This window comes from Macaca fascicularis, chromosome 3 (genome assembly GCF_037993035.2).
Source record: "Macaca fascicularis isolate 582-1 chromosome 3, T2T-MFA8v1.1".
Taxonomy (NCBI): Eukaryota; Metazoa; Chordata; class Mammalia; order Primates; family Cercopithecidae; genus Macaca; species Macaca fascicularis.
The window spans coordinates 85,751,822-86,040,179 of record NC_088377.1 but is presented as its reverse complement, the minus strand read 5'-3'; the positions used below and the strand labels follow the sequence as shown (position 1 = coordinate 86,040,179).

General features: G+C 45.8%; 5 protein-coding genes, 2 long non-coding RNA genes and 1 other non-coding gene across 53 annotated transcripts in view; 1 reads left to right on the top strand and 7 right to left on the bottom strand.

Annotated features, from left to right (window-relative positions):
- Window positions 1-30,761, bottom strand: part of CAMK2B (calcium/calmodulin dependent protein kinase II beta) — a 109,603-nt gene extending 78,842 nt beyond the window's left edge. For 31 of the 40 annotated variants that reach the window (XM_045387689.3, XM_045387688.3, XM_074035098.1 and 28 more), the window contains exon 1: window positions 30,046-30,166. In XM_045387689.3, the coding sequence (XP_045243624.1) occupies window positions 30,046-30,110 (65 nt within the window). In that variant the 5' untranslated portion in view covers window positions 30,111-30,166. Of the gene's footprint in view, window positions 1-30,045; window positions 30,167-30,635 lie in introns of those variants that run through there. The other 9 variants (XM_074035103.1, XM_074035121.1, XM_074035125.1 and 6 more) reach the window with 1 other exon arrangement.
- Window positions 30,762-88,771: 58,010 nt separating this feature from the next.
- NUDCD3 (NudC domain containing 3) lies at window positions 88,772-195,283 on the bottom strand. Its single transcript, XM_005549681.4, has 6 exons — window positions 195,034-195,283; window positions 189,591-189,922; window positions 132,125-132,257; window positions 109,466-109,609; window positions 97,346-97,534; window positions 88,772-91,297 (listed from the first exon to the last, which is right to left on the bottom strand). The coding sequence occupies exons 1-6, from the start codon at window positions 195,223-195,225 to the stop codon at window positions 91,187-91,189; spliced, it is 1,101 nt and encodes a 366-aa protein (XP_005549738.3). The 5' UTR covers window positions 195,226-195,283; the 3' UTR covers window positions 88,772-91,186.
- A 285-nt stretch (window positions 195,284-195,568) lies between these two features.
- LOC135970157 (uncharacterized) lies at window positions 195,569-233,662 on the top strand. 2 transcript variants are annotated; one of them, XR_012432490.1, is made up of 3 exons: window positions 195,569-195,661; window positions 202,597-202,689; window positions 233,532-233,662. It is a non-coding gene; the product is annotated as an uncharacterized lncRNA (long non-coding RNA). The 2 variants fall into 2 exon arrangements; XR_010585678.2 differs by lacking the exon at window positions 233,532-233,662 and adding an exon at window positions 204,177-204,315.
- Window positions 205,047-205,153, bottom strand: LOC123572577 (U6 spliceosomal RNA). Its single transcript, XR_006697145.1, has one exon. It is a non-coding gene; the product is annotated as a U6 spliceosomal RNA (small nuclear RNA).
- On the bottom strand, window positions 214,633-242,336 carry NPC1L1 (NPC1 like intracellular cholesterol transporter 1). 5 transcript variants are annotated; one of them, XM_065542012.2, is made up of 21 exons: window positions 242,241-242,336; window positions 239,848-241,373; window positions 237,914-238,014; window positions 237,329-237,501; window positions 236,943-237,071; window positions 235,533-235,715; window positions 234,829-234,943; window positions 234,519-234,646; window positions 233,156-233,293; window positions 232,845-232,934; window positions 223,229-223,419; window positions 222,897-223,021; window positions 222,179-222,305; window positions 221,955-222,010; window positions 220,654-220,656; window positions 220,143-220,217; window positions 219,318-219,468; window positions 218,814-219,045; window positions 218,163-218,276; window positions 217,902-218,064; window positions 214,633-215,729 (listed from the first exon to the last, which is right to left on the bottom strand). In XM_065542012.2, exons 1-21 carry the CDS (start codon window positions 242,292-242,294, stop codon window positions 215,527-215,529), a joined length of 4,077 nt encoding a protein of 1,358 aa, XP_065398084.1. In that variant the 5' UTR covers window positions 242,295-242,336; the 3' UTR covers window positions 214,633-215,526. The 5 variants fall into 5 exon arrangements, 4 of the variants coding, with proteins under 4 accessions (XP_065398084.1, XP_045244995.2, XP_045244997.2 ...); XR_012432488.1 differs by lacking the exons at window positions 220,143-220,217; window positions 220,654-220,656 and having other exon boundaries at window positions 217,902-218,054; XM_045389060.3 differs by lacking the exons at window positions 220,143-220,217; window positions 220,654-220,656.
- Window positions 242,337-253,486: 11,150 nt separating this feature from the next.
- LOC141409861 (uncharacterized) lies at window positions 253,487-255,682 on the bottom strand. Its single transcript, XR_012432491.1, has 2 exons — window positions 255,547-255,682; window positions 253,487-255,450 (listed from the first exon to the last, which is right to left on the bottom strand). It is a non-coding gene; the product is annotated as an uncharacterized lncRNA (long non-coding RNA).
- A 5,673-nt stretch (window positions 255,683-261,355) lies between these two features.
- DDX56 (DEAD-box helicase 56) lies at window positions 261,356-269,436 on the bottom strand. Its single transcript, XM_065542021.1, has 14 exons — window positions 269,364-269,436; window positions 269,109-269,270; window positions 268,406-268,566; window positions 268,092-268,262; window positions 267,865-267,955; window positions 267,011-267,255; window positions 266,266-266,385; window positions 265,528-265,641; window positions 265,313-265,407; window positions 264,644-264,717; window positions 264,418-264,507; window positions 263,653-263,758; window positions 261,991-262,064; window positions 261,356-261,631 (listed from the first exon to the last, which is right to left on the bottom strand). The coding sequence occupies exons 1-14, from the start codon at window positions 269,421-269,423 to the stop codon at window positions 261,554-261,556; spliced, it is 1,641 nt and encodes a 546-aa protein (XP_065398093.1). The 5' UTR covers window positions 269,424-269,436; the 3' UTR covers window positions 261,356-261,553.
- On the bottom strand, window positions 269,363-277,646 carry TMED4 (transmembrane p24 trafficking protein 4). 2 transcript variants are annotated; one of them, XM_015447476.3, is made up of 5 exons: window positions 277,450-277,646; window positions 277,123-277,223; window positions 276,849-276,974; window positions 276,493-276,639; window positions 269,363-269,454 (listed from the first exon to the last, which is right to left on the bottom strand). In XM_015447476.3, the coding sequence occupies exons 1-5, from the start codon at window positions 277,607-277,609 to the stop codon at window positions 269,395-269,397; spliced, it is 594 nt and encodes a 197-aa protein (XP_015302962.2). In that variant the 5' UTR covers window positions 277,610-277,646; the 3' UTR covers window positions 269,363-269,394. The 2 variants fall into 2 exon arrangements, with proteins under 2 accessions (XP_015302962.2, XP_005549728.2); XM_005549671.5 differs by lacking the exon at window positions 269,363-269,454 and adding an exon at window positions 273,380-275,080.
- Window positions 277,647-288,358: the final 10,712 nt, after the last annotated feature.

Below are 288,358 nucleotides of genomic sequence, written 5' to 3'. Positions count from 1 at the left end.
AGAATCACAACTTACCAGGGCAGAAACCTCCATGGAACCAGTACTGGGGCAGGAAAACCTAAACTGTAATTGCCGAATTGCTAAATGCTCAGCGTGGACAAGTCTGAGAATTCCAGGGTGCACAGCCTTAGCAGGGCGCACCCACACTTTTGTAAGTTCTACCTCCAGGAGCCCTACCAGGTTCTCACAGCAAAGACTGCAGGAAAACACCCCAGGGCTTCTAGCAGGGGGAGGAGAAAAGTATTCATTTTGAAATGTGCCAGAGCGTTCTGTTCTTCTTAACAAAGCCTGCCCTCAGGAGAAATTATCTTACTACAGCCCAACCTGCTGGGGCTTTATCAGAGCCAAACCTGCCTTGGGGAAGGGAAATACCCAACTCCAGCCCCCTCCAGCCACCCTGTAGTACATAAGCCAGTGGAAGGGAAAGACTGAGAAGCACTTGTGAAGGTCACAGCACAGGGGCAGACACACGCTGACTAAAATACTGAGGCCTAATTATAGGAGTACAGAATGCTTCCTTTCCCCCAACATCCTGCTGTCACATTACTGAAGGCCTGTTCACCACATCCCTTTTACCCAGTACATCATGTCCAGCTTTCAATAAAAAACTACAAGGCTTATAAAAAGGCAGAAAAAATAGTCTGAAGATACAGAGCATGCACCAGAACCAAAGCTTTTGGGAACTATCAAACCGGAAACTTAAAACAACTGTAATTCCCATGCTAAAGGCTCTAATGGGAGAAGTGGACAACATACAAGAACAGGTGGGTGATATAAGTAAAGAGATGGAAGTTAAAATGCTAGAAATCAAAAATGCTGTAACAGAAATAAATAATTCTTTGATGCAGACTAGACACAGCTAAAGAACCAATCAGTGAGTTTGAAAACGTATCAATAGGAACTTCTAAAACTAAAATGCAAAGACAAAAACAGAATGAAAAAGACAAAACAAAATAATCCAAGAACTATGGAAAAATTACAAAAGATATAAACGCATACAATGGAAATATCAGAAGGAGAAGAAAGGGGAAAAGCAGAATAAATATTTGAAGTAATGTTGACTGAGGCTTTCCAAAATTGAAGCCAGGCACTAAACCACAAATCCAGGATGCTCAGAGAATTCCTAGCAGAAGAAATACCCCAAAGTGTACATCTGGTCATATCACATCAAACTGCAGAAAATCGAAGAGAAAATCTTGAAATAACCCAGAAGCAAAAAATGCCTTACCTTGTCAAGTGGCAAAGAAGCATTACATCAGACTTCTCAAGCTCACAAGAAGAGAGTGGAGTAAAATATCTAAAGTGTTGAAAGAAATGAACCACCAACCTAGAATTCTGTATCCAGAGAAATTATCCATCAAAAATAAAGGAGAAACAAAGATGTTCTCAAACAAAAATTGAGGCAATTGGTCACCAGTATACCTGCCTTGTAAGAAATGTTAAAAGAAATTATTCAGAAAGAAGGAAAATGACATAGCTCAGAAACTTGGATCTACATAAAGAAAGGAAGAGACTGAGAGAAGAAATAAGTGAAGGTAATATGAAATCTTTTTTCTAATTATTCATTGATCTAATAGATAACAATTTGTTCAAAATAATGATACCAACAGTGTATTTGGTAATTATCATTTATGGATAAGTGAAAGAAAGCAACATTATCAGGGATAGGAGAGAGGAATTAGAAATACTCTGCTATAACCTATAAGGTATTTGCATTACTTCATTACCTGTGAAATGGTATAGTGTTATTTGAGAGTGGACTTGGGTTAGTTGTAGAGGTATATAGGTATATTGCAAACTCTAGGACAACCACAGAAGAGAAAGAGGAAGAGAGGAAAAAGAAGAAGAAGGAGAGTAGGAGGAGGAGGAGGAGAAGGAAAAGGAGGAAAAGAAGGAGAAGGAGGAGGAGGAGGAGCAGGAGGAGGAGGAAGAGGAGGAATGCTAAGAGAAGCAAGAGAGGAGAGAAAATGGAATAATATAAAATGCTCAATTAAACCACAGAAAGCAGAAAAAGAGTAGAAGACAAAAAAAGAAACAAAGAAAAGAAGGAAAAATAATAAACAGAAACAAATGTGGTAGCTATCAATCCAACTATATCAATAATCACTTTAAATGTCAATGGGTCTATATACGCAAATTAAAAGACAGAGATTGTCTTATTGGATCAAAAAACAAGACCAAACTATATGTCATCTACAAGAAACCTATTTAAATATGAAGACACAAATAAGTGAAGAGTAAAGGCATGGATACTACTCAAAGTTATATCTACAGATTCAAGTGAAATTCCTATCAAAATTCCAATGACTTTTTTGCAGGGGGAAAAAAAAAATCTTAAAATTGATATGGAGTCTCCAGGGACAAAAAAATGGTCAAAATAATCTTGAAAAAGAAAAACAAAGTTGGGGGACTCACATTTCCTGATTTCAAAACTTAATATAAAACTGGCCAGATGCAGTGCCTCATGCCTGTAATCCCAGCACTTTGGGAGGCCAAGGAGGGTGGGTCACTTGAGGTCAGGAGTTCAAGACCAGCCTGGCCAACATGGCCAAACCCTGTTCTCTAATAAAAATACAAAAATTAGCCGGGCATGGTGGTGCACACCTTTAATCCCAGCTACTCGGGAGGCTGAGGCAGGAGAATCACCTGAACCCGGAAGGTGGAGATTGAAGTGAGCTAAGATCATGCCACTGCACTCCAGCCTGGGTGACAGAGTAAGACTCCATCTCAAAAACAAAACAAAATGAAAAACCCAACCTGAATACAAAACTATAATAATCAAAATGGTCTGAAACTGGCATAAGGACAGACACAGAGACCAATGGAATAAAATAGAGTGCCCAGAAATAAATTCTCCAATATATTGATTTTCAACAAAGGAATAAAATAGAGTGCCCAGAAATAAATTCTCCAATATACTGATTTTCAACAAACCAATATATTGGTTATTCAATGGAGAAAGGACAGTCTTTTCAACAAGTGGTGATGAGGAAACTGGGATACTCACATGCAAAACAATGAAGTTGGATCCTTATCTTATACAATATACAAACAGTAACTGAAAATGAATCAAAGACCTAAATTTAAGGCTAAAATTATAAAACACTTAGAAGAAAACATAGGTGGAAATCTTCATAACATTGGATTTGGCAATGATTTCTCGGATATGACATCAGAAGTGCAGGCAACAAAAGAAAAATTAATTGGACTTCACCAAAATACAAAATTTTTGTGCATCAAAGGACACTATCAAGAGAGTGAAAAGACAACCCACAGAATTGGATAAAATATTTGCGACTCATCTATCTGATGTCGGATAAATATAGGAGAACTCCTAAACGTCAATAACAAAGAAACAAACAAGCCAATTCAAAAAATGAGCAAAGAACTTGAATAGACATTTCTCCAAAGTAGATATGCAAATGGCAAATAAGAGATGTTGAAAATATGTTCAACATCACTAGCCATGAGAGAAATCAAATCAAAACCGTAATGAGATACCACTTCACATCCATTAAGATGACTATTATAAATTTTTTTTTAATTAAAAAAAGCCTGAAAATAACAAGTGTTGGTGAGGGTGTAGAGGACTTGGAACCCTTGTGCATTGCTGGTGGGAATGTAAAATGTTGCAGCCACTGTGAAAAACAGTTTGGCAGCTCCTCAGAAAGTTAAACATAGAATTACCATATGATCCAGCAATTCCACTCCAAGGTGGATCCAAAAAAAATGTAAAGCAGGGACTCAAACAGATACTTGTATACAATATTCATAGCAGCATTATTCACAATAGTCAAAAGTAGAAGCAACTCAAATGTCCATTGACAGAAGAATGGATAAATAAAGTGTGGTCTATATATACAATGAATATTATTCAGCCTTGAAAAGGAAGGAAATCATGTCTACAACATAGACGTATCTTGAGGACATTACGCTAAGTGAAATAAACCAGTCACAAAAGACACAAATACCACATGATTCCCTTTATATGGGATACCTAGAATAGGCAAATTCATAGAGAGAAAGTAGAACAGTGGTTGCTGGAGTGAGGAGAGAAGGGGAAGTCAGTTTTTAGTGGGTACAGAATTTCAGTTGGGGAAGATGAAAAAATCCTGGACAATGATTGTGGTGATGGCAGCACAACAATGTGAATATACTTAATGTCACTGAATTGTATCCTTAGAAATGGTTAAGATAGTAAAATTTTTATGTATATATGACACAATTTAAAAATTAAAAACAAATAAAAAGAATAATTTTGATTAGCCAAATCAAAATACATATAACTGAACTGTCTACATGAATTAGAGAAAATAATCGTTTTAGGATCAATAATTTGCGATTGACCATTCTTTGTCCATTTCTGGACTCTACCATTTATTGTGTGATCCTGAGAAAACTCCTCATCTGTAAATGGAGATGATAATAGTATCTCTTAGAGCTTTTGGAAAAGTCAAAAACAATGTAGAGTCTGGTGCCTAGTAAAATGCTCAATAAATGTTAACCATGATTATTTCTTTCATGGATAAAGAATGGATTCTTTAATGGTAAATTATACATAATGTATAATTTTGTCTTACCATAATTTAAAAAAGCAAATGGATGGAGAAAGGTGTAGCATGCTAACAATAATTAAAATAAAGCTGGAGTAACTTTATGTATATGTGTGTGTGTGTGTGTATGTGTAGTTGTTCAGACAGGGTCTCACTCCGTCACAATCATGGCTCACTGTAGCCTCTACCTTCCAGGCTCAAGAAATCCTCCTCCCTCAGTCTCCCAAGTTGATGGGACTACAGGCATGTGCCACCATGGCTGGCTAATTTTTTTTATTTTTTGTAGAGATGGGGTCTTGCTATGCTCCCTAGACTGGTCTCAAACTCCTAGATTCAAGCATTCCTCTCACTTAGGTGCTGGGATTACAGGTGTAAGCCACCACGCCCAGCTATATATAGTAGAGACAGGGTGTTGCTATGGTGCCCAAGCTGGTCTTGAACTCCTAGGCTCAAGTGATTCTCCCACCTGGACCTCCTAAAGTGCTGTGATTACACGTGGGAGCCACTGCACCCACCCAGGAGTAACTATATTGATATCAGAAAAAAAAAAAAAAAAACAGATTTTACAACAAGGGAAATTATTGGGAATAAAGAAGAGCACTACATAATAATAAAGGGTTCAATTTTCTAAGATGATATGCAGTCCTAAACATGTGCGTACCTAACACAGAGCATCAAAATATGTGAGGCAAAAACTGATGGAACTGTAAGGATAAAAAGAGGATTCCACTATCATTGTTGGTGACTTCAACACAACTCTATCAGAAATGGACAGATCCAGCAGGCAAAAAATCAGTAAGGACGTGATTAAACTCAACAGCTTCATCAATCAACTAGCTCTAATGGACATCTATAGACTACTTCATCCAACAACAGCAGAATACATTTTCTTCTCAAGCTCACATGGAACAATCACCAAGATAGACCGCATTTGGGGCCATAAACACATCCTGATACATTTAAAATAATAGTAATCATACAAAGTATGCTCTCAGACTGCAATGGAATTACACTAGAAATCAGTAGCAGAAAGATAGCTGGAAAAGCCCAAAATACATGGAAACACCACACTTCTAAATGACACACAGACAAAAGAAAAAATGTCAAGGGAAATTTTAAAATATTTTGAACTAAATGAAAATACAACTTATCAAAATTTATAGAATGCAGCAAAGGTAGTCTTTATTATTTATTTATTTTTTAGGGACAAGGTCTCACTCTGTCATGTAGGCTGGAGTGCAGTGACACAATCATAGCCCACTGCAGTCTTGAACTCCTAGGCTCAAATAATCCTCCCGCCTCAGCCTCCTGAGTAGATAGGACTACAGGCACACACCACCATGCCCTGCGATTTGTTTGTTTGCTTGTTTGTTTGTTTGTTTAGAAACAGGATTTTGCAGGGCCGGGCGCGGTGGCTCAAGCCTGTAATCCCAGCACTTTGGGAGGCCGAGACGGGCGGATCACGAGGTCAGGAGATCGAGACCATCCTGGCTAACACGGTGAAACCCCGTCTCTACTAAAAAATACAAAAAAAAAACTAGCCGGGCGAGGTGGCGGGCGCCTGTAGTCCCGGCTACTTGGGAGGCTGAGGCAGGAGAATGGCGTAAAAACCCGGGAGGCAGAGCTTGCAGTGAGCTGAGATCCAGCCACTGCACTCCAGCCTGGGCGACACAGCGAGACTCCGTCTCAAAAAAAAAAAAAAAAAAAGAAACAGGATTTTTCTATGTTTCCCAGGCCAGTCTTGAACCAGGTGATACTCCCACCTTGTCCTCCCAAAGTACTGGGATTACGGGTGTAAGCCATTGCACCTGGTCAAAAGTAATCTTTAGAGGAAAATTTATAGCATCAAGTGCATACATTTTGAAAAGAAGAGGCCAGGCACAGTGGCTCACGCCTGTAATCCCAGCACTTTGGGAGGCCGAGTTGGGTGGATCACCTGAGGTCAGGAGTTCGAAACCAGCCTGGCCAACATGGTGAAACCCTGTCTCTACTAAAAATACAAAATCTAGCTGGGCATGGTGGCGCATGCCTGTAATCCCAGCTACTTAGGAGACTGAGGCACGAGAATCACTTGAACCAGGAAGTTGGAAGTTGCAATGAACCGAGATTGCGTCACTGCATTCCAGCCTGGTAACAGAGTGAGACTCGGTCTCAAAAAAAAAAAAAAAAAAAGAAAAGAAGAAAAGAAAAATCTAAAATCAGTAATTTAAGCTTCCACCGTAAGAAACTAGAAAAAGAAAAGCAAATTAAATCCAAAGTAAGCAGAAAAAAAGAATAAAAACTAGAGCACAAATCAATGAATTGTGCAAACAAGAAATTGATACAGAAAATCAACAAAGTCAAAAGCTAGTTATTTGAGAAGATCAATAAAATTGGAAACCTGCTAATCAGGTTAACTAAGAAAAAAAGAGAAAAGAGGCAAATTACTAATACCAGAAATAAAAGTGGGGCCAACACCACAGATCCCATGGATATTAAAAGACTAATAAAGAAATACTATGAAAAACTCTATGGCCATAAATTTGATAGCCTAGATAATATGAACCAACTCCTTGAAAGATACAATCCTCTAAAACTCACACAATGAGATATAGATAATATAATGTAAATAGAACTGAATCTCTAAAAGAAATTGAATGAGTGATTAATAATTTTCCAAAACAGAAAGCACCAGGCCCAGATTGGTTCATTGGTGAATTCTACCAAACATGTAAAGAAGAAATCATATCAATTTTCTAAAATCTCTTTTAGAAAATAGAAGCAGCAAGAATACTTGCTAATTCATTCCATGAGTATTAGCATTACCCTAATACTAAAACCAGACAAAAACATTATTTAAAGAAAAGAAATATACAGACCAAAATTTCACATGAACACAGATGCAAAAATTCTCAACAAAATATTACCAAATTGAGTCCAACAATGTATAAAAAGAATTATGTATCATGATCATGCGGGATTTATCCCAGGTATGCAAGTCTCGTTCAATATTCAAAAATTAATTACTATAATCCAATGCGTCAACAGGGTAAAGAGGAAAAATCACACGACTATATCAATACATGCAAAAAAAGCATCTGACAAAAATCCAACACAGTTTCACGATTAAAAACTCTCAGCAAACTAGGAATACAGTGGAGCTTTCTAAACTTGATTTTTAAAAAATCTACAAAAGACCTACAGTTTACACCATACTTCATGGTGAGAAACTGGATACTTTCCACTAAGATTAGGAACAAACCAAGTATGTTCCCTTTCACCACTGCTATTCAACATCTTACTGGAAGTCCTAGCTAACATAATAAGGCAAGAAAGGGAAATAAAAGATACACTTACTGGAAAGGAAGAAATAAAACTGCCTTTGTTCATAAATGATATGTCTATACAGAAAACCCCAAAGAATCAACAAAAAATTCCTGAAACTAATAAATGATTATAGCAAGGTTGCAGGATGCCAGGTTAATATATAAAAGCCATCTGCTTTCTCATATATCAGCAATGAAAGATTGGAACTGGAATTTTAAAACACAATACCATTTACATTTCATCCTCCAAAGTGAAATACTTAGGTATAAATCTAACAAAATATGTACAAGATCTATATGAGGACATTTACAAAACTCTGATGAAAAGTATCAAAGAAGAACTAAATAAATGCAGAAACAGCCCATGTTCATCAATAGGAAGATGAAATATTGTCAAATGTCAGTTTTTTCCCAAATTAATTTACCCATTCAATGCACTCACAATCAAATACCAGCAAGTTATTTTGCATATGTCAACAAACTGATTCTAAAGTTTATGTGGGGAGGCAAAAGATACATAATACAATAACCAACATGATATTGAAGGAGAAGAGCAAAGTCTGAGGTTTGTGAATACCAGATAGAGAAAGGACAGCCTTACCAACAATGGTGCCAGAACAACTGGATATTCAGATGAAAAAAAATGAATCTAGACACAGATCTTACACCTTTCATAATAATTAACTTAAAATGGGTCATAGACCTAAATGTAAAATGCAAAACTTTAACACTTCTAAAAAATAACATAGAAAATCTGGATGACTTTGGGTTTGGTGATGATTTCTTAGACACAATGCCAAAAGCACAATTCATGAAAGAAAAAATGATAAATTTGACTTAAAAGTAAAAAGTTCTGTTCTGTGGAAGACACTTACGAGAATTAAAAGGGAAACAACCACAGACTTGGAGAAAATATCTACAAAACACCTATCTGATAAGACTGGTTTTCAAAATATACAAGGAACCCTTAAAATTCAACAATACAGAAACAACCAGTTTAAAAATGGGCAAAAGATCTGAACAGATACCTCACCAAAGAAGATATATAGATGGAAAACAAGCATATGAAAATATGCTCGATATTATAAGTCATTAGGGAATTGCAAATAAAACAACAAAGAGCTATCACTATACACCTATTAGAATGGCCAAAATCTAGAACTCTGACACCACCAGATGATGGTAAGAATGTGGAGCAACAGGAATTCTCATTCATTGTTGGTAGGAATGCAAAATGATACACCCACTTTGGAAGGGAGTTTGGTAGTTTCTTACAAAACTAAACATATTCTTTACCTTACACTCCAGCAATCACAATTCTTCGTACTTATGTCCACACAAAAACCTGCAAACGGATGTTTATTGCATCTTTATTCATGATTGTGAAAACTTGGAAGGAACCAAGATGTCCTTCAGTAAGCAAAGGAACAAACTGTGGTACATCCAGACAATGGAATATTATTCAGCTAAAAAGAAATAAACTATCAAGCTACACAAAGACAGCTTCCTCCTCCCCCTTAAGGAGGAAACTTAAGTGGCCATTGCTGAATAAAAGCAGCCAGTCTGAGAAGGCGACATACTGTATGAGTCCAACTGTATGACATGCTGGAAAAGGCAGAACAATGAAGACAGTCAAAAGACCAGTGGTTGGCAGGGGGTGGGTGGAGGGAGAGACAAATAGGTGGAGTACAGAGAAATTCTGGGGGCAGGTGAAACTACTCTGTGTGATACTGTAATGACAGATACATGTCATTCTACATTTGTCCAAGCCCATATAACGTACAATAGCAAGAGCAAACCCTAATGTAAGCTATGGGCTTTAGTTAATAATATATTAATATTGGTCCATCATTGTAATAAGTGTGCCAAACTAATGCCAGATGTTAACAACCGGGGTGGGGAATGGTGAAGGGGAATATGGGAACTCTATACTTTCAATCCAGTTTTTCCATACAGATAAAACTGCTCTAAAAATGAAGCCCATTAATTTCTTTTTCATTGTAAAGAGAAAAAAATATATCTTTAAAACACCAGGATAGAGAAGGACTTTTTTAAACCACAGGCAGAAAAGCATATATCACAAGGAAAATGCCTATATATTTGCCATAGAGTGAAATTTCAAAACTTCACTGTGACCAGAGACCCTGAACAACATTAGGAAAAGGTGTTTCAGGGACTCTAATGTCTTCCCCTGGAGCTGTCACCACCCCGGGAGACATCCTGACTGTAACACCCACTTACGTATGGCCCTCTCAGTGTACAAGGGTTCCCTCCAGGGCTCTCAGGCCACAGTGAAAGACGGGGCTATGCTCCCCATGTCACAGGCAGGGACAGACACCAAATGCTTTGCCGAGACCATGACAGCATGGATGTGGAGGTGGGATCAAACCAGACCCCTCTCCCCTAGCCAGGCACAGCGGCTCATGCCTATAATCCCAGCACTTTGGGAGGCCAAGGTGGGAGGATCGCTTGAGCCCAGGAGTTGAAGGTTACAGTGAGTTATGATGCACCCCTGCACTCCAGACTGGGTGGCAGAGCAAGATCCAGTCTCAAAAACAAAACAAAATGAAACAAAAAATCCCCAACCCCCTCACCAACCTCTTGCCACCCTGCACAGGTCCCCTGAGGTGCCCTGCACTGGCTCAAAAAGAGTCTCCTGGGCAGATGGACGGGGCACTCCTGTAAGGTGGAGGAGGTGGGAGCAAGAGGAGAATGAATCATGGGACTTGAGCCAAGCAGAGCCCTGGGAATGGGAAGAAGCGGGGCTGGGATTTGGCAGCAGGACCAAGACAGGGGCGAGAGGCCTTGGGTGCAGTGTTGGCTCACTCCATCACTCGGTCATGCTGGCTGCGCCAAGGCAGAGGCAGTGGGCGTCGGAGGCAGCTCTTCCAGCTGGAGAACAGACTTTCACATTTTCTGGATTCTTGCAAGCCAGCTGATGTCATGTTGTTAGCTTGACACTGGCCACGATGGGCATCTTCACACCACAGAAATGGGCAAACACCACCCACCAGGGACCCCACCCCCCGTTAAACATTGACCAGGGCACCACTTGAGAGGGGAGATGATGTGGCCGCCCAAATACCCAGAGGGAGAGGGGCCGAGGGGCAGGGTGGGAGGAGAACCTGACAGGCCAGAGACCACCTAGGGGCTGAAATTATACACTCTCCATGGGAGCGAGAGAGGAGAGGGGGTGAGCACCCTTCCCGAGGAGTGGGCCCACAAGGGAGCCAGTCTGACTGGGGGTTCTGAAAGCCACGGTGGGCTGGGCTGGGATACCCGCAGATCCAGCCTGTCCTGTGTAGCCTCAGTGGGAAGTTCCCCCTTCCGGGGAGGGTCTGGGACTTCTGCTCATTCTGTATAAGCATCCATCTCTCTCTTTCGCTTCTCTGTTCTCTGAGGTGAACCATATTCTCCAGAAATCTTCAGCAACAGATGCCTTCCTTTAGCAACCCCACAGGAGCTGTGCCCCAGAGCAATGGCCAGGACCCCAGTGCGGGGGGGTCTTCATTAAGCAAAGAGCAAAATAAATACAGAGATGAAGACAGGAGGGTGGACCACCCAGGAACACCTGTAGCCCACTGTGCCCATGCTCTTCCAGCAGACTAGGGGAGGCCCGCAGGTCAGGCCTGGTCTCTAGGGTGGAGAGGTCCAGCCTGTCTCTTAGCCCTGGAGCTGGCCTTGAAGCATATGGTGGATTCTGCAGATAACGCACAAGGGTTGCTGGAGAACTATCACTCAATCTGGCCATGCTGGGTCCAGTGAGCAGGAAGAGGGTGTGGGCAGGAGGAAGAGGTGTGAGCAGAGGGAGGAGGGTGCGGGCAGGAGGAGGAGGGTGTGAGCAGGGGGAGGAGGGTACGGGCAGGGGAGGAGGGCGTGAGTAGGGGGAGGAGGGTATGGATGGGGGAGGAGGGTATGGGCAGAAGGAGGAGAGTGTGAGGAGGAGGAGAGGGTGTGAGCAGGGGGAGGAGTGTGTGGGCAGCAGGAGGAGGGTGTGAGTAGGATGAGGAGGGTGTGAGTAGGGGAGGAAGGTGTGAGCAGGGGAGGAGGGTGTGAGCAGGGGGAGGAGGGTGTGAGTAGGAGGAGGGTTTGAGAATGGGGAGGAAGGTGTGAGGAGGGTCTGAGCAGGGAGAGGAGGGTGTGAGCAGGAGGAGGTGAGCAGGGGGAGGAGGGTGTGAGCAGAGAGAGGAGGGTGTGAACAGGAGGGTGTGAGCAAGGGGAGGAAGGTGTGAACAGGGGGATGAAGGTGCGAGAAGGAGAAAGGTGTGAGTGGGGGAGGAGGGTGTGAGCAGAGAGAGGAGGGGGTGTGCAGGGGGAGGAGGTAGTGAGGAGGGGAGGAAGGTGCGAGCAGGGGGAGGAGGGTGTGAGCAGGGAGAGGAGAGGGTGAGCAGGGGGAGGAGGGTGTGAGCAGGAGGAGGAGGGTGTGAACAGGGGAGGGTGTGTGAAGAGGAGGGTTTGAGGAGGCTCAGCATGGGGCCTCCTGTGTCATCGGCACCATCTGGCCCCTGGCACTGGGAATGGTCTGCCTGGGCTCACTGCATCTTTGGAATTCCTCCTCCGCCCACATGGAGAGGCCATCATGCACATCAAGGGCCAACCCACTCCTTGGGATGAGGCCACAGTTCCTGTGTCCTAGGGCCTTGGTCCTGTCCTCATGAGAGGAGTGGAGCCACAGTCTGGAGGAGGTGGCCCATTAGCCTAGGGCCGCCTGGAAGGAGCCTGTGGGAACTTTAAGGGGAACTCTGAGAGCTGACCCTTGTTGAATTTGTTTTCCTGTTTTTACCCACTGAAGCTTTCATTTCTTTTTCTGTGAGCTGTTGATGCTTATATCTGTCATTCATACTTCAATTGGAGTTTTGGCCATTTTCTTTTTTAAAACTGGGGGGCCTCATTCTGTCACCCAGGCTGGAGTACAGTGGTGTGAATGCAGCTCACTGCAGCCTCAGTCTCCTAGCCTAAGTGATCCTCCCACCTGGGCCTCCCAAAGCACTGGGATTCCAGGCCTTATTGACCTATAGGAGCTCTTTCCATATCAGGAAAACCACCCATTCACCTGACGTAGCCCAAAAGCTGGAAGGGCCTGCTGTGGCCTCACCCACACAGGATGTGCCCAGGAGGCATGGGGCAGGCATGTTCTTGTTCTGTCCCCTAACACGAACGTGAACACCTTAAGCACAGGGCATGTCTCTTCTCTTTGCCTCTAGAATCCAGATGTGCGGAGGGCTAATTGCCAGGGCTGCCATCCCAACTCTCACCTGAGAAATTCCAGGGACAAGCTGAGCTGCAGGATGAAAGAAGTGCCCACGGTAGGTGGAGCCAGGATGCCAGATAGGAAGGCCCAGGTGGCTGGGGGAGGAGAGACAAGGCCTGCCCCATGCCTGTGTGTGGTGGCGCCCAGCATAGTGCCCTGCTCCTGGGTCCCCAATCCCAGCCCCCAGCTCGCATCGCATGTCCCCCTCCTCTCCTCACAGCTTGCCTTCCCTGCTCGGGGGCTGCTGGCCCTCCTCCTGTGCATCCCCCCACTTCCTTGGACATCCCCTTCAGAACCACACTGCTTGCTGCCCTCTCTGAGCTGGATTCACAGGGACACCCAGAGGGCTGGGCAAGGTTCCCCCAACGTGTCTACTTTGGGAGGATGAAGGCAGAAGTGACACTACAGAGAGGGGGAGGTGTGGGGCCTCCAGCTCCCACTCTGTCTGGAGGGCAAGGCCCCGTCCTGCTCAGGGAATGCAGGTGACCACTAGCCCCAAGAACAGCCATGAGGCACAGAGAAGGCGCTTTGCCCAGCAGCAGGTCTCACACATCAGGCGGTGTGTGAGCCCCTCGTCTCTCCTCACGAGACCAGAGGCTGAGCAGACCATCCCTCTCCGGGGCTTCTGTCCATGGCCAGCCTGCCCTTTACTGCCTGCCAGCCGGAAGGCCCAGAAGGGTCCAGCAAAGGCACTGAGGGAACAGAGTTGCGGTGACCAGCCTGGCTTGGCTTAGCCCTGTCTGGGGAGTTGTGTCCTCAGGTCTGGGTGGGTTGACACCTACCCCAGAGCCCTGCCCAGCACAGACCGCCTGGCCCAGTAGGCTCCCACCACCAACGCAGAGTCCACAAACCACAGCAGCTGTGCTGTGCACTGTCCGGGAGGAATGCGTAGGCACCAGGTCACGCCCCAGAGAGGAGAGAGGGGTCTCACCACAGCCAGGCTGGTGCTCCTCCCTGCAGGCGACTGGGACAAGGGGCAGTTCACAGCCGCCCAGCTGAAGCCGGGCTCTGGGGCCAGGGTCAGCCCACCCACCTGGGGTCCAGGCCATCTGCGCTCCTGGCCTGACGGGAGAAGGGACACAGACAGCCGCTTTAAGGCCATTGAGCTCTCAAGACTGCCCGAGCACCCGAGCTCCGAGCCAGCAGGAGGAGGGCTGGGCTGCGCCTCCAGCCCCTAGGCCCACCATTGCTGCGCCCCCATCTCCCTCCTGCACGTCCAGGGGCTGCCCTGGACCACATCGGGGTCTCCAGCTCCGTCGCGCCCCTAAGCACAGGGCATGGGGAGGGCCCTCGGGAAGGACGGGCAGAAGAGGTCCCCATCTGAGGAGTCCTCTGACCCCAGAGCGCGGGCGTGGGCTGGGGTGCGGTGGGGTCGGGACTCTGCGCCCGCGGTGTCCCAGCTATATAATGGACACAGCCACCTTGCCCAGGCAGGCGCGCCCGCGGGGGAGCAGTCAGTCCCTCACCCCAGTAGTGGGACCTGGGTGGATACAAAAGCCAGCGACACCAGCCCATTCGGAAGAAACTGGGGACGAGAGAGATTCCGACGCCAGCACCCTAGGGGCCTCACTCGGCGTCCGCGCAGCCTCTGACCCTTCAAAGGCGGCGCTTCAGAGCAGGTCACGCCCCTCCTGGAGCTGCGGCCCGCTGGAAGTCACCGCGCCAGAGCAAGAGTAGAAGCCCAGGCTCCGGAATGACTCCCGCCAGAGCCAGGCCGAGGCCGCGCGGCTCGCGAAGGACGCGCGGGAAGAGGCTTTCCGCCGGCTGAGCGGTGGGCGCCACTGTCAGGGACCCCGGGCTCGCCACGCCACGCATGGAACCGCACGGGGTCCACGCATGATAGCCGAGACCGGACGGGGGCGGGGGCGCTTTGGGACTTACTATAGCCTTGTGTCCGCTTGCTTCTTTTTTCCTGCAAGCTGCGCATCAATTAAAGTACTCAGGGTTTTGTTTGGTTTCAGATCAATCAGATTTCATCCTTCGAAAGTTTTATTCTCAAGGAATGCAAAAGGATTTTGGAAGCTTAGAAATGTCCACGTAATCAGACTGTGCGGCACCTGCACATGGGAGAGGTGAGCTGTGGGGCAAGTCTCAGAAGAAAGAAATGGGGCTTTCACAGAACCAGTTTCTGGGGCCAGAAGGGACCCGAGAGAGTCAAATGACCCAACCCTTCTGGTTCATAAGTGGGGACGCTGAAACCCAGAGAGTTATATGGCAGCCCAAGGCCACACAACCCAGTGGCTATGTCATGTGCAGTGGGAGGGGGACATGTATTATGTCCTTTAAAAATGTCCTTTGTACACCCGCATTCATAGCAGCATTATTTCACAACAGCCAAGAGGCAGGAGCAACCTGTGTCTGTCGACAGATGAGCAAAATGCACACAATGGAATATTATTCAGCCTTAAAAAGTAAGGAAATGCTGACACAGGCTACAACATGGGTAAAACTTGAGGACATTATGCTTATTGAAACAAGGACAAACACTGTCTGATTCCACTTATATGAGGTCCCTAAAGTTGTCAAATTCATAGAGGCAGACAGCAGAATGGTGGGTGCCAGGGTGAGGGAGGGGAATGGGGAGTCGGTGTTTAATGGGGACATTTTCACTTGGGGAAGAGGAAAACGTTCTGGAGATGGATGGTGGTAATAGTTGCACAACAATGTAAACACACTTACTGCCACTGAACTGTTCACTTAAAAATGGTGAAGACAGTAAATTTTTCTGTTATGTATATTTTACCTTAATAAAATAATGTCCTGGTATGGTATGTAGTCATTATCTCTGAGGAATCATTAAGAAATAATGACAGAAACTGGTACTTACAATGCTGTCTTTAAAATCTGGTTTTTATTTTTATTATTTTTTTACTTTTTTGAGACAGTCTCATTCTGTTGCCCAGGCTGGAGTGCAATGACGTGACCTCGGCTCACTGCAACCTCCACAACCCCCTGGTTCAAGCGATTCTCCTGCCTCAGCCTCCTGAGCAGCAGGGATTACAGGCACGTGCCACCACGCTTGGCTCATTTTTGTATTTTTAGTAGACATGGGGTTTCACCATGTTGGCCAGGCTAGTCTCGAACTCCTGACCTCAAATGATCCGCCCACCTCAGCCTCCTGAAGTGCTGGGATTATAGGAGTGAGAAACCGCACTCAGCCAAAATCTGGTTTTAAGAAGAACTCCTTTATTACCATGTGGCAAATCAAACTCTTAACCTCTAGTAACAAACAAGAAAAACTCAGAGAAAAGAATCCCTAAGAATTCCAGACAGTAAACCATAAACTAAAAGCAATGCGTGGCTGTGAGGGGTGGCAGGCAGGACTGTTGTGCCCCAGCATGTGCCCCTGAGGCTGGCCCCGGGCGCTTGCAACCCTCATTTATATCTCTCCCAGCCCCAGCCCCAGGTACCCAGAGGGGCTGTTCTGCCCCTACGAGCACCACACCCTGGCTCTGCAGTTCTGAGCTGTGTCATCCTTCACACAGGCCCCCCACCACCCCAGCTCCAGGCCTCAGGGACAACAGTGGGAAACCAGAGGCCTTTGGGCCTGTGTCTCTGCTCCTACCTGCAGATGGGACAAGGGGAAGGGGTGTGTGACTGGCTCTGCCCTATCCCTACTCTGGACAGGGAAGGGCAGCTGCATGGCTGGCTCCCTGCACCATGGACTGACCCTCACAACACTCCAAGAGGTGACCCTTCTCCTGCCCAGGGTCATACAATGAGGCCCAAATGAGGCACAGGCCCATCCTCACCACGAAGTCACACCTGCTGGAGACTTTCCCTTGCCACATCACTGTCCCCATAGCCCAGAGGGGGAAACTGAGCCCCAGTGTATGCTTCCTGCTGGTGATGCCCCCGTGGGTGACCAAGGCTGGGAAGAGCCCCACATTTACCCCAGGGCAGTGAGGCCACAGAAACAGCTCAGGAGTCACAGGGAGGCTGTGCTCTGGTCCATCCACACTTCAGAGCCTCCATCCTCGGTGCCAGAAAGTGGAGGTGAGTGGAATTTAAAATGACAACTCTATTCCAGCATCCTCAGCCCACGGTGTGGGAAATAGCTCAGCCAGGTGTCAGTGGTGGTGGGGGGAGGTGGTGGCAAAGACCCAGAAGCCCAGAAGTGCCTGTGACACTCTCAGGGGCTGCAGAGCCCCAGAACAGCCTTCAGAGCTAGGGACGAGCTACTGAGGACCTGGGAGGGCAGGAGAAGGAGAGCCCCCCAAAAGACAGGATCCTTTAAGTGAAAGAAAGGAGAGGGAGGAAGAGGGACAGAAGGAGGGGAGGACGATGAGGCTGGAGAAAGAAACAGCCCCAGGTCCTGCCCGGGAGGGGTGCCCCATAAAGTGAGGGGAGTGCCCAGTGACCATTGTCACCACACCAGGAAGAGCCTGGAAAAGACCAGGAAGCAAAAGAGGGAGGAAAAGCGGAAACATGAAGTGAGAAAAGAGGGAGAGAAACAGAGAGAAAGAAAGAGTAACACCTCCCGCAAGACAGGCCGTCCTGGGTTGGAGGTCATGTGGACAATTGGTCAAGATAAGAATTTGTGAATGTCAATCAGGGAATAAAAATGTAAGAATAAAATGAATCTGGCCTCAGGCATGCAGAGGAATTGTGAAAAGCACCAAAATCACAGCTTTTCTCAGGGTTTTTGACTGGGAGGGGTGTTCTCCGTCAGTCCCTGGGGCTGTTATGATGAAAGGATGGGGATGGTGATGGGGTGGCGGCGGGCAGTGGGACCAGGACAGCTGGGTCCCCAACTCTGTTGAAGGAGGAGCACAGGCTCGGCCACATTAATTTCCAGGGAGACAGCAGGACCCTTGGGGCTGGTGCGCTTCCTCAGCAGTGGCCTTGTGACCACACATGGTGCCTCAGAAGTCCCACACTGCAATGGAAGTCATCCTGCTGCTATGAGTCCCCCACAAGGACTTGAGGGGCCTAGGCTTTCTCTGAGGAAGGAAAGAGGGCACAGGCGGAGGGGACCCCTGAGGCCCACCTCACACTGCAGTAATGGGAGCTACAGCCCCAGCCTTGCTACAAAGGCCTGGTCTGGAGTTTCTGATGGGACATTCCCAAAGGCCACTCAGGAAACAAGCAAAATAGAGTCCCAGAATGTGAGGTGAGGCCCAGATGTGGGGTGAGGCTGTGGGGGCAAAGTTCGGAAGCCAGGGCACCTACTGGGTTCCTAGTCGCAGTGGAACCCTCAGTCACACAGCCCTGAAAGTAAGGTGGTGCAGATGGCATCTTCCCCTGTGCTGGTCTCTGGAAAGGGTCACCCAATGTGTCATGTGTCTCTGAACTCCAGGTCAGAACCCGCCCCAGGCCGGGCTCATGTGAGGGCTCACAGGTTCCTGGATCTTCCCGGGCCAGCAGGAGCCTGGCCCTCCCCCAGTGCCTGTGGCCTGAGCTCACATCAGGCACAGGCCCAGAGGGCTGGCTAAGTTTAGAGATGCTGTCATCCAGCACCAGTCAGATGCCCGAGTGACAAGGCTTCTTCTCACTGTTTTTTGTTTGCGAAGACACTTCGCAGCAGAGGCTGGTTCAACAGAGGTGGCCTGGCCAAAGCCGCATTTCTGCTGGGGTCCTGAAATTTAGGGGAGGCCGCCAACCATGAGCTGGGCATTGGCAGTCACTTTAATTTCGAAGCTTACTTCTCAGCAATGTGAAAGCTGAGATCCAGATGTGACAGCTTTTATTTTCTAAGTAGGTTTTATCTCTTTGACATCTTTATTGAGATTTAATTCATATACCAAACAATTCACCAATTTAGAGTATATAATTCAGTGGTTTTAAATATATTGAGAGTTGCACATCTATTACCACAATCTAAGTTTACAACATTTTCATCACATCAGAACTAAACTTCTGTCCATTAGCAGTCACTGCCCATCCTCTTTCCATCCATCCTCCTTCCAGTTTCTGTCCTACAGGTTTGCCTTTTCTGGACATTTCATAAAAAGGGAATTAAACAACATGTGGCCTTTTGTGACTGGCTTCTTGCACTGAGCATGATGTTTTTAAGGTTCATCCACATTTTAGCATGTGTCAGTGCTTATTAGTATTTCACTGCTTTTTATGCCTGAATAATATTCCACTGTATGGATATAACACATTTTCCTCATCCATTCATTAGCTGGTGGACATCTGAGCTGTTTCTACTTTTTAGCTATTATGGACAATGCTGCTATGAACCAGTTTTTGTGTGGACATATGTTTTCGTATCTCTTGGGTATATACCTAGGAATAGAACATTTTGAGGACCCACAATTTCCCTAGTAGCCGTGCCATTTTACATCCTCACCAGCAATGAATGGGCATTCCAACTTCACGTCCTCACCAACACTTGCTATTATCTGTCTTTTTGATAACAGTCATCCTAGTAAGAGTGAAATGGCATCTCATGATGGTTTTGAATTGCATTTCCATAATGATGCCAAAATCTTTTCACGTGCTGTGGGCTATTTGTTACCTATTTTAGAGAAAGGTCTAAGTCCTTTGCCCATTTTTTAATTAGGTTGTTTCTTCTACTGTCAGGTAGTAAAAGTTCTTAAAGTATTCTGAATACAAATTCCTTACCAGACACACGATTTGCAAATATTTTCTCCCATTCTATGGGCTACTCTATTCCACTTTCTCAATGGTGTCCTTTGAATACAAAAGTTTTCACTGTTAATGAAGCCCAACAGTAAAACTATTTTTCTTTTGTGTTTATGCTTTTGGTGTCATATCTAAAAAACCATTGCCTAATACAAAGTTGCAAAGATTTGCTCTTATGTTTTCTTCTAAGAGTTTTATGATTTTAGTTCCTACATTTAGATCTATTATTTATTTTGAAATAATTTTTGTATATGGTGTCAAGTACAGCTCCAACTTTGTTCTTCTGCATGTGGATACTCAATTGTTCATTTGTTGAATGGACCATTATTCTTCTCCATTGGAATTGTCTTGGCACCCTTGTAAAACATCAACTGACCACAGATGTATGGATTTATTCTACACTCTCAATCCTATTTCACTAATCTATATATTTATCCTTATGCCAATACCACACTGTCTTGATTGCTGTAACTGTGTAGTTAGTTTTGAAATCAGAACCTGTGAGTCCCTCCAACTTTGTTCTTCTTTTTCAAGATTGTTTTACTTATTTTGGTTCTCTTATATTCCTACGTGAATTTTAGGGCCAGGTTGTCAATTTTTGCAAAAAACGCAGCTGCAATTTTCATAGCAAAAATGTAGGTCGATTTGGAGTATACTACTATTTAACAATATTAAATCTTCCAATTCATGAACATGGGATGTCTTTCCATTAATTTAGGTCTTCTTTACTTTCTCTCAACAGTGGTTTGTGGTTTTCAATGTACAAGTCTTATACTTCTTTTATTAAATTTAGTATTATTTTATTTTTTAGATGCTATTGTAAATTGTTTTTCCTAATTTTATTTTGTTATTTTAAACTTCTAGTATAGTGAAATACAATGGATTTTTGTATATTGGTCTTATGTCTTGCAACTTTGCTAAATTCATTTTTTAGTTCTAATAGTTTTTAAAATGGATTTCTTAGGATTTTCTGTATACAAAAGCATGTAATCTGAAAAGAGAGGTAGCTACAACTATTTATTTCCAATCTGGAAGCTTTTATCTCTTTTTCTTGCCAAATTGCCCTGGCTAAAATCTCCTATACCATGTTACCTAGAAATAGAGCAGATACATTCAGTTTTCCAGTTTTCCACCATTAAATATGAGGTTAGCTGTGGATTTTTCATAAATGTCTTTTATCAAGTTAAGGAAGTTCCTTTCTACTTGTCGTTTGTTGAGTTTTTATCATGAAAGAGTATTGGTTTTTGTTAAATGCTTTTTCTGCATCTATTGAAATGGTTCATATAGTTTCTATGTTTGTTCTATCAACATGATGCATTATATAGATTGATTTTTGTATGCTGAATGAACCTTTCATTCTTGGGATACATCCTACTTGTTCCTAATGTATAAATAATCCTTTTTATATGTTGCTAGATTTATTTTGCTAGTGTTTTGTTGAGGATATTTCATCTGCATTCATAAGTGACAACAGTCTGTAGTTTTGTGATATCTTTGGTTTTGGTATTAGGGTATTGCCGGCTTCACATAATGAATTGGAAAGAATTTCCTCCTCTTCTACTTTTTGGAAGTGCTTGTAAAAGACTGGCATTAATTCTTCTTTAAATGTTTGGTAGGAGTTACTAGTGAAGTTATCTGAGCCTGAGCTTTCCTTTGTGGGAAAATTTTAAATTACTAAGTCAATCTCTACTTGTTATTGGTCTATTCAGATTTTCTATTTCTTCTTGAGTCAGTTTCAGTAGTTTGTGTCTTTCTTTGTCCATTTCATCCAGGTTATCTAACTGGAGGGCACATAATTATTCATAGTTATTTCCTCATAATTTTTTTCTGTAAGGTTGGCAGTAAGGTCCCCTATGTCATTCCTGATTTTAGCAATTGGAATCTTCTTTTTTCTTGGCTTTACCATCCTTTTTATAATGGTAACCTTCCTCCTAACTGGCACTCCTGAGTCTTCTCAATTATTCCCAGAGGTATTAGTCACCTTCTGCCCTATCATATAATTTGTTTATATTGCCTGCCTCTATCCAGCAGTATATAAGTTCCCCAAGGGCAGGCATCCTTTACTTCTTTGTTCACTACTGTTTTCCAAGCACCTATGGCACATGGTAAGTACAGTCAACCAGACTTGCTGAATAAATGAATAAGTCTTCAGGACAGCAAAAGAAATCAGGAACAGACAAAGACAACTATGACTGTAACTATTATCCTTAAAAGAAACCAGGAAAAATGAAAAACAAGCAAACAAAAAACAGTGATTTTGAAGCTCTGGCCCTGTGTTGTCCAATATTGTGGTCACTGTCACCATGTAGACATAAGAACCTGGTCCAAACTGAGATGTGCCATAACGGTAAAATACACACCAGGTTTCAAGACATAATACAAAAAGGAATGCAAAATAGCTTAATAATTTTTGTTTTGATTACATGTTGAAATAATTTTTTTTTTTTTTGTACAGATGGGGTTTTGCCATGTTGCCCATGGTCTCTAATTCCTGGGCTCAAGTGATCCACCCACCTTGGCCTCCCAAAGTGCTGGGATTACAGGTGCGAGCCACTGCACCAGGGCTCTGAAATGATATTTTGGATATAAGGTTAAATAAATATATTATTAAAGTTCCTTTCACCTGTTTCTTTTTTCTTTAAGTACTAGAAAGTTTTAAATCACACACATGGCTCACCTTTGTATCACATTTTATCTCTTCTACCCATGGTGCTCTCGACAACTTGGGTAGGGTGGGTGGTGGGGTAGTAATGTCATTGTGAATGTAGAAAAAATGAAGGTAAACTTCAAATCCGTGCTTAGGTGGGCTCTGAAAGAACCAAGGGTTGTACGAAGGAGTGTGGGCTTAGGCAAGTGTCTGGCCTCAGATGCAGACTCCTCTGCAGAGTCTAGGTATGTAATGCCCATTGGAACCACCTGGGAGTTTTAAAAAAATGCTGACACCCCATTTCCCTAGTGTCTGGTTAAACGCAATGGGGCCTGAACACTCCTCAGGGGCTTCCCATGTGTGGTCGGGGCCGAGAACCATCCCCTGGTCATCTTCTTCGGGAGGGCCTGCTCCTAACCAGACTCATACTCTTTGCCCAGAAAGCCCCTAATGAATGGCCTGGATCAAATCCACAGATGCTGAGAATCAGACAGCACCTCAACAAACAAGAAGTCATGTGAACAACTTCATTAAGAAATGAGCTAAAGGTTGCAAGCCTCTTGGAGTCAAGCTCATGGCAGACATATAAGTGCTGACAGCCCTGCTACTGCATTTCACCAGGTGACAAGACTGTCTACCCAGACTGGACATCAGAATACACCCCCAAGACCTACCTGCAGAGCCACCCAATACCTCTTGTAAGGCCCTCATCTTTGACAGGGTGGGTGCGCCACTGCTCTGGGAAGCAGTCCCAGGTGCAAGGCCTGAGTGACCCAGACCATTGCTGAGCCACTGTGGAGCACCTACTGTGTGCCAGGCACTGTTCTCAGCACTTGAATTCAGGGTGTGTTGGGTGACAGAAGCAGGGCTCCTCAGCTCCTTGCTGGAAACGGCACTTACTGGGATGTGCTTGACACCCAGAGGGCATTACAGCAAAAGGCATAACACCCGCTGTACTTCATTGTCAGGGCGACAGCAGCTCCTGCCCTCCAGGCTTCTCTTGCTGCTCACAAAGTGGGGAAACAAGGACTGTGGGTCCCAAATTCCGCCCCTGTACAAGTGTGCCATTATGCTTCCTCCCATAAAATCTTCTTAAATCTTTGCCTGGTTGTTGCCAATCTGTTCTAGAAATTCAACAAAAGCTTCTATCTGGCTTAACAAAGAATCATAACTTTAGTTATTTTTGGATAATTATGTCAATACAAAAAGAACTATGTCCACCAGGAACTGAGCCCTCAACAAGTGACCCTCTAACCCAGGAGACAAAAGCCACCCAAAAGTTTGGCAGCTAGCAACACCACCTCTCTCTAACATAAAAGGATGTTTTCATTTTAAATAATTCAAATTTTTCTATGAATAAAATATACATTTCTATGTAATATGCCAATATGATAATTTTTTAAAAACCAAGTTGATACATAATGCATTTTTATGTTTCTACACTAGCAAAGTGACTTGCAGCTGTAAAAGATGCTTTAAAAATAATCAAATCAGATTCCATTTTTGTGGGGGAAGAGAGAATTAAATTTTTTGAAAATATATTTAAAATCTCCAGAAAGGCCACATCGCTTGCCTGGACCAGGGAGGTGGCACCACAGACACAGGGAAATGGGAGTGGTCTTCCCAGGGACAGACATTGCACACTTCTCTCTACCTGGTCTCTTCTAGTAAATTACTGTTAAATTCTAGGGTGGCTCAATATAGACTCTTTAAAGGCCAATGGAGCAAAAATGAGGGAAACATCCCTGTTAGAATTTTTAAGTAGAAGACACAAAACCTAAACATTGCATATCTCTCCCCTTTGCTCTTGGGGATTCCTAGAAAGGGGGGATAGAAAGATGGGAATAGGTCCTTCAGTTCTTTCAAGTGAGAACTGAGACATACTCAGTCCTGTGGCCTTTGACCTTGGCAGGAGTCCACTTGCACCCACCTCCACAGGCCCAGCCCCTGCAGCTGGTCATGCTGAGAACACAGCTTTCCTTCACAACAGTTGGACCCTCCTAACAACCTTTCAGGCCCTGAGTTCAAATATAGCATCCTATTATACCCCATCACACTTGCTAGAGGATGGGTCCCAATTTTTGGTTTAAAAAATGTGGCCAACGCGTATGCAGACATTTCTCTGCTAAGAATTGGAAGGCACTTAGCTTTAAGAAAAGACTTACTGACACAGGGGGTCGTCATGAAAGTGTTGGGCAAACAGATTGCAGAATCACATATATGGTGATTCCATCTGTGTTTTGAAATCATATGTATCTGCTATATATGTAGATGTGTATATATGTACACACACACACACATATCCTCATACTGACATTAAAATTAAGAGGTCAGGTACCTCTGGAGAGTGAGGGAACTTGAGTGTAAACAAGTCACATTTTACTGCACGTACTTCTGTATTACTTGGGGTGTGTGTGTGTGTGTGTGTGTGTGTGTGTGTGTGTGTTTTACAAGATCATATTGCCCTGGTAATTTAATTAATAAAATAAAAATTTCCAGTCTTGTTGGTGTCATATGGAGTCAGAGTATTGGTTGTCTTTGACGATGAAAGGAAATAACGTTTTCACAAAGGGGAACCTAGAGGTAGTGCCCTTGGTTTGGAAAAGCACAAATACATCATAGTGAGCAACTGGCCAAGGACAGGTACCCAAAAGCCTCAGGTCAGAGTAGACCACAAGCTGGCCATGAGTCAGCCAGTGGAGTTACAGCATTTTTGAAGCACAGAGTAGAGTAGGGTAATGAGCTTCCGAGAGGAGCAGAATGTGGATTCAAATCCTGACCCTGTGTGACCTTTTCTGAAGAATGGGGCTTCTCTGTGCCTCAGCTACCTCTCCTGTAAACTTGGGATGATTACAGTACCTACTTCACAGATCTAGCACGTTAATATAATAAGCACCATTTAAGCACTAGCAACTGTTACCAGAAAAGAAAAGAGTCCTGGTAGCAAGCATGCAGATATATTCTTAGCTCTCAGCAAAGTAGGTTATGGTATAAAAATACCATTAAATAGTAACTAAACTAGCATCACCTTAATGCACATCTTGCCAGCAATCTCAGCATGTGCGACTTCTTTTTAAACTACCCTACATTAAGGAATCAAGACCAGGAGGACTCTTGCTGGCCTCCTGGGAGCCAGGCCGGAAGGCAGAGGCCCACCCAACTCACCCCTTCCCCTCCTCGGGCCAGGCACTGGGGACACAGCCATGGGCAGAGGACCGGACCTCCGCCTCTCTGTAGGTAAGCTGTCCAGCACATCAGATGGAGCAAAGTGCCAGGGAGAAGACAAGTTGGGGGGGAGGGGCAGGGATGCGTGAGGAGGCAAAAGGGGAGGGATGGGGGGCGTCTGGGACAGCCTGCTGAGCAGCCCAAGGGAGTAAGCTATGAGGGGTCAGGGGAAGAGAGGCAGCCTGGCCAAGGCCCCTGAGGCAGGGAGTGCCTGGTGTGCTCTGGGGAGGGAGAAAGCAAATACAATGATCCCTCCTCCTCCATTCCTCTCTTCCCTGGCAACCGGCTCAGAGCTTGGAGACTCAAAAATTGATTTGCTCTGAATTTCCTAAGTTTATCTATTAACTACCTAGCAGGCCATTCGCTGGTTCACAGTGTGCCTCTCGGCAGAAGGCATCCGCCAGCTGACAGTGATGCCCCCGCCAGCAGTCAGGCCACACACGCCCCAGGATACAGCCTGCTCTCTGGCGACTGGGGTACCACTGGATGGAGTCAAGGACATATCAAGGTCAGTTTTGGGCCTATCTGAGGTTTAGTGGGAGAGGTGGAAGGGGTAGGAGATGCCCTGGACTGGAGTTCAGGGGCCCTTCTCGCTTCCTGGGCTTGGGCAAGTTGCCAGCCTTTCCTGAACTTCAGTTCTTTGTCTGTAAAATGGGACTGGGGAGAAGGGCCTTTCTGGACAATTCGAATCAAATAAAATCAAACATTTAAAGTAATGTACACATTAGGTGTTGTTACAACATGGCCCACAAGCCCTAGCTGCCATCTCCCCCAGAAAAGGAGGGGCCCATGAACCCCTGAAATGATATCCAAAACCTCGTGGGAGATGCTTTTTTCTAGGGAGATCTCCATGTTTGAAAAGAGACAACTCCCCAAAAATGGAAGATTCATGAGGATGAATGCAAAATGTGAGACCTCTTCCTACCCGACAAACGGTCGACACTGACAACCTGTCAACACTGACAACCTACCAACCCTACGAATGGCAGCATCCAGGGGAAGGGGCGGCCCCCACACTGCTGTGCAAGTGGACACAGCAGGGAGAGTGGCGGCACCTACAGAGAGACAGGCAGACCCTCCTCGGCAGCCCCACTGCCAGGGACACACCTTAAAGAAACTCTCACACCTGCACCCCAGACGCACTCAGGGCCCTGGCCGTGACAGTGCTGGCCACAGTGTGCTGGGTGACAATGGAACACAGGAGACAACCTAGATTTCCGTTGGGAGAGGGGCAGGCAGGACAGAGTTCACACTACAGGTCGCCATGCAGGAGCCCGCAATTAAACACATCAACAAGCACAGGTGTCAACAAGACTGCTGAGTGAAAAGTACAAGTTCCAGGTTTTTTACGTAAAGTTAAGAAAAACACCCACACAAAAGAATCCTCTATATTAGTTATGGATACTTATATCCATGTGTAAATGTACCCAAAAGAGCCTGGGAGGAAAAAGACGAAAGCAGTAGTTGGAAGAAAATGGGTTACTTAATATTTCTTTGGAATACTTCTTATAATTTTTTGTAAAAAAGGACTTAAAGTCAAAATGACAAAAGATTAACCATTTTCAATTCTGGGTAGAAGAGATACTATGTTCATTTTATTATTCCTGGGATTTTTCTGGATCTTTAAAGTTTATCGAATATAAAAAAATTAAAACTGCACTGTTGGCTGGGCCATGCCAGGCTGAGGGCTTCCCTGCCTTGCTCTGTAACTGCTCCCACATGGGCCACCAGGCTAGTGTCTGTGAGAAGTGTCAGGCTGAGCAGGGAAGGGCACACACTCCCTATAGAACTGGGCAGGGCAGGGCCCCAGAAAGCGGCTCCTCTTGGCTGGCTGACCCTGCTGCCCAGGCCTCTGGGGAAGATTCGGGAGCAGAGACAGCAGAAAAGGATGGGGCAAGGGAGGGGAAAGGCCAGTGGCCTCGTCACACATGAGCAGCTGTGGGCCTGAGGCCAAGTCCTTCCTTTGGGCAGGGAGCTCAGTGAGACCTGACTGGGTGCCAGTGGCTGCAGCTTTAAATAAACTTGGACATGTCCACCTGAGGCCAGGAATCAACACCAACTGTGCCCCGGGCAGGCACTGTCAACAACCAGCCAACGTATCAACCAAGGGACCCCAGCGCTACAAAAGGGCTGAGTGCCCACAACTGAGCCCTGGCCTCAGACATCCCCCTTGGGTGCCCTGCTCTGCCCTCCCCGCTCCCTGACCCACCTCTATGGCACGGCTGCACCCCCTAGGAATCAGTCCCTTCCCTACCCCAGAGCCGCCACAGCATGGCAGTGGCAGGCCTTTGGCGTCCCCAGGGACCCGGCGCCTAGCAGGGCTCCAGAAAGGTGCACTGCGCTGAGCTGCCAGCTCCTGGCTTGGGCATCTCCTCTTGTCCCAGGTCACGGGGCTCCCCTCGATGCCAGGCTCCACTCCTCACCTCGCACTGCATGGCTCCCAGTGCTTTCGCTCAGGAGGCCACACTCCCTTCCAGCAGCGGCTCATTCTCCGGCTTCAGAGAGAAGCCCCGCAGTCTTAGCCCCACCTGGTCTCCACCTCTGGAGCCACCTCTCTCAACCTCCCCCAGGCAGCCCCAAAGACCTTCACTCCCCAGTGTGGGTGGCACTGGCCAGGACATCCAGCTGTGCTGGAACTGGAGGCTCAGTGGGGAGCTGGCCACCCTGACACTGCCACTGGATGCAGGGAGGCTCGCAGCAAAGGGGAGAAGGAACAGCCAGAGTGAGCTGCAGGCTGAGGACACTGGGGTACATGGGAACGTCTTGAAAGTGGCTTCTTTGGGGAAGACCAGGGACACCTGCTGTGAGGGCCTCTGTGCTTCTGGGCACAAGCAGAGAAGACGACAAGAAGGCCCCTGAGGAAAGACTGACTTCCCACTGCTGCTCTCTTCCTCTGAGAACCAGGCACATTAACTGCTACCCACCTGCCCTTCCAGCGGCCAGGACACCTCTGGAGGCCAAGAGGACAGGCAGGGGTAGATCTGTGCATCTGAGGGGTGAAGACGGGGGAGCCAGCCACCCACTTAGGGATCCCCATGAAGGGGGCTGGGCCTGACCCCTCCCTCGAGGTCTCAGCTCTGGGGTGCTCTCCAGACCCATCCAAGGAAGGGTCCCCCAGCCGGCCTGGCCCCTCACCCCACCGATCCAGCATGGGCTTCTTGCACAGGGCTGAGCGCCACATCTCCACCCCCTACCCAAATCCTCTCCACACGTGCAGGGAGAAGTGGGGAATGAACACACCCCCACACTCCTCCAGCTCCGCACTCCACAATTATCAATGATCAGCGTCCCTCACCCACCACAAGGTTTCACCAGACACTTATTTAGTAAAGGAAAAAAAGGATCAGTGCTGGATGTGTAAGAGGAAATCTCGCCAGCACCGCCAGCGCCCCCACCGCCTGCACTGAAGGGACGGAGGAGGATGGGGGAGGACGGAGGAGGATGGGGCTCTGGCCCAGTCAGGCTGGAGATTCGGGAGTTCTGAAGCTAGCCCTGGGGATGCCAGGTGCAGCTACCTTGATTCTCAGACGGGAGACCCCAGGCCAGACAGGAGGCCCCTGAGGCGTTCCCCATCTCTGACCCCAGGGGCAAAGCCGGGTCTGGGGGACCCAAACCAGACCTTCGCCCCACACTGCTCATACTGCTGAGCAGAGAACGGGAGCCACAGCACCTGTTCCCCGTGAGGTCCCACTTCAAACAAACCTTCAAAGCCCCTTCCCCTTTAGAGTGCCCCTGCCAACGGTCCAAAATCCAGCCCCCACCCACCTCGATGACCCTGAAATTTGCAACCCAATCAGGATCTTAATCTCTCCCCCCTATCCCCATGACCTGATCCAGGCTCCCTGACCTCGTCCTCCCCACACCTCCAAATTCCTGTTTCCAGAAGAATCTGGGGGAAAATCCTCCAGAACCCAGATTCCCCAGGAGACCTACAGCAGAGGCTCTCCCACGCCGGCACCCCCCGCGCGGATGGGGCCACGCGCAGGAGCAGGCGCAAGCAGGTCCCGCCACCCCCGCCGCCTGCCGCTCGGGTGGGGGTGGGGACAGCGTGCCCGCGTCGGGGGACGACCCTCTGGGGCCGCAGCCGACCCCTCCTGGCGCTCCAGGCCCGGCGGCCGCCCCCGCGCGCCCCTCCTCTCTGACCTCCCCGCCGCCAAATGCGTCACGTCTGCCGGGAGCTCTGGGGACACCTGCTGCCGCCCCCGCCGCGCCAAGTCGCGAGCCCAGAGCCCCGGCCCGGCAGCCGCGCTGGGCAGAGCTGGAGAGGGCCGCACGCGCTGAGGTCCGGCGACCGGGCCCGGGGCCTGGGGCTCGGGGGTCGGGGCCGCGCGGGGCCGTGCGCTTGGGCCCGGAGCCCAGAGAAGCCGGCAGCGCGCGGGGCCGCAGTGCGCCCGGAGCCGGCGGCGCTGAGGGTCCCGGAGGTCCTGGCCCTCTGGGGTCCCCGGCCCAGCCCGCGCGTGCCGCGGCTCTTACTTGCCAATATCCTCGTAGAGCTGGTACTCGTCGGTGAAGCGGGTGCAGGTCACCGTGGTGGCCATGGCGGCGGCGGACGGGCTCGGCGTGCGCTCGGCTGCGCTCGGGCGGCGGCGACTCCGGCTCCCGCTCGCGGGCACGGCGGCGACACGGGCGCGGGCGCGGGAGACACCTCGGCTCGCGGCGCCAGGCGGGGGCCGGGCTGGGCTGCGCCTGGCGGCGAGCGCACGCGAGATCTGCTCGCTCCGTCCTCGCCAGGAGCGCGCCGCACACCTACGCGCGGGGAGGCGCGGGCGCCGCTGTCACCGCCGCCGCCGCCGCGCCCGCCCCGCCCGCCCGCCGCCCCCTGCACGCGCCTTCCCCGCGCCCTGCACACGCTGCTCCTGCACCCGCACCCGCGCGGAACCCGCGCCCTGCATCTGCACACGCGCCCTGCACACACACCCGTGGCCCGCACCCGCAACGCACCTGCACCTGCACCTGCACACACACGCGCGCCCGCCCCCGCACCCCGCACCCCGCACACACACCCGCGCCCTGTACTGACGCCTTCATTCTGTACCCGCACCACGCCCGCACCACGCCCGCACCTCGCGCACGCAGGCCACTTGCTGCTGGCGACCCCTCGCTCTCACATAACACAGAAGAGTGCACATAATGAACGCAGCCTCCTCTCTCCCTCGAAGGCCCACCTAGCCTGACAGCAGGAGGGGACTGGGGCCCACATGGAGGCCGAGGGCTCATGTGCTGCCCTCCACAGGACTCATTCCTCACACCCTCAGGAAGAGATGCTGCCAGATCCCTCCTGCCCAGTCTCCATCAGCCACACATGTCACAAAGGCTGCCTGGCCAGGAGGAGCCGCCCAGAAGGCCGGACATACACACTGGGACACTAGCATGAAAAAGTGAAGGGGTGGGGCCTGCTCCCTCACCTTGGTCCCAGCCCCTCCCTTCCCCCTCACTTCTCCAGAGAACGGTTGCTGGGGTGTCTGGAATGGAGGTCCCAGGAGGCGACATTCGGAGTCCAGGCCAAGGGACCCTGAGCCAGGGAAACAGGGGCTGCTCCATCAGCAATTTGGGGGGCCTGAGAGCTCATAACCACCCTGCTCAGGTAAGGGTACACATTCTCCCCTTTTCCAGCATGGTCCACCTGTCTGCCCCCTGCTTTTGCCTAGAGGAAGAGAGCCCACACACCCCAACCCCCTCTTGAAAGCCGTCCTGGAGGCCAAGGAGGAGGAGAGTGCAGGGAAGCAGGCAGGAGGCAGGGCCGACCCGGTTTCCCACAAAACAGCCTTCCCTGAGGCCTGGCACCAGGGCCGCTGTCCAGAACCAGAACCAGGACTTTAGACCACTGGGCTCCAGCAACCCCACACTCTCCTCTGACAGGGTCTATCCTGGGCAGGCTCTGAGGAGGGGGTTTCCAGCAGCCAGCTCTGGATTTGGGTCACGCTGCTGCCCTGACATGACCTCCTTACTGCTCCCCAAGGACCAATTCTGGGCCTATCCTGCTTATCCCTCTCACCTCGTGGCCAGCCCAGAGCAAGCCCCAGAAGCCACAATAAATGTTGTGTGGATAAGGGAGGGGATAAAGGGATTCTGAGTGCCGGCAGCCAGGGCCCTTCTGGGCCAGGATGCATTTGGCATAGGACTGCTGGGCAATTAGTAGACCACACGGCAACAAGTCCCTGCCATCGACCCACCTGCACCCAGAAGACACTAGAGGACAAGAAACTCTCAGGCCAAAGGCAAATGCTGGGCCAGCTGGGGAAGTCCCCAGCTGAGGAGGCAGAGGGATCCTGACCTTGACTTCAGCAGGACCATAGCAGGAAGGGAGACCCCATCCATGTCAGACTTGGACTCAGAGAACCCTGGGCCATCCTAACAGACAGACTGGCATGGACTCGAGAAAGGACTGGAGGCCAAGTCTGAGGTTTGTTCTTGGCGTTGTGTTTAACCCCACAGGAGTTTCTTCCAGCACCTGCTGGAAGCATCCGCACTTTCCCTTTCTGAGCTCTGGAAAGACGAGGTAGGGTCACACAATAGAATACAAATAACAAGCCAAGCACAGTGGCTCACGCCTGTAATCCCAGCACTTTGGGAGGCCAAGGTGGGTGGATCACCTGAGGTCAGGAGTTTGAGAGCAGCCTGGCCAACATGGTGAAACCCCGGCTCTACTAAAAATACAAAAATTAGCCGGGTGTGGTGGCCCATTGCCTATAATCCCAAATGAGAATCGTTTCTACCTGGGAGGTAGAGGTTGCAGTTAGCTGAGATCAAGCCACTGCACTCCAGCCTGGGTGACAGAGCAAGACCCTGTCTCAAGAAAAAGAATACAAATAACAAGACAAACAAAAGAAAATTGCACCCCTCTGTAAGTTGGACTCTTTGCAGGCTACTATGAAACCACACACACTCCTACCAGCATGTTCAGGAGATGATAAAGTGGTGCTGGCATCCTAATGACAGCTGACACTGATTGTGCAGTTTACATGTACTATCTCATTTAATTCTGAAACAATCCTATTAAGCATGTACTATTATTATCCCCATTTTACTTGATGGGATAATGGAGAGACAGAGAGGTACAGTAATTTACCCACAGTCACACAGCCATGGAATGACTATGACTCAAACCCCAGTGTCCCATAAAACCTCCTTTGCCTTCCACACACACACACACACACACACAAACCACACATACCAACAAACACATCCATACAAACAGACCCACACTTACACGGCTTCCTGGAGCCCTGAGTGGTGGACATGGCAGCACACTCGGTAGTCTTTTATAAGGTCATCTTTCTTGGTTTTTGTTTTTTGTTTTGTTTTTTGACATGGAGTCTCACTCTGTTGCCCAGGCTGGAGTGCAGTGGCACAGTCTCAGCTCACTGCAACCTCCCTCTCCTGGGCTCAAGCAATTCTCCTGCCTCGGCCTCCTGAGTAGCTGGGATTACAGGCACCCGCCACCCTAATTTTTGTATTTTTAGTAGAGATGGGGTTTTGCTATATGGGCCAGGCTGGTCTCAAACTCCTGACCTCAGGTGATCCACCCACCTCGGCCTCCCAAAGTCCTGGGGTTACAGGCATGAGCCACTGCACCCGGCTGAGGTCATCTTTCAAAAGTTGAGAAGCTGCCCAGGACCAGGGTTACACAAGAATGTGGGGTCACTAAGAGATGCAATTTTAGATTCATTGTATCCTGTACTTCTCCCCGTCTTTTGTACCTGTTAGCACCTGGGACCCCCAGGCAGTCCCTCCTCCGAGCTGAAGTATTAGAGGTATGAAGTGGAGCTACCCTGGCGAGCACAGGAAAGTTGGCATGATTGGGCACCAGACAGTGGGGAAGGACTGGGCTATCAGAGGCAGCCAGAATGTCCCTACCCAGACAGCCTGACCCCACACAGACACTCAAAAACAACCCACTCCCCACCCTCAGACCCAGAGGGCTTCTCCCTAGCAGAGGGAAATGGCTAGAAGGGAGAAAGTCTTCCAGCCATGACCTCTGGTCCCAGATTCCAGAAGCCCTCTCATCTGGTTTTGGCTCTGGTCAGAGAGGCCCAGACTTCCCCCTCTTCTCACCCCTACCTTCAGGAAGGGCCCACTTTCACCCCCACCCCCGTGTCATCTCTGCCTCCCACCTTGTCCTTTCAAGCTTGCTTTCGTAAACGAGGAGGGCTCTCCCTCCCAGGTGGCAGCTGGGGAGGGTGTGGGGAATATCAGTTCTGGGAGGTTATTGTTAGGACAGTCACCATGGCAACAAGCATCACATCTGCAGAGCCAAAAGTGCTGCACATGGGGTTCATTATCCCAAAGAAAGCCACGCCTTCCCTGTCCCCCTCACCTCCAGGGACTGCTGTCATGTGGGAGGGTGTCACCACACTTCCTCTCTCAGGCCCAGCCATCCACCAGGGAGAGCAGTCTGTGGTTCCCAGAGCAGGAAGACCCTAGTCCATCCATCTCCCATCATTTGGCCCTTGACATGGCACTCCTTACAGGACACAGTGGCAAGCACATGGAGTGGCTATGGTGATGATGGTGATTATAATGATGGTAATGATGGTGATGGTGGTGGTAGTAGTGATGGTGGTGGTGGTGGTGATTATGATGGTGGTGGTGTCAACGGTGGTGTCAATGGTGGTTGTGGTGGTGATAGTGGTGATGATAATGATGGTGTTGGTGATGGTGTTGGTGATGGTGGTGGTGATGATGGTGGTGGTGATGGTAATGGTGGTGGGGATGGCGATGGTGGTGGTGGTTATGATAATGATGGTAATGGTGCTGGTGGTGGTGGTTGGTAGTGATGGCGGTGGTGATAGTTGTGGTGTCAGTGGTGGTGGTGTCAATGGTGGTGGTGATGGTAGTGATGATAATGATAATGATGGTGTTGGTGACCATGATGGTGGTGATAATGGTGATGGTGATGATGGTGGTGGTGGGGATGGCGATGGTGGTGGTGGTTATGATAATGATGGTAATGGTGCTGCTGGTGGTGGTTGGTAGTGATGGCGGTGGTGATAGTTGTGTCAGTGGTGGTGGTGTCAATGGTGGTGGTGATGGTGGTGATGATAATGGTAATGATGGTGTTGGTGACCATGATGGTGGTGGTAATGGTGGTGGTGATGGTGATGGTTATGATGGTAATGGTGGTGGGGATGGCGATGGTGGTGGTGGTTATGATAATGATGGTAATGGTGCTGCTGGTGGTGGTTGGTAGTGATGGCGGTGGTGATAGTTGTGGTGTCAGTGGTGGTGGTGTCAATGGTGGTGGTGATGGTAATGATAATGAAGGTGTTGGTGATGATGATGGCGGTGGTAATGGTGGTGGTGATCATGGTGGTGATAATGATGGTGTTGGTGACGATGATGGTGGTGGTGGTGGTGGTGATCGTGATGCTGCTGATGGTGGTGGTGGTGGGGATGGTGATGGTAGTGGTGATAATAATGATGGTATTGGTGACAATGATGATAGTGGTGATAGTGATGGTGATGATGAAGGCCATAGCTACAATTTACAATTCACTCACCACATGCCCAAAACCATTCTAAAAGTCCAACATCCACCATTTTGAATAAACTTCATAGCATTATCATTACCTCCCTTTTACAAATGAGGAAATCGAGACACAGACTCTAACTGGCCTCAGGTCAGACAGCTAGTTTAGTATTGGCATCTCGATCTGTCTGACTTTGTGGCTGGTTCCTTTAACCACTGTGTTCTGCTCAAGGGTGTCCACCAGCCTTCTTTGTGCGGTTACTGTGTGCCCGTCTCTGCCCAGGCACTCAGTCACATCAGGGAATGAGATGGACAAGGATTCTGCCTTTGCAGAGCTTGATAACAAGCAACAAGGATGCATCTAGTACCAATGTTGTATGTAGATTAAAACAAAGTGGTGTGCTGCAGAGTGATAGGGTGGCAACTTCAGAGTGGAAGTCCACGGAAGACCTTTCTGAGGAGGTGATGTCTAAGCTGAAGTCTGAATGACACAGAGAGGCTACCCTTGAGAGGAAAAGGGCAGGGTGTTGGTAGAAGAGGCTGCCATGCAAAGGCCCTGTGGCAGGCACTAGCTGGTGTGTTTAGGGAATGAAGAGGGTGGGAAAGAGGCTGAAGCAGTCAGACCCCGCAAGGGCATTTTGTCAGTGGCTTATTGGCAGATTCGCCTGAGTCCTCCAAGGGATTTGGAACCACCTTGATGACTAACAAGCAAAGTGATAAAGCCAACTAACCAGTGCGGCCCTGGCTGGAAGCAGTGTCCGCAGGCCTGGCTCAGAGGCACAGCCCGAGAACACAGGGTGAGAACCCCCTAGACTTCCTCCCTTTTCACCAGGCATCCAAGCATAAGGTGGACACCAGCACCTGTCCCAGAGATACTGTGCCCTTGGGCAAAGGGAGGGAAGCGAGAGCAACCCCTGCTAAGTCTGCTGCCAGGCTGAGGCTCTGGGCCACCCCCCTGCTGGCTGGGGTTCCCTGGAGCACCCCTGGCACTGTCTGGCTGCCAGGTGAGGTGAACCCTTCCTGACTGACCCCACCTTAGCTGTCCTCATTGGTGTCACCTCCATCCTCCTGGAGTTGCCTCAGGCCCTAGGCGCTAGAAGTCCAGGCACTGTCCCAGCCCAGCCAGGCCCCCAGGTATATCTAGCAGCCAGGAGTAGTTAGGCTGACAGAAGCAGGTCCCAGATGGCCTGTAAGTGGCTCCCAGATCCTCCTTCCCTGTAGTGGACACCAGGGATTTGTCATCATGGAAATGGCCTCCTAGCATGTGTCAGAAGACTCTGCACTCATGCCCCTTCCATCCCACCTGTGTAGTGTTCACCTGGAGGCACAAAGTCTGTGCTAAAGCAGGAAGCCTGGCTACCAGCCTGGAGTTCCCAGCATGGACACAGGCCTGTGTGCACCAGCCAGGGCTAATGCAAGGCAGCCTTTCCCCTAAGCATCAGGGGTGGCACCTGGGGTGATCGCAAAGCCCTTAGGAACCAAGCTGCCTCCAGTTTTCTGCTCCTGCATCTCGCGTTGGCCCTCTTCCTGGAGCTCTGACATGGAGATTTAGCTGTCACATCCATGTTCCCAGCAGCAGGATAGAGAAAGGGAGGGGGAATGGTGCTCACTGGTCAACTTTCTGCTACATGACCCCACTGACAGCTGAATCACATGATTTCATTTAGCTGCAAGGGAGGCTGGGCTGTGGGGTGTCTATGACTGAAGAAGTGGAGAAGGACGCTGGGGAAAATGTGGTTTTTGCCGCCTCGTCCATGCAGTGCCTCACTCATTCTCTGGCCCTCGCTGCTAAGGAACCAAAGTCCAGGGAGCATAAGACAGCTGTTTCTGGGTTCTGCCTTGCGATAGGAGCTTAATATCTAACTGCTGTTAGGGTTACTATTGTTGACAGATGCAAAACACTATAAAAGAGAATGTGCATAAATACGGGACAGCCACTTTGGAGAACTGTTTGACAGTTTATTATAAAGCTAAACAAATACCTTCCCTATGACCCGGCAATTCCTCTTAGGCTTTTACCCCAAAAAAGTAAAAACATATATCAGGAAAAGAAAAAGAGGCCGGGTGCAGTGGCTCACGCCTGTAATCTCAACACTTTGGGAGGCTGAGGCAGGCGGATCGCCTGAGGTCAGGTGTTCAAGACCAACCTGGCCAACATGGTGAAACCCCATCTCTACTAAAAGTTTAAAAGTTAGCCTGGCGTGGTGGTACACACCTGTAATCTCAGCTACCCAGGACGCTGAGGCACAAGAATCGCTTGAACCTGGGAGGCAGAGGTTGCAGTGAACCAAGATTGCACCACTGCACCCCAGCCTGGGTGACAGAGCAAGACTCTATCTCAAAAAAAAAAAAAAAAAAAAAAAAAAAAGGAAAAGAAAAACAAAGAAAGAAACTTGTACAAGAGCATTTATAGTAGCTTTACTCACAGTAGGTGAAACTGGAAACAATGTATTAATGTCCATAAACAGGAATGCAGGTAAACAAATTGGCATATATAAATTAAAAAGAATAACTACTAGTACACTCAACAACATGGATAAATTGCTCAGACATGAGGTTGAACCAAAGAAGCCAGACACAAAGAATACACATTGCATAATTCCATTTCTACACATTCTAGAACTAATCTATGGTTCTAGAAATCAGAAAAGTGGCTGTCTCTGCAGAGGGTTGGGGTGGTGCCGGGATTGACTTGGAGGAGCCCAAGGGAATTTTCTGGGATGTTAAAATGTTCTGTATATTTTCTGTGGCTACACAAGGGTGTACATTTGTCAAAAACCTGGCAAACTGTACCCTTAAAATCAGTGTGTTTTATGTAAATGTAATTTACATGTAAGTTTCATGTAATTATGTATGTAAAGTATACCTCAACTTTAAAATGACATGAAATGTATGTTCATATGCCATATGGAGAATATACTTTTTTCAGTCATATGGAAGAGCCTTAGCAATAGACCAAGTACTAGGAGACAAAGGAAATTGGAAAAAAAAAAAATTCTACAAAAGCAGGAATCACTGCAATAAAATTAAAAAGAAATAACTAAAGGAAAGCCAAATAAATCCGTTCAGCAGGAAATTTACATGACAGAACGTGGAGACTACAGAGATGAAACTTAGAAACAAACACGCCCAGGCTGGAATGCAGTGCCATGATCTCTGTGTTACAAGCCTGGCCAAAGCCACGCTCGGAGGAGATGTCACAGGCCATCGTGCCCTTATCACAAAGCAGACAAGACTGAAAATAAACTAAGGCTTACCACTCAAGAAGCTAGACATGAAGAGCAAAACAACCCCAAGAAAGGTGAAGGGATGAGTATGATAATGCCAAACAGAAATTAATGAAAGAAAAACAATCAGTGCCACAACTAATCAGTAATACAAACTGCTAGATCTTTAAAAAAAATTTTTTTAAAGAGTAAAATAGACAAACCTGACAAGTCTGGTCAGCAACAAAAAACAAGCCAAAAAATAGGTATAAAAGAGGCAACATAAAATAAAGAAAGAAAGATTGGCTGGGCGCAGTGGTTCACGCCTATAATCCCAGCACTTTGGGAGGCCGAGGCGGGTAGGTCATCTGAGGCCAGGTGTTTGAGGCCAGCCTGGCCAACATGGCGAAACCCTGTCTCTACTAAAAATACAAAAGTTAGTCAGGCATGGTGGTGGGTGCCTGTAATCCCAGCTACTCGGGAGGCGGACGCAGGAGAATCGTTTGAATCCGGGAGATGGAGGTTGCGGTGAGCTGAGATGGTGCCACTCCACTCCAGCCTGGGCGACAGAATGAGACTCCATCTCAACAACAACAACGACAACAACAACAAAAAAGGCAGGGGGGAAACCCTGACAAGAAGATGAAGCTGGGCCTCTCCACCGCCAGGGCCCGCTCTGCAGCCACCCAGGGACCCAGCCTCTCTGGCCCCAGATACCAAGGAGAGCTTTTCACATTTAAAGGCACAGCAAGTTCAGAAACACTGGTAGGGTGTTTTTCTCTTTTGTTTTTGCTTAGTTTTGTCCCATGTCTGTGAACTTAGATGATGTCAAGCATCCGTGCAGGTTCAAGAAGGGCCAGTGCTGAGGCTGCCCTGCAGCTCTGACCAATGGAGAACGAGGGCCACTCAGATTTCTCCCCTCCCTGAGGCACATCTGCAGGACCCAATGCAATGCCGGTGGAGCAGGCCAGGAAGCGCCATGGGTTTTGTAAGACAGCCTGCGCTGGGTACTGGATGCCCTGTGGGCTCAGTTATTCAGGGTTTCAGAGGAAAGAAGGAATTTGTAATAAAGATATGCACAGCAGTGCTATTTATAACCGAGAAAACTGGAAACAACCCAAATCGTCCCCCGCAGGGGACTGGCCTGGCAGAAACAACGGAGCGAGTGGATGGAGATGTGGGGCCACGTGACAAGTGGGAAGGGAGAAAGCTCCGTGGATACAGAGCCTTCTGCGTGGGGGACGCCAAATATAATGCAGTTTGTACACAGCCACCGTAATTATGGAAAGCTACACGCATGGACATACTTACAGGTGTCAGGCAACAGCAAGCAGAAAATAGCCAGGGCGATTACAGTCAGAGCCAGCATTTCTTGAGTGCTTCCTGTATGCCAGACATGTTATTACCAGCAGCATTTTGCAAATGAGGACACTGGGGCCCTGAATGGTTAAGTAACTTGCCTGAAGACAAACAGCAGTAGGGAAGGAGGTAGGAGGCTGGCTGGCATCCAAGGCCTGCTATCACCAGCTCTATGCCAGCATGCCTCCCCCTACCCCTGGTCCTGGCCAGGCCTGGGGGCGGCAAGAAACCACCTGCAAATGCAACTCTGTTCTAATTGCACAGGGGTCAAGATGATGCAAACAGCGCTTGCAGCTCATGGGGCCTTCCTCCCAGAGAGGTGACTCCTACGCTCTGAGTTCCACTGCCTCCCCCACCAGAAATGCTGGTGTGGGTAGAATGGAGTGGGAGGCAGCACATCTTAAAGCTGCATTTTCTCCCCCTGGAGAGTGTCGTACGCACTCCCTCTGTCCTTCAGGGATTCCCCTCGGTTGACTCTGAAGCAGGCGCCGCCCTTGGGGCCCTTTCTCGGAGATGACCCCAGCTGCCTGGAGTGCAGGGTCTCCCACTCTGACACTCATCCCTTGGTTGCTAGATGCTCCCTTGGTCCTAGAGTCCTGGTAACCCTGGAAAGCCAGTGGATGGAGGAGGGGATGGTGGTAGAACCTGAGGCCCCTAGCGTGGAGTGGCCCCAGACTGGGGGCACGTTTGCCCTACTGGGCTCCTGCCTGCACTTGGCCCTCCTCTGTAGCCTCCACAGAAGCTTGGCGCAATGAACACAGCCCTCCTACCCCTTTTCCCAGTCCCTGCCCCCATGTCCCACCTCCACATCCCTAGCCTGGCAGGCTACTGAGACTTAGGGACTCTGATAAAGAATGGTCACAAGAGGGGACTCCCAGGGAGGCAAGGACAAATGGCCCATGAAGTGTATGGGCACATGGTGCCCTTCAGGTGAACACAGCCAGATTGGGCTGTGGCCTTGGTCTTTTTTTCTGTGGCCCCTCTCTAAATGCCCCTCAGTCTCTGGCCTGGCCAGGACATCTGCCACATACCTGGAGGAAGGACTTTGGCTGTGGTCTCAGCAGGCTGGCCAGTGGGCCCAGACCCTCACAGGGACCAGCCGCAGGACAGCCAGCAGACTCAGGCAGAGCCTGAAGTAGCCCTGATTATGGGGTCAGCCTCCAGCCTGGGGTGCCCCTCATGCTACCACAGCCCCTAGAGCCTGGAGGGCAATGGACAGCTCCTGCCTCCCACCCAGTTAGGTTTCTACCCAGTGGCTCTTCGTCAGAGCCTCCTACCAGGACTGTAGGCCTCTGCAGGAATTGGGTAGGTGCTGGTCCCCCCCCGACAAGCTCCAAGGGATCTTCTAAACCCTCCTCACCTTCCCCCTCCCTAACACTTCCCCCAGACCCCAGAGAGAAATTGCTGGGAGTCCAGGCCTACCTACTGTTTTACCATACCCTGGAAACTCCATATGTAGCAACCTCACCTTTGTGGCCACTATCCATGCTAACAGGAGCTATCATGTATTAGCTGGGGGCTAGAGGGAATCTATTTGGAATAATATTTCAGAATCAGGACTTGGTGGCCCACTGCAAGTGAGAAGTGAGTGTGGAGGGGCTGGGGCTGCATGGGCCTCTCCTACTTTTCTAGCTTAGGTGGCAGGATAAAGGGAAAATGAAAAGGAGTAACAGGTATGGGGTAAAGATATTAAATTGCAATTAGGGAGTGTAATGTTTAAGGGCCTCCTAAATATCCACTACCTGCAGTATCAGTGAAAATATGGCCTAGAGGCCAGGATAAAGAGAAGAGCTGAAGGCACAGGCTGGAGAACGATCAGTAGAAGGAGGGATTGAATTGCAGCCTAGTGAGTGTCACAGGAGGAGAGAAAAGGGCTCATAAGGGGTCTCTGAGGGATGCAGCATCAAGGAGATGGTTTGAGGAAGGGTTGATTAAGGAGACAAAGAAAAAGCAAGTAAAGGGGCAGGGATAAATCCAGGAGAGAAGAGTGTCATGGAAGCTGGGTCGAGAAGTCTCCAGGCAGAGTAACGCCAGAGGCTGGGTTGGAGTAGGTCAAGGAGGGCATGGACAAATTGGATGTGGAAACAAGCATCACCTTCTCCAGCCAAAATCACTTGTGACTTCCACTTCTAGGCATTTTACCAGACTAGCCCTCCCACCAGAAATAACCATGAATCTGGACAAAGTACATGAGGCAACTGTTTTCAGGGAGCGCAAGACTCAGATCCCTGTGGGAAGGGATGCTTAGGAGGTGAGCCCCACAATTGCTCCGTGCTCCCCGACAGAGTTTTCTGACTGTGGCACACAGCACCGGACTCTGGGCAGGGCATGGAGGTCATGTGGAGCTGAAGAGGTGGAGATGATGGTGAGGAGCAGCGGGAGCAGTGGGCATGTGTGGAGCCAAGCGTCGGAGAAGAGGGAGCTGTGCACGCAGGGGTCCCAGAACCCCACACAGGAGCTCTGCAAGTCCTCGGCTGACAACTAAGCTGCACGTACATAGGGAAGAACTGAGTCATGCCAAATTAGAGAGGCTTAGGAAACATTTTGGATGTTCCGTGCATCTGCAGTAACAAAACATGAACCCCAAGTAAGGAAGTTCAAAGTCATCTGCCAATAATTAAATTGCCTACTAAAACAATAATCAACATTCTTCAGAGGAAGTTAACACAATTTTGAGTTTCACAATATATTAGCCACAAAATCCAATATTCAACTTTTAAAAAAAATCACCAGGTATATAAGGAAATAGGAAAATGTGATGCCCAGGCAAGAATAAAGCAGACTATAGAACAGTAACTCAATCTAAAATGACCCAGATGTTGGGTTTAGCAGACTTTAATGTAGCTATTATAAATATGTCCAAATAATTAAAGTAAGAAATAGTCTTAATCAGTGAGTATCTAGGAAATCTCAGCCCCAAAATGGTATCCAGATGCAAATTTTAAAACTAAAAAGTGTAATAATTGAAATGAAAAATTCACTGGAAGGTTGAATAGCAGATTGGAGGTAGTAGAAGAGTCGATAAACATGAAGACAGATCAATAAACATTATCTGAAGATCACAAGGAAAAAAGGCTGAAGGAAAGTGAGTAGAGCCTGAGAGCCTTGTGGAATAGTATCACATAATCTAACACATACATAATCGGAGTCTCAAATGAAAAGGTGTAAAATTGAGGCAGAACAAATATGTGAAGAAATAATGGCCAAAACATCCCAAATTTGATGAAAAACATCAATTTACATATCCAGAAGTCTCAACTCAAATCATGATAACAGAAAGAATAACAACATTCAGACATACAGTTCTGAAAACTTAAGAAAATTCTGAAAGCGGCCGGGTTTGCTGGGAGGTATAGCATTACTTACAGGGGAACAAGTATAAGAATCATTACCAACTTCTCACCAGGAATAATGGAGGCAGAAACAATTGAATGGCATCATCAAAGTGCTGAAAGCAAAAAAGCTTCAACCAAAAAGATACTTATCTAGCAAAAATATCCTTTTAAAACAAGGTTGAAATGAAGACAGTTAGACAAGACTGAGAGAATTCATTGACAGAAGACCTGTAATACAGTCAAAGCTATGGACATCCTCCAGGGCAAGGAAAATAATACCAGATGGAAACTCAGATCTACAGGAAGGACTAAGGAGCGCTACATGGAGAGATCCAGCAGACACCATCTTAACCATGTGATACAAGAGTGGGACAAGTCAGCATTGTGAGCCCCCTGATACAAATGCTGTAGGAAGAACACAGCATTGCCTCTGCACAGTTGATGACATTATTAAAGCAGTAATGTCATAAGCAAACTTTGAATGGATCTGTGGATTCAATGGTAATATCAGATAAAGATCAATTTCCTGATTTTGACAGTTGTACTGTGTTCATATAGGAAAGGACCCTTGTTTTGCACAAGGGCATAAAAGGATGATGAAGAATCACATCTACAATTTTGTTATCAAATGATTCAGGAAAAAATACATTAGTATATATAGAGAGAAAGACTGATAAATCAAATGTAGTAAAGTGTTAACAACTGGAGAATTTGGTTGAATAGTGTATAGGAGCTATTTTTAATATTTTGCAACTTTTCTGTAAATTTAAGATTATTTCAAAATAAAACAAACAAAAAAGCAGCAGCTCTATAAGGGCACGAAGAAGGAAGAGGGCAACAGAATGGAGCAAGGGTACAGAAGGAAGATGACTTCCATAATGGTTTCTTAATGAGGTGGAATGTAAACAGAAAAGTACACAGGTTACAAGTAAACAGATTCGGTAAATTTCCACCTTCACTCAGCACTTCAATTAAGAAAAGGAACAATATCTGCATACCTTGTGTCCTCTCCCCTCCCACAGTGGTAGCTACTATCTTAACCTCTGCCGACACAGATTAGTATGCCCTGGTTTTGAGGTTTAAATACGTAGAATTATAAAGTAGTTCCTCTCTTGTGTCTAGGAAAACCCCCAAATATTATGTTTGTGATATTCAAACATGTTTCTGCATGTAGCAATAGCAAGTTTTTTGTTGCTGTCTAGTCTCGATCGTGTGAATTTATTTACGCTTACTTATACATTTATTATCTATTATACTTTTATTATTTAAATCTCCGTTCTACTGATAATGAACACCAGGGTGGTTTTCAGTTCCGAGCTGTTATGAATAAAGCTATGACGAACATCTTTGTTCATGTCCTGGTGAACTTAATGCATCCATTTCTGTTCAGCAAATATCTAGGCATGGAATTTCTGGCTCACTGGGTATGTGGGTGCTTGCTTTAATGGACACTGCCACAGGATTTCAAAGTTTGTTGACTTACATTCCCACCAGCACAACACGAGAGTTCTGGTTGCTCCATAGGCTTGCAGACAACAACCGGTATTGTAAGATTTTTAGTCATGACAGTGAGTGTGGTGATGGGGGTGGGGGGAGTATTACATTGTGGTTTTTAATTTTCATTTCCCTGAAGACTCAGGAGGTGCTTTTAAGGGTGAGTGCCTTTTCACGGGTTTTTGGACCATCTGGATATCCCTTTTTGTACAATGTAGTTCATGTTTTTAACATATTTTTCTATTGGATTGTCTTTTCCTTATTGATTTGTAGAAGTTCTTATTTCTTTCTTTCTTTCTTTTTCTTGAGACAGGGTCGCATTCTGCCACTCAGGCGAGGGTGCAATGGTGCCATCACAGCTTACTACAACCTTGACCTCCTGGGCTCAAGCAATCCTCCCATCTCAGCCTCCCAAGTAGCTGGGACTACAGGTGTGCACCACCATTCTTTTGTTTTTTTTGTTTTTTTGTAGAGACGAGGTCTTACCCTGTGGCCCAGGCTGGTCTCAAGCTCCTGGGTTCAAGCAATCCTCAGACCTCAGCCACCCAAAGTGCTAGGATTACAGGCATAAGCCACCACACCCAACCTGTGGGAGCTCTTTATATATTCTGGATAGGATTCCTTCATCAGATACATGCACTGCAAATATCTTTTCTCACTCTGGCTTGTCTTTTCACCGTTTCACATTATTAATGGTGTCTTTTGACAAATATAAGTTCTTAATTTCAATTTGAGCAAATTTATCAATTTTTTTGCTCTATGGCATTTGTGCTTTTTATATCCCATTTAAGAAATTACTATCTACTTCCAAGGTCATAAAGATGATCACCTATGGTTTATTTTCCTACAGCTTTATTATCTGTTCCTTAGATTTAATTCTACAATCCTTATGAATTAAGTGGGGGTGTTTGTGTTGTAAAGTAGGCATCAAGATTTTCTTTCCATGTATATATATATATTCAATTCACCCAGGAACAATTTTATAAAAAATTATTTTCCCATTATATGATAAAGTGTTTATGCACTCTGATTCATTCCATTATTCTATTTGTCTATCCTTGACCAAGATCACACTGGATGATTCTTGTAGTTTTACAGTGAGTCTAGATGCATGGTAGTATAAGTCCTCCAGCTTTGATGTTGCTCCTCCTCCCCTTCTCATCCTTGTCCTCTTCCTCCTCCTCTACCTCCTCTTCCTTCTCCTTCTTCAAATTTATCTTACCTATTCTTGGTTCTTTGCAATTTGAAGTAGATTTTAGAATCAGTATGTCATTTACACATACACACACATGCACACAAGCGCGTGCACACATACACCATCAAAACACTTCTAGGATTTGGGGGTGGGGTGTGTGTGCACTAAAACTGTAGCTCAGATTCCAGAGAATCAAAATTATTTAATATTGTGTCTTGCAATCCACAAATATGGGATATATCCTTCCACTTATTTAGATGTACTTATCTCAGTAAATAATTTCCTGTGTAAAGGTTTTGCATATCTTTTGTTAGATTTACTACTAGGTATTTGTTGGTTTTGATACTATAATGATTTTTTTTTTTTTTTTTTTGAGACAGAGTCTCACTCTGTTGCCCAGACTGAAGTGCAGTGGTGCAATCTCAGCTCACTGCAACCTCTGCCTCCCAGGTTCAAGTGATTCTTGTGCCTCAGCCTCCCAAGTAGCTGGGATTACAGGTGCCCACCAGCATGCCTGGCTAATTTTTATATTTTTAGTAGAGATGGCGTTTCACCATGCTGGCCAGTCTGGTTTCAAACTCCTGACCTCAGGTGTTTCACCCACCTTGGCCTCCCAAAGTGCTGGGATTAAAGGCATGAGCCACCACAACTGGCTAATAAATGGTAATTTTTTATATCTTTTTTTTATTATTTGTTGCCGATACATATAAGCACAATTTTTAAAATATTGACAATTGTACTAGTCAGCTAGGGCTACCGTAACAAAATACCACAGACAGAGTGGCTTAAACAGCAGAGATTAGTGTTCTCACAGTTCTGGAGGCTGGAAGCTCAGGTTCAGTGTGCCCACATGGTTGGGTTCTGGTGAGGCCCTCTTCCTGGCTTGCAGAGGGCTGTCATCTGGCTATGTCCGCCCATTGTCTATGTATGGGGAGACAGAGATCTTTCTTCCTCTTCTTAGAAGGCCACCAATCCTATCAGATTAGGATGCCACCCGTATGACCTCATTTAACCCCAATTACTTCCTAAAGGCCCCATCTTCAAACTGAATCACATTGGGGGTTAGGGCTTCAACATAGGAATTTTGGGAGGACACAATTCCATCCACAGCAACATTGTAGCCAACAACTTTGCCAATTTCATGTATTAATCCTAAGAAGTTGCCTGAAATTCTTTTGGATATTTGATGCACACAATGATGTCATCTGTAAATAATGACTTTTCTGTCTTCTTTTCCTCCCTTTAGGTCTGCTCACCTTGCCTTTTGTGTTTGCTGGGCCCTCCAGGACAATGTCGAGTAGTATTGTGGGTATCCTCAGCTCATGCCAAATCTCAGGGGGAAGGTTTTAAATATTTCATCATTAAGAAGGTTTTTTATAGATACTTTTTAACAGAATAAGAAAGCTCCCTTCTATTCCTAGGACATGATCTGAATAATTCTAATCTTTTGAAAATGTGTTGAAACTTATGGCTCAACCATATGATCAATTCTTGTAATGTTCCATATGCATCAGAAAAGCGTGCGTGTGCTGTCATGATTGGGTATGGCATTCTACAGCTGTCAAATATGTCAAGTTTGTTCATCATGTTAGTCAGGTATTCTACTTGCTGAGTTTTTTGTCTGCTTGCTCTCTTATTTATTATAGGAGGAGGGTTAAAGTCTTCCACTGAGATTGCCAATTTTTCCTTCTCCTTTTAGCATTGTCAGTTTTTACTTTATATAATACGAAGTTATGTGCAGTTCATACAGAATTTTACATTGTGTATTTTTGGTGAGTCCACCTTATCACTTTATGTCCCCCTTCCTCTACAGTTGTCCTATTTTCTTAATGTCTATTTCATTTAGTGATAGTACAGCTGCATTAACTTCTTTTTTGATTAGTGCTTGCATGGTGTGCAGAAAAAGGTTAACTTATCAGGCTTGATTGGTCCAAGCCCTGCACATGCCAAGAATGGACTTGCCCTTGGTAGGCTCCAGAGAGGCAACCCTTGGAATATCCTGCATGAAAGCTACTTTTTGTTTGTCTGAGACCTTGGGCCATGCTGTATCCATTAAACCAGTGTTATGGACTGAATTTTGTTCCCCCAAAACTCATAGGTAATTAATCATGCCTGTAACCCCAGCACTTTGGGAGGCCAAGGTGGGTGGATCACCCTGAGATCAGGAGTTCCAGACAAGTCTGACCAACAGGTGAAACCCCATCTCTACTAAAAATACAAAAATTAGCTGGGCGTGGTGGTGGGTGCCTGTAATCCCAGGTACTCTGGAGGCTGAGGCAGGAGAATTGCTTGAACCTGAGAGGTGGAGGTTGCAGTGAGCCAAGATTCCACCGTTGCACTCCAGCCTGGGAGACAGCAAGACTCCGTCTCAAAAAAAAAGAGGTAGTTAAGTTAAATGAGGCCCTAGGGTGAGCCTTAATCCAATCTGACAGATGTCCTTTCTAAGAAGAGGAGACTAGGACACACAGACACACAGAGCAAAGACCACGTGCAGACAAAGCAAGAAGATGGCCACCCGCAACCCAAGAGAGAGGCCTCAGGAGGAACCAACCCTGCTGGCACTTGATCTTGGACTTCCAGCCTCCAGAACTGTGAGAAAATAAATTCTTGTTGTTTAAGTCCCCCAGTCTTTGGCGTTTTGTTTTACTAGAAACCAGTAAAACCAGATAGCTTATGCTAACAATGTGACTTTTGTGATGTGTGTCTGAGGTCCTGGGCTATGCTGTACCACTTTGGCCTCTTAGGGGCTGAGTAGCTAAGGTCGGTAATGCAGACAATTCCTGCCTATGTGACTGACACTCCATAAAAACTCTGGACATCGAGGCTCAAATGAGCTGCCTTGATTGGCAGTACTTAATATGTGATTGCACATAGTTGCTGGGAGAATTAAGCATACTCCAGGCAGCTTCACTAGCAGGGGACATTTGGACACTTGTGCTCACTTTCCCCTGGACTTTGCTCATGTCCCTTTTCCATTAGGTGATTTTAATCTGTAACCTCCTGCTTTAAGAAACTGTGTGGGCCAGGTGCAGTGGTTCATGCCTGTAATCCCAGCACTTTGAGAGGCCCAGGTGGGCAGATCACAAAGTCGGGAGTTCGAGACCAGCCTGGCCAATATAGTGAAACCCTGTCTCTACTAAAAATACAAAAATTAGCCAAGCGTGGTGGCAGGCGCCTGTAGTCCTAGCTACTTGGGAGGCTCAGGCAGAAGAATTGCTTGAACCCGGGAGGTGGAGGTTGCAGTGATCCGAGATCACGCCATTGCACTCTGGCCCGGGTGACAGAGTGAGAATCTGCCTAAAAAAAAACCAAAAAACAAAACAAAACAAACAAACAAAAAAACAATTGTGTGATCATGAGTATAACAGCTCTTGTGAGGCCAATGAGTCATCAAGCCCAAGAGTGGCCCCACCACATACACATGGTTACATTTCTTCATTCCTTTACCTTCAACTTTTCTGCATCCTTATACTTAAGATGTGTCTCTTGTAGCAACATATAATTTTTTTGTTTTACTTTGTTTTCATTCAGTCTATCTTAGTCTTTTACTTGGAGTATTTAGTTCATTTACATGTAAATGTATTTCCTGATATATTTTAGTTTATACCTACTATGTGAATTTTTTTTTTGTCCCACCTGTCTTATATTCCTTTTCCTCTTCTTTTTTGCCTTTATTTGGATTAAACATTTTTTATTATTCCATTCTCCACACCTATCATTCTATTAGTTATATATTTATTTACTATTATGTTATTACTTACTATTGACATCATTTTATTATTTCAGTGGTTATCCTTCATGACAAGATTCCAGAAGAACTCCCTGTACACGTTAATTTTCCCTAACAATATCTTCATTTTATCTTTATTTTTGAAGAATATTGTGGCTATAGAATTTTGTAGAATTCCAGGTTGGCAGTGATTTTTTTCCAGCAGTTTAACAATGTTATTTCTTTCCTTCTGACTCCAATAATTTGTGTTGAAAAATTCGTCATCCGTCTGATTGTTACTCCTATGGTTACTCTATTTTCCTCTGGCTTCTTTTAACATTTAAGATTGTCTTTGTATTTATCCTGGTTGGGGTTACTGAGAAGTCTCTTGAGTTTGTGGGTTGACGGCATTAATTTGTTTCTAAAATGATCATACTCCAATATTGCTTCTGCTCCATCACCTTTCTTTTCTCCTTCTGGGTCTTCAGTTGTACATATATTAGAACTTTTCAACATGTTCCACATATCTCTTATACTATTTTCTCTATTTTTCATCTTTAAAAAAATCTTTGTGTACCAGTCTTGTATTTTCTGCTGTCCTATCTTCTACTAATCATCTTCTACCTCTACTAATCATACCAATCTACTTCCATTAGTCATCTCTCCTGTTGTATTCCATCCATTCTTATACCCATCTGTTGTATTCTAAATATCAGCTACTGTGTTTTCTACTCTGAGATTTATATATTTTTTTCTTTAGTGAAATTCTCTCTTATTATCTGTTTTCTCTAAAATATTAATAGCTATTTTAAAGTCTGTGTCTGATACCTCTAATATCTGTATCACCTGGGAATTTTGCCCATTTTTTTCTTGGTATGCTTATTGATTTTTAATTGAATGTTGGACATAGTGTGCAACAATTTATAGAGGCTCTGGATTCCATTAACTTCCTCCGGAGACCATTCACCTTATCCTTGGGGCAGCTAGAGTGTGAGCAGACTACCTTCATTCAAAGCAGCATGAGGCAGGATTGCAGTCCTTTTAAGTCTCCTTTTTTTTTTTTTTTTTTTTTTGAGACAGAGTCTCGCTCTGTTGCCCAGGCTGGAGTGCAGTGGTGCGATCTCGGCTCACTGCAGCTCCACCTCCCGGGTTCATGCCATTCTCCTGCCTCAGCCTCCCGAGTAGCTGGGACTACAGGCACCCACCATGACGCCCAGCTAATTTTTTGTATTTTTAGTACAGACTGGGTTTCACCGTGTTAGCCAGGATGGTCTCAATCTCCTTACCTCGTGATCCGCCCGCCTAGGCCTCCCAAAGTCCTGGGATTACAGGCATGAGCCACCGTGCCCAGACCTTTTATGTCTCATTCTATCTTTGATTCATGCCCCCCCGCCAGGGTGTTGCCCTCCTGAGACCCCAGCTAGGATCCTGAACTCCCATTTTTGTCTCTTCATAACCACAAGATCATTGAAAAACTTCATCTTTTCACTGGCTTTCTTATTAGTTCCTTAGCTTCTCACCATGTGTATTTAATGTATGAGCAAATGCTTCAAGGGAAACCTCTGAGTTTGGGGCTCCTAGCCTCTTGGGTCCTGGCTATTCTGTCAGCTCTGTAATTAATTTTTTATTCTCTTCTCCATGAAATTGCTGAAAGATCTGCTGGCTTCTCTGCCTCTTAGCAATAATAGTCCTATGCTCAGATTCCTAGCCTCTCTAAGAATTGGTCATCACCTGGAGGGGTAAATGATGTGCAGAATATCAGTTCATCTCTCTCCAATTCTCTTCTATTTGGAAACTTGGTTCCTTAAGCCCTGGTTATCTGCAGCTATCCTGTGCTGCCCCAAGGATAAGGTGAATGGTCTCTGGAGGAAGTTAATGGAATCCAGAGCCTCTATAAATTGTTGCACACTTCAAACCAGTTTTTTCATCTGGATTTTCTAGTTGTTCTCAATGGAGTCAGTGATCTGCTCCAAACACTCCATTATAGCTGGAAATAGAAACTCAAGGAAGGGTAATTTTATAGATGGCACCAAATTGAATGTGTTTCTAGACAGAGTAAAGTGAACACATGAAAATAATTATGACAGCTCCCCCATATTGAGCTCTTACTATGTGCCAGACTTTGTGCTAAATGGTTACATGTATTATGTCATTTGATTTTTACAGCAAGCTGATAGGCTAGGTACTATATCTATTCCCATTTTACAGATGTGGAAACTGAGGCTTAAAGAGGTTAACTTGTCCAATCAATCTTTTTATCCCCTGGAGGCAAAATTCATAGAAAAAAATTTTGACTTAAAAAAAATTGTGTATACGTGTGTGTGTGTGTGTGTGTGTATATATATATATACAGAGAATTGTGTGTGTGTGTATATATATAAAAAACAAGATTTGTGATTTTAACAATTTTTAAGTGTACAATTCAATGGCATTAAGTACATTCACACAATGTTGTGCAACCATCACCACTATCTATTTCCAAAACTTATTCATTATCCCAGATATTCTATACCCATTAAGTAATAACTCCCCTTACTTTCTGTTTCTATGAACTGGACTATTCTAGATATTTCAGATTAGTGGAATCAGACATTATTTGTCCTTTTGTGTCTGGCTTATTTCTCTTAGCATAATGTTTTCAAGGTTCATCCATATTGTAGCATGTATCAGAACTTTAAGCCTTGTTAAGGCTGAATGATATCCCATTGTCTGTGTAAATATCACATTTTGTTTATTCCTTAATCAGCTGGTGAACATTGGGGTTCTTTCCTACTTTTGGCTATTGCAAATAATGCTGCAGTAAACAATGGCACACGAGTATATGTTTGAATCCTGTTTTCAGTTCTTTGGGGGATATACCTAGGAGTGGTAATTCTATGTTTAAACTCTGAGGAACCACCAAACTGTTTTCCATAGCAGCCGCACCATTTTACATTCCCAGCAGTGACATATGAGGTCTCCAGTTTCTCCACGGCCTCCTCAATACTTACATTCTTTTCTTTCCCAAGTACAGCCATTCTACTATGCGAGGTGTATCTCATTGTGGTTTTTGCATTTCCTATTAACTCATGATACAAAGTATATTTTTATGTGCTTATTGGAAATTTGTATATCTACTTTAGATAAATGTCTATTCAAGCCCTTTGCCCATATTTTGATTGGATTGTTTGTCTTTTTGTTGTTTGAGTTGTAGGAGTCCTCCTTCTGTATTCTGGATAACCTTTATTAGATATATTATTTGCAAATATTTTCTTCTACTCTGTAGGTGGGTATTTTCACTTTCTTGATAATGTCTTTTGATGCACTGAAGTTTTTAACTTCAGTAAAGTTCATTTACTTTATTTTTTCTTTTGTTGTTTGTGCCTTGGTGTCATATCTAAGAAGCCATTGTCAAATCCAAAATCATGAAGATTTTACCCCTATGTTTTCCTCTAAGAGTTTTGTTATTCTAGCTCTTATGCCTAGGTTTTTAATCAATTTTTGAGTTAATTTTTGTATATGGTATGAGGTAGGAGTCCAACTTTGTTCCATGAAATAGGCAAACCTATAAAGACAGGAAATATATTAGTGGTTGACTAGGCTTGGGGGTGTGTAGCAGGAACAAGGAGTGACTGCTAATGGGTATGAGGTTTCCTTTGGGGGTGATAAAAATGTCCTAAACTTAGAAAGAGTGATGTCTGCATAACTCTGTGAATATACTAAAACCGCTGAAATTGTACACTTTAAAAAGGTGAATTTTATGCTATGTGAATTATACCTCAATAAAGCTATTGAAACAAACAAAAAGAATAGCTGGAGGCTCTATGATGAGGGACAGGCCTTGCAGCCTCACCTCCTGCTTCTAAGAAAGGGACCCTCCCATGGCTGTGTGCCAGACCGCTGCACTGCCAGGGACATGTTCTAAATTAAACAAGTAGCCCAAGCTCAGGATTCCTTCTCCTCCCCAGTGCCAAGTTTTAGATAATAAAGGGTCTTCTTTCATGAACGTTTCCCTAATTTCAGCTCAGGTTCAGATGTTGCTGCTGGCTCTTCATCCTGGCAATCACAAGAGGGAAATAAGCCATAGACAGCAGCTCCCACACCCACTTCTCTTGAGAGCAGATGGGAGCCCTGATGAAAGGGCAGGAGCACTGGCAGCTCAACAAATCCTGGGTGAGAAACCAACATTTGGTCTGGGGTCTCCCTGGTGTCTCCTCCAGGGTGGGAGTGGTGGGACTCAGCTTGTCCCCTGGCACAGGAGGAGCTGCTGTCTTGAGGGGACTTGCTGTTCTGACCTCCCCTGTGGTTGGACCAGACTAGCGCTGGGCATGGGGCTCATTTGCTGATGGGTTCACCTTAAGTTTCTACTGGGATATGAACATTTGGACACATGGACAGCTCCTCAGGAGCCCAAATCTCATTAGCTGGTTGCAAGAGGCCTCTTCATGGACAGGGGTGGTGGGGGTATTAGAAGGGTGGAAGGATTAGAAGTTCTGTCTCTGTAGAGAACAGCATGGCTTTGGGATGTCAAAAACTGCAGGGAACCTACCATGTTTCTGCACTTGGAGGGTGGAAGAGCTTGGGGCAGGGGTGTCAGCATCCTCTGGCAGGCACTGTTAGGGGGCACTGGTGAGGGGACCTTGTTGGCCTTCCTGGGCAGGGGACATTGATAACAGGGTCCAGAAAAGAGGAGACAGCAGACCCTGGTGGAGATTGCAGCTGGCAGATCTGCATATGGGTCCCCAGGGGGCACCCTGACTCCTTGGTGTGTATGAGACCCTGGGTTAGAGCTGAAGGCTGGGGGAAGTCTGACGGGTGCTACTGTTGTGTGGACCTGGCATGGCTGCTGCTGGAAAGCTCAGGCCTCTCCCAAGGTCCCAAGGCCCTGAAACTTCTCTGACTTCGTACTTTCCCACCAGGGTGGGCCAAGGGAGCAAAGTGCAGGACTCCTGAGGTCTGCAAAATCACAAAGGAAAAGGATGATGACCCCCCAGGAGGTTGCTGAAGCACGTACAGCCCCTCCTAGCCCAAGCAAGCTCTGCATCCCCCCATCTCAGGCACTTGCAGCTCTTCGCCTGGATTTGGCAACCATCACTGGCTGCAGACCTGCTGCGGGGTTTTATTTACAGTCATTAAGATGCCCCTATCTGTGGCCATGTCAGCAGGGCCCCTAAGGACCTGACCCCAAGAATGATGCCTCCCTATCCCTTGGGTTCCTCTTTGACATCCTTGGGATATGCAGTCCCCAGGACATAAGGGTGTTCACCATGTCACCCTGCCCCAGCCCACCTCAGCCAGTTCCTGGTCTCTCCCCAGAAGGAAGCTCCCAACCTCATTTGCTGTGTCGGCATCGAATCTCTGTGAAGTGTGGACCTCTGCCATGGCTTTCCCAGAGAGTCAAAGCAGCCTGGCCAGCCCGGAACACAGGCCTTCTCCATGGGGCCACACCTGGCCCTCTACAGTTCAGGCGGGACTTGCGCCTGTCTGTTTTTTATGGCGGGCTGGCTGAAGGGTGGGGTGGGGGTGGGGAATAATAACCAGGCTACCCCCACCTCACCCAATAAGGCAATGAGCAGAATGCCTGCCTCCCTGGGCTTCCTCCAGGGACCCAGAGCCTGCAGGCAGAGAGTCTTCGATTCCCAAGAAAAGCTGTTCAGCCAAACTTAGCACAAAATGGCAATTCAGGAGCTGAACTCTACCTAGCAACAAGATTAGCAGCTGATTTTGCAAGCTGGTATTTTTATCCCTGGGATGGGAACAGCTGAGAAGAGTGGCCGCCTCCTGCTACCGCAAGGAGCGCTACTCCCTCCTGTGCCACCTGGGGACCCTGCCCCCTCAGCTGCTCCTGGCCCCATGCCTGGTTCTGCCTTCCTTTCTTGCTTGCAGGGGTCTCGGATCCATGAGGGGAGGGTGTGGGGCCTGAGAGCTTCCAGAGGCGAACGTCAGCCCCCAGGTCCAATAGGAACCATGAGATTCTGGAGCTCAGAGGCCCGACTCAGCCTTTCCTCCTCTCCTTGCCGCATCCTATTTTCTTTTCCTCATCCCTCTGTCCCCAACACTTGAGAGCCTTTGTACTTTCCATGCTGTGCTGCAACAGCCCCTGGCACTTTGTGGCCCATCAGACAGAGGGATCTGTGGGGCCAGGGGTCCCTATTTCCCATAAGCTCACAGTGGGCTCTTGATAGCCATGTGGTCCTCTGGACCACTTCCTCACGTTATCTCGTTTTTCTTTCCACCTCCCAGCTCTTCTTTGCTTGCCTTCTCACCATCCCTCACAATGACCAGAACCTTCTGGTAGCCTAAAGCCCTGCTACCTTTTGTGTGGACTACCAATGAATAAAACTGCCATCTTAGGGGCCGTGATGTTGCCTGGTTTTATAGAAAAAAATATTAAGATGGTAAAATCTCCCAGAAGTGGACTTCCAGTTCCAGAACAAGATGGTATAGACTCACTTTTCCCACATCCTCCCTCTGTGGACATAATTCAACAGATACTACAAAGGGTCCCCAAAAGCTGGAAAGAAGGTGGCAGACTGGCTAGAAGCCTTGGGACTTGAAAACAACGTGGTGGTGAGGCTCTTGGGATATCTTTTTATCTCCCATATTCCCCACAATGGGCACAGAGAGCCCTGCAGCCTGAACTTCCAAGAGGCATCGACAAAACAAATAAGCAGAGCTGTCCTCTCTGGCCAAAGGACTGGGGAATGGGAAAGGAGGCAGTGCTAGGGTTCTGTGCTCCACAAGCAGGACACTGAAGTGAGGGTCAATTCATCCACAGGGCAGTATCAGTGAAGCCTGTGTCTCCTGCCTTCCACCAAGTGCCAAAAGAAGCACCAGGCCCCAGTGGAAGCATCTTCCACCCTCACAGGCACAACCACCAGAATAGTATTGCAAGGGCTATGAAAATTAAACTGTCATTGGAACTACAACCCACAGAAGTAGGCCAGACCTAGATGCTAAACCTAAAAAGGGTGACTGCCTGCTAAAATAGAAGACCTAAATAGCGGTAAGAGTCTTCTAATATAACCAAAATGTCCAGGATATAATCTAAAATTACTCATCACACCAAGAACCAAGAAAACCGCAATTTGAATGAGAACAACAACCAACTGATGCCAATGCCAAGATGAATCAGATGTTGGAATTATCTGACAAGAATTTTAAAGCAGTCATCATAAAAATGTTTCAACAAGCAATTACAAATTCTCTTGAAACAAACGTAGAAATAGAAAATCTCAAAAAGGAAGTTTTACAAGTTCATTTTTAATAAACAAATGAGAATTATGGAACTCAAAATAAACTAACCAAATTCAAAAATTTGCTAAATGGATTCAATAGTAGAACGGAGATGACAGAGAATAGAATAGTAAACTTGAAGACAGATCAATAGAATTTATTCATTCTGAACAACAGAGAGAAAACATACTGGAAAAAAAATAAACATAATTGACCAGGCATGGTGGCTTATACCTGTAATCCCAACACTTTGGGAGGCCAAGGTAGGGTGGATCATTTGAGGTCAGGAGTTTGAGACCAGCCTGGTCAACATGGTGAAATCCCATCTCTACTAAAAGCACAAAATTTAGCCAGGCATAGTGGCACATGCCTGTAATCCAAGCAACTCAGGTGGCTGAAGCAGGAGAATCACTTGAACCTGGGAGGCAGAGGTGGCAGTGGGCCAAGATCATGCCACTGCACCCCAGCCTGGGTGACAGAGCAAGACTATGTTTCAAAAAAAAAAAAAAAAAGAGTCTCAGGGATCTATGAGACAAAACAGAAGATCCAACATTCATGTCATCATAGTCCCAGAAGGAGGGAAGAAGAAATGTGGGGCTGAAAAAATAATCAAGGAAATAATGTCTGAAAACATCCCAATATTAACAAAAGATATAAATCTATAGATTTAAGAAGGTGAGAATATCCCAAATAGGAAAATTCCAAATGGATCTACACCAAGATACATAATGATTAAACTTCTGAAAACTAAAGACAAAGAAAAAAATCTTAAAAGCAGATAGAAAAATGACATATTACCAATAGAGAAACACTAAATCAAATGACAGTAGATTTCTCCCCTGAAACCTCGGCAGTCAGAAGCGAGTGGCACAATGTGCTGAAAGAAAAAACCTGTCAACTGCAAACTCCATATCCAGTGAAATTCTCCTGTAGGAATTCAGGGGAAATAAAGACATTCCCTGATGAAAAACTAAGAGAATTTGTTGCTAGCTGAACTATCCTTAAAGAATGGCTAAAGGGACCAGGTGGAGTGGCTCAAGCCTGTAATTCCAGCTGGGGCAGGCAGATCACTTGAGGTCAGGAGTTCAAGACCAGCCTGACCAACATGGCAAAACCCTGTCTCTACTAAAAAATACAAAAGTTAGCCAGTGCATGCCTGTACTCCCAGCTACTCAGAAGGATAAGGCAGGAGAATCGCTTGAACCTGAGAGGCAGAGGTTGCAGTGAGCCGAGATCACACCACTGCATGGTTGACAGATTGAGACTCTGTCTCCAAAAAAAAAGTTCTGCTCATTGTGAGTGGAGCTGAAAAAGCTAAAGGAAGCTCTCCAAACAGAAAGGAAAGTATAACAGAAGGTGGCTAGAATTTTCATCAAAGAAAGGTAAACAATGAAAAGAATAAAAATAAAGGTAAATATAATAGACTATTCTTTACTTTATCAATTTCTTTAATATTTTATGGCTAAAGCAAAAATTCTAGTATCATCTGATGTGGCTCCTCAATGTACGGAAAATACTTAAGATAATTATGTTTCAAATTTTGAGATGATAGGCCAGGTATAGTGGTTCCTGCCTGTAATCCTAGTGCCTTAGGAGGCTGAGGTAGGAGGATCACTTGCGGCCAGGAGTTCAAGACCAGCACGGACAATATAGTCAGACCTCCTCTCTACAAAAATAAAAATTAAGAAATTAGCTGGGTGTGGTTGCACACAACTGTAGTCCTAGTTACTCAGGTGGCTGAGGGAGGAGGATCACTTGAGCCCAGGAGTTTGAAGTTACAATGAGCTATGATTGACTCCAGCCAGGGCAACAGAGTGAGACTCTGTCTCTAAAACATAAAAAGTAAAAAATAAATGTGAAAAGATAAAGGAACCTTAATGAAAGTAAGGTTTCTGCACTCACTCAAAGTGAGAAAATGCTGACACCAGCAGACTGTGACAAGTTGTATATGTATACGATAATAATATCCAGAGCAACTGCTAAGAAAATATATATGAAGCAATATACCAAAAAATTATACAAAGCAATATACCAAAAATATACAAAGCAATATACCAAAAAATCACAAATAAATTTAAATTAAAATTTTTAAAAGATTAAAGAAATCTACAGAAAGGTGAGGAAAAAGAAACAGAGGAATGAGAAGCAAAGGGAATAAATAGAAAACAAATACTAAAATGACAGTATAAATGCCTAACATACCAGTAATTATTTTAAATGTATATTGTCAAATGCACTGATTAAAAGACAGAGGTTGGCAGAATGGATTTTTTAAAATGATCTAACTATATGTCATCTACCAAAAATTTACTTTAAAATAGATACACTGAAATTAATAAAAGAATGAAAAAAGGTATACTGAAAAAATATTAATCAAAAATAAAATTTAAAAATTTTATTAATATAGATGGAATAATTATATTAACATGAGAGAAAGTAGAAAGAAATTTCCTCATGGCAAATAAAATTACTAGGGACGAAGATGGATTTTTTTTTTTCACTTTTAGGTTGGGGGTACCTGTGAAGGTTTATTATATAGGTAAACTCAAGTCATGGGGGTTTGTTGTAGAGATTATTTCATCACCCAGGTACCCAATAGTTATTTTTTTATGCTCCTCTCCCTCCTCCCACCCTCCCTGGGGTCAAGTAGACCCCAGTGTCTGTTGTTCCCTTCTTTGTGTTCATGAGTTCTCATCATTCAGCTCCTACTTATAAGTGAGAATATATAGTATTTGGTTTTCTGTTCCGGCATTAGTTTGCTAAGGATATAGCCTCCATTTCCAACCATGTTCCTACAAAGACACGAGCTCATTCTCTTTTATGGCTGCATAGTATTCCATGGCATATATGTACCACATTTATCCAATCTGTCATTGATGGGCATTTAGGTTGATTCCATGTCTTTGCTATTATGAATAGTGCTGCAGTGAACATTTGCATGCATGTATCTTTATGGTAGAATGATTCCTTTTCCTCTGGGCATATACTCAGTAATGGAATTGCTGGGTCAAATGGTAGTTCAGCTTTTATCTCTTTGAGGAATCACCACACTGCTTTCCACAATGGTTGAACTAATTTACACTCCCACTGACAGTGTTCAACTGTTCCCTTTTCTCCACAACCTCACCAGCATCTGTTTTGTTTTTTTGTTTTTTAATGATAGCCATTCTGTCTGGTGTGAGATGATATCTCGTTGTGGTTTTGGTTTGCATTTTGCTAATCATCAGTGATATTGAGCTTTTTCCATATGATTATTGGCTGCATCTATTCCTTCTTTTGAAAAGTGTGTTTTGTCCTTTGCCCACTTTTTATGGGGTTGTTTTTCTCTTGTAAATTTGTTGATGTTCCTTACAGATGCTGGTTATTAGACCATTGTCAGATGCATAGTGTGCAAATATTTCCCCCCATTCTGTCTATTCTGTTGATAATTACCTTTGCTTTGCAGAAACTCTTAAATTTAATTAGATCCCATTTGTCAATTTTTGTTTTTGTTGCAATTGCTTTTGTTGTCTTTCTCATGAAAGCTTTTCCTGTTCTTATATCCAGGATGATATTGCCTAGGTTGTCTTCCAGGATTTTCATAGTTTTGAGTTTTACATTTATGTCTTTAACCCATCTTGAGTTGAATTTTGACTATGGTGTAAGGAAGGGGTCCAGCTTCAGTCTTCTGCATATGGCTAGCCAGTTATCCCAGCACCATTTATTGAATCAGGAGTTTTTTTCCCCATTGCTTGTTTTTGTCAGCTTTGTCGAAGATCAGATGGTCTTAGATGTGCAGCCTTATTCCTGGGCTCTCTATTCTGTTCCATTGGTCTATGCATCTGTTTTTGTACCAGTACCATGCTTTTTTGGTTACAGTAATCTGTAGTATAGTTTGAAGTTGGGTAAAGTGATGTCTCCAGCTTTTTTCTTTTTGCTTAAGATTGCCTTGGATATTCAGGCTCTTTTTGGGCTCCATATGAATTCTAAAATACTTTTTCTAGTTCTGTGAGAATGTCATTGGTAGTTTGACAGAAATAGCATTGAGTCTGTAAATTGCTTTTGGCAGTATGGCCATTTTAATGATACCAATTCTTCCTATCCATGAGCATGGGATGTTTTTCCATTTGTGTATCTTCTCTGATTTCTTTGAGTAGTGTTTTGTAATTCTCATTGCAGAGATCTTTCACCTCCCCAATCAGCTGTATTCCTAGGTATTTTATTCTTTTTGTGGCAATTGTGAATGGGTTTGCCTTCCTGATTTGGCTCTTGTCTTGGCTGTTATTGCTGTATAGGAATGCTAGTGATTTTTGTATGTTGATTTTGTATCCTGAAACTTTGCTAAAGTTGTTTATCAGCTGAAGGAGCTTTAGGGCTGAGACTATGGGGTTTTCTAGATAAAGAAATACTTGCAAACCAAATCCAGCAGCACATTCTAGATACAGAATCATGTCATCTGCAATCATGAATAGTTTGACTTCCTCTCTTCCTATTTCGATGCCTTTCTTTCTCTTGCCTGATTACTGTGTCTAGGACTTTCAACACTATGTTGAATAGAAGTGGTGAGAGAGGGCATCCTCTTATGCCGGTTTTCAAGGGGAATGCTTCCAGCTTTTGCCCATTCAGTACGATGTTGGCTGTGGGTTTCTCACAGATGGTTCTTATTATTTTGAGGTATGTTTCTTCAATACCTAGTTTATTGAGAGTTTTTAACATGAATGGATATTGAATTTCATCAAAAGCCTTTTCTGCATCTATTGAGATAATCATGTGGTTTTTGTCTTTAGTGCTATTTATGTGATGAATGACACTTATTGATTTATGTATGTTGAATCAATCTTGCATCCTGGGAATGAAGCCTACTTGATTGTGGTGGATTAGCTTTTTGACATGTTGCTGCATTTTGTTTCCAAGTGTTTTTTTGTTTTGTTTTGTTTTTGAGGTGGCATCTTACTCTGTTGCCCAGGCTGGAGTCAGTGGTGCGATCTTGGCTCACTGCAACCTCCGCTTCCTGAATTCAAGTGATTCTCCTGCCTCAGCCTCCCGAGTAGCTGGGATTACAGGCACCCACCAGCACGCCCGGCTAATTTTTGTATTTTTAGTAGAGATGGGGTTTTGCCATGTTGGCCAGGCTGGTCTGAAACTCCTGACCTCAGGTGATCCGACCACCTTGGCCTTCCAAAGTGCTGGGATTACAGGCCTTCCAAAGTGCTGGGATTACACCACGCCTGGCTGGTTTCCAAGTGTTTTGTTGAAGATTTTTGCATCAATGTTCATCAAGGATATTGGCCTGAAGTTTTCTTTTTTTGTTGTGTCTCTACCAGGTTTTGGTATCAGGATGATGCTGGTCTTATAGAATGAGTTGAGGAGAAGTCCCTCCCTCTCAATTTTTTGGAATAGTATCAGTAGGAGTGGTACCAGCTCTTCTTTGTACATCGGGTAGAATTCAGCTGTGAATTCATCTGGTCCTGGGATTTTTTTAGTTAGTAGGCTATTTATTACTGATTCAATTTCAGAGTTTGTTATTGGTCTGTTCAGGGAATCAACTTCTTCCTGGTTCAGTCTTGGGAGGGTGTATGAGTCTAGGAATTTATTCATCTCTTCTAGATTTTCTGGTTTGTGTGCATAGAGGTGTTCCTAGTAGTTTCTGAAGGTTTTTATTTCTGTAGGGTCAGTGGTAACATCCCCTTCATCATTTCTAATTGTGTTTATTTGGATCTGCTCTCTTTTCTTTTCTTCTTTATTAGTCTAGCAGTGGCCTATCTTATTAATTTTTTGAAAAAACCAACTCCTGGATTCTTTGATTTTTTGAATGGCTTTCATATCCCAATTTTCTTCAGCTCAGCTCTGATTTTGGTTATTTCTTGTCTTCTGCTAGCTTTGGGGTTGATTTGTTTTTGCTTCTCTACTTCTTTCAGTTGTGATATTAGGTTGTTAATCTGAGATTTGAGATCTTTCTAACTTTTGGATGCGGGCATTTAGTGCTACAAATTTCCCTCTTAATACTGCCTTAGCTGTGTCCCAGAGATTCTGGTATGTTGTATCTTTGTTCTCATTAGTTTCAGGAGTCATTCAGGAGCATATTGTTTAATTTCCATGTAATCATGTAATTGCATGGTTTTGAGAGATTTTCTTAGTCTTGACTTCTATTTTTATTGTGCTGTAGTCTGAGGGTGTGTTTGGTATGATTTCAGTTATTTTGCATTTGCTGAGGATCATTTTATGTCCAATTATGTGGTTAATTTTAGAGTACGTGTCATGTAGAAATGAGAATGTCTATCCTGTTGTGTGTGTGTTTTGTTTTGTTTTTTGAGATGGAGTCTTGCTCTGTTGCCAGGCTGGAGTGCAGTGGTGTGATCTCGGCTCACTGCAACCTCCACCTCCCGGGTTCAAGCAATTCTCTGCCTCAGCCTCCCAAGTAGCTGAGATTACAGGCACCTGCCACCACGCCCGGCTAATTTTTGTATTTTTAGTAGAGACTGGGTCTCATCATCTCGGCCAGGCCAGTCTTGAACTCCTGACCTCGTGATCCACCCACCTTGGCCTCCCAAAGTGCTGGGATTACAGGCGTGAGCCACCACACTTGGCCCTGTTGTGGTGTGGTGTGGTGTGTGTGTGTGTGTGTGTAGAGTTCTGCAGAGGTCTATCAGATCCATTTGGTCCAATGTTAAGTTTACGTCCTGAATATCTTTGTTAATTTTCTGCTTCGATGATGTGTCTAATACTGTCAGTGGAGTGTTGAAGTCTCCCACTATTATTGTGTGGGAGTCTATGTCTCTGGAGGTCTTAAGAAATTGCTTCATGAATCTATGTGCTCCTATGTTGGGTGCATATACATTTAGGATAGTTACGTCTTCTTAGTTAATTGAACCCTTTATCATTATGTAATGCCCTTCTTTGTCTTTTTTGATCTTTGTTGGTTTAGTCTGTTTTGTCTGAAATTAGGATTGCAACCCCTGCTTTTTTCTGTTTTCTATGTGCTTGGTAGAATTTACTCCATCCCTTTATTTTGAGCCTATGGGAGTCATTACGTGTGGTATAGGCCTCTTGAAGACAGCATTCCATTGGGTCTTGCTTTTTTATCCAGCTTGCCACTCTGTGCCTTTTAAGAGAAGTGGGACATTTAGTCCATTTACATTTAAGGTTGGTATTGATATGTGTGGATTTGATCCTGTCATTGTGTTATTAGCTGGCTGTTATGCTGGCTTGTTTGTGTGGTTGCTTTATACTGTCACTGGTCTGTGTATTTAAGTGTGTTTTTGTATTGGCTGGTAGTGGTCTTTCCATTCTATATATGGTGCTCCTTTCAAGTTCTCTTATAAGGAAGGTCTGCTGGTAATTAATCCCTTCAACATTTGCTTATCTGAAAGAATCTTATTTCTCCTTTGCTTAGGAAGTTTAGTTTGGCTGGATATGAAATTCTTGGTTGAAGATGTTTTTCTTTAAGAATGTTGAATATAGGCCCCCAATCTTTTCTGGCTTGTAGGGATTCAGCTAAGAGGTCCACTGTTAGCCTGATGGGGTTCCCTTTGTGGGTGACCTGTCCCTTCTCTCTAGCTGCCCTCAGCATTCTTTCATTTTGACCTTGGAAAATCTGATGATTATGTGTCTTGGCATGATGTTCTTGTGTAAAATCTTGCAAGTTTCCTGTATTTCCTGAATTTGACTGTTGACATCTCAATCAAGGTTGGGGACATTGTCATGGGTGATATCTTGAAATATGTTTTCCAAGTTGTTTGCTTTCTCCTCCTCCCTTTCAGGGATGCCAATGATTCATAGATTTGGCCTCTTTACATAATCCCATGCTTTTTGGAGGTTTTGTTCATTCCTCTTCATTCCTGTTTATTTTCGTCTATCTTATTTCAGACAGCTATATTCTTTGAGTTCTGAGATTCTTTCTTCAGTTTGGTCTATTCTGCTGTTAATACTTGTGGTTGTGTTGCAAAATTCTTGTGTTTTTTCAGCTCTGTCATGCGTTACATTCCTATCTATTTCATCCTTCAGCTCCTGTATCATTTTATTGTGATTCTTAGTTTCCTTGGATTGGGTTTTGCCGTTCTCTTGAATCTCAATGATCTTCATTCCTAGCCATATTCTGAACTATATTTCTGCCATTTCAGCCAGCTCAGCCTGGCTAAGAACTCATGTTGGAGACCTGGTGCAGTTGTTTGGAGGACATATGACACTCTGGCCATTTGAGTTGCCACAGTTCTTGCATTGGTTCTTTCTCATCTCTATGTGTGGGTGTTCTTTTAGCTGTAGTGTAGATTGAGTAGTCAATAGACTTCTTTTCTGGATGTTTTCACAGGGCCGAGGCTTTGTGCAGAGTCTTTACTTGAAGCTGACTTCTTGTTCTTGGTTTCACAGGAGGTATGTTAGTGAGGTATTTTGGTGTTGAAGCTTTGGTGTGATCCAGTAGATGGTGCTTAGGTGTACTGCTCAGTTGGTAGACACTTGCTGGGTTATGTGGCTCCCCTGTTTCCTCATAGTTTCAATGCTCTGAAAGCATGGGTTCCTTTCCCCTCTGAGTGCTGGATCATGGCTTGGCACTCCTGGGCTGCCTGCTGCAGCTCTGGGGCAATCTCAGCATTTATGTTCTTCCCCCTACTTGGAGGCAGCAGAGGAAGGGATCTTAGTAGTGGTTGTGGCCAAGGGTCTTTTGCTTGTTTCCTGGGGACTCCACCCCAGAGAGATGCAGGTCAGCAGTCACTCAGTGCAATCATCCCAGTATGGAGGGTCTGTGCTATGGTCCCAAGTTGGGGGTTCCCTGTCTGGTGATGAGTGGAGGTGGGGAGGTGGAACCCATGGGAGACAGACTGGCCTCTTCTCCTTGGGTCAACTGTACCTTGTTAGAGGTGTGGATAAAGCACTTATGGTCTTTACTCTTTAGTTAGTTTGGGGGTGGCAAGGGCAGTTCCACTACAGAGGCAGTGGCAGAGAGGCTTTCAGTTGCCCCTGGGGCCTCTGTCTAGGAAATTGCAGAGCTTCCACTGATTTGATAGCCCCAGCAAGGGGTGGCTAGAGGCCCAGGCCTTGAGGACCTGCCCAGTGAGAAGCTGTGGGAACAAGCATCCACGTAACAGTCTGGCCACTTTTCCATAGGAAAAGCAATACACTGGAGGTCTGCTCCAGTCCCTAGGTACCTCAGATTTTCTATATCAACAGTGAAGGCTGTGAAACAGCAAAGATGGCAGCCTGCCCCTCCTTCTGGAAGCTCTGTTTCAGACAGGTATGGACTTGTCAGCCCAAACACACCTGTTGGAGGTGGCTGGAGACCCTGGTTGGGAAATCCACCCAGTGAGGAGGAATGGGATCAAAGACCAGCTTTAAAAAGCAGTCTGGCCATGTCTTCATAGAGCAGCTGTACTGTGCTGGGAATCCACTTCAGCCCCCAGTCACCTTGCACTCTCCAAAGCCCAAAGGGCAGAATGGCTAAGTCACCCAAACAGTAAAGATGGAGGCCTGCCCCTCCCTCTGGGAGCTCCATCTCAGGGAGATTGGAAACCTCTGATAGCCAAGGGACACTGGTGAGGATAGCTGGAGACCCCAGTGAGGATGGGAGCTGGAGACTCCAGTGAGGATGGGATCAGGGACCTGTTTTAAAAAAGCAGTCTGGCATGTTTTCATAGAGCCACTGTGCTGTGCTGGGGATCTGCTTTAGCCCACAGTTGCCTTGGACCCTCCAAAGTCTGAAGGCTAGAATGGCTAAGTTGGCCAAACAGCAAAGATGGCGGCCTCCCCCTCCCCCTGGGAGCTCCATCTTAGGGAGGTGTAACACTGCTATAGGTGGCTGGCTGGAGTCCTAAGCCAGTGGGTCTTATCCTGTGAAGTGCCATGGAAATGGTGGAAATGGGGCCTGCAGACTGTCATTGCTCAGCTCCCTGGATTTAGACCCTTTCCTAGGGATATGTATGGGAGTCTAACCTCCCATTTTGCTGGAATTGCAGCTGCTTTTGCTGGGGAGCCCAGAAAATCCAGGTATCTAAGGTTCCCAGGGTCTCTGCATGTGCCTGAGTGGCTGCTCTGCTGAGATTCCATGTAGCTCTGTGTGTCAGACTGAAGGCCCTGGTGGAGTGAGTTCATGAGGGGATCTCCTGACTCCAGGGTTGGAAAGATCCATGGGAGAAGTGTGGGTTCCCAGGGTTGCATATTCACTAACTGCTTCCCTAGGTTGGGGAGGTTCCCCCAACTCCATGTCACTCCCCAGTGGGCCATTATCCTGCATTGCTTTTCTCCATTCTCCATTGGTTGAGTGGTTTCCTTGATTAGTCCCAATGCATGTACCTGGATGTTTCAGTTGAAGGTGTTGTATTTACTTGCCCCTTCCATTCCTCTCCATAAGAGCAACACACACTAGCTGCTTCTAGTCAGCCATCTTGGCCATCGGGTAAACAGATGTTATTTAATGATAACAAGATCAATCCACCAAGAAGGTATAGCAATACTAAATGTATATGCACCAAATAATAGAGCTTCAAAATACATAAATTGAAACTGGTATAGCTGAAAGGAGAAATAAGCAACTCCACAATTGTCTTAGTCCATTTGTGCTGGTATAATAAAAACTCATTCTGGGTAATTTATAAACAAAAGAAATTTATTTATTACAGTTCTAAAGGCTGGGAAGCCCAAGATCCAAGCACTGGCATCAGGTGTCTGGTGAGGGGTTTCTTTTTGCATTCTCACATGGCAGAAGGGGCAAATGCTGTGTTCTCACATGGCAAAGGGCAGTAGGACAAAAAGGGCCTATCTAGTTTCCTCTGGCCCTTTTATAAAGTTGCTAATTCCATTCATGAGGGATTTGCCCTCATGATGCAATCACCTCCCAAAGGCTCTTCTTCTTAATATTATCACATTGGGGTTTAAGCTCCAACATAAATTTTGGAGGGGACACAAACATGCAAACCATAACAACAATTATAGTTGGGGACTTCAAGAACCCCACTCTCAGCAGTTGATAAAACTAATAAATAAAGAATGAACAAGGATATAGAAGAACTAAACAACATCATTAACCAACAGGATCTAATTAATATTTATAGAACACTTCCTCCACCTAACAAGAGACGAATACACATTCTTTTTAAGTGTCCCTTGACACTCACTAAGATAGACCATATCCTGGGTCATAAAACAAACCTTAAATTTAAAGAACTGAAATCACATAGAGTATGCACTCTGACAATAATAGAATTAAAATAGACATCAAGAAGAGAAAACAACAGAAAAACCTCCAAACACTTGCTTGGAAATTAAAAATACACTTCTGATAATCAATCCATGGGTCAAAGAGATAATCCCAAAGAAAATTAAAAGATACTTAGTGATCAATGGAAAAAATCAAAATTTGTTTTATGCAGTTAAAACAGTGTTGAGAGGGAAATTCATAGCACTGCACTTCATTAGAAAAGAAGAAATGTCTCAAATCAATAATCTCAGTTGCTGCCTCAAAAAACTAGAAAAAGAAGAACAAAATAAACCCCAAGCAAACAGAAAGAAGGAACTACAAATAATAAGAGCAGAAATCAATGAAATTGAAAACAGGAAAACTATAAGGAAAATTAATAAAACAAAGAAAACCAAATTCTTCAAAAAATCAACAAAATTTATAAACCTAGAGCAAGACTGATAAAGATAAAAAGAGAGAAGACACAAATTACCAATATCAGGAGTGAAACAGGGGCTATTAGAACAGATGAGGCCAGGATTACCCTGATATCAAACCAAAAAAAAAAAAAAAGATAGCATAGGCTGGGCATGGTAACTCATGCCTATAATCCCGGCACTTTGGAAGGTTGAGGCAGGCAGATTGTTTGAGACCAGGAGTTCAAGACCAGCTTGGGCAACATGGCGAAACCCTGTCTCTACAAAAAATACAAAAATTAGCTAGGTGTGGTGGTGTGTGCCTGTAGTCCCAGCTACTTGCGGGGGTGCTGAGGCAGGAGAATCACTTGAGCCCAGGAGGTCAAGGCTGCAGTGAGCCATGTTTGCACCACTGCACTCCAGTCTTGGTAACAAAGTGAGACCTCGTCTCAAAAGAAAAAAAAAAGAGCATAAAACAAGGAAATTACACAATCTCTCATGAACTTTGACACACAAAAAAACTTCAACAAAATACTAACACATTGAATACAACAATGTGTAGACTAAATGGGATTTCTTCTTGGTAAGCAAGGCTAGTTCACTATTTAAAAATAAATTGGGCCAGGCGTGGTGACTCACGCCTGTAATCCTGGCACTTTGGGAGGCCACGGTGGTCGGATCACAAGGTCAGGAGATCTAAACCATCCTGGCTAACACAGTGAAACCCCATCTCTACTAAAAATACAAAAAATTAGTCAGGTGTGGTGGTGCACCTGTAGTCTCAGATACTCGGGAAGCTGAGGCAGGAGAATCGCTTGAACCTGGGAGGCAAAGGTTGCAGTCAGCCGAGATCACACCACTGCACCCCAGCCTGGGTGACACAGAGAGACTCCGTCTCAAAAAATAAATCCATCAGTCGTAATCCACCGTATCAACAGGCAAAAGAAAAAAATCATATGATCATATAAACTGATCCAGAACAAACAGTTGACAAAATTCAGCATCTATTTATGATTTAAAAAAAAAAAAAACTCTTGGGCCTGGCATGGTGGCTCACACCTGTAATCCCAGCACTTTGGGAGGCTGAGGTGGGTGGATCATGAAGTCAAGAGATCGAGACCATCTCTACTAAAACTACAAAAATTAGCTGGGCGTGGTGGCACATGCTTGTAGTCCCAGCTACTTGGGAGGCTGAGGCAAGAGAATTGCTTGAACCCAGGAGGTGGAGGCTGCAGTGAGCCAAGATCGCACCGCTGTACTCTAGCCTGGCTACAGAACGAGACTCCGTCTCAAAACAAACAAAACAAAACAAAAACAAAAAAACAAAAAAACAACTCTCAGCACACTAGGAAGGGAGATAAATTTCCTCAGTGTCACAAAGAGCATCTATCAAAAACCTTCTGTAAGCATTGTACCTAATGGTGACAAACTGAGTGCTTTCCCTCTAAGTTCTGGAACAAGTGAAGGGAATCTGCTCTGACCACTCTTTTCCAACATAGTACTGGAAGTTCTAGCCCCTGCAATCAGAAAATAAAAATATATAAACGGTATCAAGAGTAGAAAGGAAAACATAAAACTGTTCTCTTTGCAGGTGACATGATTAATTACATAGAAAATAAAATCCCGAGGAAACTAAAAAAAAAAATTACTAGAGCTAATGAGCTTAGTAAGGTCACAGGATACAAGATCAACACACAAGTCTATTTCACTTCTATAAACTGACAATGAACAAGAGGAAATATATATTAAAAATATATAAACATATACAATTGACCCAAAGAACATGAAATATTTAGCTATAAATCTAACAAAACCTGTACTGAATCTACATAATAAAATTATATTATAGAATGCTGATGAACAAAATCAAAAAAGATCTAATATACCATAGTTGTAGATTGGAAGACTCAATCTGGAAGACTCAATCTTCCAGATGAAAATTCTTCCTAGTTGATTTACAGGTTTAATGCAAATCTTTTTTTTTTTTTCTTTTTTTGAGATAGGGTCTTGTTCTGTCACCCCCAGGCTGGAGTGCAGTGGCACAATCATGGCTCACTGTGACCTTGACCTTCTGGGGTCAAGTAATCCTCCCACCTCAGCCTCCTGAGTAGCTGGTACTACAGGCTCTTGCCATCATGCCCGCCTAATTTTTTGTATTTTTTGTAGAGACAAGGTTTCGCCATGTTGCCCAGGATGGTCTCACACTCCTGGTCAAGAATGATCCTCCTGCCTTGGCCTCCCAAAGTGCTGTGATTACAGGCATGAGCCACCATGCCTAGCTGGTTTAATGCATTTCTTACCCAAATCTCAGGAAGATTTTTTGTAGACATAGACAAGCTTATTCTAAAATTTATATGGAAAGGGAAAGACACTAGAATAGCCAAAACATGTATGAAAAAGAAAAAAATTCATGATGTCAAGGCTTACTATATAGCCACAGAAATGAAGACAGTGTGGTATTGGTAGAGGAGCAGACACATAGATTAATGAAATAGAACAGAGATCCCAGAAATAGACCCACACAAACATTTAATTAATAATTAAATAATAAAATAATTAATATTTGATGAAGGAGCAAAAGTGGTTTAGTGGAGAAAAGATAGCTTTTTCAACAAATGCTCCTGGAACAACTGGACATTCATAAGCCAAATAAATAAATAAATAAATAAACCTCACACTTTAAAAAAAACTCAAAATGGATCATGGACTTAATGTAAAACATAAGCTATAAAACTTCTAGAAAAAATAGGAGGAAAACTGTGAGATCTAGGACTAATCAAAGATATTTTTAGACCTAACACCAAAGCTTTATGAATAAAAAGAAAATATGATATACTGGACCTCACCAACATTAAAAACTATTGTTCTGAAAAAGACTACATTAAGAGGATGAAAAAACTAATTATAGACTGGGAGAAAATATTTGTAAATCACATATCCAACAAAGGACTTTTATCTAGAATACATAAAGAATGCTCAAAACTTGACATTTAATGGGCAAAAGACTTGACACAACATTTCACCAAGGAAAATATACATATGGCAAAAAGCACATGACAAGATGCTCAACATCATTAGCCACTGGAAAAATGCAAATTAAATCACACAATAAGATATCACCACACACCTGTTAGAACAGTCAAAATAAAAAATACTGGCCGGGTGCGGTGGCTCATGCCTGTAATCCCAGCACTTTGGGAGGCTGAGGCGGGTGGATCACGAGGTCAGGAGATAGAGTCCATCCTGGCTAACACGGTGAAACCCTGTCTCTACTAAAAATATGAAAAATTAGCCGGCCATGGTGGCAGGCACCTGTGGTCCCAGCTACTCGGGAGGCTGCAGCAGGAGAATGGCGTGAATCTGGCAGGTGGAGCTTAAAGTGAGCCAAGATCGTGCCACTGCACTCCAGCCTGGGCAACAGAGTGAGATTCTATCTCAAAAAAAAAAAAAAAAAAAAAAATACTGACAGTACCTATAATAGTTTCATACTGTTACTGTAATAAATCACTACAATTTTTGTGACTTAAAACACCACAGATTTATTACCTTACAGTTCTGGAGGTCAGAAGTCCAAAATGAGTTTAACGAGGCTTGTGGCTATCATCCTTCAAAGCCAGCAGTAGCTGCTTGGTTGAGTCTTTTTCACTTCACATCACTCTTTTGCCTCCCTCTTCCACATTTAAAGGATTATTGTGATTATATTGGGTCCACCTAGATAATCCAGAATAATCTTTTCTTAAGGTCAACTAATTAGCACTCTTAATTCCATCTGCAACCAAAATTCTCCCTTGCATAACTTATTTCACAAGGTCCGGAGGATTAGGATGTGGACTTTTGTGGGAGCCATTTTTCTGCCTAACACAATACCAAATGTGAGCAAGGATGAAGAGAAACTGGAGCTCACATACTGCTAGCTGGAATGTAAAATGGCAGAGGCACTCAGAAAAATTTTGACAATTTTCTATAAAGTTAAACATATACTTAAACATATGACCCAGCAATTGCACTCCTATTTATCCTAAAAAAAAAGAAATTGTACGTTCAATTTAAAAACTCTATATATGGATATTCACAGCAGTTTTATTTGTAATAGACAAAAATTGGAAACTATTCAAATGTCCTTCAATGGGTGGGCCATTAAACAAATTGTGGTTCATCCATGTACTATGGCATATTATTCAACTATAAAAAGAAACTATGATACACACAGCCACTTGAATGGACCTCAAGGAAATTATGGTGAATGAAAAAGCCAATCTCAAAAAGATAAACACTGCATAATTCAATTTATATAACATTCATGAAACAATGTAATTATAGCCAAGGAGGTCAGATCAGTGGTTTCTAGGGGTTAGGGATGGGGGGCTGTGCCTATAAAGAGGCAGCACAAGGGAACCTTTTGGCTACCAAATAGTTCTACATCTTGATAGTGGTAGCAGTTTTATAAAATTACATGTGATGAAATTGCATACAGCTACAAGCACACATGCACACACACACGAATGTATGTAGAATTGGTGGAATCAGAATAAGCTCTGTAAATGGTACTGATGTCAATCTTCTGGCTTTGATGCTGTGCTGTGGCTTCACAAAATGTTTCCATTGGGGTAGTCTGGGTGAAGGGTGCATGAGATATTTCTTCACAACTTCCTGTGACTCTGTAATTGTTTCAAAATAAGTGGTGACAATTGCTTCTTGGCCTTTTGGCTAAGATCAAGTGCAAAATAAATGGTGACATCAGCAGGATGGCCGACTAGAAGTTCCTAGCACTTGTCCCCTTCACAAAGAAAGCCAGAGTAGCAACATTTTAATGAAACAACAAAAACAAACAAACAAAAAACAGAGAGAGCACTGGAGTGCATCAGAGAAGTAACAGAAACCCTGGTGAGCACATAAACTTGGGATAGCCAAATAAAGAAAGGAAGAAATGCTGGACCTTACCCCATCCCCAAACCAGGATCATCTGGGAACCAGGAGGAACTTCTTCCTACAGCAAGAAGGTAAGCAAGAGGATCCCAGCAACCCCCACCAACACCTTGAACACACACAGACCTCATCAGTGGGGTGCCCTGCAGTCTTTATAAGGACTCAGCCCAGCTGAGGGAGCTGCCTCCAGTCCACATACCTATGCTCCCTCCAAAGGAGGAGCTGACACTGTGCCCCACCCCCTGTGGCCCATGTAGCTACTGTGCTACACCATCTTGGAATTGCAACTACAGCTAGAGTGTCTTACTCAGGGGGTGAGTAGCCACAGCTCCCCTTCATCCCTGAAGCTAAGTCATCGCTGAACCACCCCAGCCTAGTAGCCCAACATCCACAAGCTGAGCTGCAAACAGCTGTTATACCCTTTCCCATGGGATCAAGCAGAGGGGGAGCTGCTCTACCTACCCCTCCCTACCCCAGGCCGGAGCTGAAGCACTACCCTCTCTCCTGGAAAAAGTGTCTTGGCCATTCAGAGCAATCACACCTTCCTCGTGCCTAAGTTGAAGCAGCATCCTGCCTCCCAGGAAATGGTGCCTGGGCCTCCCAGAATAGTCATATCCCCCAGGCCTGAGCTGAAGTGGCATATCATCCCCTGGGGAATCAGTGCCCTGGCTAAGCTGAGCCATTTTACATCCCAGGGCTGAGCTTATGTAGTACCCCGGGTCCCAGAGAAACAGAGCAGTGGCTGAACTGAGACACGTCCCCACTCCCCATCCCCAGGCCAAAAAACTCAAGTACTCCACTTCCCTGGAGCTGGACTAGCCCCCTAGAGTTTGAGCTGCTGAGACACCCCTCTCCCCAGGAGTGGAGTCATTGCTATTTTGTTTCCTGTCCCCCGCCACCCCAAGGCCCAAATGACAGCTGTGCTCTGGCATTCTGGGGTCACAGAGTCTAGGATACTACTAAGCCCCACCATCCCAGGGTCTAGAGTCACCACTACACGATGCCTCATCCTTTGGGACCTGAGTTGCCAATAAGCTCTATTGGCCCAGGTTCTTGAATTGCAGCCATATTCTGCTCCTCAGGCTCAAATTTGCAAAGCAGCCCTTCTTCCCAGGAGTCAGGCTAGTGCTATGCTTTGTCCCCAGGAGTAGAATCACAGCTATAACCCAGCCCCTGGGCCCAAGCAGCTAGGGGTTGCCACAGAGTCACAGATACTGGCTCTGTGGGCAACCTACACCAAACCCTGCCACATAGCACAAGGCACAGGTGCCATAGTAGGTTCACAGATGCCGAGCATAAGACCCCAGCCCCATAGCCACTCTGAGTACTGCAGCTGGAATCAGTACCACTGCAGCTGCTTGTAGGCTGTGTGAGACCTGATAGCAAAGGAGAACCCCTCAGATAGGTACCCCCACTGTGGGAAAAAAAAATGAGAATAGGATCCCAAAAGCTCTTGACACTGAGGATATTAACATCCTACACTGCTGCCACAAACTTCTACAGCCTAGGCCACTGAGGTGTCCATAGTTACTGCTGGCATTGAATGAAGCTGAAGAAGACTTCATTCCACACAGAAAACGATATCACTGCATCTGTCTGGAAACAGAGTCACCACATCCTCTCCAGCCAGCCCACTAAAACCCAACTGCAAGTTGAAGTCTTTCTCTATGAGTCACTCTAGAAAGTTTGGAAGTGGCTATTGTCCTAATAGATGCACAAACATCAGTGCAGGAACACAAGAAACATGAAAAAGCAAGGAAATATGGCACTGCCAAAGGTACATAATAACTCTCTATAAACCCCAATAAAAAAATCAAATAATTGCCAAATTCAAAATAATGATCTTAAGGAAACTCAACAAAATACAAGAAAATATAGATAGACAATTCAACAAAATGAGGAAACCAATTTACAATATGAATGAGAAATTAAACAAAGACATATAAATTATAAAAAAAGAACCAAATGGAAACCCTACAACTAAAGAATGCAGTGAATGAAATAAAAAATACAGTAGAGAGCTTCAACAGCAGACTTGATCAAGCAGAAGAAAGAACCACTGAACTTGAAGACAAGTCATTTGAAAGTACCCAGTCAGAGGGGGACAACAGAGAAATAAGAATGAATAAAGCCTATGAGACTTATGGGGTACCATTAAGCAAACAAATATTTATATTATGGAAATTTCAGAAGGAGAAGAGAAGGGAAAAGGTATAGAAAACCTATTTAATGAAATAATAGTTGAGAAATTCTCAAGTCTGGGGGAGATATGAACATCCAGATCCAGGAAGCTCAAGTATTCCCAGATAGATTCAACCCAAAAAAGTACTTCTCAAGGGATATTATAGTCAAACTGTCAAGAGTCAAAGACAAAGAGAGAATTCTAAAAACAGTAAGAGAAGAGCACCAAGTCACTACAGAAAACCACCAAACCACAATGAAGCAGAGTTCAGAGAAAAATAAAGGAAATGCAAAATAACCACAAAACAGCTAACAAAATGATAGAAGTCCTCTCCTATCAATAATAAACCTTGAACGTAAACAATTAAATTTCCTACTTAAAAGATACAGACTGGCTGAATAGATTTTTTAAGTGATTCAATTATATGCTGCCAACAAGAAACTCAAACTCACTTTATCTGTAAAGACATAAATAGACTGAAAATGAAGGGATGAAAGAAAAAAAACAAACATTCCACGCATATGGAAACCAAATGTGAGCAGAAATAGCTATACTTGTATCAGATTAAACAGACTTTAGTCAAAAACTGTAAAAAGTGACAAAGAAGGTCACTAAATAATGATTAAGGGATCAATTCAGCAAGAAGATAAAACAATTGTAAATATATATGCACCCAACACCAGAACACTCAGATATATAAAGCAAATATTAGCTCTAAAGGGAGAGATATATTCCAATATAATAATAGTTGGGGATTTCAACACCCTACTGTCAGCACTGGATAGATCATCTAGATGGAAAATCAACAAACACTGGATTTAAACTGCACTTTAGACCAAATGAACCTCACACTTACAGAACATTTATTCCAACTGTTGCAGAATACTCATTCTTTTCATCAGTACATGGAACATTCTTCATGACAGACTACATGTTAGGTCACAAAACAAGTCTCAACCATTTTAAAAGAATTGAAATTATATCAAGTATCTTTTCTGACCACAATAAAATAAAACTAGAAATCAATAATAAGAGGAAGTTTCAAAATTGTACAAATACATGGAAATTAAACAACAGGTTCCTGAATGATCAATGGATCAAGGAAGAAATTAAGAATAAAACTAAAAATGTTCTTGAAACAAATGAAAATAGAAACACAACATACCGGCCGGGCGCGGTGGCTCAAGCCTGTAATCCCAGCACTTTGGGAGGCCGAGACGGGCGGATCACGAGGTCAGGAGATCGAGACCATCCTGGCTAACCCGGTGAAACCCCGTCTCTACTAAAAAATACAAAAAACTAGCCGGGCGAGGTGGCGGGCGCCTGTAGTCCCAGCTACTCGGGAGGCTGAGGCAGGAGAATGGCGTAAACCCGGGAGGCGGAGCTTGCAGTGAGCTGAGATCTGGCCACTGCACTCCAGCCTGGGCGACAGAGCGAGACTCCGTCTCAAAAAAAAAAAAAAAAAAAGAAACACAACATACCAAAACCTATGGGACATAGCAAAAGCAGTATTAGCAGGGAAACTTATACAATAAATGCCTTCCAGAAAACAACCTATTGATGCATCTCAAGGAACTAGAAAAGCAAGAACAAACCAAACCCAAATTAGTCCAAGAAAAGAAATGATAAATGTCATAGCAGAAATCATTGAAATTAAGACTAAAAAAAAAAAAAAAAAAAATCAACAAAATAAAAATTTGTTTTTTGAAAAGATAAACAAAATTGACAAACCATTAGCTAGACAAAGAAAAATAAAGGAAAGACCCAAATAAATAAAATTAGAAATAAAAAAGAGACATTGCAACTGACACCACAGAAATGCAAAGGATCATCAGAGGCTATTACAAACAGCTGTATGCCAACAAATTAGAAAACCTAGCAGAAATGGATAAATTCCTGGGCAGATACAACCTACCAATATTGACCCAATATGAAGGTAGAAAACCTGAATAAACAAATTATGAGCAGCGAGATGAATCTGTAATAAAAAGTCTCCTATCAAAGGGGGAAAAAAACCCTGCTGAAAATTTTATTGGGATTATATTGAATCTATATATCAGTTTGGGGAGAATTGACAGCTTAACAATATTAAGTCTTCCAATTCACAAATATGATATATCTCTCCATTTTTAAAAAGTCTTATTTAATTTCCTTAGGTAGGTATTTTTTGTGGTTTTTAGTATACAGGTCCTATACATGCTTGGTTAAATTAATTCCTAAGTATTTTTCACTTTTGATGCTATGGTAAATGGCATTTAAATTTTTATTTTCCACTTGTTTGTTGCTAGTATACAGAAATGCATTTGGTTTTGTACATTGATCTTGTATTCTTCAAACTTACTAAATTCACTTATTAATGTAGCAATAAAATTTTAATGAATATGGAGTTTCAGTTTGGGAAGATGAAAAAGTTCTGGAGCTGGACCGTGGTGGTGATGGTTATACAATCACGTGAACATATTTAATGCCACAGAGCTTCTAATGGTAAATTTTATGTTTTTATGTTATATATATATTATCACACTGTTTGGGTAGATTTGTTAGTATTTTCTAGGTACATTATTATGATGTTCTATGTGGATTTAAAAAGTTTAACTTCTGTATTCATAAAAGAAGGAGGAAGACAAAGAGGAGAAAAGAGAAGATAGAAATGAAGACAGCTGATAGCCACATTTAGCTTTCATTGAACACAGTTGAGGATTCAGAATTTTTCATTTGCTGCCTATATCAGCAAAGATTAGAAAATTTGCAGAGAATGACATTCACTATTATTAGGCAATTCAGAAGATGACACAGAAAGACAGCAGCACTCTCTAATGATAGTGATGAAAATGAAAGTATAAGGGAAATCTTAGAATGAGTCTTCAAATGATAACATCCCAGATAATTTTTCTTGAACTCAAGAATTAACGATGAACAATTTATTTCTAATTTCAAAAAGGAAATATGACATTCTCATTCAGTGAATCATTCAGCATGAAGGACTTCATCACACAATATTTCACAAGATGATCCTGGACCATCCCATTTTGCTAAAAGGACAGTATTGTGTGACAGTGTTCTTTCATCTTTTATGATGTTTGTACATCAAAATGTACTTTATATATTAAAATTTATTCTGAAAAATAAGAAGTTAAAAATTAATCCCAGAAATCCATCTAGGCTTATGTTTGTTCACGTGTGGAAGATAACCTGGGTGGCCTGTGAAGGCAGGCCTCAGACAGTGCCTTCGTCCTGGGCATCCCTTCAGCCTTTCTCGGTGGACAAGAGGGTTATGAGAGAAAGCAGCTAAAGGTGAGGAGCACCCAGGCCGCCCTCCCTACTAACGCATCTCCTGTCTCTGCCTCTGACTCCACCCCTTGCTCTGCCATGGTGCTAAATTCAAGACCCTGCCCTCCCCTGTGAGGGCTCTCCACATCTTCAACTGACCACAAATCTATCCACACCCCTTAGTTTGCCATTCAAGGCCCTATATCCTGGATCCTCACCCATGCACATACCTGCTCGTGGATTCCACCTGGGCTGTTCCCTCTGCCAAGGCAGTCTGACTCCATTCTCCCTCTGGACCCTGGTAGCTTCCCTTGCTCGGTCTCCAGTTCCTCCCAGTGCAATGTTGCAGCCAGGCTGACCAGGCTGACAACCGATCTGCCAGGGGATGCTGCCTCTAGGGCAGTGGGTCCTCTCTGCCCTGAATGTCCCTATGTGGGGGAGCTGTGGTATGAAGTGGGGAGTGGTGAGGACTGTGGTGCTCAGCCCTGCCTACCTGCTACAGCTGAGGCTGTCCCTAGAAGGATCCCACCCAGCACTTCCTGGACTCTTCACTTTTTCAAAAGAGCTCAGAAACTGGGTCGTTATGTAAAATCTCTTGTTTTTTTCAATGCCAGCAACAACTCAAAATTTTAATGGCTGTGGAGTTTCAGTTTGGGAAGATGAAAAACTTCTGGAGCTGGAAGGTGGTGATAGTTGCACAACCATGTGAATGTACTTAATGCCACAGAGCTTGCCCACTTGAAATTGTTAAAATGATAAATTTTATGTTATGTGTATTTTATCACACTTAAAATAATTTAAAGTGTGTGGGGGTTTCCCAACACCCCTCCTCAGGTGAGGGCAGTGTAGTAAACAGTGACGATGGGTAGGGGAGGGAATCAGAAAGGGTAGGGGAAGAGAGGGGTTGGGTTAGGGGCCAGGCCAGGTCTTGTCCATGGGCAGCAGGGGTCCTGAAGGAGGGGCCATTGACGTGTGTCCAGGTCTGTGTGCTGCATTGGGTGGGGGAGAGTGTGATCATTCAGCAGAGGTGGGCAGTGGGCTCAGGGGGCGGTCAGAGGGGTGGGGGTTGAGGGCAGGTGATCCTGGGTTCAGTTGCTCACCCCTGGTCGGCAGGCCCTAGGTGGCAGGAGGCCATTCACTGGAGGCCAGAGACAGGTGGTACTCCCAAGAACGCTGATACCCTCATGGGGTGGGACCCCCAGGGAGCCTGCCAGTGCCTTTGGATGCTCAATGCTGGGGTTCTTCCCACTCAATGTTGGTCATTTTGCAGCTGAAGAAACTGAGGCACGGGGAGGCCAGGCCCCCTCCCTAACCTTCCTGTGGTAGCCTTGGCTCTGGGCAAGCAGTCAGGGAGAGCCCAGCTGTGCTCCACCTTGCTCAGTGCGGAAGTGACAGTGAGGGCTGGGCGAGGTGAGCAGGGGATGGCGAGGGTCACAACACACCCCTTTGAGAACAGGCCTTGAGGAAGTTCTTCGCTCCTGGGGTCACAGCCCCTTTATCTAGTGGCCAAGGGGTACTTTTGTGGGGCCTGCCACCCCATGTACACCTGCGCCCAGGCCTCCACCTTGCCTGTGGCACCTGCCTTCACGTGTCCTGGTGGAGCAGGAGATCCTGCCTGGGGATCCTTGGGGAATCACACATGGTGAGCCAAGCCATGTGCCTATGAAAAGGAGAAAAGGAAGGAGATGGAAGAGGAGCAGGGGAGAAGGGGGTTAGGATCAGGGGAGGGGAGAGGTGGCCTGGGCCTGCACAGAGCTGCAGTGGTGGGACTGACGGTGGCTCTGCTCTCAGCGGCCAAGTAGGGTTGTGGTGTCCCTATCTCCCAGTGCCCTTCCTTGGGGTCTGGCCCCTGCCCTGCTCCTCTCTTCTGCTTTCAGACATTTGGGATAAACTCCAAACAGCAGACCATGGCCTTTAAGATCTAGCCCCCAGGGTCCCCACTCTCCTTTCTCATCCGTGTCTCCAGGGCCCTCTCCCCTCTGAGGAGACCCTCCCAGGGACCCAACCTAAGCCCAGCCTGCTCCCTGGGCCCTGTGGAGTCCACCAGAGCCCAGTCCTCTGTGTCTCCCTCCCTCCCTGTCCCTCTTGTGTCCATCTCTAAGTCCCTCTCCCTCCTTGTCCCTTCTGTGTCCCAAAAATAAAGGATGGCAGGTTTTTTTTTTATCTTTTGTTTTAATCTTTTGTCACTACATGGGAAATGTGGGGTGTTGGTGGCCCATGTTGCTCACAAAGATCCTGAACACAAGAGAGGCTGCCTGTGGCAGGTGGATCCAGGCTGAAGCAGACCGTTTACTTTCTGCCCCAATGCCTTCTGGCCACCAGACACACTGCCTGCCTTCCGCTTAACAGGGGTTCAACACGGTGTCCATCACCACCTCTAAGTCCACAGGATCGTGTTTGGCCACAGCAGTGACCTGTTGACCAGGCCTGGGGTCTGGAGCCTGCACTACTGTGCCCACCGATGGATGGTGCCCTCTGGAGAGGCGTCCCTCCCAGGAAGCTGAACCCAGGCTCTGAGCCCGAAGGGAGGGTGTGGGCCTGGGAGGGCTTCGTGGCAGGTGAAGCAAGGTGGGATGGGGTGAGGGGTGACATGAGGGGCCCCTCCCAACAAGACTAGGGCAGGGGGTCTCTGATCACACCCCCAGGGATCCCTGCATCCCACCTCTTGGCAGGAGGATGGATAGCTCCTTGAACTGAACCCCAATGGCTGGGGGTCCTTTTTCTCTTTTTCCTTCCTTACCCCAATCCTGGAACCCGCAGTCTCTAATGCTGAAATTCCCAGATCACAACAGCTTGTGCATCCGCAGGAAGGTCTTCTCGTCCTCCTGTTCTGAGGGAGCGAGGACTCTCCCATACCAGCCGCCCTGGTGTAGATCGCGTGGGCTCCACACTGTCCTGCCTCCCGGCTCAGCAGGGCTCTGTGTCCTGGGGTGAACCTATGGCCACGCCTTCCCGCAGAGTGGGTGGTGGTGCCTCCTCCTTCATGTGTGGGCCCGTCAGCCCACATTTCTTTAGGTGCCTAACCCATTGCTAACGAAAAGTCAGACATGGTGCTGCGGAGACGCACACCTTCAGATTCTGGCACCTTCCACCTGCCTTGGTTTTCTCAGCTGTCACGTGGGGGATAGGTAGGATGCACCTCAGGCATTGTTCAGGGCAGTCCTTCTCAAACAGGCCCCAAAAGCCTCCACCCCCAACTCTCCTCCCCTAGGGGTTCTGATCCTATTGGGGAGGGGAAGACGGGAAACTGCACCTCTCATCCAGTCAGGTGTTGGCGGCTTCCACTGGAACCCCAAAATGAGACCACCTCTGAAGACTAAGCCCACTGCCACACGCTCCAAAAGCACCAGCAGCAGGTGACATTCCCAGGGATCAGCAAAGCCCTGCAAAGCGGCCATGACGGCGACCTCAAGTTAGGGCTTTTTTCTCCAAGACACAAAAATGACTAACCTTTAGAAACAGGGATATTTGTCTTGAACACAGAAGGACCCTGAAACCCTGCAGGGCTGCCGTGAGCACCCAAATTACACTTCCTCCATGTCCTTCCCGAGTGCACCTCTCAGTCCCTCTCCCTCCCTGTCCCTCCGGTGTCCATCTCTGAGTCCCCAAGTCCCTCTCCCTCCTTTTCCCCCATGTCCATCTCTGAGTGTCCCTCTCCCTACCTGACTCTCCCGTGTTCATCTTTGAGTGTCCCTCTCCCTCCCTGTCCCTCCCATGTCCCTCTCCTTCCCTGTCCTTCCTGTGTCCATCTCTGTATCTCCCTCCCTCCCTGTCCCTCCTGTGTCCATCTGTAAGTCCCTCTCCCTCCTTGTCCCTTCTGTGTCCCTGAGTGTTCCTCTCCCTCCTGGGTCCCTCTCTGAGTGTCTCTCTTCCTCCCTGTCTCTGATCTCTTTGGATCTCTACTGGCCTCTCACACTGCAGTCAGTGTCTCTGTTCTGTCCACTCTGTCCCCACCCTACTCCCTAGGTGCCCACTCAGCCCTGGCTGGCAGCTTTGGGTGCTGGTCTTACATCCCAAAATCAATGCTCTGCTTCCTTGGGGCAAAAGGCAGGGCAATCCCTGTGAGGGGGTCAGTTCTCGGAGAAGAGATGGGCCTAGCTGACCCCCAGCAGCTGTCTTCCTCACAGTTGAGTGTGTGCTTCTCAGGACTTCAGTAGAGGATTCCACTGAGCTGGATGAAAATGAGTTTCCCTCTATCCCCAGTTCATTCCCCTTTCCATGTTCCTTCCCATGGGGCTCCAGCAGCAGCCTCTGCTCCAGTGAGCTGTGGTTCTCAGTGTCCACCTGCCTGTCTCTCTGGTTTGGGGGCAGCATGTGCTGTATGACGGCAATTCTCTGATGGATCTGAGAAATGTGGATTCTCTGCTCCGCGGTTTTGTTGTTCAGATGGGAATCCCTTCCATGGTCCCCTGTCAGGGGACGTGGGATCTCCAGACGTGGTGGAGGCTGGAGATCCCAGTGCTGGCTGGGGAAGTGGCCAGGGGCTCCCAGGCTCTGGACTTGGGTGACCCTGTCCTGAAGGTTCCTGGGAAGGGGGAGAAGGCAGGTGGGACGTGGAGGGCTGGGTCGCATCTCCACCTGGGTATTCTCCCAGTCAACAGCAGAGAGCTCCCCAGGTAGAGCGCCAGGTGGCCAGACCTCTGTGAGAGGTAGGCACCACCCAGGCTGAGAGCCAGGAGGGGCCAGAGGTGCTTTTAGTGGGATCAGTCCTTTCTGCTAGGCCCGTAGTGCCAGGGTTCTCTCCAAGAGCTGCAAGCCCAGTCTTGCTCATGGCACTCACTTTCTGTTCTCCACACGAGCTGGATGTGAGACAAGAAATTTAGACCATCTCAACTGCTTAGTGCTTTCTTCCCCCAAAGCCCTGCGATGAGGAAGTGGGCAGTAGGATAGACTACTCATCTGGTCGTCCAACAGGTCATGAACGGGCCCATCGACAACACAGATGGCTTGGGTGCTGCCACCAGCCACAGCCAGGAGAGCAGTTCTCTAAACCTGAGGGAACAGGCCTTGGGCACAGGCAGGCTTACTGGGGAATTTGGGCTCTATCCTGGGAGTAGAGGCAGCTTCTATCCCAAATGCATGCCCTACAGCCCTGCCCTGCCTCTGGGAAATGTGCCTGCCCTACAGTCCCATCCAGATGGGAAATGTGGGGGAAATGCAGCCTGTGTCTAGGAACTCATGGTGGCCTGAGCACAGAGTAAGGGGTGATCCTCAAGAACACCCCCCACCTTGGGGGACCAGGAGGGTGGAAAGGAAGTTTAAAGTGCAAAGACAGGCTCCAGGCTGGGAGGTCTGGAATAAATGATGAACAGCTTAGTAAAATGGTGAAAAATACAAACAAAATTCACAGAAGGAACCTGAATGCCTAATAAAAATATAAATGGGAGTTCAACCTCACCATGACAAGGGAAATGCATGGGCAATCCAACTTAACACTCAGCATGACTGCAAACATTAGAGTCCATTAAAATGGTGAGGAGCTGAGCAACAAGACCCACTCACAGGAGGTGGGTTCATTCCCCTTTCCATGTTCCTTCCCATGAGAAGTTCCTTCCCGTCCCAGAGGATGCCCTGTGACCCCGCAACTCCACTCACAGGAAATGCCTAGGGAATCTCTCACACTTGAGAATGACTGCTGCATTGTTGTAATATTGAGAAATTGGGACCAACCTAAGCACTCACCAACAGGATGTTGTTAAATAAACTGTGATATTCACTTAATGGAATATCACACCCCACCTGGGGGAGTGGAGGAGAGTGTGTATGGACACAGACAGCTCATGAAGGGAAAAGGGAGAAAGAAAAGCAAGTGACAAACATATTGATTTATACAGTTTATAAATACGCATACAGTGAAAAATGACACCATCAAGCCAGGCACAGTGGTGCACACTTACAGTCCCAGCTACTTGGGAGGCTGAAGCAGGAGGATCACTTGAGCCCAGAGGTTTGGGTCCAGTCTGGGCAACACAGGGAAAACTCTGTCTCAAAAAAAAAAAACTTTAAATGACCGTATCATGGAAAGTTCTGGCGAGCAGTTATCTTCGGACAGAGATGAAGCAGCTGGGGGTGGGGCGGGGGGCGGTCACTGGGGTCCTAGCTGCTCTGAAGTTGTGAGTGGGGACAGAAGAGCCTGTTCAGAAGGCTGCTGACTGTCCAGGGCTTTGCAGAGTGCCTGGTTCTGCCAATGGAGGGTTACCAGCAGGAGAGCCTGGGGTGTCGAGTCAACAGGGCCCTGTGCTCAGTTAATGCTTTACTGTTGCTGTCTTGGTATCACTTGACTTTTCAGTGTGGCCGGTGTTGCTTTAAGTTTCTGGGGATAGCAAAAGTTTAAGAAGTGACTCTTGCCATCACATGGCTGATCTGGGAACACTGGAGAATAGTTTAGGGGTGACTGAGTTTCCCCCACTGCACAGAGACAGCCTGGTGCCAGGGAAGACAGGCTGGACCTGGTTGTGGCCCCCTGAATGGTGGTGGGGAGACGAGAGCACATCACAGGGCCCTGAGGGTGATGTGTATTTGAGGGGGTAGGGTTCTCCAGGAGCAGGTGTTGCACAGAAGGGAATGATGGGTACAGAGCTGGGTTAGTTTCAGCAGAGGTGTGAAGGTGATTCCTCTCTGAGCTGGAGGTGGGAGCAAACGAGAAAACGGTCTGGCATGAACAGACCAGCCCTGGGGAGGCAGACAGTGTCAACCACCACCAGGTCCATCTGCTTGAGGTATACCTTCCTACCAGGACATGAGAGCCCACAGTGGCTGGGGTCTTGTCATCAGGCACCCTGAATGCTTTCAAGTGGATGGTTTGGATCTCTCCTCACATGGCTGGTCAGGCCAGGGACGACAAGCTGTGGACCTAACAGGTGACCACTGTCCAGACAAGGCCTATTCTACCTCCTTGCCTGGCTGTCCCCTCCTCAGGCCTGTTGCCCCTTCTTTTCTAGACCCTCTGCCTGCGAGGTGTGTCAGCCTTTCTGCCTGAACAGCCTCACTGAGACAGACCTGGACTAACAGTCACCCATATTGAGCCCAAACCCACCCTGGATGATGCCAAGCTTAGAAATGTCACCCTGGAGTCACAAAATCCATTCTCTGCATTATCAAGAAAGAGGTGGTCACTCAGGGGTGCTGGAATCTTCCCCACCTTAAGGCTGAGCTCCAGTCTGCAGCCCATTCACTGCAGGTACCTGGGTCTCCCGGCCTCTGATGACCCCAAACCCTGTCTCTTCCCTAAGGGTCACTGCCCTGGGATTTGCCTGCAGGCTAGGCATACCTGGTAAATGAGGTCTCCACACACTGGGTCATTAGTGCCCACAAGCAATCACTGGTGAGTTCCTGAACTCTCAGGCTGAAGCTCAGCAGTCCCACTAGGGACCATCACTGGGGTCACAAGATGGCCCTGATCCCCAGTTCTCTGGATCCCCAGTTCTCTGGACCAGGGCAGCTTCCTAAACTCCCTAGTCCAACAGAGGTAAGGGCTGCCCTTCCCTGCCAGAGGGGCCTCCTCCAAGCCCCACGGTGCCCCAACAACACTCCCTGTCCTCTGGTAGACCCGTACCTGCCTGTGTCTTGCACAAAGTGCACACTGGGAGGCAAGACCCTGTCTTTGCAGTAAGAGGGGCTTGGGGCAGTGCTCCGCTGGCAGGCAGACAGGCAGGGAGGCCCCAGCCCAATGCCTGAGTCAGCAGGCTCCTAACAGCCTGAGTGCCCTCCTCATGGCATGGGGTCAGTGCAGCGGCAATGTCTGGGTTGTTGAGGGTTTTGGTGGGTGATCAATGCTGGAGGATCCTCCCTCTGCCTTCCCCATCCAACACAGATCATCTTCAATGTGCCAGACCTGTGCTGGGCAACAAGGTTGGCTGAGGTAGTCTGAGACAGGGTCCCTTGATGAACAGTCCACTGGGAATGGGGTCTGCAGTGGCCCTGGATGATTTCAGTATCTGCCACTCACCTTGGTCATAGTGCCACAGAGAATGTGGCATGGCCAGGACTGTACCTGGGGCAGATGGTCTTGCTCTTTGGTTCTGGGGAGGAGGGCGAAGTGACCGGGCTCAGGTGAAGGAGCTGTTGGCTTAAGAGGAGGCTGCTCCAAGAAGCAAGTAGGAGACAAGGAACCACAGGCCTGCAAAAGGGGCAGGATCCTGGACCTGGGCCCCCCGAGTCACCAGCCACATGGCCTTGGGAGTGTCACTTACTTCTATGACTGTAGCACAATGAGGGGTTAGACTGCAAAGTCTCTGAGGCCCTAACCAGCTCTGGGGAAGAAGGCCTAGGACTGAGAGAGGCAGCAGGGAGGCTGGCCAGGGTCACCTTCCAGGTCCCGGCAGCTTTCTTGCAAGTGTTTCCTAAGCCGCCCTTCTCCAGGGAGAACAGCCTCGGCCCTGCCTAGCAGGAGGCAGCATACACCTGAGTGCCTGCCAGTGCCCTCATGAACCTGCCTGAGGATGGCCATGTTCCCACACCCCATGTGTGCCTATCTCCATCAGCATTGAGAAGACAGCAAATGCCAGCATGCCAGGGGTTTACCCAGCAAGCCCAGCATACCCCCAGAGTGTTCTGGTAGACCTGTGCCAGCTGGGTTCAGTGACGGTTGGTCCTGCCATGGGCTCTGGTCTCCCCATCACCCTCTGAGGGGGAAGCAGGAAGTTGTGAGGGGTAGCCGGGCTCAACCTCTCTTCCCTGGCACGACGCTGTCTCCATGTGCAAAGTGGGGACTTCAGGCATTTGGTATGGAGGAATGGATGGTGGATCGAAAGCCCCTACCAGGCCCCTGTCACACCACGGAGCCCAGTGATAGAGGGTTTCTTCCCTCGCTCTGAGGTAAGACCAGTCTGTTAAACTTCCAGCACTAAAAAATAAAACCCAGTGGGAGGAGAGTGAGGACTGAAAAACTACATTATCAGGTATCATGCTGATTACCTGGGTGACAAAATTATCTGTACACCAAACCTCTATGATCCAATTTACCCATGTAACAAACCTTGAACCTAAAATAAAAGTTGGAAAGAAAAAAAAAGGTAAAATTAACAAATCCACATTAGTGTGAGCTGGGTGAGTAGTTTAGTCTGAAAAGACAGAATATTCATTTTTCTTCTCTCTGAGATAGTGATCACACTGTCCTCACCAGGACTGGCAGGGGAAGCCCCAGGGCTTTGTGACCCTGTCCCTATGGGGCACCCTGTCATCCAGTGGGCACTCCCCAGGGCAGCAGCCTGGTTTAAAAGCCTGTTCCCCAGACCCGGTAGTCAGATGGTGGAGGGAGCCTCAGGGACATAGCCCAGTTCTTCAGGACCTTGAGACACATGGGCTGCTTGGCCTCTGACCACCGAGGAGAGAGTTTATCAAGGACTGGCCAGGTTCTGTGCTGACAACTTCGTGCTTTTCATTCACAAAGCGAGTCATACTGCCCGTTCCCCGGCTGAGCTGGCTGCCAACAGGCCCAGTGGGGAGCAGATTTGAGGTGGGGGTGAGGTCTGTTCCCCAAGCGCAGTGTTCTGGGCAGTGAGTTCTCTGTGCAGCAGCTGATGCCTCTTGGACACATTTCCACACAAAACACTTCTCAACTGTTCTCCCTCCTGCACTCTTCAGGGGCAAATACGCCTCTCCTCTCTGGTGGGTTATTTCTGGCCCTGGGAGTATGCTAGGCAATTCTAAGGGTTGCCTTTGAAACAGTCTTCATTCAGCCAAGAAGTAATTCTCACACCCCTAGGTCCTGTCCCCAGGGGTGAGCAGGGTCGGAGGAGGCTGGAGATGGATACCCATGGAATGGGGTGGGGCACAGAGAAGGAGAGTCAAAGATCTGACTGAGGAAGAAGCAGGTGGCCAGCCACCTGGGAGACTTGTGTGTCAGACATGGGGTTATGTCCTGGAGGAAGCCCATTGTGAGGGCTCAGCAAAGGTAACAGCAGGTATGTACCTGGAGATCAAGGAGGGCCTTGGAGCCTGGTAGGCAAAGATGGCCCTCCAGTGGAATCATTCCCAACTCTGCACTCACCCTAAGCTTTCCGGTAACTACAGAATTCCAGAACCTGTTTGAAAGGATGTAAGATCTATAGCTACATTCCTTTTCTCCTCACTAATCAAAATCTTACAGGATTTCTAAAGCTGTGTTGAGATCTTGCCCAGTGCATTCAGACCAGATGGGAAACAACCCCTAAGAATTCCCCACGCTGGTGTTTGCTGTGTACATTGGCCTGGGACCCCGAGGCCAGAATATAACAATAATGACCATGCACAGACAGAACTGTCTCAGCAGCAAATGTCACACGCAGACCCAGAACTGCTTTAATACCGATTTATTGCAAACCAACACCGAGGAGCTGGAACAGCTTTGCAGGCTGGACACCTCACTCTCCTGGGGCCCTGGACAAGGGAAATGAGTCACCCCGCTTTCCTCGGACCTCAGCTGGTGGGACTTAGTGGCTGGCCAAACTGCGGCTGTTGTGTCTAAAAAGAGAAAACAGGCAGGGTGTGCCAGCTCTGGAGACTGGGCCAGTCCAGAGTAGTGGCTCAGGGCAGAGAATCACCCACCAAACAGCGTGGCTCAACGGGAGCAAGGCGTGCAGGGACAGGCTCCACAACCACACCAAGCACTGCAGTGTGGCACCGGGACCAGATGCAAGTGGCTGCTCCTGCCATGGGGCCAATACCCAATACTGCCCTTCAGTCATTCTTCCTAGACATTGGTTTGCCATTTATTAAAGCAGGGCAGGGAGTGGGGAGAAATGCAACACAGAATACAAAATCAGGCAAAACAAACACTGGTCACCATGGAAGTGATTCTCAAAGTCTCCCAAATAACAAGGTGTAGGGCATCTCACACCACTGCATCACTTCTGGAAGACTACCCACAGGGTAGGGCTGCAATGGGGGCCAACTCGAGAACTACAGAGATGAGAGGAGACACACACAAGACCTCCTTTCATTAGGCAGGAAAGCTCTTATGGGACAGTGGTGTGAAATCCTAGGACCTCGATGGGAAGAACTCCAGGAAAAAAATGAGTCTTTCTCAGAAGGACCCCTCATAGATGACAAGAGTTCTGCTCCCCAGGGTCGAGATCTCCTTAGAGCGGCTTCACCAGCTCAGTGGCAAGTATCAGACAACAAGGCTCTCACATTCCAAAGGGGGTATCTAGGGCCTTCTGCTCTCGCGTGATGATCGGAGCAACATGTTTAGACCCACAGAAGACTTCCCAGGAATGCTTTCTTACAAGGGGTGTCAGCCACCACTGTAAACCAGAAACCAACCACAAACTTACTCTCCAAGACAGCCCCCACAACCCAAGTATCCACAGAGAGTGTGTGCAGGGGTGGGGTCCTTCCCCTGACAATAGGCTCTCTTAGCATCTGCAGGCCTTGATTCTTGCTGGCTGTGCATGGTGCCAGGGTGCACTGCTCTGCTGTGCGGCTCATCCATGCTCTGAGCTTGAGAGACAGGCAAATGGGCAGTGCCGGTGGTAGCTGAACCATACTCCCGGCGATGGGCACCCAGAGCCCCTGTGAGTACTTGGAACACAGGCCTGAGGCCCTGTCCCATAATTTCATCTTTGCACCTTGGCTGGAGTCAATCAGCAGCCATGGCTCAGGGCATAGGCTTGGGGCTCCTGAGGCAGTGACCAGTCCCCAGAGAACAGGTAAGATCAGGCCATAAGCTCCAGGGAGCGCAGTCTGACACCTGGCACAGAGGATGGGAAGGGGGGAGTCTTCTCTCTCTTCTGGTTCAGTTGTGGTGGGACAGTGTGCCTTCACGCCCCATGCAGAAATTCCACTTCTCCTAGAAGCCCCTCAAGGTCAAAGCTTCTCAGGACTTGTGGCTGTTGTGCTCTGCTGATGAGCTGATGAACATGCTGTGGTCTCCTCCTGAGGGCACCAGCTCTCCACTCCTGCCTACGCTTTGACACCGTGCACCCAAAGAGGACGTCTTATGGGGAGCCAAGCACAGCATGCCATGCGTGGTGGCTGGGCTTGGTTCACTTCAACAAGAACCAAAGCAAGGTCGCCACAGTCAGAGAACAGAATCCCTGCTGCATCTGGACCTGAGCCCAGAACCCGGGCTTTCTCCCAACAACTAGAATGTGCAAACAGGGCTCCAGTTTCCACTGCTCTGACCATGAGGCTGAGGCAGGCAGAGCACATTTATAAAGGGATGAGCAAGAAGACCACGTGAATGCTCCCAAAAGAGGTCAAGGGGCAAAGAGTTTCCCAAAGCAGCCCCAGGCACAGCCATTCCTTGCTCGCCCTCATGCAAGCACAGAGCTTCACACACTTCAATGACTTCAGCTTCGCCTGAGAGCCCAGCAACAACTCCACATCCCAACCAGAAGACATGCAAGCAGAATAGCGTCAAAACAACAGCAAGCAGGGAGCAGGGGAGGAAAGACATGCTGCCTGCAGTGGCTGGTTGCTGTGGAGACAAAAGCATGTGATCCCAATTTGCTGGGATATCCTCTCCTGCATTTCAAACACCTTCACTCAGCGTCAGCCACAGCGGCCACCACACAGCAGCTGGCCCCGCACCTTCTCTGCAACAGTCTGGAGATGCAAGGTCAGGGTGGAAGGCCTGGTTCACCCTTGAAAGAAAGGATGGTTAGGGGTAAACAAGACGAGCAAGTCCCTGGAACGCAGGGAGCCGAGGAGGGCGGCCGAGGATAAGGCTCTGCCTCCCCACCGGCGAGGGTTTCCTTTCCTTCTGGTCATTAAAACTGCACAGCCCCCGGGGAGATGTTGAACATGGCGGGGTCGAATCGCTGGCCTCGGAAGGGAGAACCTTCAGCATCCCACCCCTTCTTCAGCATCTCATGGACTTTCTACAAACAGAAAATAGAGAGATTAAAGGGGATCAAAAGGCACTGTGTACTTTCTCCCAGAGCAGACTCTGACTGCAGGCAGAGAGCCTTCCTGCTTCCTCAGGGCTCAGGCACTTGCCTGGCAAGACCGGCTCCCAGAGAACTGTACTACCCTGGAGCAGCCTTCAACCAAGGGAGGTACTGGGTGCCTGCCAATTTCTCTGCAAGACTGTGCTCCACAGACTGAATTTCTAACCCTTCATCTTCTGTCCCCAGCAAAGCACTGGCTCCTCTTTATGGTTCATCTTGTCCCTTTTCCACCAGGATCTCTGTCCAAATTCCAAACAGCCTGCAACGTCTATGGTCCCACCAGGTACTGACTAAGGCACGAAGAGGGAGTGTCCCGGCCCACCGGGGTTGTAGAAAAGGTGCGTAGAGAAAGTGCTCAAGCCCCACCTGAGTTATAACTAAGGTGTGCAGAGGAGGTACCCTAGCACCCCAGGTATCAGCATCAAGAACTATATCATCAGACAATCCAGGGTTGACTCAGGATGTGGCACGGAGGAAAAGACCTCAGAATGTCCAGTGGTAGACCCGCCAGTCAGGAATTCCCCACTGCATCCTTGCAGACGCAGTCAGAGCTGGTTGACTAAGCCCTGGCCAACATGTGGCCATTCTGGAACTATCTAGCCTCCAAGGATGAGAAGCAAGCCTGAGTGTGTGGCCATGGCAGGAGACATCAGGAAGACTGGACCCTGAGGGAAGCATCTGTACCTGAGTTGGCAGGCCCTCTCTCCTCATAGGGACTCCACATCTGCCCTCCTCACCTGGCCACCATGAGTACACTGAGGGCTGGGGATGATCTCTCCTTCCTTCTGACCTTCTGACCACAAGAGACAAAAGAGACCGTACAGGGCCAGTAGTTATTCTACCAATATGATCCACAGTCCCTGCTGCAGAAAACCCGGTAGCATAGGCCCAGAAAATGAGGCTGTGGGATTCTCAGCACCAGGGCTTCTCCTTAAATAAAACACAATCTTCCTAACAAGAGGGTTTTCTTTTTCCTGTTTTTATTTTTTAGAGATAGGGTCTCACTCTGCTTCCCAGGCTAGAGTGCAGTGTGTGGTCATGGCTCAGTGCAGCTTCAAACTCCTGGGCTCAAGCGATCCTCCCACCTCAGCCTCCTGAGTACTTAAAACTACGGGTGCAGTCCACCATACCCAGCTTCTTTTTCATTTTTTAAAACCTAAGTGATGCAACAACAAGCATATCAAAGACACATACTATATACTGGGGATGAATTGACATTACTATCAATTTCTTACAGGCAACTCACATTAGAGACTTTGGAAAGACCATTTTGAGAACAAGTGCTGCAGCTCACATGGAGTGGCTGTGGGTGCAGAGAAGACTACATGAAGACCCCTCTGCACAGCCCTGAAAGCATGGCCCACACCTCTGCCCACTGGAAGTGTGAGGCTGCATAGTCTCAACCAAACATAAGAATGGATGACTTCAGCAGGCGGCTGCACGAAGCCTCTGAACCTTTCAACAGAATCCCAGCCAGCTGTAGGGCAAATGACAGCTGCAAAGCCCTGCAGCCACCACACTCTCACCCTGGGAACCGGGTTGCTGGATGAGGGCCCGATGTAGAATTCCCAGAGTGCAAAGGGCAGATTAGTAGACTTGATCTTAAATAGAGGGAGCTTAGGATGCCAAGATCAGCATTCAGACCTTTCCTGAGGCAAAAGTGGAGAGCAGGCCTTCCTGTGTGTCACCAAATTCACTCTTATGACCAGAGACTATGCTAAAGCTATCTGCCTATGAGATGTCACAATTACTAACGTTAGGGTGAATCCTACCAGGCTGAAGAGATCCTAGACACAGACACATCTCAGCACAGACAGAGCAATGGCACCTGCACATTCTCTTTCTAGATGGGAGAATCCTGCTCGAAAGAAATTAAATTAGGGAAAAGATGAAGGGTTTTAAATTTGATAACTGTGGAAAAAGGTTAGTGACACCAAAGAATTTAAAACAATAAAAGTATTATTTCAAAATAAAATTGCTTCAAAATACACAGCATCTGTGGCATTAGAAGCACAATTTGAAATCTTGGCAAATTTAGAAAACTCTGAGTTCACACCATAAATGGGCATCAATGCCAGAGCACGCTGGTAACTGTGACTATGCCGACGTGAACGGCAGATGGAGGCTGACAGGAGAACCTGGCCCTGTTTCCATTCTCTCTCCTTAGCGAAGCCTGGTGATCCCAGCGAAGCAACTCCGGCCCCCTAACTCTCATGATAGTCCCTCTGCCTGTAAGGTACCCCTCAGGACGCCTGAATAAAATGTGGCTAACCTGCTACATGAGGCCACACAGGGCATGTACCTACCTTTTATGTCTGTTTCCTCATTTGATTTTTTAAAAAAAGGCTAGTCACTAAGGACATTTTACATGAAATCTCCGTGTGTTGCAAGCCTCCATATGCTGCAGACCCTGCCCCAGACACTGTCAAGCCCAGGAAGGAGTTGAGACTTTAGCATCAGCACCAGGCAGGTGCTTGGACACACACTCTGAACGACCATAGCCCTGAGAGGTCAGTTCATTACTGTCTACAGCTGTTGCCTGAGAGCTGGAGGCTCCCTGGCTGTTGAGGAGCAGATCGACCCCAGGGAGAGGGTCACTCTGGGACCTACCCCTGCACCACCAGCCCTGGGCTCCTGCATGTTGCTGAAGATCTCCCAGGGCACTTTACCCTGGGGAGGGACACACATCCTCTCAAGGGTCAGGATGGTGCCTCATGGCAAGTCTACAGCAGAACAGATTTCGATTTAACACACAGAGCTCTTTCCACTGGACCACAGCATCTTCAAGGTTCTTTGAATCCTTCCTAACTGGGTCGCTGCCCAGTCTATGGGCTCCCCAATGCTAGGTCACAAGAAGCTGTTTGCGGGCATGGGGACTTTCTGTTCCACATCTGGGCTGTGCAGTGCCCTAGGGACCAGAAAAACAGCTTGCCAAGAGGACACCAACAGGATGACCCCACTGAATTGCCCTCAGAGCAGGGCAGTAGGGCATGAAGGGGATATCAGCTGCACCCTGCGATGCTGCATGTGTGTAATTATGTATGTGCATGGTGCTTACATACAATGTGTACTGCTGCCATCTTTCACCCCTTGAGGTTGGCCTTTCCCAGACTGACAGTGAGGATCTAGGTAGGGGTCTGAGGTCCAGAACTGCCTGGAAGTTGCCTCAGCTTACCTGGAATGAACAGACCTCCCCGTTCCTGGTCCTGGGCAGTGGGCTTGGCAACAAGCCATCAAAATGAGGAGGCCTTAGGCCTCCAGAAATGGAGAGACAAGAGCAGCTGCTTCCTGGGGAGGATTATCAATGAGACTGCAAAGCAGGACTGAAATACTCTTTGGAGAAGCTAAGATTAAAATGGCTGGAATCCTAGCACCACAAAGGCAGATCTGTGTCTGTCTTCCTCACCGACATGCCCCAATAGGGGGGTGAGACTATGCAATGTTACAAGGTTTTGGCACAGAACATAAAGGATGGGGGAAAGAGACTGAGACGAAGGTCAAGGAGAGGGAAGGATATAAGGGAAAGAAAAGAAACAGAAAGAAAGGAGGGAAGGGGAGGGGCAAGGATGTAGAGAAGAAGAAGAAAAGGCTGGTGGAGCCCCTGACACCTCTATGCATGTCCTTGGCACTACTGGCAACTCCAATGATGAGCAGGTATTACTGTTATTTTGTTTTTGAATGTAAGGTTCTGTAAGAGATACAATCACAGGAAACATAAGGGCTTAGAGAAAAAAACAGCCAGAGCATCCTAGCTTCTCTCATGCCTCAACAGCTAAAGTCTACATAAAAATGGCCGGGTGTGGTGGCTCACGCCTATAATACCAGCACTTCGGGAGGCTAAAGCAGGTGGATTACCTGAGGTCAGGCATTCGAGACCAGCCTGGCCAACATGGGGAAATCCTGTCTCTACTAAAAATACAAAAATTAGCCGGGCGTGGTGGTGTGCATCTGTAGTCCCAGCTACTCAGGAGGCTGAGGCAGGAGAATCACTTGAACCTGGGAGGTGGAGGTTTCAGTGAGCTGAGATCACGCCACTGCATTCCAGCCTGGGTGACAGAGCGAGGCTCTGTCTCAAAAAATAAATAAATAAATAAATAAGATGAAGTCTACAATAATTTCATCAAGGCTTTGACAAATGCACAAATACCATTTAAACTACAATAATTTTTATCATCTCTCTGTAACAAAGACTCAGTGTCAGCGTCTGGGGAAGATGCGAGGAACCACCTGACCTTAGTCCTTCCATCTTGTGGCACAAAAAGACACTTCTAAGGGGCACGTGGTAAGACTGCACAAAGGGCATCTGGGTTCATGTTCTCTAATCAAAACAGACTCTTTCTCCCAAAGGTCAACTCGTGAATACATCTCAGCCCTTCTGTAGACCCAATGGTGAATATGGGCACAGAGTGGGCAGACCCTCACATAACCCATCCCCAAACACTACCATGAGAAGCCCCACCCACAGGGCAAAGGTTCAAAGGCTGGCCTTTCATGTGGTGGCCACAGGCAAATGCAGCATAACTGGAATGAGCCATAACCAGGCAGGTCTGGCTGTTTAAGCACCTGAGCTGAGCTCAGCTGAGCATGTGCTGCAGTACTACCTGAGGCTTCAAACTCTGCACGGACATGGGCCAAGCAAAGATGTCCTTTAAGCTTGCCATGCCCCGGGTGGAAAAGGGGGCCAAACCCAGAGGAACATTCTCTTCCACAGAGACAAGGGCCAGGGTGGACAGGGCTGCAAGGACAGAAAGGTGTGAAATCAGATAAGAGGTCAAACCCCATCCCTGCTGCTTAAGCTACTGAGTCACAATCTCAGAAATTCAATCTCTCTATTGTGGAGGGGGGAAAAAAAACCCAAAAACAAACTAACTGTATTTTCAGGGATACTGTGCAGTCAGTCAATCCCACCTTAACTGTGTGTACTAAGTGCTCAGGACATGCCCCTGGTGTGGCAGGGCCAGGTAAGGAGAACATGCTGACACTCCTCTCCACAGGCTCCTTGACCTCATAAGAGCAGGATGCACTTGTCTGTGAAAACAGGCAAGAATGGACGACACACAGCAACAGGGCTTGCAGAACCACCTACGATGTATTAATACATGCTGTACTGGAAGGCAAGTCTAAGACAATCCAGATACACCACAAGGTAAGGTTCCTCCAAGAGACAAAATGAGACGAAAATATGAATCAGTGGTCTTCAGCGGGAGGAGGTGGTCCGTGTTTACAGAACGAAAATAAGGAGACTGTGCCCAGCAGCTGACCCCTCCCCACCGACTCAAGGCTGCACTGGGTTTGTGTGCCCTGCCGTACTGCGGCCCAAACCCACGTGCTGGGTATATGGGACACGGGAAGTTAAAAATAATCTGAGGAAAGCAACCCTTTTGTCCCTAAATAGTTACTCTTGGGATTATTAAAATAGGAAGAAAGAATGTATACATCTAATTCATCATTCTCTTTGGCCATGAGCAAACTCTACATTGGGCACTACACTGGTCAGAGAGGAACCTTTCTCTTCCTCCTCCCTAACACATTGCTGACATCACAGAGTCTTCACACGCTGGCCTCCAACATCCAGAAACTGGCTCTGCAGCCTGGCTGCCTCCCCTCCTCTACCAAAGGTCCCACCAAGCGACTCTTCATGGGAAGACATGTGCAGATGAGGCACAAACAAAAGCCATCAACACACTTGACGTTACCAGGCTCTGGTGCAGGCAAGGCATATCTCATGACACCCTTAGAGGTCCTGTTATCTGGGCTCTCAGCCCAGGTATGAGAATACAGCTGAAAGACCAGAGTGCACCTGTGAGGCAGTGATCAGGGACAACAGCAGGTAAGACAGGTTCCTTGCTAGGGCACGGCAGGAAGCCAGTCCACACATCCTTCTTCCCCACCGTCATCACCAACCCCTCTGCCACTATCAGCTTTGTCACCAGCACAAGGGCCTAAAGGGTGGGCTCTCCAGGACTGCCGTGCTCGTACCAGCTCATGGCTCTGTGGCTTGCCCTGCAGCTTCTGGTGGTAGTCGAAGGTAAGCCTGTCCAGCACCGCCTGCTCCTCCTCATCCACGGTGGCCATGGAGCGCTCCTTGTTGATCTTGTCAATGTCGATGGGCTCTTCTCCCTCCAGGATGGCGTTCCACCAATACTCGCCCACCTTGCTCAGGTTCACCTGGGGACAAGCAGGACAAAGACCTGAGTCAGAGACCTGAGACAGGTGTCCAGGGTTGGGGATAGAGCAGAGCCCACTGAAGGATGGGTGTCCAGGATAAGCTCAGGACCAACTACACAAAGGGAGGTGACAGACAAGAGGGGGTGCCAGAACCCAAGGCAGGACACTCTGTGCCTGGGAATGCCTTTGCTGACTGTGCTAACATATCCCAGGGAAGAGCTACAAGGGGCATACCTGAGGGGACTGACATTCTGGAAGATGCCTTTGTCCTTCTTCAGCAGGTCCTGTATACTCAGGACGGTGTCTGTTCCATGTGCTCACCTTGCCCACTGTCATCAAGAAAGGCTGTTTTCCAAGACCACTGACACCCCCCACACCAGGACCTGTCCTGGGCCATCCCAGCCTGCCCCCATGCATGCCATGGAAGGCTCCGCCTAGCTCTTATCAACCAGTTACCTCTCCAGTGATCTCTCTTGCTTCCAAGAGCAACACCCAGCATTCTGCTATCTTGGGGGTAAGCTGGGACCTGTGAGACTTAGGGCTGGGCCTAATGCATGACAGAATCTCCTGGGGAGTCCTCACCCCATGACAGGGCACCACGCCCTGTCCCTACTTCTTCCTCACTGGGGCCAAGCTTGCTGCATGAGGGGGTCCTCCAGCCCCACTCCTTAAAGTTCTTCCTTCTCGGGAAGGAGGAACAACCATCAAGAACCCCAAAAGTGGTCCCGGCCTCCTCGGGCACCTCTGTGGGGATGGCGCAGACACCCCTTGGTCAAAGGAAGCAGCAACCAGTACTCACGATCCAGCCCTCAGTGCTGGGGTCTGTGAGACTCATGTCATTACCACAAAAACTTAAAAGACAACTGGAACTGCGGTGTCAGAGCAAACGTGAGGGGTACTGTATGTACCTAGGTGACCCGTGCTGCTTGGCCTGTCCCAGGGACACAGAGGAGGGCCCTGGCCACACCATGCCCCCTTATCAATGGTCATGGGGACACAGAAAACAAGAAAACTGGCTGCATCTGCTGTGGTCAGTGGCTGGGCTCAAAATTCTTACCAGAGTGGCCAAGAAGCAACAGAGTGGGTTTGTCTACTTTGTCCTAGATGAGCACTGCACTTTTTCATCAGAAATACTTTATCTGTGTTTAGATTTCATAATATTTACAACTGTAAGAGTACATTCACATGTCCAAGTGTGATGGGACTCTGATGATATTAAACCACTAAGGTGCTCACAGAAAGGGAGAAAAGGTAGCAAAGGGCCCGCAAGTGAGAGCAGCTCTCATCCATGGAGGTGCAGCCACCAGGACACTTACTGACTGGGTAAAACCTACCAAGCCACACTCAGGGTAACTGTGACACCCTAGAGGCCACAGTGAGTCCACAGGACACCATGTCCCCCTAAGAGGGAGCACTGGAGACTCACCAGCATATACGGGCTTGAGAGAGCAGTGTCCTAACACTGGACCTTCCACTTTTCCACTTCCAAGCCCCTGCTGCCAAAACCTACCCACACCATAGAAGGTACTTAGCGCTAGACCCTGCAGAGCCCAGAGATCAAGTCGGAGAATGTGCTCTACTAACGAACACGGTGGACACTGATGAGGTGTGGAAGAGCACACAGTGGAGATTTTCCAGAACTGGGAAGAGCAAGACAAAAACCTGCAATCATGATCTGAAGCCAGCATCCCAGAAATCTTGTCTGACATTCCCAGTGCAGATAGGGGGAGTGGTGAACAGGGGGAGTGGGTGGTGGCTCCCCTACACGCCAACTCTACCCAGTAAATGACGCTGCTCTGCCAGTGCCAAATTTAAATTTGGGATGAATTTTCCATTTCCAGATACTCTGCTCAGCTGGTTTGTAGCTGACTTTACAGTTTGTGTGACGGGGACCTGACTCACCCACAGAGACCCCAACACTAAGAACTCTACCTCGTCTTTACCAAGCTGATGCAATGAAAAACCTTCCAAGAGGGAACTATGTTGTTTTCTCTATTCCAGGGAAGACTTCAGAGGAACTTACAGAACTGTAAATCTCTGGAAAGAAGAGATCCTTTACGAATTTTTTATCTTCACCAGTAGTTATTACTGTGATCTATGTAACTTATTTTATTAGCGTTCACAAGTCCTATAAAATACATACCATTACCATTTACCACACATACCATTTTTTGTATTTAAAAATAAGGACAAACCCTTGGAAGTAACGGCCTTTTCCAGATTGCCCAGCATGAAGAGGCAAAGCAGAGCTACACTGGGGCTGACAGCCCACTGCCAGCACCATGTGGGCAAGGGGTTGGCCTACACACCACCCAGGGGACGGTGCTGGTACTCCCAGGCCTTTCTGCACTCCACAGACCCCAACACATGGTTTCACCGGCCAGGTCCAAACACACACCCAGACTGGAGGGCTCCTGGGCACAGTAGGAGATGGACCTGAAGACAATGAGCCACCTGCCCAACAGGAAGGAGGGGAACATCCCCGAATCTTCTGTGTCCACAAGTGTACTCTGGACACAGAAGTACACTTGAACCCAACAAAAATTAAGATGAGCACTGCACTTTTTCATCAGAAATACTTGATCTGTGTTTAGATTTCATAATATTTACATTGAAAGAGTACATTCACATACCCAAGTTGTTTCAAAAATATTCAAGGTTTTCCAAGAACTAAATCAAGTAGGTTTTAAATTTAAGTTAACTAAAATAAAATAATTCAGTTCTTCAGTCACGTGAGCCACCTGTCAAGTGTTAACTCAGCTGTCACATGTGGCAAGTGGCCACTGTGCTGGGCAGTGCAGCTCTCCAAGGGGGCCATCCTCACTCACAGACGTCATGCATGTGCATCAGTGAAGTATTTTAGGAGGAGATGTGAGCCGACTTTATATTGAACAATTTTTAATTAAGGCAAAATCCACTTAACACAAAACTTACCATTCAAAAGTGAACTCAACGGCATTTAGAATATCCACAATGGTGCACAACCATCACCTTTATCTAGTTTCAAAACACTTTTATTACCTCACAAAGAAGCCCTGTGCCAATTACCAGTCACTCCCCATTTGCTCTAATCTTTCCTCTAAATTGTTCCCTCAACCCCACCAAGCCCCTGGCAACTACTAATGATTCTGCCTCTATAGATTTGCCTGTTCTGGACATTTCACACAAATGGAATAATACAGTTATCTGTTTGTTTTTGTCTGGCTTATTTCACTTGGCATAATGTCCTCCTCAATGTTCATCTATGTTGTAGCATGAATCAGAACTGCATTCCTTTTTAAGGCTGAATAATATTCCACTGTATGGATAAACTACATTTTGTTTATCTATTCATCAACTGACAGACATTTCAGGTGCCCCCACTTTTTGGCTGTTGTGAATAATGCTGCTATGAACACTGATGTACAAACATCTGTTTGAGTCCTTGTTTTCAATTCTTCTGCATATTTACCCAGAAGTGCTGGGTCATATGGTAATTCTACAGTTAACTTTTTGAGGAACTACCATACTATTTTCCAAAGCAGCTGTACCACTTTACATTCCCACCAGCAGCATACAATGGTTCCAGTTTCTCCATACTCTCACCAACACTTGTTATTGTCTGCTTTTTTTTTTTTTTTCAGTCATCCCCACAGGTGTGGCTAGCACCACTGGTCCTTTGTCCTGACCACAAACACACAGGCCTGCCTCCTCTGCCTTCCAGACCTGCTCCAGTCAAGTTTCCATCTGTCGTCACTGTAACCAAGTGGGCTGCCCTCCATACTGGGGCAGCAAACAGGACCTGAGGTGTTGTCTATAAAGGTTCATATAAAGGCTCTGGAAGACCAAGGTCTCAGTTGCAAAATTTTAGTTAAGTATTTATTTAGTACCCTTAAAATATCTTCTGTTTTCTAAGGATGAGCATATTAGTAAAAACAATATGAACAATATTATTAACATGATAATTATCCTAAAAAAGCACATTCTAACATCGTTCTTGACTTGCCTAGAATTCCTCTCCACACTATTCCTTTACAGAATTCCATCTCTCACTCTGAGCTCATAACCCCAACCCGCAGATCCCCATTCCTTTCTTTTTCCCAAACTCCAGACCTTTTTTTTTTTAATGGCCCATGTCTCTTAAGTCATTGAGCTGACAAGCTTCTTTATGCTCTGAACATTCTCATGTTCTATAAACTGGTTTAATTTGTAACTATTTCTGCCATCACTGTCCACATTTAACTACTTTCCTTAGAGTAACGCTTCTGGGACGCCTCAGATATGACTTCAGGTAGTTAACCTTCAAAACCACTGAATGGTACAGAGCATACAAGTCTTGCAGGGCTGTCTCCTGACACCCAGTGCAAGATGCAGTTCTAAGAGGACATGGGTACAATGTTCCTGGGATGGAGTTCAAAGGCTTCTACCTAAAAATAACACCTCTGAAAAAGTAGTCTGATAGTTTTGCACTTGTTTTTGTTTTTTTTTCTGTGAATATTTTATTTTTTTAAAGTCAGGTTTGTGGAGGTATAGTATGTACATAGTAAAACTCACTCTTTTGAGGTCACATCTCCATGAGCTGCTGCTATAGTCAACCCACATCCCAGAAGCCCCGTTCCCCTTCTCAGCAGTCCTCTCAGCCCATGCTCATTTTGCCATCCAGCATGTCCGTGTCCAGAAATGTCACATGTGTGGAATCACACAGTGTGCAGTCCTGTATCTCATGACTCCTCTGAGTGTGGGGACTCTGACGTTCAGCCACACTGTGCTTCATGGCAGGCGGACTACACACTTGTTTGTGGACACCTGGGCATTTCCAGTGTTTTGCAATCAGGTAAAGAGCTGCTGTAGAGATCTGCATGCTTTCATTTCTCCTTGGTAAGTAGCCAGGAATGCGTGTGTTGGGTCATATGGTGTCAGCTACTGTCCAGACTAGCCACTCCACTGCACCCCTACCAGTAGCACAGAAGAGCACCAGGTGCCCCGTCTCATCTAGCATTTGGTGCTGTCTGCCTTCTTAGCAGCTCTTCTAAGAGGTGTCTAGGGGCATCTCATCATGGTTTTGCCTTGCATTCCCCTAATGACTTACGACTTTGAGCTTCTTATGTGCTTATTAGCCTATTAGCCTTCTCATTTTTTTTAACATTTGGAAAGAATTTTAAGCTTAAAGTTACCAGAATAAGACAAGTACAAAGACACCCATACAAGTGTTTAGCAGCTGTGCGTCTGCACACAGCTCTCTCACTCTACGTGTGCTGTACGTATAATATATAATAACATAATATTTTCTCTGAACCATTTAAGAATAGGTTGCATTCATCTTGGCCCTTTGTCCTGAGTTATTTCCTAAGGATAAGGAAGTTACTTTTTATGGAACAGGGTCCAGTTCAGAGTCCCTCCTGCATCTTGGGGGTCCTGTCCTCTTTAATCTGGGACATTTTCACAGCCTTTTTCCTTCCCTGACGTCTCCTGATTAACTCATGTGTGCACACCCAGCTGGACACACACATGTTCCACCTGCAGGCACACAACATCCACAGCCCTCAGTGGGTGGGGTGTTCACTCAGGTTACCTGGCCAAAGGGAGGTCTGACTCTTCTCCACTGTAGTTATTGACTTGCAAACTCTCCTCTCCAGAACTCCTGCACCCCTGCTCCACCCTGCCCCGCTTAGCATCTGCCTGGTCCCATCTCTCCCACAAAGACTGGGAAATGCTGACTTTCTTGCCCTAGTCCCTCCACACTGACTGGCGGTTTACATGTCTTATTGAAGCAAGCACCTTCTCTTCTGCAATGAAGTTATCTATCTATTGCTGTCAGTACTGACCCCTGGATACCTGGCCTCTCTGGTCTCTCAATGGCTTATAACTCATTACCATGCTTAATTATGTTGGTGTCAAATGATCTCAGACAAGGTTGGTGGAGGTTGCTTGACTTTGATGGTGCTCCATCATTTCCCTGGCACGTTATCATTTTCCAGCATGACGAAATGCTCCAGGTTCCTCTTTTATCTACCTGGTCCCAGACTTCTAATCAGTCCATTTCTCTGAGGGACCCCAGACTGCAGGCTGAACAGTGTTCCCAAAATGTCCTCACAGAAACTTCCACCTCAACATGAATAAACTTACCTCAGCATCCCCCAATCTGTGCTGATGACTCACCAGCATTTATATCCCTTTCCTTCCTTAGTAACGGAACCTCATTTCTATTCAGGGAAGCAATGTGCCCAGCGAGGACGACTTTACTCCTCACAGCTGCCCGCGTGATCGAGACTGGGCCAATGAGACTTATGGGAATGCTGTGGGACGTTCCTTCCGGGAAGGCACCTCGGAACGAGGGCAGATAATGGGGTGAGACGACAGCGTGGCGGAGGTCCAGGGCACCTGCTCAGCACCTGCTGCTGGGGGAATGTGGGCCACACTGGAGCAGATCCAGCTTCTCAGGACACGCCACAAGTCAGCACTGTTATGGGCAATCTCCTGATTTTCAATGCTGTCAACTATTTTTTTAAGCTTGAAAATTAGAAACAAAATTAAGACACTGTATAGGCCAGATAGGACCCAGCTGTGGTATGAGTATGGCTGGAAGGCCCACGTATTCCAGCGATGGGGCCGACAAAGCAATACAGAGTTGCGTTCCCTTCCTTTCCTCCAACCCCATGAAACGAGGGTGCCCAGCACCCCATCCATGGTGCCACCAAGAGGGCACCATTAGCCAGCTCTGCTCAGTATGTTCCTTCCACTCACATTGGAACAGGTTTCCTTGGGCTACTGCCCTCTGTTGAATCTGTAAGCTTCAGTTATTCCCTACTGGAGTTGATGAAGGAGTCTGATTTCCCCTGAAAAACACTAAGGGCTCTCCCTAGAGACATCATTTGCACTAAAGGCTTAAGGGCTCACATTACATTCACATACTAATTTCCAGGCTCTGGGCTCTTGCCAAAATGCTAAGGTAATTTAATCTGTAGTTCCCACTCTGAATTTATGAAGAAGTATGTTAAGTAATCCATGGGATGGCCTCAGTGGGCCAGGAAAGGTTGTGGGGACTCAGGAAGGTGGCTCGCCAATGAGGACAAGTAGACAATAAACCGCCTATCTTCGTTTCATCCTCACAATTGTTCTAAGAAGTGACACTAGAAGTATCTGGGTAAACTAGCAAAGATAAGTGAAGATGAAAAGCCCACTGTTGGTGGGGATGTGGGGATACAGGGCTAATGTCATCGACAACACTCCAGAAACAACTCATCCACAAGGGAGAACCACGGCAACAGCTCAGAGGCTGCAATTACACTAGAATTCCACTTTTGAGAAATAATCTAAATTGGGGGGAGGAGGTGGATACAGCTTGCACAAAAACACTCACAGGGTTCAAAAATCATAAACAAATATATTACGATGAGTTTTAAAGCCTGAGCTTCAAGGTCTAATTCCTCAAAGAATACTCCAGAGCAATTTCACTGATTTTAAATGACTTGTGTGTGTACCATGTCAATATATGAAGAGGTATATGGAATGGCATTCACCTCACATACAGCTACAACGACCATCTCAAGCATAGCCATGTCCAAGAGCCCCCGCAGCAGAGCAGCCACCCACGGCAGCGTGGAGGACAGCCTGTCAGCTCCCCCGACTACAGGAAGAAAGGAGGACGGTGCGCATGCCAACTGCCTAGCTTTGGGGACTGAACGAGCTATCGGAAAAAAGAGCTGGTGCTGTTGCCACGGCTGATTTTACATCTTTGTAACCAAGAAAGGAGCTTGCCTGAGTCAAGAAGTCTCATTTAACATTCTGAAGTGTGGGAGGGAGGGAGGGAGGCAAGAACTGTCATACGGTTTTAGCAGCCACCCCTGCCTGCCCTGGCTGGCTAATGTGGGATCCACGGCACAGGGAGGAGCAGGTTATGTGGAAGGCAGCTGGAAAGTGAAGGCCATGTCTACACTGGCCTGCCCGGAGGTCAGAAGGTCAGAATCTCTAACCAAGGAGCTGGGGGCGGTGGCAGCAGTGCAGCTCCGGATGCCATCCCTTTGCATCCTTCTCATCTCATGCGGCCTCACAGTGCTGTGATGGGAGACCTGCACTGGTGTCTGGGGCTGCCGTAACAGGGAACAACAGACCAGGCAACTTAAGGCAATACAAATTTATTATCTCCCAGTCCCATGGGCCAGAACTCTGAAATCAAGGTGTCAGTAGGGTCACGCTCCTGCAGAGACTCTAGGGGAGGATCTTTCCTGCCATTTCCAGCTTCTGGTGGCTCCAGGTGTTCCTGGGCTTAGTGGTTATATCATTCGTGTCTGCCCCATCTTCACATGGCCTTCTCTGTGTCTATCTCTGTCTTCTCCTGTTTCTTATACAGACAGGTGTCACTGGATAATCCAGGATGATTCCATCTTGAGAGATCCTTAACTTAATCATATCTACAAAGACCCTTTTCCCAAATAAGCCCACATTCACAGGATATCTCCAAACCTTTAGAGCAAAGCCCTCAACTCTCTTTAGCCATCCCCAGTGCCTGAACAGGGTTGGGTACTTAATGATAAGAAACAAACAAACACTGGAGATCAATCAGACTACAGTGCTTAACTTTGTTGGAAGGGTGAGAAATGGAAGTCCAGCAAGGCTAAAGAGATGACCCAAAATCAGGCAGCTGCTTGACAGGGGGCTGCAACCCAAAGCCTGCCCCTCTGATTCATTTGCAGTCCCTCTGCATCCACACGCTCAAAGCAGTGTGCCAAGCTCCACACAGCAGACACGATGCAGCAAGCAGGAGGCAAACAGGATCTTTGTGAATCAAAGCAATCGGCTCATTAATTCACAATATTATCTCATATATGTAATCAGAGGAAACGATGTGGGCCTAAAAGGTCACACATAAATAAATAATTCAATAAAGAAGACAACAAACTGCTTAGCTCCTATAAACAGCAAAGTTTCTGTGATACACTCTGCATTTACCGCACTAGAGGCTACGTGGTCCAGAAAGAGGTGGAGGCAGGCAGAGCCCTGCATGGGAGCACTATGGGAAGAGTTTAAATGCTCTCCATAACTCCTCTTTATTCAGGTGCTTGATTTCTCACAGGTGAAGGCGCATTAGGAACGCAATGCCATCTACTGATAACAAAGGCACTTTAAGGAACTATGGGAAAGAACTCATGCAGTGTTTCAATTGTAGAGGGATTTTCAGCAGAGAATATTTAGGAGCCGTGTTCACGGCAGTGACAGGTGCCCCTCAGTCTGCAATGGTTCTGCTGAATTTCTATAAACTCTTTGAGTAGCAGGTGTTTGACGAAAGCTAACTACAAAAACTAAAGGCAGCCAGGGCACAAATAAAGGCTGCACTCATGAAGAACACACAGGTGGAGACAGGCCTGCCAGGGTTGTGCTATGGCCCCAAGGGCCCTGGCATGAAAGTTGAACATCCAGCCATCCTCTTAAAGCACAGCTCCCCCAATCTCCTGCCTGGTGGCTGCATCTCACACATTTACCTAACACAGGGAAGACTCTGAAACCCACACTGGGGACCTACACTCCTCCCTCCTCATGTTCTGCTCCACAGAGCCTTTCGGCTGAAAGGGAGCAAGGCTTCCCAGCCCCGACAGGTCTGAGCCTTCTCCAGAGACTCCCGTTTCTCACAGCACTGGAAAAAGCCTTCTGGGACAAGGCAGGCATGGGTTTGAGGTCTAGCTCTACCCACTTTGCAAGCCACTTACCTTCTCATAGCCTCAGTGTCCCAATTTGTAAAATAAGTTTGCAGAGCATTAAACAGCATTGTAAGGCACCTCACAAAGAGCCTGGCCCAAAGACTGCGTTCATTGAATGGCAGCCATTATTAAAAGAAGTTAATGTTTTGGCCACTAGCCACATCCCTATTCCACTTGTACTATACATACAAGTGTATAAAACGCACACAAAAAAGAAACATGGCTTTGAAATATCCATGAAGAAGTTAGAGTCACTTCTGTCAACAAAACCCTTAAGAGTTGAGCTATGTATTAATAATCACATATTTATGCAAATAGTGTACAGTAAAACATTGGTACCCTGACTGTAATCCCAACAGATTCCAAATACGGTGGCTATGGGCTCAGAGACCAGTGACTAAGGCTTTGGGCTTCTGCATGAAGTATCTACAAAGTGCAACCGGACCACATGGGGAAGGCTCACAAGAGCTCCCCGCTCAGAGGGAACCAACATGAGAGCATCATGACCTGCTCCATGCTCTGCACTGAGTTCACCCAACAGAAGGCAGGAGAATCAAGTCAGTGTTTTAAGGCAGGGCTGTCATGACCTCTCAGTCCATGGAGAAGGCAACCCCAGGATCATGGGCTCACTAGTGCAATCCAGGCAGCCAGGGCTGCACCTTCAGAGGTCTAGCTAGCCAGCCCCAGTACTGCTAGTGCATCACTCATGCTCTCATACCTCCACAACCACGTGAAGCTCAAGTGAGGAAGAGGCCATAACGGCATCTGCAAAGTCAAATATGACATAAAGGAAAGGAACTGGTAGTAGTCACAGGAGCCCATAGCTTGGAAAAAGGCTCCAGGCTGTGTAATTAATGCATAGGTTTTATATGTCAGGGGTCAGGGGATGAGGAACTGAACTGCTGGGTGATGGGGTGATCATCACAGTATTTGTAGGCAGGAGAAGAACACTTCTCTGGTCTTTGACTACTGAACGCCACAGGCAGGGGAGCACACAGGGTGAGATTTAGAACAAGAACCACTGTCATCTGCCGCTGGCCATCAGCAGAGGTAGGCCCTGGGTGGCCAGGAGAGTCTGAACTGGGATGGGTCAGTCCTAGCCCCACTGCTGGAAACCCTATACACCACACATACGGCCTCGCGTAGGGCCTAAATAGGAGGCCCTGTTTAGGATGAAACGCTCACTAGGAGAGGGAGCAGTTGAGGCCACCGCAGCACCAAGGAGCATGCTGTTTGTGCCCAGGTTGGCCCCACCTTTGTGTAGCCAGAGTGAACTCCATCGTCCAGGCTTGATATCAAGACTGGAATTAAGGTTGGTTCAGGATCCTGCAGCACTGACAGAATACCCTCCTTTCAGTACCTGGCCCGCATGTCCCTCCGAGCATGAGGGCAGCCAGGACAGAGTCACTGTGGGCCCAAAAGATAGTTTGTCCCTGCCAGTCAGCACTGGCCAGGGAAGCCCAGGCAGAAGCCTGTCAAGCACGTCTTACAGCAACCAAAACAGATATCTTTATTGCATATTTTGCACATATGAAGAATATATCTGTATAAAATTCTAAAGACTTTTGTCCAGACTTAATATTTTTTTCACCTTTATCCCTTTTACCACGCCCTGTAAGCACCCCAGCAAGAGGAAAGAGGAAACAAGTTAATTCAGAACATGTTGTGCCTCAATGTATCTGTAGGTGACCGCCACTTGGGCACCAGCACAGAGCCACCACTGACAGGGTTCAAAGCTTTCATAGGGCAGAGGGAGGTGAGACACCAACAGATCTGGTTCAGGCATGCAGCCCAATTTGTGAGTGAGTCTGCTAACTGGTAACATGCGAGCTGTTCATTTGGATTCACACCTTAATCTTACTGTCCTGAACTCTTAGCTAATGCCTAACCAGCAGCTGGGTAAGGAGAGCCAGTTGGTCAATGAGCCTGATTCTCTGAATTTATTAACTCTGCACCCTCCAGAGTAGCATCTGTAAAAATTCAACCTACCTTTTCATTTTCAATTTACTTGTTTTTGCCTTAGATGTAATAACAGTGGAGCTCTTTGGAACGACCAAGACCTCAAAGGGCCAAAGCTCAAGTGCCCACAGAGGCAATCTCTGAGCAGTCTGGAAAATGCTCAGGAAAACCCATCTGCCCTAGCAGCTGAAATTAACAGCCTCACTGCTTAAGTGTAAACAGGTTTGTTGGTCAAAAGGGGCATCACTGCAGGTTTGACGTCTACCTGGGAACCCTGCACACAGGTGCCCAAACTTACCAAAACACACTTCCCGGGCTCGAGACTCCAGAGAGAACTCTCAGTGTTGATCTTGTGAGTAAGCTTCCCTTCCATGAGGACACGCTCCCCATTTTCCTCCAGCATGGCCACACGAATGGAGCTGCTGCTAAGGGCCACTGAGACCTGAGGACATAGCAGAAGAAAATCATCTCTCCTATCAGGGTGACCACTGGTGTTCTGTATAGTGGGAGGGGTGACAGTTTCCAAGGTACCTGACTGCACACTACAGCGTTGTCATCAGGCTCACCAGGCATCTCAGTGAAGAAAACCGTATCAGCCTAATTTATACCTAGAGCAACCTGCAGATGTCAGCTCATGTAGGTAAATCCACCAAAAAATCTTTCTCAGCATAACTGGTAACATAAAGTGCTATGGTGGAAGCTGCTGTGACCCAATCTTCTTCTCCCTTCTCCAGTTAAGGGAGACCAATTGTCACCGCAAAAAAGTAAGCAGAGGAGACAAGCGGTGAGTATTTTTCCCTTGCCTCCCCTTGTGGCTACCTGGGAGATGCAGGAGCCCAGCCCTGGACCACAGCAACCAAGAGAGCTGACGGGGCTGCACATCCTGAATTGCTTACCCCAGGACTGTTGTACAAGAGACAAGCACCGCCTCTTCCTTCTGTGAGCTACTGCACTGCCTGGTGACTATAGCCTGGTCTTCATCCAAGAGTATGAGACCAATTCCTTTGATTTTGGAAGGCAGCTATGCTCACCATTATACCACCAACGTCCCCACATGGTTTTGCATTTTGTCTCGGTTCTTTACAAAACCAAGCCTCTAAAAGCCTCAGCTCACCTTCGTCCCTCTGAGCCTGTCCTAGGCAGACAATGGCCCCATGGCCCTCCCCACTGCCCTAGGAACACCTATCCCTACCCCACCACTTGTCTGTCTCCAGAACTGGACTGGCAGCTGCTGGGAGTAGGATTCCTTTTACTTCATATCATGTATTCCAGCCAGCAGTCTCCAAAGCAGGGTATGCGTACCCCAGGGGGTTCACAGGTCAGTAATTAGAAGAGGAAATAAAACAGAACTTCCATTTACATTTTGTATCTGTATAAGGCATGCATTAAGAAGACACTGGGATCAAGTACTTAAAACTTTTTTCTAATAGGTATGTGGAATAAAAACAATTTGGAAGCTACTCTCCATGTCATCTGGTAGGTGACTCATTAAATGCTTATAAAATGATTGGAAAAAAAGACAACCCAAACTGATAGGTTTTCCAAACTGGAGTTTAGTATTTGCCAATGAAATACAATACCATAACCTACCTGTATTTTAAATATTCATAAATAAAAAATGGAAATGGAAGAAATGATGTGCAGGAGTCACTGCTGTCAGACAGTTTTTCTTTTTCTTTAAGAGACACGGCCTCACTGCATTGCCCAGGCTGGAGTGCAGTCGCGTGATCCCAGCTCACTGCTGCATCAAACTCCTGGGCTGACGCAATCCCTCCACCTCAGCCTCCCAAGTAGCTGGGACTACAGGCAAGTGCCACTATGCCTGGCTAATTTTATTTTTATTTTTTGTAGAGACAGGGGTCTTGCTGTTGCCCAGGCTGGTTTCGAACTCCTGGCCCCAAGCGATCCTACTGCCTCAGCCTCCCAAAGTGCTGGGATGACACATATGAGCCACTACATCCAGCCCATCAGATAGTTTCTAAATGAAAGATAGTTCCTGAGCCATGCAGTGAGGGGAGAAGGTGGCAGAAGGCTGCCCACTGCAGGACACAGTGAAGATATTCTGTTAGGCATGGGCAGCTCTGCCAGGTTCACATGCAGACTCCAAGGAAACATCCTCTCATGAGACCGCAATTCCACTTGCATGACCTTTCATAGGGGAATTTACCATGGAAAAGGGTATTTACTTGGCTAGTCCTATTGAACAATAGGCAACTGAGCTTCATTCCTGACCTTCTAATACCATGAGGAACGTGAGCAAATGGAACAATAGATCCACTCACTCTTGAAATGAACCAGACACATGTTGGGCCAAATCATGTCTAACCATAAACTTGTGTGCAATGGAAACATGACACAGAGGGCCCAAGGCTCCTCGGTCCTGCCTTCACAAGAACAAGCTCACTTAACAAATATAATTCTCCCACCCAGCTCTATATAACATAATTTCCAAATTTGGGGAAGCTTCTCACACTGCCTACCCAGGGGAATGAACCAAATCATCAAGGTAGAAAACCAGACAAGAAATGCTTCCAGAGGTCCCAGGTGAAGATGTCACACTGGGAACAGACAGTCAACTTTCTGACCTCTTGTGACCTGCAGACATAAAAGGCATGAAGAGAAAAAACCCAGATAGTGAAAACAGGGGAAGAGGGAGGCCAGGAACAGATGAGATGTCAACAAATCTGCGGAAGACAAAAGGAGGAGGGACACAGGAGACAAATTCTATGGCATAGGAGACATCCAGAAGCCACAGCTACATGGGCTCTAGCTGGGAGTCAGCAGGTATGCAGGGCAGGAGCAAGGCCAGGGGCACATGTGGGAACTGCTGTGGCCCTGGATGCCCCATTGAAAGGGACAGGAATCCCTCTGTTTGCTACAGAAGAATGGAGGACCTTGCTCCAAAGACACTGACCAGCAGTCTGAGGACCTAGTGTGGATGCCTGTGTGTCAAGAGAAGTCCTACTCACTCAAGCATTAGGATGGCCAAGACCCCATGTCCTGTAAAGCAAAGCTGACTGGTCAATCCACTCAGCTGTCAGTGGTGGTGGGAAGAGCAGACTTCAGACACACAGTAGACAAACCCATCAATACAGTCCCACACTCAAGAGAATGGGAGAAAAATATTTTTGTATTAAAAAAAAAAAGGGCCAGGCATGGTGGCTCACACCTGTAATCCCAGCACTTTTGGAGGCCGAGGCGGGCAGATCACCTAAGGTTGGGAGTTTGAGACCAGCCTGGCCAAATTGGAGAAAAACACATTTCTACTAAAAACATCTCTACTAAAAAAAACATCTCTACTAAAAACATAAAATTAGCCAGGCACCAGTGGTGTTGCATGCCTGTAATTCCAGCTACTATGGAGACTGAGGCAGGAGAATAGCTTGAACCCAGGAGGCAGAGGTTGCGGTAAGCTGAGATCGCACCATTGCACTCCAGCCTGGGCAATAGGAGTGAAATTCTGTAAAAAAAAAAAAAAAAAAATTACTAGATAACTGAGGACTGCATCTTATGAGAAAAAACAGCCAGATGAAAACAAGTAAAAAAAATAAATAAATAAATACAGAGCTAATTAGGAAAAAAGATATCCAAAATTTTTCTATTTTATGTCTTCACAGAGATCTGAGAAGATACTATATCCATATAACCAGAATAAAATATGAAAATAGAACAATTAGGCCAAAAAGAAAGAACACAAGAATTTAAAATATAGTAGCTAAAATTAAACTTCAATAAAGAGGCTGGAAGATAAAGTCAAAGAAATCAAGGTAGAAACAGAGATCAATTCAGGCAATCAATTTGGCATTCCAGAAACTATGACAGTAATAAGATAATTTTCCAGAGCCAAAGAAAAATATGCCTCCAGATTGAAAAGTCCCACCAAGAGCTAAGCAGAATGAATGAAAGACTCATGGAATTTTATGACACTGAGTGTTTTTAAAAAGGTCCTAAAAGTTCCAAGGAGGAGAAAAAGCTTACTCACAAAGAGATGGAATAGACTTCCAGAATCAGTAACACTGGGTATAAGAAGATAACCCTTTCAATCTTAATAAGGGGAAATTATTTTTCAGCTAGAATTCTACATACACCCAAATTGAGAAATAAGTGAAAAGTTAAAAATAAATGCATTTGAAGATATACAATTCTACATAAAATATCACTTTGAGAAAAACAAAATGAAGATGAAAACTGAAAAAGAGGAATATCCAACTCAAGTCCAAAACACAGTGTATTTAATCTAGATATGCAGGAAGAAAATACCAGGAGTGTAGCTATACAGAAGAACAGGAAATAACCAGTCTAGAGCGGAGTTCAGGAAGAAAGAGATTTCTAGACAATACACAGTATTAATGAATCTGGCTAATTCTGAGGTTACGATGAAAGTATACTATTTTTGATAACAAGATAAAAAAGAAGGGCAGCAAGAACCCCCAGGAAAACAAGAACGATTTAAGAGATTCCTGATCCAAAGGATGCCAGTGAAAATGGTGGTTACTACGGACCTCCAAAAAGCTCTCCTCCATAAAAGCAACCAAAAAGCTGGCAAAAATTGTCAGTATCTTCTTACGGATTTTGGAAATTAACCAAAGGTTTGTAGGAACCCAGGGAGCATTAATTCAAGGAAAACAACCACATCTCAGTAAGAACAGTGAGCTCTGTGATATTTTAACTTGGCCTAGACCCATCCCCACTCTCCAGGCTCTCAGCAGGCCGCATTCCTGGTACAGCGTAGCAGCCATCGCTGGAGAAAACAGTGCTCTCAGAGCTCTTTCAAAGCTTCATTCTCAAAGAACTGTCATTATTTGACCTGTCTGATGGTTCCCTGTCAGACCTCATTTGCAAGACTGACTGTTTCTGGCTAAACTCAGAAAAGCCTTCCACCCCATCCAGGAGTGTTTGTTGAAAATACAGGCAAGTGTTTTAACTTTGCAGCCCCCTGAGGTGGCAGATAACAACTGAGGTAAACCAAAGGCAAAGGTGGGAAATAAAATGTCCATGGGGACTTTGATAAGCTTTGACATTTTTTCCCAGGAATCTAGAAGGACACATGAATGTATAGAGCTTCAGTGCATGCTCAGGGAAAACCTAAGAAGGCCTTAAGCTCTCACCTCTGGCTGACTTTGACTCAACATCAGCAGGAAATAAAGGCTAAGGCAGTTTTTAACTGCTGGACCAAGCGATGAAGGTATGCTCCAATAGGCAGATGAAGTCCCTCGACAAAAACACGTGTTTACTGATCCCAGGGGTTTAAGGAAATCACCATCCAATAATTACTTGGCCACCAAGTTGACCAAGTAGAGATTTCACTAGTGAGACATAATAAAGAATACAAACGTTACAGAATTAGTTCAGAAAAGTCATTAAATAAGAACAACTATATCACATACCAATAGCAACCATGGGGAAGAAAGGAGCATCTGATTTCCTGAGTCACCCCATTGTGCTATTTAAAAATCCATTTTTCAATAACAGCAAAAAAAAAAAAAAAAAAAAAAATTATGAGACTTACAAAGAAACAACAAAGTATGGCCCATACACAGGAAAAAGAAAGCAATCAATAAAATCTGTCCCTGAGGAAGCCTACACATGATCTTAGCAGAAAGCAGTCTCTAACTCAACTATTTTAAATATGCTCAAAGAGCTAAGAAAACTATGCAAAAATTACTAAAAGACAGTATGGGAATAAAGTCTCGTAAGTAGAGAATATCAATAAATATCAGTATCACTATTGATACTGATAGCGAGATAGAAATTATTATTACTATTTTTTAAAGAATCAAATACAAATTCTGGAGTTCAAAAGTAAAACAGGAAAAAGATAAGAGTTCATGAAAGGGGCTCAAAACTACTTTTTAGCATTTAGAAGAAAGAACAAGCAAACTTGAAGACAGGTCAATTGAGATTACCCAAACTGAGAAACAGGGAAAAAACCGTGGAGAAAAATAAACAGAGCCACAGAACCTGAGGGACACTATTAAACATACCAACATACAGAAGAGAAAAGAAGAAAGAATATTTGAAAGAATGATGGCTAAAAACTTTCCAAATTTGACATGAAAAAAAAATTACACCCAAGAAGGTCAATGAATTCCAAGTAAAATAAACTAAAAGGAAGCCAGCCTCACCTAGATGTCATAATCAAACTGTCAAAAAAAGCCAAGTCAATAATGAAGGAACAGAACAAAAACAAGGAATAAAATCTTCAGAACTTACTATAAAGCTACAGTAATCAAAACAGTGTGGTAGTGGCATAAGGACAGTCATCTACACAGATCAATGGAACAGAATTAAAAGTCTAGTAAACGGCCGGGCACAGTGGCTCATGCCTGTAATCCTAGCACTTTGGGAGGCCAAGTCGGGCGGATCACGAGGTCGGGAGATTGAGACCATCCTGGCTAACGTGGTGAAACCCTGTCTCTACTAAAAATACAAAAAAATTATCCACGTGTGGTGGCGGGCACCAGTAGTCCCAGCTACTCAGGAGGCTAAGGCAGGAGAATGGTGTGAACCTGGGAGGCGGAGCTTGCAGTGAGCAGAGATCACGCCACTGCACTCCAGCCTGGGTGACAGAGCAAGACTCTGTCTCAAAAAACAAAACAAAACAAAACAAAAAGTCCAGTAACACGTCAGGCGTGGTAGCTCACACCTGTAATCCCAGCACTCTGGGAGGCTGAGGCAGGCGGATCACGAGGTCAAGAGATCAATATCATCCTGGCCAACATGGGAAACCCTATTTCTACTAAAAATACAAAAGTTAGCTGGGCGTGGTGGTGCGTGCCTGTAGTCCCAGCTACTCGGGAGGGTGAGGCAGGAGAATCGCTGGAACCTGGGAGGCAGAGGTTGCAGTGAGCCAAGATCATGTCACTGCACTCCAGCCTGGCAACAGAGTAGAGTGAGACTCCATCTCAAAATAAAGTCTAGTAACAAACTCATACACTTATGATCAACTGATTTTAGACAAGAGTACCAAGAAAATTCAATGGAAAAAGAATAGTATTTTCAAGTAATTGTACCATGAGAACTGAGTATCCACATGCAAAAGAATGAAACTGTTTTACTAATTCAAAATGAAGTTGGACAACTATTTCATAGCATATAATAAATTTTTTAAACTCAAAATGGATCAAAAACCTAAATGCAAGAGCTAAAATTTGTGATCCTGGGTTAGACAATGGTGTTTTAGATATAACACCACAAGCAGCCAAAGCAAAAAAAAAAAAAAGTGACTTCATCAAAATTTAAAACTTTTGTGCTTCAAAGAGTAGTATCAAGAAAGCGAAGACGACCCATAAAATGGGAGAAAATATCTGCAAATAATGTATCTGACAAGGATGTAGTATCTAGAATATGTAAAGAAGTCTTACAACTCAACAATAAAAAGACAAACACCCCAATTAAAACATGCATATGAACTTGAATAGGCATTTCTCCAAAGAAGATATACAAGTGGAAAATAAGGACGTAAAAAGATGCTCAATGTTATTAGTCATGAGGGAAATGCAAATCAAAACAACAAAATCCTACTTCACACCCAGTAGGATAGCTACAATTAAAAAACAAAACCGAAACAGACAATAACAAGGGTTGATGAGGATATGGAGAAATATGAACCCTCATACATTTCTGGTAGATCTGTAAAATATAAAATGGTGCAACTACTTTGGAAAACTGTTTGACGGTTCCTCAAAAAGTTAATTACAGAGGCACCACATGACCCAGCAATTCCACCCATAGGTATATACACTAGTGGTGAAGACAAAAAACGTATGTCCAGAGAACTGGAAGCATATGTCCATGTATGGGTGGTAAAGGGAAAGACTGGGGGTACAAGTAGATGCACAGTGGGGAAACACAGAGATGCCTCTTTCTCTCTAGCCTCATTCCACAGGACAAGTCCTCAGATGCCAGCAAAGGACAAGCAAGGTAGTCTGAAGGAAGAAAAGAGATTGAGACCACCTTAGAAACAATCTTGTGGCACACTCATGTTCAGGCAGATGCCATATAACAGGCCAGAAGTCATCACCCTTAAGTTCTGATGAGAATCCTACCACTGAGGCCCCTCTAAGACTAGGAAGATATCCAGGAAGCTGAGCAATGTGTCCCTTACCAAACAATAAATAAGATGAAGATACACATGCAAGTGCACTGTGTGTAGATATACCCAAAAAACACATCCACGTGTACGGAGCATAATTAAAGTTATATTCGATGCAAAAACCAGTTTAAAACCCAGAGTACTCACAACCAACACGGCACAAAATCCTTATTCACATACAACTTGTAACAGATGGTGTATACAATCTAGATCATTTTATTACAATTTTTAAAAATCAAGTGTCCATTTTCAGCTTCAGTTGTATCTAATTTTGTTCAATTTCAAGTTCTATCTGTATGTTTTAAATATTTGCATTTTAGAATGCCTGTATCTAATCAAATACAATGGGAAGATCAACTGTAAGTGATAAAATTCATACTATGTTAGGCTGTTGGTTATGAATAAATGAGATGGGGCCCAAATTGCCACTTAGAAGTCTTCTATGAAGAAAACAAATCATTTCTACAACAATTAAATTAGAAACCATTGGCAGAATTTAGACAAAACGACTCTAATGGGGTAAAAAGATCAAAGTGGATTATAAGGCAGCTAAAGTTCAAATAACTGACCAAAGAAACTCTACCAAATGCAATCTACTCCTATCTAATCTTGATTCAAATTTCAGAAGCCATGAAAAAACAAAGAACCAATTAACTTGAATACACAAAAATTAGTAAGGTGAGGCAGGGCATGGTGGCTCATGCCTATAATTCCAGCGCTTTGGGAGACTGAGGCAGGGGGATTACTTGAGCCTAGGAGTTTAAGACAAGCCTGAGCAACACAGGGAGACTTCATTTCTACAAAAAAAAAAAATTTAATTAATAGGATGTGGCAGTTCGTGCCTGTGGTCTCAGCTTCCTGGGAGGCTGAGACGGGAGGATCAATATAAATCAACTCAAAAGGTTAATAACAAAATGGGACAACAAATCGGCAATACATATCACATACAAAGGACTGATCTCTCTAATATATACAGAACTCCTAGAAATCAATAAGAAAACATACAGCAACCTAATAGAAAATGGGCAAAAGATGTAACTAGTTCAAAGGACAGTCACATGTAGAAAGATGCTCCACCTCACTCTAAGAGAAATACAAATTCATACTAGACACAGATACTATTTTTCATCTACTCAACTTACAAAACCCCAAAGTTTGATAACATACTATTGTCAGCAAATTTGTGAAAAACCGAGGGCTCTTATACATTGTTGATGGATACATAAGTTAGTATAACCCCATATGGAAGATAATTTAGCAACACTTATAGAAATTAGAAATACAGGCTGGGTGCAGTGGCTCAGGCCTGTAATCCCAGCACTCTGGGAGACCAAGGTAGATGGACTGCATGTGCCCAGGAGTTCAAGATCAGCTTGAGCAACGTGAGAAAACCCCATCTCTACAAAATACAAAAAATCATCTGGGCATGGTGGTGCATGCTTGTAGTTACAGCTGCTCAGGAGGCTGAGATGGGAAGATTGCTTAAGCCTAGGGAGGACAAGGCTGCAGCGGGCCATGATGGGTGACAGAACAAAACCCTGTCTCAAAAAAAAAAGAAATTAGAAATACATATACCTTTCAATCTAGCAACTACACTTCATGGACTTTTTTCTATATAAAATGCATATATGCAAAATGAAGTTTATTAAAGGGCATTGTTTTATTGTTTACAACAGGAAAGATTGGAAACAACCTAAATGTCCATTAACAAGACATTGGTTTAATAATCAGCCTATAGTTTGAAGGGGGAAAAAGCAAAGAACAGGAGTCCCAGGTGTGAGGGATGGTGGGTTTGGGGCTTGAGCCAGATGACCAGGGAAAGCAACGTCTATCTAGAATTTACTGGGCACCCCTCAGGCACTTGGGGACACGGAGGTAAAAAGAGATGGGAGTCTCCTTGGTGGGGCCAAAATGACACTGGGCAAGGGCATTAAGATCATCTTAAAAAGTGGAATGCACCATCTTTGCTAAAGGTGGGGACAGAGCAATACATGTTCATACTTGATTATATATACATAAAAACATCTGTTGAAATATCCCCAAAACCAGTTATGTGATGACTTAGGTTAGGGCTAGCTGGGGAGGGGTCAGGACAAGACAGAAAAGACACAGAGGCAGGACAGGGATTTTTGTTGTTGTTACACATGTTTGTGCTTTTGAACATATAAATGTGTTATGCACTCAAAAATTATGTAAATGCAAAAATAATGCAGTCTATTAGTCTTTTCTGCTATAGAAGTTTCCTATAATAAAACATCTTCCTGCATTTTTTCCTAAGCAACTTCTAAGAACACGTTATGGAGCTTTTAACACAAATTCCAGCACTTACATCAAGCTCACAGGCAAGGCCTCACTACGAATCTAAGCCTCGGGATGAGTTAGAGCCATACATGACACGCCTAGTGGCTAAGGTGGTGTTCCAAAAGGTACCCAGGGTGAGGACAAAAATGGCAGGTCACGACAGTGATTACACCAGCCTGCAGGAACACTCACAATCTATGAGGAAGAAGACTCAAGGGAAACAGATTCACTTGTCACTCAATAACATCCAATCATGACTTCATTTGCAATAAGGCCATAAAACAGGGTGGGGGTGAGAGGACCTCGGTTCTGGTGTATGATCTACCATCATCCCACCATGAGAGTTTTCTCATCTGCAAAATGAGAGGTTAAACTAAAAATCTCTGGAATTTAATTTTCAAAAGCATTGCAATTCTGTGTGATTCAATGAAATGCCAGGTTTATAACCACTCAGGTCTGACATGAACAATCACAAAAACATCTGTCATTAAACTCAAAGTTCCTTGTCTCTATTCTATGGGTACACCAGCAAGAGAGAGAGAGGGAATCAGCTGCTTTTCCTAAACAGAGCAGAGTAGATTGAGCAAAGAACATGTGATGGAAAAGACCTAACCACATTTTACTAACGTATGAAATTAAAAGCTTCATTTTGAGAAGTTTTCATTCACTAGCAAGATGATTTTTTAAAATATTACAAGGTAAAATAGGAATACTCTATTTTTCTTCTAAAAAACATAAAGCATTATGCACACACTCTCATTTGTCTCCCACTACCCTTGAGAGGCAAGTGTGAACTCATCATATCCATTTCTACAGAAAAGGGATCAATGAGAAACTCCAGGAGAGGCAAAGCTCCGATAATGCCTGCATCAAGCTACAGCTGGAGAGTTGAGATCTGGCTCTCCTGTGAAGCTCTATACACAGCTCTAACACAAACACTGGGCTGCCTGAGCAAAGCCCCTGAATCACCAACACAGAACAGATTTTGATTTTAACAGTTGAGTTGTTGCAGCCGGGGTTACCATCGTGACAATGTCCAATAGGTGCCACAGACAAAAACCAAAAATAAACACTGCTGACAGGCAACCGTGACAGGTACACTTAGGGAATAACCAGAGCCAGGCCAGAAAGAAAGTACAGCTCTGAAGAAAAACACTTAGACAAGCAAAATCCAAGAGATACAAAATAAACTTTTTCCAAAGTTTTAAGTGAGGCATGACTTTAAAAAAAAATCACTCAGCAATTAAGACACCAAGAATTTTTATTTTTACTTTATTTTTTATTTTTTTTGAGATAGGGTCTCACTCTGTTATCCAAGGTGGAGTGCAGTGGCACAATCACAGTTCGCAGAAGCCTTGACCTCCTGGGCTCAGGTAATCCTCCCACCTCTGCCTCCCAAGTAGCTAGGACTACAGCTGCATACCACCACACCCAGCTAAATTTTTTTTATATTGTTTTGTAGAGATGGGGTTTCACCATGATGCCCAGGCTGGTCTCAAATTCCTGGGCTCAAGCGATCTGCCCACCTCAGCCTCCCAAAGTGCTGGGATTACAGGCTTGAGCCACCATGCCCAGCCAAGAATTTTTAAAAGAGGTCTGCAGTGTTGTAAGAATGACATGGGGAAAAAAAAATACTATTGAAGGAGAAAAAAAAGTTTTTCCAACCACACAGGAGATGAAGCATGCCACCAAGGCAGGTCACCAGTACAAATTAGGTCAGCAGGTGTCACAAAAGGCCAATGCTATTGTCACATAGATATACCGTGTTAACAAATAAATTAGGCAAGCCACTACTAAATAAACCACTGAAAAAAGAAGTCCCTTCCTTCCATCCTTCTATCCTGATATTTATAACCAAACTTCACCTTTGACCCTTCCCTGAGGTGAGAGAGAACACTAGCTCCAGAGCAAGCCTTGATTATTGCCTGGCTCTTTTTGGCTGAGACCATGCACACACAGTTCTCAGTATCCCTCATGGGTGCACAGTGACTGCCTGCATGATAGGAGGACTGGAGGGGACAACTCACTATTTCAAGACACAGAGAGGGAACCACACAAGTGCTGGTTAAATACATAAACCAACCAGTTTTAGGTTCTATACAGCACCTGCCTCCATCTTGCTCATTTATTTGCTGACTTTTACTGCTGCACCCCACTGGGATATAAGCTCCAAACCAGCAGTCTTGTCTGTCTTGGTGATTCCCACATGCCCAGTTCCTGGGATAAAGCACAGCCCACATGTTTAGAAAATGTCTAATGTAGAATGAGCCAAATCCAGGGCTATCCTTGGTGATAGTAGAGCCACATCATCTTAGAGGTCATAACAAGTGTATTTGAGAGAGGTGTAAATCTGAACTTGAGACAAGACATAGGGCAGGACCTTCATAACACGGTGTCGACCATAGGGCAGAATCATGGCATCAACATCCCAGATAGTCAACAAGCACATCTGAGACACCATTTCCAGTGGGGAGTTGTCCCAGGTAGCTGTGCAAAGTATGGTGAAAGCTGTTAGCTAACCTGGGTCTCTTAAGTCAAAAAAAGAGAAAATAACCAGTTTCAGCTTGGGCCTAATACAAACCCTTTCAGAGAAAGCCCCAGAGGTTCACAGAGCAGTTCAGAAGACAGATAAAGAACCAGGAAACTGTAATTTTTTTAGCCAAGTGAATGAAGCATGGCAATCAATGCTTTTCATAATTTATTCAACTACATACATGGCAATACTAACAAAAAATGAAATAGAAATCAACACCTAACCCACCAAAATCCCAAAATTCTGGATAAACTACTTGGGAAGAGCTGTTAGTTCCTGCTCCTGGCCTATTAAAAACAGACAGGAAGTAGTCATTTGAAGCTAGAATTCCTTGTGGATGATCCCTAGTGATCTGGTCTGACTTTGATCTTAAAATTATACTGAAGTCTATGATTCTAGAGGTCACCAGTTGCTGGTAAGAGATATAACGGGGATGTGGGGTGGGAAGAAGGGAAAACTGAGCACACAGCTACTTCCTGCTGAAGCCAGGCCACCAGCAACTCACTGATCTGTGCCTGTGGTACCTTAAAGGCACAGGGCACTTGCAAAAGTCTCAGTCTTCTTAGGGATGCTATGGACCCCACCCAAACTCCTACACACAGGGCAGGTTTAGGACATGTCTGCCTATTTCAAGTGGCCCCTGGAGAATGAAGGAGAGACTGCAGAGGGAGTGGTCACGGAGTCAGAAGGCACAGGACAGGAGGGCCAGAGGGATTCAGCTCCAGGCCAGCCTGGACTTCACACCTACCCAGGCCAGGCAGGAATGGGACTAAGCCTAGTCACCTTACTGCACCATGTGGGATGCAGGGTGCAAGCCAAGTTGCCCCCACTATACAGAGAGGTTCATTTCCTATAAATGCACATGAGACGTGTTCCAGGACAGTGTCTCCTTCTAAGAAGCCAGCACCACTTGTTTGTATAGAGTAAGGAGGGTAGCCCAGAGGGAAAAGCATAAGGTTTAGAAGCAGACATACCTGACTCAAACCACAGCTTTGCTACTTCATTCATGCAGCTATTCATTCATTCAAAAACTTATCCAGAGTGCTCACTGTTCCAGGCATAACAACAAGGGAGATGACACTGTGGATTTTCCAAGTTAACTTGGATGATTCAGTAACTTCTCTCAGCTTCAATTTCTCATCTATAAAATAGAATGAATGATATGGGGGGATCTGGCAAGATAGTCGAATAGGAATAGCTCTGGTCTGCAGCTCCCAGTGAGACCAACGCAAAAGGTGGGTGATTTCTGCATTTCCAACTGAGGTACCCTGTTCATCTCACTGGGACTAGTTAGGCAGTGAGCACAGCCCACGGACGGCGAGCCGAAGTAGGGTGGGACATCGCCTCACCTGGGAAGTGCAAGGAGCGGGGGGCCTCCCTTTCCCAGCCAAGGGAAGCCATGAAGGACTGTGCTATCCGGCCCAGATACCAAGCTTTTCCCAAGGTTTTTGCAGTCCACAGACCAGGAGATTCCCTCATGTGCCTAAACCACCAGGGCCCTGGGTTTCAAGCACAAAACTGGGAGGCTGTTTGAGCAGACACTGAGCTAGCTGCAGGAGTTTTTTGGTTTTTTGGTTTTTGCATACCCCAGTAGCACCTGGAACCCCAGCAAGACAGAACCGCTCACTCCCCTGGAAAGGAGGCTGACACCAGGGAGCCAAGGGACGATGGAGCTTGGTGTCTGCCATTACTGAGGCTTGGGTAGGTGGTTTTCCCTTAACAGTGCTAAAGAGGCCTGGAAGCTCAGACTGGGTGAAACTTAACTTAAAGAGGCAAAGTGGCTGTGGCCAGACTGCCTCTATAGATTCCTTCTCACTGGGCAGGGCATCTCTGAAAGAAAGGCAGCAGCTCCAGTCAGGGGCTTATAGATAAAACTCCCATCTCCCTGGGACAGAGCACCTGGGAGAAGGGATGGCTGAGAGTGCAGCTTCAGCAGACTTAAACGTTCCTGCCTGCCAGCTGTGAAGAGAGCAACGGATCCCAACAAGGAGGATTCTCCCAGCACAGCGCTTGAGCTCTGCTAAGGGACAGACTGCCTCCTCAAGTGGGTCCCTGACTCCCATACTTCCTGATTAGGAGAGACCTCCCAACACGGGCTGAGAGACACCTCATACAGAAGAGCTCTAGCTGGCACTAGCCCGGTGCCCCTCTGGGATGAAGCTTCCAGAGGAAGGAGCAGGCCGCAATCTTTGCTGTTCTGCAGTCTCCACTGGTGATACCCAGGCAAATAGGGTCTGGAGTGTACCTCAGCCAACTGCAGCAGACCTGCAGAAGAGGGGCCTGTTAGAAGAAAAACTAACAAACAGCAACAACATCAACATCCAAAAAAAAAAGACCCCCACACAAAAAACCCATCCAAAGGTCATCAGCCTCAAAGATCAAAGGTAGATAAATCCATGAAGATGAGGAAAAAACCAGCACAAAAACGCTGAAAATTCCAAAAACCAGAATGCCTCTTCTCCAAATGATCGCAACTCCTCTCCAGCAAGGGCACAAAACTGGACGGAGAATGAGTTTGACAAACTGACAGAAGTAGGCTTCAGAAGGTGGACAATAACAAACTCTTCTGAGCTAAAGGACTACGTTCTAACCCAATGCAAAAAAGTGAAGAACCTTGACAAAAGGTTACAGGAACTGCTAACTAGAATAACCAGTTTAGAGAAGAACATAAATTACCTGATGGAGCTGAAAAACACAGGATGAGAACTTCGTGAAGCATACACAAGTATCAATAGCCAAATTGATCAAGCAGAAGAAAGAATATCAGAGACTAAAGATCAACTTACTGAAATAAGGCATGAAGACAAGATTAGGGAAAAAAGACTGAAAAGGAACAAACAAAGCCTCTAAGAAATATGGACTATGTGAAAAGACCAAACCTACGATTGACTGGGGATCCCTAAAAGTGACAGGGAGAATGAAAACAAGTTGGAAAACACACTTCATGATATTATCCAGGAGAACTTCCCCAACCTAGTAAGACAGGCCAACATTCAAATTCAGGAAATACAGAAAACACCACTAAGATACTGCTCGAGAAGAGCAACCCCAAGACACATAATCATCAGATTCTCCACGGTTTAACACATGAAAAAATGTTAAGGGCAGCCAGAGAGAAAGGTCAGGTTATCTACAAAGGGAAGCCCATCAGACTAACAGCAGATCTCTCTGCAGAAACTCTACAAGCCAGAAGAGAGTGGAGGCCAATATTCCATATTCTTAAAGAAAAGAATTTTAAACCCAGAATTTCATATCCAGCCAAACTAAGCTTCATAAGTGAAGGAGAAATAAAATCCTTAACAGACAAGCAAATGCTGAGGGATTTTGTCACCACCAGGCCTGCCTTACAAGAGCTCCTGAATGAAGCACTAAATATGGAAAGGAAAAACCGGTACCAGCCACTGCAAAAACATACCAAAATAAAAAGACCAACAACACTATGAAGAAACTGCATCAACTAATATGCAAAATAACCAGCTAGCATCATGACAACAGAATCAAATTCGCACATAACAATATTAACCTTAAATGTAAATGCGCTAAATGCCCCAATTAAAAGACACAGATGGGCCAAGTGCGGTAGCTCATGCCTATAATCCCAGCACTTTGGGAGGCTAAGATAGGTGCATTACGAGGTCAGGAGTTTGAGACCAGTCTGGCCAATATGGTGAAACCCCGTCTCTACTAAAAATACAAAAATAAGCTGGGTATGGGGGCGTGCACCTGTAGTTCCAGCTACTTGGGAGGCTGAGGCAGGAGAATCACTTGAACCTGGGAGGCGGAGGTTGCAGTGAGCCAAGATCACGCCACTGACTCCAGCATGGGCAACAGAGCAAGACTTTGTCTCAAAAAAAATACCACACACAGACTGGTAAATTGCATAAAGAGTCAAAATCCATCGGTGTGCTGTATTCAGGAGACCCAGCTCATGTGCAAAGACACACATAGGCTCAAAATAAAGGGATAGAGGAATATTCACCAAGCAAATGGAAAGCAAAAAAAAGCAGGGGTTGCAATGCTAGTCTCTGATAAAACAGACTTTAAACCAACAAAGATCAAAAAAGACAAAGAAGGGCATTACATAATGGTAAAGGGATCAATGCAACTAGAAGAGCTGACTATCCTAAATATATATGCACCCAATACAGGAGCACCCAGATTCATAAAACAAGTTCTTAGAGACCTACAAAGAGACTTAAGACTCCCAAACAATAATACTGGGAGACTTTAACACCCCACTGTCAATATTAGACAGATCAACAAGACAGAAAATTAACAAGGATATTCAGGACTTGAACTCAGCTGTGGACCAAGCTGACCTAATCAACAGAATATACATTCTTCTCAGCACCACATAGCACTTATTCTAAAATCAACCACATAATTGGAAGTAAAACACTCCTCAGCAAATGCAAAAGAACGGAAATCATAACAGTCTCTCAGACCACAGTGCAATCAAATTAGAACTCAGGATTAAGAAACTCACTCAAAACTGCACAACTACATGAAAACTGAACAATTTGCTCCTGAATGACTACTGGGTAAATAATGAAATTAAGGCAGAAATAACGAGTTCTTTGAAACCAATGAGAACAAAGAGACAACATACCAGAGTCTCTGGGATACAGCTAAAATGGTGTTAACAGGGAAATTTATAGCACTAAATGCCCACATCAGAAAATGGGAAAGATCTAAAATTGACACCCTAACATCACAATTAAAAGCACTAGAGAAGCAAGAGCAAACAAATTCAAAAGCTAGCAGAAGATAAGAACTAACTGAGATCAGAGCAGAACTGAAGGAGACAGAGACATGAAAAACCCTTAGAAAAAAATCAATGAATCCAGGAACTGGTTTTTTTAAAAGATTAACAAAATAGACCACTAACCAGAATAATAAAGAAGAAAGGAGAAAGGAATCAAACATACACAATAAAAAAAGATAAAGGAGATATCACCACTGATCCCACAGAAATACAAACTACCATCAGAGAATACTATGAACATCTCTATGCAAATAAACTAGAAAATCTAGAAGAAATGGATAAATTCCTGGACATATACAACCTCCCAAGACTAAACCAGGAAGAAGTCAAATCCCTGAAAAGACCAATAACAAGTTCTGAAATTGAGGCAGTAATTAACAGCCTACCAACCAAAAAAAGCCCAGGGCCAGACGGATTCACAGCCAAATTCTACCAGAGGTACAAAGAGGAGCTGGTACCATTCCTTCTGAAACTATTTCAAACAACAGAAAAAGAGAGATTCCTCCCTAACTCATTTTATGAAGCCAGCATCATGCTTATTCCAAAATCTGGCAGAGACACAACAAAAAAAGAAAATTTCAGGCCAATATCCCTGATGAACATCAATGCGAAAATCCTGAATAAAATACTGGCAAACTGAATCCAGAAGCACATCAAAAAGCTTATCCACCATGATCAAGTCGGTTTCATCCCTGGGATGAAGGCTGGTTCAACATATGAAAATCAATAAATGTAATCCATCACATAAACAGAACCAATGACAAAAACCACATGATTATCTCAATAGACGCAGAAAAGGCCTTCAATAAAATTCAACACCCCTTCATGCTAAAAACACTCAATAAACTAGGTACTAATGGAACATATCTCAAAATAATAAGAGCTATTTATGACAAACCCATAGCCAATATCATACTGAATGGGCAAAATCTGGAAGCATCCCTTTGAAAATCAGCACAAGACAAGGATGCCCTCTCTCACCACTCCTATTCAACACAGTACTGGAAGTTCTGGCCAGGGCAATCAGGCAAGAGAAAGAAATAAAGGGTATTCAAATAGCAAGGGAGGAAGTCAAATTGTCTCTGTTTGCAAATGACATGATTGTCTATTTAGAAAACCCTATTGTCTCATCCCAAAAACTCCTTAAGCTGATAAGCGACTTCTGCAAAGTCTCAGGATACAAAATCAACGTGCAAAAATCACAAGCATTCCTATACACCAATAATAGACAAGCAGAGAGCCAAGTCATGAATGAACTCCCATTCACAATTGCTACAAAGAAAATAAAATACCTAGGAACGCAACTTACAAGGGACATGAAAGACCTCTTCAAGGAGAACTACAAACCACTGCTCAAGGAAATAAGAGAGGACACAAACAAATAGAAAAAAAATCCATGCTCATGGATAGAAGAATCTATATCATGAAAATGGCCATACTGCCCAAAGCAATTTATAGATGCTATGCTATTCCCATTAAGCTACCACTGACTTTCTTCACAGAACTAGAAAAAACTACTTTAACTCTCATATGGAACCAAAAAAGAGCCCACATAGCCAAGACAATCCTAAGCAAAAAGAACAAGGCTGAAGACATCGCACTACCTGACTTCAAACTATACTATAAGGCTACAATAACCAAAACGGCATAGTACTAGTACCAAAACAGATACATAGACCAATGGAACAGAACAGAGGCCTCAGAAATAACACCACACATCTACCACTATCTGATCTTCGACAAACCTAACAAAAACAAGCAATGGGGAAAGGATTCCCTATTTAATATACAGTGCTGGGAAAACTGGCTAGCCATGTGCAGAAACCAGAAACTAGGCCCCTTCCTTACACCTTATACAAAAATTAACTCAAGATGGATTAAAGACTTAAACATAAAACCTAAAACCATGAAAACCCTAGAAGAAAACCTAGACAACAGTATTCAGGATATAGGCATGGACAAAGACTTCATGACTAAAACACCAAAAGCAACTGCAACAAAAGCCAAAATTGACAAATGGGATCTAATTAAACAAAAGAGCTTCTGCTCAGCATAAGAAACTATCAGAATGAACAGGCGACCTACAGAATGGGAGAAAATTTTTGCAATCTATCCATCTGACAAAGGTCTAATATCCAGAATCTGCAAGAAATTTACAAGAAAAAAAACAACCCCATAAAAGGTGGGCAAAGGATATGAACAGACACTTCTCAAAAGAAGACATTTATGTGGCCAATAAACATGCAAAAAAAGCTCATCATCACTGGTCATTAGAGAAATGCAAATAAAAACCACAACGAGATACCATCTCATGCCAGTTAGAACCGCAATCATTAAAAAGTCAGGAAACAACAGATGCTGGAGAGGATGTAGAGAAATAGGAACACTTTTATACTGTTGGTGGAAGTGTAAATTAGTTCAACCATCGTGGAAGACAGTGTGGCGATTCCTCAAAGATCTAGAACCAGAAATACCATTTGACCCAGCAATCTCATTAGCGGGTATCTACACCCAAAGGATTATAAATCATTCTACTATAAAGACACAGGCACATGTATGTTTACTGCAGCACTATTTACAACAGCAAAGACTTGGAACCAACCCAAATGCCCATCAATGATAGGCTGGATAAAGAAAATGTAGCATATATACATCATGGAATACTATGCAACCATAAAAAAGAATAAGTTCATGTCCTTTGCAGGTACATGGATGAAGCTGGAAACCATCACCCTGAGCAAATTAACACAGGAACAGAAAACCAAACACCGCATGTTCTCACTCATAAGTGGGAGATGAACAATGAAAACACACAGACACAGGGAGGGGAACATCATACACTGGGGCCTGCCAAGGGGTCAGGGGAAAGGGGAGGGAGAGCATTAGGACAAATACCTAATGCATGTGGGGCTTAAAACCTAGATAACGGGTTGATAGGTGCAGCAAACCACCATGGCACATGTATACCTACGTAACAAACCTGCACGTTCAGCACATATATCCCTTAAAGTAAAATAAAACTTAAAGTAAAATAAAATTTTTTTAAAATAAATTAAAAACAAAAAAGAAATTGCTTACTTCACAGGTCGCAGGTTCTCATGAAGAAGGAAATATGGATACAGTTTCTGGCATATATCAAATTTTTTTATATTATGGATTTAAATTATGTAATGTCCCATTTTGTACTGTTACTTGAGTTTTTTAATAAGCGGAAATTATCTATTTACAACAACCTATGATAATGTTATTCTTATCACAATTCCTTGAGCAGACATCTCTCTCCCACTAAAAGATTAAACTTCCAGTGGGAATGATGGCTCACACCTGCAATCCCAGCTACTCAGGAGACTGAAGTGGGAGGATCACTTGAGGCCAGGATTTCAAGACCAGCCTGGGAAACAGCAGGACTCCATCTCTACAAAAAAAATTTTAAAACTTAACCAGGCATGATAGCAAGCACCTGAAGTCCCAGTTACTCAGGAGGCTAAGGTGGGAGAATAGCTTGAACCCAGGAGTTCAAGGCTGCAGTGAGTCGTGATCATGCCATTGCACTCCAGCCTGAGTGACAGAATGAGGTCAACTCTATTTAAAAAAAAAAAGATTAAACTTATACTCACTTAAACTCATTAGATGGAGGTTTCAGAAACTTTAGTTTTTGAAACTCAAGTTGTGAATGTTACAGGTACATCATGACATGGCTCCCTGTTCCATGGAAGAGCCTCACAGCACACAGGCCTGGCCATCCACTTCATCATTGTGACCTGGGTTCTTTGCTTTGCCTCTCAGGACTGGATGGGGCTTCAATGGGTCTCACCCATGACCTGATGTAGCCTAAAGGGGGGTGACGGGGTGTTTGTAGCTGAAGAAAAATAAGTTTTGTGTTTGTTGTTGAGGGGAGCAAAGGCCCACAGCCTGACACCTGTTCCCTGAGGAGGCATAAAAGAAACCTGGGGAAAGCAGAATGGTTGGTATCAGTGCACAAACTACAGGCCTACCCATCACGCCACTAAGCAGTAACAGAGGCACAGGGAATGACACCAGGTGGCTGGCCCCAGCAGGGATGGCATGCCCTTTGAGGACTCCAAGTCAACCTTAAAAAAGAGGGTGTGGGGACCAGGAAGCTTATCCTCGGCACATGCATGCCACCTATGTGAATAGGAGGAAATAAAAAAAATAGCAAGGATAGCAAGTGGGGACGCTGGGATGGGGTGGGCCTGTCCCTCCGTCCCTCCGTCCCTCCCTCCCTCCCTCCTGTGCAGCCATGTTGTTGCCCTGGGAGAACTGCAGAGTCTGAGAGTTCTCTTTCTCCTGTGATTAAAGGTTATGGAGAATTGGCCGGGCGCGGTGGCTCAAGCCCGTAATCCCAGCACTTTGGGAGGCCGAGACGGGCAGATCACGAGGTCAGGAGATCGAGACCATCCTGGCTAACCAGGTGAAACCCCGTCTCTACTAAAAAAATACAAAAAAACTAGCCGGGCGAGGTGGCGTGCGCCTGTAGTCCCAGCTACTGGGGAGGCTGAGGCAGGAGAATGGCGTAAACCCGGGAGGCGGAGCTTGCAATGAGCCAAGATCCGGCCACTGCACTCCAGCCTGGGCGACAGAGCGAGACTCCGTCTCAAAAAAAAAAAAAAAAAAAAAAAGGTTATGGAGAATTAAATCGTAATCCTTTCATCTCTGTGATGCATGGTTCATCACCATACACGGGGAGGTGCTACCCACTGTGTCACTTTGTCTAATTTGAGTTTATTAGACCCTGGGCTGGCAAAGCCCAGGAAACTCACATGACAGATGCTATGTCAATGTATGTTAGCTATCACTGTGCATTTAGTTGACTGGACTTTTCTTAGGGAAACCGAAGGCAGATTTAATCTTTAGGAAAAAAGAGAATTCACCAAGATAATGTTTGAGGATTCCCTTGAAAACTGAGAGGCTGGCCATCTACAATAAGAACCCCAAGAGTGCCTGTGGCTTTGTTTATAAAATAGGTGAGGACATCAGATGCTTGGGTTTCTCTCTCAGGAAGTAGTGTGAACAGGGCTCACCATCCCCAGAGGGAGATTTCTGCAGAACAGCTGGGAGAACCTCACGAACAGAATAAGGGGAGCAAGGATGGTGTGCTCAGCTCATTCCTAGGGCAGGAGAAGGAACATGCCTCACATCCCAAAGGCGATCTCAACACTCCCTCAAGGATGCTGGGTCTTTCCTGCAACAGCTTTGACTGGCTTGGGTGAAGCCACCCACCACTACCCACCAAGGCCATTACCTGCTTTCCCTTCACCACGTGCTTGGGTACTGGCACTCTGACCTCCAGGTCAGTATAGTCCTGTGACCAGGTGTAGTTCTCTCGGACAGCACCATTGTAACTGTCGGGATTCTTCTGGAACTGCTCCTGAATCCTGAAAAAGAATAAAAAAGGTAAGATCCCAGCCAGCCATGCCTGAGCAGAGGACCCCATGGACAGCCCAGCCACATGCCACTCCTACATCCTGGAGACGTGACCAACTCAAGTTTCATCTCAAGCTTGCTTGCTCTGGCATCTGGAAACCCCTCCTCTTTTCAGGTGACTTCCTTTCTGACCCTCCTACATGGTACCCCTGGAAACCACATGACAAGGGAAAAGCTACAGAAAAGAAACCTCAGTGCAGCACCCTACGGTTTAGGAAAAGTATCTGGGACCACAGTCAAAGTATAGCTGGTCCTGCTGGCCTTCAGAGTACTGAGATCCAGGCCTGTTAATTAATCAGAGGGCCCTTATTAATAAAATTCTTAGGCTCATGAGTCCTTGGTTTCTTATAAACTGCCTGGCAGGGCGTATCTTTAAAAAAAAGGGAAAAAAAAGAGGCCAAGTGTGGTGGCTCATGCCTGTAATCCCAGCACTTTGGGAGGCCAAGGGTGGGTGAATCACCTGAGGTCCGGAGTTCGAAACCAGCCTAGCCAACATGGCGAAACCCTGTCTCTACTAAAAATACAAAAATTAGCTGAGCATGGGAGCACATGCCTATAATCCCAGCTACTTGGAAGGCTTAGGGAGGAGAATTGCTTGAACCTGAGAGGCGGAGGTTGCAAGTTACAGTGAGCCAAGATTGCACCATTGCACTCCAGCCTGGGCAACAAGAGCGAAACTCCATCTCAAAAAAAAAAAAAAGGCAAAACTATTTCATCCTGCAGCTGCTAAACTTCAATCCTAATCCAACCCCTAGCCTCTATTTTCTCCTAGTAAATAAATCAAAGCTAAAAGGACTGCACTAAAATTGTATACATCATTTGTAAGACATAAGTAAAACGTTTAATGAGACAGCCTAAAAAACTCAATCAAGCAGATCTTATTGTATAGGTCTGTTATAAACACAGCACAGATACAGATAAACCTACCAAGAAGCTGATGTTAAAAATAAAATATAATATTTTCCATAAAATGTAACAATGCTAATAATATAAACACTATGTAAGTTTAGACTCACAAGTCCATTATAGTGAACTGAAGATCTAAATTACAGACAAAAGCCTAGTCATGGAGGAGGCAGCAGCTATGAACACAGAACATTCCAACAGTAGGTGCAGCTCAGTCAACTTCTCCAGGGCCTGTTCAGAGACAAGCAGACAAAATCTGGCAGGGAGACGGCCACATGGGCTCATAAACAATGTGTGTACTATGATCCTGTTCATACAGGAAAACACAGAACTACACGTATCTACAACTATGTATCTTACACATGCAAGACAAGAGTTGGGAAGGGGTGGTCCAAGAGTGCAGGCTTTCTCTGGCCAGAGTTCTAAGACAAGAACATATTTACCTACCGTGGGTATGCTCTGCATACTGTCTAGGCATGAAGCTGGGCCTCCACCATAGCCTGAGTCCTCTGGGCTTGGCAACTGGTGGCTGTTAAGAACTGAATTGGGTCCCCTAAAATGCTATGTTGGAATCTTAATCCCCAGGACCTCAGAATGTGACCTTAATAAAAACAGGGTCTTTACACAGGTGACGCAGTTACAACAAGGTCATTAGGGTAGGCCCTAATCCACTATGACTGATGTCCTTAAAAGGGGGACTTTGGAGAGACGATGTGAAGGCCATGTGGAGACAATGGTGTGATGTGCCTATAGGCCAAGGAACGCCAAGGACCGCAGGACACCACCTAAAGCTTGAAGAGGAGAGGGAATATCTTCCCCTAAGGCCTTCAGAGGGAATATGGCCCTGCTGACACTTTGATCTCAGACTTCCCTTCTAAGAACTGTGAGAGAATCAACATTTGTTTAAGCCGCCCATTTTGTGGTACGTTATTGTGGTAGCATGAGCAAACACAGTAGCTAAGGAAACTAATTTCAATCAGAGGTGATATTCAAAATTCAGCACTGAATATTGGCAGGACTAGACACTAACCAATCAGAAGAGATGTCAGCCTTAAATTACTCACACATGAGGGCCACTGTGGGACAGAGAAATGACATATGGAAACCAGGAGTCACATAGGATTCCTGGCTGAACGACATGAGAAACAGGGTGCAGGGAAGGAAACTAAAGAACGTACAGTATGTTGAAAACAGGCAGCAAAAGAAAGATTTAGATGCAACCAATAAACACATTTTCAAAGACTATTTAGTGATACGGAGGAAGCTTTCAATATACCATAAAACTGAAAAGGGGGTATTGTTACTTTTAAGTATGGAATGACTTTAATTTCTAAGAAGAAACATAATACACACACACGTGTGTACACATATATGAAAAAGACTGAAAAGAAGCACATTAAATCTTTGTGGTTATCTCTGATAGTAGAGTAACAAGGAATCTGACTTTCTTCTTTGTACCTAGGTATTATCCAACCTCCCTAGAAAATGTAGACATTTTTATAACCAAGAGAAAAATGGTTCTCTTTAAAAAATGCTAACAGGAGACAGTGATGCACCCTGCAGGCCCTGTATCCAGGTGCGGTCCCAGGACCACAGCAGCAGCACTACTAGCCTGACTCTTGGAGCAGAGTACGAAGGAGTCAGACACAGAGAGGGGGACTCAGCCAGCCCCCAAGTTTCCACAGGATCCTTCTAGGTGAGCACTGACAGCAGCTTTAAGACTCACATCTGACATAAATATGCTTGAACATGCAGAGAATATTTCCAAAAGAACAACAGGATAGCAGCAGCTACTTTTATGGCTGGAAACTGTAGACTTCTTTTCATTGACACTTTTGTACATACATTACCATTTGAAAAAAGTCAAAATTATGAAAACATACAAATTAAATACCCCCCACACACACACAAAATAAAGACCAACATGGCCCCAGCACTTGGCAGAGATCAGGGAGTAAACATGAAGACTCCTCAAAAGTTGGGAAAAAGAAATGGCTCTCTCAAGAAAGGAGAATGAGTATAATGCTGGGGGATATCCTTGGGGATGCTGCTGCCAGCAACAGTGCAGTCACTCAGCTTATACCACCAGCGATGCCCACATGGGTTCTGCCTCCTCCAGGGCAAATGGCGGTCAGTCTCTGCCTTGGAGTGAGGGAGGACATCTGTCACCCTTGCCACTAAACGCTACAGTAAAGCTGTATGCTTTTGGAGAGGGCTCTGGTCACACAGAACCTGCCTCACCCCATCCTTCTGCTGTGTCCTCAGCAGCCCTGGCCTGGCTCCTCTTGCATGGAACCTGCAGATTCCCTCCAAAGGAAGCAGGAGAATCACTCCTTAAACAGCCCTTGCAAGTTGTTGGGTGCTTTTTATAGTGCTCTGAATGCACATTCTATTTAAATAAGGTTGATTATTTCCAGCCAACAGTATGTTAAAATAAGCGTCCTGTCAAGTGCAGGTGTCTCTGGCCCCCACTGTGCCACTGTTGGTCACCCCTGCAGCTGCAGGCCTGGGCACACGGTAGGAGGCAGGGGAGGGAGCATCCACGCTTCAGCACCAAGGGTGGGAGTAGGAAAGTGAGTCAGCAGTCAGGTTGAAGATTATGGAGTAGGTCTCCCTGCAGCTCCCACTCCCGATGAGCTGGGATAACAAGGTTCTAAATGTGTTAAAGGAAAAACACAGAACAGGCTCTGTTGCCTGTTGGGTGCTGTGGGTAGCAGGGCCCTATGTCTCCTTGGGGATAGGCCAGACCCTTCCTGGCAGACTGCAGGCCTAGGTGCTGCTGAGTGTGGCAAGCCAGGCACCAGGGTCACCTGCACAGGGAGAGCTGGCGGCACTGTCACCAGGAGTCACTGTCATGCAGGCAAGCAGTTCTTGACTGAGTAGGTCAGGTTTCTGACCAGGTTTCTGAGACTCATCGTCAGGAACCCGACCTACCCAATCTGCCTGTTTGAGTGCTGCCACTAGAAACCAAAAGGTCCTCTCTTTCTTTTTTTTTTTTTTTTTTTTTTTTTTTTTGAGACGGAGTCTCGCTCTGTCACCCAGGCTGGAGCAGTGCCACAATCTCGGCTCACTGCAACCTTTGCCTCCCAGGTTCACGCAATTCTCCTGCCTCAGTCTCCAGAGTAGCTGGGATTATGGGTGGGCACCACCACTCCCAGCTAATTTTTGTATTTTAGTACAGATGGGGTTTTACCATGTTGGCCAGGCTGGTCTCGAAATCCTGACCTCAAGTGATCCGCCTGCCTCAGCCTCCCATAGTGCTGGGATTACAGGCGTGGGCCACCGTGCCCAGCCTCCTTCCATTTGTTTTTAAAAAACACAGGATTAGGCTAGGCTCACACTTGCAATTTCAGCGCTTTGGGAGGCCAAAACAGGAGGATTACTTGAGGCCAGGAGTCTGAGACCAGCCTGGGCAACATAAGAAGACGCAGCCTACAAAACATTTTAAAATTAGCCACACATATGGCGCACACCTGTAGTGTCAGCCACTTGAGGGGTTGAGGTGAGAGAATGGATTGAGCCCAGGAGTTCAAGGTTATAGTGAGCTATGATTGTGCCACTGCACTCCAGCCTGGATGACAGAATGAGACCCTGTCTATAAAACGAAACAAAAAACAAAACAGGATCAGACAATCCTGATTTTCCAAAAGCTAGTGGCAAATATGTAAAATGAAGAGTAAAAGGAGGTCAAAGACCTAACCTAAAGAGTTTTGTCTAGGAAGCTAAAGCCCCAAACCTGTAATAGATTTATAATTCAACCAGATAAGGGCTGACCTCAAGCTCTTCTCCAGAGAGAGAATGCCTACGATAGGCATTGACTGCCTGACTAAAGGCAAGGTTTGGCTCCCCAAGTCACAGCCAGTGATTCCAAAGCGGAGGTGTTTGCACAGAAATGTCAAGCTTGCTGCTCCCCACTTCCCGCCCCCTGGGGCTCAGTGATTGAGGCCCGGTTTGTCAACCCCCTCTCTGTCACCCCAAATACAGCTGTTCTTTCATATCTCTTGCAATCAATCCTGTCTACCCTTTAAATGTTCACACTCTTAACTACATTGCCCTTAACCAAATTGCACAAAAGCCACTACTCTGTGCAAAGATGACAACATCCCTGTCACCCTCATCTCCTTCCATTATCCCAGGTGAAAGAGTTGTCATCACACCTCACCACCTGTTGACCTCACTGTCCCCTCAGAAGAGGTCCCACAACATTTGGGTGCAATGTACATATATATGTGCTACGGTCTGAAATGTCTGTGTTCCCCTAAAACGTGTATCTTGAAATCCTAACCCCGAAGGTGATGGCAGTAGGAGGTGGGGCCTTTAGGAGGTGATTAGGTCATGAGGGTAGAGCCTCTGAGTGGGATTAGTGCCCTTATATAGAAGTCTCAAAGAGCTTCCTCATCCCTTCCACCATGGGAGGACACCACATGAAAACAGAGATCCGTCAATCAGGAAGCAGGGCCTCCCCAGACACTGAATCTACTGGTGCCTTGATCTTGGACTTCTAGCTTCCAGAATTGTGAGACATAAATTTCTGTGGTCTACAAGCCACCCAGGCTATGGTATTTTGTTATAGTAGCCCAAATGGACTAAGCCAGCATGTGTGTATGTGTGCATAGTACATGTGTGTGGTATATGTGCAGTGCACTGTGTGATAAAGGTATGTGCGCACTATATGTGTGTGGGGGTATATGTGTGTGCATACAATGTGTTTGTGCCACATGCATGTGTTTGGTACATGTGTACCTGCGTGTGCATGTAGGCATGTGTAATGTGTGTGCAGTCTGTATGTGTGGTGCATGTGTGCGGTGCACATGTGCATGCAATGTGTGTGGTGTGTGTGTGGTGCTTGTGGGCATGCAATATGTGTCTGCTATGTGCATGTATATGGTATGCATGTATGCATGCAGTGTGCATATGTGTGCATAAGGTATAGTATGGGTGTGGTATGGGCATGCAGTATATATGTGTGTGATGTACGCACCATAGGTATGAGGCAACCAGCAGACATGGCTCACTCTCTCCCTTGAAATTCTCACCTGTCTCTTACCAATTTTCTTCTCATCTCACTGACCCGGCACATTCCACACCAGGATGGGAGCCATGGCTGCATCTCTTCTCAGTCTCTTCGCATGCCACTGTGACTACATTATTCTCAACAACCTCATATGGCTCCCTATGGCCCAGGAGACAAGGCCAGGGCCTCAGCAAGGCACTCAAGGTAGCCCATGATTGAGTGTCATGATTCCTTCCTCCCTTTTTCCTCCTGCTCCCACAAATGAATACTCCTCCTCATCTGTCAACTCTTCCCTGCCTATGCTCAGTCTCAACTCAAGATTCCTTCCACCTGATGGAAATACGGTCAATTTTCTTCTGGGTTTCTTCATTTTCAAAGCTTTATAAAATAAGCATTATTATAAAAATGACCCATCCTTGAGGCCCACTGCCCTGCTTCTGAAGCCTAAAACTCATGGTCGGCCAGGCCCACTTCCTACTTCTCGGTTGTATCTTCCTAGGAGTGTTCACTCCCGAGAGTTTGTCCACTAATGCGGATTTCAGTGCTCAAAAATGACTCAATGCCTGGACCCCAGCTCCAGGCCTCCAGCTGCCAGGTCTGCCCCAACTCCAGCGACCCAGACGTAGACTGGGCCTTGGTCTTGACTTCTGCAGCCTTCAACCTTCTCACTTATGAAGGGACAGGCTGGAGCCAGTCACCACTCCCAGGCTTCTGCACAGACAAGCACCTCATATTAACCAGCCTTCCTGCAACTCTTGCCAGATTCATCTGTCTAGAGGGCGGTGCCTCCCTGCCTGCTGCCCAGCTCCCGCTGAGGCTCCCCTATCCACCAGGCTCCTTTCATTGCTGTGCATGCATTATTTCTAAGTTCATGCTTCTTTACTAGCAGGGACGTGACCCCCTCCCCACCCACATCAGGCCAACTGTGGATAACATGCCACCTCAGCCAGCCGCACAAAAGGCTCAGTGCCAATGTAGCAGCCACCCCAGGCCGCAAGCTCTGGTCTCAAGTATGTCCTACAAATCAATGTCTCCAAGCCAGTCCCACAGCAGTCAAGCAGTTTCCATGCTGTGTGTGTCCGTGGTGTCCAACCTGAGGTCAAGCCCAGCTTCCCTGCACACCAACCAGGGACTAGGTCACTCAGCCTCTCTGTGTGCCTTGGTCCCCTGACCTATAAAATGGGAAGACTAACAGCATCTCTCCCAAAAGGTGAGGAACAAACCATTTAAAATTACTAAAACAAGGTATCGTGACACTCAGTACTGCTTTCTTACTCAGTGCTTTCCCTTTAGAAAGTCTTTGGCTATGGAAAGACAGCTCACTGAGCAGCTTTTATGTCTATGGGATGATTCTTGAACCCTCTGAGACATCTGGAGAGAGAAGTTATGCCTTTTGCCTAATAAGTCTACGCTTTTTTATCTGTAAGTTGCTTTTTCTAAAAATCTAGTGTCAACAATTTTATTGATACCTGATTTATTACCTCTTTAGCATCTACCACACATTGGTCTTCCAATGACAGTAGCCACCTACTTCAAAGACAATGCTAACTCACCAACAGGAGAGCCAGAGTTCCCAGAGATGTGGCTAGTCCCCAACCTGGGGCCAGAACACACAGGGGAGCCTAGCTGTCTTCCTTACAGCAAGTGGGGAACTGTCAAAGACCAGGAGGATCATGCTGAAAGGACACATCAGCCAATTTCAGAAGGCTCCCTGCTGGCCAAAGATGGGACAATCATAAATAAATAAATGAAGTCCACAATGGACTGAAGCACATAGCATATTAAAAATCTATGAGTTCAGCCAGGTGCAGTGGCTTGCACCTGTAATCCCAGCACTCTGGGAGGCAGAGGTGGGCGGATCACGAGGTCAGGAGATCGAGACCATGTTGAAACCCCATCTCTACTAAAAATACAAAAAATTAGCTGGGCGTGGTGGCGCGTGCCTGTAGTTCCAGCTACCCAGGAGGCTGAGGCCAGGAGAATGGCGTGAACCCAGGAGGCGGAGCTTGCAGTGAGCTGAGATGGCGCCACTGCACTCCAGCCTGGGCAACAGAGTGAAACTCCATCTCAAAAAAAAAAAAAAAAAATTCCATGAGTTCATAAAACAAAATCTCCAGGGGTCACCTTTAGTGATCAGACCTGCTCAACCTGAAAAGTCATCAATAAAATGGTTCCATAGGAACTGTAATTTCTGAAAGGCCATGCCCCTAAATAAGAACTCCAGATAATAAGCAAAGAAGGTAAAACAGAATGAGAACATCACTATCTTGCACCATCTTCTGTAATGAAGGCAATGAGTCTGGCAACTTTCATTCATTCCTGGTGAGCACCAGGTGAAAAGCTGAGGAGGAATCTGTGACAGAAGGATCCAGAACACCCCAAATATCTGTGACACACATGCTATGTGCCCCCTGAAAGGGCCTGCCTATTGGGTACCACTGCCCCCAACACGGGATCTCGATTCCATTCCAACCTACAGGTCTGAATACAACTTCACAGTAAAGACGAGGGGCAGAGAAGCACGGCCATCAAAACCAGGAGCACACAGTCAGCCAGATCTAGAATCAGTGAAATTATACAAGGCTAAGTTCTAAGTTTTTTGGACAAATACATGGCATGGGACAAAAAATGAGAAGGGGAACTACTCTAAATTAAGAATCATAAGATCTATCAACCAAATTCAATGTTTGGACCTTTGCTGGGATGCTAATTTGAAGAAAAAAAAATTTTTGAGACAATCAGGAAAATCAGTAAATACTGATTGGGTATTAGATGATTTTAAGGAATTATAAATTTGTAAGATAATATAATTCTGTTAAATTTAAGTCCTTATTTCTTATTGAAGTATTTACGGGTGAAATTACATGATGTCTGGGATTTGTTCTATCAAAAACAAAACCAAAAGTCTGAGGGTAGGGAGAAAGATGAAACAACAACCATGACGTGTTGCTAAGTGATGAAGCAGAGTGAAAGTTTCATGGGCATTCATTATGCTATTCCCTCCTTTTTGTGTACTTCCGAAAATCTAAAGAGTCTGTCTTGGCTATACATCTAGGAGTAGAACTTCTAGGTCAAAGGATATATACATGTTCAACTTTAAGAGATAATGCCAAACTGTTTTCCAGAGGGATTGCCCCAATTTACTCTCACCAGCAAAGTGGGTCATGCTACAGAACTATAGGATCCATGCTTTGTACTGTCAGACTTTATAAAATCTTGCCAATTACATATACATAAAAATAGTTCTCAGTATAGTTTTAACTCACATTTCTCTGCTTATTAATGGGGCTGAACAGCTCTTCATATAGTTATTGGTCATATATGTCTCATCACCTGTGAAATTCCAGTTCATGTCTTTCACTACTTTTGTTTGTAATTTCTTTGATTTGTAGAAGTTCTTTATATATTTGGATAAGAATTATTTGTTGGTTTATAGTTTACAAATACTTTCTGGTTATAAGTTGTCTTCATACTTTAAAGATGTCTATCTAGTCAACACAAATTATTCATTTTAATATAGTCAAATGCACCAATCCTTTTTAACATTAACATTTTTATATACTCAGAACTCCTGCCTTCCTTAAAGTCTAAAAGAGAGTTACATCAATTTTCTACTCATATTTTTTTTATTCTCTACTTGTTATTACCCCCTTTTCTTTTTTTCTTTCTTTTTTCTTTTCTTTTTTTTTTTTTTTTTTTTTTTGAGACGGAGTCTTGCTCTGCCGCCCAGGCTGGAGTGCGGTGGCCGGATCTCAGCTCACTGCAAGCTCCGCCTCCCGGGTTCACGCCATTCTCCTGCCTCAGCCTCCCGAGTAGCTGGGACTACAGGCGCCCGCCACCTCGCCCGGCTAGTTTTTTGTATTTTTTAGTAGAGACGGGGTTTCACCGTGTTAGCCAGGATGGTCTCGATCTCCTAACCTCGTGATCCGCCCGTCTCGGCCTCCCAAAGTGCTGGGATTACAGGCTTGAGCCACCGCGCCCGGCCTTTTTTTTTTTTTTTTTTTTGAGACAGAGACTTGCTCTGTCACCCAGGCTGGAATGCAGTGGCACGATCTTGGCTCACTGCAACCTCCGCCTCCTAGGTTCAAGCAATTGTCCTGCCTCAGCCTCCCAAGTAGCTGGGATTACAGGTGTGTGCCACCATGCCCGGCTAAGTTTTCTATTTTTAGTAGAGACGGGATTTCACCATGTTGGTCAGGCTGGTCTCAAATGCTTGAACTCGTGATCCGCCCGCCTTGGCCTCCCAAAGTGCTGGGATTACAGGCGTGAGCCACCATGCTGCCAATACCATTCCATCTTTGCTTCTTTGTAAATTATCTTTTCTTCTCTTAATAAGTTGTACCAAAAGTTGTCTATGTTGACGTTTTTTTCTTTCAAAGAACCAATTTTTGCCTTTTGCTGATCTTCTCTATTTGCCATTTAAAGTCCAGCTGAGGAACACAGGAAGAGACCCCAGGGACCACCCTGTCACTGACCTGATTCTGGCCAGTGTGGGGGCCACAGGGGCTGGGGCAGCCCCATTGACACTGTTTGATTAGTCAGGAAGGCTCACTTTAATAAAAAATTCTTATAAGAAGTATATTTGAAAATGTGTTTTACATTTTAAAATTAACTTTGTGGCTACAGTTAAAAAGAACTAGATGATTCTATATTTATTGAAAAAAATAAGGCAAGATACTCGGAATCACTGATAATATGCCCACTAATACTCTGATAGGTTTAAATGCATATTTAGGGAATACTTTTGACAATCTGTGTCAGATGGTCAGCCAACATCAACAAAAATCAGTATATTTACTATAGAACTATTTTAACCTACTAAAAATGGAAGTTTGCACAGTGAGTTTTTTCTTAAATTGTGTTATTTTTATGTGGGAAAGAGGCTTCCTAATTTTTTAGCAGTATTTAAGTGTGAAATATATATTTTAAAACAAAATTAGATAATCTACTCCATAAATATGTAAATATACGAATTCTGAACTAAGCTGGGTGCAGAGGCTTGCACCTGCAACCCCAGCTACTTGGGAAGCTGAGGCAGGAGGACTGCTGGAGGGCAGGAGTTCGAGATCAGCCTAAGAAACATAGTGAGACACCCCCATCTCTTAAAAAAAAAATTCAGAATTATATAAGTATCTTACTTTAGTCTTTACTCAATTTTATTTTCCTGTTCATTCAAAATCAGAAAAAATAAGACCAGCTTTACCATTTAAATTCTCAAAAGACTTCCCATGTGAGAAAAAATTAGGCCAAAGAAAACCCCTAACACTCAAACCTACAGTACCTATAGTATCAAAAAGGATGCATACCAATGACACAATTATTTCTCAGAAATGTCCTTCTCAGAAGTAGAGAAAACAGGCTCGGCGTGGTGGCTCACGCCTGTAATCCCAGCACCTTAGGAGGCCAAGGCAGGCGGATCACAAGGTCAGGAGATCAAGACCACCCTGGCGAACACGGTGAAACTCCATATCTATTAAAAATACACAAAAATTAGCCGGGCGTGGTGGCGGGCGCCTGTAGTCCCAGCTTCTCGAGAGGCGAGGCAGGAGAATGGCGTGAACGCGGGAGGCGATGGAGCTTGCAGTGAGCGGATATCGCACCACTGCACTCCAGTCTGGGAGACAGAGCAAGACTCTGTCTCAAAAAAAAAAAAAAAAAAAAAAAAAAGTAGTAGAGAAAATATGGAAACTTTCTAATTCATCCACAGCTTACACCCTAGATTCTGAATCCCTCTCCTCAAAATCATAGCCTTGTAGACACTGCACCAATCCTGCACTGTCCTCAACCAGTCCTAATTAAGACCCCCTACCCCACCCCACACCCAGTGCTAATACTGACCCCACCCTATACCGAGTGCTAATCCACACCCCACCCTCATATCAACACAGCGCTAAGAGAAAGGGACTGTAGACTTTTATACATAGCTGGAGGATTTATTCCCCAGAACAATATCTTTTCAAAGGGTAGGTATAAAATCTTCTTAGCAGAGCAGAACAGAAGAAAATAGAATGAAATACACAAGATATACTGCACTCAAAAAGAGCAAGCTCTGTTTTGTGAAACTGCCACTATGCAGGCACGTGCATACCTGGGAGCCTTGTTAACATGTATTTCTCAGTATAACTACAGGTTGTAGCCAAAGTTTAAAAGCCACTGGCCATGAAAACCTATCACATTCACAGAAAAGGAGATAAGAACGGAAGTTCTTGCTGCACTTCGGTGAAGAGGAGGCCAGTGAGGGAATGATCTAACAGAGGGGCCCACAACAGCAATTGCAAGCAGTGCATGAGGATGCCTAACTCAAAAATATACAGATAGCAGGAGGAGGAGTAGCAAGTGAGCACTGAGCAGTGAGGGGGATGGCCTGGAGGAAAGAAGGACATATCCATCATCATTGGAAGAAGGTGAAAAACTGGTGGCTCATGACCACAGCAACCACAGAAGTGAGGACACAGGATCCTGATGGCCAACAATTTGTCAGGGACACATCTTCTCCATGACAAAGAACTCACCTATTAAAAGAGATTGCTAAATGCAGGTGACAGCTCATGTTTAGTTCCTATACACCCAGAGAGAGAGGTAAAAAATAAAGAGACATGTGTCACAGTGGGGTAGTAAACACACATCCATGTCCTGGCTTGGTCTGCTGACCGGGCCTACAAGCAGGAGCCACATGCCCTCTGAGTGCCCAGATCTGGGTTTCTAAATATTATTCAATAAAGGGAATTGGGCTCCTTGGACAATTCCCTTGGACAATGGCTGATTCTAGGACTGAAACAGAGAAAATAAAAGATGAACCCAGAGAATCCTGTAGTGCCAGAAAGTAAGGAAGTACTAAAATAAATAAATAAATAAATAATAATAAATAAAAAGTGGGGGGAGGGTGGGGGGATGCAAAGATGTCAAAGGACTCAGAAGTCACAATGGCCAGAGCTGGAACAGTATGGGGAGCAAAATAAATAATATAGTAGCAAAGAATAAAAGAATTACCTTTGAGTCCATATTGATATAAACAACTGAATAAATTATAATGAATGAATGAGGGAAGGGGACAAATCTTCCTAATGGAAGTCCAATTAAAAATGCAGAAGGAATGAGGGAAATAGGAAATTACCATTAAAACATGGTAACTGCCAAGAACCACGATGATGCTAACATCAGTAGGACCTTAAGGAAACAGAATATTTGCATAACCTCTAAGTCAGTATCTTCCCCCAAAATATTTATCTATTCCTTGTAGTGGTTTTAATATATGCTAAGAATTAAACAAATTCTTTGAAACTCCTCCATCCTCCTAGGAAGCGGGATTAATCCCCCACCCTTGAGTGGGGCTGGACTTAGTGGCTCTCATGAACAGAGTACAGAAAGGGGACAACCGTCACATGACAGTGGAGAAACCTGGCCGACCAGCCTCAGCCACATGATCCAAGCAAACATCACAGTAATAACTCATGTTAACATCATGTACCTCTGATGTGACATGAGAAGGACAAGACACCTCTGCGGTATTCCTCTCCAAATCCATAGCCCTGAGTCTAATTCTAAGGAAACACTACACAGACCCAAATTGGGAACATTCTACAACATACCTAGCCTCTTCAAAAGTGTGAAGGTCATGAAAATCAAAAAAAGATGGAAACTGCCACAGACCGAAGGTGATGAGAACATAACGTCTAAATGCAAGGTAACTCCTGGACCTAATTCTGGAACAGAAAAGGGACACTAACTAGTGAGAAAACCAGAAAAACTGGGAAAAAGAAAAGAAAAGAAAAGAAAAAAAAAAAAAGGCCTGTGGTCATTATTATTAACTTGACAGTCTTTTTTTTTTTTTTTTTTCCAATTTTTCTGGTTTTAGTTAGTTTTCACAAATATACCATGTCAATTAACATTCAAAGAGAGGGAAAGGGGAGGAGGTTTAAGTCTGCAGTTGTGACAATTCAGACCTTGGGGTTCAAGTCAGCCCATAGTTTGAATCCTAGGCTTCAGCTCATACTAGCTGTGTTATCCGAGCAAATTCCTCAGTCTTATTAAAGCCTCAATTTCCTCATCTATAAAATGGGAACAATAATGATCCCAATTCTTAGGCTGTTGTGAGACTTAGAAGTTCTTACCCAGTCTTCATGCACGGGAGCTCTCTCTCCCTCACCAACATGAGACTATTAGTAATACCTGAGTTAACAGTTTCCTTCCCTTGATACTGAATGACAGTCCTAAGCAAAAACGTTTAGCATCATTTTCAACTCAAAATGATGGTATTTTTCTCTTTTTTTCCTCCCTTTCTTCCCATCTCCCATATTCCCCCAGTCCCACCAACTTTGAAAAGCAAATAAAAGCACTTTTCTCTGCATAATTTCCCTGCTGGCTGCCACTGTTCACAGCACTTGATATAGCAAATTCTGGCAATGCTTTCCCATTTGATTTATCTAGAAGGTTGTTATTTACTGCTCCTGCTGTTTTGGGGGCGAAAATGTTAGTGGTCTACCAAGCGGACTTTCCAAAAATAACAAGACGTGTTTTCACAACAGTCAGTATGTGGAGGGCACTGTCATGTTGGTTTCTTAGCTTTACTCATAGCATGGCAACACTGGATTTTTAGGGATTCTTAGACTAAACTACTCTGATATGACTAGTGAGGTTGTCTTTTGTTTTCTTGAAGATATTATATACTGGGAGGACTTTCAGCACCAAGAACCACCCAATCTTCTAGGGAAAATTGAATCCCACATTGTCCAATTTTGCTCCCGCCAACAGCACCAATTTACTCTGCCTGGAGTATGGAAGCATCAGAAACCCTACATACAGCCCAGCCAAGGACTTGCCATATCTACCTGCCCTGCCCAGCCTCTGTCCAGTCTCCGGCCTCTCTGTGCCACCCTCGCAGCTAGGACTACCCACACTTGGATCCCAGGCTTCAGGTCAGGGCTCCATAGCTAGCCCACACATCAGAGCCAGCCCCACCTGCCACTCAAAGAGTACTGGCCCAGGTACCCTTACTGTTGTAGGTCCCAGGGACACAGACGGGAACAACGTGGAACTTACAAACTTGGAGTACATCAAAAGTGATTAAGTGGCCCTCAGAGCCTCTGGTCAACAGAGAAGGCTCCTGGGAAGAACTGGACATTCATACAGAACTCTGATAAATGGCAAGACAGAGCCAGCTATGAAGACCACGGAGATGAGCAGCCTAGAGAGCTTCCCACACAAAGTCCTTGATCCACAGCCACAGCACTGGCTCAGGGCTCAGCTTTGCCTCCAATTCACTGTGCCCTTGGGCTCATATCTCCATTTTCACATTTATAAAATTTATAAAATGGGGGCACATGAGTACCTACCTCGAAGATGTTCCTGGGGTTAATGAGTGAATAGATACAATGCTCAGAACAGTGCATGGCTCAGAGTATAAGTGTTAGCTGCAGTCATCACTGTCACCATCATTAATGTTTTTACTGATGTAGATTATTAATACAAATAATACTGTTATCATCAAAGAGGAGAAGCTATCTTAATAGCCAAGATCGGCACAGGGCTTTTTAAAACAGAGTTCAGAATTTAATTAAAAAGTGATTGCAACTCACTGCAAGGTTGGAACAGGGACCAATGCTATTTGGCTGTTTTAAAAGGTCAATGCACAGCTGCCACATGGAGAGTAGACTGCAGAATGCCAAAGGGAGTAGATCCAGAGGCTATTTGGGGGCACCAGCATGGAGAATGCAGGCAAGCCTGAGGGTGTAACCACATGCAGGAGAGTATGCACCTGGGAGACCCAGGGCAGGGCCAAGGACACTCAGGCTGAACCACTTCAGCCCCAGGAGGGCTGAAGGTGGGCGGGGACAAGTGACAAGATGGAGGCTCACCTCGCCTCATTCATCTTCTGTCTCAGCTCACTCATTCAATCACTTTCCTCTTACCCTCAAAGTCTTTACCAAAATTGAACTTCCTCCCTAACAAGAGGGGCAAACTCTCCCCTTTTCTTTATAGCACCTTCATACTTAACACCATGACATCAAACGACAACGTATTCACACAGAAAGCAGGCATTTTCTTTACTGGTTTATTTTGTGCTTACTTACACAGCCAAGAGAGCTTATATGGCTGTCATGGGAGCCCTACCTTCTAGAAAGAGAACAACCACATCCAACATAGTTTCTAACACACTCTGCAAACAGGTGAGATGAGCTTTGAACACATTCAATATTAAAAAAAAACAAAACAGAACAGATAACAGGTACAATAGCTTTCCTAGTACATTAGAGATTCAAGTAGCCAAAGTCTGAGTTTTGTTTTCAATTTTACAAGAATTCTTTGTTTTTTTTTCTTTTTCTGTTTTTTTTTTTTTTTTTTTTTTTTTTTTGAGATGGGGTCTCGCTCTGTCACCCAGGCTGGAGTGCAGTGGCGCGATCTTGGCTTACTGCAACCTGCACCTCCCGGGTTCAAGCAATTCTCCTGCCTCAGTCTCCTGAATAGCTGGGATTACAGGCATGCACCATCACACCCAGCTAATTTTTGTATTTTTAGTAGAGACGGGGTTTCGCCATGTTCGCCAAGCTGGTCTCAAACTCCTGGCCTCAAGTGATCTGCCTGCCGTAGCCTCCTTCTAAGTGCTGGGATTACAGGTGTGACCCACCGCGCCCAGCCTAATTTTACAAGACTTCTAAGAGCTGGATGCTGTTTAGGCCGAGGTCCTTGACTGTCTGGGTGAAGACTGGGGCCCGGCTGCTGCTCAGGATGGTGAAGAGGAGACCCCACCTCAGCTCAAGCCCCATCTTCAGTTCTCCTGAGAGGTGGTTTACTGTAAAGTCAGCCTTCTTTATGAGCATCAGTCTCCTCTCATTACACTCTGAAATGCCTGTGTGTGCAAGCAAAAATGTACAACTGGAATTCAAGAGTATAATCTATGAAATTCCCATAAAAGTGAGATTCCAGGTGTGTTCATCTAAGACTAATGCATTTGGATACCTCTCAGCTTCAAAAAAAGCTATCATGTGAAAAGGCTGGAGCTTTTTCTATGAGCAAAATCAGAAGGTTTGCTGTATTGAGAACAGAATTTCTGAAATGAGGAAGGCTCAGGCCGGCGCAAGGAGGGCTACAGATTCAGAGTCCCTGTCCATCACTTTTACCTTCTCATCTCACTGCCTCCTATCACCTACTCCTTGGCCTGTAAATCTAAAAAGAGAAATCCAGAAAAAGTAAAGCAGCCCCTCTGCCCTTCTTCTTTCTGAGAAAGCACCCAGATAAACACAAAAGTTTGCTCCCTCCAAGACTTGTCCACTCCACCCCAGGTGTCCCAGGCCTGGGGACAGGGGAAGGTGGATGTAAAGAACAGAAAGCTTTTCTGGCTGGGAGACAGGGCCCAATCCCTGAGGAGCCTCACACAAGTGCAGCATTTATACACATTTACAAAGAGAAAACCTCAACAAACTCGAGTTCGTTATTTAATAGAATCTTGCAGTAAGTCCTTTTGGTAAGCAAAGAATTACTTTGACAGAGCAAAACTCCTCTACTAATTGAACATTTACGTAACACCCCAACTTTGACATTAATTAGCACACACCCACTATCAATAATGCTGAGTCCTGTGGGCCTGGGAAAAGCTCCCACTCCCCACTGTGAGAACCTATGCCATCAGTATCACTTGGTCTCTTGGATCCCCAAGCTCTTCTTACCCACTGATACCTTGCCTCATGCCTCACTCTTCCTTAAAATCATCAAACACAAGGACTCACAACTCTTCTTTCAACCAGCCTTCTGTTCAGGCTGCTGCCTTCTTCCTTTTATTCCCAGCGAAACATCCTGAGTCACTTTCTTCCCACCTTACCTTCCAATATGTCCCACTGTGAAATCTCTGCCAATCACAAGTGACTTCCAAGAATCATAACCAAACTTGCCTTTCTGAATTTCTGTCCATCTGATACCTCCACAACATCTGACATTAATGTCCCACCCTTGGACTACCCAGGCTCTCCCTCTCCTCCACCCCTCCACCCTCACCTGTTTTCCCTCTCCTCCATCCCACTTGTTTCCTTTGGCTGACCCTTCCTGCTGCCTGCCCCTTATACTCCAAAGAACACAGCACTATCTCTGTATCTTCCACACATACGCTCCTGAACTGCAACAGCTGCCTGGTATGTATCCTTTCTATATCCCCTACCTCGTCCACCCTGACTGCTGCCTGTTAACTTTCTGACAAATCTGAGCAAACACTCTTGAGTTAGGTAAGTTGCCCCAATTTCTAAAGATACGCCCCAATTCTTTAGCATGAATCAGGGTCTTGGCAGGACAGAGACATGCACAGTGTGGTCCCTGCCAGTCCCACCCCTGTTTACTCCCTTCCCCTAGGAACACAGGAATATCAGCATCCCTTTAATGGTATCATTTCTTTGCAAAGGTTATTCCCTCTGACCAGGTGCTTGCCCCTTCTCAACTGCTGACCTCCAATGTCATCTGCCTCATAAGGTCTCTGCAGGTTTCTCCACATCCACAATGACTGTTTCTGGTCTTTTTCCTGTTTGTTTTGTTTTTGGAGGGGAGGAGGGGTGGGTTGTGTGTGTGCACACAGGTGTGCACAGTGGAAGGTGTATCTAGACAGAAATGAACACAACACAGTCACACACACTACATGGAAATCCATTACAACAACTTTCAGCTGATGTAAAGTTCTATGAAGCAATGAGTTCTCTAATGAGAAAGTGAAAAACCAAGGCAAAGAGATTTTACGTGTCTGATTTGTTTAATGCAAGGTACATCTTTCAAGAATTCCAGATAAAGGAGAACTGAAACCAGTACTTAAGGACACAGACTCTGGAGTCAAAAATCCCTGCCCAGCCACCGGTTGGTAATAAAACCTTGGCTCTCCAAGCCTCCACTTTGCTCATCAGTAAAGTCAGGGAAACAACACTTTCATTGCAGAAGTACTGCAGAGCTCAGGTGAGACAACATATTAGCTGTATCTGACATTACTGCACACTTACCTATAGGTCTATGCTAGTCCAATCATTATCCCCAACTGACACATGAGGCTGGACTATTCAAGTCCTATAGACATCCTTAGCCAAGCCTGTGACCTCTGGGTGTCACAGCTCTCAGCGAGAGAACATGTGTGTGGTCATACTCTTATGAGGACAAAATGGGCTTTCCTTGTGACCATCTTGGGGTCCTGGTCAGAGTGTTGCTGTTTTCATTACCTGAGACCCAGATCAACTTGGAAGGGAATGGCCACCCCAGGGAGCAGTAAGTACAACAATCAGTGACAAAGCATCATGGGAGCATTCAAGTCAGCTAGCTGAAATCTCTGCAAACAGTACTTTTCCGTTCTCATTAGTTACAAGCTGCCAGGAAATTTTAGCTGTGAACAGAATGAAGACAGGCTGGAGAAACAGTCCTACTATTTATAAAGCCTTGGTGTTAGCCAATTTGATCCTCTTCTGCATATAAATGGGCCAAGATCCTCCAGGCACGCCTGCTCTGAGGGTGGCTGGATGGCTGGCAGGGATGCCCCAAAGACCTAGGCCCCAGGCTGGCCAACCAGGTCCTTCCAATGCCCAGGGTGTGATCATGCTTTGTTAGTTTACATCTGACATTTGGGTAGGGGGCTGTCTGCGTATCTCACTTCAAACCATAATAGTCACTGTTTATTGCCTCCCTTAAAAAGTGTTTCAGAGGAGTATTTTTGACTAATGTGTAAATTAGCAATCCCCATACTATTACCCTTTTAACTGGCAGAACTAGATACTCCATCAAACATGATTATATGATTTGACTGAAAATCTAAAAAAAATAAGTAAATAAAACAATGCCTCAGAAATCCAGCCCAGTTTCTGGCAATGTTCATTACATTCATTTGAGAACTCTCTGTAGTGAATTACATAAAAGTCTTTTGATAAGTACAGCCACAGTGAAACAAATGTCAGAAAGTCATCTCTCACAGACAGCATTTACTTGGGCTGCCAAGGAAAAGCAATTAGTTCTTGCCTTAGAAGAGCCTTAACCAAGAGATGCTTCACCATGAGGCCATTTCATTCCCTAGGGACAGGCCTGGTAGGAGAAGACGACCTGATACCTATCTGTTAACGCACTTACTGACGTCCCATCTCAACATGGGAAGGTCTGTGCAAGTTTGACAGCCACAACGTTCACCTGACAAAACCAATCTCTCCAGAGGAAGACATTAAAAAGACTTGTTTAAGTGATGAGCCTGAGTAGCCTGCCCCAGGACAACAAACACTGTAACGAGGGTCTTCTGTAGAAAGTTTCTGTATATTTGCCATCTACTATGGTTTGAATGTGTCTCCTCCAAAATTCAGGTGTGGAAACCTAATGGCCAATGTGATGGTATTAAGAAGTGATTAGGTTATAAGGGCTCCTCCCCTATGACTAGATTAAGGCGTTTATTAAAAAGGATTCATACAGCATCCATGAATTTCTTCCCCTTCTGTCCCTGTCACCATGTGAGGACACAGCATTCCACCCCTCCAAAGGATACAGCACAGGCGCCATCTTAGAAGCAGAGAACAGCCTTCACCTGACAACTGAACCTGCCAGAGCCTTGATCTTGGATTTTCCAGCCTACAGAACTGTAGGAAAATAAAATTTTGTATAAACACCTGCTCTCAGGTATTCTGTTACAGCAGCCCAAATGAACTGAAACACCATCCTTGCATTAGCCATCCTCAAAGCCATGGATCTGAGGTGACATCAAGTTCACATGGAAAACAAGAGACATACAACATCAATTAGAGGGGAATAAGGAAAAGGGACAGGCCATCAGCAAGGGGCACCTCTGCCTGGCCACACAGGGTTGCACACAGAATTGACCACACCCTGGGAAATTGTCATCTCTGGGAAACGGAGGCTCCCAGCGGCTAAAGGAATGGTCCATAGTCACATACCCTAAGTGGCTGAGCCAAATTCCGGCCTCACCCCTGTTCTTTAGGCTGTAATGCACCTGTCATGCCCCTGCCTGCACCCACCACACTTGGTACCTGAACACAGGCTTCCCCACAGAGTATTCAGCTTCCTGATACTCACTGGCATGACTGTGGTCTACTCCCATGTGCCTTCAGCCTCCACTCTCCTTGGCCTTAATAGGTTTCTCTCATTTCCTTCGCTGCACGGCTGCCTGCCTGTCCCAATTTCAAGAGTCTAGCAGGCAGAAGGTGAAATTAATTCCTGGTCTGTGCAGCACACAGTGAACATGAACAGCAGCAAGTTCTCTCTTAGCCAGGGCAGCCTTTTCATCAGTCTGTCCATGGTCACTCCTGAGGATGAATGGCCCTAGTTGCCCCAAGAGGAGATGTGGAGAGTGACTACTGACCCAACCAGAGCTTTCCACAGAGCCCCCAGAACACCTGCCCAAGGCGCTGGAGAGATAGTAAGTGTGATATAATTCTATCTTACACTTAATTCACAAATGACGATGGTATACTTCTCAATGTTGCTGGCACTGAGAGAAGCTTCTTCAGCTTCCTTGATCACCACCCAGAGCCACAGTTAATGTTAGCATCAGGGTGAAATAAAACTCCACTTAGATGTGGGAACTGTCTCCACAGTATGATTTAGTCTAAGCTGGGTGACACCTTCCTGAGTCGTTGTTCTGCATCAGTAGCCACAAGAACCTACCTCCAGAACCCTGCTCCAGCTCAGGTAGGAAGTTGGACATGGACCACCTGCCACCTCCACTCTCCCACTCCCACTCCAAAAGAATACAGAAAGGAAAAAAAAAAAAAAAAAACTACTTCATAGGTCTTGCTTCTTAAAGATGTGCTCATTTTGTTCAGAATATCAAGGGAAATCATAGTGATAGTGTGATTTAGTGCATATTGGACAAGCAAGGAAGGAAGAAGATGCCCTGAGCTTCGGCAATGAGAAGAATGATAGAACTCCTCCTAGAGAAAGCAGGTCAGGAAGCTGATGTGGTCCCCTGTAGATCTATAGAACATCAGGAAAACTAAACTCCAAATTAAACTAGGACCAAACACAGGGAGAGGCAGAGAGCATGGAACAGAGGTCAGAGTGAATCACAGATGTATGGCTTCAGGCTCTGGGAATGGATGAGCTCTCCAAGGGAGAAAACTGCAGAAAGAAGAAAAGGGCTGATTATAGATATAATCTTGACAACACCCACGTTTAAGGGGTGGAAACAAGACAAGCCTAAGAAAGAGGCTGAAAGACTAATTATTGGGGAGGAAGAGAATCAGGAAAGTACAGAAGCCAAACACATGCGTTTCAACGTAAAGGGACAGTTGATGGCATCAAATATCAGAGTAGATTAATAAAGGGAAACCTAAAGAGACCACTCACTCTAACCCCAAGGAAGCTGTCCATACCTTGTGAGAGAGTCACTGTATTCATAAAGGCAGAAATCAAACTGCTGGTGTCAGCACAAGAGTAGAAGACAAGGACTGGGTGGAATTAAGGACAAAAAAGGAAGGCACAGGGCAAAATGAAAGGGAATTATGTGCTTGACAGGTAACAAAGCAGGATAAGATTACTGGATACAGGAGGCTTACTCTGCAAAAAGGCAGAAGGAAAGGGGCAAAACCATATAAAAGTTTAGTGAAGAAAGTATAGTACTTTCAACAAATGATGCTGGTGTAACCAGACATCCACACACACAAAAAAGGAACTTCCAGCCATACCTTGCATCATATACTAAGAATAACTCAAAATGAATCACAGACCTAAATATAAAACCTAAAACTATAAAACTTTTTTTTTTTTTTTTTTTTTTTTTTTGAGACGGAGTCTCGCTCTGTCACCTGGCTGGAGTGCAGTGGCCGGATCTCAGCTCACTGCAATCTCCGCCTCCCGGGTTTACGCCATTCTCCTGCCTCAGCCTCCTGTGTAGCCGGGACTACAGGCGCCCGCCACCTCGCCCGGCTAGTTTTTTGTATTTTTTAGTACAGACGGGGTTTCACCGTGTTAGCCAGGATGGTCTCGATCTCCTGACCTCGTGATCCGCCTGTCTCGGCCTCCCAAAGTGCTGGGATTACAGGCTTGAGCCACCGCGCCCGGCCAACTATAAAACTTTTAATAGAAAACATAGGAGAAAATCTTTGTGACTTGAGTTAGGCCAAGATTTCCTAGATACGACATCAAAAACACGATCCATAAAAAAACAAACTGATACACTGGACATCAAAATGAAGAACTTCTGCTACTCAAAAGGCATGTTAAGACAATGAAAAGACAATCCAAAGACTGGGAGAAAATATTTGCAAATTATATAACTGATAAATTACTCAGATCCAGAATATGCAGAGAGCTCTCAAAACTCAATAAGAAAACAACCCAATTTTTTAAAATGGATAAAATATTTCAACTGACACTTCATCAAATAAAATATAAAGGGCAACATTATTGCTTATTATGGAATTGCAAATTCAAACCATAGTGAAATACCACAATGAAACTATAAGAATGTCTAATTTTTTTTTAAATTTTTTATTTTATTTATTTTTTTGAGACGGAGTCTCACTCTGTTGCTCAGGCTGGAGTGCAGTGATGCGATCTCAGCTCACTGCAGCCTCTACCTCCTGGAGTCAAGAGATTCTCGTGGCTCAGCCGCCCCAGTAGCAGACTTATAGGCATATGCCACCACATCCAGCTAATTTTTGTGTGTTTAGTAGAGGTGGGGTTTCACCATATTGGCAAGGCTGGTCTCGAACTCCTGACCTCACATGATCCACCTGACTCAGCCTCCCAAAGTGCTGGGATTACAAGTGTGAGCCACCGCGCCCGGCCAAGAATATCTAAATTTAAAACACCAAATGCTGGTCACGCAAACTGGCTCACACCTGTAATCCCAGCACTTTCGGAGGCTGAGGCAGGAGGATCACTTGAGCCCGGGAGTTTGAGACCAGCCTGGGGAAAATAGCAAGACCCAATCTTAAAAATTTTAATTAAAAAAATAAATAAAACACTAATGTTAGGATGAAGAGCAACTGGAACTGATACATGCTAGTGGGGATATAAAGTGTACAGTACTCTGGAAAACAATCTGGCACCTGACATATGGAATAGCTATTCTACTCCTAGGTTATTCACCCAGAGAAATGAAGTGTCCACTCACACAAAGACTTGTACACAAATGGCCACAGCACAAATGGTCATATTTGTTCACCATTTGTGTTCTATCAAAAGGCAGAAACAACCCAATAGTATTCAATAGATGAACAGACAAAAAATAAAAAAGAAATTAATTATTCATATACATAACATGGTTGAACCTAAAAATAATTATCCTGAAAGAAATCAGACCAAAAAGAGTATATACTCTGAATATTTGTACATTCATGTTCACAGTAGCACTGTTTACAATAGCTGAAAGGTGGAAGGAACTCAAATATCCATCAATGGATGAATGGATAAACAAAATGTAGTATATCCATACGATGGATTATTCAGACTTAAAAAAGAAGGACATTCTGACACATGTTACAATATGGATGAAACTTGAAGACATTATGCTAAGCGAAATAAGCCAGGCACACACACAAAAATTATTATATGATTACATTTACATGAGGTACCCAGAGAGTCGGATTCATAGAGACAGAAAGTAGAATGGTGGTTTCCAAAGACTGGGAGCACAGGGAAGGGGAGTCGCTGTTTCATGGATACAGAGTTTCAGTTTGCCAACAGACTTTTAAAAGTCCTGGATCTCGGCCCGGCACAGTGGCTCACGCCTGTAATCCCAGCACTTTGGGAGGCCGAGGTGGGCGGATCACGAGGTCAGGAGATCGAGACCATCCTGGCTAACATGGTGAAACCCCATCTCTACTAAAAATGCAAAAATTAGCTGGGCACGGTGGCAGGCGCCTGTAGTCCCAGCTACTTGGGAGGCTGAGGCAGGAGAATGGCATGAACCCAGGAGGCGGAGCTTGCAGTGAGCGGAGATTGCGCCACTGCACTCCAGCCTGGGCGACTGAGCAAGGCTGTCTGTCTCAAAAAAACAAAACAAAACAAAACAACAAAACAAAACAAAAAAGTCCTGGATCTCAATGGCGATGATGGTTGCATGACAATGTGAATGTACTTAATGTCACATAGCTGCAGCACGCTTGAAAATGGTTATGATGGTAACTTTTATGTGTATTTTACTGCAATTTTCAGAAACTAAATAAATTTTTAAAGTACATACTATATGATTCCATTTATATAATTCTAGGAAATGTAATCTATCGTGACAAAAAACAGAGCCGTGGTTGCCTAAGGATGGGAATGGAGGTGGAAGGATGGGCAGCAGGAGGGGGTCCGAAGAAACTTCTGGGGGCAATGACTGTTCATTAGCTTGACTGTGGTGATGGTTTCATAGGGGTGTACATACATCAAAACTTATTAAACTGTGTACTTTAAATACATGCAGTTTAGTACACAGGAAAACAAAATAGACTAAGTTGAAAAGAAGGTGGGCAAAGAGGAAGGATAAAAAGAGGAAAGGAAACCAGAGTTAGTATTTGGTGGTTGACAGAGTCATCCTGAGAGAAAAAACAAAACAAAGTATTCAGTATGTTTGGAATGATCTCATGAATAAAACTGAAGGCATTTGTGGAGAAAAGTCATCTATAGAGAAGGAAAAGAAAGCACAGTCAAGAGAAAGTATCATTGATGAGGGCAAAAATGTCCTCCCTGTGCTATAAGAATGGTGGTCACCTTGATTCTAAACTAAATACAAACCAGAGTCAAGGGCAGCCCAGGAGGGAGACAGCCCATCTCAAGTCCCAGGGACAAGCAAACAGGAGTTAAGAGTCCCAGGGATGGCCAGACACAGCGGCTCACACCTGTAATCTCAGCACTTTGGGAGGCCAAGGCAGGATGATCGCTTGAGCTCAGAAGTTCAAAACCAGCCTAGCCAACATGGTGAAAACCTATCTCTACAAAAATATAAAAGTCAGCGAGGCATGGGGGCGCACACCTGTGATCCCAGCCACTTGGGAGGCTAAGGTAAGAGGATTGCTTGAGGCCAGGAGGCTTTGGTGAGCTGAAATCATGCCATTGCACTCCAGTCTGGGCAACAGAGCCCAAGAGTCTCAGAGACAAAAGAGAAGGGACTCCTTTACTCAGTTAAGCAGGCAAGGCCAGGGTGTGGACACGCTGAAGACACAGGCACTCCACCAGGACTATCTCACAGGAGCTTCTTCCTGGGATGGGCATGAATCCCAGGTAGCCGACAAAGCACAGGAGCTGACTGCAGGCAGACAGGAGCTCGGGATTCTGACTCCATACCTCCTTCTAAATGTTTTTGGGAGAGGACAAAAATGGTCATAAGATCACTCACTTGTGATAAGTGGTTTGATTTAAAATATAATCAAGTCAGAAGCCAGGAAAGGCCATCAGAGGGAGGGGCTGGCCTGGCCAGATGACAAGAACCAGCCATGTGGCTGCTCTGTGACTCAATTAAGAGAGAACTCGCACACACAAAGGGCTGATGTCACTTGGGCCAGAAATGTAAATTCACTAAACTGTAGCTCCTTTGATGTTATGCTTTAAAAGTCCTTTGCACATTGACTTCCTCCATCTTTGCTGTTCTGTACAATTCTGAGGAAAAGTCAGCTGTTGGATTTCAGGGACATTCTGTTCCTAGCCCAAAAACCCAATTACTGTTATGGAGGCGCAGGATGGTTCCACATAACAGCTCAGACGGCTGGGAAGAAGTGACTTTAAAAATAAAAAATGTCGGGCGGGTATGGTGGCTCACGCCTGTAATCCCAGCACTTTGGAAGCCGAGGGGGGCGGATCACCTGAGGTCGGGGTTTGAGACCAGCCTGGCCAACATGGTGAAACCCCGTATCTACTGAAAATACAAAAATTAGTGGGGCATGGTGGCACGTGCCTGTAATCTCAGCTACTCAGGAGGCTGAGGTAGGAGAATCACTTGAACTCAGGAAGCAGAGGTTGCAGTGAGCCAAGATTGCGCCACTGCACTCCAGCCTAGGCGACAGAGTGAGACTTCATCTCAAACAATAATAATAATAATAATAATAATAAATAAACAATGTCCATAGAATCCCATAGTGGTTTCTTTGGAAGATAAGCTCACTGCTGCTAGAAACAGGATTCCAACCCAAAGGAGAAAGCACTAAATCATTTTTAATATTTTTTTTCTGGACTTTAATTTCCTGCTCCTATAACTCTGTACATCTAACCAAGATGAAGGTTAAAATGGTATTAAGACTTGGCAGACCTCCATGGCTTTGAATAGCAGCACATCTATTCAGCCATCACAGATCCAGGTAATATTTGACACAAACAACAGAATAAGCTGCAGGAAAGGTAAGCACGCAGGAAAAGTGAACGTCACAAGCCGACATGCTGGGATTTTAAAAGGTCTTTAAATGTAAATAATAAAAACTTGGCCAGGCATGGTGGCTCGCACCTGTAATCCCAGTACTACTCCCTTGGCCTCCCAAAGTACTGGTCTACCTTCCTACCAATCTCAAGTTTGGTCAAATTATTGTTAAATGACTGAATTAAACTCCTTTCATCTGCTCTTCTTTCATAGCATATAACCACTGAGGCCAACCTTGACCACCTCCGTGAGCTATGCCAGCTGACTCTGTGACCTGGCCCTTGGGCCATACCCAGTGTCAATCCTTTCAACTCTTTTTCAGCTCAGGTTAATGACTGAGTCCTTCTCAAAACTTTCTTTTAGGCTGGGCACAGTGGCTCATGCCTATAATCCCAGCATTTTGGGAGGCCAAGGCGGGAGGATCACTTGGTCCCAGGTATTCAAAACTAGCCTGGGCAACATAATGAGACCCTATCTCTACAAAAAAAAAAAAAGTTTTAATTAGCCAGGCACACTGGCATGCACCTGTGATCTCAACTACTCCAGAGGCTGAGGGTGGGAGGATTGCTTAAGCCCAGGAGGTTGAGGCTGCAGTGAGCCAAGATCATGCCATTGCACTCTAGCCTGGGTGACAGAACAGGACCCTGTCTCAAAACACATATACACACACCCTTTCTTTTAAATCTTTGATTTGGAATACTCAGACTTGCTTTTTTCTTTATCTTATCCTTCTTTACAAGCTCCTCTTCTTAACTGCCCCATAATTATGGACCTCTCCCATCTGAACACTGACTTCTATCCTTCTCCCTTCAGAAACAGCAACTACCACTTGTAAGATGCTGACTCCCAAATCAAGTTCCAACTTCTGCTTCTCTTCCCCAAACTTCAGACTCCATTTCCAACTGTCTGCTGGTCATTTCTACTTACAACTCAGTTATCTCCTAGCTGAAGTCAATCACATGTTTCTTATGTGCATAAAGAGCAACAATACTTGGTGTGTGTATGGCACTGCACAGGATCCTTTCTCACCCACAGTTCACATGCTCATCTGTCACCACATCTTATTGGGGATCAGGCTTGTTTTCCTGCAAGGTCTGTAGTCCTTGCTTCTTCCTTCCCATCACTGCACATCTCCCAGCTCACACGTCCTCCCAGCCAGTCTGGCCCAGGACCGCTACCTCTTCAGCAAGCTCCTCACATCCAACCTTTCCCTCTTTCCCTCCATGCCCAATCCTTCCAGCACGTGTGTGAGAAATTGTGTGTGTACATATGTGTGACAGCTCATGTGAGTATGCACTGAGAGTGTGCATGAGAGCAGAAGTGTGTGTGTGAGTGCATATGAGTGTGCATTAGTGCAGGTAAATGTGAGTGTAAGAGCACATGAGAGCATGTGTTTGTCTGCTCAGAACAATGATACAACTTTGCATCCTTGAAACAAGTAAAGAATATTGCTTAAAGAACAACAATAACAATCACTTCCAGAAAACAAGAAAAGAGCTTTTAGAAACTAATAATCATAGCAAAGAAAAAACACCTCAACACCAGGATTAAGAGAACATAGTTGAGGAAGTCATGTGTGGGTTTTCCCCCAAAAAAGAACAAAAAGTCAGAGACACAGGATACAGAAAAAAAAAAATTTTTTAATGAAACTAGTGATCCAGTATCTGAATAAATGAAGAAATAGAGAACAAAGAAAATAAAGGAAAGCAGATAAACAGAAAGAATTTAAGGAAATTTCTTAAATTCTGATATGAAGGACATGAATCTTCAGCTTTAAAGGCCCAGCAAGTACCAGGTTAAACTCGAGCAAACTCCTTGTTCTACTCTTTCCCCACTTCTCACTATTGCACTTGACTTGTCATATCAAAAGCACAATCAAGGTCAGGCATGTTGGCCCACGCCTACAATCTGAACACTTTGAGAGGCCAAGATGGAAGACAGCTTGAACCCAGGAGTTCCAGACCAGCCTAGGCAACATATCAAGGCCTTATCTCTACAAAAAAAAAAAAAAAAAATTTAATTAGCTAGGCCTAGTGGCACATGCCTATGGTCCCAGCTCCTCAGGGGACTGAGGTGAGAGGATTGCTTGAGCCCAGGAGGTCGAGGCTACAGTAAGCCATGATTGCACCACTGCAATATAGCCTGGGTGACAGAGCAAGACCAGTCTTAAAAAAAGAAAAGTATTACATCGACTTCCTAAGGGTCAAACTGTAAGCTAGAAGAAAATGGAGCAATGCAGGGAATATTTCCAACCTTAAGTTCTATAGATTCAAACTATCGATCAAGCATAAAGATAGAAAAAAAAAAAAGGCATTTTCAGGCACGTGGCAGGGTAACAAGCTCGTCCTGGTTTGCCCAGGATTTTCCTGGCTTCAGCACCATTAGTCCCACATCCTGGGAATTCCCTCAGTCCTAGGTAAAGTATTAACCCAGATATAACCTGGGGGAAAAAAAAAAAAAAGAAAAACCTAAAATTCACATGTCCCAATAATTTCTCAATCCCAGGCAAATCAAGGAAGTTGGTGACCCTTGATGAGGTCTCAAAAACTTTGTGTCATGGTCACTTTCTAGCGAGGTTACTAGAGGATTCTGTCAACTAAATCATGAGATTTAACAAAAAGTAAGGACTGTAGCTCACATCATCCTCAATGAAACATTAGACATCTTCCCTGATGAATGGAATAAGATGAGGATGCCTACTCTTACTATTTCTATTCAACATTGTATTAGAAGTTTTAGCCAGGGGAGTTAGGCAAGAAAATAAATAAATAGTATCCAAATGAGAAGAAAAAAGTAAAATTATCTCTTTGCAGATGAAAAGATCTTGTATATAGAAAATTCTAAGGAATCCACTAAAAACTATGCATTAATAAACAAATTTAGCAAAGTTGCATGTTACAAGATCACTCTACAAAAATCACTTGTATTCCTATAAACTAGCAATGAACAATCTGAAAATGAAATTAAGAAAAATTCCATCTACAATAGAATCAAAAAAGAATAAAATACTTAGGAATAAATGTTTTAAACTACAAAATTAATGGGAAAACATATTTGTAAATTATATATGTAATATGGGACTTGTATCTAGACTATATAAAGATGGATAAAGAGTTTGAATAGTTATTTCTCCAAAGATACACAAATAGCCAATAAGGCACATGAAAAAATATACATTTTTAGTTACTAGAAAATGCAAATGAAAACTACAATGAGATCCCACTTCATACCCACTAGAATAGTCATAATCAAAAAAAAAAAACAAAAAAACAGATGATAACAAGTTTTGGCAAGGATGTGAAGGAATTGGAATCCCCATAGATTGCTAGTGTACAATGGTGGAACTGCTTTGGAAAACAGCCTGGCACTTCCTCAAAAGGTTAAACATACAGTTTAACAGGACCCAGTATTTATACTCCTAGGTCTATACCTAAGACAAATTAACATACACGTCCACGCAAAAGCTTGTATACAAATGTTCCTCATAACAGCAATCCAACTGTCCACCAACCAAATAAACAAAATGAAGTATGCCCATACAATAAAATATTATTCTGTCAATAAAAGGAATGAAGTACTGATACATGCTACAACATGGATGAATCCTGAAAACATTCCACTAAGTAAGAAAAGCCAGACACAAAGGCCACACAATGTATGATTCCATTTATATGAAATGTCAGAATTGACAAATCCACAAAGGCAAAGTAGACTGGTAACTGCCTAGGGCTGGGAGTTTTGAGAGAAAATGGGGAGTGAATACTAACACATACAAAGTTCTTTTTCAGGTAATAAAAATGTTCTGGGGTCAGGCGTGGTGGCTCACACCTGTAAGCTCAGCACTTTGGGAGGCTGAGTGGGCAGATCACCTGAGGTCAGAAGTCTGTGACTAGCCTGACCAACATGGTGAAACCCCGTCTCTACTAAATAACAGGCATGGTGAGCATGCCTGCAATTCCAGCTACTTGGGAGGCTGAGGCAGGAGAATCACTTGAACCTGGGAGGCAGAGGTTGCAGTGAGCCGAGACTGTGAAATTGCACTCCAGCCTGCGCAACAAGAGCAAAACTCTGTCTCAAAAAGAAAAAACAGGTCTGGAATTAGATAATAGCGGTAGTTACACAACTTTGTAAATATATGAAAAACACTGAATTGTACATGTTAAAGTACAAATTTTAATGTATGTGAACTATATCTCAAGTTTTTAAATCCGTACGTGTGTCTGGTATGGTGTGCCATGTGCACTTGGTATGATGTGTGGGCATGCATACAAGCATGTGTATGAGCCTGGAGAAAGGTGTGCAAGGACACGTCTTAGTATACTGACACTGGCTGCAGGATTAGAAAGGGGGAGTGCTGTGTGTATGTGTGTGTGTGTGTGTGGTGATGTGTGTGCATGCATACAAGCATGTGTATGAGCCTGGAGAAAGGCATGCAAGGACATCTCACAGTATATTGACACTGGCTGCAGGATTAGAAAGGAGAAATTCCTTTCAACAATGTTGTGTTGTTTTGGAAGTATTATTAGTTTTGGAGTTTTAAAAATTTATTCCTAAGTATTTTTTATATATATTCTATTGTAGATGGATTTTTCTTAATTTTCTTTTTCTTTTTTTTTTTTTTTTTTTGAGACAGGGCCTCACTTTGTTGCCCAGACTGAGTGTGGTGGCACGATCATGGCCCACTGTAGCCTCGACCTCCAGGGCTCAAGCAATTCTCCCACTTCAGCCTCCTGAATAGCTGGGACTACAGGCATGCACCACCATGCCTGGCTAATTTTTCAAGACAGGATCTCACTATGTTGCCCAGGCTGGTCTCAAACTCCTGGGCTCATGCAATCCTTTTGCCTCGGCCTCTCAAAGTGTTGGGATCACAGGAATAAGCCACCACGTCTAGCCCTGTGGCCATGTATTTTCTAATATTATAATTATCTAATAAAGAACTAGCAAATATAATTGTTTTAATCAGAAGAAAATTGAACAAGGTAATACTAGTGATAGAACTGGATAATCCTATTTCCAAATTTTCCAAATTATTTTTGTAATTAATTAAACAACTGCTTTCCTAACTGTCACGCAACTATAACACATGGTGGAGAAGAAGATACCATTGCTAAAAGCAACACAAACATTAACTGCATGGCTATTAATGGAACTGAGGACACATGATATTTGTATATAATGCTTGAAGGCAACTTTCTGTAACTGAATTTAATGGGAGAAAAAAGGAAGTCACCAACAATAGAATGATATGCTTCCTTTTAACAGGAAAATTTAATGAGAACAAAACTGATCATATTCTTCAAGTTAATATGCAGTTTTAACATAATATCAATTAAAGTCCCCAAGGGGTATAATACAAAACTTGATCAAGTCACAGTGGAATTCATTTTAAAGAAATCAAACAATATTAAAGAACAGTCTTGAGCCCTTTAGTAGACAATGGAATGGTATATTTAGTCTACAACATTAAAGCAGAGAGAAATTTCTAAAATCTAACATAAAGAAAATCACTGAAGGCAGTATCGATGTGGTAAAATCCCCACACTAAATTCAGTGAATCAACTGATAGAAGAAAAGCAGTGAATAAGAAAATGTGAGGATTTGAGAAACTCTACAGAAGGATAATATCCAGACTCCCATCAATGAGTAAGTGGAGTTAATGAGTTAACAAAGTAGGAAGTACCAACAGTAAATCACTGTGTAGAAAATGTATTCTATAAATAAAGAAATGCAAAGTAAACTACAAGGTATCATCATAACTGTTTAACTAAAATTTTAAAACATATTTCTTACCTGGTATGACTAAGTACGGCCTGTCCTAGGAAGGAAAGTGTAGAAGGCCATTATGAACATGCTCTACTGCATTAGCAGAAGTGGGCAGCTACCACAAGCCTCCAAATAGTATGCCAGACTCTACCACGTGCCCTTTTTAAAAACCCACCAGCATATATAATACTTACCAACACCAAAACTAGACTAACCAAGAAAAAAAAAATTTTTACCACTGACTACGCCTGGGGTTTTAAGCTACCTGAGGTTCTAAACCTATTTATGTCACTATTTCCCCTTAAAAAAAAAAAAAAAAAAGCTATCTCAAAAACGTAGTATGAAGATATGAATGAAATTAAGATGAAAAGGATAGAATGCTTTAATTTGGGGGAAAAGAAAGAGAAAACAAAAGTTTAAATCCTGGATCCAGTACTAACTCTAACCTATACTAAATTTCACAAATACTATAAAACATTACTTCAAATGAATTAACTCTACACTAGTCAACAGTTAGCAAAAAGGCTTTTTTGTAAAATCCGCATTAAAGGATGTTAGTTTTCCTTCATTGGAAAATCTTTCATTATTTTTAAAAACGTATTTGAACTGTGTGATAATTCTTTTCTCCTACCACATATCCTAGGTGGTCCTAGACAACAGGCCTAAAAACCTGACGGGCTCAACTCTGCTCATCTCAAAACGCTCCTTCAAGACTATATCCCTCCCAAAGGAATTCCCTGGACACAACTAAAATGCTTTCTTCTATCTCCTTGCCTTCCAGGAATCCCTTCCTCCCTTCTCCTGGCTTCTTTGGCCCTGCACCCACGAAGGCCAGCACAAGCATTACCTTCTCCAGGAAGTATTTCTGACTTTCCAGAAAATGGGTCTGGCCCCTTCCTCTGCATTCATCACATGGGATTCCAACAGTTTGTTCAAGCTCCCCCTAAACTGTGAGTCCCTTGAGCATCTCCCACTCTATATGTCTGACTGCTAGAACAGGGCCTGAAACATCATAGAAGGTACTCAACATATACATGGGATGGGAGGATAGAAGGGCAAGCTGCATATGAAGAGAAGTCTTCTCTAAAAATCAGTGTGATCTGCAACAGGAAAAGGCTGTCTCCCTGTGGCAGGAGGCACACTCATAAAGACTAAATCATTTCCCGCCTGTTAGGGATGCTGTGGGAAGGACAGAAAAGCTCCCATGATTGAGTCAGATAGCCACAGACACATGGTACAATCTGACCTATACTACTGAGAATCAAGGAGCCTTTGAAGAAGCACCAAAGAGAGAGAGAAAGGGGTCTTTCACCAGCCATGTGACATGCAGTATGGCCACACCTCAGCCACAATGGTTGAAAGGGGGAGGAAACAAAGAAACAGAAAGTTTGGGATCCAGGCCCTAACCCGGACCATGTGAAAGTTCATTTTCTGGAAGGTCAGAAATGCTTCCCACAGAAGGTGATGCCTGTGCTGGCCTTCATGGGTGCAGGGCCCCAGAAGCCAAGGAGAAGGGAGGAAGGGGTCCTGGAAGGCAAGGAGGTGGACCATGTAAAAGCTGTCCACAGTTGGGATGGACACAGTTGGGACGTGACAGTGTTCAAGTGCCTGGCTCCATGGTAAACAAAATCAGGGCTCACATGATTCAGGTGCATAGGCAGATGGTCCGTGAATCCAGGTAGTCTCCCCAAGAGATGTTCTGAGGCAGTTCACAAATACAGCACATGCAAAGCATATTATCAAACTCAGAGGCCTTCCACTGCTCTGAGGTAGGAATTATTAGGGACATGTGCACACACACTCTTTCTCTCATATATACACACATACAGAAAGAGAAAAAGGAATGTGCATTACCTCTCTACCTTTAAGGATATTTAAGGTAACTTAGTCAAGGAGCGGGGTACATTTTGCTTACAAACATTTCATGAATTGCTATGAAATTTTATACAAAAAGCCTAATTTCCAGGGCTCAAGTTACAGTTACTGAACAAATGTAACCATAATGTGTGCCACTAGCATCTCAACCATATAATTACCCAGAAAAAACTAACATACACACAACTTATACGCTAAAATCCCCTAACAACCACATCTTCAGAAAATGTTCCTATATGGGAAAACACTGACAAATATTATTAGCTTAACTTTTCAGGGAATAAAGAAATCATAAAGCAAATTATTCCAATTTTTCAAACATGAATGAAAACAGAAAACTCTACTTGATCAGTAGCTTTCAAAGGGAGGGTGGGCCCTGCCTCCTGGGAGTTTGGGAGTGTGTGGACAGCGTCAGTGGGCACTGTCCCCTACCCGTACTACCTTCACACATCCCATTAGACATCGAGGTAGGCAGAAGCTGTTGAACATTTATCTGAGCCTGTAACCTAACTCAATTTTAGATAAAAACTCGAATAATTTTTTGTATGTTTTTATTATACTGTGAATTTTCCAGGAATACAACTTGTCTGATTATGGCCTTTACTAAAATGTAATTGCCTTTTTGAAAAACTCATCACCAAAGCAACACTGCCTGTGTATTCTGGGTTACTAATCAAGACACACCCAGGCTGTGTGTATATATGCGTGTGTATATATATATAAAGATACAAGAGATTTATAGTATCTTTTGCATTGTATGAGTGCCCGTGGCCCTCAAGAGATAGCTGCTGGCACTGAATATAGACACTAGGCGAAGGCTACACGTGTAGCCTGGGTGTGTCTTGACCCCGATAGGGTCAGGAGGCAGAGATGCCCAGAAACCCTAGCCTGCTATAGTTTGTGAGTATCAAGGGACAATGTGGTTAGGGTATAACAATGGAACAACCTCCTGCCCCTCCCCCCCAAACACACATGTAACTCCGCTCACTTGAACCCAAGTGGCATCAAACCCAGAGAGGAGAGTGGGACACTTGGTTTGCGAGAACAAGCGGGTGACACCCACAGAGGGCAGGGAGCCTGCCATCCCTGAGAATTAGCAGCTGGCATAGTCCATGACTAGCCAAGCCCCCAACAATGTCTAGAGACCAACTTTGGAAAACATGCAGCATCCAGACAGGCTAACAGAAACCTCAAATTTAAAAGTTAATACACAGCTGAGTATCCCCAAACCCTGAGAAAAGGGCACCAAATTCTACACCTAAAGAAATGATGCTGCAGAACATAGAGTTAGTAAAGACACAGGACTTAAAAACAGGCACAATAGGCCGGGCGCGGTGGCTCAAGCCTGTAATCCCAGCACTTTGGGAGGCCGAGACGGGCGGATCACGAGGTCAGGAGATCGAGACCATCCTGGCTAACACGGTGAAACCTCGTCTCTATTAAGAAATACAAAAAACTAGCCGGGCGAGGTGGCGGGCGCCTGTAGTCCCAGCTACTCGGGAGGCTGAGGCAGGAGAATGGCGTGAACCTGGGAGGCGGAGCTTGCAGTGAGCTGAGATCCGGCCACTGCACTCCAGCCTGGGTGACAGAGCGAGACTCCGTCTCAAAAAAAAAAAAAAAAAAACAGGCACAATCAACGGCCTCCAAGTGGTCTAAGAGAATATTACACTCATAAGAATCAACCAGCGATCTTAAACATTAAAAACTGGAATCACTAAATTCAAATAAATAAAAACTCAAAAGGTGAGCACAAGAACAATGATAACTCTCTGGGAGAATATTGGGCTTGAGGGTTGATCAAAAGGGTCTTGAGTTTTATCTATTTACAAAAGGAATGTATTTTTACTAAATAAAAAAAACGGATATTTTCAAAGAAATATATTTTCTGGATGAAATGGGAATTTAGTATTTCTACAACTTTGCAGGCAGTATGAGGGACCAAAAGAATCATTTCCCAGCCGGGCGCAGTGGTTCACACCTATGATCCCAGCACTTTGGGAGGCCACGGCAGGTGGATCACCTGAGATTAGGAGTTCGAGACCAGCCTGACCAATATGGTGAAACCTCATCTCTACTAAAAATACAAAAATTAGCCAGGCATGGTGGCACGCACCTGTAGTCCCAGCTACTCGGGAGGCTGAGACAGGAGAATTGCTTGAACCTGAGAGGTAGAGGCTGCAGTGAGCTGAGATCATGCCACTGCACTCCAGCCTGGGTAAAAGAACAAGACTCCATCTTAAAAAAAAAGAGAAAAAAAAAAAGAAAAAGAAAACGAAGCAAGAATCATTTCCCAAATTAACCTCCTCTAAATAACTGTCCCTCAAAGTGACAGCAGGCCAACTAGAAAGAAAAAGAGCTGCATGGTCCCATTAATTTGAGTTAAATTACACGTTTTTTTCATTTCAAGGTCTCTGGGTCAGAACACAATATAGCCCGGACAAATCATACACCCATGTCTCAGAAAAACATCAGGCACAGAGAAATGTACCTTGACTAGATCAACAATTTGTATCTTGACTAGATCAACAATTTCGCTGAGTCACCCAGTGCAGTGGTACAATCTCGGTTCACTGCAACCTCCGCCTCTTTGACTCAAGCAATCCTCCCACCTCAGCCTCCCGAATAGCTGGGATTACAGGTATGTACCACCACACCCAGTTAGTTTTTGTATTTTTGGTAGAGATAGAGTTTCACCACGTTGGCCAGGCTGGTCTCGAGCTCTTGACCTCAAGTAATCTGCCCGCCTTGACCTCCCAAAGGGCTGGGATTACAGGTGTGAGCCACCGTGCCCGGCCCACCAAATCTTTACATAAGCTTTAATTTGTTCTTCTTCTATGGACCAATACCCGTTTAGAAGGAGCGTTATCCCCATTCCAGCTTTTAAATTAATACACCCAACAATGCTGGTATTTAGTACAGAATCTCAACCCTCTTTTCTTTATTCTAAATTCCCTCGTCTTACAGTGCCAAAAACAATAACCCACATCCATCCTGGGGGATGAGCCCAGGGCAGGGCCCAGGGAAGTGGCAGGGGAGCAGAAGGGCCCAAATGAAGGTAGAAGCAGAAGCTGACACCTGTGCTCTGCTCCACCTCAGCAGCACCAGTTCAAACACAAACGCTTTGCTATCCGCCCTATGCTCTGGACCCCACACGAGCATGGGACATGCCCCAGGACATTTACAGAGAGCATTTTAAATTTCCTTAATCTTAATGTTTTTTACATATATTCTCTAATTTTCATCTATATTACTATAAAGAAATTTTTAGCGATTTAAAAAATGTCAGAGTCATCTCACACTATTCTCCTGTAATTCCACCAGAAATGAGGCTGAGAGAATACAGACAGCCAGAGCACAGTTCACACAGTAAAAATTATCAACACCTTAAGGCCTGTCCACATGAAGTGGGAAACTGCTAAACAGCCATTAGAGAACACAGCAGACACCCACTGAGGCTGACGCGGATGAACCGTGTATACAGCCACTATCATCTGTGGAAAGGTTAAAACTGAAAAAGTAGAGAATGTGGGACATTAATCATGGAGGCCATCGGTGTAGGGAGAACTCTCTGCACTTCCTGCTCAATTTTGCTGTGAACCTAAAGTCAATCTAAAAATAAACTGTATTAACCAAAAAAGAAAAAAGTAAGAAGACAGGCATAGGTAAGTATGCTTGTATTTTCAAAGAATATCTCCTGACCAGTATACCAGACACTAGTAACAGCAGCCACTTAGGGTAGAGTGGATAAACACAGCCACCTCTCTGTGTAGAGCAGAAGAGAGCCACAGACAGGGCCGTGAGTGAGAAGACCACCAAAGTCCCACTACACACCCTCCCATACTTCTCAAATTGCTTTTGATATATGCACACAGCATTTTTCAAAACACCAGTTGAAAAAAAAAAAGAAAAACTTTTAAGGAAAAATAGGAAGTTCAGGGTAAGAGGGGTACGAGAGCGTCAAATTTAAATAAAAGCTAGAGCAGCAAAATCACAGACGCTTGGCCCCAAAGATACAAAGCTGACCTCATGAGTGCATACTTTTGGGAAAGAAATGACCAGTGAACCCAGAACCATGGAAGCCTGGGTGGCATAGCCACTCCACATGAGACATCTCAGTGGCATAAACCAGACGCTTGTCAGGAGCCAGCACTGCACCAATGTAAAGCTCACAATGCCCCTAGAAGCAGGGACAGCCACCCAGGGCCAACTTAAGGAAAAAAGCTATAAAACAAGGGAAAAGTTGAAGAACCCTCATCCCATCCCCTGAGCCATGCTAAATTGGAAAACACTCAGCAGACACAAAAAGCCCCTCAAGAGGGCACTGCCAACCCACTCGGGCAAGGGATCACACCCATATGCCCTGAACACCTCTGGGGCCACCATGCCTGGTTTCCTTTCTTATTCAGAGCTCTGGGAGGTATGTACATAGGGTTTATTGCTTGTTTTCCTTGGAGTGAAAAACAGTTTTCTGTTTTTCTTACTTAAGACCCAGTACAGTTAGCAGGTCCCCAAAGGCCTCAGGAAGGAGGCTGCTAGTCACCACACCAATCTGTGCAGTGCTCATCCTGCCAGCCACTCTGGTACCAGGCTCAGCCATGTGGTTCTGGGCTCAGCCATGCTGCCTTCAAAAATTAGGGGAAACAAAAAGTCTGTAAGTTTTTTCTCCTAGGAGAACTTGAGCATCCAAAGTGACATTTCTCCTGCTTTATTCAGCTTTTCACTAGGGACACTTGGATAATGCTAAGTGTTTTCTAGGTCACAGCTAGTCCTACCTACCCACTTATTGGGAAGCTCTAGCAGCAGCAGAACAGAATGCTCTGGGTGAGCCTGCAAAGCAGGAGGCATGCTAGTGGCAGGAGGGAGAAAGTGTGCAAACACCCCTGCTTCCCATGAACCACCAGGTCACAAAGCCCCACCAGGTGAGGGAACGTGTGACTAGCTCAGACAGGTGTTTCAGACTCTGCCATGCGGGTCACGGGAAGACAGCACTGGCCCTCCTTGGGAGAAGATTCTGGTCCAAATCTATGGTGTGGCTCAGCTATCAGCAGTGAAGACTGAGGGGCACTGGCTGGTTTCTTTCCCCACATTCACCCTCACTGGCCCCCCGTGGTGAAGAAGGTTGGGTGTCACCTCCTCCAGCCTCTACAGGGCTGGGTGTGCTGCTATTACAGGGCCTGCTGAGCCAGCATCTCACCCCTACTGAAGAATGGGTCAATAAAGATAGAAAAGTTATGACAGAAAAGGGAGGGAAGGAGAGTCTCTTCCAATGGCCCTCACAATAATACCACCCACAGAGATCGGTGTGAAATTTTGCTTTCAGAAGCAGAATGTGCCCAGACAGAATCAGAACTGCTCATTTAACATGGGAACGGCGAAGCGCCCACTCCAAAACTTCTGCTAGTGGGTGGCCAGAAAGAAGCCATCCTCTCTCCCTTTCTGACTCAAATTGTACAACTGCTCAAGGGAAGAAAGAGAAGCCAGAGGTTCCTCTGCATCAGTCAGCGGCCAATCCCCTGATCCAGGCTGCCAAGTTAGAGCCCAAGCTCCCAGATCAAGGGACAAGTCAGAGGTGGAGCTCTTCGATCAAGGGGCAGGTTAGAGACCAAGGTCCCCAATGAGGCCCAGCAGGGACAGGGCAGAAGATTGGGGCAGGCTGGCAATCTTAAACACCATTTGCCCCAAGGCCCTGAAAAAAAAAAATTATTCCATATATACTTGCTGAAAACAAGAACCAAACCTAGTACTTAGCTTATACTGAAAGCTTTAATTATACTATCTCATTTAATCCTTACAACAGCCCTCTAATTGTTATCACCCTACTGTATATAAGAAAAAAAGAAAGAAAAAGAAAACTAAGGCCCAGTGAGACAAAAGAATCTGCTCAATGCCAGACAGCTTATCAGTGTCAGAACTAGCAACTGAATGCATGGTTTCTAGACTCCAAGATTCACACTCTCATTCCATACCCTAACTTTTTTTAAAGGGGGGAAAAGACTAGAGTCAGGAAGTAAAAAGATAAATGTAACAGTTTCAGAGATCAAAGCAGCAAACCACAAGGTAGGAGACGGGTATCCTCCTTGCTCATCCACTGGGAGAGTCCAGAAGCCTGACACCACAGCACCAACTAACACAGCAGGCCCAGCTCTTGGCTTGTAATCCCAATCTCTTAGCAAAACCCAAGGACTTCTTGGAGAAGGGGTCCATTCCACAGCCAGGGCAGGAAAAGAACTCAAACCTGGAACTTCCTGTAGTGTTCAAGAAAGTAAAGAAGTGCTTGAAAACTGATGCAAACATGTTAACAGGAAAAGACAACTGGAAGAAGCCACTTGGGGAATTAAACAATAGTAATGGACCATAACCTATAAAATAACTGTCCATGAATACACCCTGACATACACCAACAACTAATAAACAAGTAGAGGAGAAAGAAAAGCTCTTCCTTACAGCATGTGAAACTTACAGTCCTTACAGTCCATTTGCTTTGGACTGAGCTCCTGCACAAGGCCCCAGCACACCAGACCAAACCAGAATGGAGATAATCAAAATGTACTTTAAAAAGGGCCAGTTTTCAAACAAACCAACCAACCAAACACAAACAAACAAACAAAAACAGGAGATTTCAGTCAACTTGAGTCAGCAGGTAAGGAAGACCTCTCTATTTCAACCTTATGAGGAAGTGACTTTGAAACGATCTGCTTTTTGTTCTCTCTGTCTGCTTTTCTCAGCCCTTTTCTGCCTATAAAACCTGACTCCTTTGGTCAGCTCATAGGAATACTCATTCTATTTTATAGAATAAAATGTTGCCCAATTCTAGAAACACAAAAGCCAACTAGATCTTTAAACAAATTTGTTATAATATTGTCTTTTGACAAGTATAATTCTAAATAATAAAGGGAGAAAGAATGATAAAAATAGAAAATCATTTAGCAAACAGTACAGTAATAACTGTTTCAGGCAAGAATAATCAGTGGTTGCTAAGATTAGTGGTAAAAGTATCCTGAGAAACAAGATATTTATCTAGTCTCAAAGTATCTCCCCACAAGATACTTATTAATTACAAAAAGGAACATAATAACTCCACAGTGGAAGAAATGTGCAGTCATCCATTCAGCCAAATGATCACAGTTATGATCACAACTAACATCAGAAGGAATGGGGCAAATCCTGGCATGACACACTAAGGGCCCACTGTGGTATTCTTCTGTGGTATCCTTGCCAAAAATATGTAACACAAATATAGTCATAAGGAAGCACTGGACAAAACTATAATGAGGGACATTCCACCCAAAAAGAAACAAAAAAGGCAATGAAGAAAAAAGAAAAAAAAAAAAAAAAAAAAGACCAGTTCTCTTTTCAAAAGTGTCAAGGTCATGAAAAGACCAAGAAACTGTCACTGTCCCAGATAAAGGAGACTGAAAAGAGACACAACCACGAATATAATGACAATAACAAATTGAACCCTGAGCCAAGGATAAAGGACATCATTCAACAGGCGGAATTTAAACAAGGTCTACAGATGAGCTAATGGTAATCCCTTATTATAAAAGACTCTAACATTTGGTGAAGCTGGGTGAAGAGCATTATTTGAGAATTATTTGCATGACTTCTGCAATTTTTTTGGTAGATGTGAATTATCTAAAATTCAAAGACTTTTTTAAAAGACCAAAAAATAAACAGACATTAACAGTTATATGAGAGAGAGAATATGCTAGTCTTTGGTTACTAAGAACAGACTGACTCCATGCCACAGCAGCCAGCAGCCAGACCACAGATATGACCCTCACTCTTCAGAATCCCACAGCTGCTACTTTAAAGACCAGATAACATGCTCCAAATCTGATTTCTCAGCTCACAGAACTCAGAGCCAAGTCATTTTAGATGACTTATTCCAGAGGGTCTCAAAGCAAATTCTACAGGACAGAGCTGCCCACACGTTCAGGCTCAGTTTGAGGTCCCCCCAATGTCAGCCTGTCACTCAGATGCTGCTTCCACAGCAAATTCCTTGGCTTAATTAAAGAAGATATAAAAACTCAGGTTACTCCAATTCCCTCACAGCGTGGCTCAGAGAGCACGAGGCCTGCGTGGACCGGGCTCTGCATGGTCCTGGGCATCTGTAACTCAGGGGCTGCAACGGAAGCAGTCCACAAGGCAAGGGAAAGAAGGGCAAGAGCACAAACAACAAAACCAGAAGGGGCAGCTGACAGCCTGATGGCTCAGCATAATTGCTGGAAGACAAAAAAGTGGCCTCAGGACTCTACTAGCAAGTTTAACTTTTAACTATTTTTTATTTATCTTTACTTTGACCAAACCAAGAGTTCAAACTACTAGCAAGTTTAAAGCACAACTCTGAGTTGCCCTCATAAGACAGGGAACATACACAAATGTGAAAATATGAGAAAAACTAAATGTTACTGAAGAGTAGCATTAATGAGATATGTTAAAATTCAAAGGTTGATCATCTTCAATGTGACTTTTAACTTCAATCATTATTTGTTCAGCTGTTTACTGAGTGCCAACTATGTGCCAGGCAGTAGAATCCACAATGAACAAACTCCCTGCCTTGCATGGTAATGACAAATAATACCCAGCGAGTAGATATGCAGTTGTCCTTTGGTATTCACAGAGCGCTGGCTCCAAGAGCCCTGAGGATACCAAAATCTAAAGATTCTCAAGTCCCTGATATCCTGATATCAAATGATATAGTATTTGCATATGCACGTCCTCATGTATACTTTAAATCATCTTTAGCTTCATAATAGTTAATACAATGTAAATGCTATGTAAATAGTTGTTAAATGTTTTATTTGCATTATTTTTATCGTTGTATTATTTTTTATGATTTTGAGCTTTTTTAGTATTTTCAATCCAAGGTTGGTTGGATCTGCAGATATGGAACCAAAGGATACAGAGGGTCAACTGCACATGGTAACGACCAGCTCAGGGCCAGGTGATCTAGGTCAGTCCCACTCTCCTCCTCCTGACTTCTCTGCTGACAGAATGAGCAGGCAAGCATGAGTGGCCACAAGAAAAGATACACAAAGGACAGTTTGCACAGGAAAAGCACATAAAGATTTTTTGTAAACACATAGGAGTATGTAAACACACAGAAGTGTTTATAGCCACCACTCATGGGACAGAGAATAGAGAATCACCTACCCAGGGACACACTGAAGCCACCCACTACAGAGTAGAGATGACACAGAGACTTTAGATATACCTCTTAGAAGCAAGGGGTAACAAAGGCTCACAAAAGTGACACAAGATTTTAGGTGCTCATCCAGACTCCATGAACAAACCAGAGATGAAGCAACAGGTCTAATGGAGGGGTTACTGCACCAGTCACAAGGGCTCCTGGAATGCTCTCAGGTTGGTCTCCTCTATCCACCCTCACTGCCTTGGTGATCTCACCCAGTCTATGGTTAAATGCATCTAAATGCTAATGCTTTCCAAATGCCCATCCCAGTTCCCACTCTTCTCAGAACTCCAGACTCGTGTGTCTACTGCCTACTCAGTAATGCCACCTCGACCACTGGCCAGCTTTTCAGATTGATGGCAGCCGTGACCAACCCCAGTCACCCCTGAGAAGCTTCCCCTCCAGTGCTTTAGTGGCTGCCAGCTCCATCCTTCCAGTTGCTCAGCAACAAATTTTGAGGGGGAGGAAAAAAATACAATTACATTTAGAATTCTAAATGTGACAAATACATATATGACTTATTACTAAATACAGTTGTTACTAAAATACTACAATAAATAAGAAATAGTCTGCACTCCTAGAAAATCCAAGAAAATCAACTGAGAAACTATTAGAAATCAGTAACAGAATATTGGTGTATAGGACTTACTGAATAAAAAGATTAAAATTCTACAGACTTGAGTAAATAAGACATAACTTTTTCTTAGACCAAAAGACTTAACAATGTAAAGATGCAAAACATAAATTTAATGTATTCTCAATGAATATTTCAACAGAATTTTCATATGCAAAAATTAATTTACGGGAATATTTGAGAAAAATCTGGGGGTAAAAAGATTAAACACTAGTTCTACCAAGTGCTAAAATGTATTATAAAGCTATGATAAACAAAATAGTGTGGTACTAACAAACTGAACAAATGGTTTAATATTTGTAAATACACAGAATGGAAAAAAATACAGAAACATATACAAAGTTAAATCCAAGATACTTCAAAAGTGAATGACATTTCAAAGAAAACCAAAGAAGAAAAGGCAACAGTAGCCCAGAAAGGATTTAGGGACTCCGGCTGACACCTAGGATGGGGTCGGGTACCCTCAGACAACCTAGCAGTGAGAGAACAAACTGACACAAACTCCCTGAGGCCAACTTAGCAACATCCATCAAAATTTCAAACGCCATACCCTTTGACCCAGTAATTCCTGTTCTGGGAATTCATTTAGCTGATGTTCATACACATGTTCCAAGAGACACTTAAAACACATATTCATTGCAACATCATTTGTGATGCTGGCACACTGGAAACAAGTACACACTCCTTGGGGACTCATTAAATAATAAGATCTACATAGCAGAATACTATACGGCAGCTAATAAACATCTTGGCCACACATCAGAGCCACCTGGAAAGCTTCTGAAAATCCAGACATGACACAGAAGAGGCCACACTCAGACCAATTAAATCAGATCTCTAGAGCAACGGCCCAAGCATTTTATTTTATTTTATGTTTTATGGACCAAACAATATGAACATAAGGAATCAGCATTTTAAAATAGCGGAGAATCTCAGGGCAAACCACCCAAAGGCAAACTGGGTTCCACTGCTCAACAACATGAGCCTGGGTCAGTTTCCTAAACTACAAAATGGGAAGGCAACAGACTGGCCTCAAAGAGTTGTGAAGACAGTGAAAAACCTATGTGAACACTAAGGAGAAGCTACCTGGCAATAGGAAGTATTCAGTCAGTGTCAGCTGCTTATCTAGTGCAAAGGTTCACAGCACATTCCAGTGATATGACAAAGGCAACACTCACAGATGTGCTTTTGTGTGTGCATGTGTACTACATATAATATGGAAAATATATACATACACATAAAATATAAAAATTTTACAAAAGACGATATTGACAACAGTCACCTCTAGGAAAAACCTGCTTCTATTACATACTCTCATAACTTTCAAAAATGTTACCCTAAATCCAACTCCAACTTACAGGAACTAGGACAGAGGACATGCTAAACCACACGTGGGTAACAATCAGCAAAATCCAGCCAGTGGGAAATAGACACAAACAACCTGATTTACTTTACCAAATAAATTTTGAGGGAAAAAAAAAGAGAGAGAGAAAAATGGAAGGTCAACTATGAGGCACTGGTTGACTTATTAATAGCCTGATTCAAACAGAACTTTCTTTTAATTAAGACACTATAAGAAAACTGGAAGTTTAAACAGTGGCTGAAAATATTTACAGATGAAATGATACAAGGCAGAATCTGTTTCAAAATAACCCAGGAGGGAGAAAAGCAGGCTGCTGTTGGAACTGGGCAATGAGCACATGAGGAGTCATGTTCTTCTGTCTACTGTCTTTTGTATTTCAAATTCTACCTAATAAACATTTTGTGAAGTACGTACATTACCTTTCCAACATCAAAACAAACCAAGCTAGCGTAAAAAGTAGAACTATTGTTACAGAAAAATATTCAAATAGAAATTGGTTATTTTAAAAGAAATTGGCTAGTTTTTAAAAAGTACCTCTCAGATAGTATGGTAATTAGTCACTTTTTTCTAACACGGCAATGCAAATAAATCCTCAGTTAGTCCACGAGGTAGTTCTGCTTCAATCCCCAATAACTCTTTGGCCCTACCTTCTAAATGTATGATTTTAAGCAAAGCACTTGATCATTGTACATCTCAATTTCCTCATCTGTAAAAAGGAAGCAGATCATTGGTTCTCAATTTTTGGAAATATATATTTTTCCAGGGGAAAGACTTCATAGATGATTCTAACACTTCTCTTCCTCCTCCCTGACCACATGCTCCTCAAACCCATCCAACTCTGAAAAGTTAAGATACCAGGTTATTTTCTGATATAACTTCAATATCCAGCAAACTCAATACTGCTTTCTAAAAATGAAGCATATAACCTTCACTGCAAAATAAAAATTGCAAAATAAAAAATAAAAATGCAATGTTTCTTGTGATAATTTTTTTAAAGTCCTCCTAACAACTTAAATCAGGTTTTCCTGACTTGTGATTTAAGTCAAATCGCCTGGAGGCTTCTTATGCCTGAGCTTTCTTAAAGAAGGTGCAGTTTCAGGGTGAATCGCTGGAAAGGTGAAATAGCAGCTATGACACAAGATGAGACTGAGCCAGGTGGCCCAAGGCTCGATCCCCAGGTGGGGTCCACAGATAGTTGAATCTGAGGGGAAACAGACAGACATCCCTCAACCCCTGGCTTTCTATTCATTATTCTCTCTCAGTGCATAAGCTGAATCTGACGAGAAACAGACAGACATCCCTCAACCCCTGGCTTTCAATTCATTATTCTCTCTCAGCGCATACTATGCAGCATACGCCCTCATCCAAGGACAAGAGCCACTTCAGGCAGACAACACTCAACAGTGTATATCACGAATTCATTTATTTTATTTTATTTATTTATTTATTTATTTTATTCGAAGTCTCGCTCTGTCACCCCGGCTGGAGTGCAGTCGCATCATCTCAGCTCACTGCAACCTCCGCCTCCTGGATTCAAGCAACTCTTCTGCCTCAGCCTCCTACAGGTACGCACCACCACACCCAGCTCATTTTTGTATTTTTAGTAGAGACGGGCTGTCACCATACTGGCCAGGCTAGTCTACATCATGAATTCAAAATCAGCAAAAGGAATACCAGGAAATGCTCAGGATACTCTGTTTAGCATAAAAGAAGATAAAGTGTAATAAAATTTTATAAATATACATACATGTATTTATGTATATGTTTACATTAAGAAAAAAACAGGCTGGGCACAGACACTCACGCCTGTAATTCCAGCACTTTGGGAGGCTCAGGCAGGAGCATAACTTAAGCCCAGGAGTTTGAGAGACCAGCGTGGGCAATACTAGGGAGTTTCGTCTCTACAAAAAATTTTTTAAAACTTAGCCAGGCATGGTGGTACACATCTGTGAACCCAGCTACTCAGGAGGCTGAGGTAGGAAGGCAGCTTGAGCCCAGGAAGTCGAGGTTGCACTGAGTTACAACTGCACTGTGCTCCACTATCTTCCAGCCTGGGCAACAGAGTAAGACTCTGTCTCAAAAAAGAAAAAAGAAGAGGAAAAGGAAGAAGAAAGGAAAGAAAAGCCATAGAAAATATCCCATAAAGTTAATAGGAAGTGAAAGAATGTTCTTTATATACTTACCTGTATTTTCCAAACATTGTACACTGAGTATAAATAATCAGAAAGAAAAATGAAAAGCTTTTTCAAGAGAAATAATAGTAACAATAATAGCTAGTTATCTACTTGAGTTCACACTCTGTCAGGAATCATGCTAAGCAGATCTCATTCAATCCTCACCAGAGCCTACGGAGTTGGGTATATGGAGAGAAGGGGATTCTGATTAAGCCCCCATGACTCTACAAAGGGGTCTCCTGCAATGGGCACCTGAAAAAGCCTTGAATAGTAAAGGAGAAGCTGTTTAAAGACAAAACAAGGAACCCAACTTTCTCAGGCAGTGTGCGCCTACACACAGAAAGAAAGGCCTGTGCTCTCAGGCCCGGAGCACAGGCACCTTTCTATTCTCCTGACAGCCCACCCGAGGGACATCAAGAGCCACAGATGTCATGATAGGTGGGTGAATGCTATAGAAGGAATGTTTGTGTCCCTCCAAAATTCATGTTGAAGACCTAACCTCCAAAGTAATGTTATTTGGAGGTGGGGCCTTTGGGAGGCAAGTAGGTCATAAGGGCAGAGCCGTAGTGAATGTGAGTCGTGGCCTTATAAAAGAGGCCTAAGGGAGTTCATTTGCCCTTTTCACCACGTGACAACTCAATGAGAAGACAGGTCTATGAATCAAGAAGTGGGCCCTCACCACTGAACCTGCTGGCACTTTGATTTTGGACTTCTAGCCTCCTTTAGAGGCTGTCAGAAATAAATGTCTGTTGTTTATAAGCCACCCAGGCTACAGTACTTTTGTTATAACAGACTGAGCAAAAACAGTAAGCAAAAACCAAAAAAGAGGTAGTAAGAAATGGAATTCGGCATGCACTGGGGGTCACCTCATAAAGGGCCAGGAAGTGAGAAAGGCTGAGTAAGTCTCTGTCCTGTATCACTGAAAATGTGGGCACAGCCAGCCATAAAGGAATAACGTAAAACGAAGCACAAACTCCAAAGAGGCAGGGTTACCTGCTGGGGAAAGCAGAGGGATGAACTACTGGAAAGACTTTGCTGATGAGAGGAGTGAAGAGCGCCCATACCTACGGGGACCAGGTCAGGAGGGAGCAGTCTGATGATGATGAAGTATCTGCCAAGGACACTATTAGGAAACCTGAAACTTATTTTCCAAATGATGCCATTCCCCTCCCAAGCAGCACTGAGGTCCCTGTAACTGGGCACAAAGGCCACACTACCCAAAGCAAGAGAAAGTACTGAACAGTTTTCTCAGGTTTTATGTTCTAATGGGCTTGTCCTAGAAGGGGTTAATATGTCAAATTGTTCCATGACACCCTCTTGGTACACTGCCACTACTCTGCTTCTCTGTCCAGGGCAGGAGGAATGGCCTGGTTGGACCCAGGGCCCTGTCACTGCCCAGTGCACACCAACAGTGTTGGAGCACTCTGTTCCTCATCCAAAGGACAAAAAGACACCCAGTCCAAGCACACAGGACAAAGACAACAGTTTCTAGGCAGTAACTGACATTCTTAGTGCTACCATATTTTCCTTCTTCTTTGTTAAAGAATTCTGCTCGTGATTTTTAAAGAGAAAAGCCCAGAACTGACACAGCCTTTTGGAGATTTTTGTCAGCATCCCAGCACTAGCAAAGGCAAAGTTACCGTCCCACTGCCTACAGCAACACCTGCAGGTCAAGAGTCTGAACTGCAGGTGCTATGAAAGTTGACACTGACAGCCCCTGCCCAGAAAACCAACACCAAACCCTATTATGATGTCATCCAAGAGGCAAACCCTAACAGGCAGCTCTTGATAAATGCCTGATTAGTGACTATGTCATAAGATGCTGCAGACTTTGCGCCCCTCTCTTCCACAGTCCTAATTATGTCTGCAGGCACTGGTCACTCAGTCTAGTATTACACAAACACTGAAGCTCAAATGGCACTTTTCACTTTGTAAAAAGTCTTTACTGTGAACTTTTTTTTTTTTTTTTTTTTTTGAGATGTAGTCTTGCTCTGCTCTGTCACCAAGGCTGGAGTGCAGTGGCACGATCTCAAGTCACTGCAACCTCCACATCCCGGGTTCAAGCAATTCTGCTGCCTCAGCCTCCTGTGTAGCTGGGATTACAGGCACGCACCACATCTGGTTAATTTTTTGTATTTTTAGTAGAGATGGAGTTTCACCATGTTGATGAGGCTGGTCTCAAACTCCTAACTTCAAATGATCAGCCCACTTCGGCCTCTAACAGTGCTGAGATTAGAGGCGTAAGCCACCACGCCCAGCCTGAACAATTACTACAACTGTAAAGTATCCTTACAGAATATAAGCACATTCTCTGATGCTATCTTGTACAAATAGGGTAATATCTGTGTGCTCAAATTCTCACTCTTCTCTGAGGAATAAGATGGGTTATTTACTTTGGGCCGGGCACGGTGGCTATAATTCCAGCACTTTGGGAGACTGAGGCGGGTGGATCATCCAAGGTCAGGAGTTCGAGACCAGTCTGGCCAACATGGTGAAACCCTGTCTCTACTAAAAAAATACAAAAATTAGCCAGGCATGGTGGCAGGCACCTGCACACCCAGCTACTTGGGAGGCTGAGGCAGGAGAATCGCTTGAACCTGGGAGGTGGAAGTTACAGTAGGCCAAGATCACACCATTGTACTCCAGCCTGGGCAACAAGAGCAAAACTCCGTCTCAAAAAAAAAAAAAAAAAAAAGATAGGTTACTTTAAGCACTGGGGTGGGAGTATTTCTGATCTTCATTTGACATGTCCTGGCAGCAACAGCAGGGCAGGAGCAAGAATGAAATTCAGACCAGTTGTAGGTTATTAGTCAGGGAGATGCTAAAATCAGAGTGATGGTAAAATTAGGTCAAAATAAAATTTCCCCCAAATCACCCTGAAAATACTGTAAATGAAACCTGTACATTATTATGTATAAATAACAATGTATGCTGCAACAGCTTTAAGGCAGAACACACGCACAAGGTTGCCAGGATCTGGGAGTCTGGCACCAATGGAAATGTCATTGTATTAGTCCATTCTAACACTGCTATAAGGACATACCCAAGACGGGGTAATTTATAAAGAAAAGAGCTTTAATTGACTCACAGTTCAGCATGGCTGGGGAGGCCTCAGGAAATTTTACAATCATGACAGAAGGGGAAGTAAACATATCCTTCTTCACACAGCAGCATGAAGAAGTGCCAAGCAAAGGGGGAAAAGCCCCTTATAAAACCATCTCATGAGAACTCACTATCACGAGAACCACATGGATATAACCGCCCCCATGATTCATTGCCTCCCACCGGGTCCCTCCCATGACATGTGGGGATTATGGGAACTGCAATTCAAGATGAGATTTGGGTGGGGACACAGCTAAACCATACCGGTCATCTATCTTGACTGCAGTGGTTACAAGACTATATTTGTCCAAAGTCATAAACTGTATTCTACAAGGAATGAATTGTATTGTTACATAAATTATACTCTACTAAAACACAAAACAATTGTCTGTATACAGTAATGAACACCTTATAATAAAAATGCATATATAGAGGGAGGAGGATTACTTGAGCCCAGAAGTTTGAGTTCAGCCTGGACAACAGGCAAGACCTGTCTCTAAAAAAATAAAACTCAAAATACATACATACAAAATATAAATACATTATTTTTAATAATTTTTTTCCCAGAACTTACACTGAATTTATTTAAATTAAATAAGTATGTGATGTGACTTTACTGTAGCATACAAAAAGGGAGCTATTGCCTAATACTGGTTAGAACCAAAAAACGTGTCAAGCAGGAGTCAGCAGAAATCAGCAAACTAAGACTTAGATTCTAGGTAACTGATTTTAGACAGAGTGCCCACAAAAGGCAGTGCTTCTGTGTGATCTTCTAAAGAACAACTACCTTAACTTACTCAATTAAAAGAACTGTAGATCTACAGTTTATAGGATAAACCATCCTGAACACTGGTGGGAGGACTGGGGGTACTGCTAAAGGTAGAACAAGGAAAAGGATGGTCTTTCATGTTCTACTTTCAAATCTGCTAAAATACTTCATTTCAGGTATAACCAGAGATCAGTGCCACAACTTCCTGTTTTGTTAGAGGAAAACAAGTAACTGAAGCTGAGAATGTTCCAGTCCTTGGAAATGTTTGATTAGGATTCTCGCAATACCAGTCTATTCTGAACAAAGAGCTACCAAGTAGAAAGGTTACCTTTCCGGAAACATATGCAAGTCTTCACTCTATACTTATTTTTAAGGTAGAACTCACAAAACTAACTCTAATTCTAACCCAGAACATAATTCATTGGTTCAAGAATTTTAAAATAGGGTCTCTATAAAACAACAAAGTAGCTATTCTAGTCTATTACTCAGAAATCAAAACCAATCCCCTCTTTTCATTTTTAGAGATCACAAAAGGCACACAAAAAAATTAATGAAACAAAATAAATGGTCATTACAGAAAAATTAGAAAATATAGTAAGCGACAAAGATAAAAATGAAGAACACAATTCCACCACTCTGGGATTACTACTATTATTTTCTTCCAGCCTTTTTTCCTACATATATAATTTTTAAAGTTTTCAAATTTGATGTTAGACTATATAGTTTTAATTCTCCCCTTCTCACTTAACATTATCATGAAAATATCTGTATAAGTCAAGGTTCCACCAAAGAAACAGAAGCAGCAGATATAGTCAGTCCTCACTATCCATGGGTTCCATATCCCAAATCAAAATATTCCCAAAAAATATTGATCAAAATATTTGCTGCAGATCAAAAATACTCCCAAAAAAAGGCCAGGCATGGTGGCTCACACCTGTAATCCCAGCACTTTAGGAGGCTGAGGCGAGTGAATCACTTGAGTTCAGGAGTTCGACCCCAGCCTGGGCAACATAGTAAGACCCTATCTCTACAAAAAATACAAAAATCAGCTGGGCACGGTGGTGCACGCCTGTAGTCCCAGCTACTTGGGAGGCTTAGGTGGGAGGATCGCTTGAGCTCAGAAGGCAGAGGCTAGAGTGAAACAAGATCAAGTCACTGCAAACAGAGCAAGATGCAGTATCAAAAAATATAAAATAAAATTCAAAAAAAAAAAAAAGGATTGTTTTGTCTGTGCTGAACATGTACAAACTTCTTGTCATTATTCCCTAAATAATACAGTGTAACAAGTATTTACATAGCATTTACATTGTATTAGGGATTGTAAGCAATCTAGAGATGATTTAAAGTATACGGGAGAATGTACATAGGTTATACACAAATATTATACTGTTTTATGTAAGAGACCTAACCATCCATGAATTTTGGTATCCACGAGGGACCTGGAACCAATCCCCTGCAGATACCAAGGGATAAATGTATTTATTAAGAGAGTTACTGCAAGAAATTGGCTTACATGATTGTGGGGGCTGGCTAGGCCAGTCTGAAATCCACATAGCAGGCCAATGTGGAACTCTCCAGAAACTGAGTGCAGCTGCTGTCCATCGGAGAAATTTCTTCTACGTCAGGGGAGCTCTGCTGTGTTCTTCAGGCTTTCAGCTGATAGATCAGGCCCACTCAGATCACCTAGGACAATCACCCTTACTTAAAGTCAACCAATTATTAACTTGCATCACATCCACAAAATACCGTGACAGCAATGCCAAGATGAGTGTTTGACTGAATAACCAGGACTGTAACTTAGCCAAACTGACAAATGAAACTGACCATCACAATAACCGTGTCAGTAATCTTTAAAAGCATTTTATAAATGTATTTATCCATTCCCTTACTATAGAAATTCAGCATTCTTCCAAAATTTTGCTAATATAAGTAATGTTGAAATAAATAGAACTGAAGTGAACAATGCTATAGACTGAATGTTTGTGTCCCAAAATTCCTATGCTAAATCTTAATCCCAAGATATTGGGATTAGTACTTCACGAGGTGATTACGGCTCTGCCTTCATGACTGGAATTAGTGCCCTCATAAAAGACTTGAGAGCATTCTCTCACCTCTTCCAGCATTTGAGGACACAGTGAGGTAACTATGAATCAGAAAGTGGGCTCTCACCAGACATTGAATCGGCCAGTCTTGACCTTAGACTTCTAGTCTCTAGAACTGCGAGCAATAAATTTCTGTAGTCTATAAGCCACCCGGGCTATATTATTTTGTTATAGCAGCATAAGTGGACTATGACAAACAACTTTGTATATTCAATCTTCATTCTCACATCTGATTATTTTACAGAAAGACTACTAGTAAGGAGGGGCTACATATAGAACTCTAGAAAACCTCATAGGATCCCCTTGAGTCTTTGGCTGAATACAAAACTGCACACGTGTAAAGTGCAACTCCATGAGACAAGTAGGGAACTGGGTAACTGACGGACAATCCCTGGAGCTGGGAGATGTTCAAGCCTCAACCAGCCAGAATGGAAAGACCTCACTAAATAGCTGGAGCACTCAGAAGCCCCAAAAAGGCATGTCTTAGAAGACTAAGCTAGCTTTAAAATAAAAGTACCCTAGACACAGCTTAACAAAACTGAAAAACAAGGCCAGACACATTGGTGCACACTTATAATCCCAGCACTTTGGTAAGCCAAGGTGGGAAGATCATTTGGGACCAGGAGTTCCAGATCAGCTTGGGTAACATTAAGACTCCATCTCTACAATCAATTGATCAATCAATACAAATAAAAACCAAGCTTCAAAAAGATCATTCTGATCAGCAAATAAATTAATTGCCTGCAAGAACAAAACTCAACACTCAACAGAAGAAACCAAAACCCAGAGACTCAACAGCATAACATTTGTTAATGTCTAGCATCCAATCAAAAATTATCAGACATTTGAAAGAAAAAGAAAATGTGACCCAAAATCAGGAGAAAACTCAATCCATAGAAATAAACCAAGAAATCACAGAGATAATGGAATTAGCAGATAAAGACTTTAAACTATTGTAAGTATACTGAAGGATTTAAAGGAAAACCAAGGTAGGAATCGAAGCCATAAAAAACAATCAAAGGGAACCAGCAGGGATGAAAAATAAACTATCTGAAATTAAGAAGTTACTAGATGAGTTTAACTAAAGATTGGACACTATAAGGAGAAAAGACAGTAAAGTTGAAGGCAGGTCAACAGAAAATATTCCAAAGGAAGGACAAAGAGAAAACAGACCTCCTAAGTGTGTGTGTGTGTGTGTGTGTGTGTGTGTGTGTGTGTGTGTGTGTGTTGGGCTTGAGGGGTGGGCACAAAAGTCCCCAAATAGTATAAACACAACGAAAATCATGCCTGAGTAAATCTTAAACTGCTCAAACTAATGATAATAACTTAAAAGCAGCTGATATAACAAAAGAATGGGGATATTTCACATACAGGGGAACAAAGAATGTCTACTCACTTCTCATCAGAAACAGTGCAAGCTAGAAGACAATGGAATTACAGTCTTTAAAATGTTTAAAGAAAAACAAAAACAAAAAAAAGTGTCAACTGCAATTCTATATCCAGCAAAAATATCCTCAGACATGCAAGATGAAATAAAGGCATTTTCAGACAAAAAAGCTGAAAGAATTCACTATCAGCAGATTTGTACTACAAAAAATATTTTTAAAAGATCTGCAAGGAAATATCAGATGTCTGCCTTCCACCCTATATTTCCCACTTCCAATCTCTAAATCTTTATTTCACCCCTTCTCATCCAGAGCTCCATATTCAAGAACTGCTCCCCTTCTCCATCAATTTGGTTCCACCATCAAACAATTGTTTTCTCTGAACTTCATTAGTTAGCCCGGCCTTTAAGACTCTGCAATCTTGCCCCTCCTGTCTTTACAAAACTTATTTTCTCTTACTCCATATTTTATAAGCCATTCCAAGTTGTTCACTTTGCTTCACTAACTAGAAAAAAAAAATTCAAAAACTCCCCCACAGCCTAGGCAATACAGCAAGAAAATCTTTTAAAAATTTAGCCAGGTATAATGGCAGACATCTCTACAAAAAATTATAAAATTAAACAGATGTGGTGGTGCATGCCTACGGTCCCAGCTACTCAGGAGGCTGAGGCGAGAGGATTGCTGGAGTCCAAGAGTTCAATTCATATATTGCGCTATGATCACACCACTGCACTCCAGCCTGGGCAACAGAGTAAGATCCGGTTTCTATTTAAAAATGTGCATGCACACACACAATCTCCCCCAAAACAGGTCAGAAAGAGAGCACAGGAGTAAGAAAAACAGAAGAGAACTCAAGGTGGCAGGGATTCGGGGGGACACAGGTGACCCATCCTATCAAAGAGGGAAGAGTGAATTTTCCAAAAAACAAAGCAGGCCAAGAGGCTCATGGCTGTCTTGCAGACACTGCTACAACTCCCACACAAGAAGGGATCAGCTCCTCTCACTCAGACTGCAAGGAAGGACTGTATAACTAAGTTTAGAGCACCCACGAAACATTAACTCCTAAAAAGTGAGTACAAGTACAGCATGAGGCTTGATTCAGGGAAACCTTATGTCACATTCAAGCTCTACTGCTCATTAGCTGCTTGACTATCGGCTTATTTAAAATTCACAACAGCTCTATAAGACAGGTACTATTATTATCACCGACATTTTACAGAGGAGAAAACTGAGACACAGAAAGATTATACTGCTTGCTCAAGGTAATACATTCAGGAAGCAGCATAGCCAGGATGTGAATCCAGTCACCTAAAACAGACTGCCATTTCAGGTGTCCATTATACCTCAGGCACTATGAGCACATCCTAGCAGTGCTCCTGCAGAGAGAAAAACACAAACAATAGAGCTGATGAGGCTAAGCCTCTAAACACAGATAAAGTTAGGTCTTTGTGAGAGGAGTCAAGTGCTCTAATTTTGGCTCTGTATCTCAAATGGTTGTATGACTACTGACCTTACCTAATGAGGGAATTGACCTTAAGCCAACTGACCTCCCATCCTACGTAACTGAAAGACTGTAATGCAGCAGTTTGCAAATATGAAGAGCTAAATAAATACTGACATCAAGAATTGATGTGTTACAAAGAATGAATTATGGACAAACACAAACACCAGCTGTCAAGCAAGAAAGAAGGAAGCTGCAAAGTAGAAATTCCCACCTGGGAAGAGCTGGTGGTTCCCTAGGGACTTCAGCAGCACCAGCAACTGCTCCTGGAGCTTCTGCCTCCTGTGAGCCATGGGCCATTTCCTTCACAGGGTCCTGTGGGCCTGGAGGCTGCACTTTCTCTAATTCCTGACGCCCACCCAATTCTGTGGTGGAGTCAATCTCTATTTCCTGGACTGGAACTGGGACTGGCTCCTTCTCTGTGTCAGCTGCAGCGGCTGACACAGTCTTGGCCTCTTCTTCTTCCTTTCTTCTGATTTTCTCTTCAAGTTCCTGCCTTCTCTTCTCATCATCCTGACGGGCCATGTGGTCAAAGGTTTTGAATACCTAAAATCAAACAGCAACCCAGCAATCAGTTCATCTGCCCAATACTGTACCACATATCTTGTAGAAATGTGGTAAAATCTGTTAAGGAGAGAACTAAAAGTCATAAACTGACAAGTTTTCCCACTTGAAAAATGGAAATGCACTGCCACTTCACCAAAAGCTGACAGGTAAACAGTGTTTAACAGGAGGATTCCAAAATCAACAAAATCAAAAACTTACAAACCAAGGCTAACAATATTTACAAACCTAAAATATGCACAGTTAGATGGTCTTTGTTGTTATTATTTTTACAGACCCCAGTTTTGTTCACAATGCAAAGAATACACGGTCCTGGTACAACTGTGGGTTATAAAGGATCCAAAATTCAGACTCACAAATGAAACATGAAAATATGGCTGAACTTCAATTCTCCAAATGCAACCAGGTTTACTGGACTGCTGCTATTTTTCACCACACTGCATGGACATTCAATTCAACAAACATCTACTACGTGCCTACAGTGTGCAAGAAACACACAAACAAAAAACAAAACATGAAAATGATTTCTGCTGCCTCCTAAGAACTCAAAATTCTGGTGTGTAAATAAGTTCTTAACATTTTCTGGGACACAGTCACACCCATGAAGGTGCTGGGACCTCTCTACCAAAAAAGTACAGTGAAGACATACCCACACATGAAAACTCTGATACAAGAGGGGGCGTGACAGAGCCCTTAATTCCCTGTCAGAGTATGGGTGGGAATGAGCATATGTGGCAAAAGAAATCTAGGGAGACTTCTTGGAACAAGGAGCATTCCAGTTAGACCTTGAATGAGAGGCACATCTTCCATAGGGAACCATTGGAGGAAACGCCATAGCTCCAAGAACGGGCTTGTCGAGGAATGGCAAAAACTCTTGCAACAACTGGAGGGAGGAAAGGCTGAGAGAGCAACCTGGGACATGGGTGGGAGTCAGATTCTAAAGGGCTAGAATGTGGACAGGTATTAAATAACAATGTTCTGTGCACTGCACAGGCAGTCAAAAGGGTGCTAACAGACTGTGTCAAATGATTCTACAAACATTCTCTCAAAACCCTCACAAAAATCCTGTGAAGAAGACAGCATCAACATTTCAAAAATGAGAAAAAATAGGGCTTGGAAAGGTTAAATAACTTGCCCCAGCTCCTGCTGGCAAAAGAAGTAAAAAATTACGCAGCACGCACCAAACAGTGCAAGGAGATGATGATGTACGCAGAGGGGAAAAAAAAAATCAATAAAATCCTAAAAGGTTAAAAACTGGAAACAACACCAGAACCACTTTTACTTCTGCAGATAACCTGAAGCCCTGACTACATTCTAACATTCATGTTTCTACCGCTTTGAGTCCATTGCTGTCAGAGTTGCTCATCCTCCTGATACTCCAGCTCATCTTAACTCCACAAAAGCAAAGCAACAAGAACTCTCTCTCCTAACACCTGAGACTTCTAACACAGAATCCCCAGACTTGATAGTCCTCACCATGCCACTGCCTCTGCTCACTCAGTACATCCAGCCTTCTCTGACCTACCCATTCACACCACCAGGAAGTGCTACCACTGCCAACCTCCCAACCATCACGTGTTCTCAGTATTCATTCTAGAGTCACAGAACATGGAGCTGGAAGAGAACGCCAATCTGCGACCTCCAATCAATCTTCTCAGCTGACAAGAGGTGAAGTGACTCTCCCAAGATTTCCCAACAATTTATGTGAGGAACAGGATGTAGCTAGCTTTCCTGATTCTAGTTTCAAGGACTTCTACAAAGGAGCACTTCTCAAAGTGGACTCCAAAAAAAAAAAAAAAAAAAAAAAAACAGCATTATCGATTACAATGAATGGCTTGTCGGTCTAAACTATTTTTGTCTTAAAACATACTAATGTATTATAAAGTGGAATGCAATTTTCACATACATCATTCCTACTGAGGTTCTTCAAGCTGTGTATTCAGGCTATGCAAACTCTTAGGAGGAAACGTATGAGCTGCCTAACTCTACACCAACACTGCACTCCCCAAAATATTAAGGGAACACTTTGAAGTTCCACAATGATGCAGCCCAGCACTCCCATCCAAATTCTTCTCTGCCTATATTCAGCAGAGACACCAAGCATCCCACTTCTGGTCGGGGTAGAGGGGCAGACCACAGGAAGCAGTTTTATGCCATCAAGTTAGGGACAGAAAAAAAAAAAAAAATCCTAAGAGGCAGATGAGTAGGAGTGGGGAGGTCAGGAGATCACCTACTACCACACAGAAATAATGTTATGCTGGTACCAAGTCACTCAGTCTCATTCAGTGTTGTCCTACCCCACAACAAAATCCTTGTCAATACTGAAATCACCTTTACAAGCCTCCTGCCAAATGAGGTTTTGTGGATAAAAGAACAGGTTCCGGCCGGGCACGGTGGCTCATGTCTGTAATCCCAGCACTTTGGGAGGCGGAGGTGGGTGATCACCTGAGGTCAGGAGTTCAAGACCAGCTTGGCCAATGTAGTGAAATCCCATCTCTACTACCGAAAATACAAAAATTAGCCGGGCATAGTGGCGCATGCCTGTAATCCCAGCTACTCGGGAGGCTGAGGCAGGAGAATCACTTGAACCTGGGAGGTGGAGGTGCAGTGAGCCAAGATTGCGCCACAGCACTCCAGCCTGGGCAACAGAATAAGACTCCATCTCACACACACACACAAAAAAGAACAGGTTGCCAGGATTCACCCTGATCTACCCAACCAAAATATCCAGGAATATGTGTTTTTAAAAGTTCCTTGGCCGGGTGCAGTGGCTCACACCTGTAATCCCAGCACTTTGGGAGGCTGAGGCAGGCACATCACGAGGTCAGGAGTTTGAGACCAGCCTGGCCAACATGGTGAAACCACATCTCTACTAAAAATACAAAAATTAGCCGAGCGTGGTGGTGCATGCCTGCAATCCCAGCTACTCAAGAGGCTGAGGCAGGAGAATTGCTTGAACCCAGGAGGTGGAGGTTGCGGTGAGCCAAGATCATGCCACTGCACTCCAGCCTGGGTGACAGTGAGACTCTGTCTCCGGGGGAAAAAAAAAAGTTCCTTAAGCGATGCTGATGGTTGAGAACCACTTCCAGAAAACATGACACCTCTCTTAACCATTTGCTGAAGACTGTCCTCTTGGGTTTCTGTGAAACTTACTGCTCTCCACCAAGATTATTCCCCAAGACCTGTTCTTCACCTTTGGCTCTTCTCTCTCCCTCGAACCACTCCAGTTGCTCTAGCTCCCAAAAGATCTAGTCCAGTAATTCCAATAGCCTATGGGCAGGGACTCCTACCAGGAACTTCAAGTTCAACCTGTCTAAAACTGAACTTTTTCCCCTAAACCCAGGTGACAGTTCAGTTAATGCATTATCACTATTCCAGTCACCCAAGTTTAAACCTTGGATCATCATTGACCCATCCCTCCCCTTCCTCCATCCCTGCTCCCCATGTCCACTACTTCATTAGACTGGTCACCAAACCCTAACCTATGGAAGTGTCTTATAAGAGGTGTTACCAGGTAAATGAGTTACCAGGTAAATGAGTACACTACCTCTGTCAGTTCATCTGTGAAACAAAGATCAACCTCTCAGGTTATGTTAAGGGTTAAGTAAGACAACAACTCCAGAATATAAAACATCTGACACTATACATATTAGTATATACTCCTTTCTCCTCCACACCTTTCTGCAAACTACAATCATCCTGGACAAAAGTGTTCTCATGCTACTATGGAATGGTTAAATAATAGAACAGGAAGATTTGGAATTCACAAAATGAAATTTTTAGTTCCAGCTCTATGGTGAACGGCTGTGTGTTCTCGGTCAAATCACTTAACCTTGCTGAATTGGTATGTAAACTTGAAACTTACCTATTTCACAGAGACACTGAAGATCAAATGGCAAGACTTCATTAACCTGCCGTAAGGTCCTGCTAAAGGCCACCTCCAACAGCTCTCTGATCACTAAGATGGCACTTATGCCACTGACAAGGATGAGGAATAGCCTTAAGTTCTGAAATTGAACCCTAATGGAACCCCATTCTTCATTTGGCCCTATTACCCTGGTAGTTACCAAGACAGTCAAAGCTTTGGCTTCTACTGAGGAAAGTAACATCCGATCAACCTGCAGCATGCATTAAGATTTCAGGAGGAAACATCTGAAGCATTTTATAACTTGTAACATCTAGAGAACTGGGGGAGGTATCGTCAGCATTTCTGTCTTCTTGGGTTTCTACAAACAGGCTTAATGCTTGGCCGAATAGTTTCTTTCAATCTCATCAGAAGTCCCATCTCTCTTATAAAACCTTCTTCACTTCTCAACCATCATTTCTATCTCCTTTCTTTACAATGGGCTCCATCAAATAATTGCCCTTACAAAGTCTTCTATTACTTTCTGGGTTTTCCCTCTTTAACTGTAAGTGTCACAAACAGAGAGAAACCACTACTTAAACACCCCTATCACCCGTACCTAAGAGTGTAAACTACATTCAGCAAACGGTTGCTTAGTACATTCAAAAGTGCCCAGTCAACTTTACTGAATGAGTACTGACAGCGCTTCCAACATACAATAAACTTAACCTGGAAGGTACAGAATTAAGTTCAAATGAAATTTTAATAATCACTACAATGACAGTCTTTGACCTGGGAAATCACATTTCAAACAAGCGGCCACACCCATTGATTCACACAATGCCTCCGTCATCACCGCCAGCTCAAGTCTTTGGTAGTTCTGGGGCATGCACGTTTCTGTTGCTGTAAATGTCCTTCCTTCTGTCTGGCCTGCATGGATTTTACTCCCTGACTAGCAGCCCCCAGCACCGTGAGGGGTACGCGCTGCCGGGTGCTGAGGAGGGCTCTTAACAGTCGGCTTACTACTTCTGAAACCTCAGGACGTCCGGAGCGAACCCCGGCTGCTCCCTCAGAGGAATAAACTGACATCCAATCCGCGCTTCAAATTACTGAAGCCATTCTCGAAAGCTCAACCCCAGGACACCAGGAAAAGGAGGAAACAGGCTGGGAGAGCTTGGAGGAGCGGGCGCCAAGAGTCAAGGCAGGCCGGGGGCGGCGGCTCCCCAGACCGCAGGCCCGCCCGCCTCACCTGCAGCACCAGGGCCTGCGCGGCCCCGGGTGGGAAGCCCATGCGGTCCGACGGGTGGCGCAGCAAGCGATAGAAGTCTGTCTTGCGGTACAGGAAGCCAAAGAGAACGCGGAGGAAATCCTGGACGTTGCCCACGTGCTGCAGGATGCCCAGAAGGGCCTGGTCATACAGCTCGGCCGCCCCGGGCTCCATGTCGCCTCCCGCCCTAGGTACGCTTCACACACAGAGCGCCGCCTCAGACCTGCCGACTGGCCACTTCCGGCGTCCGCAGCCAACGGCTCCGCCGGACGGCGTGGCTGCAGAACTTCCGGTCCGTGCTTGTTCGGCCCCTGAGACCCCGGGCTGTTTTCCCCGGGCCCGGCTGCCCCACGGGCTTTGCCCTGAGGTGGTCTTTGACAAAAGAGCCCGATAAAGTCAGCATTGAGGTTCCTACGCGGAAGGAGGCCCGTGGCTGCTGTTGCGCTGCGGTCGCTTGGCCGCCATGTTTGAAGAGGGCGAAAAAAATTATGGGGCGTGCAGTGTCACGTGACTGCTCGGATTTTTGTCACATTGTCTGTGGAGCCTTTCTTATTTCTGTGTTCAATTCCCGCCTGGGTATTCGGAACCTGTGGTTAAAGCTGGGGCTGCGGTAAGCTTTTTGTTAGTGAGCCAGATACGGGAAAATGCATATATGTGGGATCTATGGGTTTCTTATTAATAGAGCTGTGAGTTAAACTCAGGGCGTTGCATCAGAAGAAAGTCAAGACGACGAAGAAAAGAGTGAGTGCGTTCACGTATATCAAGTGGAAAGAGCTAGATTCAGAATAGGAAATCCGTATGCCATCGTTGTGAAATATGCACGTGTGTGTGTATAGTATGTATATGCATATATACGTCATGTATGTATATGTTGTTAGTGTCTGGCAAAGTGGTTCAAAAGCATTTTGAGGAAGTGGACTTTAAACATTTTGACAAAGCATTAGAGTAAGATTAGGTTGGATACAAAGCTGGCTGGTGTTGTACAAGATGATAAAACCATAGGTTATCATTTATAGTGGATATAAATGATTTGCACCTCTTCTAGAATAAAACATGCAGGTTAACACGTCTTCATAGTGTCTACGCTTTAATGAATTGTAAGTAAAATCAAACTCAGGTAAATTGCCCTAGAACAGTGATTCTGAAACTCTTGATTTAGGAACCATTGATGCTCTTAAAATTTGTTGAACACTCCAAAGAACATTTGTTGATATGGGTTATACTTATCAATATTTACCACATTAGAAATTAAAACTTAGAAAATGTTTAAATATCCATTTTTAAATGACGATAAAACACATTACATGTTAACATACTTTTATGCAAAAAATAATGCTCTTCAAAGCAATAAAAGCTCAGCGAGAGGAGTAACATAGTTTTACGTTTTTGCAAATCTCTTTAATGAGCTTACTAGAAGACAGCAAGATTCCTACGGCAAGGTAGCTCACGCTTGTAATCCCAGAACTTTGGGAGGCTGAGGCAGGAGAATCACGAGGTCAGGAGTTCGAGACCAGCCTGGACAACACAGTAAAACCCTGTCTCTACTAAAAATACAAAAATTAGCGGGGCATGGTGGCACGCATCTGTACTCCCAGCTACTCAGGAGACTGAGGCTGGAGAATCGCTTGAACCTGGGAGGTGGAGGTTGCAGTGAGCCTAGATCATGCCACTGCCATCCAGCCTGGGCAACAGAGTGAGACTGTCTCAAAAAAAAAAAAAGAAAAAAAGAAACTAAACTATGGTTTAATGAAACAAAATACCTCAGCTAAAAATAAGAATAAAGAATAAACAGAATAAAGGAGATCGAAGTTGGGGATGTCAAATATTGCCCTCTGTAAATCTAAAGGATTTCTGCATTTTATTAATAAATATTTTATAATTAAAATGTAATGTTTTAAGAAGATTCATTATACACTATAATAAAAAGATGTGGGGGAGCAGACACTTGTAGACACTGCTGGTGGAAGTGTAAGAATATACAGACATTTTTTAAGGCAGTTTGGCAAAATCTCGCTTTATCAGTCAGGATCTTGGTAGGAAACAGATGGCCCTCCCAAGCTGGGTAGTTTGAAGGGGGCTTTTAAAAGGGACTATTTACAAAGATAGGGGCAAGGTTTTTGAAACCTCACGTGAGATAGAATGGGACCATGGGACTAGTAACGGCAGAGAGCTGTTCCCACCCCTGGGCCTGGAGGGCCTGGAGGGCCTGGAAGAAAGAGGCTTATAAAATCAAGATGAATAGTTGCTAGTGGAGAAGCCCACCTGACCTCTAACTCCTTGCCCTCTGACTTTCTGCTGGTAGTGACTAATGGTCACATCCATTTTGAAGCCAGAAGTTAAGATGAACAGGCTAACCCTCTTCATCTGGATCAGCCTTCCAGGGAAGAAAGTAGGTTGGAAGAAGGTGGAGAGCAGATCAGAAAAGGCAAAAAAAGAAATCCAGTACACTGTTGAAAATCAAAATGTACATAGATATTGGCCAAGCAATTTCACTACTAGAAATTTACCAGCTGGGCGCGGTGACTGACGCCTGTTATCCCACCACTTTTGGGAGGCCAAGGCGGGCAGATCATTTAAGGTTGGGAGTTCGAGACCAGCCTGACCAACATGGAGAAACCCCATCTCTACTAAAAATACAAAACTAGCCAGGCATGGTGGCACATGCCTGTAATCCCAGCTACTCAGGAGGCTGAGGCAGGAGAATCACTTGAACCCAGGAGGCAGAGGTTGCGGTGAGCCGAGATCATGCCATTGCACTCCAGCCTGGGCAACAATAGCGAAACTCCATCTCAAAAAAAAAAAAAAAGAAAGAGAAATTTACCTTATAACTATATTCAAGCGACTGTATGGATTTATTTATAGGAGGACATTCATTACAACATTATTTATAATTGTGAAAAGCTAGAGTTAAACGCCCAACCATAGGTGACTGAATAAATAGTGATCCATAGTTTTTATTCACACACAACATGTATTTACTGAGAATCCGTGGGTATGAATTTATGAAGTGAATACAACACATTGCAGAATGGAATATATGGCAGCAACAGGCCCCAAGTAAGTCCAAAACCCAGCAGAGAAAAACCTGTATTTAGTCCTAAAGCTGGAGAATAATCTCCTTTGACTCCATGTTCTAAATCCTGGGCACACTGGTTTGGGGATTGGGCCCCCAAGGCCTCAGGCAGCCAGGTCCCCATGGCTTTCTCTTGGTTTGGAGTCTCATGACTGCAGCTCTCCCAGGCTGGGGTTACACAAGGGTAGCTCTAGAGTTTTGGGCTCTACTAGGTGCTGCCCTGGTGGGAACTCTCTGTAACAGCTCTGACCACACATTCCTGCTACGCATTGCCTTAGTAGGGACTCTCTGTGGTGGCTCTTCCCCTGCAATAAGTTTCTTCCTGGGCCTCAAGCTGTTTGATATATCTTTTGAAAACTAAGTGGAAGCTGCCATGACCCCACCACCCATGCACTCATCCCTGCAGAGTTAGCACCATGTAGACATTGCCAAGGCTTACTGCTTGTGCCCTCCAAAACAGCAATCCAAACCAACCTGGTCCCACATGAGCTGTGCCTGGGGCAGCTGAGGAATGCTGCACTGGAATGCAGGGAGCAGAGTTCCAAGGCAGCTCTGGGCAGTGAGCCTATGGATGTTACCCGAGGCCTGTCCTCCAGAATCATTCTGCCCTCCTAGAGCTCTGGACCTGTGATGGGAGGGGCAACCTCGAAAATCTCTGAAATAGCTTTGAGGTCATTCTCCCATTGCCTTGGTGAATAGCATCTGGCTCCCTTCCATTCACGCTAATCTCTTCAGCAAGCAGTCTCTGGGCCATGCTCTGAGTTCAGTCTCCTAAATGTACCTTTTTATATTTTACATGGCTAGGCTATAAATTTTCCAAATCTTTCACTCTGCTTCTTTTTAAATTATAAATTCTGTCTTTAAGTCATTCCTTTGTTCTTGTATCTCACTATATGTGATTAAAAATGGCCATGTAGCAGCCTGAATGCTTAACTGCTTAGGTATCTCTTCCACCAGATATCCTAGTTTGTCATTCAAATTCCACTTTCCATAAAGCCGTCAGGCATGGACACAGTTCCACCATTACTACTTTATAACAAAGATGCCCTTTATTCAAGTTTCCAATACTTTGTTTCTCATTTCTGTCTGAGACCTCATCAGAATGGCCTCTACCAATATTAAATATAATGTTGGTAGATATATTGCTAGTAAAGGCCATTTACTGTTAATGTTGGTAGAGATATAGACAGTAAAGGCCATTTACTGTTAATGTTGGTAGAGATGTAGACAGTAAAGGCCATTTACTGTCCACATCAGAGACTGTGTCCATATCTCTATCAACAATCGTGACCACTGAAGTAATCTTTAAGAAGATTCTGACTTTCCCTATATCTCTTCTCTTCTGAGACTTCACCCTTAATGCTCCATTTATGGCAATACAGGCTCTTTCTAGCATGCTCCTCAAAATTCTTCCAGTCTCTACCCATTATCCAGTTCCAAAGCTACTTTTATGTTTTCAGATATTTGTTATAGCAATAGACCCACTTCTCAGTGCCAATTTTCTATCTTAGTCCGTTTACTGTTGCCATAACAATACCACAGACCAGGTAATCTATAAATAACAGGCCTTTATTTAGCTCATGGTTCTGGAGGCTGGAAAGTTCAGGAACTTGATGCCAGCATCTGTTGAGGGCCTTCTTGTTTAGTCATCCCTTGGCAGAAAGCAAAAGGCAGAAGGGGCAAGTGAGTACACAAGATAGATGCACCAGGGGCCAGCGTCACTTTGTAACAACCCACTTTTATGGTAACTAACTCACTGTAGTAATAACATTAATTCATTAATGAGGGCTCTACCCGCATGATCCAATCATCTTTTATTAGGCCCTACCTCCCAACATTGTTTCATTGGGGCTTACATTTCCAGCACATGAATTTGGGAGACACATTTCAACCATAGCAAGCATGTTAACTAAAGAAAAGACATTTAAAAAATGAAATCATTTAGTAGTGAAAATATGATGTATTCGATGAAAAATACACCAGATGAGATGTACCACAGATTAGAAATACAGCCAGGAGCAGTGGCCCACACCTGTAATCCAAGCACTTTGGGAGGCCAAGGCGGGAGGATCATTTGAGGTCAGGAGTTAAAGACCAGCATGACCAACATGGTGAAACCCTGTCTCTACTAAAAATACAAAAATTAGCCATGCATGGTGGCACACCCCTGTAGTACCAGCTACGTGGGAGGCCGAAGTAGGAGAGTCACTTGAACCTGGGAGGTAGAGGTTGCAGTGAGCTGAGATCGTGCCATTGCACTCCAACCTCGGCAATGAGTGAAAGAGTGAAACTCCATCTCAAAAAAAATAAAAAGAAAAAAAAAAAGACAAAAAGAAATAAATAGATAAAGTATTATTGAACTTGAAAAAATAGCAACAGAAATCACCTAAATTGAAAAAGAGATAAAAAGGACTCAAAAAAAAAAAAAAAAAAAAAGCGCATCAGTGAGTTGTGGGACAACTTCATCTTGTCTAATTTACATGTAGCTGAGTTCCTAAAGGCTGGGGTGGGGAACAGAAAAAATGTTTGAAGAATCAATGGCTGAACTTTTTCCAAATTAATTAAAACTAAAAACCCATGAGCCAAGATGCTCAGTGAACCCCCAATAATAAGAAACATAAATAAAACTACACCGAGGAATATAATAGTCAAATTGCTTAAAAGCACTGATAAAGATAAATCTTAAAAGTAGCCAGAGAAAAAAGATAAATTATGTACAAAGGATTATATAAGAATAACAGCAGACCTCTCAAACCAATGTGAGTCAAAAGATAATGTAGAAACATCTGTAAAATGTTTAAAGAAAATGTCAACCTAGAATTCTGCCCTGAGCAAAAATATATTACCAAAATGAATGAAAAATAGACTTTCTCAGACATACGAAATTTGAAATAAGTCATCACTAGTAGACCTGAACTACAAAAAAAAAACAAGTTAAATGTCTTTCAGTGAGAAGGAAAATTACATTAGATGAAAATTCTGATCTACACAATGAAATACAGAGCACTGGAAAATTTTTTTAAGTGAGCAAATATGAAATACCATTTTTATTAATTTGTAAATCTCTTTAAAATATACTTGACTGCTTAAAGCAAAAGAATTAATAACATGACATCCTAAGGTTTATAATGTATGGAAGTAACACAAAGGCCAAGAGGGATTGAGTGAAAGGATACAGTTGTAAGATTCGTATACTGCATGTGAAGTTATATAATTTATTTGAAGGTAGACTGTGGTAAGTTAGAGATTATCTATAAACTGTAAAGAAAGCTCTAAAAATAAAAATTAAAAAAACAGAGTGGTGACATAAGGCAACAAAGGAGATAAAGTGGAATCATACAAACCACTCAATAAATTCAAAAGCAGGCAGAAAAAGCAGAACAATAACCCAATTACAGATTTAAAGCCATATTGATAATCACAGCCTACTCAGAAAAGCTCTTTTGGGGTCAAAAGGAAAAGGCACTCTCACCCTCCACATCAGAGACTGGACTGTGGAGATGGTGGCCCAGAAGACAAACAAGGGGCTGGAGAACCTTGTGAAAGCAAAGAAATACCTGAAAACGTTTTTTTTTTAATGGAAGCCAGACTATGACAGTGCTGCTTCTGAATATGGAAAATATATTTAAAATAACAATAACATTAAATGTAAATAAACCTTTCAATTAGAAGAGATTGATTGACTAAAAAAGCAAGACCCAACTGTATGCTGCTTAAATGAAACTCACTTTAAATGTAAAGTGAAATACATTAAAACTAGGTTGGGCACAGTGGTTCACACCTGTAATCCTAGCACTTTGGGAGGCCAAGGTGAGAGGATTATTTGAAGCCAGCAGTCCAAAACCAGTCTGTGCAAAATAGCAAGACCCTGTCTTCAAGAAAAAAAAAAAAAAAACCTAAGTGGCAAAAGGTATACTATGTTTAAACCAATAAAAATAAAATGTTAACTATAAGTGACAGAATGTATATTTTGAAAGGCTAATGGCTTGGCCGGGCGCGGTGGCTCACGCCTGTAATCCCAGCACTTTGGGAGGCCGAGACGGGCGGATCACGAGGTCAGGAGATCGAGACCATCCTGGCTAACACGGTGAAACCCCGTCTCTACTAAAAAATACAAAAAACTAGCCGGGCGAGGTGGCGGGCGCCTGTAGTCCCAGCTACTCGGGAGGCTGAGGCAGGAGAATGGCGTGAACCCGGGAGGCGGAGCTTGCAGTGAGCTGAGATCCGGCCACCGCACTCCAGCCTGGGTGACAGAGCGAGACTCCGTCTCAAAAAAAAAAAAAAAAAGAAAGAAAGGCTAAAAAGACTGTGTACATACACACACAGTGGTTATCTCTGGGTTACAGATATAAGTAATTTTTGTTTTTTGTTTTCTTAACTGTACTTTTCTTTGTCTTACAATTATTCTATCATAAGTTTATGGGGATTTGAGGAGTGTTTGTTTGTTTGTTTGTTTGTTTGTTTTTAAATAGAGATGATGTCTCACAATGTTGCCCAGGCTGATCTCGAACTCCTGGACTCAAGCAACCCTCTCACCTTGGCCTCCCAAAGTACCAGGATTACAGGTATGAGCCACTGTGCCCAGCCTGTTGTGTTTATTATCAGAAAAATAATTTTTTTTGAGATGGAGTCTCACTCTGTCGCCCAGGCTGGAGTGCAGTGGGGCAATCTCAGCTCACTGCAACCTCTACCTCCTGGGTTCATGCCATTCTCCTGCCTCAGCCTCCCAAGTAGCTGGGACTACAGGGTGCCCGCCACCATGTCTGGCTCATTTTTTTGTATTTTTAGTAGAGACGGGGTTTCGCCATGTTAGCCAAGATGGTCTTGATCTCCTGACCTTGTGATCCACCTGCCTCGGCCTCCCAAAGTGCTAGGATTACAGGTGTAAGCCACCACACCTGGCCAGAGAAATAAATGGTTTTAAAACAAAAGAATATTTGCTGAGAATACACTAAGCTGTCACTGCTATGTAATCATTGCTCTTCAGAGTAATGAGAGCAAAAGAGCCCTCTGTTTATTTCAGTCATTTATTTAATGGATATTTATTATGTGCCTGTGTGCCAGGTGCTAGGTGCTGGAAATACGATGGTAAGCAAAAAGATAAAATCATTGCCTCCTATAGCTTACAGTTTAGAAGAGGAATCAGACATTGGGAAGCCGTGTAACCCCACCAGTGAATTTTTGTCTTCAAACTGTGATGGGGACTAGGAGGGAGTAGGATATGGTATAGCGGGAGCACATAACAGGGACCTGACCAAGATGGGTAACAGGGCAGTATCCCAGAAGTCACTTCTGATCTGAGATCCAAAGGAAGAGGGATGGGAGGGAGCAAACCAGGACCATCTAAATCCTTCTTGGAGATTTTTCTGGCTATAATTGACAAGAAAGAACTCTCTTCTCTGGGATGAGAGAATCCTTATCATCTGCTACATGGAGGAAGCCCATTTTTTACTTGAGAGAAGGAAACCAACCCATAAAGAGAAGCAAAAAACTACTGGGCTTTCTAAAAGACTTTTTTAGAGTAGTTACAGTTTCGCTGCAAAATTGAGAAGAAGGTACAGAGATATCCCATATACTCACTCCTGCCTCCGCACATGCATAGCCTCTCTCATTCTCAGCATTCCCCATCAGAATGAACAAAATGGTACATTTGTTACAACTAATGGTACATTTGCTACAATATCACCCAGAATCCTTAGTTTACATTAGGGCTTACTCTGGTGTTGTACATTCTATGGGTTTGGACAGATGTACAATGATATGCCTCCATGATTATAATATCATATAGAGTAGTTTCCCTGCCCTAAAAATCTTTTGTGCTCTGCTGATTGAACTCCCCTAATCCCAAACCATAGCGACTACTGATCATTTTATTGTCTTTATAGCTTTGTCTTTTACAGAATGTCATATAGTTGGAATCAGACAGATGTAGACTTTTTAGATTAGCTTTTTTCACTTAGTAGTATATGTTTGAAGTTCCTCCGTGTCTTTTGTCTTTCTTTCTGTCTTTCTTTCTTTCTTTCCTTTTTTTTTTTTTTTTTTTTTTTTCAAGATGGAGTTTCGCTCTTGTTGCCTAGGCTGGAGTGCGATAGCATGATCTTGGCTCACTACAACCTCTGCCTCCTGGGTTCAAGCAACTCTCCTGCCTCAGTCATCCAAGTAGCTGGGAATACAGGCACCTGCCACCACACCCAGTGAATTTTTGTATTTTTAGTAGAGACAGGATTTCACCATACTGGCCAGGCTGTTCTCAAACTCCTGACCTTGTGATCTGCCCACCTCGGCCTCCCAAAGTGCTAGGATTACAGACGTGAGCCACCGCGCCTAGCCCCCCATGTCTTTTCATAGCTTAATAGCTCATTTCTTTTTAATGCTGAATAATATTCCATTGTGTGGATTAACCCATTCACCTACTGAAGGACATCTTGGTTACTTCCAAGTTTTGACAATTATGAATAAAGCTGCCATAAACATCCATGTGTTGGTTTTTGTGTAGACATAAGTTTTCAACTCCATTGGGTACATACCAAGAAATGTGATTGCTGGATCATATGGTAAGATATATTTAGTTTTAGAAGAAACTGCAGAACTGTCTTTCAAAATGGCTGTACCATTTTGCATTCCTATCAGGAATGAAGGAGAGTTGCTGCTTCTCCACATCCCTCCCAGCATTTGGTGTTGTCAGTGTTCCAGATTTTGGATGTTCTAATAGATGTGTAGTAATGTCTCGTTATTGTTTTAATTATCATTTCCCTGATGATATATGACATGTAGCATCTTTTTATATGCTTGTTTGCCATCTGTACATCTTCTTTGGCAAGGCTAAGTTTTTAACTGAGTTATTTGTTTTCTTATTTTTGTATTGGATAGTCCATTTAGATTTTAAATAAAAGTTCTTTATTGGATAGATCTTTTTCTTTTTTACAATCTGAAGCACTTCACAAATGTGCATGTCATCCTTGTGCACAGACCATGGTAATCTTCTCTGTACCATTGTAATTTTAGTATGTGTGCTGCTGAAGCCAGCACAGATGTGTCTTTCGCTAATATCTTCTCCCAAGAAGTGGCTTGTCTTCTCATCCTTTTAAAATCTTATTTATTTATATATTTTTTGAGACAGAGTCTCGCTCTGTCGCCCAAGCTGGAGTACAGTGGCGCAATTTCGGCTCACTGCAACCTCCACCTCCTGGTTTCAAATGATTCTTGTGCATCAGCCTCTCAAGTAGCTGGGATTACAGGTGTGCACCACTGCACCCAGCTAATTTTTCTATTTTCAGTAGAGACGGGTTTTCACCATGTTAACCAGGCTGGTCTCAAACTCCTGGCCTCAAGTGATCCACCCGCCTGTGCCTTCCAAAGTGCTAGGATTAAAGGCATGAGCCACCGCACCTGGCCATTGTCTTCTCCTTGTTGACATTGTCTTTTGCAGAGCAGAAGTTTTAAATTTCTTTTTTTTTTTTTTTTTTTTTTTGAGACGGAGTCTCGCTCTGTCACCCAGGCTGGAGTGCGGTGGCCGGATCTCAGCTCACTGCAAGCTCCGCCTCCCGGGTTCACGCCATTCTCCTGCCTCAGCCTCCCGAGTAGCTGGGACTACAGGTGCCCGCCACCTCGCCCGGCTAGTTTTTTGTATTTTTTAGTAGAGACGGGGTTTCACCGTGTTAGCCAGGATGGTCTCGATCTCCTGACCTCATGATCTGCCCGTCTCGGCCTCCCAAAGTGCTGGGATTACAGGCGTGAGCCACCGCGCCCGGCCGAAGTTTTAAATTTCAATGAAATACACTCATCGTTCTATTACTGCTAAAAAAATTTGTTAATTATAGTTTATCAATTATTTCTTTCATGAATTATGCCTTTGGTGTTGTATCAAAAGGTCGCTACACCCAAGGTCATCTAGGTTTTACCCTGTATTATCTTTTAGGAGTTTTATAGTTTTGAATTTTACATTGAAGTCTATGATCCATTTTCAGTTAATTTTGTGAAGGGTGCAAAGTCTGTGTCTAGATTTATGTTTTTGCACATGGATGTCCAGTTGTACCTGTATCATTTGTTGAAAAGACTACCATTTGGCTAGGTGTGGTGGCTCACACCTGTAATCCCAGCACTTTGGGAAGCCAAGGCGGGCAGATCGCCTGAGGTCAGGAGTTTGAGACCAGCCTAGCCAACATGGTGAAACCCCATCTCTACTAAAAATACAAAAATTAGCCAGGCATATTTGCGGGCCTGTAGTCCCAGCTATGCTGAGGCATGAGAATCACTTGAACCCAGAAGGCAAAGGTTCCAGTGAACCAAGATCGTGCCACTGCACTCCAGCCTGGGTGAGAGAGCGAGACTCTGTCTCAAAAAAAGAAAAAAAAGTCTACCTTTGCTTCACTATATTTATTTGGGTCTATTTCTAGACTCTGTATTCTGTTACAGTGATCTATTTATCTGTTCTTTCACCAGTTCTTTCACTGTCTTCATTACTATAGCTTTATAGTAAGTCTAGAAGTCAGATAGTGTTAGTCCTCTGACTTTATTTTCCTTCAATATTGTGTTGGGTATTCTGGGTCTTTTGACTCACCATGTAAGCTTAGTTGGCAATGAGATAACTACTCCAGATGCCTGAGACTCCAGGTCTCACTCTCAGCTGATGTCTCTGGTCTTAGGTACATTTAGTTACCCAGAATGATGACTGACTTCTTCCTTACTGCATAGGCAACCTTGGTTATCTGAGATGATGATTGTCTTCCTCAGGAGAGGGGTATGACCTATGAACCCCATTTATAACTCACTTAAAAAATGGTTATGGACAGCCTGGACAACATGGTGAAACCCCATCTCCACTAAAAATACAAAACAATCAGCTGGGTGTGGTGTCGTACGCCTGTAGTCCCACCAGCTACTCAGGAGGCTGAGGTGGGAGGATAGCTTAACCCTGGGAGGCAGAGGTTGCAGTGAGCCAATATTTCACCACTGCACTCCAGCCTAGGTGACAGAGAGACTCTGAAGAAAAAGGAAGGGAGGGAGGGAGGGAGGGAAAAGGGTAATAGGGTTTGGCTGTGTCCCTACCCAAATCTCATCTTGAATTTCAGTTCCCATAATCCCCATGTGTTGTGGGAGGGACCAGGTGGAGATCATTGAATCATGAGAGTGGTTTCCCCCATCATGTTCTCCTGATAATGATTTAGTTCTCAGGAGATCTGCTGGTTTTATAAGGGGCTTCCCCTTTCACTGGGCACTGATTCTTCTCTCCCCTGGTGCCATATGAAGTAGGGCATGTTTGCTTCCCCTTCTGCCATGATTGTAAGTTTCCTGAGGCCTCCCCAGCCTTGTTGAGCTATGAGTCAATTAAAACTCTTTCCTTTATAAATTACCCAGTCTTGGATATGTCTTTATTAGCAGCATGAAAACAGACTAATACAATGGGTATAGAGAGGTTTCAAAGAAGCAAAACGTTAGTAAGAATATTTGTGTGATGGGGGAAATTTTTGTATATTTCATGTTTTATATGCTTGTAACATTTAAAAGTATTTGGTCTATTAGTGTAAGAATTGTATAACTCCAATTTAAAATAGTATTTCATATAAGCTTAAGATTTTAAATTGAAATGTTGCTAAATGTATGTGCAGTGTTACAACATCTATAAGAACTTTATATTAATGATATTCCATAAATTTAATTTATTAGGTTTAAAAGAGTTAAGTATATGGGAAGATTTTTTTCTTATGTATAGAGTATTTAGAAAGAAAATGGAGAATATTACCTTTATAAATGCAGTTAAAATATGTTCAATTAATTACATTTGTAAACAGGCTAAACATTTTCCAAAGGTTACCTTTAAAGTAGTGATTAAATAGAAAAACAGAGGCTTGTACTATTGACTGAAATTAAGGCTGTTGAGGCAGAACTAATTTTATCAAGGTTTATTTGAAGCCAAATGTGAGAATCCACTTAGGAAACACACTAACAATGTTAGGAATGTTCCAGTCTGTTACAAGGTAGAAGGCTTTTATAGGAAAGTTTAGGAGAAGGGAGGGGACGACTCATACAGGAGTTGTTTCCTCTTTCATTGGAGGGTAAAATACAGAGGTTACAATTATTGGATACCTATGCAACATACAGGCTAAAATGTCTACATGCAAGACAATCAGTAAAGCTTGATGATTCAGAAATAAATCAGCGTTCTTCCCAGTGTTAGAGGGTTACACGTTAATCAGTACATCAACAATTTGAGGAACTCATGGTAAGATTCTTACCTTAGGGACAAAATGTCACCATGGATCACAAGGCCTTTCCAAGGTAGATATATTAGTCCGTTTTCACACTGCTGATGAAGACATACCCTAGACTGGGCAATTTACAAGAGAAAGAGGTTTAATTGGAGTTACAGTTCCATGTGGCTGGGGAAGCCTCACAATCATGGTGGAAGGCAAGGAAGAGCAAGTCACATCCTACATGGATGGGAGCAGGCAAAGAGAGAGAGCTTGTGCAAGGGAACTCCTCTTTTTAAAACCATCAGATCTTGTGAGACTTATTCGATATCACGAGAACAGCACAGGAAGGACCTGCGCCCGTGATTCAATTACCTCCAACCGGGTCCATCCCACAACAGGTGGGAATTCAAGATGAGATTTGGGTGGGGACACAGCCAAACCATGTAAGCAGGTTAATTTGGAAGCCCGTTTATTTTTAAAGTAAACTGTGAAATGTGACCAATAGTTCATCAGTATACTGAACTTAAAACTGAAGGAAGAACGAGGCTTTAAAAAATTTCTGACTTTAGTACATCAGGTATCAGGATGGAGGGGGGTATTGTTATCCTTAAGGTACCTCTGGCTGCATCTCTTATCACAGTTAGGTATCTGGAAATCAAGAACTGAACTGAGTTTTAGGCAGAAGTGAAGTGGAAACACTTAGTAAGCATGTACTATGTCACAAGTACTAGATGCTTTCACATATAATATCTCATTTCATCCTTTAAAAAAATCTATGGGGAGTCAGGGAAAATTTTCCTAATTTTTTCTTTTTCTTTTTCTTTCTTTTTCTTTTTTTTTTTTTTTTTTTTTTTTTTTTTTTTGAGACAGGGTCTCACTCTGTGACCCAGGCTGGAGTATAGTAGCACAATCACAGCTCACTGCAGTCTGCAGCCTCCACTTCCGGGATCAAGTGATCCTCCCACCTCACCCTCCCAAGTAGCTGGGACAACAGGTGAGTGCCACCATACCCAGCTAATTTTTTTTTAATGCAGAGATTGTGGTCTCTCTGTGTTTCCCAGGCTGGTTTCAAACTCCTGGGCTCAAGCAGTCTTCCCACCTTAGCCTCCCAAAGTTCTGGGATTGCTGGAGTGAGCCACTGTGCTCAGCCACTAATTTTTTTTTTCTCAGATGGGGTCTTGCTATGTTGCCCAGACTGACCTGCGATTCTTAGGCTCAAGAGATCCTCCCATCTCAGCCTCTTGAGTAGCTGGGACTACAGCATCACTGTGCCCAGCTAAACTATCCCCATTTTTACAGATAAAGAAACCAAACCCAGGCTGGGCATGGTGGCTCACACCTGTAATCCCAGCAATTTGGGAGGCTGAGGCAGGCGTATCACCTGAGGTCAGGAGTTCAAGACCAGCCTGGTCAACATGGCAAAACCCTGTCTCTATTAAAAATACAAAAATTAGCCAGGCATGGTGGCAGGTGCCTGTAGTTGCAGCTACTCAAGAGGCTGAGGCAGGAGAATCACTCGAACCTGGGAGGCAGAGGTTGCAGTGAGCCAAGATCACACCAGTGCACTCCAGCCTGGGCAACAGAGTGAGACTCTGTCAAAAAAAAAAAAAGAAACTAAAGCCAAGGTAAGTCAAATATATTACCCAAAGGGGCCCAACAGAGGAGTGACAAAACCAGCTTGGAAACTCTGCCTCACTGTGAGGAGTGAGATTATCTGCCCTCCCATTTCCTCTGAATTGCCATCTCTAAATGGCTCTGAACCTTTCCTCCACCCTCCATCTCCCACATTCAGCCCCTCTGCTCATGGAGAAAGGCACATCAGAGCTCAGTTCTGACATCTTAGCCCCATACTGGGCCTATGTAGCTCCTATTCTGTGTGGAATGCCCTCCTGTCCTCCCTCAGATCCAAAGTGGAATCCCTCCCCACACCACCTGGATTCTGACACCCCACATGTGCTGCCTGGCCCCACCTTACCCCATGGCCTGTAGGCCAAATTGTGAGGGAAGGGAAGAGGAAGAACTCCCACTGTGCTTTTGCTCAGCCTTGTTCTGGTGACTAACAAAGTTGAGGAACTTGTATTGGCCATTTGCTTGTTTAAGTAGCCAGCCTAGCTTTTCCTTCAGTTGTCTGTCTTTTTCTTACTGAGTTGTAGGAGTTTGTTTATACATTCTAAACATAAGCCCTTTCTCAGATATGCGCGTATTTCAGATATGTGCAAATATATTTTCCTCTCTATGGTTTGAATTTTATCTCTCCTAAGGATGTGTTTTGTTGAACAGGTTTTTTTTTTTTTTTTAATTTCAATACACTTCAATTTATCAATCTTTTTCTCTGTAAGTAAGGCTTTTGTTTCTTAAGAAAAGTTTCTCCTATTTCAGTCTTGGGGATACTCTCTTATGCTATCTTTTAGAATTCTATCATTTTATCTTTCACATTTAGATCAACAATCTATCAGAAACTGATTTTTGTGTATCTTGGGGAGGAGGATCATGATTCATTTCTTTCTGTATGGATACCCAACTAGGTCAGCATCATGCATTGAAAAACCTCCTTTACCCAATGCTGTGCATGCCTCCTCCATCATAAATCTTGTGTCCTTGTGGATATCATCTGTTTCTGGACCTTGTATTCTTTCCATTATTCTATTTGTCCTTCCTTGTGCCAAAATCTCACTATCTTTATTTCTGTATATTTATAATATCTTGAGTTCTGGTAGTGTAAGTTCTCTGACTTTGTTTTTCTTCAAGATTGCCTTGGTGAATTTTCATCTTTTGTGGTTCTATATGAATTTTTGAATCAGCTTATCAGTTTCCATAAAAATTTTCTGGGGTTATGATTGAAATTATGGTGAAACTAGTAATTAATTTGAAGAGAATTGACATCTCTGTAGTATAGAGCCCTCAGTTCATGGTATATTCCTCCATTTCTTTTGACAGTTAATTTCTCTGAATATTACACAAATTAAATTACAAATTGGTTATTTTTCATAGTTTTCTTGACCATCTTTTGTTAGAGTAATTCCAATAGTTTATATATAGATTCTTTTGGATCTTTTTTAAAAAAGTTTTTGTGGAGGTGGGGTCTTGCTATGTCTTGAACTCCTGGCCTCAAGTGATCCTCCTGCCTTGGCCTCAGAAATTGCTGGGATTACAGGCATGAGCCACTGCACCTAGCCTGAACCTTTTTTATACACATTTATGTATCTGTGAATGATGTCAATTTTACTTATTTCTAACCCTTATAACCTTATTTTTATTTTTTTTTTTTTGAGACAGAGTCTCACTCTGTTGCCCAGGCTGGAGTCCAGTGGTGCAATCTCGGCTCACTGCAAGCTCCGCCTCCCGAGTTCACGCCATTCTCCTGCCTCAGCCTCCCGAGTAGCTGGGACTACAGGTGCCTGCCACCACGCCCAGCTAATTTTTTTGTATTTTTAGTAGACTTGGGGTTTCACCCTGTTAGCGAGGATGGTCTCGATCTCCTGACCTCGTGATCCTCCCACCTCGACCTCTCAAAGTGCTGGGATTACAGCCGTGAGCCACCGTGCCCAGCCTGTGACCTTAATTTATTTTTCTTGCCTTATTACAATGGCCAAGACCTCCAGTACAATGGTGGGTAAAGGTGGTCAACTTTGTCTCATTCCCAATCTCAGGGGAAAGGGTTTCAATGTTTGACTATTAAGTATAAAATTTGTTCAACTGATATACACACGCACATATAAAATAACATTATACAGTTGAACAAATACTACAGATAGGACTGAGCATGGTGACTCATACCTGTAATTCCAGCTACTTGGGAGGCTGAGGTAGGAGGATACCTTGAGGCTAAGTGTTCAAGACCAGCCTGGGCAACAAAGTGAGAGCCCCATCTGTTAAACAAACAGACAAAAATGAATACTAGAGATAAAGAGGGATTTTTTAGAGTCATTTCAAACTATAAAAATCTCAATTTATCAAGAAGGTTAAAACACTCTAAACTTGTATGCATCATACACACACACAGACACATACACAGGCACATACACACACACACACGGCTAAGATTTATTTTAGCTAGAATTTCTGTTATTTCTAATGGGAGGGTTAGCCACATAACCCAGACCCCTCCCCACTCCTGCCTTTCTTTGTATATTCTTTTTTTTTTTTTCTTTTTGAGACAGAAGCTCACTCTTTCACTCAGGCTGGAGTACAGTGGTGCCATCTTAACTGACCTCAGCCTCAAACTCTTGTGCTCAAGCAATCCTCCCACCTCAGCCTCCCAAGTAGCTAGCCTGGCTAACTTTTAAACTTTTTGTAGAGACAGTATCTCGCTATGTTGCCTAGGCTGGTCTTGAACTCCTGGCCTCAAGCAGTTCTCCTGCCTCAGCCTCCCAAAGTGCTGAGATTACAGGCATGAGCCACCATACCTGGACTCTCTTTATGTATTCTTTTTTTTTTTTAACATAAACTCAAGATTTTATTGTCTTCATAATAAAACAAAAGATGACACTTGGAACTGGGTCGCTTGACCCTTTCTCTTCTTACCTCCTCCCAGTTCAAAATGCTTGTATCTCTTAATAGCCAGCATTCTCTTAGATCTGCAGTTGGGCTCCACGCACTCAAGCCTTCACACAATCTTCTTTGTAGTTTTAGCCTTTTTCTGGAAAATTGGCTGAGTCTCCCCACTGTAACCCCTCTGCTTCCTGTCATAACATGGCTTTCCCTAGGCATACAGGGAAATGTATCCCGTGTCACTCTGTGGGGCTGGTGCTTCCCACACTTCTTACAGAAAGTCCAGTGAGTTTTAGGAATGTTCACCATCTTTGCAGGAGCGCTACTGGCACTCTGTGTTTTCTTGATTTTATTTGATGTTAAATACGTTGCAACTATTTTTCTGAGCTCATATGTGTCTTTCAACTTTCTTTTTTTTTTTTTTTTTTTTTTTTGAGACGGAGTCTTGCTCTGTCGCCCAGGCTGGAGTGCAGTGGCCGGATCTCAGCTCACTGCAAGCCCCGCCTCCCGGGTTCACGCCATTCTCCTGCCTCAGCCTCCCGAGTAGCTGGGACTACAGGCGCCCGTCACCTCGCCCGGCTAGTTTTTTGTATTTTTTAGTAGAGACGGGGTTTCACCGTGTTAGCCAGAATGGTCTCGATCTTCTGACCTCGTGATCCACCCGTCTCGGTGTCCCAAAGTGCTGGGATTACAGGCTTGAGCCACCGCGCCCGGCCGTGTCTTTCAACTTTCTTTAATTTTTTTGTTTGTGTGTTTACAGATGTTTTCCATTATTATATGGTAATACCTTAGTGTTTACCTTTATGGCTTCTGGACTTTGTGTTTGGAAACTTTTCCCACCCCAAGATTATAACATACTCTTCTGTGTTTCCTTCTGATAGTTGTATAGTTTCATTTTTGTATTTAGTTATTTAATCTGTCTGTACTTTTATCTTGTGTATTGTGTGAGGTATCGATATAACTTTATTTTGATCCAAATAATTTGCTCACTACTCTCATGCCATTTACTGAAGGGTCTACCCTTTCCTCTGATTTGAAATGTCTGCTGTCAAAAGCTATTTTGTTCCTCAGATCTATCTGTTTATTCTGCACCTGTGGAGTTTTTAACAGGGTGACTTGTGCGATTTCTCCTCAGCCTCTATTCCCTGGTAGCTGTCCCTTCACCAGACCTCCTGTCCATCATGGCCAGCCAGCAACCCTCCCAAAGGTGGGCTATTGATGCTGGCACATGGGGCTCTTATGAGGACCCAAGAGTAGATAGTAGGCTCCAGAAACGCCAGTTCCTTTCCACCCCTTTTTGCTTGTCTTCCCTTTACATGCCAACAGTCCCTCTGAGCCTCAAAGCAACAGCAGCCCCTCAGCCAAACAAGGGCTGGACCCAGCGGGGAGCAGAAAGACTCGAGGGGATCTGGAATATTCCTTGACATTTCTACCCACTGCCCTGGCCTGGGGCCCTCCTGGGAGCTGGTCATTTGGATAGTGGGTTTTTCCCTCCCTGAGTGCACCGTGGTTCTCCTCTAGCTCCTCCAGGTGTTGCCTACCTCACAGGCTGTTCCAGAAAGGGAGGGGCTGCACATCCTACTCCTGACTGACTCTCAGGCTCTGTGCCCTCCCAGTTTGAAGGGAAATTACTCCCACTCCTCAAAGGCCCTTGTAAAGCACACAATGGCCTGACTACTTTCTTGAAAAGAGGGGGGAGAAATAGAACAAAACACACTAGTTTCTCCACAAATCACTCTCCCACACATATATTATTTGTGTCATTCACAAAAATTATCTTAAGCCAAGAGGCAGCCAGGGTAGGACATGTGACATAAAACACCATTTCTGCCAACAAATGTTTATTAAACACCCATGTGCACAGTACCAAGCCAGGATCTTCATCTCAACTGCAGTTCATGCTTCTGGAGAGCTGTCCAAGAGCTCGGATTGGGCTGGTTTGAGGCCTGGGCTCCAGGCCTGAGGTGAAGGTGGGAGGACCAGCCCAGCCCCAAGAGCTCCCAGCCTTCAGAATCCTGGGTGGCCTTGACTGGCAGCAACAGCCTTAATAAGAGTCGGAGCTGGAGACCAAACCCAACACCGTTTTCCAGGAGGGGCTAATCCATGACCAAGGTGCTTATGGGAACATCCTTCCTGGGCCCTTCTCTTGCCAGAAAGGGCCGTAGATGGCAGACCTGCAGGTGCGCTCTGGAGGGAGTGGCTACTGACCGGCCTCCCACAGCGTTGACTCTTGGCCTGAGCCTTTGCCCCTCCCTGGCCTCCTGTGATATCACAACCCAGGGCAGTGGTCACTGTCTGTGTTCTCAGGGACACTAGTACGTGTTAAAGACTTACTGACACAGAATTAAGACTTTTGACAGAGAAACTGAGAAGGGAAAAGTTGGATGAGAAGTGGGCTCCTAGGAAAGTGAGTGAGTGTGGGACAAACATGGAGTGTGTCTGTTCCTGCCAACTTCCAGACCCAGGCCCAGAAGGAGGAGGCACTGCCCAAGGCCTAGGTGACTTGGAAACTGGGGACCCACTGTGGGAGCAGAGGAGCCATCAGTGGTGCTGCTTGGATGCCTCAAGAGCAGGCCATCCTCCAGTGACAGGTAGTCTCATGGGAACGGCCTCCCCTAGGATTTGAGAAGGTCATGTGTCAAGGGACAGTCACAGGGAAGACCCTCATAACCCTTCGGTTCAGGGCCATAAAGCCTAGACAGGGGGCCTCTGGCTGTATCAGAACTGCCGCCCATTGTTGGGCAAGAAGTTGCTGACGGCACCAGCACCTTTGATAGAACCTTCAAAGCTGTGGTTGACATAGATGTTGTCAGCTGTGGAGACTCGGGAGGGGTGATTTGGGTAGGAGGCCGCTATGGCTGCCGCTGCTGCCTCCTCAGCCAGCTTCTGCTCCAGTGCCAGAGCTGGGTTGATGTCAGGCCCTGCAGTGAGACAGAGAACCACAGTCAGAGAGGTGGGCAGGGGACACAGGTGAGAAGCTACTCCTGGTTCTGTACAACAAACCCAAGGCAGGAAGGGTCCCAGGGGGGCTCTGTGCCATGTGCCTTCTGGGGTCACTACATTTGCAGCCCAAGCTTCAGGGATGTCCTGGTCCCCCATCCCCCAAGCATGTTGGGAGCCTCCGAGGAACAGCCACCACCTGCAGCTCCAAGGCCCTGGATACCCCTCGTCCAAGCACACCCCACAACTGCTCCTCCTTGCCCCTCCCTTATGTCTCACCCACCACCCCTAGCACACACACTCTACTCCTTCCAAGAGGGTCAGGGAGTCCCCACAAGAGACATGTTTAGGAACCATGGAGCTGTGTGGGCTCCAACCTCTGCTACCTTTGACCAAGTCTGTAACCTGGGGCAGGTGTCTCAGTTCCCTCATCTGTAAAAAGGGAAGGATAATGATGCCTACCTCGGGGGGGTAGTTAAGAGAATTACAGACACATATGTTGATGCACAAACACACCCCTCTATAAATGTCCTCTAGTAATATTATTATTACCATCTGGTGGGGGGTAAAATTGAACTCCTCCCAGCTTGCCCACCCTGAGAGCCAGAAACACCTTCATCCTGGGAGGCTCAGTTTGAGCCTCCATGCGCCTCAGCCTCCCAAAGTGCTAGGATTACAGGCATGAGCCACCACTCCTGGCCAGCATTTCAAAAAATTAATGAGACTGGGTGCGGTGGCCCACGCCTGTAATCCCCGCACTTTGGGAGGCCCGCACTTTGGGAGGCCAAGGCAGAGGGATCACCTGAGGTCAGGAGTTCGAGACCAGCCTGACCAACATGGTGAAACCCTGTCTCTAATAAAAATACAAAAATTGGCCAGGCATGGTGGTGTGCACTGATATCCTAGCTACTCAGGAGGCTAAGACAGGAGAATTGCTTGAACCCAGAAAGCAGAGGTTGCAGTGAACTGAGATCGCACCACCACACTCCAGCCTGGGCAACAGAGCAAAGCTCTTGTCTTAAAGAAAAAAAAAAAAAAATTAATGATAGGGCTGGGGCACAGTGGCTCACGCCTGTAATCCCAGCACTTTGGGAGGCCTTGGCGGTCAAATCACCTGAGGTCAGGAGTTCGAGACCAGCCTGGCCAACATGGTGAAAGCCCATCTCTACTAAAAATAAAAAATGAATTTAAAAAATTAGCCAGGCGTAGTGGTCCGTGCCTGTAATCCCAGCTGCTTGGGAGGCTAAAGCAGGAGAATGGCTTGAACTTGGTGAGGCAGGGGTTGCAAGAAGCTGAGATCACACCACTGCACTCCAGCTTGGGCGACAGAGTGAGACTCCATCTCAATCAATTAAAATAAAATAAATAATAAATTTAAATTAAAATAAAAGCCAAGCACAGTGGCTCACACCTGTAATCCTAATACTATGGAAGGCCAAGGTGGATCATGAGCTCAGGAGTTTGAGACCAGCCTGGGCAACACAGGGAGACCCCACCTCTACAAAAAAATTAAAAATTAGCTGGCATGGTGATGTGCACCTGGGGTCCCAGCTACTCGGGAGGCTGAGGTGGGAGGATCACTTGAGCCTGGGAAGTCAAGGCTGCAGTAAGCTGTGATCATGCTATTGCACTCCAGCCTGGGTGTCAGAGCAAGACCCTGTCTCCAAGAACAATAATAATAATAATAATAGAATGGAACCAGAAATATCAGAATGCTTCACATGTATAAGAGAAGTATTAATATTATTTAGTGAAGCATCTGTTTCAGGCAGCATGTCTGTGTGTGCTTGTGCGTGTCACCTCTGGGTATAAAACATATTTCTTGCTGAAGGGAATGCTTAAAAGTCCAACAGCAGTGCCGTGAAGATCCAGAGTGTACAGGGCCACAGAAACGTTGTTTGAGACATACATTGCTGACAAAAGAAATATGTTCACAGCACATTAAATGAACAACAGAAGCTTCAAAGACTAGAAGTGCCACATGGTCATGGTCCTGGCTTCTGACGTCTGCCCATGGCTTGTGTGCACTTCCTGAGCTTGACGTCTGCCCATGGCTTGTGTGCACTTCCTGAGCTTCCGTGGTAAGCATGCACTGTTACTGTTGTCGTCATGATAATCATGACAGCCTGGTAGGAACAGGCCGGGGCACTCACCCACATAGCTGAGGATGACAGGCAGGAAGACCAAGCCATGCAGCAGACCCAGCAGAGTAATCAGGAGGTTGAGGCGGAAGAAGAAGATCTGAATGAGCTGGGCCTTGGCAAGGCCCAGGACCAGAATGCCAGGGAGGTTGGTCATGGCCACACCTGCAAACACCTGGGGGGTCAGAACCAGGTGTCAGGCAGGGCACAGGGCATCAAGCAGGGCACAGGGTGTCGAGTGGGGCACAGGGTGGCCCACTCCTCCCCACTCACCGCACTTCCCATAGAGATGGTGGCCTCTTTGGCCCTCTCCAGCCGGGTGGGCTTGGTGCTGATGGCAAAGGAGCGGGTAATGTGGGACACGAACTCCACAGACATGCCCACCGCCTATGGGCAGAGAGGGGGCATAAGCCAAGAAAGGCAGAGGTAGGGAAGGAACTGGGGAGATGAGGCCTCCACCAGGACCAGCGCGGGGCAGGCATTAAATTCTAGACAGAGTATTTGGCCGGGTGCCAAGTGGCTCGTGCCTATAATCCCAATGAGCCATTATAGTGGCTCATGCCTATAATCCCAACACTGGGAGGCTCAGGTGAGAAGATCACTTGAGCCCAGGAGTTTGGGACCATTCTGGGCAACAAAGTGAGACCCTGTCTCTACAACAAAAATTAAAATATTAGCTGGACACAGTGGCACGTGCCTGTAGTCCCAGCTACTTGGGAGGCTGAGGTCAGAGGATCGCTTGAGCCCAAGAGTTCGAGGCTACAGTGAGCTGTGATCATGTCACTGCACAAGCCTGAGAAACAGAGCAAGACCCTGCCTCTAAAAAAAAAAGAAAGAAAGAGAAAAGGAACTGGGAGTATTCTACGAGGCTGGATCCCCAACCACCCCTCCAGGGCCCCCTGGTGCCTGTGTCTGCTGGGTTACCGAGACCAGGTTGATGAGGGACACAGCATTGTAACTGATGCCCCACAGGGCCATGAAGCCAACGGTGTCCACGAGGATCATGATGATGGACAGCAGGTTGAGGAGGCCGGAGCGCAGGTCCAGGCCCAGCAGGAGGCAGCAGACAGCGAAGGTGGGCACCAGGCAGAGGCTGAGCATGAAGAGCCCCTCAGGGAGAATGGTCAGGTACTGCTCATAAAACACATTGGTGACCCTGCCAGAGTACAGAGCATGGTCACAAGCTCATGCCTCTGGGGCCCTCAAGGTGGGTGGGACACCCCACTTCAGAAGGAGAATGCTGAGGGTCAGGCAGGCTTATATTGGGGTACAAACCAGCATAAGAAATAGGCCCAAGTCTGCAGCCAGAGCCTCCTGACCTAAAACTGGTGCTCATCTCATGCAACTCCTTGCAAGCCCTCCACCCTAACCTCCAATCTCCAGCAACCATCCCCCACCTCCCTCTAGCTCAGCCACTCAGGTCCTCACGTGTAGGGGAAGACCTCAAAAGCTGGGTCTGTCCCAGGCACCTTCCGCAGGTCAGCAGTGATGTTGGCTGCCAGCTCCCGAGCTGCCCGCAGAGCTTCTGTGTAATCCTGTGAGTTTTTCAGGGGCTTGTGATAGGCCATGAACCTGGAGGCTGGACAGCCATGGCACACGGAAGATGGAAGGGCAAAGGTCAGAGCCCTTTCCAGGACACCTTCAGAACACCCCAGACACAGTGGCACAGGCATGTGATCAAGCTGGGTTCAGGGCTCTGCCGCCACCATTTGAAATTCTTGGTAAATTTTGTGCAATTGGTCCATATTTTTGTTTTGCACTAGCCCTGCAAACTCCATAGCTGGCCCCACTGCTGTGGGAGACCCAGGCCTGACCTTTGATGAATGAAGCCTATAGAGATCTCTCTAGTGAACCCAGATTCTTCTCTATATGGTTTCAAGAAATGCATTGGATTTTTAAAATTAACTTAATTGGTTTTTAATTTGCATATTCCTATAGGAAAGGACTAGAAAGGAAGACAGAAAAATGAGAACAGTTGAATTATTAGAACTGTGGCTTAGGGCTCCTGCCAGCTAAAGGTTATTTCTTAATGACGTTTTAAGAAATTAAGGTTATTGGCCAGGCGCGGTGGCTCACACCTAATCCCAGCACTTTGGGAGGCTAAGGCAGGCCAATCACCTGAGGTCAGGAGTTCGAGACCAGCCTGCCCAACATGGTGAAACCCTGTCTCTACTAAAAATGCAAGAATTAGCCGGACGTGGTGGCACACCCCTGTAATCCCAGCTACTTGGGGGGCTGAGGCGGGAGAATTGCTTGAACCCGGGAGGTAGAGGCTGCAGTGAGCCGAGATTATGCTACTGCACTCCAGCCTGGGCAACAGAGCAAGACCTCATCTCAAAAAAAAAAAAGAAGGCCGGGCGCGGTGGCTCATGCCTGTAATCCCAGCACTTTGGGAGGCCGAGGCAGGCAGATCACGAGGTCAGGAGATCGAGACCATCCTGGCTAACACAGTGAAACCCCGTCTCTACTAAAAATACAAAAAAATGAGCCAGGCATGGTGGCAGGCACCTGTAGTCCCAGCTACTCAGGAGGCTGAGGCAGGAGAATGGACTGAACCTGGGAGGCGGAGCTTGCAGTGAGCCAAGATCGCGCCACCGCACTCCAGCCTGGGCGACAGAGCGAGACTCCGTCTCAAAAAAAAAAGAAGAAGAAGAAATTAAGGTTATTAAGACCCTTATACAATAAAGGGTTTTTTGTTCTTGTTTTTGTTTTTGTTTTCAAGACAGAGTCTCACTCTGTCACCGCAGCTGGAGTGCAGTGGCACGATCTCGGCTCACTGCAACTTCTACTTCCCACGTTCAAGTGATTGTCAAGTGAACTTCAGGCAGCTTTCAGCCAGCAGTTCAAACTACAAATTATTTCAGTACAAAGTGAGATCACCCTTCAAAAGCTCCCCCACCCGCCAACGACCCCCATGTCCATCTGCAACACGAGCTCCCTTAGGCTCCCTACACCAAGCATGTCTGCACAGAGCTATAGCCAGCTCCTTTACACAGATGGCTGTCTCATTCTGCCATCTGCTGTATGAGCTGACAGCATGTTGTGGGTCCTTTTCCTGTCAGTCTAACTGTATCTCCCTTGTTACCTTTTTCTTTTTTTCTCTCTTTTTTTTTTTTTTTGAGAGAGGGTCTCACTTTGTTGCCCAGGCTGGAGTGCAGTGTTGCGATCACGGCTCACTGCAGCCTCAACCTCCCAGATTCAGACATTCCTCCCGCCCAGCCTCCTGAATAGCTGGAACTACAAGCACACGCCACCACACCCGGGCAGTTTTTTAAATTTTATTTTGTACAGGAGGCCGGGCACAGTGGTTCATGCCTGTAATACCAGCATTTTGGGAGGCCGAGGCAGGCGTATCACCTGAGGCCAGGAGTTTGAGACCAGCCTGGCCAACATGGTGAAACTCCATCTCTGCTGAAAATACAAAAATTACCCAGGTGTGGTGGCATGCTCCTATAGTCCCAGCTACTCAGGAGGCTGAGGCAGGAGAATCGCTTGAACCTCGGAAGTGGAGGTTGCAGTGATCACACCACTGCACTCTGGCCTGGGCAACAGAGTGAGACTCTGTCTCAAAAAAAAAAAAAAAAGAGGGCCTCCCTATGTTGCCTGGGCTGGTCTCAAACTCCTGGGTTCAAGAGATCCTCTCGCCTCGGCCTCCTGGAGTGCTAAGATTACAGGCATGAGCCACTGCACCCAGCCTCTTGTTACCTTTAATGACTGCTAGGATTGTGCTGTGCCAAGCATCCTAATTCATTTAGCCAGCTGCCCTTTGGGTGTAATTTGTGCTGGTAAGAAAGGTACTTAGCCAGGGTGTGGAGAACTCCCAAGTATGGTATCAACTGCTGAATGAATTCCACAAACAACGCTGACCATTGACTTGGGAGTGAGAGAAGGGGTGAAGTCTGAGGATGTGGAGTTGGGAAACAAGACCCCTGCTGACAGGGCCAGGGCAGTTAGAAGCTCCTGACACAGGAGGGAGACAACACGTGACAGGCTATTCCCTGGGGTTCTCAGGGGCCCTCCAGAGCAACTGATTATGTCCTCCCCTCCAGGCAAGGCCATGCTTACCTAAAACCTGGCCATCTGAAGTCAAGTTCACAGAGGTGCTATATGCTCCCAGGCCGCTGTGAGGTCAGGGCAAAGGCTTAGCCAGGAACAAAGCTCCTTTCATCTGCCCAGCCCACAGCCACCCCAGAGAGGCCCCTGATAGCTTCCTCCTGCCTCTCTATATTCACCCCCATCCTAGGTCCCACATGTCTGTCCTCCCCAGCAGAAGGCCCTCCCAAGCTTACCCTTTGGGACATTTGATGTTGGGCCGGTCATTCAGGAACCAGGGAAGATACTTATAGAACTGCTCCACTGAGGGCCTCACAGAGCCCATCGTGATGCTCAGGCAGTTCTTTAGGCAGTTCAGGGAGTCTGCAGAGAAAGCAGGGGTCTGGGCAGTGACACCCCAGGGCCAGCAGCAACTGCTGTGTGCCCCTCCTTCCCCAACAATCCCATCAGAGGTCCCAGGCACTCCAGCCTCAACTAGTCACTTCTAGGGGGATTTGCTTTTGTTATTTGTGGGAGAAGTTCTCCTCTTGGCTATAGAAACTGTGGGCACCTACAGGCAGAAGGGGAAAGGAAATTTGGGGCAGAAAAACAGGCCCCACAAAGTCCTCTCCACCTACAAATGCCACTGCTTTGTGCGGCGGGGCCATGTGCCAACCTCAGCAGCTCTCCACTCCTGACTCCCCAGTGCCCTGCCACCCAGGAGTGCCACGTGCTCTGAAAGTGGGGCACGGTACACAGCAGCATACGTGTGTGATGCCCACGGGCCAGCACAGCCACCCACACAGGTGCTCCTCACAGAGTGCCTGTCCCTCAGGCCACATCTGCATCCATGCCCCCAGTGGACCCCACAAGACAGGTCAAGATGTTGAGGGAGCCTCTCCAGTCCTCTCCTTTCTGTTGCCTCAGTTTGCCTGAGCTATGGTAGGCAGTGAGCCCCTATGGCCCCAAACTCACTGACAGTCGAGGGGCAGAACTGGTCCTTATTGGGGCCAGATATATAAAGGCGGCAGCAGGAGGATGGGGTCAGCCAGTCAATGAAGTCATCCACCCAGGAGGAGGCAGGGATGGCAAGGTAAGACCTAAGGGGCAGGTGGGAGGAAGGGTGACAAGGCCAGCTGAGCAGGGTGGTGAATTCTTCTCATGGCCCAACCCCCACGCAGCCTTCCCCAGGCATACGGCAGCAGGACAGCAGGACAGGGGTACAACAGGCAGGAAGAAAGGACTGGTGAGGACTTGGGGGACTCAAACAGGGAGTAGGCCGGGGTGTGGGGCAGCCAGGCACTCACTGCTCAGGGAACTCTGTGGCATACTGGATCTTCTGGGTGAAGGAGAAGTTGTTGCAGCCTGCACTGGAGCAGATGGCATTCATCCCAGCCTCACTGGAGAAGTTGTAGCCTGAGGTAGTAACAAAGTACACCGGGGCTCCCGTCTCGAAGTAGCGGTTCAGAAAGAGGAAATAGTCAAGCAGGTACGAGTCCTAGGAGTGGAGGAGGGTCAGTAAGCTTCAGTTTGCTATGCACACCCCTAAAGGGCTCACTCCAGCTCACACTCTCGAAGGTACACACAGAAGTACATGCTAAAAGGCACATGCTCAGAGGTCCACGATCAGAGGAACACACACAGAGGAACATGTTCAGAGATACACATGCAGTTACACACTCAAAGGGATGTGTCAGTGGGACACTCAGAGGTGTACACACAGATACATGCCTAGAGGTACACAGAGGTACATGTACACACGTACACAAAATATACACCGAGAGGTACATGCTCAGAGGTCACACACAAGGTACATATAGAGAAGGACATGCACAGACACACACACTCAGGGGTACCTTCAAGATGTATGTGCACTGTACAGTTACACCGGAACACGGTTTTAGGTGTACCCACAGATGAATATACTCCAAGGTTCACAGAATAGGTATAATCACAGGTGCAAACAGAAGTACACTTACGGGGGTGCAAGCACAGAGCAACTCATATCACCTCACATGAACACACACTGACACACACAAACATGCACATACACATAATTGTATCCCTTCCTGTCACCCCCAATTTGGCACAGCCACAGTCTAACAAGCTGGCCTGTGACAACGGCCCGTATTTGTGTGCACACATAAATGTCAGTGTATACACCCTCAAAGCCATGCACCAGGCATCCTCATGGTCTGCTCCCTTCTATAACATAAAGGCTCAGAGTGACATTAGGGAAAATGGCACAGTAGGAAGTGTCAGGAATCTCTCTCCCCGCCTAGAAAACAACTTGTCTGGTATAACTATTTTTTTTCTTTTTTTTCCTTTTTTTTTTTTTTTTTGAGACAGAGTCTTCCCAAGCTGGAGTGCAGTGGTGTGATCTCTGCTCACTGCAACCTCCACCTCCTGGGTTCAAGCGATTCTTGTGCCTCAGCCTCCTGAGTAGCTGGGATTACAGGCACGTGCCACCACTCCCGGCTGATTTTTGTATTTTTAATAGAGATGGGGTTTTACCATGTTGGCCAGGCTGGTCTCAAACTCCTGACCTCAAGCGATCCACCCGCCTCAGCCTCCCAAACAGCTGGGATTACAGGTGTGAGCCACCACACCAGCCCTGGTGTAATTATTTTGGAACTCTGGAGTCTATTGAGGGCTGGAAGCTTCTAGGATAAGTCTTGGACAGTAAATTGTGGTTAATTTCAGGCAATCTCAGCTTTTAGTACAGTAGCAGCTACCCATTTGCCACTCCCAGCTTCAAGGCATGCAGCTGTGTATGCTTTCCAGAAGCAGCTTGTACACAGCTTGCAGGAGCCAGGGTAGGCAAGGACACCATCCACCAAATATCAGCTGGGCATGATGGCTTACACTTGTAATTTCAGAACTTTGGGAGGTCAAGCAGGAGGGTCACTTGAACCCATGAGTGGGAGACTGATCTGGACACACAGTGACACCCTGTCTCTACAAAAAAAATTTACAAAAGTTAGCTGGGTGTGGTGGCACATGCCTGTAGTCCCAGCTACTCAGGAGGCTGAGGTAGGAGAATCATTTGAGCCTGGAAGTTTGATGCTGCACTGAGCTATGATTGCACCACTGCACTCCAGCCTGGGCAAGAGAGCCAGACCCTGTCTCTAATAAATAAATAAATAAATCCAAATATCAAGTTCTGATATCTGAGTTCTGATCATTGATCATTACTTCTGATATTGGTGGTACAGATACACAGGCAGGCAGCCACTATTGCAACTCCCACCACCATTGTTGCAACTGCCTCCACATCTTACTAAAGTGACTTCCAGGAGATTTAAAGAGTAAGCACCTATCCCCCACCCCTTCATTTTTCCCTCGTTTTCCTTTTGGGAACCATACATATAAGGACAAGGACATTCAAAAGCAACCATAAATATAGGGATATTTAGACAGTCACCACACTGCATAAATGCCCAGAGAAATATGCAGGCTCATAAAATACCTGAGAAGACATTAACTCTGTGCCTTTGGCTGATCCCCAGCACAGAAACACCAACAGCAATAAATAACATAAAGCAAGCCCTGGGAAAGAAGGAGAATCTGATCTCCAGAGCTACTACATTATAAGAATGAAATGTCCGTTTTTCAACCAAAAACACACCAAGAAAAAGAAAAACATGGCCCATTCAAAGGGAAAATATTAAGCAACGGAAACTGTCCCTGGGTAAGACCAGACAGCAGACTTACTAGACAAAGACTTCAAAACAATTGTCTCAGCTGGGTGCAGTGGCTCATGCCTGTAATCCCAGAACTTTAGAAGGCCAAGGCAGGCAGATCACATGAGGCCAGGAGTTCAAGACCAGCCTGGCCAATATGGTGAAACCCTGTCTCTACTAAAAATACAAAAATTAGCCAAGCATGGTGGCAGGTACCTGTAATCCCAGCTACTTGGGAGGCTGAGGCTTGACCCCAGGAGGCAGAGGTTGCAGTGGCCTGAGATCACACCACTGCACTCCAGCCTGGGTGACAGAGCAAGACTCTGTCTCAATAAATAAATAAATAAAACAATTGCCTTAAAGTTACTCAAAGAGCTAAAAGAAAACAAAGCCAAGGAAATAATTTATGAACAAAATGGAAATATCAATAAGGAGAAAACATTAAAAGGAGCAAAAAACTCTGGAGCTAAAAAGTATAGGAACTTAAATGAAAAATTCACTAGAGGGATTCAAAAGCAGTCAGAAGAAAGAATTAGCAAACTGAAGATAAGACCATTGAAATTACTGAGTTTGAAGAACAGAAAGAAAAAAAAATAACAAAAGTGAACAGAGCAGAGCCTAAGGGACTGTGAGACATCATCATCATCAAATAGACCAAAATATGCGTTGTAAGAATTCCAGAAGAAAAGAGAAAGGGGAAGTGAGATTATTTGAAAAACTTATGGCCAGAACTCCCCAAATTTGATGAAGGACATGAATATAAACATTTAAGAAACTCAATAAACTCCAGTAGGATAAACTAAAGAAACCCACACCAAAGGATATTAAATTTTTTTTTTTTTTGAGATGGAGTCTCGCTATGTTGCCAGGCTGGCGTGCAGTGACATAATCTCAGCTCACTGCAACCTCTGCCTCCTGGGTTCAAGTGATTCTCCTGCCTCAGCCTCCCAAGTATCTTGGACTACAAGTGCACACAACCACACCCAGCTAATTTTTGTATTTTTAGTAGAGATGGGGTTTCACCACGTTGGCCAGGATGGTCTTGATCTCTTGACCTCGTGATCTGCCTGCCTTGGCCTCCCAAAGTGCTGGGATTACAGGCATGAGCTACTGCACCCGGTTGCATATTATAATTTAGCTGTCAAAAAACAAAGATAAGCCAGGCATGGTGGCATATACCTGTCGTCCCAGCTACTCAAGAGGCTGAGGTGGGAGGATTGCTTGAGCCCAGGATTTCAAGTCCATTCTAGGCAACATAGCAAGACCCTGTCTCTAAAAAATAAAATAAAATACAGTTTTTAAAAAAATAGAAAACATTGAAAAAAAGAAATGACTTGGCATATACAAAAGATTGTCAAAAAGATTATCAGCATATTTCTCATCAGAAACCTTAAAGCCCAGATGGCAGTGGGTTTGTATATTGAAGGCGCTAAAGAATGCTGGGCATGGTGGCTCATGCCTGGAATCCCAGCACTTCAGGAGGCTGAGGCAGGTGGATCACCTAAGGTCAGGAGTTTGAGACCAGCCTGGCCAACATGGCAAAACCCCATCTCTTCTGAAAATACAAAAATTAGCCAGGCATGGTGGCACACGCCTGTAATCCCAGCTACTCAGGAGGCTGAAGCAGGAGAATCACTTGAACCTGGGAAGCAGAGGTTGCAGTGAGCTAAGATTGTGCCACTGCACTCCAGCCTGGATGACAGAGTGAGACTCTGTCTCAAAAACAAACAAACAAAAAACAAGTGCTGAAGAAAAAACAATTGTCAATGAAAAATCCTAATTCCAGCAAAACTGTCACTTAAAAATGAGGGAGAAGGCCGGGCATGGTGGCTCATGCCTGTAATCCCAGCACTTTGGGAGGCCGAGGTAGACAGATCATTTGAGGCCAGGAGTTTGAGACCAGCTTGACTAACATGGTGAGACCCCATCTCTGCTAAAAATACAAAAATTAGCCAGGCATGGAGGCATGCATCTGTTAATTCCAGCTACTTTGGAGGCTGAGGTAGTAGAATCTCTTGAATCTCGGAGGTGGAGGTTGCAATGAGCCGAGATCACACCACTGCACTCCACTCTGGGCGACACAGTGAGACTCCATCTCAAAAAAATAAATAAAAATAAAAAGTAAAAATGAGGGAGAAGCCAGATGAGGTGATTCATCCTATAATCCAAATACTTTGGGAGGCTGAAACAGGAGGATTGCTTGAGCTCAAAAGTTCGAGACCAGTCTGAGTAACATAGTGAGACCCCCATCTCAAAAAAATTGTTTTAATTAAAAAGTAAAAATGGGCCGGGCATGGTGGCCCATGCCTGTAATCCCAGCACTTTGGGAGGCCAAGGCGGGTGGATCACCTGAGGTCAGGAGTTCACGACCAGCCTGGCCAACATGGTAAAACCCCGTCTCTATTAAAAATACAAAAATTAGCCTGGCATGGTGGTGTGCACCTGTAATCTCAGCTACTCAGGAGGCTGAGGCAGGAGAATTGCTTGAACTCAGGAGGCAGAGGTTGCAGTGAGCTGAGGTCACACCATTGTACTCCAGTCTGGGCGACAAGAGCGAAATTCCATCTCAAAATAAATAAAAAATTAAAAAAAAATTAAAATGAAGGTGAAATTAAGACATTCTCAGATAAACAAAAGCAGAAGGAATTTGTTATCACTAGTCCTTCACTGAAAGAAATGCTAAAAGGAATCCTGTAGGTTGAAATAAAAAGACGTTAGACAGGCCAGGCATGGCAGCTCATGCCTGTAATCCCAGCACTTTGGGAGGCCAAGGCAGGCAGATCACCTGAGGTTGGGAGTTCGAGACCAGCCTGACCAACATGGAGAAACCTCATCTCTACTAAAAATACAAAATTAGCCCAATGTGGTGGCACATGCCTGTAATCCCAGTACTCAGGAGGCTGAGGCAGGAGAATCACTTGAACCCAGGAGGCGGAGGTTGCGGTGAGCTGAGATCACACGATTGCACTCCAGCCTGGGTGGGCAATAAGAGTGAAACAATGTCTCAAAAAAAAAAAAAAAAAAAAAAAGACATCAGACAGTAACTCAAAGATGTATGAAGAAATAAAAATCCCTTGGCTAGGCACGGTGGCTTACACCTGTAATCCCAGTACCTCAGCTGGCTGAGGTGGGAGGATCTTTTGAGGCCAGGAGTTTGAGGTTATAGTGAGCTATGATCACACCACTGCATTTCAGCCTGGGCAACAGAGCAAGACTCTGCCTAAATAAATAAATAAATCCCGAGCAAGGTTAAATAAATGGGCAGTTATAAATGTTATGATTTATAACTCCACCTTTTTGTACATGATTGAAGAGACTAATGCAAAAAAAAAAATCATTAGCCTATGATTTTGGATACATAATGCCTAAAAATACAAAAGTTTTTGAGACACAGTTTCACTCTATTGCCCAAGCTGGAGTACAGTGGCACAATCTCAGCTCACTGCAACCTCTACCTCCTAGATTCAAGCAATTCTCATGTCTCAGCCTCCTAAGTAGCTAGGTTTACAGTCATGTGCCACCATGCCTGGCTAATTTTTGTATTTTTAGTAGAGACGGAGTTTTGTCATGTTGGCTAGGCTGATCTCGAACTCCTGGCCTCAGGTGATCCAACCACCTCACAAAGTGCTGGGATTACAGCCGTGAGCCACTGCACCCAGCTGAAAAATATAATTTTTTGAGACAAGGTCTCTCTCTCTTGCTCAGGCTGGTGTGCAGTGGCATGATCATAACTGACTGCATCCTTGAATTCCTGGACTCAAGCAAGCCTCCCACATAGCTGGGACTACAGGCATGTGCTACCATGCCCAGCTAAATTTTAAATTTTTTCAAGAGATGGGATCTCACTGTGTTGGCCAGGCTGGTCTCAAATTGCTGGCCTCAAGCAATCCTTTTACCTCCACCTCCCAAAGCATTGGGATTACAGGCATGAGCCACCATGGCTAGCCCAAAATATAATTTGTGACATCAATAACTGAAAGGGGGATAAGATGGAGTTGTTATAGGAGCAGAGTTTTTGTATGCTATGGAAAGAAAGTTGGCATAAATTTAGAGTGTTATAACTTCAGCACATTTAATGTAATCCTCATGGTAATCACAAATAAAATTAGCTGTAGACTATGCACAAAAGGAAATGAAAAGAAAATGTAAAATTTCACTAGTAGCAACCAACTAAGCACAAAAGAAGTCAGTAATGCAGGAAATGAGAAACAAAAAAGCTACAAGGCATATAGAAAACAAATAGCAAAATGACAGAAGTAAAGCCCTCCTCATCAGTAATTACTCTAAATGTAAATGGATTAAACTCTTCAATCAAAAGAGAGTAGTAGGGTCAGTCATGGTGGCTCATGCCTGTAATCCCAGCACTTTGGGAGGCTGAGGTGGGTGGATTACTCAAAGACAGGAGTTCAAGACCAGCCTGGTCAACATGGTGAAACCCCGTTTCTACAAAAAATATAAAACAAGTAGCCAGGCTTGGTGGTATGCACCTGTAATCCCAGCTACTCAGGAGGCTGAGGCAGGAGAATCACTTGAATCTGGGAGATGTAAGTTGCAGTGAGCCAAGATCGCTCCACTGCACTCCAGCCTGGGCGAGAGACCGAGACTCCATCTCAAAAAAAAAAAAAAAAAAGAGTGGTAGAATGGATTAAACACACGATCAAGATTGTGAGAGTTGGCATACTGTGCCCTAGGCAGCCCCCATCTGCTAAAAAACAACAAAACGTGATCTAACTATATGCTCTCTCCAAGAGACTCACCTTAGATCCAAAAACACAAATAGGTCAAAAGTGAAAGAACAGAAAAAAAGATATTCCATGTAAATAGGAACCAAAAGAGAATAGGGATAGCTATACTAATACCAGACAAAATAGACTTATTTTTATTTATTTATTTTTTTTGAGACGGATCCTTACTCTGTTTCCCAGGCTGGAGTGCAATGGCATGATCTCAGCTCACCGCAACATCCGCCTCCCAGGTTCAAGCGATTCTCCTCCCTCAGCCTCCCAAGTAGCTGGGATTACAGGCATGTGTCACCACGCCCAGTTAATTTTATATTTTTAGTAGAGACAGGGTTTCTCAATGCTGGTCAGGCTGGTCTCAAACTCCTAATCTCAGGCGATCCATCCACCTCAGCCTCCCAAAGTGCTGGGATTACAGGAGTGAGCCACCACTTCCAGCCAAAAAAATAAATATTGTTTGAGTTCACTTATACGAGGTGCCTAGAGTGGTCAAACTCATAGAACAGAAAGTAAATGGGCCAGACACAGTGGTTCATGCCTGTAATCCCAGCACTTCAGGAGACCAAGGCGGGCCGATCACAAGGTCAGGAGTTCGAGACCAGCCTGGCCAACATGGCAAAACCCTATCTCTACTAAAAATACAAAAATTAGCTGGGTGTGATGGCACATGCCTGTAGTCCCAGCTACTCAGGAGGCTGAGGCAGGAGAATTGCTTGAACCTGGGAGGCAGAGGCTGCAGTAAGCCGAGTTCGTACCGTTGCACTCCAGCCTGGGCGACAGAGCAAGACTCCATCTCAAAACAAAAAAGAAAAAGTAGAGGCCAGGTGCGGTGGCTCATACCTGTAATCCCAGCACTTTGGGAGGCCGAGGCAGGTGGATCACCTGAGGTCAGGAGTTCAAGACCAGCCAAGCCAACATGGTGAAACCTCGTCTCTACTAAAAATACAAAAATTAGCTGGGTGTGGTGGTGGCCGCCTGTAATCCCAGCTACTTGGGAGGCTGAGGCAGGAGAATCACCTGAACCCGGGAGGTGGAGATTGCGGTGAGCCGGGATTGTGCCATTGCACTCCAGCCTGGGCAACAAGAGCAAAACTCCATCTCAAAAAAAAAAGTAAATGGTGGTTGTGTCAGGAGCTGAGGGGAGGGGAGAATGGGGAGTCACTGTTTATTGGATAAAGTTTCAATTTTGCAAAAAGGAAAGAGTTTTGGAGATGGATGGTGGTGATAGTTGAATAGTATGAGTGTACTTAATATCACTGAACTGTACACTTAAAAAAGGTTACAATGGTAATTTTCTATTATGTGTATTTTACCACAATAAAAAACTGGGAAAAAAATGATAAAAATTTTAAAAGCAGTAAGAAACAAACATCCCCAACAGAAAAATAAACAAAAGACGTCAACATAAAACCTCAGCAAGGTCTAGTGGCCCATCACGTCCTTCCTTCTTGCTCTTGGGGCACTAAAGACCCTCTTCACCTCAGCCCCGTGACATAGCCCCCAGGGCTTCTGCAGGTGGCAGGTTCATTCTGGGACTCCCCACCTGCTCTCCCTCCATAGGGTCACCCAAAGTATAGTCCTGAGCTGTCTGCTCTTGTCCTCCCTCACCTGGCTTCCAGGCCAGTACAGCCTAACACATCTACCCCAGCTGCACCCCACTCAGCCCTGCTGTGGGCTTGGGCCTCGCTGCTTCCACTGGGGCTCCTTCCAGTGCCCAGACTCTTGCCCAAATCTCCATCACAGTTCTCCAGATGGGTCCTAGACATCAAGTCCCCTTGATGCCCTCCCTCTCCGCAGAGCTTGCTCATGCAGTCTGACCATGTGTCTCAGACTTTGTTGTCTGTGGCTGCTTTCTCTTGGCCACCAGTCCATGGCCACCACTGGTGCACATCCAGATGAGCCGGGTCCCCAGCCTTGGCTGACACATTGTGCCTGTTGGCCCACACACTTACTGATCCAGGCTGGGCAATCAGCCTCTCCCCAACCATGCCCTTGGCCTCCAGCTCATCCCACCCCCACAGTCGCTGCCACACCCAGGAAACACACCTGGGCTCGCCCCAGCCCCCCATTGGCCAGTCTGTCATCACTTTCCTCTGCAAATCCTATGCGAGCTTGGAGGCCCCTCCAACCGTGGGGCTTTCCTTTCCCTGAACCCCTGCCCTCCCTGGGCTTCAGGCCCAGAGGATTCACAGGGCTGGACACTGGGCAGGCACTCAGCAAAGTGACAGTCATTCTTTGTGGCCTGCTGTCTCACATGGACAGCCCTCCAGTGCCTGGGCCATCTCTCTTACTGTGGCCTGGGGCTGGCACCTGGTTGTTGTGCTGTTCATACATGAATGTGGCTTCACTCCGCAGGACTGCTGGAGATGCCTCCAAAGCAGTGAGCAGCTCTGCACCTCTGGCCAAGCCCCTGGCTAGAGACCTCCAACCCATCCCTGCTGGTTGCTACTGCCCCTCCCCAAATCCCAAGGGCCTAAGGGTTGAGAAGAGCCTGAGCTCACCTTGGGCAGGGCCAGCTCCTGGTCCAGTCCAACACTGATGTGGCACATGTAGTAGAGGCTCACTCCAAACAGGGCGAGAAACAGCAGCAGCTGAGAAGGGACCTGCTGCATGAGACCACCCTGCCCAGTAGCCGCCCCCCAATCTCCCCACAAATTTAAGTCAGTCAGGGTGTCATGGGCAACATTCTGAAGTTGAGCAGACTTGCATGCCAGCCCCAGGTATCAGCACCTCCCCACCTCCAACCCTGGTCTCCCTGAGGCGAGGTCCCCACCTAGTCCCCCTGCCCTCCTGTGCTTCCAGGCCCACTCACCACAACCCCTCGAGTGATCCAGTGCAGCAGGAAGGGGACATAGGCCTTTCGGAAGAGGCCAAGCAGGAACCCCTCTCCCTGGCCAGGCAGGGGCAGCTCCCGGGGCTTGACGCAGCAGCAGACGTCCAATCGGGAGGCCTGGAGCGGGAGGCAGCCCCTCGAGGTAGTCCCAGAGCAGACCAGATCCCAGGGACCACCTTCCTGCCCCCAGGGAGTGTCACCTTCTGTGGGTGGCCTGTGCCAGTGCCGCTCATGGAGACATACCAGTGTGCTGTTTTCTTTGCCTTTTTTTTTTAAATCTTGATAAAATATCTTTAAATTGTATGCCATCATTTAAACCAACAGATCAACTCCTGTCCATCTCTCATTTATACAGCTGACCCTTGAGCAACACGAGTTTGAACTGCCTAGGCTCACTTATCCCTAGATTTTCTTCCACCTCTGCTGCCCCCAAAACAGCAAGACCAAGCCCTCCTCTTCCTCCTCTTCCTCAGCCTACTCAACCTGAAGACAATGAGGATAAAGACCTTCATGATGATCCACTTTCACTTCGTGAATAGTAAATAGATTTTCTCTTCCTTATGACTTTCTTACTAACATTTTCTTTTTTCTAGCTTCCTTTATTGTAAGAATACAGTTTATAATACATATAACATTCAAAAGATGTGTTATCGACTACTTATATTATCATTAAGGCTTCCAGGTAATAGTAGGCTAGTAGGAATTAAGTTTGGAGGGGTCAAATGTTACCTGCAGACCAGGCGTGGTAGCTCACGCCTGTAATCCCAGCGTTTGGGAGGCCAAGGTGGGTGGACCACTTGAGGTCAGGAGTTCGAGACCAGCCTGACCAACATGGTGAAACCCCATCTCTACTAAAAATACAAAAATTAGCCAGGAGAGCTGGTGGGGGCCTGTAATCTCAGTACTCGGGTGGCTGAAGCAGGAGAATCGCTTGAACCCAGGAGGCAGAGGTTGCAGTGAGCTGAGATCACGCCATTGCACTCTAGCCTAGGTGAAGAGTGAAACTCCATCTCAAAAAAAAAAAAAAAAAGTTACATGCAGATTTTCAACTTCTCAGACAGTCAGTCCCCTAATCTCCACATTGTTCAAGGGTCAACTGTATTTTATTTCTGAACCTCATGCACTTAAGGAGGTTCGATTATATTGCAAAATTTGTCAAAACAAATTTATTTTTCTATAGGAAATTGGAGAATACATGGCCTAAATATTACCTTCCCGGCACAATGCCCCTGTCCCCCACCCCATTCTCTGGGCCATCTCTGTGGTGGTAAAGCCACCCCATCTCCCTGCCATGGTGGGAACCCAGGGGCAGGTCCCTTGGTACTGACCCGGCTGCCCCTACCTCCTGCCTCTTGCTGTCCAGGGAGAGCAGGGCCACAAAGGCAGACATCTGCAGGAGGAAGTCAAGGACCACTGCAAGGCCAGAGGTCAGGGCAAAGGTCCGCACAGCTGGCATGGGGGTCAGGGCCCCTGTGAGGGAGCAGAGGGCTGTCAGGGAACCCTGGCTTCAAGGGCAGAGTGGGAGCTGACATTGACAAGGTGCAGGGGGGAAGGGGGTCTGCACTATACCCACTGCCCTCTGGGAACTCCTAGGCCCCGGCACTAACCCAGCAGGCCTAATGCCAAGTGGGAAGGGTCTGCCCCAGGCTCACCTAGGAAGAAGCAGATGGCCTCAGAGAGGCTGCACAACAGCATGCTGGGGGCCACCCTGCCCAGGGCTCGGCCAATGTGAACCTCTCGCGGCTCCCCAGGACTCCGGGGCAGCCTCTGGGTGGGAACAGCAGGGATAAGAGCCAGGGACCTCCAAGGGCACCATCCCTTAAAGGCCAGCAGGGAGCTGGCAAGTGCCCAGAGCTGCAGCCAGGCCTGAGGAGCTGCTCTGACCTTCCTGAATCATCAAAGACCCTCACACTCTCCACGGCCAATGTTCTTCTTCCAGGGTCTGGCTGGGAGAAATGCTTGGTGCTTTCGAGATGTCTATAGCACCCCTGTTCCAAGCATTGTTGGAACCCTGTTCACCAACAGGGAGAGGTGAAATCGACTCTGATTTATCCTTACCGTGGAATGCTACGTAGCAACATAAAGACAGGAGGAGGCTGTAATGTACTAACATGGAGAGGTTTCACTAGACATTGCAAGGAGTTAACAGAAAGTTAATTCCGGATGGTAGAGGCAGGATGAAGTCATTTATGTCAACACACTCTAGTTTCTACAGATATTGTAAACATGAGTGTCGATGAACAGAAAGAGTCTGCAGGGAGACCCAGCAAATTCACGCCAGAGTCCCATCTGGCCAGGAGGTGAGGTTGGCAGAAGAGTGGGCAGTTGGGGGTATGGAGAGCTCCTCCCTTCTTACCTGGTACTCGAGAACAAAGATGAAGATGTTATCAGCCCCCACAGACAGCACCAGGAAAGGCACCACTTGCAGGATGATCAGGGAGGAGCGGATACCCAGGTAGGAGAAGAAGCCCATGGCAGCCATGACTGCTCCCAGGACCACGGCCACCCCGCCAAGGCCCAGCGTGGCCTTGGAGTCCACCTGTAATGCAAACAGGCTCAGCCCCCTGGCCACCTAGCACCTACCCAGTATGCCCACCAGCCTCAGCTAGGCGAGACACCACAGCAGGCAGGCACCCTCCGTGCCTGCAGGTCCCCAATATGCCCCCGGTGGTGAGGAGCTCACATCTCCCATTAAAGCCCCTCTGCAGAGCCATCCTCCCAAGGGCAGGTCCATGAAACCCCAAGGCATAGGTGAGCCTGCTCCATCTTCCTTGAGCACGCATTGCAAGAGATTGTAAGTATTAGCTTTGCATTTGGGCAAGTCAGGGTATGGCATGTAACAGAAAGAAAACTGCTCTTAGGTCAGGTGTGGTGGCTCACACCTGTAATCTCAACACTTTGGGAGGCTGACAAGGAAGAATTGCTTGAGCCCAGGAGTTTGAGACCAGCCTAGGCAACAAAGCGAGACTCCGTCTCTACAAAAAATTTAAAAAAAAAAAATGGCCGGGAGCAGTAGCTCATGCCTGTAATCCCAGCACTTTGGGTGGGCAGATCACCTGAGGCCAGGAGTTCGAGACCAGCCTGACCAACATGGAGAAACACTGTCTCTACTAAAAACACAAAATTAGTCAGGTGTGGTGGCACATGCCTGTAGTCCCAGCTACTCAGGAGGCTGAGGCAGGAGAATTGCTTGAACCTGGGAGGCAGAGGTTGCAGTGAGCCAAGATCGCGCCATTGCACTCCAGCCTGGGCAACAAGAGCAAAACTCTGTCTTAAAAAAAAAAAAAAAAAAAAAAAAAAAAAGCTGGGCGCAATGGCATGTGCCTATAGTCCCAACTACTTGGGAGGCTGAAGCAGGAGGATCACTTGTGCCCAGGATTTTTGAGGTTGCAACAAGCTAAGATCATGCCGCTGCACTGCAGCCTGGGCAGCAGAGCAAGACCCTGTCTCAAAAGAAAGAAAGAGAAAAAAAGAGAGACAGAGAGAGAAAGAGAGAGAGAGAAAGAAAAGAAAGCGAAAGAGAGAGGGAAGGAGGGAAAAGAGAAAAGAAAAGAAAGAAAAGGAAAGAAAAAGAAAAGAAAACAGCTCTTGGCCTTTCACTTTCAGCACAGAACACCTTCGAGAGGTATTACCCTTTGGGGCAGCCACTTAGGTGTGTCCATTCTGCTGCTCTGAGATGCTCTGGTTAGGAAAGTTGTAGAAGGCCTGCTGAAGATGCCTGGGGTCCTGGGCTAGCCCACCTAGCTGTGTCCCTCCCGCTTCTCACCATCACTCTGCTCCAGCTGGAATAGCTGCCCAGGGCCAGGGAGATGTACAGGAAGATGACAATGTAGCTGGTGGCAAAGATGGGCAGGTCTTCAGCTGTGGTGCGATTGATCTCATCTTCCAGAGAGCGCTGTGGACACACACCCGACCAGCCCCCAATGACCGTGCCTGCTCCAGCCAGGCCGGCTCTCAATAGCTCAGTCACTGGGCACTGTGTGTTGTGTCACAGGGCCTGATGGCCCCCCATCATCCCTGGTGAGGCTACAAGAACAGCCATCACAATCACCCTGTTCCGAGCAGGCAGCCACTGCCCAGCTTGGGGACACAGGAGCTGACCCAAGACCACCTGGGTTGCACCCCCAGAGCCAGGGACCCTGCAGCCCCTACCTCAGCCATGAACGTGACCTGGAACTTGCCAGCCGTCCGACGCTGGAAGGCTCGCATTTCCTCCAAGAAGGCCTCCTCCCACAGCTGGGCCTGGGCCAGCCGGGGGTCCCCGGCAGGGTAATTGTTGAGGGAGAACGTCATGATCAGGGCCTCCGCCTCAGAATAGTCCTTCCCTGGGATAAGAAATGCTCAGTCCCTTCCTGCTGCACCCGTGCCTCCCTCCCCCTCCAGCTGCACCCCTATATTCCCTCCCCCTATCTAGCTTCACCCTTGCCATCACCCCTTGCTCCTTCTCCCCCACTCCTTCTTCATCTGATTCATGGCCTTACCTCCTACACCCCACTTCTCTCAGGCAAAGGTAAGACCTTTGGGCCCAGGCAAAAAACCAGCGTGCCTGAGTAACACTATGAGAAGATAAAGGAGATGGCAGAGAGAGGAGACAGGATAGGGTCGGCCTATAGCTTCCAGAAACCAGGTCACCCCCAGGCTGTGAGAACCCCCAGCACCACCCCCACCCTCCCGTCTATGGTTCCTGCCCCAATACTGCATCTTCCTTGGCCTCCTCTCAGGGCCCACTTAGCTTACCTTTGTACCCCCCAACGGCAAGGAAGGGGAAGACAGGGGCCCCATAGTCAGCCATGCAGCTCAGGGCCAGGGCTGTGCCATCCTTGAAGGTGAGCGGGGCACTGGAGGGAGATGACCACAAAGGGAAAGGGCCTTTCCTGGCCCTGCCCAGTCCCTATGGCCCCTCCCTTCCCCTCCCACCCCAGACCCACAGCACTACGGAGGGTGAGCTGGTGGGGTGGGGGACACTGGCTGCAGATAACTGCAGATAGCCCAGCCCAGTGGGTCCTAAATGGCTCCCATCCAGCAAGATCTCCTGCAGGCCCCCACCCACCGAGTGAGTTGGAGCTGCCGGGTGCCTCCTCTGTGCCAGGCAGGGGCTGCTCCGGGCCATGTCCCTCTGTGCCTCTCACGTCTCCACACACTAGCCTGACCTTCCTGGCTCTGACAGTATCTGATTCTGGATTGAGCATCACATCTGAAGTCCTCAGGTGTGATGAGGGCGGAAGAGCTGGGATTTGAGCTGTGGGGTCTGGCATGGGCTGTCTCAAATGTTGCCCTCTCAGCCTCCTTCTCCTGCCTAGGGCCCCCCAAAACCCTCTAGGTACTGAGGTCAAATTTGGAATCCTGGAGCCCAGGAGCCAATGTTTTCAGAGTTTACTAGCCTGGTACCCTCAGGCAATTCTGTAGTTCCTTCAGCTTAGCCCTTTCTGCAAAGCCCATCATTGTGAAGACGCGGTGGGACACCAGAGCGAAGCTCTCTACGCCCCTCTCTCAGCTCTCAGCAAGCAAGTGCTGGTTGCTGTGTGACTTTGAGCAGCTTACCACACCCCTGCGAGCCTCAGTTTTCATGTCTGTAAAGTGGGGATAATTGGACCACCCAAGAGTTGTTGTGAGCACCCAAGTCAAAATAAAGATAATGCCCTATAATGGACTATAAAGCTAGCATCAGACACGAGTCGGAGGTCAGACCACGATGCCTCCCCAGAGCAAACAATAGCTCCTCTCATTCCCGCTGTTTCCAAGAGACAGCCCTTGGGTTCCTGGCACAGACACTCTGAGAAACAGCCCAAACTTGGGGCCCAGCCAAGGGATGCAGAGCCAGATAGCGGGGGACAGAAAGTGTCAGCACTCTCTTCCAATCCAGTGGTTCTCAAAGTGTGGCCTGGGGCCCTTCGGTGTCCTGGAGATCCTTTCAAGGGTCTGTAAGGTCAGAACTGTTTTCATAATAACACTAAGATGCTATTTGCCCCTTTTAACTCTCATTTGCTCTGGAGTATGGAGTACTAAACGTTCATTTTGAGGACCTCTGCTCTACTCCAACCTCAAGGAGCCTCCACTGCCACCGCCCCGCTGCTGCCCTTGGCTCTTGGGCGCCTTGGTCCAGCAGCCTTGTTGGCAGCACACCAGAGTGGACAGAACCAGGACCGAACCCCAATCAATAGAAGTGTATGTGGCTGTGGCCTGCCCCAGGACACCCGGCCCAGGTGCCTGAGACCAGCCATGACCCCTGGCCTGAGGGCACTTTTTCCAGTGCATACCATGGTACCTCACGGGCTACTGACGGCCCTATGGCACCTGGCACAGAAACAAGAAGCAAAACAAGGCAAATATAAACATGTGCTGTGCCAATCGGACTCCTCTGTCAGACTTAAACCAAGAATGTGGCAGGGAGCTCCACATGTCAGGAGCTCTGCAGAAAGACAGAGTGGACCCGGGGTTGAAGGGCCAGTGATGGCCATGCACAAACCTGCAGCCATGAGCAGGAACTCTGGCCAAAGGAAATGGCAGCTGGACGAGGGGCAGAGATAAGCATCTGGGCAGCCCCAGGCCAGAGTCATAGGAATAGCTACCTCTGGTCCTTCAGGACCAGCTGTATGCCCGGCCAGGTTCCCGGGAGGCCATGGCAGTCCAGCCCCAGCCCGCTCCTCGCTTGGGCCCCACCACGGACTCACTTGGCACAGTACAGAAAATGGTCCCTCCAGTCGACTTGGGAGGTCTGCCCCATCAGTGTCTGGTTGGCCGTGAGCAACAGGAGCGTGCGGTTGTTCTGGAAATACTGCAGGAGGCTGTTGATGCAGCAATCGGAGAGACTGGTATTGTCCGGATTGAGGGGGGCGTAGCAGATGTGCTGCAGGGAGATGTTGCGCTGTGCTTCGGGCGACCACACCTGGAGGTGCCGCAGCCTCTCCTGCAACTCCAGCAGCTCCAGCAGCAAGTCCAGGTCCAGGATCCCGCTGAAGTTCTTGGGCCCCAGCAGCAGGGAGTCATACCTGTAGCTGGACCGGTTAGGAGCCGTCAGGATCACCTGGTTGGTTCGGAAGAAGGGGCCGAAATGCTGGTCATGAAAAGCCTTCTCACTCCGGGCTTGGCTGTTGGGGGCCGACCACAGCTCCACGGGGTCCGTAGTGAGTTCTGTAAAGACCAGGCCCGCTGCCAAGACCACCACCGGGATGACAGACAGCACCAGGATGGTCAGAGGCCACGAAGCCACCCAGGTGCCCCAGCCCTGGAAGAACTGGCCAAGGAGGGTGTGGGTGGAGAAGCTGAGCTTGTCAGAGAGGCTGGTGCCCTTCTTGGGGTCCACCGTCTTGCTTTTGTCCCTGGTGGGGGCCACACGGAGTCCCACGAGCAGGATGGCGACCACAGTGAAGACAGAACAGAGGATGATGATGAGGACCAGCCCACCCGGCATCCGGCCCAGGCGGAAGGTGGAGTCCAGGGCCTGGGGATGGGCGATGGCAGGACAGGATGCAGCACAGTCCTGGCAGGAGCAGGCCACTGCGTCGTCACCTTGGGACTCATTGCAACGTGCAACCCCCTCATTCAGAGGCTGAATCCCACTCCCCACAGCCTGGCCGGGCTCCAAGAGGTGGAAGGTGATGTCCAGTGGGGCCAGACCATTGCCTGTGTCTCCCTGGAAGTTGAGCCAGCGCTGGGCATTGCAAAGGGCAGAGCCATACACGCCACACATGCTGCCCACAGCCAGCGTGGCAGCCGCAGGGATGTGCACACGGCTGCAGGAGTCATAGCTCTGCTCGGCAAAGCTGTGCTGGTAGAAGGCCTCATAGGCCACCACAGCTGGGAGTTGTCCAGCCCCTAGCTGAGCCACGCGGGTCACATTGATGAAGAGGCTCTGGTTGGGGCTGCATGTGTTGTGGCAGTGCAGGCTCACGAAATTGTCAGAGCAGGCTGGGCAGCGGGTGAGGAGGGCCTTGGTGATCGACAGACTCGCTTCCAATGATACCAGCTGCTTGGCGGAGCAGCAGGCTTGGGTGTTGGGGCCGGTGTAGAGGCGGGGGCAGATCCTCTGTAATAGGATCAGGTGATCACCTGTGATGTTGCGGGCTGGCGTGTTGGACAGACAGGACACGTTGGAGAGTGTCATGAGGCCTCCAGACAGCTCTGGGTTCTTCCCACATTCGTCATAGAAGGCGCAGTAGCCAGGCTGGTGGATGGGTGTGTAAGGCTCGCTCTGGGCCTGCAGACACAGCAACATCACTCATGGGCCCTGACACAGCTGGGTGCCATCCAGGCAGCAGGCAGCCAGGGAGGGCGTGGGGGTAAGAAGGACATGGAGCAGGGGCAGGGAAGGGGGGAGTGTGGGGAGTGGGAAGCCTCCTGGAGGCATGTGCCAGCCAGCCAGCCAGTGTTGGAGTGACAAGTGGGCAGGGCAGCCAGGCCTTTCTTCCTAGGTGTGGCCTGATAGACCTGCAGTTTAGGAAGGTCCTGCTGGAGAGGCCAGGTATGGGTAAGGAGGCAAAGCTGACTCCAAGGTGCCGGGCCCTGCCCACATCAAAGTCAGCCTGAGTCCCCACACTGCACACCACATCCAGAGGCCAGGGTCTCTCATGGAGAGTCTGTGCAGGAGGCCCCCCGGCTCCCACCGCCACCACCACCACCACCTGCTTGAGGCCGAAAGCCATCACCCACCTCCCAGACACAAAGGGAGCGAGGAACTTAAGAGGCGCCAGTCCTGGATCTTCTCCCAGGACTCCCTAGGTGATGCTCACTAGGTAACCCCATCCCAGCACCTCCTTGCCTCAGACCTCCCTCAACTGCAGGCCTGGACCCCACCCAGTAGGGCCAGTGACAGGAGGGACTTGGAACACCCCAGTCCAGCGACCTCTTTCACCCCTGTGTGCATTCAACTCTGTGACCTGGAAACCCTCCACCTGCACCTCTCCTCTGTGGGGCCTGGCATCCCTCATGTGTCCGGAGACTGGCCCAGCCTGCAGGCCCTGAGGCTCCCTTGCTGTTACCCAGTAACACTCGCCTGGTACACGGCTGGCCCCAGGGTCCCTAACTGGAGGCTGTAGGGGAGGTGGAGCCAAGCCCTGGGACTCACCAAGTGCAGGAGCAGGGCCCACAGCAGCCAGCCCCTCAGGCCGGCCTCCGCCATCCCGGGTCGAGAAGGGGTCAGCGGGTAGCCGCGCCAGGCCTCAGGGATAGCCAAGAGCTGAACACACATTAAGGCAGCCTCCTCCCCTTCGATGACAACCCTGGCCTGACTGGGTTAGGGACCAATGAGGCTGAGCCCTGCTAGTTAATGATCCACCACTCCCACTGTTTGGCCCCAGTCCACAGGCCCCCGCTTGAGATGAGCCTCATCATGCGGGTGCTAGGGTCTCCACTCACTTCCCAAAACGACCGAAGCCAGAGGGCTGAGCCAGTTAGGGGAGAGACCACGCTATCAGCCCCTAACTCAGCTTCTGCTGGAGTTGGTGCCAGGGCCTGGAGGCACAGGTGAAACCAGGCACTGGCTGGGCTCTGGCCTCAGGAACTCAGCATGGCCGAGGAACCTCCGCACCCTCCCTGGCTCAGCCTTAGACCCCCGATCTGCCCTACCCCTTCTTGGGATCAGGGCCAGCTATGGGCTCAGAGGCACCCTCTGCACTGTCATCCCTAGCAACTGTTGTTAATTAATATTAACAGCCTGATAACAGAGGGACAGTCAGGGTGGAGTGACGCAGTGACAAAAGTCCCCTCCTCCAGGAAGCAAAGGGAAAGAACAGCTCACTCCTGGGCCTGACAGTTACAGAGACCTCAGATATCGGAAGACTCTCCTTTGCTCATTTTGCTTTTCATCCCCACTTCCCCCTGACCTTCTCCCTCTTGTCCCTTGGCCAGGCCTGTCCCACCAGTCACCCCTAGCAAGGGACAGAGCATGGCCGGGAGCCTTGAGCAGCAGCCCTGCTCCACCTGGGCCCAGGGGCGTGGTACACACTTTCTGCTCCCTCCTGATAGGAATCTTCAAGGCCTACCTTGGGCTCTCACTATCACCAGGATGGGCCATGACCTTGGCCCCAATTACCAAAGCTGAGCTGCAGATAAGGGCAGCTTGTTGGGAACATCACCTGCGTGCCATCCACTGGAGACAGCTGCAGGGAGGGACCTGTCTCTAGTGTTTTGTGGACCCCTGCCTGATTCACAGGGGAGCCACCCAGCCTCATGCAGGGGAAGACAGAGGCTGAGAGGAAGGGGGCCAAGGCAGGGTCAGGCTGACCCCTAAGTCCTCAAGACAGCCATAGTGGAGAGGACAGACAGTCAGCAGCCAAGGGCCTGCCCCTGGGAGTGACAGCCCCATCCAGCACCTTCCCAGAACTGCTCCCAAGTCCCTGGCCGGCAGAGGCAGAGACCCCACCACCCATGAAGCTGCCTCTCTAGGTCCTCTGTTCCTGGTGTTGTCATCTAGTTCCTCCAGAAACAGATCCTGAAACAAGGATCCCAGTGCAAAAAGTTTATTGGGGAGGTGACCCCAGATGACAGCAGTTGTTGAGTGGGGAATGAGCCAGGGGATGGAAGGAAGCTGACCAGAGTGCATCCAAGAGCTTTCTCCTGCCCCCAGGGACCTCCAGGAGCTGGTGGGGACATGTCCAAGAGGGTCGCCTCCAAGGAATAAGGACACAGACACCTTTCCACCACGTTCTTCTGTCACTGGTAGAGGACACTCCTGGAAGCTTTAGCCCCAGCATGTAGCGGGCACACTCACTGTCAAAGGGCGTTAGGCAGGGCTGTGGGCACTTGCAGCAAGAAGTCACTGTTGGCATGCACAGGGCTGAGCATCAGAACAAGCATATGAAAGGCCCACCCTGTCTTTCATATATTTGTTCCCATGGGGGCTACCTAGGCTAAGCCCCTGGAGCCCAGTTGTGCCCAGCCTAGCACCACAGATAGAGTCCAGCTATGTGATCTCCTGGGGTCGTCTGTGAAACACAAGCAGTGTAACAGCAGCACAATCCAGTTCAGAATGACAGTGAAAATTTCACACCTGATCTCCCAACCCAACTGCCAGTGCCTCTGGACACATATGCCGAGTTGTGACCATATGATATGTACACATGCATCCTGCTTTTTCTCTTGACTTTTCACAGAAATCCTCCCTGTTGCCTTCAATCTCTGATCAGCATGTCTGTGACTAGGTTATGGTCCACAGAACTCATGGATCTTCTCCTCTTCTGGTGCTGTCGGGCTGGTTCCCAATAGATCATTTTTGATAAATATGTTTCTGGTTGACTTCTTTTTTTTTTTTTTTTTTTTTTTTTTTTGAGACGGAGTCTCGCTCTACCGCCCAGGCTGGAGTGCAGTGGCCGGATCTCAGCTCACTGCAAGCTCCGCCTCCCGGGTTTACGCCATTCTCCTGCCTCAGCCTCCCGAGCAGTTGGGACTACAGGCGCCTGCCACCGCGCCCGGCTAGTTTTTTGTATTTTTTTAGTAGAGACGGGGTTTCACCGTGTTAGCCAGGATGGTCTCGATCTCCTGACCTCGTGATCCGCCCGTCTCGGCCTCCCAAAGTGCTGGGACTACAGGCTTGAGCCACCGCGCCCGGCCTGGTTGACTTCTTTGTGCCTAACAATGTTTCCTATTATTTTTTAAATTTATTTCCTTAAAACAAGTTCCCCTAGATGAGATTTGTGAGTCAGAGTACAATGTTTACCATTCTTTTTTTTTTTTTTTTTTTTTTTGAGATAGAGTCTTGCTTTGTTGCCAGGCTGGAGTACAGTGGCACGATCTTGGCTCACTGCAACTTCTGCCTCCTGGGTTCAAACGATTCTCCTGCCTCAGCCTCCCAAGTAGCTGGGACTACAGGCACGTGCCATCATGCCCGGTTAATTTTTGTACTTTTAGTAGAGACAGGGTTTCATCATGTTGGCCAGGAGAGTCTTGATCTCTTGATCTTGTGATCCGCCCTCCTTGGACTCCCAAAGTGCTGGGATTATAGGCGTGAGCCAGCAGCCCCAGCCCAATGTTTATGACTCTTATGTGGACAGCTCATTTCTTTCCTCAGGCTAATCTAGGATTTATCGGGTAATTATCAGATCCTCAGTTATTGGAATTTGGTGAAGGGTTGATGCCAGTCTTGAGTAATGAAGACTCGGTGATTTCTCGAGGGCCGTGACTCTTACCGCTGACACGGGCAACTCGCAAGGGCACCATCTCCCCGCAGTCTCATCTTCATCGTGTATTATGTTTGTCATTAGACCTTACTAATTTAATGACTGCCAGATAATGCCTCATTTTCCACTTTTTCTTGGTATTAGTAAGATTGATATTATAAGCTTGATGTTAGAATCATAAGACACGCCTGAAATGTGGCTACTCTGAGCAGGTCCAGAGAGGGATGCAGAGCTGTGCCAGTTCACTGAGGGAGCAGCCGGGGGTGAGGCAGCCATCAGCAGAGCAGCCCTCTGTGGTTGGCTCTGGGGTGACACCTGGCAGGGGCTTCCCCTGGTGAGTCATGTGGAGACAAGCCCTGGAGACATGAGGATCACTCACTGAAATAAGCCAGGCACAGAAAGACAAACTTCACGTGTTTTCACTCATTTGTGGGAGCTAAAAATTAAAACAAACGCATGGCAATAGAAAGTAGGTACGATGGTTACCAGAGGCTGGGAAGAGTAGTGGGGAGGTAGGGAGAAGCGGAGATGGTTGACGGGTACAAAAATATAATTAGATAGAATAAATAAAAGCTGGTATTTGATAGCACAACAGGGTAATTACAATCAGCAGTACATTTACAAATAACTGAAAGGGTGTAATTAAACATGCTTTTACAGAGAGGTAACACAAAGAAGTGACAAATGCTTGAGGTGATGGTCACCCCATTTACAACCTGATGTGATTATGACACATCGTATATCTGTATCAAAATATCTCATGTACCCCATAAATATATAATCTACTGTGTACCCACAAAAATTAAATTATTTTTTTAAAAAAATCACTTGCTGACTTGCTGTTCTGCATCCCAACAGCATTCAAAGAGTTTGGGGATCTGGGTTGAGAGGAAGGTAGGTGACATTGCTAAGCCGGTCACCTGACCTGGGTCACAGGTACCTTGGCTGGATATGTGTACAACACTCTGACCGGTACAGATGTGAGTAATCACATCCCCTACTTCTGGCTCTTTGGGGTATCCAGCCTGCTGGTGGCCTCTTCGTCTTTCTTGTCATCAGAACCTGCACTCTGGTGAAGGACTGTGTCTACTGCTTAGGTGAGAGAGGCTCTCCCTGCTCTCCCAGGCCCCTTTGCAGCTAGCAGGGGCCCTGGGATCCCCATGGGAAGGCTTTTTCTTTCCTCGTGAAAGGAGAGGTAAGCAGCTGCCATGATATTCTAGCCTTCCCCGCTTTTCGCTGTGCCAGAAAGATGGAAGGTCTGTAGCTGTAGCAACCATCTTGTGGTCCTGAAGCACTGAACACGAGGAAAAAGTCGAGATGCAAAAAAATGCCATTGGAAATGACATCTGCAAAATGGTGGCCTAGGAAGCTCCAAGCTCTCATTTCCAAACTGAAACACTGAATAAACAAGCCCAACTGTCAGAATCAACTTTGTTGGCACTCGAGAAAACAAAGGCCTATAGCAACCAGGCAAACATTCAATTTAAAAAAGGCCGTCGTCAAAACAGTAGGAAAGTTTTGCGGTGTTTTCACTTAGTCTTGCCCCCGCTCCCCTTCCCCAGCATGGCAGCAGTCTTGGTCTTTTTTTTTTGAGCGGTTTCATTCTGTAGCCCAGGCTGAAGTGTACTGGTACAATCATGGCTTACTGCAGCCTCAAACTCCTGGGCTCAAGCAATCCTCCAACCTCAGCCTGCTGAGAAGCTAGAATTACAGGTATGTGCCACCACACCCAGCTAGTGTTTTAAATTGTTTGTAGACATAGGGTCTCACTATGTTGTCTGGGCTGGTCTCAAACTCCTGGCCTCAAGTGATCTCCTGCCTTGGCCTCCCAAAATGTTGGGATTACAGGCATGAGCCACTGCACCCAGCCAACAGTTTTGGAATTGAGACAACAGTAGCACAGTTCTCAGTTCCCTCCCTCCAAAGAGAGCAGGCCTTATTTGCAATCTATTATGTGCATCTGTTCTTATCTGGTGGCTCCTGGAAGAACTGATGCAAGATGCTGTATCTTTTGCCTAAAATCAGGACATTGTTCAGAAAAGATGCCTGGGGCAAGAGGTTATAGGTAGAGACATGCCATATACCATTTTAAACCCAGAGGAGAAGCTTGGACCATTTGGATATTCAACAGCAATTTGTGGGTGCAGTGGCTTATGTCTGTAACCCCAACACTTTGGGATGCTGAGGCAGGCAGATTGCTTGAGCCCAGGAGTTTGAGACCAGTCTGGATAACACAGCAAGACCCTGCCTCTACAACAAATTTAAAAATTAGCTGGGGGTGGTGGCATGCACCTATAGTACCAGTTACTTGGGAGGCTGAGGCGGGAGGATTGCTTGAGCCCAGAAGTTTGAGTTGTGAGCCATGATTGTGACACTGCACTCCAGCCAGTGCAGTAGAGCAAGTCCCTCTCTTAAAATATATATGTGTATATAAATTTTTAAAGCAGCTATGAGCCAAGCACAGTGGCTCATGCCTGTAATGCCAATGCTTTTGGAGGCCAAGGTGGGAGGATCACTTGAGGCCAGGAGTTTGAGACCAGCCTGGGCAATATAGCAAGACCCCATCTCTACAAAAAATAAAATTTAAAAAAAGTTAGCTGGCATGGTGGCATATACCTGTAGTCCCAGCTATCTGGGAGGCCGAGGTGGGAGGATCATCTGAGTTTAGGGGTTTGAGGCTGCAGTGCGCCATATTGCACCACTGCACTCCAGGCTGGACGTTGACTCAAAAAAAGAAGAAGAGGCCGACAGGTGCAGTGGCTCATGCCTGTAATCACAGCAGTTTGGAAGGCCAAGGCAAGAGGACTGCTTGAGGCCAGGAGTTTGAGACAAGCCCGGCCAATATAGTGAGAGCCTGTCTCTACAACAAAATAGAAAAGCAGGCTGGGCATGGTGGCTCACACCTGTAATCTTCAGCAATTTGGGAGGTTGAGATGGGAGGATCCTGCCCTGATCCCAAGAGTTTTAAACCAGCCTGGAGAACATGATGAGACCCTGTCTCTACAAAAAAATAAATAATTGGAAGGGGCCAAGATGGCCGAATAGGAACAGCTCCGGTCTGCAGCTCCCAGTGAGACCAGGGAAGAAGGCGGGTGATTTCTGCATTTCCAACTGAGGCACCCAGTTCATCTCATTGGGACTGGTTAGGCAGTGGGTCCAACCCACAGAGGACGAGCAGAAAAAAAATAAATAATTAGACGGGGGTTAGGCACCTGCTGTCCCAGCTACTTGGGAGGGACACAGGAAGATCACTTGAGCCCTCAGGGTTGAGGCTGCTGTGAGCTATGTTCACACAGGACAGGACAGGACAGGACGGGACGGGACGGGACGGGACGGGACGGGACGGGATGGGACAGGAGAGGAGAAGAGAGGAGAGGAGAGGAGAGGAGAGGGGAGGGGAGGGGATGGGAGGGAAGGGGAGGGGAAGTAAAGGGAGGGGAGGGGAAGGAAAGGGAGGAGAGGGGAAGGAGAGGGAGGGGAGGGGAAGGAAAGGAAGGGGAGGGGAAGGAAAGGGAGGGGAGGGGAAGGAAAGGGAAGGGAAAGGAAGGAAAGGGAGGGGAAGGAAAGGAAGGGGAGGGGAAGGAAAGGGAGGGGAGGGGAAGGAAAGGGAAGGGAAAGGAAGGAAGATGGAAAGAAAGGGAGGGAGGGGGAAGGGAAGGAGGGAGGGAGAGATGGAAAGAGAGGGAGAGAAAGAAGGAAGGAAGGAGAAAGAAAAAGAAGGAAAGAAAAGAAAAAAGCAAAAGAAAAAGAAGGAAGGAAGGAGAGAGAGAAAAAAGAAAAGAAAGAAAGAAAGAGAAAGAAAGAAAGAAAGAGAAAGAAAAGAAAGAAAGAAAGAAAGAAGGAAGAGAGAAAAGAAGGAGGAAGGGAAAGGAAGGGAGGGGAGAAAAGGGAAGGGAAGGGAAAGCTTAGCTGGGCATGGTGGTGCATTCCTGTAGTCCCAGCCACTTGGGAAACAGAAACAAGATCACCTGAGCCCAGGAGTGCGAGGCTGCAGTGAGCCATGATCATGTCACTGCACACCTGCCTAGATGACAGAGCGAGATCCAACTCAAACAAAAATAAAACAGCTATGTATACAGGAAATTGAGAATGCTACATGCATGTCCAGGGCAAAACACATATTCAGAAAAGCCCTGAAACTTTTGTCACAGGCTGATCCTAGGCTCAGAACAAGCCTAGATAAGTGTTAAAGAGTCCCAACCCAATTTGCAAAAGATGGGAGAGGTATGCTTGTGTGTGTGCGTGTGTGTGTGTGTGTGTGTGTGTGTGTGGTGGTGGTGGTGGTGGTGGTGGTGGTGGTGTAGTTTTTAGCTCCTGGCATTCAGGGAATTCTCTGTCAAAACACTGGCTAAACACAAGCTGAAGAAACAGACACTTTGGTGACCACAAAAAAACAATGAATGGTCTTTGCAAAAATAGCTTGGGAAAGTATAAAAACAAACGTTACTACAGCCTTCAGCAATTAAAAAAATGCTGAGGAAGAGAGAGAATTTGATTTCCAGACTTATCACATTATAATAGTCAAAAGTCCAGTTTGCAACAGCAACAGCAAAATCACAAGGCAGATAAAGAAACGGGAAAAGATGGCCTATTCAAAGGAAAAAAACAACAAGTTGACAAAAACTGTGTCCAAGGCAGCCCAACATAAGACTTATTAGACAAAAACACTTTAAAATAGCTATCTTAAAGAGCTAAGAGCAAAAATAGATGAGGACTAAAGTAAATTAGGAAAGCCATGCATGAACAAAATGAGGTTATTAATAAAGAGAAATTATAAAAAGAAAGAACCACACAGAAATTCTGGACCTGAAAAGGATAATAACTGAAATAAAAAACTTCACTAGAGGGGCTCAAGAGCAGATTTGAGAAAGCAGAAGAAAGAATCTGTGAACTTGGAAGGTAGGGCAATTGAAATCATCAGGTCTGAGGAACAGATGTGAGAAAGAGTGAGGAAAAGTGAACAGAGACTAAGTTACTTATGGTACACCATGAAACAAAATAACATGGGTGTTATGGAAGTTCAATAAGAGAAGAGAGAATGAGACTGGTTATTTGAAGAAATAATGGCCTAAAACTGTCCAAATTTGATGAAAGACATGAATATTAAATATCTAAAAAGTCCAATAAACTCCAAGGAGTATAAATACAAAGAGACTTATATTGAAACTTAATATAATCAAACAGTTGAAAGGCAAATACTGAGAGAATATTGAAAACAAGAGAAAAGTGACTCATCACATACAAGGTGTCCTCAATAAGATTATCAGCTGATTACTCACAAGATATGCTGAAGGTCAAAAGGCAGTGAGCATGATATATTTACAGTGCTGAAACAAACAAAATTATCAACCAAAAATCCTTTTTCAGCAAAACGATCCTTCAAAAATAAGTGAGAAATTAAGACATTTTCAGATACATAATAGCTGAGAAAGTTCATTACCACTAGACCTGCCTTACAAGAAATGCTAAGGGGACTCTTTCAGTTGAAATTAAAGGATGCCAGAGAGTAACTCAAAGATGTTTGAAGAAATAAAAATCCCCAATAAAGGTATTTACATGGGTAAATACAAAAGCCAGAATTATTATAACTTTGGGTTTTTTGGGGGGGAGGTTGTTTTTTGTTTGTTTTGAGATAGACTGGAGTACATTAGTGCAATCACAGCTGTGTACCACCATGCTCAGCTAATTTTTTTATTTTTAGTAGAGACAGGGTTTTGCCATGTTGGACAGACCGGTCTTGAACTCCTCACCTCAAGTGATCTGCCCACCTTGGCTTCCCAAAGTGCTGGGATTACAGGCATGAGCCACTGCACCTGACCACAAAATAGAATTTAAATAAAGAATTGTTACAAGAGACAAATATGACATTATACATTACTAAAAGGGTCAATTCATCAAGAATATGTAATAATAATATATATGCACCAAACAATGTGAGCTTAAAATATGTAAAGCAAACATTACATAATTGAAAGGAGAAGTAGGCAATGCAACAATAAGTAGTTGGAGACTTTAATACTCCATTTTCAATAATTGATGGAACAACTAGACAGAAGACCAATAAGGAAATAGAAGTCTTGAACATTTATAAAACACGTGGATACTTGTATATGTACAACATTCCACTCCACAACAGCAGGATACACATTTCTTTCAAGTGCACATGGAATATTCCTCAGGATAGACAGTATGTTAGGTGACAAAACAAGCCTTGTTATATTTTAAATAATTAAAATCATAGAAAGTATATTTTCCAGTCACAGTGGAATGAAACTAGAACTCAATAACAGAAGGGGCTGAGCATGGTGGCTCACATCTGTAATCACAGCACTTTGGGAGGACAAGTTGGGAGGATCTCCTGGGCCCAGGAGTTCAAGATCAGCCTGGGCAACATAGAGAAACTCCATCTCTAAAAATAAAAAGAAGCTGGGTGTGGTGGTTCACACCTGTAATCCCAATACTTTGGGAGGCTGAGGGAAATGAATTGCCTGAATCCAAGAGTTCAGAACTTCCTGGGCAACATGGTGAAATCCCATCCCTACTAAAAACACAAAAAATTAGCCAGTGTATTGGTGTGCACCTGTAGTCCCAGCTTCCCAGGAGGCTGAGGTGGGAGGATCACCTGAACCTAGGAGATCAAGGCTGCAGTGAGCCATGATCGCACCACTGCACTCCAGCCTGGGCCACAGAGTGAGACCCTGTTTCAAAAAAAAGAAAAAAATTAGCCAGGCATGGTGGCGCACACCTGTGGTACCAGCTACTCAGAAGGCTGAGGTGAGATAACTGCTTGAACCCAGGAGATCAATGCTACAGTGAGCCGTGATCACACAACTGCACTCCATCCTGGCTCAAAAAAAAAAAAAAAAAAAAAAAAAAAAATTACAGGAAAAAATCCCTGAAAATTCATGATATTTGGAAATTAAACAACACATGCTTAACAACCAATGGACCAAAGCATAAATCACAAAGGAAATATAAACATACCTTGAGACAAATGAAAATGAAAACACAACATACCAAAACTTATGGGATGAAGCAAAGCTGTGCTAAGAGGAAAATTTTTAGCCATAAGCACAATTGAAAAAGAAGAAAGCACCCTGACACGGTGCCTGTAGTACCAGCACTTTGAGAGGTCAAGGGGGCAGGATTGAGGGAGACTAGCCTGGGCAACATGGCTAAACCCTGTCTCTATAAGAAAGATACAAAAAATTAGCGGGGCATGGTGGCACGTGCCTGTAGTCCCAGTTACTCGGGAGGCTGAGGGATGAGAATCACTTGAGCCCAGGAGGTCAAGGCTACGGTGAGCTGAGATCACACCACTGCACTCCAGCTTGGGCAACAGAACAAGACCTTGTCTCGAAAAATTTTTTAAATTTTTAATTTTTTTTTTTTTTTTTAAAGAAAGGGCCAAGTGTGGTGGCTCATGCCTGTAATCTCAACACTTTGGGAGGCCATGGCAGGGGAATTATATTAGGCCAGGAGTTCAAGACCAACCTGGAAAACATAGCAAAACCCCATCTCTACAAAAAAGGAGAAAAGAGAAAGAGGAAGAGGAAGAGAAAGAAGAAAAGAAGAAGGAGGAGGAGGAGGAGGATGTTGGGAAAAAGTTGAGTGTTGGGAGGGAAACTGAGGCAGGGCTTGCATAATGTCCTCTGGAATGTGTCTAGACTTGCTGGTTCCTTGCTTCTAGCCCTGATAGGCTCCTATTTCCATTATCTCAAGTAGCAGAACATGTTACATATACATGCTAAACCATCACAGCTGTAGATCATGCACCTGCCCTTTTGATCCCCACATTCTCACCACCTGTTTCTTTGTTGGATTAGCAATAAATACCATGGGCTCCCAGCGCTCAGAGCCTTGGCAGCCTCCACGATTGATCATCCCACCTTTATCTCTCAAACTGTCTTTTTCTCAATCCTCTGACTCCACTCACTTTGTCACCCCCACGACCTGGTGTTGGGTATGATCACCCCAATAGGAGGAGGGGAAGGAGGAGGAAGGGGGAGGGGGAAGAAGGAGGAGGGGTAGAAGAAGAGAAGTAAGAAAGTTTTGAAATTTTCTAACTGCACACCTCAAGGAGCTAGAAAAAGAAAAAAGTAACTCAAAGCTAGAATTTTTAAAAATATAAAGACTAGAATTGAGATAAATGAAATAGGGAATAGAAAACTATAGAGAATAGCTATGAAACAAAAAGTTGATTGCTCCTTCAGAAGATTTTTTTCAAGAAATCTATAATACAAATAAAATAATACAGAAAACCAAATTTTAAAAGAAAAAATCAACAAAATTAACAAACATTTAGGTAAGGTGACTAAGAAAAAGAAGACTGATATTACCAAAATCACAAATGAAAGTGAGAGCTTTACAATTTTACAGAAATAAAAAATACAAGATAATATAAATGAACATATAATAAACTGGATAATCTAGAAGAAATGGACAAATTGCTAAACATTCAACTACCAAAACTAATTCATGAAGAAGCAGAAAATCTAAATAACTAAGGAAATTGAATCAGTAATTTTTAAACTCCCCCAAAAGAAAAGCCCAGGACCAGATGGCTTCACTGGCGAATTTTAGCAAACGTTTAAAGCAGAATTAATATCAGCTGGGCATGGCGGCTCACACCTGTAATCCCAGCACTTTAGGAGGCCGAGGCGGGCAGATCACCTGAGGTCGGAGTTCGAGTCCAGCCTGACCAACATGGAGAAACCCCATCTCTACTAAAAAATACAAAATTAGCTGGGTGTGGTGGCACATGCCTGTAATCCCGGCTACTCGGGAAGCTGGGGCAGGAGAATCGCTTGAACCCAGGAAGCAGAGGTTGTGGTGAGCCAAGATCATGCCATTGCACTCTAGTCTGGGCAACAACAGCAAAACTCCATCTCAGAAAAAAAACAAAACCCTAATTAATATCAATCCTTCTCAAACTCTTCCCTAAATTGAAGAGGAAAGAACACTTCCTAACTTACTCTATGAGGGCATGTTCATAGTATCCTGATCCTATGGTATACTGACACCAAAACCAAAGACACTACAAGAAAACTACAGACCTCATAAATATTGAATAAAATATTCAATATCCTTCATGAATACTGAGTAAAAATACTAGTGAACCAAGCTGAACGTCGTATTAAAAAGATTGTACACATTGGCTGGGCGCAGTGGCTCAAGCCTGTAATCCCCATACTTTGGGAGGTCGAGACAGGCAGATCACTTGAGGTTAGGAGTTCGAGACCAGCCTGGCCAACATGGTGAAACCCCTTCTCTACTAAAAATACAAAAGCTAGCCGGGTGGGGTGGTGCATGCCTATAGTCTCAGCTACTTAGGAGGCTGAGGCAGGAGAATCGCTTGGACCCGGGAGGCAGAGGTTGCAAGGAGCCGAGATCATGCCACTGCACTCCAGCCTAGGCCACACAGCGAGACTCCATCTCCCAAAAAAAAAAAAAGAGTATACACCATGACCAGGTAGACTTTATTCCTGGAATATAAGGATGGTTCAACATATGGAAATCAATTAATGAACTAATGAACTATACCAGATTAATAGAATGAAGGGGAAAAAAATCACATGATTCTCTCAACTGATGCAGAAAAGATATCTGACAATATCCGACATTCTTTCATAATAAAACCACTCAGAAAACAAGGAATGCAGGTAACTTTCTCAACATGATAAAGGCCATACATGAAAAAAAAAAGTCCAGGTGCGGTGGCTCACACCTGTAATCTCAGCACTTTGGGAGGCTGAGGAGGGTGGATCACTTGAGGTCAGGAGTTAGAAAACAGCCTGGCCAACATGGTTGATACTCCATCTCTACTAAAAATACAAAAAATTAGCTAGGTGTGGTTGCGCACGCCTGTAATCCCATCTACTTGGGAAGCTGAGACAGGAGAATCGCTTGAACCCAGGAGGCAGAGGTTGCAGTCAGCCAAGATTGTGCCATTGCACTCCAGCCTGGGCGACAGAGTGAGATTTCATCTCAAAAACAAAAACAACAACAACAAAAACCCCCACAGCTTACATAATACTCAGTGACAAAAGGCTGGCCAGGCTCAATGATTCATGCTCATAATCCCACTGCTTTGGGAGGCCAACGTGGTAGAATCACTGGAGTCCAGGAGTTCAAGAGAAGACTGGGCAACATTGCAAAACCCTGTCAAAGCAAGGTCAAACCAAGGGTCAAAGCAGGGTCAAAGGAAGGTCAAAGCAAGACCCTACCAAAAAGAATTTTTGGTGCGGTGGCACATACCTTGAGTCTTAGACTCAGGAGGCTGAGATAGGAGGATCACTTAAGCCTAGGAGTTTGAGGCTGCTGTGAGCCACGATTGCATCACTGCACTCCAGCCTGGAAAACAAAGGAAGACTCTGTCTCGAAAAATATTTTTTTTTTTATGATGAACTGAAAGTTTTTCCTCTAAAATCAGGAACAAGAGGGCCGGGGGTGGTGGCTCACGCCTATAATTGCAGCACTTTGGGAGGCCGAGGCAGGTGGATCACAAGGTCAGAAGTTCAAGACCAGCCTGACCAACATGGCAAAACCCCGTCTCTACTACAAATGCAAAAATTAGCCGGGCGTGGACATTAGCCAGGCACCATGCCCAGCTAATTTTTGTATTTTTAGTAGAGACAGGGTTTTGCCATGTTGGCCAGGCTGGTCTTGAACTCCTGACCTCAGTTGATCTGCCCACTTCTGCCTCTCAAAGTGCTGGGATTACAGGCATGAGCCAGCCAACATGCCCAGCAGAGATACTTTCTTTTTTATATTTTGAAATAAGAAAAGCTTTATTTAAAGTCAACTGGCAAGGAAGGAGGGAATGCTCAATCTCTTTTCCTGAGCTAGGGGTTGGGTTGGGTTTTATAAGCAAAGGGTAATGAGGCATGATCTAATTGGATCTCACAATGAGGTGATGCTGGGAGGTAATATCTGACTAGATCCTGCCATGGGGTGATGCCAGAGCTTGATCTGATTGGATCCTGGATCCTGCCATGTGGTGTCTGATGTTGTTTTGTTTTGTTTTGTTTTGTTTTGTTTTGTTTTTGAGACAGAGTCTTGCTTTGTCACCCAAGCGGGAATGCAGTGGAGCGATCTCAGCTCACTGCAACCTCCGCCTCCCAAGTTCAAGCAATTCTCCTGCCTCAGCCTCCCGAGTAGTTGGGATTACAGGCATGGGCCACCACACCTGGCTTTTTTTGTTGTTGTTGGTAAAGACAGGGTTTTACCATGTTGGGCAGGCTGGTCTCGAACTCCTGATCTCAAGTGATCTGCCCATCTCGGCCTCCCAAAGGGCTGGGATTACAGGCATGAGCCACCATGCCTGGCCTTGTTTTTAACTTTTATTTTATGTTAAGTGGTACATATGCAGGTTTGTTATATAGGTAAACTTGTGTCATGGGGGTTTGTTGCACAGATTATTTTGTCACCCAGGTACTAAGCCCAGTACCCAATAGTTATTTTTCCTGCTCCTCTCCCTCCTCCCATCTTCCACTGGGCTTCAGTATCTGTCGGTTTCCCTCTTAGTCCCCATGTGTTCTCATCATTTGGTGAGAGAATATAAGTGAGAATATGTGGTATTTGGTTTCCTGTTCCTGTGTTAGTTTGCTAAAGATAATGGCCTCCAGCTCCATCCTTGTTCCTGCAAAGGACATAATCTCAAGTCTTTATGTCTGAATAGTATTCCATGGCATATATGTACCACATTTTCTTTATCCAATCTGTCATTGATGGGCATATAGGTTGATTCCATGTCTTTACTATTGTGAATAGTGCTGCAATGAACATACATGTGCATGTGTCTTTATGGCAGAATGACTTACATTTCTTTGGGTACATACCAAGTAATGGGATTGCTGGGTCGAATGGTAGTTCTGCTTTTAGGTCCTTGAGGAATTGCCACGCTGCTTTCCACAATGGTTTAACTAATTTACACTCCCACCAACACTGTACAAGTATTCCCTTTTCTCTGCAACTTTGCCAGCATGTTATTTTTTTCTTTTTTTAACTTTTTAATAATAGACATTCTGGCTGGTGTGAGATGGCATCTCATTGTGGTTTTGTGTTTCTTTAATGATCAGTGATATTGAGCTTTTTTTTCAAATGTTTGTTGGTTGCATGTATGTCTTCTTTTGAAAAGTGTCTAGGAATGAGACACTTTCACCACTTTCTCAAGGAAGCCAGCATTCTCTCCAACTGGGTGAGGGCCCCTTATAGCCCTCCAGTACCCTGAACTCCCAACATGACTATCGAGCAGTCTGCATTGGTTGACCATCTCTGCTCCTTGCCTCATAGACTGTGCCTTGTCCATCTGATTCCACACCCTAGCACAGTCCAGACACTCAGGCACCCATTCAGGTGTAGGTGTGGGCAAAACTGTGCCAGCCCAGAGTGGAGATGCCACTGCACTCTCCTGACCTTCCTGCTTGAGCCCAGGGCGTCACCAGTCTGAAAGCCATCCAAGCTTCTCTGCTGTTTAGTGAAGCCTTAGGCTTCCAGGCAGCACATGCCACACCCCCTTCTTCCCTTCCAGGCCCACACATCCTCTGCGCTGTCTGGCCCTGGACAGCCCTACGTTCATTTGCTCATAGCACACATACTCTCATCCAACGCCTGCCCCAGTTCTGATTTGCATGTTTGTGCAAAGGGCACAGGCTTTGGCCAGAGAGACTAACTCCAAGAGGCCAACCCTGAGTACCTGTTTGCTCACATGTAAATGGGCACATGGTAACTGCCTCCCAGGTGGGGTATTGAACGAGCCCTGGATACTTTCTCTCTGTAGTCTCAGGACATGAAGATGGACTTTCCTGTTCTTTCTTTATTCATTTTTTTCACACGGAGTCTCGCTCTGTCGCCCAGGCTGGAGTGCAGTGGCACAATCTCAGCTCACTGCAAGCTCCGCCTCCCGGGTTCACGCCATTCTCCTGCCTCAGCCTCCTGAGTAGCTGGGACTACGGGTGCCCGCCGCCACGCCTGGCTAATTTTTTGTATTTTCAGTAGAGACGGGGTTTCACCGTGTTAGTGAGGATGGTCTCCATCTCCTGACCTCATGATCCGCCCACCTTGGCCTCCCAAAGTGCTGGGATTACAGATGTGAACCACCACACCCAGCCCCTGTCCTTTATTTTTTAAAGACAGGGGTCTCACGGCCAGGCATGGTGGCTCACACCTATAATCCCAGCACTTTGAGAGGCCGAGGTGGATCACCTGAAGTCAGGAGTTCAAGACCAGCCTGACCAACACAGTGAAACCCTGTCTCTACTAAAAATACAAAAAATAGCCAGGCATGGTGGTGGCCGCCTGTAATCCCAGCTACCCAGGAGAGGCTGAGGCAGGGAGAACTGTCTAAACCCAGAAGGCAGAGGTTGCAGTGAGCTGAGATTGCACCAACGCACTCTAGCCTGGTCAACAAAGCGAGACTCGTGTCTCAAAACAAAAAACAGAGTGTCTCAGTGTGTTGCCCAGGATGGAGGGCAGCTGCGTGATCATACAGCCTCGAACTTCTGGGCTCAAGCAATCCTCCCATTCTATCCAATGCCAGGGCCCCAGAGCACCCACATGGTGCCTAACCCCACAGCAAAAGGCCCCGTGGTACCAGCTATTCCACCAGGGTAGACAGGCCAGAGTCCAAACCCTGCACAGAACCTCATACTCCAGGCAACTTCTGAGCCTCATCTTCCCCACCTAAAATGTAGAAATAGCTTCCCCCAGGGATGCCATTAGGAGGAAGGTAGGTACACTTTTTGGTTTTTGAGATGGAGTCTCGCTTTGTTGCCAAGGCTGGAGTGCAGTGGCGCAATCTCGGCTCACTGCAACCTCCGCCTCCCAGGTTCTAGCGATTCTCCTGCCTCAGCCTCCTGAGTAGCTAGGATTACAAGTGCTCACCACCCTGCCCAGCTAATTTTTGTATTTTTAGTAGAGATGGGGTTTCACCACGTTGGTCAAGCTGGCCTCAATCTCCTGACCTCGTGATCCACCTGCCTCGGCCTCCCAAAGTGCTGGGATTACAGGTGTGAGCCACCGGGCCTGGCCCTGAATGTACACTTTTTTTTTTTTGAGACGGAGTCTCGCTCTGTCACCAGGCTGGAGTGCAGTGGTGCGATCTTGGCTCACCACAAACTCTGACTCCCAGGTTCAAGCGATTCTCCTGCCTCAGCCTCCCGGGTAACTGGGATTACAGGTACATGCCACCACGCCCAGCTAATTTTTGTATTTTTAGTAGACAGGGTTTCACCATGTTGGCTGGGATGGCCTTGATCTCCTGACCTCGTGATCCACCTGCCTCAGCCTCCCAAAGTGCTGGGATTACAAGCGTGAGCCACCACGCCCGGCCTGAATGTACACTTTGAACAAACAGCCACCATACCTTTACCCAAGCTCCTCTGCTCCAGGCCCAGACCCTGCTGTCCCCATGCAGGAATACAGCAAAGGCTAGCTCCATGCTCCTCTACCCCATCCCCTCAAGAAGGAAATCACTGGGGAAACCAATCTCCTCTCCATCCAGGGTGGCTCTGGGATACAAGCTCTCTCGGTAGGGTGTGACTGGTAGTGACAGGGTCAGAGAGAGAAACACAGTGGAGACAGGCTGTGCATCACTTTAGAACACAGCCTGGTCGGCCGGGCGCGGTGGCTCAAGCCTGTATTCCCAGCACTTTGGGAGGCCGAGACGGGCGGATCACGAGGTCAGGAGATCGAGACCATCCTGGCTAACACGGTGAAACCCCGTCTCTACTAAAAAATACAAAAAACTAGCCGGGCGCGGAGGCGGGCGCCTGTAGTCCCAACTACTCGGGAGGCTGAGGCAGGAGAATGGCGTGAACCCGGGAGGCGGAGCTTGCAGTGAGCTGAGATCCGGCCACTGCACTCCAGCCTGGGCGGCAGAGCGAGACTCCGTCTCAAAAAAAAAAAAAAAAAAAAAAAGAACACAGCCTGGTCGCAACATCCAGGGCACTCACTGTCCTCAGGACCAGCCTCAGCACTCCATGAAGTCAGGTGGGAAGGCCAACCTAGGGCAAGGACCAGGCCTCAGCACTGCAGGCACTCTCTGCCCTGTCTCGTCTTCCAAGAGGTGGGAGTGATGCCCACTGATAGGGTCTGTGCAGTTGACAGGTGTCTCCCAGTAGATGCTCAAATGGTTGCTCTTTATCGCCAGTTCCATTAACTTTTTCCTTCTGAATACCCCTAACCACCAGACTGCAAGAATACTGTCTGCAGCTCCCTGGCAGCTCTAGTTCACGCCTGCCCAGAAAATACCACCTTCCTGCCCCCATCATACACGCTGGCTTCATGGAAATCCTTGGGCATTAACCGAAGAGGAGCAGGGATCATGGAGGCACCAAATCTCGGGTCCTGCTGGCTTCAATCCCACCGTGACCAAAGGCCCAACCTCACTCGTCTCTGTACAAGTTTTTGCCAAGAAAAAACTTGGTTCTTTCTAAAATATGCAGGCACTCCCCTAGTTTCTCCCCACTCTCCCGCTGCCCCAACCTCCTCATGCCCCCAGCCTGACCTTGTGACGCCTAGTAAGCAGGCGACATGCAATCTAGGGCCTCACGCCAGCAGAGAAGCCCAGCCTTCAGGCTGAGAAGGCAGCTGGAGAGCTGAAGCCAGGGCACAAGGAACAGTACATGTGTGTGCATGTTACACCACCGCTTACGCACATAACACACAGACACAGCTCACACATCAACAGTTGTTCAGAAAGGGACCAGCAGATTAACTGCCCTGGCTCCTCTAAGAAAGAGCAGGCAGCTTCCCCCCGAATCTACATGTGCGTGTGCTGGGGGAGAGGAAGGCTGGCGGTCAGGAAGGCCCATCTCCCAGCCTGATCCCAGGCAGCAGGGCTGCAGCAGCTGCACAGGAAGGCTCTGGGCCAGCCATAGCCACCTGCCAGCAAGGGCAAGCTTCTCTTCTCATGGCTGGGGCAGCTCAGCACAGCTGACCTCTGCTGGCCAAGTGAAGCACTGCATGCAGCTGCAGAGCCAGGCGCTGCTGTCTTCCAGAAGTTTCCTGACTCCTGATGTTTTGGGGATTCGAACAGTCCTTTTCATATGCCGGAGGCACAAACTGGGGCAGCTAAAATTTTTATTCTGCTGTCAAGGGGCAAGATGCCAGCTTGGAAGTGCCAAGGAGCTAAAGGGCCCAGCACTGCCAGCCCCAGAATTGTCTGTTCAGGCTGTGCAGTAAGCACCAGAGCCTCGCCTGTCCATGAAGGGTGGAAGCCTGTGCTCCACAATGTGCTCAGCTCCAGAGAGGCCCAACAACCTCAGGAGGGCTTGGCTGTGGGTCTGAATTTCTTTCCTTTGTGCTTGAAGCTGCGCAGTGGGTTCTGGGACTTCACTCTCTAAGGAGGCAAAGTCACAGGTTAGTGGGGGGAATCAGGCTGACAAACTATCCACCCACCCACCCAACTGAGAAAGACACAAAGGGAGCCGTGCCGGCACCTGGCCAACACAACCAGAAGGTGCTGCAGACAAGGAAATGGGGAAAGGCAGCTGGGGAAAGAAAAGCAGGGCCTGCAGGCAGCTGCAAAAGTATCCCTATCCTACACCAGATTGTGTCCCAGCCACCAGATTTTGGGGGCCCGGTTCTAGGGTGCCCTCTCCCGCCCTCCCTAGGGCAAGGCGCCTACACATTCTGGTGATGACAAAGAGCAGGTGGGGAGGAGTCCTGCAGCTGTCCCCAAGTCCCCAGGAGCCATACCCTGGCCTTCCTACAAGAAGACAGCTTCTTCCGCTTCTTGTGAGGGCGCACCAGGCCACGAAGAGCAGGAGGAACTGCAAGAGATGCTTACCTGAGCAGTGGGCTCACCACTACTGCTCCCATCCCTGCCCTCCCACTGATTCTGCAGCAAATTCTCCAATTCTGACCCAACTGGCAGCCTATGACATATACCTGTTCACTATCACACCTGCACAGGGCTAGGAGAATGTGAGCACCTTAGACTTCCACTATCTAAATCACTCTCCTGTATTGTTTAGATTTGTTCCAATAAACATGTAACAAGAAAGAAAAAGACACCCTTAAAGAAAGAAAATGTAGCTGAAATAAAAGTCAACAGGTAATTTCTTCACCTGTGGCCCATTACTACAGATACAGGGGGCCCACATCCCAGCTGCACCTGATCTTGGCTCTATCTTCAACTCGCCCACCCCACGGACTCCCCCAAGCCAACCACACGTGGGCCCTCCTCTTCAAGTGTCAAACATCCCACATCCTGACACCTTTCCACCTTCTCCCGGTCCTTCTAAACCTCCTGGCCACACCTTGGCAAGTGACTCCGCTATAGCAGCAGACTGGGTTCCTCAGGCCAAAGCTCTGGCCTTACCCTCTTCCTCCCTACCCACCCTCCTAACTCCCCTCCTCACATCTCAGGCCAGGACCTGGACTGGGGTCTCTTCCAGCTCACTATCCTGTGAGAACCTGGCCCCCAACACTCTCTCTGGCATTTTCATGTTCCCATCTCTTCTGGATCCTTCCTTTCCCAGTGTCCAGGTTTTTCCTGCCCTGGAACATTCCATCTCCACCCTTTGTCACCTGCAGAGCAGCAACACCACACCCGCTGGGTGGCTGCAGGTCCAGGCTGAGCAGAGCCTGTGGCACTGGGAAGGGTCCTGCACTTGCTGCCCACAGCCTCATCTCCACCACTCTTCTCCTTCAATCCATTTTAGGCATAAAAGTCACACATACTCATTACCAAAAACATCTCCTATGAGACACTGAAAGAAGTCATTACCCAGAGCCTGCCTAAGATGAAGAGAGGTCCCCAGCTTTAAAGGTCACATAAAGCTCTAGCCCGGGCTGCACCACAGAAACCAATCCCAGGGTCCTGACCCCATGCCTACACTACCCCCGCATTCCTCCCACCACCACTGGCTCTTCTTTTGCCACCTTTTCTGTTTAGGCCTTATAGTGTTTGTCTCCCTGCTGACTGTTCTTACCCAGAGACTCCACAGATGCCTCTTCAGTGGCTGCTAATCTTGAGTCTTTTGCAGCTCAGGTGGCTTTCTCTGCCTCCTGCCCATGACTCTCTCCCAAACCTGTTCACTCCCTTTGACCCATGGATAGCAATTTGGCCCAGCTCTGGAGACCACCTGGCCTGAAATCCTGGGTCTGCCACCCACTCTGCACTACCTCAATTTTCTCATCTCTAAAATGGAGACAGTGACAGCTAACCTGTGGGACCAAGCAAACAAGTTTAGAAACACGGGGTGTGCCTGTTTACATGCCCGTGTGCTGCCAGCGTCTCCAGGTCCTATTCTGCCTGAGCATCCCCAGCACCAAGCACAGGGGCTGATCCAGCAGCGGAGAAATTAATGCCACTTCCCCAGCCTGCTACTTCCTGCCCCGTCAGGCCACACTCACCCAGGTAGTCAGGAACATGGCCCAGGTGGGGCTTCACCACTGCGGGGTGCAAAGGTAGGTCATGCCGCAGCAGCTGGAGGTCCCTGGGGTTGTCTTCAAAGTATGTCTGCCGGGGGAAGAGGGAGAGCCACAGTGTGAGCATCTTTCTTGTGTGACTTCACAGACTGAGCTTTCAAAGGATAACACAGTCATGTGTTTCAAAAGGCATGAGGCACCTGCTTCTGCACATTTCTCACACCTCCCGGGAGTGGACGTTTCTATTTTCCCTTCTCCACGACACACACGGCAGTATCCTGCACCACTTTTTGCTGGGCATCACCTTACAGACTGTTTCATATGGACACACAACCAACCTCGTTCCTTCCCATGTAACTTTCGGCTCTGGATGCACCTGAGCTTACCTAGCAAGCCCCCGATGGTGGCCCCGGGCTGTTTCCATCTTTTGGTTCCATGATAATGCCATGAGGAATGCAGACACATGCTTGACCGTGCACATTCACAAGTGTGACCAAGATTAAGTTCCAGAAGTGGAATTTTGGATGAAAGGACACATGAGCTTGTAATTCTGCTGGACAGTGTCCATCATAAGGTTGTGCCAATTTACCACCAAGCAGAACAGACTGGCTTCCTTCCATTTCCTCCCTTTCTGTGCCAAAGGCCAGAAAACAGCCCAGTTCTCTGCTTCTCACCACTCGGAGCTCAGCGAGTCTCCAAAAAAGGGCAGCCGTCTAAGATTTGTCCCCTCCTCACTTCCCATCCCCTCACCTTAAGCTTCTCAGAGTGCAGAAGCTCCTCCTTGATCTCCTTCAATCTCGCCTCCCGAATGGCCTGCTTAGTCACTGAGCGCATGGCATCCTGGGGGTGGACACTGAAGGTCAAGACAGTGAGGCTGCCCCAAATCCTCCCTCACGCCTGGATGCTCAGCAACAGGGTGCAATCCCTGGGCCACAGTCCCTCCCCTCTCATTCCCCTCCCCACCACAGCAGCTCACCCTGCAGCGATAGCGGAAGCCCTCGATCTCCTCCATCCGGAACTGGTAGGGGAGCAGAATGGGGCCCCTGTTCTCTGTGGAGAAGAAAGCAGTGAGGGTCCCACAGGCTGAGGCCTTAGGACAAGGTCTTCAATGAAGGTCTCCCGCGCCTCCTTCTTGGGGCAAAGCTGCAGGGGACCCACCGCCTTCCTGGGATGCCAAACATGTAGCTTCGCTGTACCTGGACCTCTTACAGTGATGACCCATCTGTCCGTGTGTGTGGATGGGGGCCTGTGTGGCCCCGAGCCCACGAACCCGTCACCCACTCTCTTCTCCTCTCCCAAGGAGTACCCCATAGTATTCCTTGGGAGTCAAGGTACCCCGTGACGATGGCCACAGAGAGCAGTCTAGGATCACCCAGCACCCTGGGGTCAGGTGGTGTCCTGAGCTGTCACAGCAGCATGTCAGGTCACTCAACGCTCATGAGGCAGACAGTAAACATGACTTTGGACAAATTACCTCAATTTGTTTATCTCTCAAGGGGAACAGTGCCTGCCACTCAGGGCAAAACAAGGATGGATGGTGGAAGTGGCGTGTCATACTATGTTGTGACCTCTGTCATCATCATCATGGAATTTTAAAGCATTGTGCGAGAAGCCTGGCCCAGGCCCACAAGAGCCAGGCTCTTACCTCCACTGAGAAGCTCCTCAATCTTGCCTAAGTGGGACTGCTCCGTGGGCAGCACAAAGGTTAAGACTATGCCTGGGTTGTTAGCGCGTGCTGTCCTGCAAGGAGAGACAGTGCAGCTTGCATCTCCAACCCGCAGGCTCTGTACAGTACACCCCAAGTCCCTCAGCGTGCCCACCACACAGGTGCCTGGGCCATCACGCTCCTAGCCCTCCTACCTGCCGGCTCGATGGATGTAGGCCTCAGGGGTTGGGGGAAGATCAAAGTTGAGCACAGCAGACACATGGTGGAAGTCTATGCCCCGGGCCACACCTGCCTCCGGATCAGAGGCCCTGCAGAGATAACTCAATGTCAGTCGGACCCTTCCTCTCCTCTGGGCAGGTATTCACAAGCTGAATCAGCAAAACTTCCTCTAAACAATGCCTGTAGATCATAAGACCCTGACATACAGAGGACTCTTCAACAACGGAACCGTTCCAGGAGTCAGGGTTTCCTGGGGCAGCCTGGAGCTTTGACATGGAGCCAAATCCTGGCCTGACCTCCGTTCTGGGACAACAGCAGAACTCAATGCCCTACATGGTGATCTGAGAACCAACCCTGAGCTAGTCAAGCCTTCAGGTGGAGAGACTGGAGAGTTGGGGGGTTCCTTTTCCCTTCAGAAATATGCTCCCTGTAAGTCACAGCCACATGCAGGACATGCCATCTCCCCTGCAGGGCTCTGCATGCCAACAACCCCACCAGTCTTGCCCTTCATGCTGCATATGCAGTGTGCACCATCCACACCCTTCTTTATATCCAGGCAGCTGAGCAAGAACCTGCAGGGCTTTCTGGGCTACACTACCAGCCAGGCCTGGAAGGTTTGGCTCCCTGCTCTGTGCACTCCAGTTTTAGTCTTCCAAAAAGCTAAAAGAAACCAGTCTTTCTGGGGAGGGATGGAAAAAGAGGCATGGACTCACTTGTCCCCTTTGGGTCCTCGGCCCCGACGCTTGCCCTTGACCGGGGCCCCCAGGACTTCGGCATCAGTTGCTATGACACAGTCGTAAAAGCCTTGGTTGAACTGTGAGATGATGTGGCACCTGCAGCCAAGAGTGGACAGAGAATCAGCTCGGCAGAGCAAGCTTGAGGCCCCTCTGCCATCCCTACTATCATAGTAACCATCACCCTTTCCTACTTTTTCCTCTTCTTAATCTCTTTCCCTACTTAATCATTGTGCCTCAGTTTCCTCAGCTGGAAATAAAATAATGACAGGGTTTTGTGTTTTTTTGAGACAGAGTTTCACTCTTGTTCACCAGGCTGGAGTGCAATGGCACGATCTCAGCTCACTGCAACCTCCACCTCCCGGGTTTAAGCAATTCTCCTGTTCCAGCTTCCCGAGTAGCTGGGATTACAGGCGCCTGCCACCACACCTGGCTAATTTTTGTATTTTTAGTAGAGACGGGGTTTCACCATGCTGGCCAGGCTGGTCTTGAACTCCCGAACTCAGGCAATTCGCCCACCTTGGCCTCCCAAAGTGCTGGGATTACAGGCATGAGCCACGGCGCCCCGCCATGATAGGGATTTTGGAGTTGGGAGAAGTCAGTCAGTATCAGTTACATCTCGAACCTGGCCCCTACTAAGTGCTTAAGAAACAGAACATTAACTGGGTCCCCTTTCCATCTCTATCTTCAACTTATCTCAACCAAGATGTTGGCTGTAGCAAACCTGGAGCGCAGTGGAAGTTCGCCATTGAGCACACAGGTGGGAATGCTGAACTGCTCCAGGAACAGGCGTAGCCGGTAACTCCGCTCTAGAGTGTTGACAAAGAGCAGAGACTTGCCCCGAATCAATGACAGCTTGAGCAGGGCATACAGCAGCAGGAATTTGTCTTCCTCAGTCTCACAGACCACCTGAAACTGCTGTAACTGGTCTGGCCCAGGCAGCTGGGACTCCTGTAACTTAAGGGTAACCTGGGGAGAAAACAGGCCTGTGGTCAGAAAGGAAAAGAACGCAGAGATGGTATGGCCACTTACTCACCAATCAAAGCATCAACACTTTAGTGCAGGGCAGAGATGCATTTAAGGATTCCTGGCACCTTAAGTCTCCTCCAGTTTTGTAACCTAAAACCCCAAAATGCCCTAATTGTTGTGGTATATAGAGTATACCACCAAAACCATATATAAAATACTTCCAAGCACAGAACAAAGAGAAACACATCAATAAAGGACTACATCGAGGAGGGAAGGCCTACAGCAACACGCCTTCTGAAAGGTAAAGTTTACTTAAGATGAGAACCTTGGCCTTAGAATTTTCACTCTGCTGCTCAAAGCTGCCCCTGAGGGGAGGTCCTTGCTCAGGATTTTAGGCAAAGTATGGCCTGAAATGGGAGACATCCCTGTGGACACTGGGAAATATACAGTGATTTTAGACCACTGACTTTTAGTGCCTCAGGACCAGGGACGAGACACTAAGTGACAACTGTCCCACCCAAAACACCAAAGGCTCCCCTAAGGAGGAGCATCAAGATCTTTGAGTGCCCCCATGCCTGCAGCTCCAGACACTTCCATGGTGCCTCTTACCGGGTTATGTAATACTAGCTCCTTGAGTGCTTGTACGTCCTCATTAAAAGTTGCCGACATGAGAAACGCCTGGTAAATCCGGGGCAAGTGACTGAAATGAAAGAGTCCAGTGAGATTCCAGCTCCAAGGGCCACTAATTGTAGTAACTGGCTTCCAGCCACCTGACTCTCGTCCCAATTCCTACTCACAGATGTTTCCACTAGGAATCACACCCACTTCTGCCTTACCAGAGGAGACTCTTGAGCTCTTCTTCAAAGCCAAAGGAAAAAAGAAGATCAGCTTCGTCCACCACCAAAAGCTCCAGGGAGTCACGAAGTTTCAGGCTGTCTTGCTGCAAGTGGCTTAATATGCGAGATGGGGTCCCCACTACCACATCTGGCTTCTCCATCAGCATAGCTCTGCAGGTGGGCAACACATCAATATCAGGGACAATGTAGCAGCTGGGATCTCACCCTGGACTTGCTCTTTTTTGCCACACACAAACTCAACCCCACAACTCTGTGTGGCTTCATTCAGGTACCGCTTTGCTGCTTTTACCCACCTCTGAGAGGCTGAGTCTTCGGCAGCTGAGACATTGGCCACTCGGACATCCCGAGCACAGTAGGTAGCCAGCTGCTGAATCATGGACTGTGCCTGCCGTGCCAGTTCCTTGGTAGGAACAAGAACAAGGCCTCTCACTGCCTGTTCTACCACCGGACCTGTCTGTAAGAATATGAATTAAAGACTTTAGCCAGCAGTGCACATCACTGTGTCCACCTGATGCTTTTCTCTACCCGTTCCAGTCTAACTGACCCATCGCTGCAACCCTACTCAGCAGTATTTTGATTATCTATCACTCTGCCAGCCTCAGAATACAGAGTGGAGAGTTGTTTCCTCAGGCACTGACCCTCAAAAAGAATAACGTACTCTATGTTTATGAAGCTACTTTAAACGTACTAGTTATGAAGCTAAATTCTCACAATAATTCTATAAGTAGAAAAAAGAGATGTGCTCCCTTTTTATGTTAAGAAACAAAATAAAGTGCTTTGTTGAAGATTACGCAAAGGTTGGTGGTAGCAGGGCCTGGACAAGGATCCAGGTAACCTGAACTACTACAGCCCAGAGTGTCTGCCACAACAGCACCAGGTTCTCAGGCCGGCCTGCACGGGTACAGGACCAAGAGAAAACCTCCGACAAACGGGAACAGCCCTTCCCAGGCTTTTGGAGCTCGCCTCCTTCCTCCCCTCAGCTTTCTCGTTACCCACCGCCTTCCTGTGGAGCAACAGCTGCAGCATCGGAATAGCATAAGCTGCCGTCTTGCCGGAGCCCGTGCGGGCCCGAGCCAGGAGGTCCTTCCCTTCTAGGGCCAGTGGGATGGCCTTTTCCTGGATCAGCGTAGGTCGCGACCAGCCCATATCGGTGACAGCCTAGGAGAGACCAGGAGTGCGGCTCAAGCGGCGCGAAGAGTGATGGCGCGCCCCGCGGAGCCCATAAGCCGGCTCCCCAGCCCTCGCGTGTACCTGCAGGAGCCGGGGATCGAGGCCCATGTGTTCAAAGCCCAGTGCTTCTGAGTCCTCCATGGCGCTGCTCACTAGCGACAGCACGCTCGCACTGCAGGAAAAAAGCCACGGACGCGGGGGGCAAAGCAACAACCAATCAGCTTCGGAGACACCGTCACTTCCCGGAAGTGCTGGCGCCTAGGCTTCCGGTGTTCGGGCGGAGCTCTGCGACTGCGCAGCGCCAGCGACTGGGTCTAGGAGGAGGCGGTGGAGCGGCCGTGCTGGGGTCGAAGGGGTCCTTATGACTGCAGAGCCGCCCCACAGACTCCTCCGGCGTTCCCGGACGCCGCTGACGCACCTGATTCTCGCGACCTGCAGGAGAAACCTCGGCCGGAGCCGAGGGCCGAGGGCCGAGGGCCGAGGGCGTGACGGGCACGACCGTCTTCCTGCTTGGTTAGGGTTAGGGTCCCGCCGGGCACACCACCCTATGATGGAGCCACTGAGATCGACTGGGCTGAAGGGAACCGATTGGAATAATGAGCCATGGCAGCAACTTTGCCTGAGAGAGAGGAAGGGCGGGTTGCTGTAGGGCTCCCTAACCGGGCTGCCTATCAGACACCTACACAGCTTGGTTTCTGTTCTTTGTGTCCCAAGTCTGACTCGGGTCGCCAGTTAAGACCCGTGTCAGACTTCTGACCTACAGACTTGCGTCGTTTTAAGCCACTAAATTTGTGATAATTTGTTACAGTAGCAATAGGAAACTAATACAGGTGAGGACCAAGAATCCTAATCACAAATCTTTTTTTTTTGAGACATGGTCTCACTGTTATCCAGGCTGGCGCGATCCTCCCACCTCAGCCTCCTGGAAAGCTAAGACTACAGGCACGCACCACCACGTCCAGTTAGTGTGTATGTATGTACGTACATATATGTGTGTGTATATATATGTATGTCCCCCTTCCCCCTCCCTTCTCTTTTCTTTCTAGATGGGGTTTCGCCATGTTGCCCAGGACGGTTTTGAACTCCTGGGGCCAAGTGATCTGCATTCCTCGGCCTACCAAAGTGCTGGGATTACAGGTGCGAGCCACCCCTCCTGGCCCACAAGTCTTTCAGTGTAGAAGAGGGAAGCAGAAGAGGTCAAAGTGGTGCCATGTGAAGGCTCAACCCACCCTTGCTGGAGGAAGGGAGCCAGAGCCAAGCTGGAAGAGGCAAGGAAACAGACCTTTGTGATTACATTAGGCCCATCCAGATGATCCAGGATAATCTATTTCACAGTCATCTAATTAGCAATTTAATTCTCTTTTGTCATGTTAGGTAACATATTCACGTGTTTCAGAGTGGTAGGCCATTATTCTGCCTACCATACCACCCAACACAAATCTACATTAAGACTGTATCTGAGTGTTGCACAGGAATCTATGTCAACAAGCTTCCAGGGTGATCCTGTGATAGTATCCTATATGATGCAGCCCAGCATCTGAATACCAGAGACTAGCATCTGGCTGTTAGGTTAACAGATCAGCTCATGCACCAATGGGTAGTCATGCTGGGACCAAATGATGGAGATAGGTACAACTAGTCCCAGCGAGAGCTGGGGAACTGGGCTGGGATATAGAGGATGTTAAGAATGGAGTGTCCTCCCAACCCCAGAACTTTTTTTTTCTTTTTTTGTGGTAAGGAGGGAGAAGGCTGTTTGGCAAGGATGTTGTAAACTCTGAGAAAGCAGGAATTTCGAAATAGAGTCAAGGGTAGTATTCAGGGGAAAATCACCAAAATTTTTGTGTACCCTAACTGCTGTTTTTTTGTTTGTTTTTTAGACAGAGTCTCACTCTGTCGCCCAAGCTGGAGTGCAGTGGCACTATCTCGGCTCACTGCAAGCTCCGTCTCCCAGGTTCACGCCATTCTCCTGCCTCAGCCTCCTGAGTAGCTGGGACTACAGGCTCCCGCCACCACGCCCGGCTGATTTTTTGTATTTTTAGTAGAGACAGGGTTTCACCATGTTAGCTAGGATGGTCTCAATCTCCTGACCTTGTGATCCGCCTGCCTCGGCCTCCCAAAGTGCTGGGATTATAGGCATGAGCCACCGCGCCCGGCCCCTAACTGCTGTTTTTTAAAAAACTTTTTAGGTCACAACCTATCTGCAAATATGACACACCAGTATGGAAATCCTCATTCTTCTCACAGCCACCAGCTATTGGCCCATCCACTGACTATCCCAATTCCACCTGTCTCATCAGTGGAAAGGTGAAATGTGTGCCCACTTTTTCCTCACACCATTCCCCTTTCTATCAAAAACTACCAAGAGAAACCCAGGACCTACCAGAATAGTTAAGATGTGCTCCATTGTGTCTACTGCCAGCCAAACCTGTTGAAGGCCAGCTCAACCTTAATCTGTGCCTTCCTGTCTTCTCACAAGCTTAGTCTGATTTGCCGACTAGATTTCTAGTAACAGCCACAGAGCAGAAATGTGTCCCTCCCAGTATGTCACATAATCCCCAAAAGCTGCAGGCCAGAATTCCACAACATGTAACTAGTTCAAAGGACATGATTTTTCTCTGCATTAATTCCAACATGAGGAATACTGAAAACTCTTTAAAACATCTGAAGAATTTCAGCAATTCACAATTCACCTTACTGGACTGTAACACTGTTATCCAGATTTAGAAATATGAGGATATAAAAATATTAAATGGAAAAGCCTAGAGAACTAAAATTTTTTTTTTTTTGAGACAGAGTCTCACTCTGCCCCCCAGGCTGCAGTGCAGTAGCTCGATTTCTGCTCACTGCAACCTCCTCCTGGGTTCAAGCGATTCTCCTGCCTCAGCCTCCTGAATAGCTGGGATTACAGGCACACACTACCAAGCCTGGCTAATTTTTATACTTTTAGTAGAGACAGGGTTTCACCATGTTGGCCAGCCTGGTCTCAAACTCCTGACCTCAGGTGATCCACCTGCCTTGGCCTCCCAAAGTGCTGGGATTATAGGTGTGAGCCACCCCACCTGGTCCTAAATTGCGTTTTTTTTTTTTTGGTTTTTTTTTTTTCAGATGGGATCACTCTGTTGCCCAGCCTGGAGTGCAGTGGCACGATCATGGCTCACTGCAGCCTTGACCTCCCGGGCTCAAGTGATCTTTCCATCCCAGCCTCTCAAGTAGCTGGGACTATAGGCGTGTTCCGCCAGCTAAATTTTTTGTATTTTTTGCAGAGACAAGATTTCGCCATGTTGCCCAGGCTGGTCTCGAACTCCTGGGCTATAGGATCCACCCACCTTGGCTTCCCAGAGTGCTAGGATTACAGGCGTGAGCCACCGTGTCCAGACCACATGTATTTTTAAGAGTAAAAATAGCCAGGCACAGTGGGGTATACTGTAGTACCAGCTACTTTGGAGGGTAAGGTAGGAGGATCACTTGAACCTGGGAGCTCAAGGTTGCTTTGAGCTATGATGGCACCACTACACTCTAGCCTTGGGGACAGAGCAAGACCCCATCACCCATGCCCAGCCAGCTCACACCTGTAATCCCAGCACTTTGGGAGGCGAGGCGGGCAGATCACCTGAGGTCAGGAGTTCAAGACCAGCCTGGTCAACATGGCAAAACCCCATCTCTACTAAACAAAAATTAGCTGGGCATGGTGGCAGGTACCTGTAATCCCAGCTACTCAGCAGTCTGAGGCAGGAGAATCTCTTGAATTCAGGAGGTGGAGGTTGCAGCGAGCCAAGATTACACCACTGCACTCCAGCCTGGGTGACAGAGTGAGACTCCATCTCAAATAAATAAATAAAATAAAATAAAATAAAATAAAAATACAAAAGTAGCCGGGTGTGGTGGTAGGTGCCTGTAATCCCAGCTACTCAGGAGGCTGAGGCAGAATTGCTTGAACCTGGGAGGCAGAGGTTGCAGTGAGCCAAGATCATGCCACTGCACTCCAGTCTGGGTGACAGAGCAAGACTGTCTCAAATAAATGAACATAAAAATTTTATATATAGAGAGAGAGAGGTATATATATGATACAGGACATAAATAACAAAAGAAGAATTTAGTTCTGTGGGTCAGGTAATTTAATAAATATTTCAAATAAATATATAATAACTGAAATAAAATGTCAAGAATGGGGAACTAATGGTATTAAGTTTTATACAGAAGGGCATGAGGGAAGTATATTTGTTCAAATTTATGATTCAGATGGCTAAGAAGGTACTTAATTTCCTCAGATGATATCTTGCAAATGTGTGTTCTATTTGGTTGACCTTTGCAAATGACTGAGCAACCACCCTGTGTATTCCCATGTCCCCTAGACTGCCTGTTCAAGCCAAGCTTTAGCACCACGAGTCCATAGTGAAGTCCACTCCAGGTCATCTGCATAGGCAGTCCAGGCACCTTTCCTCTTTTCCTTTAGGTGCCTCCCGTCTGCCCTCAACATCTTATTTCATCTCAAACGCAGCTATTACAACATGTTTTATTTCACTGGAAAATTCTGCAAAGAACCAAATCTGGTTCCCTCGAAGAAAACATTTAGCACAGCTTAAATAAAAGTTGAGAAGGAGGGTAAGAGTGCATTAACCCATGCTAGCTCTGTTGCTACCTTACCTCTGACTCTGAGGCCCTGTGGGATGAAAAGCAGGTATCCAAAAGAACTCTGCTTGGCCCTCTGATACAGCCTTGAGATCAGACCCAATGCCTGCTTTCTGGCCCACAGACCACTGAAATCCTAGGAGCTGCCATGGGAGTAACCAAAAATGTGTGAATAAACTGAATGCAGAGGCTGAGGCAGGTGGATCAACTGAGATCAGGAGTCCAAGACCAGCCTGGCCAACATGGTGAAACCCCGTCTCTACTAAAACTACAAAAATTAGCTGGGCGTGGTGGCGGGCACCTGTAATCCCAGCTACTCAGGAGACTGAGCCAGGAGAATCATTTGAACCCGGGAGGCAGAGGTTGCCAGTGAGCTGAAATCATGCCATTGCACTCCAGCCTGGGCGACAAGAGCAAAACTCAAAAAAAATAAATTAAAAAAACCTAGAATGCAGAAACTGCATGGGTGTTTGGAGCTAGTCACAGGCAGTAACACTTCTACTAGGAAGGAAAATATATAATTTATCCAAAAATAGTTCTAAGATATAGAAAAACATTTCAATCCTCTAGGGCCAAGACCTGCCCCTTATTTACATTCACAAAGCCACTGAGTGAACCCAGAACTGACTAGCAGACAGTGAGGCAGGGCCTGCTCTGTGGCGCATGCCAGTCACCTACTGCGTAAGTGGACAAAGAGAGCAGAAGGTAATGGAGAGAGTTTTCATTTGCTTATTTAGTGAAAAACAGAGGAAAATCACTTGAGGCAAAAGAGGCAGGACTGAGTCCTGGGTTCTGATTCCTCATAAGCCCTAAGACAGATTTTGAAAGATTGGACTAATGTCCTGTGTCCTTAAGAACCAGGGTTGGCAAGTGGCTGATCTGAATGGTTTGTGGCCATGGAACCAATGTGACTTATTCTTTTTCATTTTTTTGCCCTAAAAATCCAGGTGGATAAAGGACTGTGTGGGGAAAAGTACCAAATAAATGAGGTAAAAAGGAAGGGTCATACAAAGAGGGCACTACACCAGCTTCTTGGCCTCAAAGAAGCTCTTGAGGTGACGCATCTGCCAGATGCCAGTGAGGATGAGGATGACAGTCTGAGCAATGGACCACCATAGGACCCTCTGGTTGGTGCTCTCGCTTGTCAGTCGGAAGCGCTCTTCACGATACTGTGTGGGGCAACACAGGGTTAAATGAGCAGGAGAAACAGTCCCTGGCTGTTGTGAGGTCCCTCCCTGCATGTAACTACTCAACTCCAGGGCCAAACTCCTTTTGGAATACTACCTGTGACTCCATTAGGAGTGCTATCGTCTCCCTAATGAGGCTGCCCCAAGAAAGGGATGGGCTGTTCCTCCACAAGCATCTCTGTTGGGACTGAAATCATGATCCTATCATTTCCAATGGCTATTACTAGATTGTGAACTATTCTTTCTTCACTTTATTTTATAGAGCTTAAAAACGACTACTGAAAGCGAAATGTGGCACATGCATACAATGGAATATTAACCTTAAAATGCTATAACATAGATGAACTGTGAACATTATACTCAGTGAAATAAGCCAATCACAAAAGGAGAAATACTGAATGATTCTGCTTATATGAAGTAGCGTAGTTGGGATGATAGAGACAGAAAGTAGAATGGTGGGTATCAGAAGAAAAGGAAACGGGAAGTTATTGTTTATAATAAGTACAGATTTGCTGGGTGCAGTGGCTCAGGCCTGTAATCCCAACACTTTGGAAGGCTGAGGCAGTGGATCGCCTGAGGTCAGGAGTTCAAGACCAGCCTGGCCAACATGGTGAAACCCAGTCTCTACTAAAAACACAAAAATGAGCCAGGCATGGTGGCACTCGCCTGTAATCCCAGCTACTCGGGAGGCTGAGGCAGGGGAATCACTTGAACCTAGGAGGCGGAGGTTGCAGTGAGCCGAGATCACACCACTGCGCTCCAGCCTGGGCAACAAAGTGAGACTCCATCTCAAAAACAAGACAAAACAAGTACAGATTTTTAGTTTGAGAAGACGAAAAACTTCTGGAGCTGGATGATGGTGTTGGTATCTCAACATTATGAATGCACTTAATACCACTGAATTAAAATGGCACATTTGGTGTTATGTGTATTTTACCACAACAAAAAGTTTTGATAAAAAAGCAAAACAGGCAGGGCACGGTGGCTCACACCTGTAATCCCAGCACTTTGGGAGGCTGAGGCAGGCGGATCACCTGATGTCAGGAGTTTGAGACCAGCCTGACCAACATGGAGAAAGCCCGTCTCTACTAAAAGTACAAAATTAACCAGGCGTGGTGGCGCACGCCTGTAATCCCAGCTACTCAGGAGGCTGAGGCAGGAGAATCGCTTGAACCCAGGGAGGGGGAGGTTGCAGTGAGCCAAGATTGTGCCATTGCACTCCAGCCTGGGCAACAAGAGTGAAACTCCATCTCAAAAACAAACAAAAAATCTATATACACCAATACCTTTCATTCCATTCTCTGCAGAGCTGATCTCGCAAGCAGAAACTTGAGTAGGTATAGTGGGTATAAAGGTCAACTGACCTCTCCAATTACAAGGAGATATGCACTTACCCTTTGGTAATCCTGCTCCTTCTGAATCTGTTCCACTTGATCAAGCAACTGGCGGGCGCGGAGCTGTAACTCCGTCAGCTTATCTTTTGCAGCAATCTCAGGGTAGTTGTTGGCATGCTCCCCAACCTGGATGTCGAGATGCACACGCTACAAGGAAACATGGAATGTATGAGTGGTGGGGCCTCCAGTTGTCTGTTCAAGGGTATGGAACCCACTATTGTCCCTGGCTGTGGAGCAGAGGGCAACATCTGTCTCCCCGATTCTGACTGTGCTACAAAGTGTCAAAATGATGATAAATCAAAATTTGGAAACAAGTGAGAGATTCTAAGCTGAAGCCAAAGAGAGAATCCTCTTACCAGTTTGCCACCAGCGAAGAGAGCCATCCTGGTAGAGTTGGAGTGCAGACAGATTTGATGGTCACCGGGCGTGTGGGAGGTGAACGTGAAGCGGCCCTCCGAGCCGTACTGCCGGGACAGCACCACCTGCAACATGTGTGAGTGAAGGCCCCACCTTTATACCGCAGCCTGTCCAGGTTCAAGCTCCTGTCCCTTGAGGGCTCGACCAGGCAGTGCTTTACACCCCACGGGAGCTCCACTGAAGAACGGCTGCGTGGACCAGCGCCAGCCTTACTTTGCCGTCGGGGTCCTTCACTTCCACATGCATGCCCAGGCCAGGGGTCGAGGGCAGGAAGACCTCCTTCTGCTTATCCCACATCTGGGTACGATAGTTGCCTGCGGGGCAGACACATAGTCACGACCCGGCCCTAGTGGGCCGCCTCTCCGCCCGGCCCTCTCAGACGTGCGGTCCGGGGCTCTAGGCAGGGGGCCTTGCGTCCTCGGGGCACCCCTCAGGCTAGGTATGGGGCGGGGGCAGCGACCCGGCTGGGCTCGGGAGGAGAGAGAGCCGCCGAGGGCTGAGCGGGGTACCAAGGGCCTCCCCACCCTCAGCCCGCCTGACCGATGACCATGGTCTCGTCGGGGATTTCCTCGATGAAACAGCGCTTCTCGGTCTCGCCGATGTGGAAGTAGAGCCCCCGGGCGCCTGTGGCGCACAGCGCGAGAAGCAGCAGTACTTGCCGCCCCATCGCCCGCAGAAGCCCAGCCCGCACACCTGCCATCGCGCCTCACCCCCTAGGCGCCTGCGCACATCTGCGCACCGCTCTGCGCCTGCGCGCCACCCTAGCGACCCTGAGAGTTAGGGGAAGAGGACGCCTGCGCAGTGATATCCAATCGCCGTCTCCTGCAACCCCTTCCGTACCGAACACTGCCGGGCTCCGCGCCACAGTCCGGGACCCACCCACCGCCGCAATGACGTCAGAGGGCGCATGCGCAATGACGTCCGCTTTCAATTTCTCACCCCCTACGCCACAGCTTACCTCCGGCATCTTGCTGGGGAGACGCGCCTGCGCAGTCACGCCCGCCCTCGGCCCCCAGTTAGCGATTTGGGTTTCAGAATCTGGCCAGGCTAGGTGGCTACGATGGCCTGAAGCGTGCCTTTTGGGTTCTCAGCGCGGGCTCTCGAGTGTTTTCTGTGCCAAAAACAATGAGGAAGCCCTGTGATGTTTTTCTTTGCGTGTTCACCTATCTGACTCGTAAGAACCAAGGCTGAATTCAGACCCACACCCTGTCACGTCGGGAGACCCTGCCGCGCCGAGCCTCTGCGAGCGGGCATTTCTTGGGTAGGGACTAAAAGCCCAGTGCTGCCATAGTTTCGGATCATTCTTTTAAGAAGCTGGGGCCGGGCTTCGTGGCTGACACCTGTAATCCCAGCACTCTGGGAGGCTGAGGCGGGCGGATCCCTTGAATCCACGAGTTCCGGACCAGCCTGGGCAACATGGTGAAACCCCAATTTCTACAAAAAAATAAAATAAAATTAACCGGTATGGTAGTGTGCGCCTGCAGTCCCAGCTACTTAGGAGGCTGAGGCAGGAGGATCGCTTGAACCCAGGAGATCGAGTATGCATTAAGCAGTGATCGTGCTCCAGCCTGGGCGACCGAGCGTGATACCCTGTCTTAAAAAAAAAGGTGGAGAGTGAAACGAAAACTTAGGAATAAGTAGGGTCATGGAGCTTGTTTACATCCCCTAGTTACAGCACACCCTTTTGAAAGTGAAAAACAAACTAGAATGTTACTTAGTAGGCATGGAATCAGAGCAAAGGAAGATTAAAACTTTATTTTTATCAAGGCCGGGCGGGCGCGATGGCTTAAGCCTGTAATGCTAGCACTTTGGGCGGCCAAGGCTGGTGGATCACCTTAGGTTAGGAGTTCGAGACCAGCTGGGCCAACAAGGTGAAACCCCCGTCTCTACTAAAAATATATTTTATCAACAGAATTTCCAAACATATAAAAGTAGAATAGTTACAATGAACTTTCATAAGAGACTTGGGCATACCTGGATTTTGGTATCCGTGGGAGTCCAGGAATTATCCCCCTCGGATCATAAGGGAGGACTGTACTCATCATCCAACTTCAACAACAGTTTGCTGCCTTTCTCATTTCATCTATCCCTTTCTGCATTTTTTTTGAAGTGCTGTATATTAAAGCAAATCCTGTACATCGTGTCATTTCACCTATAAATACGTCAATGTGTGTCTCTAACAGATAAGGACTTTATACTATTATCACACCCACCAAAATTTTAAAAATTATTTAACATCACTTAATACCTAGTATGTGTTTAATTTCCCCCATTGCCTTAAAAAAACTTTGTACATTAGATTAATTAGGGTCCAAACAAGGTTTACTTACTGCATTTCATAGAAATATATGTCTTTTAATATATAACAATTCCAGCTGGGCACAGTGGCTCATGCCTGTAATCCCAGCACTTTGGGAGGCTGAGGGGGAAGGATCACTTGAGGTCAGGAGTTCAAGACCAGCCTGGCCAACATGGTGAAACCCTGTCTCTACTAAAAATACAAAAATTAGCCAGGTGTGGTGGTGCACATTTGTAATCCCAGCTACTTGGGAGGCTGAGGCAGGAGAATCGCTAGAATCAGGGAGGCAGAAGTTGCAGTGAGCTGAGTGGTGCCACTATACTCCAGCCTGGGCAACAGAGTGAGATTCTATCTCAAAAACAAAAACAGGGCTGGGCGCAGTGGCTCACACCTGTAATCTCAGCACTTTGGCAGACCAAGTTGGGCAGATCACGAGGTCAGGAGTTCAAGACCAGCCTGGCCAATATGGTGAAACCCTGTGTCTACTAAAAATACAAAAATTAGCCGGGTGTGGTGGTGCTCACCTGTAGTCCCAGCTACTTGGGAGGATGAGGCAGAAGAATCACTTGAACCCAGGAGGCGGAGGTTGCAGTAAGCCGAGATCATGGAGTGGCACTCCAGCCTGGGTGAGAGCGAGACTCCGTGTCCAAAAATATATATATATTCGGCCGGGCGCGGTGGCTCACGCCTGTAATCCCAGCACTTTGGGAGGCTGAGGCGGGCGGATCACAAGGTCAGGAGATCGAGACCACGGTGAAACCCCGTCTCTACTAAAAATACAAAAAATTAGCCGGGCGCGGTTGTGGGCGCCTGTAGTCCCAGCTACTCGGGAGGCTGAGGCAGGAGAATGGCGTGAACCCGGGAGGCGGAGCTTGCAGTGAGCCGAGATCGCGCCACTGCACTCCAGCCTGGGCGACAGAGCGAGACTCCATCTCAAAAAAAAAAAAATATATATATATATATATATATTCATATATATATATAAAAAAGTTTCTTATTGAAGAAACTGGATCATTTGACCAACAGAATTTTCCACTTTCTGGGTTTTGCTGATTGTATCTTCAGGTGTCATTTAATGTTTTTTGTCCCTGGTATGTCCTGTAATCACTGTTAATTCTAGAGTCAGGGGGAGGTTTACAGTGAAACTAATGAAGCTTAATATTCAGGCTCTCCCTTGCATAGACCCCTGTACCTGATTTCACATAATTTTGTGTCTTTTTCTTAAAGAGGACTGTGAAATTTGTGTAGTGTAAGGCCCCAAAAAGCTTGGATTTACCCCTGGCTAGAGGCTTCGTTAGGTTTAGGTGTAATGTTTAGGTTTGGGTTTTTTTGGGTTTTGTTTTGTTTGCAATAACACTTCATGGCTGGCACTGTGTACTTCTACTGAGGCACAAGGCGTGGTTTTCTCTTAGTAATATTGTAATTCATCTCTCAACTTGGGGGTTGTCATCCTGATTATCCATGAAGTTTACTATCAGCCTTTCTTCTAATAGTCTAGCAAACATTGATGATCATTAGACCACTGGTTCTCAACGAGGGTTAATTTTGCCCTGTCCTACTAAGGGAAAATTTGGCAATGTCTGGAGATATTTTGCATTGTTGCAACTGGGTTGCTAAACATTGTATAATTCAACAGAGCACACCTCCCCCACCCCATAGCAAAGAATTATCCAGCTCAAAATGTCCATAGTACCCAGGTTGAGAAACTCTAGTGTAGATTTATGTTCCTTAGGGGTGCAAAGTGGTGATTTCAAATTCTCTCATTCCTCCTGCATTTATAAGATGAGATTCTTCTACAAAGGTGAGCATTCCCTCATCTCTCTGGTTACTTTGAAATACAATCCATTCAGGATAGCCAGGATGTATGCTTGATTCTTTCCGGGACGCAGTGTCTCTGCCTATAATCCCAGCACTTTGGGAGGCCAAGACAGGAGGACTGCTTGAGCCCAGGAAATGGCAAGATCCCCATCTTTACAAAATATTTAAAAATTAGACGGGCATGGTGGTGCATGCCTGTAATTCCAGCTACTTAGGAGGCTGAGGCAGGGAAATGGCTGGAGCCCAGGAAGTTGAGGATACAGTGAGCCGTGATGGGGCCACAGCACTCTAGCATGGGTGACCTTGCTCAAATAATAATAATGATGGATGGATGCCCCAGCAACCTCTAACTGGGACCAATTTAGGTTCTTTGGGGAGAAGGTGCAGTGCTATCATGAAATGATGGATGTTTAGATATTTGATGTGCATTAATCCATGACAGTCATTTTTAAATGTTCGGATTGTCTCATCAAATACTTAGTTGCTCCTGTGTCTTTATGGCACAATCCTAGTAGTCTACAATCCTAGTAGTCTTTACGTCAAGTTTGTCCAACCCCTGGCCCATGCAGCCCAAAACAGATTCATAAACTTTCTAAAACTTACGAGATTTTTTGTGTGTGACTTTTTTTTTTTTTTTTTTTTTTTTTTTTTTTTAGCTTATCGGCTATCATTAGTGTACTTTATGTGTGGCCCAAGACAATTCTTCCAGTGTGGCCCAGGAAAGCCAAAAGATTGGACACCCTAGACTTCCTTGCTTTCTGTTTTATACATTTACTGTCCTAGAAACAATATCAACTATTTTTCCAAGGAACTCTAATTCACATTAGTGAGAAATGGTATTTATATTGGCAAGCTGATTTTTTTTTTTTTTAAGGAGATTGCTGAAATTTGTCTTAACTGAGAGATAATATTAAAGAGATTGTATTCTCCACTGTAGAAAATTTAACTTAGGCAGTCAGGCACAGTGGCTCATGCCAGTAATCCCAGCATTTGGGAGGCCGAGGCAAGAAGATCGCTTGAGTCCAGAAGTTCAAGATCAGTCTGGGCTACATGGTGACACCCTGTCTCTACCAAAAAAAAAAAAAAAATTAGCCGGGCGTGGTGGCATGGGTCTGTAGTCCCAACTACTCAGGAGGATGAGGTGGAAGGATTGCTTGACCCCCAGGAGGTTGAGGCTGCAGTGAGCTGTGATGGTGCTACCGCACTCCAGCCTGGGCAACAGAGTGAGACCCCATCTCCAAAAAAGAAAGAAAATTTAACTTAGGGAGTCTAATTCCCCAGATGAGAGATTTTTCTGCTCAGAAGCCATGAGGCAGTGTTTTGTCTAGACCAGCCACCCCTTCCTTCATTTGTTCAGCCAGTATGTGCTGTGCAACCATTTGTGCCAGCCACTGTTCTAATGGGAAAACATAGGTGACCAAAACAAAAATCCTTGTCTAGGCCAGGCTCGGTGGCTCATGCCTGTAATCCCAGCACTTTGGGTGGATCATGTGAACTCAGAAGTTTCAGACCAGCCTGGACAACATGGTGAAACCCCATCTCTACCAAAAATACAGAAAATTAGCCAGGTGTAGTGGCAATCACCTGTAGTTCCATCTTCTTTGGAGGCTGAGGTGGGAGGATCACTTGACTTCTCTGGAGGTTGAGGTGGGAGGATCACTTGAGCCTGGGAGGCAATGGTTGCAGTGAACAAGATTGTGCCACTGCACTCTAGGCCTGGGTGACAGAGTGAGGCCCTGTCTCAAAACAACAACAAAAATCCTTGTCTTCATGGCTTTATCTTGATTGTCATCTGCCAAACAAGATAAATAAAGAAATATAGAGCATGTCAGATGGAGATAAGTATCAAGAAGAAAAATAAGGTAGGGAAGAAGAAAGTATAGTGGACTTAGGCCAGGCGTGGTGGCTCACACCTGTAATCCCAGCACTTTGGGAGGCCGAGGCAGGCGGATCACAAGGTCAGGAGATGGAGACCATCCTGGCTAACACTGTGAAACCCCGTCTCTACTAAAAAAATACAAAAAAAATTAGCTGGGCATGGTGGCGGGTGCCTGTAGTCCCAGCTACTCGGGAGGCCGAGGCAGGAGAATGGTATGAACCTGGGAGGTGGAGCTTGCAGTAAGCCGAGATCGCGCCACTGCGCTTCAGCCTGGGCAACACAGCGAGACTCCATCACAAAAAAAAAAAAAAGTATAGTGGACTTAATGGTGGACCAGAAGATATGTTCATGTTTGAATCACTGCAACTTGTGAATGTGACTTTACATGGAAAAAGAGTCTCTGCAGATGTAATTCAGGATTTTGAGACTTGATAATCCTGGATTAACCAAGTGGGCCCTAAATCCAATGACAGGTGTCCTTATAAGAGACACAGAAATACCTCACGTAATAATGGCTATTATTAGAACAACAAAAGCAGAAAATAAATTGTAAAAGAGTGTTAAATAATTAAAAGTAGAACAATCATATAATCCAGCAGTCCCACCTGTAAGTATTTATCTGAAGGAAGTAAAGTGAGGATCTGGAAAAGATACCTATACTCCCATTTCATAGCAGCATTATTCACAATAGCCAAGAGGTGGAAGCAATGTAAATATACCTTGTATCTACCACAAAATGTGGTATATACATACAATGGAGTATTATCAAGCCATAAAAAGGGATGAAATTCTGATCCATGTTACAACATGGATGAAACATAACATTATGCTAAGTAGTATAAGTCAATCACAGAAAGACAACTGCCATACGATTCCATTTAGATGAAGTGTCTAAGGTAGTAAAAACCATAGAAGCAAAAAGCAGAATGGTTACCTGCGGGGGGGAGCTATTGTCTAATGGGTACAGAGTTTCAGATTAGCAAAATGAAAAAGTTTTGGAGATGAATATATTTAACACACTGAACTGCACACCTAAAAATGGTTAACATGGCCAGGTGTGGTGGCTCACACCTATAATCCCAGCACTTTGGGAGGCCAAGGCAGGAGGATTGCTTGAGCTGAGGAGTTTGAGACCAGCCTAGGCAACATAGAGAAACCCTGTCTCTACAAAAAATTTAAAAATTAGCCAAGTGTGGTGGCACGTGCCAGTGGTCCCCAGTTACTTGGGAGACTGACATGGGAGGATGTCATGAGCCCAGGAGGTTGAGGCTGCAGTAAGCTGTGATCATAACACTGCACTCCAGCCTGGGCAACAGAATCTCAAAAAAAAGAAAAAAAAAAAAGGAAAAGAAAAAAAGAAAAGAAGGAGGCACTGTGATCACAGAAGCAGACACTGGAATAACAATGCTGCCATAAGCCAAGGCATGCCTGGAGCCACCAGAAACTGGAAGAGACAGGAAAAAAATCTCCCCCAGAGCCTAGGAAGTACAGCTCTGCCCACTCCTGACTTCAGACTTCTGCCCTCTGTGACTGAGAGAGAATACATGTGTGTTTTGTTTGTTTGTTTGTTTTTGAGATGGGAGTTTCACTCTTGTTGCCCAGGCTGGAGTACAATGGCACGATCTCGGCTCACTGTAACCTCCGCCTCCCAGGTTTAAATGGTTCTCCTGCCTCAGCCTCCCAAGTAGCTAGGATTACAGGCGCCTGCCACATCGCCCAGCTAATTTTTGTATTTTTAGTAGAGACAGCGTTTCACCGTATCAGCCAGGCTGGTCTCGAACTCCTAACCTCGTGATCTGCCCGTCTCAGCCTCCCAGAGTGCTGGGATTACAGGCGTGAGCCACCGCACCTGGCCTTGTTGTTTTTTGTTTTTGTTTTTGTTTTTTGTTTTTTTTTTTTTTGAGACGGAGTCATGCTCTGTCGCCCAGGCTGGAGTGCAGTGGCCGGATCTCAGCTCACTGCAAGCTCCGCCTCCCAGGTTCACGCCATTCTCCTGCCTCAGCCTCCCAAGTAGCTGGGACTACAGGCGCCCGCCACTTCGCCCGGCTAGTTTTTTGTATTTTTTAGTAGAGACGGGGTTTCACCGTGTTAGCCAGGATGGTCTCGATCTCCTGACCTCGTGATCCGCCCGTCTCGGCCTCCCAAAGTGCTGGGATTACAGGCTTGAGCCACCGCGCCCGGCCCTTGTTGTTTTAATCTATCATATTTCTGGAAATTTGCTATGGCAGTCACAGGAAACTAAAATGTAAGGAGTGTTTAGTTGGAGGTGGGGGTGGGTACAATTTTAGATGGAGTGGCAGTAAGGCTCCCCGAGAAGGTGCCAGATGAAAAGCCCCTCAGGAGGCGCAGTCGTGTGTATGCCTGGGGAGAGTGAACTCTGGAGGCTAATGCATGTCTGGTGAGTCAGGAGGGCAAGGAAGCCAGCAGGGCAGGGGGACAGCATGGGAGAACGTCAGAGGAAAAGAGTCACAGATGGGCTGGCCTTTTAGAACATTTGAAGGACTTTGGCTTTTACCCTGAGCGAGAACTCTTTAGGGGGGTTTTGAGTGAAGAATGACAATCTGAAGTAGATTTCAGAATTATCCTGTCCAGGCAAGAGACGATCATCCTAACATAAGGATCATAAGTGGGTACAGATAATTTTTGCAAATAGCATTTAATCTTTTTGTTTGGTTAGTTTTGTTTTGTTTTGTTTTTTGAGACAGAGTCTCCCTGTGTTGCCCAGGCTGAAGTGCAGTGGCAAGATCTCAGTTCACTGAAACCTCTGCCTCCAAGGTTCAAGCAATTCTCCTGCTTCAGCCTCCAGAATAGGCGTGCACCACCATGCCCCATTAAATTTTGTATTTTTAGTAGGGACAGTGTTTCAACATGTTGGCCAGGTTGGTCTCAAACTCCTGACCTCAAGTGATCTGTCCGCCTTGGCTTCCCAAACTGCAGGGATTACAGGCGTGAGCCACCGCACGGCCCGATTTGGGTTTTTTTTTTTTTTTTTGAGGCGGAGTCTCACTCAGTTGCCCAGGCTGCAATGCAGTACTGTGATCTCCACTCATTGCAGACTCGGCCTCTCAAGCGATCCTCCCACCTTAGCCTCCAGAGCAGCTGGAGCTACAGGCGTGTGCCACCATGCCCAGCTAATTTTTGTATTTTTTTTTGTAAAGATGTGATTTTGCTATGTTGCCCAGAGTGGTTTCAAACTCCTGGGCTCAAGTGATCCGCCCACCTTGGCCTCCCAAAATGCTGGGATTACAGGCGCAAGCACCTGTCCTTAATAGCATTTAACCTGATCTAAACAGGTCTTTTATCCCAATTTGCAGTTTATAGGAAATTTAGGAGACAGAGGGCAAAGTTAGAGGAAACAATAAAGCAAATCCAGAGTATGGGAAAATTTGCCTCAGCCCTTCAAAAACTAAAGTCAAGAAGAGAGAGAAGATAAAGAAAGTGGAGGAAATGTACTAGTTTAAGAGACCAAGGCTGGACACAGTGGCTCACACCTGTAATCCCAGCACTTTGGGAGGCCCAGGCGGGTGGATCGCTTGAGCCCAGAGGTTCAAGACCAACCTGGGCAACATGGCTAAACCCCATGTCTACAAAAAATACAAAAGTTAAGCCAGGAGTGGTGTTGTGTGACTATAGTCCCAGCTACTCAAGAGGCTGAGGTGGGAGGACGCTTGAGTCCAAGAGGTAGAGGTTGCAGTAAGCCAAAATTGTGCCATTGCACCCAGCCAGGGTGAAAGAGTGAGACCCTATCTCAAAATAAATAAATAAATAAATAAATAAATAAAAAGATGCATAATACCTAAAAAGATGTGAACCTTGATTGGGCTTCGGTGTGTCAGACTGTCTGCGAAGACCACTGCTGACAATTCCTCCAATCCCTATAAACACATACTGCTCCTCCCATTGAGGGGTGGAGTCTATTTTCCCTCAACTGAATTTGGACTGGCCCTGTGGTTTGTTCCGACCAATTCAGTGCAGTGGAAGAGAAGCTATATGACTTCTGGGGCTTAGGCCACAAGAGACCTTGCAGCTTCCATTTTCATTCCCTTGGAACCCAGCTGACAGGAGGTCCAGCTCACCTAATTGGACCAATCATTGGAATGAAGCCATCTTGGATCCTGCAGTCCCAGTGGAGCTGCTCCAGCCAATACCAAATGGAACGCTGATGAGCTATCCCTACTGAAACCACACAATGCAGTTATGCAACTGGAAAAAGTCAGGAAGTTCTCTATGAACTGAAAAGCTTTATACGAATAGAAAGATTTCCAGGATATACTGTTCGATTTGTTTTTCTTTCTTTCTCTTTTTTTTTTTTTTTTTGAGACAGAGTCTTGTTCTGTAGCCCAGGCCCGAGTGCTGTGGCGCCATCTCGGCTCACTGCAACTTCTGCCTTCTGGGTTCAAGTGATTCTCATGCCTCAACCTCTCAAGTAGCTGGGATTACAGGTGTACACCACCACGCCTGGCTAATTTTTGTATTTTTAGTAGACAGGGGGTTTCACCATGTTGGCCAGGCTGGTCTTGAACTCCCAACCTCAGGTGATCCACCCACCTTGGCCTCCCAAAGTGCTGGGATTACAAGTGTGAGCCACTGTACCTGGCCATCAATTTGAAAAGCAGATGCGGAAGAGAATACATAGTAAACTCTCTTTGGTATTTGTACCTTCATGAGAAAACACTGGAAGAATATTTAAGAAACTAATATAAGTGGTTATAGGAAACCTAAGATTTAGCTCATATATACCAGTAGAGTTATACTGGTTAAAATATAGAAATATTCTTCTCCTGGTCAGTAAATGGCCACTACCAAACCCCTGAATTCCCTCCACCTCTGCTCTCACCCTGGGATAAATGATTGCCCCATAATCTAACAAGAGTTAACCCCAGCAGGGAAGGGGTCTGGCAAGCCAACAAAGAATGATATGGATGGTCATGGGGTAGGAGACTTTACAAACAAAACTTTTAAATACACTTTTTATTTCTGAGCCATATGAACATGTCACTTGGTAAAAAGGAATTTGAGGCGAGGTGTGGTGACCCATGCCTATAACCCTAGCACTTTGGGAGGCTGAGGCAGAAGGACTGCTTGAAGTCAGGAGTTTGAAGCTGTAATGAACTATGATTATGCCACTGCACTCCAACTTGGATGACAAAGTGAGACCCTGTCTCTAAAAAAATACAAATAATTTAGATAAAAAATTAAAAATCAAAGTCAAAATGAATTTGAGAGTAAAAAAGAGAAAATAATGTGTTGCTTATTTAATAAAATAAAAATCAAAAATTAAGTACTAGAGACCAGGCGCAGTGCCTCATGCCTGTAATCCCAGCACTTTGGGAGGCTGAGGTGGATCACCTGAGCTCAGAAGTTTAAGACCAGCCTGGGCAACATGGTGAAACCCTGTCTCTACCAAAAATACAAAACTTACCCGTGTATGGTAGCATATGCCTGTGGTCTCA

Coding starts and splice junctions, on each gene's coding strand:
- NUDCD3 (XM_005549681.4), bottom strand. CDS start 195,225: ATGGAGCCCGGGGCGGCCGAGCTGTATGACCAGGCCCTTCTGGGCATC. Junction 132,258..189,590: donor GAACCACCAGCTCTTCCCAG/GTGGGAATTTCT, acceptor ATTCTTTTTCAG/GATTCAGGAGCAGTTCCAGA. Junction 109,610..132,124: donor ACGTGGTGAAGGGAAAGCAG/GTAATGGCCTTG, acceptor CTATGTCCTCAG/GTCTCAGTGGCCCTTAGCAG.
- NPC1L1 (XM_065542012.2), bottom strand. CDS start 242,294: ATGGCGGAGGCCGGCCTGAGGGGCTGGCTGCTGTGGGCCCTGCTCCTG. Junction 234,647..234,828: donor GGCCATCTGCTTCTTCCTAG/GTGAGCCTGGGG, acceptor GCTCCCTCACAG/GGGCCCTGACCCCCATGCCA. Junction 219,469..220,142: donor CCTCTACCTCCCGGGTTCAA/GCAATTCTCCCG, acceptor ATGGCTGTCCAG/CCTCCAGGTTCATGGCCTAT.
- TMED4 (XM_005549671.5), bottom strand. CDS start 277,609: ATGGCAGGTGTGCGGGCTGGGCTTCTGCGGGCGATGGGGCGGCAAGTA. Junction 276,640..276,848: donor TCTTCGCTGGTGGCAAACTG/GTAAGAGGATTC, acceptor GTTTCCTTGTAG/CGTGTGCATCTCGACATCCA. Junction 275,081..276,492: donor AGGAGCAGGATTACCAAAGG/GTAAGTGCATAT, acceptor TGCCCCACACAG/TATCGTGAAGAGCGCTTCCG.
- DDX56 (XM_065542021.1), bottom strand. CDS start 269,423: ATGGAGGACTCAGAAGCACTGGGCTTTGAACACATGGGCCTCGATCCC. Junction 268,263..268,405: donor GAAGACTCAGCCTCTCAGAG/GTGGGTAAAAGC, acceptor GCCCACCTGCAG/AGCTATGCTGATGGAGAAGC. Junction 266,386..267,010: donor GAACTTCCACTGCGCTCCAG/GTTTGCTACAGC, acceptor TCTTGGCTGCAG/GTGCCACATCATCTCACAGT.